The following is a 288,358-nucleotide window of genomic DNA, read 5'->3' on the forward strand; positions in this document are numbered from 1 at the left end:
AGCTTCAAAGTGTACGGAGAAGGGGCTATTTTTCCAGCACTCACTGCAGATGTGACAGCTGACTGCATGTACACACGCAAACGCCAAATGAACAGCCCGCGTAATCGTGACAATTATCCGTCGCAATATGTTCTGCTTCAAATAATCAACCCCAAAAGCTCTGGAAGGGGGTGGAGCGGGGGGGAGATTGTCGTTTGTTCTTGTTTAAAACATTGCAGCTTATGGACTCTACCTGCTTCCTGATAAATTTGACATTATTGAAAAAATACTGTAATAAATGTAGAAACGAAAATTATTCCCGCTGAAAAATTAGAGAAGTAACATTTCAGAGGTAGCTGGAATGAGGGGTATTTGCCATAATACTGGTACAATACTGCCATCTAGAGGAAGCTATGCAAAGTTTCAGCCTTGTTCTTTTTCGGATTGTTTTTTTTTCCCCAGGCATGTAAAAGAAACGAAATCAAGGGGTTTGCGTGTATATCTGATAATGACAGGAAAAGGAGACTCAGATTTTTAAATAATGTGATCCCTCTGATTCTTACATTGGGGAGGAAAAATGTTTATCTATCCTTCCTAAGCTCTTCCAGCTAATCGAAGAATTAAACTGGCACGAGACAGCCTAACAGGAGAAAATCAGGTTTAAAAAATTAAATTATGTACCAAAACCCTACGTACACGAGAGGTTCAAAGACAGGAAGGTTAAGTGACGGATATATGCCATCCTGAGCTAAGGAACGACATAGGGGTCTGGGGTTTCAAAGGGGAAAAGGGGAATTCACAGGGCAGTGAGAAGCATAGACGTTTGGTAAGTAGATAGTCGCACTACCATACAGAGGGGTCACTCAACTAAAACATCTCTGCTAATAACTCTAATTCTGGGAAAGACACCCAATTTAGCTTCTTCTAGGTAGTTAAGGGAGGGGCGAAGTTTCTCTTTGAGACTGGAGGGCCTCAATTGCCTTCAGCTCAGAACAGCCACATGCCAAAGTGGCACATTTTGGGGAGACTTACTCTGAACCCCTCTAGTCCTGCCTTTGACACTTTAAAGAAGTTCCACAACCCAGAAACTAAGCTGGCGGATTTCTCCTTATCTCGATGAACCGGTGTCAAGAATGGGTCAGTTCAGGTGAAGAGTCGTCTCGTTTCAGGAGGTGGCCTTGCAGCGAGGCTCCCAAAGTGAGGCCTGTGGTGCGCAAGCAATCAGGTAATTCATAAGAGGCATCTTTAAGGGAACAAAGGAAAAATAAAGGTTAATGGTTGGAGCGAATTATAAACCCAGTATCTAAGTCCTGGGTGCTGCCAATGAGAACATTTCTAGACGTCAGGAAGGAAGTGCCTGAAGACAGAGCGATGGCACCCGGTACTCGCAGTTTGAGCATCTCTGGTGATCTTTCTGTGCAGCCAGCCCAGCAACAGGCACAAAGATTGTGTGAAGGGAGGCTGTTGTGACGACTTCTCTGAAGTTTATATCAAGTTGCCCAGCTTCGGCTCGCAGGGCTTCAGGGAAAAGGGCAGCCTGAATTGTCAACGATTGCAAGTCAGAAAGATGGGAGAAAATTAGAAACATTAGTGGGGAGAGTCGTCCAGCCAGCTATTTGAGGAAAACAGAAGGATTCAGGATCCAGTCCAGTTTGTAGGTAAATACAACAAATTCTCAAGGAAAGTTGATCAGAACCAGAATCTAACATCCACAAACGTGTGTTACTGAAATGTAATTTTTCTCTCTAAAATCACTCTCATTTGCTTGTAAAATAAGTCCAGTTTCAACGAATGTGGCCTGATTATAGAAATGCAGCAAGGATAGGGATTGACCATACAGGTTCTTTCGAATCTGTTTTGTTAGCATTTTTCATAAGGCATTTGAGATTGAACTTTTAAAGGCCTCTCAAGGCCAGGAAAGCCAAGTCAAGGACTTGCCATCAGACTTCACCTGCTATACCCTATAGATTTGGGTGAATTCCTCTCTTCCTGAGGTCCCCCAAATATCCTGAGATTCCCATAGCTTCCTTGTTCATCTAGTTGGACTGCTGGGAACCCTAAAAAAAATGGGACCAGGCTGTTTTTCTAATGGGTTCTATTGGCTCCCTAGAGTCAACCTTAGTTCTTTAAAGCTGTCTGGTCTTTTCTGAGTCTGTGCACATCTCTCAAGTATGACCTTCCAGTCAAGGCCTTGGTCATATAAACAATGTTTCTAATTATGTCTTATTATAAGAAAAACAAATTCATATCGAACTATTGAACTTACTGAAATAACTATATTGCCATGAAAATGAGAATACTCATTGAGAGTTTCTGAATTCTGGACGGATCAGGTAGGAAGACAAAGAAAAATGTTTCATATTTGCTTACAAAGGTATATTTTGTCAATTGCTCTAAGTCACAGAGAGCTTAAGAGAAGTTTCCTTCAATCTGGAAAAGCAAACACCAGAGAACCAGCAATGTTTCAAATAAGAGTCATAAAAATTATAATCATCTTCCTCAGTTCATTTAGTTCCATGTTATCAATTCTTGTTCTGCTTAAATCCAGTTTTCTTACTAATTCTGGAAATTCTTACGCGGTTTACTTTTATGAACTTGAAGGTTATCAGAAAGCTGTATTTGTCAAAAGGCCTTCCGATGAATCTCTCCGAAGGTGAAGCACTTTTGCAGAGACAATTTTGTAAAAGCATCTGACTAAAACAATAACTGTAAATGACAAAATATTTTTTAACGTCCGTTAGACATCTGATGAGAAGTCATTGTAATGGAACTGACTAGGGAATTTGATTATTTCTGTGACACCCAGCATTTTAATAATTAGAATTAAAAGTGATAGAACATACCAGGACATATCAAAAGTTTAAGAATTTTATACAATTTCTAGAATACTTATAAAATATACCTCTACAGGTTAGAGTGGGAGAGAGAGCCAAAGCATAAGAGACTCTTAAAAACTGAGAACAAACTGAGGGTTGATGGGGGGTGGGAGGGAGGGGAGGGTAAGTGATGGGCATTGAAGAGGGCATCTTTTGGGATGAGCACTGGGTGTTGTATGGAAACTAATTTGACAATAAATTTCATATAATAAAAAAATAATAATAAAAAAATAAAATAAAATATACCTCTACAAATACAACATAAAGAAGGTTTAGTATTATTTTTTATTTGTCAATGTTTCCCATGTAATTTAACATATCAAATGAACCTAATTAGTTTAACAAATCCTTTAGAATGTTCCAGGGACTGGCCTGGAAAAATCTTAAAAGTTTTTCTCCAGGTCAAAAGTCTTTATTGAGATTTGATTTGGGGATGTTTGTCAAAATATTTTTTTAAAAAAAGATTTTAAAGCACTTGGTCGACAGGAATGTGGGTCATTGTGAAATAATACTTAGTTATCTATTTAACCAGTGACAATAAAAGATTTTTAAAGGCAAATACAAAAGCTTACATAGTCATTGGCAAAACTTAGCTCTTTTAATATTAAAAGGATTCTGTTTTCTTAATCAAAGACCTGATAAACACAGGAAATTATTTTAGCAGAGCATAGAATCTTTGTTTTGTAGGCAGATAACTTTAAAAAACAACAACAAAAAAAAAATTTTACAATTTTATGGAGCAGACCAATAGTTCAAGAAAATCTCGTCTTTTTCACAGATGAAATAAAATTAAGTTCTGGCTTTATATAAGTACATTATTGATATTAAAGCTTATTTTTAATACCCTTATAACAGACTCATTCACTCTTATCCAGTTTGGTCCCCCATCAAATTCCTTTCCCAAGATCCCTTTTTCACAAACCTTCTACAACTTTCTATGTCTACTCTAAATTTGTCCCTGGTTCTCTTTGACACCCTGAAAAAATCTTTAAGACAAAATTACTTGTATTTCCCTAAACAAAAATGCATCTCCATTCCTCACATGTTTTCTTACAAAAAAACACAGCCTACATTTCCTGCATACAGAGCTGTTTCCCTTATTATTTCTAGTAGCTTTGATTACATATATTAATTAGAATTCTTAACTTCTAAAAACCCTTAGTTTCTAGTGAAAACTAAGTGAGCAATTGTCAACGACTACACCAGCATTCTTTAGATTGGCGAATTTATTAATACATTTCATAATTTCTCAAAATGTGTGCTTTCTCATAGTACAAACTTTCAATAAACTCAAAACGTGTTTACCAGTAGACCCAAATTTATCTCCAGCCTCTAGGTTACAAGAAGATAAGAGTTGGCAAACTTAGCTTTGTTTAGCAATTAATATTTCAAGTATTTCATCATATTTGGAAATGACCTAGACATACAATGAATTTTCATCATTTAATCTAACTTAGCAAAATGCAAAGGAGATTTGGGGAATTATTTAGTAGGCGTACCATAAAACATAAATACTGCCAAACAGGTCACTTGTAAACTTTTATTTTACTTCCATCTATTTCATTCGTTTGTTTTTAATAATTATGCTTGGATTCACCGTAAAAATTTCATGTGATATTAAATAACCAGCCGTCGGGGCGCCTGGGTGTCTCAGTCAGTTGGGCGTCCAACTTTGGCTCAGGTCATGATCTCGAGGTCCATGAGTTCGAGCCCCACATCGGGCTCTGTGCTGACAGCTCAGGGCCTAGAGCCTGCTTCAGATTCTTTGTCTCCCTCTCTCTGATGCTCCCCCCGTTCGTGCTCTGTCTCTCTCTGTCTCAAAAATAAATAAATTAAAAAAAAAATTTTTTTTAAATAATTTAAAAAAATAAAATAAATAACCAGCCGTCATCTTTGGGTTTTCTTTCTTGCTGACAAATTCTTTAACAGAGATAACAGGGGCTTATTTGACTTTTAGGAAACCTAGGTAGAATAGAAGTATTACATTTAATGCTGATAACTCTAAAGGCATGCCTATTTTAATTAAACCAACAAACTTCAATTAGCTTTTATTTGTTAAAGATTAATCCTAGATTACATGAACCTGAAAAACATTTGGGTTAGTTTTGATATTTCTCAGAATTTTAGCATAGCCAATCCTTATAAGTACTTGCTTGCAAACCAACTAAATAGAAGTCTTTACAAATTAATTTTGGCAACACCATCTGGAGGTAGAAAAATATCACACATCTACAACACATATACACGTAGATACACATGAACAGATGCAGAGACCTTACGGTTACTAATATTTGTGGAGCTTTCGCTTTTGCCCAAATTCCAAATATTTCCTCTCTCCTTTTTTTTTTTTCTTCTGATAAGAAACCTCTCTCTACAGTCTGCATTTCGAATAATGGCTCTTAGGTCCAAAAGAAGAGGGGGATAGAAAATCTACATCACAATGTCACAAAGAAAGTACCCCAAATTCCACCAAGAAGGTTTCCCAGGGACAATATTTACAAGCCTTTTAAGATAAAAGGGGGAGGTTTGGGGATTGGTGAAAAGGACAGACTGACATTGAATTCTTTCAGAGCCATATTTCTAGTTCTGCAAAGATTTGTGAAATGAGGACAGTTGTTTTTAAACCCTCAAGGAATTGGGGATTTGTTTCTTTCCCTCTGGGTACATGGTTGTATTCTAACTTAAGGGAGAAAGGCTTTTAAAAATTCTATTATGCTTCCAATCTGGCAAACTTTTGATTACAGACCTACCCTAGAATGAATACACACACACACACACACACACACACACACATACACACACATATATATACATATGTATATGTATATATATACCCTAAAATATATATACACACACACATTTAACATATACATATACATACATATATGTATATGTATATGTTAAATATCTTCTCAGTCTTCAGCCAGAACAAACAGTAAATATTTCTGGCAGTATTAAATCACCCCCCTTGTAAGACGGGTCCTCAAAGAGTGTGCAGAGGATTCTATCTTCCCAAGATCCAGTCACTCCCAAAGATAGCCAAAAGAAAGAACTAATAGCCTGCATGTCCCAGGCGGGAAGTCCATAGCTATATTGGAAACAGAACAGATCAGTAACCAATGGGGCTGGATTTGGAAAGGAAAGGGCATCGTGAGATTTTTTTTTTTTCCCTTTTCTATCAGTCTCTGAACATCAGGCTGTCAGCTAATCCTTTGCAGGAGGGCCTTGGAGAAATCCTCCTCATTTTTTCCTCTCTGCAGGGAGGGGGGCATGATTTGTGAATGGTCACTGATCTAATTCTTCTCTAAAGTTGGTAGAATCTTCTGGAAAGGTCCGGCTGCCGTCCAGGAGACACGACTTCCTTTGGTGGGGATCCAGGATATGTCTACAAAAGATATTGCGTAGGAAGGCTTGAAACTGGCAGAGCCTGATTAGGGAGCCCAACAAAGTGAGCCCCACTGCGTGTCCCAGGCTTCTCTGCAAAATTTGCTTCCTGACTTTCAACATTTATGGGGGGGTAACTTTATACCCTAGGCCTAGAGATGGGGCTACAGTGTTCTCTCGTCAATCTTGTAGAAAAAACAGGAAATTAAAATAGAGAAATGGGGCTGGATTTTGAGAAGGGGAATTTACTTTGGATTTAATTTTTATTCTAATGTCTGTGTTTTCATCTTATGTGAGCCTCTAAGGCTAGTGATTACATTTCTTTATGTCCTCTTTTGAATTTGGTCTCTCCACAGGTGTCAATAAATCGTTAAGGATGAGAGCTCTCTAAATTATTTTCCTTGCAAATACAGGCCATTCAAAGGATCCATCAGGTGGGCATTGACCAGTAGGATCTCTGAAGAGCAACTCAAACCAGGAAGCCTCTTTATGACTTGACCCAAAGCGAAGGCGGCATCCTGTAAGACCGTGCAAACTACTACTAGTAGTGCGGTTTCCCGCGACAACGTGAGATGCCCCCAGTCATAAACTCGTCAATCTGTGACACCACATAAGTGTCACAGGAATGGGACTTTTCCAACACTAGGAAAGCAATGAAGATTAAGACAACAAAGGCCCCTTAGAGACTGAGGCTCCTTCTGACAAATTTCCCCACCAGCAGGCCAAAGAGAATGCTGCTTGGAACTCCAGTCTATTTGGCCACCAAGCTGTACTTCAGTAACTACCCCTCTTGGGTGGTGGAGAACACAGAGAATATTTTCACTGGTCACAAAACCAAGCTCTCAGATCATCGAATAAGATGAAAGGAAAGCCTCGTTTGTTTCTTCTGATATGCACATAACAGCTTTGGCTAAGCCTCGAGTCTCTTGGAACCAAACTAATACCTCTCACCCCGTGCCCACCGATTTTGCAGCTTTGGCTTCCAAGACGTTCCTTAGCAACAGCCTCTATCTCATGTTCACGTTAACCCATTGCAAATTTTGTCCGAACGGACGCTGGTCCTGATGAGGACCGTGAATGCACCAGGGTGTGAGGTCAGCTAGAATAGCAGTCTTATAGGGCCCATGTCTGTGTTCTGCCCTAGGTTTCCTCCCTTAAGACAAAGGACACAACAGACACAGAAAAACAGTAACGACTCCAGGAGCGAAAGGATCACCAGGGCTGCTAAGACCCAAGAAACCAGCTCCACAAGAACTTTCTCCTGCTAATCTAACCTTAGAAAAGAAAAAGAGGACTTCCACACTCTGCGGCTGCTGCTGTAATCTGCAGGTAGAGATCTGGGAGCCTCACATGGTAAGAATTCTCACTTTTGGCCAGCTCTTATCAGAGGCCCTGAGATCTTTCTGGAGCAGCAGCTTTGGGATGAGCAGTGCTCATCCAAGTGAGGTCTCCTGGCCGGTTTGCCAAAACTGTTGGAGAGGAGGAATTTTTATCCGCCTTTGAAATGTTCTTCTGGCTGACCTAAGCAGTAAATTGGCATGAGACAGATTCGCAGAAGAAACTCCAATTTAATTTTGTATGCATAGGAACCCCACATACATGAGGCGTTCAGAGGTAGAAAAGTAAAATGATGTATATATGCCATCCTAAGCTAAGGAAAGGGATAAGGGTCTGGGGCTTTACAGGGGAGGACAATTCACAGAACAATAAAAAGAGAAGATGCTTCAATAATTAGATATTTGCTCTGTCATACAGATGGGTCCCTCCGATAAAATGTATCTTTGCTTAATAACTCTAATTCTGGGAAAGACCCCAGTCTAGAGTCGTCAAGGTAGATAAAGGTGGGGTAAAACTTTCTTGTAGCTCACAGGGTCTCAATTGCCTTCAGTTCAAAATAGTCCACATGCCAAAGTGTCACATTTTGGGGAGACTTGCTCTGAACCCCTTCACTTACCTGCCTTAAATCAGAGCTCTCCAAACCTGTTTTTACTTTTCCAAACTCTAGGGTATTTGGGAGGTTGTAGAAGGATGTAGGAGGAGGAACAAACTCAGAAGGCCACCTGACTGAAGGAGCAGGCCCAGGCTTAGTAATGCCCAGAATTTCCTTTTTGTCCTTGTTGGTTTAAGAAAAGCTGAACATTTGCATTTGTTTGGGAGATCTCCAGATACCTCAATCTGGCACCGTTGAGGAAATTGAACTGTGCCATCTAAATAAAACATGTTTGAGGCCCCACTTTGGCTCAAAGGGAAGAGAAAATATCATGAGTGACTATTGACCAGATGAGAAAGGAGGAGAAAGCCCGGAGGGTTGTTATCAGCTTGGAAATTTACAAAGTGAAGGTGTTGTGCCATACCCGGAAGGGCCAGTCTAGTCAAGTAGGAAGACAAGATTCTAACATAATATTAGCTTTAGCTCTCCGAGCTCCGTAATTCATAGACTTCCGTGACGTAGAACTTAATGAAATATGCAAATTCTTCTGTATACAAACGCAATTTGCTATTTTCCCACCTACCCACACAGGTCAACGTGTCTATAATGCTGAATCATGAGTGTGTTAGGCCAGTCCTCTCTCCTAGCCCGGGTTACAGCTAAGAAATCTCCCCCAAGCATTGTGAACCAAGGAACAGAAGACATGATGGGAAAGGAAGGAAGGAGAAGAGAGCTTAGAAAAAATTGCCAAAGGGGGCGCCTGGGTGGCTCCGTCGGTTGGGCGTCTGACTTCGGCTCAGGTCACTATCTCGCGGTCCGTGAGTTTGAGCCCCGCGTTGGGCTCTGGGCTGACGGCTCAGAGCCTGGAGCCTGCTTCCGATTCTGTGTCTCCCTCTCTCTCTGCCCCTCCCCAGTTCATGCTCTGTCTCTCTCTGTCCCAAAAATAAATAAACGTTAAAAAAAAAAAATTTAAAAAAAGAAAAAATTGCCAAAGGCAAAATGGCCAAAAAAACCCTAGGGTATCTGTTCTGATATTGTTTTCAAATAATTGCAAAAAACAAGTTGAAAATGATAAGTAGTACGGCCATAAGGTCACACCACAGAAGAGAGTAAAACAAAACAGAAAACAAAACAAAAGAAAAAAAGAAAAGAAAACCAAAGTGATGCCAAGCTTTGCACGTGTCCCTATTGAGCAAGCAAATGTTTGCAGGTAGTGAGCGAGATACCAGGCCAGTGGGGATGTTGTAATTGCCTGGCCCTGTCAATTGACTTGTACCAAGATGATAAATGTGCTGGGCTTCCCCTTTTATTTAAATAATCATAGACTTCAACCGTCCCAGAACAAAGAGAACCACAACATAGGTGTCATAATTTACTTAGTTGATTTCACATACTTTCGATAAACAGAGAAGGAAAACATTTCAAATATGTGTACAAGAGATCAAGAGCATAAGTGGTCAGTGTAGGTGGGGGGGGGAAAGGGGGTGCACCCCTCTCCCACTCTTCTTTTACTGATCTCATTTTGCCTTCTTATCCACCAACCTATGAAAACAAGGTATGAAATTCTCCAGTTATAATTATGGCTTTGTCTAGTCCCTGCTTTAATTCTGTGAGTTTTTGTTTCATGTGTTTTAAAGGTCTGTTATCCTGTGCATCCATATATGTAGTTAGGGTTTCTGAGACGTCTTGGTGAATTAACTCACCATTATGAAAAGTCCCTATTTACATGCAATAAACACCTTTGTCTTGAAGTCTATTTTGTGTGAAACTGATTTAGGCACAGCAGCTTTCTTATGCTTACTATTTTATTGCATATCATTTCCCTTCTTTCATTCAAAATACATATATTTACATGCACTTAAATTGCATGGTCTATAATTTGCGTATCGTTGAGTCTTACATTTCTATCTAGTCTCTGCCTCTTAAATAAAGAGTTTGGTCAAAGGGCGCCCTGGTGGCTCAGTCAGTTGAGCATCTAACTCGACTTCAGCTCAGGTCATGATCTCAAGGCTCATGCGTTTGAATCCTTGTTGGGCTCTGCGCTGATAGCATGGAGCCTGCTTGGGATTCTCTCTCTTCCTCTCTTTCTGGCCCTTCCCTGCTCACGTGTACTCTCTCCCTCTCTCTATCAAAATAAATAAATAAACTTAAAAAAAAAAATCAAGTGTCCCTAAAAAAAAAAAAAAGAGTTCAGTCAATTCACTTTAAGTAATTAATATGATTGTGTTTAATTCCACTATCTTACTATTGGTCCTCTATTTTTCCCATCTTTCTTGTTTGTTTTCATTGTTCCTCTTGTTTATTTCATTTGTTTTCATCGTTTCATTGTTTCCACTGATATCATTACTCTTTAGGCTAAAAAAAAAACTCCTTTAGCCTTGCTTGCAGTGCTTGTCTGCTTGCCACAAGTTTTCTGGTTTTATTTATCAGAAAATCTCTTTATTTCATCTTAATTTTTTAAGGATATCCATGTTATATAGAGAATTCTTGAATAACAGGTATTTTTTTCCTCTTCTTCCAAAATGTTAAAACGTTCCTCCATTTTCTTCTGTCCTTCATTGTTTCTTGGGAGCATTGTCAGATGCATGACTGTTCCTCTGTAAATATTTGGTCTTTTTTCCCCTGGCTGTCTTTAAAATATTCCTTTTATCTTTGGTTTTCAGAAGGATGACTATGATGTGTCTAAGTATGGTTTTCTTTGTACTCGTTTAGAATTTGCTGAGCTCTTAGATGAGTAATTATTTTCCTACCACACTTGGGAAACTGCCAGATATTATTTCCTCAGACATTTTTCTACTCCACTCCCCCTCTTTCTTGGATTCTTAATAGACAGTTTAACAGTCTCCCAGAGGTCACTGAGGGTCTGTTCCTTGTTTTCATCTTTTTTATCTTTCTTCCTCAGATAGGACAATTCTATTGCCTTCTCTTCAAGCTCACTGTCCTTTTCTTTTGAAGTCTCCAATTTGCTGTTTAATTCATCCAGTAAACTTTCCACTTGCAATATCATAATACAGTTTTAGAATTTCCATATGGTTCCATTTCGCCACTGAGATCTCCCATCTGTTAATTTATTGTGTACATCCTTTCCTTTTAGTTTCTTAACATACATATAATGGTAGTTTTAAGGTCCTAGTCTACTAAGTACAATGTCTGGGTCATACCAAAGTCTATTTCTATTGACTGGTTACTGTTTCCTTGACCATAGGTAACACAATCCTAATTTCTCATGTGTCTAGCAATGTTTCGTTGTATGCTAAACATTGTGGGCCATCTGTGGAGTCTGGATTATGTTGTTTTCTTTAAAAAAGGTTTAGTTTTGTTTTGCAAAGCAGCTAATTACTGGCTAATTTCCTTACTCTTGGTTTTTTTTTTTTTGTTTGTTTGATTGTTTGTTTTGTTAGGGTGGTTCTATTTCATATTCATTCTTCATCCCAGGATGAGGCCTTTACTATATTATAGGGGGGTAGAAAATACTGTCTATAAAAGACCAGGTAATAAATATTTTAGCCTTATGAGCAATGTACGGTTTCTGTCTCCTTTTTCCTCTCTTTTCTTCCTCCTTTTCTTCTTCCCTCACCTCTTCCTCCTGCTGCTGTTGCTTTTGAACAACCTCTTAAAAATGTAAAAAAAAAAAAAAAAAAAAAAGCAATCATAGTTCATTGGCCACACAAAAAAAGGCCACAAGCTAGATTTGGCCATAGTTTCCCAACCTCTGGTCTAGGGCATGGTTCCTACTCCTAGAATATGGTCTCGACTGAATGCCCAGTGTTCACTGAACACATTCCATCCTGGACTGACCAAAACTCAATGTTTCACAGCATTTCACAACCACTGGCCCATCAGCAACCAGTCTTTTGTAAGCCTTATGAAGCCACTCTCTGTATGCACAGCCCAACTCATAGCTAAGAACCCATAAGAAGCCCCTATGCACCTGCACACCCCACTGCAGTCCAAAAAGTGCCCCAAGCAGACAGCTGGGTGACGTAAATGGTTCACTTGATATACTTCCCTTTTCTTAAGAAATGGTCTGACATTACTTGTTTTGTAATGCCTGAAAACTAACTTCCTCATATATATTGATCTGTTTTACATTGTTTATGGCAGGTCAGTTACCCCATCAGGGTAAGAATGGAAGTTGCAAGAAGTTCCAATTTAAACAGATTGAGTCTCCTTTTCTATGATTCTGAGACCTACGGGTGGAGACATCCAGGGGGGAGATTATGAGAATTGGCAAGATTTACAAAAATGCAATTTGTTAGTATAGAGACACTTGATATCAGATTTTTTTATATTAAATATAATTTGTTGTCAAATTTGTTTCCATACAGCACCCAGTGCTCATCCCAACAGGTGCCCTCCTCAATGCCCATCAGATATCAGAGTAATAGAAAAAACATTTCTCAGAAAAAACACACAATGGATAAGAGAAAAGGGCAATGGATTGAGTCCAGTGGAAAAAATAAAGGTGAGAGCTGCCTGAGAGCTAAATGGAAAGGAGAAGCTTAACCTTCCCAAAAAAGGCTTAACCTTTTTTTTCTTCGAGATTGTATGTTTTAGGAATATCCCAAAGAGTTGTCAATGTCCTTGCCCAAATCTCATAAAATAGTTATTCATAACATCACCCTTACAGATGATTTTGCTTTCCTCCATTCCAATATCGTTGACTCCTGTAAAAATAAATAAAAAGTAAAAGTGCCACCAGTACTCAATCCTGTCATCGACTTCTGGCCTTCCTGTCACGTCTACCTGGAGACTTTGCTATAAGCCACAGGCTAAAAGTAGGTGTTTAACAAAGACACACATCCTCAGAACCTCACTGAAAAGGACTAGTTACTCTTACCTATTGATAATTTAAGTAATGGATTCATAGGTACAGACTTCTAAGCTGACACCCCTTAGCTAACTACCAAATAGGTCAGGGGACTGAGTCCTGACTTCCAGGACTCTTTCAATCCAGAAGCAGCAACTTTGTAAAAGCAGACTGAAGACCCAACATCCTGTGCAAAAAGTATTAATCACATGAACTGGAAAAAAAATTGATAAGGTGATAATATAATTGTGGTTGTTTGGGGATATTATTTACCTACTTATTTATTGTATCTTGGTATTATTTTTAATGTTCTATTTTGTTACGGGTACATGATAAAGCCCTTTCTCTTTCTTCTTGCACTATCCCTAAACTTTATTTAAATTTTTTTTAATGTTTTATTTATTTTTGAGAGACACAGAGAGAGAGAGAAAGTATGGGCAAAGGACAGGCAGAGAGAGAGAGAGGGAGACACAGAATCCGAAGTGGGCTTCAGGCTCTGAGCTGTCAGCACAGAGCACGCCTAACTGATTGAACCACCCAGGCGCCCATCTCTAAACCAGGAGTTAGCAAACTGGTCCATGAGCCAAATCCAGCTCACCACAGGTCATACAGTCAACGGAAAGCCCATTGTTTACATATTGTCTATAGTTTCCTCCTGCTACAATGGCAGATCTGAGCACAAATCTTGCAACAGAGAGCCATGGCCCACAAACTGGAAACGTTTATTATCTGGTCCTGTGCAGAGTTTGCTGATCCGGGTTTTAGACTATGCTTTTGCAAACTGAAATAAAACATTATTTAAATTATGTTTTGTCCTCACGGACACCTCAAAATTCAGAGACAAATACTTTACTAAGTCCCTTTGCTTTTAAAAACACGAGAGTTTTCCAAGAGGTCAATAAGAGGTTCTTTTGGTTTGGTTTTTGGTTTTTGGTTTTTGGTTTTAAGCAGGATATGGTTAGGAAGTTAATTGGGTAAGCAAAGCTATAGTTGAAGTCTCATACGAAAATAAATCTCATTTAACGGGGTATGATAAGCCCCTCATTGGGCAACAAGTGTGCTTCGTATGTGGAATCAAAGCTCACAAAGCCCTCCCCAGAGACCATTCTGGCACCTTTTCTGTGGTTTTTGAGGTCCTGGAATTTTATATGGAAAAGAAAAATCAGTACCTAGCAGATTGCTGGGGGGAGGGGGGGGAGGTGGCTCAAGGAAAGAGAGAAATTCATAAATTCATTAACATTTACAGGTACTGCAAGAAAAACTGGTAGAAATACATTCCTTGGCTTTGGTTTTCTAGTCACAGAACACGAATGCAAATAAGAGCAATAAAGATTTCTCTGGAATAATAGAGCCCATTGAAAATATAATACTAGATTCCATGTGAGAATGGACTCAGACAGAGGTTAAATTTTTCTTTCTTTTTTTTTTTTTGGCCATAGTAGTTGTTCAATACCACACATTAGTAGATTTGTTGACCATACTCCAAGGAAACTTTTATATATATATATATATATATATATATATATATATATACACACACACATATATATATGTATATATACATGAGTAAAAAAATTTATATATATAAGTAAAAAATATATATATTTATATATAATATATAAGTAAAAATGTATATAGATATATAGATATATAATATATAGATATAAAATATATTTATATTTATAAAATATATTTATATAAAATATAAATATATATATAAAGTATATAAAAGTAAAATATATATATCTTATATAAGTAAAAAATATATACAAATATATAAATATAAATATATAAATAAATATAAATATAAGTGTGCATATATATATATACACACACATATATATATATATATATACACATATATAAATACTTCCCGCTGCACCAATGTTAATGAGTTAATGAATCAGAACAAAATAAAATTAGACCAGCTTTAGTGATCAAGGATAATCCTCAGAGATTATTTATGATCACAAGGGAAAGCTGTTAGAAATGGAGTCCAAACCCCAGAAGTGGGCAGAGAGATTTCTGACTGTCATTTCAGTGTTGTGTTGAACAACAAGTCTGTCCAGAGTTATTCTGATTCTCTAGGATGGTGCAACTTTATTTACTATCTAGGATATTTTTTGACTCTGTAAGGGTAAATGCTAACTCATAAAAACACAGAGATGGACATTATTTTTGTTCAATGTGAATGAAAATGAAATTTGTCCCTGTAGAGATGCAAATGAAAATATTATAACCCAAAAGTTATGATTTATTTTATGTATGATTTAGCAATTTCATCCTAGCACCCTTTTAATGACTTTACATACCTAGTCTTCCATTTTCTTTGACTAGCTTTACCATTTCACTGAGTCCTTCATTAATTTAATAAATGTTTTATAAATAAATATATATTTATAAATATTATATAAATATATAAAAATATATTATATAATATATTATATAAATAATATATTATTTATATTATATAATATATAATATATTATATAATATGTTATATATATTATATAAATAATATATTATATAAATATATAATATAAATAAAATAATTTAAAAATTAGGTATATAATCATTGACCTCCTTCCTAGATGCTTGGGCAAGATATATATAAAAGCTAGAGACAATTATGTTTTTTCTTCTCTTAAGATAATAAAGATTTGAGCCTGTTTCACAATTTTTAAAAATGCCATGGTAAGAGAAATATTAAAGATCTAGTAAAGACGAGGCAATGGGTCAAATCCCAAGAAAAACAGGAAAGCACAAAGTTCACAAACGGGAAGGCTGGATGACTCTTGACAAGAAAAATAACCAACTTTTCCTCTGATAGTGTAGAAAAGAGGAAAGGATAGTTGTACACATAGATAATTTTGTAGGTTCCAGGATAAGAAGTTGAAGATGTTCATACCAAATAAGCCATCTGTTCCTGGGCCCGAGGGCATGGTGGTGTTGTGGGTGATACGAAGGCGTCGTAAGGACTTGAGCGGCCACTGATAGAAGTTGGAAAGGGGGCCTGTTTGGAACAACCTGGGAGTCAGAGCTGAAAAGGGAGTTAGTTGGCTCTGCTAATCTCTATGTGGGATTTCTGCTGGGGAACCAGGGACGAGTGGGAGCAAGTTCCAGGCGATTGCAATGATATGTTGTGAAATTCTGGGAGGAGAACACAGGAAGAAAGCTAGAATGTTGTCGATGGACATAGAGAAAGGGGATGGTACCAGAGACTGGGCTCCATGACAAGGGTGGAAAGGTGACACGGAGCAAAGGAACCAGCACTGAAGAGGCACAGGGAGAGGTTGGGGATGGAGTGTACAAGTGGACCGTCCCTGATGATGACATTTCAGGGGGAGCAGCACTGCTGACACTCCAGTAGTTAAGGGTCTCATCTCAACCTCTCAAAAGACTTTGGGGTGGGGTGCAGGAACAGGCTGGCAAACGTAACTTCATTGAAGAGTATAAATATGATGGGGCACCTGGGTGGCTCAGTCGGTTAAGCATCTGACTCTTGGTTTCAGCTCAGGACGTGATCTCACAGTTTGTGAGTTCGAACCTGATATTGGGCTCTGGGATTCTCTTGCTCCTTTCTCTCTGCCCCTCCCCCGCTACTGTGCACATTCGCTCTTTCTCTCTCTCTCAATAAATAAACACATCTTAAAAAAAGGAATAGAGGGGCACCTGGGTGCCCATTAGAACCCATAAGACAAGTCGGTTGAGCATTTGACTTCAGCTCAGGTCATGATCTTGCAGTTTGTGGGTTCGAGCCCCACATCAGGCTCTGTGTTGACAGCTCGGAGCCTGGAGCCTGCTTCAGATTCTGTGTCTCCCTCTCTGTCTAACCCTCCCCCACCCATGCTCTGTCTCTCTCTCTCAAAAATTAAATAAACACTAAAAAAAAAATTTAAAAAAGAATATAAATGTGACAAGAGGCTCTCACACGCTGGTCAAGTGTAAGTTTTTTATTAGGACAGCACTTGACTTATCCCAGATATTCTACGTGCCTGTGGGTTGCAGATCACAAGGAAGGGGAAAGGGTAGGGATACCTGATAGTCACCCAGGCTGTGGTGGGCCCTCTACACATATCATCTCCTCTGATACAACATAATGAAGGAGGCATCAGCATCCGACTTCACAGATGAGCAAACAGACTCTGAGAGGATCAGTTATTTGCCTAATATCAGAGACAGGAAGTATCAGGGCTCCTGCTCAGAGCTCTCAAGATGCCAAAGTCCGTTTTCATAATTACAACAGCGTCTAGTCTCCCAAAGAATAAGGAACTAAGGAAACAGGATTCAGGTGGTGGAGAGAAGGGAGCAAAGGCGTGTAATTGCTCAAGATGTACATTCAGGCACCTCACTTCTTCCAAAGCGGGAGGAAAGCAGCCGGTACCCCTACCGAGTTGCCCTTTTTTTTTTTTTAACGTTTATTTATTTTTGAGACAGAGAGAGACAGAGCGTGAATGGGGGAGGGTCAGAGAGAGAGGGAGACACAGAATCGGAAGCAGGCTCCAGGCTCTGAGCTGTCAGCACAGAGCCTGACGCGGGGCTCGAACTCACGGACCGTGAGATCATGACCTGAGCCGAAGTCGGACGCTTAACCGACCAAGCCACCCAGGCGCCCCCTGAGTTGCCCTTTTAATGGCACCCACCAATGTCCATATGGAGAAATTAAGACCAAAATGTGAGAACCCATAAAACAAGCAAACATCAGAAGTACGGAAAGAACCCAGGGCCTTCGTATCTGTTGTTCCCGATGCCTCTGCCTCGGACGCTCCTGCCGGGGTCGTGGCACGACTCCATCCCTCACTTCGCATTGTCACTCGAGTGCCCGCTTCCTAACCCCGGACTTCCCTGAGCTCCCATCTGAAAATGGCAGCCCATCAGCTCCACCCCCGCTGCTTGGGCATTCCTCATGTCCTTCACCCCACGTACTACATAGGGCATCTGTTTATGGGGTCCCCCGCTGGAGTGCAGACCCCTCCAGGGCAGGGGTTTTGTCCCTTGTGCTTACTTTTGTCCCTTTTGTATTCGCCAGCATCTAGAATGGTTTCTGGCACATGGTAGAAACTCAAAACATTTTACGATTTATCTCAGGGTCAGGCAAGTGCCCGGTGACACTCTGTTGCATCCATGCACACTTCTGCCCTGGAGAGCAGAGTTCCCGGGTAGAGTTAGACCTAAGAATTCACCTTGTCCCTGCGGCAGAGGTTTCTAGTTACTTACTCAACATCCGCTGCACCCTCCTTTCTTCCCGGTAGAACCGCAGGTGTATTTGAGGGCAGCAACAGACATACATAGACACGTACATGCATACATGCTAAACCACTCTATTTCCCAGCTTCTCCAGCTGAGGATAGCCATGTGGGCACAGTTCCGGTCGAGGAGCTGAAAAGAGGCAGGTGCTGGGTGGGGCTTCCTGAAAAGCTCTTCACGAGGGACTAGTGTCAGCTGGCACCACCGTGATGCCTTTGACCTTCTTCCTGGCTGGCATGCGAGCGTGATGCCAGAAGTCGCACGGTGATCTTGGGCCACGAGGCAACTCAGGATGAGTACGTGAAGAGTGGAGGGGCTCAGTCTCTGAAGGCATCACAGGGCCACCGTCCTACCTCTGCACGTCCCGTCAGAGCAGGACACGAAACCCCTGATTCTTCGAGCCACTCATTGCTTAGTCGTGTCTTCTGTGTCTTGCAACTGAATGCAATCCTCTTAAAATTTCTGAGCTCATAACCGTGCTTCCTATTTTCTCTCCTTCGAATCTCGGCCTTGCAATCCACTTGTGGGAAAGTTAGACGTGAAAGGCACTCATCCAGCCAACGACACAGAAGATTGTGGCTTAGCAGTCCAGTCAGTCACGGCAGGGCAAATAATAGAGCGTAAGAGAGCTAAAGGCCAGGTGTGTTTCCTGCACAGGCCTAGAAAATGGTCACTTCTCTCAACTCTAATCAGGAAAAAAAACAGAAACAAAAACAAAAACAGAGAAAGTGGAAAGAGGGAATGGAATATATTTCCCAAATACAGAAATATAGCAACTGTTTCCTGATACAATCAGAATCATCCCAGAGAGATTGTTGAAAAAAATGTAGATTCTGAGTCTCTAGCCTAGGATTAAACAAAACTGAAACTCCCCAGGACTCCCAGGGTCCTTTAAATATCAAGTTTGAGAAGGCTCCTTAGTTCTACCGACTCATACCCCCCTGACTGAGAATCACTGCTTTGGTGGTTTCACGTTATATATTTCACTGTGTCCCCCCAAATTCGTATGTTGAAGGCCTAACTCCTAATGTCACTGTATTTGGAGACAGAGCCTACAGGGAGGTAATTAAGCATAAGCTAGATCATAAGGGTGGGGTCCTAATCTGATAGGACTGGCACGTTCTCTGCGTGTGTGGGGGTGTTCACATGTATGTGCACCATGTGAAGACACAGCAAGAAGGCAGCTGTGAGCAAATCCAAAAGGGGCCTCTTAACACAGCCCAACCTTTCTAGCACCTTGATCTTGGGCTTTTAGCCTCCAAGACTCAGAAAATAAGTCTCTGCTGTTTCGGCCCCCCGCCCCCCAGCCTATGATGTCTTGTTACAGCCACTGGAGCTAATACGAAGCCTCTAACTGCAGGTGCTGACCACCCTGCTAACTTCGCTTCCCACTGCTCCCCAGATTCTGTCAAGGGTTAGTCCTCTGAAGTGCCCTCTCACTCTTGGCCTTATACTTGTCTCCCGCCATTTGGAAGCCAAATTGCTAAATATTTACTGAGTATCTAATTCAGTGACAGGTGCTCAGAGGGAATTTAAGGCCATAGAAACCAATGTGTTTACCCTTCAAACTATCTGGAAGCAATAGAGATAAAATACATAAAAGAGAATGTTTTTTCCCACGCTTTAACCCTTTCAATTCCTTCCCACTGATTCAGAATCGAGTCTAAAATCTTAACTATGGCCTGTAAGGCCCTGCACAATCCTGCCCCTTCCTCTAACTCCCTGGCCACAATCCAGTCATACTGACCTCCTTTGCGCTTCTGGAACACACCCAATTCTTCCTTTTCTGGTGTCCTTCTACACATGCTGTTACCATTGCCTGGGCCACTTAGAAACCTGTTCTCCTCCTTGTCTGTTTCCTACGGAATCTGCAAGGTGAAGCGCAAATGTCTCTTTCTCAGCAGGGTCCTTCTTGACTTCCATCAAGCAATTCCATGGCTCTGGGGACTTTTTTCTTCATGGCACTAATAACACACATATTAATGCAAACAATTATCTATGGATTTGCTCAACAAGGTAAGAAAGGGCTATGTTTATCTTAGTTATTGCCATATGCCCAGCACTCGGCACATCATAGATGCTTACTCTGCCATTATTGAAAGAGATCTAACAGTATAAGAAATCGCATTAATTACCAGATAGGTAGCATAGCCATTAAATGCTGGGCTCAGGAGAGGGGCTGAGCTCCAAACAGAACAGGCTATCTGTACAAAGCACACACCTAAACAGAGCCTGGTAGGAAAAGAATCTGTTTCTCCTATTAGGCTTATTCAGACCTCACTCATCATTCAGGGCCCAGCTGTAAAAATATGTTTTGCGAAGAAAGCATACTAGTCATTCCATGCCATTTTGATCTCTTCCTTCCTTGGAATCTCCATATAAGACAACGGAAACACAGCATGCAATGCTGATTTATGTTGGGAAATAGTCTGGAACTGTTTTCTAATCATTAAACCTATGAATACCCTTAGCTATCTGAAAATTGAAGGCAGCAATAATGTCTGACATTTATCCATTCATCAGGCACGTTATGTATCTAGTTCCTAAAAGCCCAGTCCCTGGGAGTTCAAAACTAAATAAGGCAGAGTCCCTGCACTTGGACAGTACGGTTTACTGGGCAAACATGTTAACTGGTCGTTGCCACATGACGTGGAGGTGCTATGATAAACAAAATTCTGGACATCCACACAAGTGCTGGATCATCCATGCTGAGGACATGAATGGAGACGTCCTGGAGCTGAGTTAAAAGTCCTGAGTTAGTGGCCCAAGGAGAGGACATTCAGGCAAAAGCAGCGAGTGTGCAGTCAGGGAGGTGGGTGTCAAACAGCCTGGCTTTTCCAGGAAACTGCACGAAGTTCTGTGTAACTGGTTAGGTTCTGTCCATAATGGGAAGCCCTGGGGATGGTGGAAAAGCAGGGCCCAGCACATCAAGGTCTTTCGCTAGTCTCTGTTTATATTTTATCCTACAGGCAATGGAAAGGCACAAAAAGGTTTTAATCAGAGAAAATCCAACGTGTGGCTGAGCTCACCCACAAGAGGATAAAAGAGGGTGAGGCTGGTTCAGTTAGCTTGCGGAAGTTAATAAAATTAGGAATGAAGAAGGCAAGGTCTCAGGGCAGTAGACAGGGGCATTAGCAGAAAATTCAGGGATTAAATGAGTAAGAGTTGGTGATTTGACAATAAATGCACCCTTTCCCTCCCTACCTCCCCTCCTTTTCCAAGGTCCTATGCCCAGTCCTATTTCCAGGTTCATCTTCTGACCTTTAAAGGTCAAAGGTAACCTCTGGCTACACCAGGCTTCATTCTATCCTCTGCAATCCAATCCCCCTTTCTTTTATTTTCATTCTACTTTTTGGCTACAGATGTACATCTTGAGTGTTAATAGAGAGTTTTTTTCAAGGAGAATCAAACTTGAATAGCTGATTTTCAAAAACAAAGCAAAGCAAAACAAAAAAGCCACATTCTTACTCTAGAAACCTTTTCCAGTTCCTAAGTGGTGATGTCCTTCAACCTCCCTAGAATCTGGTACAACCGCATCTCAGGGACCAGAGGTCTTAAGAGTATTTCAGCAGTTAACATTCTCAGACATGGGCCATTAGCTCACGTGGCTTTTTGAGAACTACGATGCTTCAATTAAAGAAGCTGTACCCAAGAAATAAACACAAGATATTCTTAACGGAACTGCAACACTAGGGCAGCTGCTATGTAACAACGATTTGCAGCCAAAATGTGAAAGCTTTAGCACAGCAAAGGAAGCCATCAGTGAAACAGAAAGGCAACCTACTAAATGGGAGGAGATATTTGCGAATCATATATTCCACAGGGGTTGATATCCAAATATATATAGCAGTCACACAACATAACATCAAATAAACAACCCAATTTAAACAATGGGCTGAACACTTTTTCCAAAGAAGACACACAGATGGCCAACAGGTGTACAAAAAGATGCTCCATTAAATCATCAGAGAAATGAAAATTAGAACTGCAATGAGCTATCACCTCTCACCTGTCAGATTAACTAGTATCAAAAGGGCCAAAAACAAAACAAAACAAACAAGTCTTGGTGAGAATGTGGAGAAAAGGAAACCCTTATAATGCTGTTGGTGGGAATATAAATTGGTACATCTACTAAGGAAAACAGTATGAAAATCCCACCACCACCCCCTCCCCTGCCAAAATTAAAAATAGAACATTCAATCCAGCAATTCCACTTTTGGCTATTTATCCAAAGAAAACAAAACACTAACTCAGAAACTATATGCACCCCTATGGTCACTGCAGCATTATTTACAATAGCCAATACATGAAAGCAACCTAAGTCTCCATGGAAAGATGAGTAAAGATGTGGTACGTATATACAATGAAATAGTACTCAGCCATGAAAAAAGAATGAAATCTTGCCATTTGCAACAACATAGATGGACCTAGAGGGTATTATGCTAAGAGAAATAAGCCAGAGAAAGACAAATAACATACAATTTCACTTACATGTAGAATCTAAAAAGCAAAACAAAATAAACAGACTCACAGGCACAGGAAACAAACTGTCAGTCACCAGAGTAAAGAAGGTTAAGGGGTGGGCAAAATAGGTGAAGGGGACTAAGAGGTATAAACCTCATTATAAAGTAAGTCATGGGGATGTAACGTACAGCATAGAAAATATAGTCAATAATACTGTAATAACTTTGTATGAGGACAGATGGTAACCACATTCATGGGGGGGGGGGTTCATACATTACAAAAATGTATAAAAATATTGAATCACTATCATGTACCCCTGAAACAAATAGGATATTGCATGCCAATTACACTTCATTTAAAAAAAAAAAGAAACCTGGGGCATCTGGGTGGCTCAGGCGGTTAAGCATCCAATTCTTGATTTTACCTCAGGTCATTATCTCAAGGTTTGGGATCTCAGGTCCCACTGTCAATGCAGAGCCTGCTTGGAATTCTCTCTCCCCCTCTTTCTCTGCCCCTCCCCCATTCATGCTGTCTCGCTCACAAAATATTAAAAAAAAAAAACAAACACCCCTAAAATGTGGCAATCTGAAACAAGGGACGAAGAACCATTTTGACCCAGTTAAAGCCTCCTAGAGTCCTACTTTCGCAGGGAACTGGAATCTGCCGGGGCAAACCAGGGAGAGGGAAGGCAGCAGAATCACAAGTCCTGCTTGTTGCTCTAAGGCCTGGAGATCTGGAACGGCTGCACAACCGTGTCTCCCTGGGACACAACCGCAGCGCTGTTCCAGGAGGGGAAGGCAAACTGTCTGCCTCACCTTGAGTGCACTGGTGTCAATCACTTTTGGAGGCTGATGAGGACACCACAGCATAATCCAGTAAAAACTGGGACATCAGGACAATGGAGAATCTGGCAGATAAAATCCTGTAACGCATGCAAGGATCCCGGGTGCAGTCTCACTCCCTTCACAGGTAAGACATCAAGATCTGGACTGAGGCCTCCCTGCAATGTCCTATCTGGGCCTCTAGCAAACACGGTCATGGAGCACGAGGGCCACTGCAGAGCCCTGCAGGAAACCTCAGGAAAGCTCAAGTGTGGGACTGAGGCAAAATCCTCAAGGCTGGCCTGAAGCCAATGGATTCAAGATAAGATCAGGCCTACCTGGGTAAATCTAAAGGAGTCTGTCCTTCAACAAAGACTACCTTGTTTTAGGGCTGGGGTAGGCGGAAGGAAACCGTCTTATCAGTACTGTCGGGGGGATTGCTCAAATGCTGTGCTTCTCTCTGATAAACAACTTACCCCACGACGAGGACCTTCCCAGCTGTTACAAAGTGTCTGGCTGGAACTCAGTAACTGCAAGCTCATTTGCTAGAAGGAGACTAGTTAGTGGAAGTCCTAATACTAAGTTGCCCTTGGATCTGAACGTTTCAGCCACAGCAAATCTCTCCATGTCCTTGGAAATTAGCACCATTACATTGGTCCTTGATTTAATAAATACTTTTGAACTATATAGCCCCTCTCCCCATTAGCTCCCACCTTCCCAACATTTGGTTTACATTTCTGTGACTGCCCGTATTATAAGGATTTTTGTTCGGTCTGTCTCCCCTACTAGATACTGAGGAGCTCCTTTAGGGGAGGTGCTGGTCACATTAGTCTCTATACCTGCAGAGCTGATGTCTGTGATGCTCGGTGGACTATTCAATATTTGTTGTATGAATTAAGTGGATTCTATATTGTCTTTGTAATATTTTGGGAAAAACCACTCAAGACCTAAAAACAGGCAACAGATAAGACTAAAACTTTTATGTAGGTTTCCCTTTGCTTATTTCAAAAAATAAACATGGAAACTGCAAACATGATTTTTAAAAATCACTGTTTTAGTTCGTAAATGGAGAATACAAGAATAGCTACATTTGCAAGACCGTAGAAGACTTAGAAAAACACTAGGACCCCAGGAACTTAATGGGCAAAGGACATGAACAGACACTTCACTGAAATGAAAAATACATAACATGAAAAACTTTCCAACCATACTAGACATTATTTACCGATTAAATTAGCAAAGTTTTAACCAAATGGTAATTCAGAAGTGACAGTGTGAAGGGGCATTCATACACTCAAGTATTGGGGGGCTATACACATGGCCATCCAGATAAGAAACCTCAAACACAGTTATACCCAAGGTATATATGTAAGACGATGTGTGTGTAGATACATATATATATATATATACACATACATACATATAAATTATCTTTAAGCTTTTCTATACACTTCTAAAAATATATATTCTAAGGAATTAAGATGCTGATTAGAATTCATGTGGTATGTATGACTTAGAAGTTAACACTACCACTTACTAGGTATGTGACCTTCAGCAAACTATTAACTTTCTGGGCTCAGTTTCCTCATCAGCGGAATGATTTCTTAAAAACAAAACAAAACAAAACAAAACAAAACTACCTATTTTACAAGGTGGGTGTAAAGATTCTATGAGAATATATATTAGGGTTTAAAACTGTGCCTAGTACAGAGTGCTCAATAAATGTAAAATCCTAGTATTTCACGCATCAGAAATCAGAAATAACCTAAAGGTTAATAATAGAAGAATGATTACAAGTATTATGATAAATCCACACAATGGTATATGACAGTCATTAAAATGTTGTTCATGAAGTTTTAACGATGTTAGAGAAATGCTTAGATTAAGAGAAAAGCATGATGTAAAATTAAATACATATATTATGTTTTCAATTATGTAAAATACGTATCAATATGTAGAAAATGATCTGGCAGAAAACGTACCAAGGTCTGAAAAGCAATTATACTGGGCAGTAGTAGAATTTGACCCAATTGCTCGTTTTTTCTTCTTTCATACTTTTCTATCATGAATCGTTTTTTTTACAATAAGGAGGGGATTACTTTTAAAATCAGAAAAACACCATAGTTTTATAAGGTTAATAAGGTAACAAACTGGTAGTTTAAAAAGCATACAAATGCCCGACTCTACACACATAAATGGTATGATACAGAAATTATTGTGACTTTCTAAAACTCAATTATGCTCTGTTGAGTTTGTAAATACAGAGCACTGTACTAACGCCAAGTAATAGAAGCAACACACAGCAGTGAAAATCCCTTGGTTGAATTTGTTTCTAAATAAGCACATGGAAGTTAGCACAAACCATGCGTTCCTGAGAGTCGGCCCCTCCCACCCCAGCCCCCACGCACCAGCGTCGGTGGCTTTGACCCAGAATTCCCTGCTAACCTTCAACAGGTTGAGGGCCAGGCAGGAGCCCCTAGAGCCATCCTCTCCCACCCCATAACCTGTCCCAGCGGCTTTTACCTCTTCCACCTGTCAAACCACAAAGTCTCACCCTTTTTGCAATTTTCAGAGAGAAGAACTGCCTGGTTGTTAAGAAGGAGAAAGATAAAGGTATTCCCCTCACTCTGAAGAAACTTTCCAGAACGCTTTTCATTTCTTCCTGCACGCGTCTCCCCACCCCATAAACTTCAGTGCCACTGCTCAACTCCTGACCTGTCAGGTTATCTTACCTTCTGATTGGTCCACAACACTACGTCTGCTTCAGTCAATCCATTTTTGCCCTTGCAACACTGTCTCTTACATATATAAGTATCTGTATATATAAATATCATCCGAGACCTCAATAGTTTTTAATAACAGTACTAGAGAGAATAAACAACCACAACTTTCAGGAGACTTCAGATGACTGTTCATATTCTTGATAAAGTATTTCTTTGGAGCGTATCTCAAATAAACTTCCTATCAATCAGCATTTTCATCTAAGCGGGACTGGGTTGGACATTACATATTTTAGCCATAATGCTAAAAAGCCATCCTAATACGTATCCACTATTCATCCAAACGTCCATCCACACTGCATTAACCACATCATTTATGACTGAATTTTTAAAAGAAAAAGTATTTAGGCAAAAACTCCCCAGATGTGACCGTGCTTTTCTGCTCTATGTGACCATCTCCACAGTGAAAGCTACCCTTACAATAACCTAGTTGTTCAATGAACCCCAAGCTTTACAAATTGATACGACACAATCTAAATGCACCATAAATTTATATTTGTTAATCTTGATATTAGAACATTTAAACATTTCAAACTACATAAAAGTATGACAAACAATATAAAATGGAAAGAAACTTGTTGACAACTTCCAAATCACTATCTCTTATAGTGCAATTAAGCAACAAGACCGCTTACTGAGCTCTCCAGAAAATGTATAGTGTTTTCAGTGGAGTGTTATCAACAAAAATCAACACAGTCCCACAAAATAACGTCTCCAATTTATTATCTTTTCCACAGTACAAATTCTTCACAAACCGTAACTTCTTTGATGTTATTCAAAGTCTGTAAACAAGTGCTTGAATCCCCACGTCCCCAACCTCAGTTTAAGCTTGTGAATGTTTAAGTCCTTCAATCAAGTTTTAACTCTTCCACATGTGTAAGGAATCAAGAGCCTTCTCTCCCTAAATTATTTGTATTTTATCATACAGCCTGCAATGCAGTAAATCACAGTGAAAGCCCTGGGAAAAACAAAACAACATGATCTTTACAGCAGGACTTGAAACTTTATAATATTAAATGCATTTAAAGAAGCTTCCCATAATAAAAGCGTGGGTTTTCATTTCCAGAAATCAAGTCAATTAGAAACCCTAGGTTCTACTTAAAAACCCATTTTGATCTAAAAGTGAAAACAGTCCCCTATCCATAGTCATTTTATAAACTCTATACAGTTTCACTTGCAGAGATTTTTTTTTTTTTTTTTTCCAGTCTGGAAAACGGTAGTGCAATTAGTTTTACTTTAAGTTATTTAGTCCAGGATGTAAATAGCTCTGTGGAAAGATGAGAAGATGGTGTGGTAAACAAGAACTTTTTGCAAGCCCATGCTGGCTTACTAGTCCATTAAAGCTTGTAAGTCCATAGTGGCTTTCAACAAAATGTTGTATATACATCACTAATAACAAAGCAGAAATAAATAGGCAGAAATGACTGTAAACTGTCTCATCTCTTAATGATTTCTCAGTAATAACTGGCTTGATGAACTGATTATATAGTCATTTAAATAAGCAGACAGTAGACAGTTGCCCTTAGGACACTCCACTGCGGCATCCAGTCTGGAGAGCCCCAGTGGAGTTACATTCCTAAAATTAAAACAACACAAAGGGAGGGGGTGGAGGACGGGAGGTAACAGTTTAAAGATGCCCCTTGAACGAATTCCATCAAGTCAGCCGGTTCACTTAGACTTCTTCTTAAAAAGGCTTTTAATTTTTGATGGCTTTTTGCTTTTCTCTCCGTGATGACAAAGATCGTGTGGGATGCTGCTTATCCTGGCGACGTGAGGGGCTTCCTGAACTGCTTTGCTGTCGTTGCCGGCGGAGGAACAGGATGTGTGGCGAGGTTTCGGCACCGGGATGCCGCTAGAGAGCTGGTTCATGCTACAGGATTTCTCCAAGATGCCATTGTACACTTTGCTGGCAGGACTGAAGATCATACTCTTCGTTTCTGTCAGACCCACACAATCAGGAGAGCCCCGCGAGGTATCTGCAGTTACCGGGGACTCTCCTCTGGATGAATCCTCTAGAGAGAGCTCATCCCGCGATATCTTGCGAGGAGACAATGTCTGGTATATCTCCAGGCTTGAGGGAGGAGACTGTTTCCTTCCAATGGAAGAATTTAAGGAGTCACATTCTGAAGCCGTGTCTGGTACTTCCCTGGATGAGAGGGAGACAGAGGTAAAATCTTAAATCAATATTTTTTAAGACTACCAGCCGACACTGTAATTAATTCTAACTAAAACAACTTCCATTTTTTAATCTATCAACATGTAAATGGGAGAAATGCTAAAATTCTGCACGCATTTTGACAAAATCGGAAACTTACTACTTTAAATAATACAACTTATCAAAGCTCCATGTTTAATATTTACATGAACTATAAAAATGGAATCTTCCAATCTAAGAAACATAACTCAAGTTACACCTTCTTCAATTGTCAGACAAATAAAAATATGTAAATTTTACAGATTTAGTAATTTTATTTCAGCTACTTTTGTGTTTTGTTTCAGTACTATTTTTTCTTTCTAAATCACACAGTTGACATTATATATTTTAAAAGATGAACTTCAGTCACTGTCTCTCCCTTTATTTTTTTGTCATTAAATTGATGAAATATATCTTCCTGAGGTAGGAAGAAAGGAATATACTAAGCTAAAATGTAAGTTCTCCCAAGTTTAAAAATGGGGGAAGGAAGCTGAGGTACAATTGAGAGGGGGGGATGGGAGGTGAAAGTCAATGACATAACACTTTTTTTCTTAAGTTTATTTATTTATTTTGAGACAGAAACAGGGCTCGAGTGGGGAAGGGCAGAGAGAGAGGGAGGGGGAGGGAGAGGGAGAGGGAGGGAGAGGGAGAGGGAAAGAGAAAAAGAGAGAGAGAGAGAGAGAGAGAGAGAGAGAGAGAGAGAATGAATGCCAAGCAGGCTCTGAACTGTCAGCATAGAGCTCGACATGGAGCTCGATCCCACAGACTGTGAGATCAGGACCTGAGCTGAAATCGAAAGTCAAACACCTAACTGCCTGAGCCACCCAGGCTCCCCAATGCTATTTTTAAAAAGGCAGACATTCAATAAATTCTCATGGATTTATCCCTTTGTGATTTTTGCCCCTGCCCCTTCTCCACAGTAAAGAGAGAAAATGAAAAGACAAAAGTTCACAACCCCAAGGCCAACATATAGTAAATGCTATCAGCCATTACTTCAAAATATACCTCTAATCCAACACTTGTCACTCCCCCACTGGCACTGCCCCTCTTTCTGAACTACCCACCCCCCTGGACTCACCTCAAGGATTGTGATGGCGTCCTAACGGGTCTCCCTGCTTCCCTTCTTGTTCCTCCCTCCTAACTACTTCTCTACACAGATGCTGAAGTGGTTTTTAAAAACTCACAGCACATCATTTACTTGCTCAAAACTCACTAACGCTTCCTCCCATACTCAGGCTAAAATCCAAAGACCTTGTCAAAGTCCACAACGTCCACAAAGCCCAGCAGGATCAGGACCACGGCGACCCCTCCAGCGGAAGGCCACCATTCCCCGTCTCATTACATCATGGCCTCCTCCTTGTTCCTCCCAACGTGCCGATCTCGTGACTCCCCCAGGGCTCTTGCACCTGCTGTTTCCTCTGCCTCCGATTTTCCTTCCCTCCATCTCTACATGGCTTATTTCTCAATGTCTTTCAGGTCACTGCTCAACTGTTCTCTCTCCAGAGAGACTTCCCCTAACCACTCTATCCAGGAAGTATTCTCTTTCTTTTTACCTTTGTGTAGCATCCCAGAAAATTCCACCACCTAAAATGATATTTTGTATTAACTTTTGATATGTCTCTCCAGAAGAAAGAAAAGTTTATGAGGACAGGGAGTCTTTCTAACTTCTGTATCCTCTGCACTGGAGTAGTGGTAAGCTCACAGTGGGTATTTAATAAATATGTGATACACCCAATGAATGAGTGAATGAATGAACAAATGGACGAGAGAGAGATGAAAGAAAAGGAGAAAAGATCTCAGATAACAGAGATCATGTCTTACTTGTTCTGATATGCACCACACATGACACAAATATTGTTCATTCTCTGAAAGAAACGGTAAGAAATAAAAAGTAGAGTCACGGTAAAAAGTAAGTGGCAAAAGGAATAAGGTGGGACAAGGAAGAGAGCTGAAGCCACAAGAGAAAGGCAAGAACACAGATGATCATAATCCACCAGCTAGAGTGAGGCCAGGACCTTGTCTCACTTGTCTTGGCAGCTCAAGACAGTGCACGGCATACGGCAAGGAACTAAGTTCATATTTATAGAGTAAATGAAATGAATGATCTCTCACCTCAGATGACCTGTGATTACTCTCATTATTCACATAGTGATATTACTTCTGACATGTTTTTTATGTTAATACCGTGTTTTAAACCTTGATCTTAGATGGCTCAATGTAACTGGTCATTTCTATGTATTTTACACATGTATGTGAAGATTGTTTCTATTACACTACAAGCTCTCAGAAGGTACAAAATCCCCTGGGCAAATAAAGACTTAAATGATGCTTTCACACAATACAGTTACACGTGCTGCAGACTTTTTAAGTGCTTTTACAATATGATAATGGGGAGTGCTTACAGAGGGCACAAGGCAGCTCAGATAAAAAGAAAGGACTCAGAAATCAATCGCTGGTAGGGAATTTTCTGTTAGCTTCCTTTTGGAGTGGATACCCATTAATTATACAGCATATATCACTGTTCCCTGAAGCTGTTCAGCTTCCAGAACCAGAAGCTGATTTAGTTAGAATTTTATAAATTTACTTCTACTCTGCTTTGTGGTTTGGCTGCTTGGTGTATGAAATTCTAAGCTAGGTTAAAAATATTTCAAAAACTGGTCTCTAAAATCTAAATAATATGTGAAAAGAATACTGATCTAAGTTAGGAGACCTAGATTCCTGTCCTGGCCCTGCCATTAATCAGCCACACAACCTTGGGCAAATCACTTAATGTAACCGGGACTCAATTTCACTGTCAAAGGAAGATAATTTGATTAATCTCTAAAATTACTTCTAGTTCTAACATCCTAACTCCAAAATAAATAATGAAGTGCTGCTTCTTCTGCATAACCAGTCAGCTTTGGAGTGCAGGAATGGTATAATCTGTGAGCATTTTTTTTTTTAGAACATATATTCTTTGGAATGTTGAGCTTAATTATGTGTACCATTTATGCTATTTTTTTCTATTTCTTTCTCACAGTGAGGAATAGGTGAATTCGTGCAAGTTTAATGCCTATGTAACAAAACTCAAGGTAAGATGTAAATGAGCATCCATGTACATAATGCAGAGAACATAAAAGACCAGTAAACAGTAAATGTTGTTACTATTACTGTTTTGTAAGGGTTCTAGTGGTTCATCATGTAAGAGACTAAATAAAGAGGAGGAAAAGTTTTCTGAATCCAAATTCTCATATTTACTGTGCATTTCTGACATTGCTATTTGAAAGGAAGACTAAACATTTCCATAAACGTGAAAATTCTACTGGACACAGAGCTCTAGCTTTCCTATTAATTTCCATAAGCCACACAAATTGGTTCTGTCAGTAAAGCCATCTTGCAGGTGGCCACAGTTTTACTGTGAAGATTATACAAAAAACTAATCAGAAAGTGGTATCCACGCAAAGCCACGTCAAATTCTCCAGCTGTAATGAGGATACAAACCTTGGACTATCTGCTCAGTAATATGCTGTAATGATCTTGGCTACTCACAAAGTTGACTCTCACTAGAGATAAAACAATCATGTGTGAAAATTATCATTTGATGACGATGCCAACTAAAGAATCACATGACAGAGAAGAGCCGCAACAGGTCACCGAGAACAGCCAGCCATTGCCTCCGGTTTTCTTTCTCATCTGAGGACAGAAGACTTTGGGGCTACATGGCTGCTAAGTGTTACAAAATCAGAAGCCAGCGTCAGTTTTCCTGTCGCTTACTGCCACACTGCTCTGAAGACAGACGTGGTTTAGGAGGGAGCCTCCGATCAGTGGGGCTCGTGGAGCACGGTGGTCCTTTGGCTGGACCATAGCCAGCAGCTGGACGCTGCTATGCCCACTTTATGCCAAGAAATTCGTGTGAACGTAATGCCCTCCTTTAAGTTCTTAACATTTTCTTCCACCTTTGACGCCTGATAATTCCTGTTCACTAGCCAAGTACTAGCACACGACAGAAAAAACCATTAAGTGGCAACAAGTATTTTAAACAGTCATATTTAATGTTTGTGTTCAAGTATATTTAAGTTCATGCCTTTGTATTTTACATATAAAACTGCTCACAAGACAAGTTTGTGCTCTGAGACTTGAGTCAATTGTGTGCAGTGGTTGGTCTCTAAGCAGTTATATGTCAGAATATCTACCTCTGCCTGTGGTGGGCGGAATTCTGAGACGGTCCCCAAGTTTCTAGCTCTGGGGTACACACACGTCCCGCCAATCATTCTATCAAACGCGAACAGAGGTGCTGCCATGAAGGGGCTCTGCGGATGTCATTAAGGCCCCACACCAGCTGATTTTCAGACAGAGAAAGGACTATCCAAGTGATGAGTGAGCCTTTTAAAATCGCTTCCAGAGATCAGAGACAGGGGGCATCACAGATTCCAAGGGACCTGTCAGAAGGCCTAGTCTCTGAAGACGGAGGCCACGCACAGCAAGGGCCACTGTGCACCCGCCAGGAACTGGCAGCAGCATGGAAGCAGCCTGAGAGCAGGCGTGGAAACTGGGACCTCCGTGCTGCAACCATGGGAGGCAAACTCTGTCACAACCAAAGGAGTCAGAAGTGGCCCTCAAGCGTCAAGGAAGAACAAAGCTGGGCAACCACCTTGCATTTGGCCTTGCGAGTCCCTGAGCAGAAATCCCAGGCACAGCAAGCTCGGACTTTGTCAAACAGAACCCGGGGCTAATAAACGGATGCTGCCCGAAGCTGCTAAGTCTGTGGTCACTCACTGTGCAGCAACAGAAAACTAATCCAACGCATCACTCCGACCCACCCACGCCCACCTCCCCACCACCCAGCCCAACATCTACTGTAGTCGATTCACTGCAATACCATTGCTTTTCAGCAGAGAAGTATATGGCCTCCTCCTCCTCCTCATTGCGATAAAGGACAGGGCAACTTGACACCGAGAGGATATCGGGATCCGGGGAAGGCAAGGAGTGCTGTGGGTGCTGAGGGTGCTGGGGGTGCCGGGCGTGGACCTGGTGAGGGGCGTGCGGAGGAAGCTGTGCGCGTGGACACTGCGGCGAGGCCGGCACGATGCTGCGGCGGGAGCGGCACAGGCTGCTGCTTCTGGCTAACGACCCAGCGGGTTTGGCCATGGTCCCTGAAACGAAGCACAAACACACACATGCACATGAGACCAGGGCTGCCTCCAGGCACACTGTGGACGAACGCGCGCGCGCGCGGACGGACACACACACACACACACACACACACACACACACACACACAAGGGAGAAGGGCCCTTACTACCCACCACCCCGGAACGGGCCCTCGCTGGGTAAGGACCTGCATTGGTCATTACCCTCCCCCATCATCTCTACTGCTTCTTGGCAAAGTTCAGAAATAAAAAATTAAAGTGTGATAAAAATGAAAGCAGGTCTAGAAAATAAACAGAAGAGAACATAAACACATGAGGCTCTAACATGAAATTTGGCATTCCTAACCACAAAGTCTTGAAAATTTACCCAAGATAGTAAATCTTTAAGTTAATAAATCAATACAGCATATTAAGGAATCTGTACTTTGTTGCAAAACTTTGTTAGTTTCACCATTACAGGATGAAAACTATTAGAAAAAAAAACAGGCTGCATTTTTCAATGGGTATCTCTCGAGATCGTGTAACTTGTTTGAACTTCAAGAAGGTTTTTTTTTTCTCATGTTTCTAGTTTTGATTTAAATTCTAGTTAGTTAAGATACAGAGCAATATTGGTTCCAGGGGTAGAATTCAGTGATTCATCGCTTACATATGCTCATCACAAGTGCCCTCCTTAATACACATCACCCATCTAAGTCTATCCCCTGCCCACCTCTCCTCCAGCAAGCCTCAGTTTGTTCACTGTAATTAACAGTCTCTTATGGTTTGCCTCCCACTCTTTAAGAAGTTTTTATTCAAGGGTCATTTGAACACTGTATACATAGTCTCCCAACCAGTTAGGCAGGGGTCAGACAAAAACTTGTTTCCTGAACACTGATGACTGTGGAACTAACCAGAAGTCTTAGATCATCTTGTTTCTGCTGCCAGTCTCTGCCTAGTCCCGTGCAAGTAGAAAACTGCCCCTACACACTTAATATCTTCATAGAATGGGCACTCCATGTCCTTGCCTTAATTGAAACCTAACACCCCGAAGTCAGAACAGCCTTCGCAAGCTGAGGCTGCTCCCCGTTGTGTATACCTCACGTGCTGCAACACCAGAACATCAGGTTGGTGGCCTTCTCATTCCCCAGCACTCTTCTCTGGAAACCCTCACTCCTACGCCCTTTTATAAAAACATGTTCTTTCTGAAGCTAACACTAAGCCTCTTGAAACTGCCATCTCTACAACCCCATTCATCCCACCTCCCAGTCATTTCCTTACCTATCTATCTTCCGCTTGAGCAATCTCATTGGGAAGACCTCCCAACACCTTAACCACTCGTGGTTTCCCCTCTTCTCCAGACATTTACACCGCCACCCACTCTTAAACCCTGTCTTGCCCTAGTCATTCAGCGCTGCTCCATTTTTGGTATTGTATATCAAGACGGCAGACGGACAACTGAGATTCGGACCATGTGTCTACCTTTCTAGTTCAAACACTCTGCTCCTTCCACTTATCTGTCCCATTCTCTACTCCAAGCTCAAGCACCTTAACTCTTTTGTGTAGTCCTTCTGTTGCCTTTATTTGCATCTTCTACATCACAATAGCATTTAAAAAATGCGGACACAATAAACCTAAAAAAACAAAATGCTAAACAATAGCAGCGACAAAACACTCGTCTCCATCCTCAGACTGTTTTTCAACTGACATTATCTCTCTTCCTCTTATGAAGAATTTCCTCTGTTACTTTCTCCACTACTTCATTTTATTTCATTCGGAGTGTAAAGTGCTCACATACAATTTCGCCACAACTGTTCTCAACAATTCATAATCTATTCCCTTGTTGCTAAATTCAACAGATCGCTCAATCCTTCCCTGACATTTGACCAGCACCTGACATTGATTATTACTCTGTCCTTCCCTTGGCTTTTCTAAATGCATTCACACACTAGGCTCCTTTTACACAACAGAATAAAGAAAAATAATAATGCAAGTGATCACCTCAAATTACACAGGAAAGAATTTGGTGAAATTTAACATCCACTGATTTAAAAGGAAAACCTTTCTTAGTAAAACAGGAATAAAATTAATTTCCTTAAAAGCAATCTACCAAAACCAAAACCAAAACCAAAAAAAAATAAATCACATTTCACGGTGGAGAGCATTCCCTTTAAAGTCAGAAATGGCAATCGTTATTGCCTGCAATCACTGCTATTATTCAACATTTGACTGGAAGTCTCAGACTAGAAAATAAGCGGGGATTGGGGGGGGGTGGACATAAGGACTGAAAAGGAAAAAAACAACTTATTACTGCACACACAAAAAAATCCAAAAGACTCATATGAGAATTCACTATTTCTGTATATAAGATACTTAGCAAAGTCAACAGCAGTTCCCTAGACATCAGCAATAAGCAATTTCACATATAATTTTTTTAAGAAAGTTAACGTGTAACTACCAAAAAAAAAAAAAAAAATCCTATGGGGATATCCAGAAATTAATCTATTTTTTTTTTTTTCAGAAATTAATCTTTTTAGAAAAGATGTGCAAGAACAGTACAGAGAAAAATTTAAATTTTACTTAAAGACATAAAAGCAAATCTCAATAAATAAAATTTATGAGTAATAACTCTTCCCAAATGCATCAATAAATTCAAAGAAATTCCATTAAAAGCTCAATGAAACTTTTTATGGAATTTCATAAGCTAATCCTAAAATTCATACTGGCCAAGAATAACAATTCTGAATTTGAATAATAAAGGACGATTTAGATCTAGCAAACCCCAACACATACTATCAAACTATAAATAGCAACTAAAGCAGAATGAAAGCAATGGAACAAAACAGAGAGCCTGTAAGCACGTGTGCACCTGTGGAGAGAAGTGGAGTTACAGATGAGCAGGGAGAGAGCAGGAATGAGGCTGGGACACCTGTTTATCCACACATCAGGAGACAGATTTAGATTCCTATCTTGCAATATGAACAAAAATAACTTCCAGGTAGATTAAAAGACTAAGGGATTAAAGCAAATCTAAAAAACTTTTAGGAGAGGAAACATCTATCATCTTCTAAAAAAGACATTAAAAAACACAAATCAGGTTCACCAATTTGTCATTAGAAATGTTCTTTTAAAAACTCATATGATTGAAAAAGAAAACAACAGAGTTCACTAAAAAAGAAAAGCCAAAGCCTGAGAGAAGCTATCTACAACCATCAAATAACCAGACAGAGAGCAAAAAAAGAGAACTATAGGCCAATATCCCTGATGAATATGGATGCAAAAATTCTCAACAGGATACTAGCAAATCGAATTCAACAACATATAAAAAGAACTATTCACCAAGATCAAGTGGGATTCATTCCTGGGCTGCAGGGCTGGTTCAACATTCGCAAATCAATCAATGTGATACATCACATTAATAAAAGAAAAGAACCATATGATCTTGTCAATCGATGCAGAAAAACCATTTGACAAAATTCAGCATTCTTTCTTAATAAAAACCCTCGAGAAACTCGGGATAGAAGGAACATACTTAAACATCATAAAAGCCATTTATGAAAAGCCCACAGCTAATATCATCCTCAATGGGGAAAAACTGAGAGCTTTTCCCCTGAGATCAGGAACACGACAGGGATGTCCACTCTCACCGCTGTTGTTTAACGTAGTGTTGGAAGTTCTAGCATCAGCAATCAGACGACAAAAGGAAATCAAAGGCATCAAAATTGGCAAAGATGAAGTCAAGCTTTCGCTTTTTGCAGATGACATGATATTATACGTGGAAAACCCGACAGACTCCACCAAAAGTCTGCTAGAATTGATACATGAATTCAGCAAAGTCGCAGGATACAAAAGTAATGTACAGAAATCAGTTGAGTTCTTATACATTAATAATGAAGCAACAGAAAGACAAATAAACTGATCCCATTCACAACTGCACCAAGAATCATAAAATACCTAGGAATAAACCTAACCAAAGATGTAAAAGATCTGTATGCTGAAAAGTATAGAAAGCTTATGAAGGAAATTGAAGAAGACATAAAGAAATGGAAAAACATTCTGTGCTCAGGGATTGGAAGAATAAATATTGTTAAAATGTCAATCCTACCCAAAGCTGTCTACACATTCAAAGCGATCCCAATCAAAATTGCACCAGCATTCTTCTTGAAGCTAGAACAAGCAATCCTAAAATTCGTATGGAACCACAAAAGGCCCCGAATAGCCAAAGTAATTCTGAAGAAGACCAAAGCGGGAGGCGTCACAATCCCAGATTTTAGCCTCTACTACAAAGCTGTAATCATCAAGACAGCATGGTATTGGCAACAGACACATAGACCAATGGGATAGAATAGAAACCCCAGAACTAGACCCACAAACATATGGCCAACTAATCTTTGACAAAGCAGGAAAGAATATCCAATGGAAAAAAGAGTCTCTTTAACAAATGGTGCTGGGAGAAGTGGACAGCAACATGCAGAAGAATGAAACTAGACCACTTTCTTACACCATTCACAAAAATAAACTCAAAATGGATAAAGGACCTGAATGTGAGACAGGAAACCATCAAAACCCTAGAGGAGAAAGCAGGAAAAACCTCTCTGACCTCAGCTGCAACAATTTCTTACTTGACACATCTCCAAAGGCAAGGGAATTAAAAGCAAAAAATGAAGTACTGGGACCTCATGAAGATAAAAAGCTTCTGCACTGCAAAAGAAACAATCAACAAAACTAAAAGGCAACCAATGGAATGGGAAAAGATATTTGCAAATGACATATCGGACAAAGGGCTAGTATCCAAAATCTATAAGGAACTCACCAAACTCCACACCCGAAAAACAAATAATCCAGTGAAGAGATGGGCAGAAAACATGAATAGACACTTCTCTAAAGAAGACATCCGGATGGCCAACAGGCACATGAAAAGATGTTCAACGTCACTCCTCGTCAGGGAAATACAAATCAAAACCACACTCAGATACCACCTCACGCCAGTCAGAGTGGCTAAAATGAACAAATCAGGAGACTATAGATGCTGGAGAGGATGTGGAGAAACGGGAACCCTCTTGCACTGTTGGTGGGAATGCAAACTGGTGCAGCTGCTCTGGAAAACAGTGCGGAGGTTCCTCAAAAAATGAAAAATAGATCTACCCTATGACCCAGCAAGAGCACTGCTAGGAATTTACCCAAGGGATACAGGAGTGCTGATGCATAGGGGCACTTGTACCCCAATGTTTAGAGCAGCACTTTCAACAATAGCCAAATTATGGAAAGAGCCTAAATGTCCATCAACTGATGAATGGATAAAGAAATTGTGGTTTATATACACAATGGAATACTACGTGGCAATGAGAAAGAATGAAATATGGCCTTTTGTAGCAACGTGGATGGAACTGGAGAGTGTTATGCTAAGTGAAATAAGTCATACAGAGAAAGACAGATACCATATGTTTTCACTCTTATGTGGATCCTGAGAAGCTTAACAGAAGACCATGGGGGAGGGGAAGGAAAAAAAAAAGTTGGAGAGGGAGGGAGCCAAACCATAAGAGACTCTTAAAAACTGAGAATAAACTGAGGGATGATGGAGGGGGTGGGAAGGAGGGGAAAGTGGGTGACGGGCATTGAGGAGGGCACCTGTTGGGATGAGCACTGGGTGTTGTATGGAAACCAATGTAACAATAAATTTCATATTAAAAAAAAAGAGAAAATATTTAAAAAAAGAAAAAAAACACTCTTCCAGATCAATAAGGAATCTTGGGAGAGATTCCATAGTAGGAATAAGCAACTCAGATAGGAAGAAATCTGAATGACAAACACTAATAAATGAAACGGTACTCAACCTCAAAAGTCACCAAGGAAATAAAAATTGTAGTAACACTTTGGTATCATATAATACTCAGGCAAGTCACAAAAGAAATCAGATTATCCCAAGTACTGGTGAGGATAGAGGCAGAAAAGCTCTCATAAACGGTGGGTATACAAAGGAACAGAGCCATTTTGAGAGCGACCTCACAATGCCTAGTAACAGCTGCCCTCCCAATGACTGAACGCGATCCATTTTCCAGGTATCCACCCAGAGACTCTCAAACTCATGCATAAAGGAGATAAAGGTAAGGTAAGGATGCTCACGGCAGGACTGTCTGCAAAGGCAAAAAAGTGCAAAGAGCCTACCTATCTCAGGAGAAAAATGGATAGACTGTGGCTTATTATCATGAATAAACAGATACACTGTGGTTAAATCATTAAACAGTTATAGTGAATTTAATGTAGTATATTTATATTTAATGCAGTATACAGAAAATTTCTAAATATATACTTGTGAGCAAAAGGAGCTGCAAAACATTACCTACAGTTTGATGAACATTTATGTATGTGTATATATATGTATATATATATATACACATACATATATATACACACACACATATATATATATTTAATTTGAGAAAGAGAGCCTGAGACAGGGAGAAGGGCAGGCAGAGAAAGAATCTTAAGCAGGATCCACATTCAGTGGAGCCCTATGCGGGGCTTGATCCCACGACCCTGGTATCACGACCTGAGCTGAAATCAAGACTCAGCCACTCTACCAACTGAGCCACTAGGTGACCCCCGTGAGCAAAGTTTTAAACAATTTTGTCTGTTGTTTACAGATACATCTGCATATAATAAAAGTAGAATAGGCTCTTCTTACAACTTGAGAAGAGTAGGAAGGTGAGGCCATGTGCTTTAGCTGTATGTATAATAGTTCATTTTGGGCAAAGAGATGAATTAAGGCAAAATATTAAAATCTGTTTATCTTTGTAGCAAGTAAACATTTTATTTTCAGTATTTATAAGTACATCTGAAGGACTTAATAATTACGAACTTTTAAATAAACTGCAACCACATTCCCACAGTGAATATTTAGCAGATACTATAAAACAGGAGAAATCTATCATCTGTTCTCCTACCCACAAGGAGCTAAGCTTTGACAATATTTTCTCTCCTTTATTTAATGTTTATTTATGTATTTTGAGAGAGAGAGAGAGAGAGAGAGAGTATGAGCAGCGGAGGAACAGAGACAGAGAGGGAGAGAGAGAATCCCAAGTAGGTTCCGTGCTGTCAGCTCAGAGCCTGACACAGGGCTTGATCTCATAACCCACGAGACCATGACCTGAGCTGAAACCAAGGGTCGGGTGCTTAACCGACTGAGCCACCCAAGGCGCCTCTCTCTTTTTCATTTATGCAAAATTAAACACAGACGGTATTATTCTGTGTACAGTTCTACAATCTTACTTTGCTTCCAACACACCACAGGCATGTTTCCTTACCGTTATTTCACTTAGACAATTTACACATACCCATGGTACAAATGTAAAACTTTTCAGAGGGCATATAATAAAACGGCCTTCATCCTGCCCTAGACTTCATCCTACCATAGCATAAGAAATTGTGCTTTCCTAACTAAGCAGAGTGCAGTATCACTGTTGTGCCACTGGGTGGAAGTAGAGCTCTCAAAGTGCAATCTTTGGCAGGAGTTCTTGTTCACAGATAATAAATTTGATCACAGAATTTCTAAAACATCATACTAAATTTAAAATCAACTTTTATACTTTTTTCAATTTCAAATTTCTCTGTATTTTACAATCACTGAAAACTTAAGGTAATTAGCCACACAGAGCTATATTTTGCCCCATCAAAGATATCATATCATATCTTATCAAAGATAAGATATCAAAAGAACTTCAAAACAAAAAAGCCAAGAAAATAAATTAGTTAATTTAGGGAACATATCTTCATCCATACTTCTGATACTGAAGAATTACGGATTCTGAGGAGGAACTGTGACTTTAAAAAGCTACAATTTTTAAACAAAATCAAATACTTACGAATCAGTGTTGCATTTGGCAAGTTTAAGGACATATAGTTCAAATAAACACAAGTTGACAATATTCCAACAGCAGAGCTGGCCCAGATCTAGGTATAACTTTGCAACTGTAACCACCCTGCAGCATGGGGCCAGTGAAATGAGCGCATTCCAGCATTCACTGCATTTATAATCTGTCCTCTCTTCCCTCCTGTTTTAAGAGTCTGGTGGCTCCCCAGCTGACTCCTGTTATCTGTCTGCCATTAAGCCTGAGAATTAAAGCCACAGAAATGAACCCAAGCGCATAGTCATTCACTATTTATCTGCAAATTTAGGGCTTTATTTCATAAAAGTTTAAAAATTAGAACTCTCTGTAAATCGTAACATCAGGAAAACTGTAACAACTGGATAGAAAAAATTCAAACTGGAAAATGTTTACATACGATTTGTCTTGAGACTAAAATTTCTGTGTAAGTTTTCAACCAAATCAATAATTAAATTCTGTTTTCCATTTTTTGGAATCTTGTTCTACCTACACTGTTTCGAAAAGTCACAAAGATTGGGAGAATGAATCAGGCAGGCAATAACAAGGATGAAGAGTTTTTCAAATGATTTCTAATATAAGAATACACCCATTTTAAATTCAAGCTCTCCAGAACTTTGCAAAAAGTCCAAATATGTATTAATAAATTCTAAAAATAATTAACAAAATCTAAAATACTTAAATTTCACCTTCCTACCAAAATGCATTCTTTACAATGTAAAAATTTTCAAAGAATGCAGCATAACAAAGCAATATAATGAAAACTGTCCACGTTAAAACCACCTTTGGCTCAATCAGTTAAGCATCTGACGTCAGCTCAGGTCATGATATCACGGTTCCTGGGTTCGAGCCCCTCATCGGGCTCCTGCTTTGTATCCTCTGTCTCCTTCTCTCTCTGCCCCTCCCCTGCTCTCTTGTGCAGGTGTGCACGTTCCCTCTCTCTCCAAAATACACAAACATTAAAAAAAGAATTATAAAAAAAAATTTTTTTTTAAAAGCCTCCTTTGGAGGCGTTCCACTTCTTAGCAACAAAAAAATGTTTTCCTTAACATAAGCACAGTTTAAGTTTTATTTAAAAGTAAAGGGATTCAGTGCTTCAGGAGTTAAAATACAGCAAGATAATACTCTTCTCAATAAAAGGACAGAATTAGAAAAGCAAACCAACAACAAAAACATACCTACTGGGAAGGGCAACTCAATTTAAGATAAATCACAGACAGGCTCAAAGTCACACAGTTGGTTAGTCAGTGGCAGAGCTAGGACCAGAACTCAAGTTTCCAAGATCTTCCCCTAATTTTTACTACAGATTAAGCTGCGATTTGAAAGGATATTTACCCTCAAAGCTGAGTACTTCACCTGTACATTATTTAGCATGTATGATGTATTACTTTATACATATGTGTGTGTATAGATATACACAGACATGCATCTGATGTATTATTCTCACATAATAAAGACAAATTATTAATCACAAGCAGAAAAAAGAGAAAATGAAGAACGAACAAAATTTTTATCATAGATTTCAAAGTCAATGAGTCATAAAAGGCATGGTAGGAAGTTACTTTAAAAACTGCACCAACTCAGGGCGCCTGGGCGGCTCAACTGGTTAAGCGTCTGACTTTGGCTCAGGTCATGATCTCACAGTTCATGGGTTCGAGCCCCGCGTCGGGCTCTGTGCTGACAGCTGGGAGCCTGGAGCCTGCTTTGGAATCTGTGTCTCCCTCTCTCTCCGCCTCTCAAAAATGAACAAACATAAAAAAAATTTTTTAAACTGCACCAAACTCTCTTTTTTGAATTCAGCACTTACCAGGAAACTGTGACACTATTGGGGGCGTATCTTCATCTAAATCATCAACTCCCCCAGCAATTGGATAGGGTGGAATGGAGACTCTGGGCATCACCACCCAGCTGTGATCAGAATACAGGGAAGAGGTCAAGCTGGGGAGGCCCGAGTTATGGGCTATCTGAAAGCCACAGATCTTCTCAATCTGTTGCCAGCGAAAAAGTCGTTCTCGTAAACAAGTTGTCAACTCGGAGAGTGCTTTCCTGTAAAAGCCAAGGTGGAAATTACTTATGGTATCAACGAGTCTTCAATATGGCACTAAAAAAGGGCAACTACATGAACAGACCATGGCAATAAACTAATTTCAAGAAGGAATTATCCGTTCTCAGAATTAGTATAAATTATGTAATTGTACGTGATTAAGTGATAAATTGTTCAGAAATTACAAATTTCAGCATAATACAAATAAACAGGTAACTAAAATAACATTCTTACTTTGCTTCCAGAATTTTGTGGTCTACCTCATCTAGGGAGGAGCTGTGTGCAACATGCAGAGTCCCAAAGACTGTACTTCTCTTCTTTTTAATCTTCTCTGCCTAGAAACCCAAGGAGAGAGAAAATAAGGTAGGTCTGGAAAAAAAAAATAACACACATACAAGCTTATTTTGTTTTGAATATATTAATAATGATGAAACCAGTGGAGAATTATATAGCCAAAATAAGGCCCTAATTTCCAGAAAAGAAAACAGATGAAGGAGAAAGCATGCTTTCCTAAGCCAATCAACAGAATTCAAAACTTTGTTCTGGAAAATTTTTCACTTATTTTGATGGTTCAGAAAAGACCCGAATCTTCTATTAAAACTAACAAAATAACATTAATTATATCCTACCGCAATGAGGTGTTAGTGAGTGAACTGAGGTTTTTTTTTTTTTTTTTTGCTAGAAATCAGATTAAAACTTAATCTTATTTCACACAATTTAATTAAGAGTCAAATATTAATTTCTAGTAACTACTAACCTGAATCAGATATGAAGAAGCAACCTGGAGGAGAAAAGCTCTGTATAAAACATTTGTGATAACGATAACAGGGATGGTTTTTAAATGACACGAAGGTCATTCTGAAAAGTATATACTTCTCTACATACAGTAATTTTACTCTACGGCCTATGATTATAAGAGTCCATTAAGATAAGTAAGTTTCAATTCACAAAAAGAAGGTACAACAAATACAGATTTTATTCATATTTTTCTCTCTTAATTGGTTAATCTCTTTAGAAATGTATTAAGTTTTGAAATAGAGTACCTCATCCTTAGCAATAGCTAACTGCATTTCAGCATTTTGTCTTTTAATATTGTAGTACTGTACTTCTACTTCATGTGTTAACTGAAGCCATTTCTGAAGTGCATCTGGGACAGACCAGCTGCTCCTGAGTTCAAATTCTTTTTCAGCCTTTTTCAGTGCCATTCGAACCTGGGAGTGAGGGAGGAAGGAAGAGTGGGGGAGACAGAATGGATGCGAGAGGGAGAGAAGGGGGGGGGGGGAGATGGATGGAGACGGAGCAAGAAAGAGAGAGAAATGTCTTTTTTTAAAAAAGATATTTATATTGAGATACATTTTAAGAAATTAAGATTTTTTTTGGTATCAAAGTTAAGAGAGAAAGCAATTTGAATTATGCTCTTCATAAACATCTTTCTCAAATCACTGAGTTTAAAACAATGTATTTCTAACATTAAAACTAAAGCTGAACTGGGGCGCATGGGTGGCTCAGTCAGTTGAGCGTCTGACCTCAGCTCAGGTCATGATCTCACGGTCTGTGGGTTCGAGCCCTGGATCAGGCTCTGTGCTGACACCTCAGAGCCTGGAGCCTACTTCAGATTCTGTCTCTGTCTCTCTCTCTCTCAATCTCTCCCCCTCCCCTGCTCATGCTCTGCCTCTCTCTGTCTCTCAAAATAAATAAATGTTAAAAAAAAAAAATTTAAAACTAAAACTGAAGTTTTAAGTGCATCTTAACTCACTAAGCAAAGCTGGAAAGCCAAAGGGTAGAAGGGGTTTACATAGATCTTAAGCTGTATTATTTAGTTTTTATATTTTATAATAGCCAGACTCACCAGAGAGAAGAAAATGCCAGGCACGTACAAACCAAAACTGATGTTTTTCTCATAACGCGGGGCTTGTTTGTGGAGAACACAAAGAAGTATCCGAAACACAGTGAAAACACTTGTCCTGGTGCCCCTTCTAATGTTCCCAGAGGGCACTACTGTAAGCTATCTACATGGACCATTTTTGAAGGTTTTCACATCTTCTTCATGGTTACTTATTTCTCACTATTACAAGCACGTCTGTCCATTACAGTCTGTTTCACCTACTTCTACTCAATTCACTGCTTCTAACATACCAGAAAGTAGATAAATCAGAACTGGCAGACCATGTGTAAATTTTAAGAAAATAGGTTCTGAGTGAGCCTCTGCTTGATGTTTCCATGAGAAACTATACCTAGGCTTCAGGGTCAGGGTGTCAAAGTCTTCCTTTGACTGCCCTTTAGGAGAGCCAGACAATAAACAGTTAGAAAACTAAAATGCTTAGTGCATCAGTTGGTATTAGATGCTAAGGAAAAAACTCTTAAAGCCTATGAAAAGAACACAGAAAGAAAAGACAATTCATTCTAGAAATGATTCATCTGAAAACTAGCAAGAGTTCAAGCTAAAGGTATGTAAAGACACACAATAGAATATAAAGAGTTATGTACCTACTCAAGACCTTGAGACAAAGTCACAAATGAACTGGGGAGCATCCCACTTCTGGAGCACCGTAACTGCAAATTATCTTCCTCAAAGCCAAGTAAGGTCACTAGAAACTCCACTCCGAAACTCATGTGCAGAACAACGTCTGATCTGAACAAACCCAACTTACTTAAATAAACTTTACTGTGTGCCAGAATAAACTAATAAGAGTACTGTACACAAGTTTGTTCTGATAAAGAAAAGGAACAGCTGTCAGATACTATAGAAAGCAAAGTATAAAAAGAAGTATTTTTTCAAAACTCCAATATTAGAAAACAAAATCACAATGGGGCACCAAGCAGACAATCAGAAAGTGAGACATTACTCCCTGAAAGCAAAATCCTAAGCAACACGTGCCCGACACATTTCACCGTGCCATGAGCGTGGGACAGTACTGGCTTCCACTGGCTGGCTAAGCTGTGTGGCATCCCTTGTTCCTCCGGAAGACAGAGTCGGAGGCCAGGTCCCGGAACGTGGAGCTCCATATACCACCACCAAGTCTGGGTCAGCAGGCCCTCTTTCTCACGAGACTTACACTTGTCAATCTTCTAACGTTTCTACACGATTTTCACCGCCAAGGAACTAAACAGGGAACCTATTTTCAAATTTCACTCAAGTTTTTCTCTTTAATCATAAAGATTTATGTTATGTCCATACATTTATTTCCCCTAAAAGAACTCAATAAATGCATGTAACATATAATGATTATATTTCTAGCATTAACTGAGGCTGAAATGCTTCGATTGACTGTCAAATAATGTTTCAAAATTTTAAAAATCAGGACCTGCCAGTAACAGCAACTATTTTAACTATTTTCTCTGCTATTATTCATTAAGTTTATCATTTGACGTAAATTCCAGCCTTTAGTTCGAATTACATGGTTATGCATAGGGGCATGGACCCAGTAAAAATTGAGTAATTAAAAGCTTTTAACAAATGATGAATTATTAAATTGTTTACAAAAATGATAATTAGATACCTAATTTTTGTGTCTCAGGAATAGACCAGTACTAAGTAAAAACATGGTATCACAGAAAGAAACAAACACCCTATATATCTGAAAACATGATTCTAGACCCAACTCTATGATTATGACTTCTGTGACCTGCAAGTTCTTTACTTTCTAACCTGAGGTTTATTGTCTTGTGTAGAACAGGGTATGTATACTACAACTCATCCCGACTTTGCTTTTCTTGAAACTTCAAATACAAAGTAATTTATGTGAAAAGTATGTAAACCACACAAAACATGAAGTAGTACTATTATTCACCCAGAAGTTTTTGTTTTAGGGGAAATAGCACGATGCAATGCATGTGCCAGATATTCCTGACTTCTAATTTTGAGAAGCTGATTATCTCCCAGATGAGCTACAGTAATACTTCCAACTATGTGAAGCTGTGGATTACAGGACATTATACGTAAATTAGCTTCCCAGTTAAATTTACTTCTATAAACAAAACTTTTAACAGTATAGGAAAACAACCTTGGAATAAGACACACAAAATCTTGCCTTTGCCATGTAACAGCTGTGTGACTTCAGGCAAGTTTTTTAACCTCTCTCCACATCTCATCTGTAAATGAGGATAATATCTATTTATTGTGAGGATTAAAACTTCTGAGCAAATTCATTTGCAATGTGCACAGCACAAACTTCTGGCACACAGTAAGCACTCTTAAAATTGTGTTTCTTATTACTATAATCATGTTGGACAGAGTTCTTTTTAAATACCAGTGTAACTCCTTTAAACCACCCCTTACTGATTCAGGATCTCATTAGGACTATTACATCTGTACTGGGACATATCGTGGTGATCCTAAGGTCTACTGACGTATGCAATGCCTCTCTGCCAAAAAACTCAAATTAGAATGTTTGTGATTTGTGGGTCCTTTTCTATAGGATGCCTGCTCTGCAGTCACCTGTAAAATACTGCTATCAGTTTATGTTTCCATAGAAGAATTATCACTACTGCTTTTTGATTTGCTCTTTCTTACCTATAAAGCTCAGAAAAATAGCTAGCAAGCTTTTTAGTTTAGTACTAGGAATAAACCAAGAGTTAGAAGCCTTGGTGGGAAAAGGAAATAAGTTCTCACAGGAATAAAAGGCATAATATCCAACTTTTGAACACAGTAGAATTTTGGCTAAGCCGTTTTTTCTATTCTTTTCTTTTCTGTTAACTCCCTTGTCCTTTACTACATTCTGTACAGATAAGGTTTGCCAGGTAAATAGGACCTGACCATAAAATACACGTAGGAGTCGGCTTAAGAGAACAATCTCCTTACAGGGAAAAGATCCAACAAACAGATGTCTGGGGTATGAGGGAAACAATAGCTAACCATTAATAAAAGAGATGGCTGCATTTAGTCAGACAAATTCTACCAAAAATGACAATCCTGAAGGAAACAAATGCACACTGAACATTTATTTTCTCATGAGTTGAAAGTGAAACTCATTCATCACACAATTCTTATTCCTTATTTAGCACCTGGCCGAGAAGGCCACAGGGCACACGGCAGAGCAGGGGGCAGAACACCCAGGTCCTTGGCCCCGCTTTACAACCGAGGCACTCTCTGATCTTGGGCAAGCCTTCTGGCCGGCAGCGTCTTTATCAGTAAAGAAAGGGTCAAAGTCAGAAGGAGGAGAGGAGACCACAGAAGCAGAGGTTGGAGTGACATGTTTTGAAGATGAAGGAGGGGGCCAAGAGCCAAGAAATGCAGGCAGCCTCCAGAAGCTGGAAAAGGCAAGGAAACAGATCCTCCCCTAGAGCCTCCGGAGGAATGCAGCCCTGGGAGTCTATTTTAAACTCTGTCTTAGGAACTGTAAGATAGCAAATGTGTGTTGTTTTAAGCCACTAAGTTTGCGGTAATTTTTTATAGCAAGAACAGTGAGTAAACTAAAATATCTGTCTGTAATTAACTTCTGCCGGGACCCCCTCTCCGCTTCCCTGAAGGAGCGAGCTATGCCTGCAGGCTCACGTTCCATCTTGACTAGCAAGGTAGCGGCGGATACTGGAAAGATCTCTTTAGACAACTTCACAATTTTTAGCAAATTATGTTCTAAAACCATTTAACAGGATTCAAATGGATGTTAAACAGAGATTCTTTACCCTTGCAGAGAAGTTTAACATTAGATATACTTTACTAGGTTACAGTTAGATACTAAAACATATTACAGATGTTAGATTAAATAAACACCTTAAATTCACTGGCGATAATTAACTTGGCACAGGGTAAGATTTCATGAGTGAGTGAACATGATGGTAACTTTATCTCTGAATTATTACTTTGTTATTTGCTACATGGACTTTGATCAATGCTAACAATATGAACAGAGAATTCTTTTATTAACTAAGGAAGAATATACAATGCCACTAAAGGTAGAAGACCAAACAGGAAAAGCCCCCCCAGAGTGGCAACGCAAACGTCCTAACAAACCCTTTTTGTGAATACCTGTTCCAGTTCCTGCTCTGCATACTGCCTTCTACTCAGCTCACACTCGGCTCCTTCCCTGAGCTCTCTCAGCCGACAGGCCTCTTCCTTTGCGTAATTGATTTCATCCATCATTTTGCGCTCTAGATTTTGCTTTTCTACAGCAACGTTTCTGTTTTCTTCCTGTGCCTTTTCAAGCCTTACAGAATGATAAAAGTAAAAATTCCTCACCAAAGTTTCATCTTTTTTATGAAGAATAACTACATATCAAGCAACAAAATACATGTTTCAATCCAAAATCACACTATTTTCTATTAATCTTACATCTGAATAGCAAAACAGCAGGTGGCCCATGGTATAGTTGTTTGGTTATCTTGAGCTCAAAATACAGTGATAGCAGGGAATCACTCTTCAAGCAAAGAGACTTCTAAGAAATTCATAATTATCTAAATCATGTTAAAAATAAAATTTCACTAGGGGCGCCTGGGTGGCTCAGTCAGTTGGGCATCTGACTTTGGCTCAGGTCATGATCTCATGGCTCATGAGTTCTAGCCCTGTGTTGGGCTCTGTGCTGACAGCACAGAGCCTGGAGCCTGCTTCGGATTCTCTCTCTCTCTCTCTCTCTCTCTCTCTCTCTCATTCTCTGCCCCTCCCCACTCACTCTCTGTCTCTCTCTAATATAAATAAAAACATTAAAAAAATAAAACATTAAAAATAAAATTTCACTATACATATCACTCCACCTATATTTATTTCTACTGATCTGCCCATTTATTCACTAGAGCATACCTTTAATATAAATCTATAATTAGGACATTGTAAGTTTTATAAAAATATGAAGTGTACATACGTTACTGATATGTGTCACAAACTAAACATAGTGTGTAAGCACACACCCACATTACGTTTTCACAAATTGTATTTGCCAACATAAATAGTAAGACTTATAGCTTTTTAAACGTACCTCTCTTGTAAGTCCATGAGACTTTGCTCTGCGGTTTGTAAACTCTCCAAGTCTTTCATCATTTTTGCAACATGTTCTTTTGATGTCTTATTCTGTGTGTAAGCAAACCAGCACCCCCCAACACCAATTACTATAGAAACTGTGAGAATAAAATCCTTCATCCAGTTATGAGGCGGGCCTATGAAAAAAAATGCAGATGGTCAAATTAATCTTTGAGTGTAACAGAATCTTCATACAGAGGCATTTTGTAGTAGGTAGCTAAAACAAGCAAATGTTTTCTGATGAGCCTCCCATAAACAAGCTCCATTCTTTTAAAAACTATTTCTTCAAACAATCAAAGTGCTTATCGTAACACTGATATACTAGACCCTCCAGAGGGCACAGATAAGCCCACATGGATGCACCACACCCCTGTGGCACAGGAGGCAGCAACAAAAGTTCTGGGGACCCTGCAAAAGCAAGAGTATCTCCAATCATGTCCTCTGTGGGGTGAAAGTAGGCATAAAGAATACCACCACTATCATCCCAACTGCTTTCCTTCAGTCAGGTTAGGGACATGTCATGCTTTGACACACACACTGGAAGCCTAATCCTTCAACAAAAGAGCATCCCCCACCCCCCCCAAGCAAGCAGTCATGTAATGAAGATTAGTCAGTGATTCTCAACCAAGGGCGATATCTCCCACAGTGGACATTTGACAATTTTTGCTTGCCACAGCAGGGAGGGTGTAAAATGGGTGGGGGAGTTGCTACCAGTGTCTAGTGGGAAGAGGCCAGGGATGTTGCTAAACAGACAGAAACGCACAAGACACTTTCCTGCCCTGCTTCTGCCAGTAACAGAGAATTACCCAGGAATCATCCAGCCCAAATCATGAAGTGCCAAGGTTGAGTAACCATGAGTTAAATGATCATAACAAGTCATATTTTAGGTGCTATTTGCCAGAGATTTCTGGGTTACTAGCAGGAAAGAACAGGATCACCTTCTCCACCACTAGGCATGTCAGTAATTTCCAGCAGAAACTACAGTAAGGAGTAAGGAGCCAGGGCCTACTGTCCTCAGTGATACAAAACACAGAAGTCACTAGCAAATAACTCCCTAGTCTATCCCTGACTCTTAACACACACTAAGATTCAGAGGGCTCTCTGGAGTGATACACAATGATAAGGAAGACAATGTAATGCATGATTTGCTCCCAAGAGATAGAGTTTACAGCGGAAAAACTACCGAACTGCCCAGGCCTCCAGCACGTCTATGTTGTATGTGTGATGAAACACGGGGCTCCGTAGACATCAGGACTTCTCGTGCTCACTCAGGTTCGTGTGTGTTTACACCGTGTGAGGAATGCCAAGCCCTATGCCAGACACCCTATTTCCAGAGCTCACGCCCTCACCTACAGTGAAACAGATGCACTGCGGAAGACCAGAGTCTCAAAAGGATTTATTTTTACTTCCGCCTCAGACTGAGAAGTTCAGCTCATGTTCTAGTTTAAACATGAGCCCAGTTCAGGCCAAAATATTACTCACCAGAAATAACAATAAAGAGAATGGTCAAGTACCAAACTCTATAGTAAGTGCCACAAACTGAAAAAGATTTCAGCGAAAACTCCTTTACAATGTGTGTCTGTTCGTTTGACAGTGTTAGTTTGTTATAAATCTAATGCTGGTGTTCCCACTGCAGGGCTCATTCCCTCAAATAATAATTCTAAGACAAACACATTAAAAAGGTAACGCATCATTAACTTCTTCGCTGGTTTATTAAAACATTTGTTTCCAGCATTCTTTTGACCACTTTGGTTTCTTTTCAAATGACAATGAAATACTGTTTTGGCTTAGAGGGAGTGTGTTCCTGGCTTAATAAAATATAAATATTCCTGACCAAGCTGTATACAGAGGCAAGTTATATAGTTTCATTCCTATTTGCACCAATCATTCACATGAACAAATCAGACAGAATCTCATAGAAGACAATCCCCAACAGATTCTGCAGAAAACTTAGGGTGTCACCTCTGTGGAATGCCCGGCATTTCAGGAGTGTTCGATTTCCTAGGGTTTGTAATTTCCAACAACAGTGCATTTCCACCAACTCTCACAAAGCAGAGTTCCAGCTGTTTGACCAGCTGCTCTCAGCCTGAGCCAAAAAAGAACCACCAGTCCCATCATGGAATCTACCCAATGGCTCCAGTAACCCTTTTTTGGTAGTGTCACCCCCCAAACCGATCACAGAAACCTGCAAGTCTCCTAACTCCGAAAACTGAGGTAAAATAAATATTAGTTTCCTAATTTATCATTTCTGGAAGCCATTTTTCTTGTATTAATTGTTACTCCTTTTTGGCTTCTGAAAAATAGAATATAAAACCTCTAAAAATGTAGAATATTCAAATACTTTTCCCCAAAGCTTTTTAAAACTTGAAATTAAATAAACATATTAAACTTCCCTTCTGGAAAAAAAAAAAAGTATTCCTGTCAAAAGTAAAGAAATACAAGGTTTATTTTCCTTACAAATATGACATAATAATTTCTTAAATGTTCTTCTTCAATACAATCAAATAACATTCTCCATCTTGTGCTTTGCCAGGATGGTCTGTTATCATGGAAAATTTCAAGTGGATCTTCAGGAACCAGCTTGGCAATGTGACATTCCACATTTCAATGACAGAAAATCTCACCCTATAAATCTTTTAAGATAATATTACATTTCCTTTATACCTAATAGACGATTTTCTTAGTGTTTTATCTTTCTTACTTTTTCTTCTTTAAATAACAGGGGTGCCTGGGTGGCTCAGTCAGTTAAGTATCGGACTTTGGCTCAGGTCATGATCTCGAGGTTAGTGAGTACGAGCCCTGCGGTCAGCACAGAGAATGCTTCCGATCCTGTCTCCCTCTCCGCCCCTCCCCCACTCATTCTCATTCTCTCTCTCTCTCTCTCTCTCTCTCTCAAAAATAAATTAAAAAAAATAAAAATAAATGACAAATATGTGATCTGATTATTCTTTTGCATCATACTCTGTGAGAGAGAATACTAACGTGTTAGAGGTCCAAACAAAACCACATCCAGCGCCTTGAGCTGAAGTTTTTGTCTGTGACTCCGATCGCTGATTTTCAACTGGGAGCTCATAAATGAAGGTTCATGCACTGCTATCCTGTTCATTCAAAAAATATATACATATTAAATGAAAATATTTCTAGTATGTAAATTTAAATACTTGAGCAATACATGTAATACTTTACACATTAGTGACGACCTACTACTGTTAAGAGCTCATCCATGTGATTTAATACTTTACTAACAGGTGTCAAACTTCTCGGTGCAAACTTAGCTGTACAGACACCCTGCATTAATTATTTACTTGTTATGTTGACGTTTTTGTTTTCTAAGGTTAACTTTACGCTATAATTTACTTGAATGCAGAAATTTAACCAATGCAAAAGCATTTTATAACCATTAATTACCTCTGCATTTTATTATCATTTCACAGAGAACAAGAAAATTGCTAGGTAATTGACTTAACATCAATAGCAAACTATAAAATATACTTTTCAATTTAGATCGTATCACTTTTCTTTAAAAGTGTCTGAAAAACCTGTAGCTTTACATTCTAATATGTAAACTGTTTATAAATTAAACAGAGTCCACGGAAGTCATAAGTGAGAATAAGAAGTCATCATGGTTGGGGGGAGAAAACTGAGACATTTATGTAACAGGAAATACTGAACCATTTCATTAGCAATGAAAAAAAAACATGTAGGGGGCCAAAAGGCACAGGTGGAAGAAGGAAATAAAATCACTTTGTTTTGGACGTCAAGTCCAAGTTGCCCCATCATCAACTAACATTTCTTAACAACCAAGTATGACACCAGTGAAGATCTTATAACACAAAGTCTAATAATAATCATATAATAGTTAATAACAATGACGATAAAAACAAGCATGTACTATATGCCCGGTCCTGGGTCAAAGGCTAAATCAAAATTGAAGAACACCTCAAACAGATACAAAATTCCCATTTCACAGATGAGGAAACTAAGGTAGGGAGAGATTGAGTAACTTGCCCAATTAGTAGTAAGAGGCGGGGCAGGGATTCAAACCCAAATATGTATGATTCCAATGACTGTACTCTGAATCCACTGCATTTTCTTATGAAAGATACCGGAACGTGTGAGTGTGCAGAAGTTACAAAAACTCCTATAACTGCTACAGGCTTCCATAAATCTTTACAGTGTAAAGAACTCTTTCCCTTTGCAAGATGCCTTCCTTCATCTTCTCTGCAAGTACCTTTTGTGTATGGCTCCTGTTACACCTTTAACGTGACACTTCCCAAACTGCTGGAAGGCAGAGCTATGTCTTATCTCAGTATCCCCAAACCTAGCATTATGCTTGGCAAAAGTAGATGCTTGATAAATGTTTGTAGAATACATAAGTGAATGCATGGATGGATGCATGAATGAATTAACAGCAACAATACTGGTAGACTAAACTGAAGAGAAACAATGAGATGTAGTAAAAAGGATACCACATAACAGTTTTATACAAGGTTCAGTATGAGCCCGGGAGGTGGAAGTGGTTCTACCTGAGTGGGTGAGGATGTCAGGGGAGTTCACACAGGTCTGAAAGGAATGAGGAGGCATGCGTCAGGCGAAGAGAGCCTTAGTTTAAGCTCTGGTAATAAGAATTTCAGACTATAGAAAATCAGTAAAAGGCTTATGATAACCGTGATAACATAAAACTAACATAATTTGGGCTACCTATTGCAATGCGACAGTATTTTAATGTCACAGAAAGGAAACAATGAACTGCTGTAGGTACCTGTCCATCCGGAATGTGTAATACATTTTCTTACACATTCTTCTAAGTAGCTCTTGTACCTACAATTACCCTACAAAAAGTCCCGTAACTCATATTGCTATTTAAGTTAATTGATACTTAAGTCCCTTTAAGCGAGTCCTCTAATTGCCATTACCCCTATGAAAGGGGCTTGATGATGGGTATTCTGGTTTCCCTTTCTTCTCTGCTCACAGAAGCTCCCGTGAGCTCACCTGAAAGCTGAACTTCTGTATTGATAACCTGTCTTTTCTGGTAACATGTTCACTATTTAAAAAAAAAAAAAAATTGATCTTGATGAAGTGTGATGTTATTTCAACAATTCTCCAAGAAGCCGAGCTATGTCTGGCACCCCTTATTTAACCAAAGGAAAAAAAAGTGGCTATAACATTTATTGCCAACACACTGAGCAACCTATTTCATTTCATGCTGTTGTACAAAAAAACTTCCCAAAAGACAACATAAGAAAAATACTAGGAGTTCCTCATAACTAGGGTAACATACAACTCAAAACAAAAACAAAAACAAAAACAAAACACCCTAATCCCACTTTAATACTCTACTATCCTGTTTTAGCTTAGAAACTTATTTAAAAGCAAAAACCCTATCTTCATTTTGTCTTCTTTCCACCATCTAGTTGCACCTTGAACACACCAGATACTCAATACAGACTTGTTGAACTGACTCTTATTCCCATTATTTCCTCAATATAACCATATGCACAGCAAAACCAGTAAAATACTGATGTTGACGTTCACAAAATATATTTACGGGAGATACGAAAATTTTCAACTCAATCCAAAATCTGAAGTCCAAAGAAACAACAGCCACTTATTTCAATAGAGTATGTAAGCAAATTGATTAGAAATACAATATGCATATTTCATCACAAATAATAATGAGATAATAATAAGGGATTAGAGTCTTTTTTGATTCAAGAAACATTTGAGAGAGGAATGGAACATAAGCAAGTTCTGGTAGAATCGTTGCAAATTTTGACATTTGAGTCTTTAAAGATTTTTAAGTTAACTAATGGAGATTTAGAAAGTAAATGTAGAAAACGAATAATTCCAGGCATCTAAGGGATAAACTGGCATCCTAGACTTTGGTATCAGATCTATCTAGGTTCAAGTGCTGAATTGGGCAAAATATGGTATCAGATCTATCTAGGTTCAAGTGCTGAATTGGGCAAAATATTTGACTTTTCTCTGATTTGCTTTTTATCTGCAAAATGGGGATAACAATACATACTTAATTTTAACCATGAAGTTTAAATGACATAATACAGAGTACCTTTATGTTACATACATTTTAAAATGGTTGCTATTAGGGACTCATGGGTGACTCAGTCACTTAAGCATCCAACTCTTGATTTCGGCTCAGATCATGATCTCACGGTTCGTGAGTTCAAGCTCTGCATTGGGCTCCTTGCTGAGAGCACTGGAGCCTGCTTGGGATTCTCTCTCTCTCTCTCTCTCTCTCTCTCTCTCTCTCTCTCTCTCTCTGTCACCTCCTTAGAATCAGAGGCGTGTGCTCTCTCTCTCAAAATAAACTTAAAAAATGGCTATTATTTATATTTTATTAAGCTTTTTTTTTGAGCTTTAACTTGTGGCCACTAATATTAAGTGACTATTATTATTAAAGAATACAATTAAGAAAGATCTGTACATTAACCCACTCAAATAGGTTTTTCATAAAGGTGGATTCATATCAAATGAATATGTTTTTGTTATATTTACCACATGGTCAGAGGTTGGGCTTTTGATGTTATCTAACAAAGATGTAGTTGGCCTACCTTCTAATTCCAAAAATTACTTTCTTTGGGAATAAATTTTAAAAAGAGCTTGATTATTTAGACAAAGAAAAATGATTAAAACTTACAAATTCACACCTTAAAAAATTAAAGAATGGATATAATATTTCCTTTGAGCCCTTAGTCACAGAGATAACTTATAAATTTGGCACAGAAAAGTAACATCTAGTATATAATTCTCCTTGAGTGGAAAAAAAATGCATTTGGATAATAAAGACTCACCTGGGAAGCGTTGTTCCTTTGACATTATTGTCTCTAAAATTCTTCTCATATTGGGGTAGTTCAACAAATTCTATCAACCACTGAAGCGTGTCTTCAAGGGTCCAATTATGAACTGCAAGAGACAAAAGGGGAAGGCACATTTGAAACAGATAATTATCAGCTTTGAAACTTTACATAATTTACACATATATATTTACATACACATACATACACATGTATATAAAATTACTAAAACTTCAGAGGATGTTAGATTGAATTTTCAATTCAATCAACACAAAGTACTTAAATGATATCTGGCATTCTATGAGAAGCTGAAAACAGTGGAGACATACTTCCTATACTTAAGTTTATAATCTATAACAGAGAAAGCATGAAAGAAAAAGAATAAAATATTAGCGCGATTAATTCTAAAATAAGCATCTATGCAAAATTCATACAGGAGGAAATAATCCATCATTTCCCTGGTTGTAGAAAAACTTACAAGACATGTATCTATTCACTCATTCTTTCTTTCATTTAGTCATCCATCCACAGAATATTGTAAAGCTTGTGAATATCAGGTTCCATTCTAATGCAATGGAATATGGTAATAAGCAAATGCAGAAAATCCTTGCCCTCATGGGATGGGGGGGGGGGGGCAATTTACAAGAGAAGGAAGAAAAGTGAAGAAAATTTCAGACACTGATCAGCTATTAAGAAAGAAAGGAGAAAGATGTCAGGATCAGCCTCTGAGGAACTATTATCTGAACTGAGACCTAAAACTTTGCAAGGAGCCAACACTGTGATCATCCGGGAGAAAAATATCTCAAACAGATGGAAAAGCTAGCAGTATAAAGGCCTTACTAAAGGAATGAACTAGCTGTATTTGAGAAAAAGAAAGAGAAAGCAGAGGGGCCAGGTCATAGAAGACTTTAAAAAATTCTGGATATTTTTCTAATTTCAGTAAGAAGTGGGGGGGGGGTAAATAATGTTTTTAAATCTATATTTACTCTTCAATGTGGATAATGGATTGTAGATTGTGTAGGAGACAAGACTGAAAGCCCAAAGCAGTAAGGAGAACATTCCTTTATATAGCAGTCCATACAAGAGGCTATATCACTCTTGGACTATGGTGTCAGTAGAGGATATGGTGACAAGTGGTCAGATTTAGGATATATTGTGGGGAGAATGCTGTTAGATGTGTTCATGAAATAGATGGGGGCTGGTAACTACAGGAAAGTAAAAAACAAACAAACAAAAACAAAACAAAAAAAAAAGTAGAGAGGACAGTACCATCAACTGCAATAGTAAAGAATGGGAGGAAGAGACTGGGAAGACAAGCAAGGCAGGTGACAGAGATCAAAAGTTCTGTTTTTAGACATGTTATATTTGAAGGATATATTAGATATTTAAGTGCGGACACATAGTAGCAGTCAGATATACAAGTCTGGAGCTTAGGGAAGAGTGAGATTAGAAACAGAGATATAAAAATTGAGAGTCTTCAGCATTTGGATGGTCTTTAGACCGAATGAGATCACCCAGGACACTGAACACAGCTATTAATGGACTCCAGGAGACTGGCCCTAAATCATGAAGAAAATGATAGCTAACATCTTTTCTCCTGGACACTTATTTTGAATTAAGCCCTTTATGTTCACATTTTTTTCCTTTAAGCCTTATTTAAAAACACACAAAACTTACGAAACACTAACATAATTATTTTCATTTATGGAGATGAGAAACTAAAAGGTTAATGGGACCAAGATAGATAGTAGCAGGACTGGATTTGAACCCAGGCCAACTGACTGTAGGACCTGACTCTATGCTATTCTGAGAGCAATAATATTAAATAGCAGTAGAGATGTAAACAAGCAGTTAAAGACTGGAAGCAATTCAGACATTTCTGCTTGAAGAATATGAAGGACAATGATGAGACTATCCAAAGGGAAGGATGCAAGTGTCCTTAAAAAATTAAGAGCTCCAGATTGTCTGCATTTAGTTTGAGGTTTGGGGAACATAAAGTGCTTACAGACCACAGAAAGGTCAGAGGATAGTGAAGGACATGAGTGAGCACCTCGGTGGCTCAGTCGGTTAAGCTCGGGTCACGATCTCACAGCTCGTGGGTTTGAGCCCCACATCGGGCTCTGTGCTGACAGCTCAGAGCCTGGAGCCTGCTTCGAACTGTGTCTCCTCCTCTCTCTTTGCCCCTCCCCTGCTTGTGCTCACGCTCTCTCTCTCAAAAACAAATAAACATTTAAAAATTAAAAAAAAAATAAAAGCAGATCTGGGAATCCATCTGTGTATGCATAAATCTGAGAAATACCTTCCTGATAAACTACAGAAAATTAGGAATTCACTTCTGCAAGCAAAGCTAAATTTTCACAATCTGCCTTTTTCATTAAGTGTTCTTTAGAGAAAAAGCTTCAATAAGTCACAACAAGAAAGCAGGTAGCAAAAATTCATTTAAAACCTACATATGGTAATTGATTATTTTATACCGAGACAAAACTTGGACTATTTAAAAATTTTTCTCTCCTTCATGTGTTCCTGGCATAAGCTTGGACACATGCCTGAGGCTGTTGTATCCATTTAGCCAAATAACTTAGAACACCAGCTAAAGGTTCAGGCCCTCGGTGCTTTCCAATGAATTTAATAAATTCGAAATAGGCTTTTTTCTCTTAAGTTGCTTCCCATTCAACATGAACTGCACTGAGAATTACTTGTCTTGATTGCCAAGAAACCAACATGCAGCTGCACCTCGTACACCCACACAAAAATCTCAGCCAAGAAAACAGGAGAAGATCCTCTCTGTCATTTCCATGGCTGTTCAACTGATCAACAACAGAAGTCCCTGATCTCAACACTCCAGCATATCAAAATATTCTTTCAATTCCCAATGAGCCAGGCTAGAAAGGAAGAAAAATCTAGTGAAAAAAAAAATACATATTTAAAGTGCCCAAATCCTAATGTCACTCTACTCTGTAAACAGAATACTCTAGTGGTTCTAAACTCATTTCTTTTACAATGAATCTTTAAAACAACAAAATTCTAACAAAGAGCACACAGTTTACTTTGGGAGGAAGCTCACTTCTTCTTGTGCTTTTTGGTTTCTTTGGTGATGCCTAGGAAATACCTTCACTTTTCATGACCAGGACTTGTATTTTATATTAGCTTTCTCTGCTCCAAATATACTAGTTGCCTTTCAATTCTTAGGAGAGGTCATACGATGTCCTTCCTCAGGGCCTTTGCACCTGCTGTTTCCTCAATATAGAGACTCTTTTCTCCATCGCTGACTCATCTTTGTCTATTCACTTTACCAAGACTTCCAATCTCAGTTAAAACCTTAATTCCTCAAGGGAGCCTTCCCAAACACTGCTATTGGTCATAAATCACTCGGTACTTTTTAGGCACAGCATTAACTGTAATTATTTATTTGTATGATTATTATTTCAACATCTGTTTATTTCACTAAAGCACACTTTTTTTTGCTCATCATTCTATTCCTAGCATTTGGTACACAAAAGATGTTCAACAAATTATCTGTTGGGTCCTCTAGAATACATGAATTAGAACATGCTTAATTGACAGATACTATGAAAATCTATTTTCACATTTTAGTGAAGAGACCCAAATAAAAAGGAGATTGTCTGTAGTTACACACTTAAGAATTACCTGGTTCCTTGTCACCTGCCTCTCCATTGCCCTTTCACATATGCTGTTGCTACATAGCACTTCCACCAGAGGGCGGCCAGAGGAGGAGAGTGTATTTCGTCAAAAACTAAAATTTCCGTATCTGCAAAGCTCCAGCAAAGCCGATTTCTGTGCTATTACCTTATGTGGTTTCTGCTAGAAATCGTGTCACTGAGTGACTTTTGACATTTATTCCAAGGCAAGTAGAAAGACCTCCGGAACAGGAAGAGACCTGATTCTGGTCCCAGCTGTATCACTGATTTACCACAGCCAGGTTATTAAATGCAACTCAGTTTCTTCACATACAAAATGATAAAATCAGGCTAGACCATCTTTTAAAATTCACTCAAATTTGGGGCACCTGGGTGGCTCAGTCAGTTACGGGTCAGACTTTGACTTAGGCCACGATCTCATGGTTCATGGGTTCAAACCCCGCATTGGGTTCTGTGCTGACAGCCTGGAGCCTGGAGCCTGCTTCAGACTCCTCCCTACCCCTCCCCGGCTCATGCTCTCTCTCTTCTCTCAAAAATAAATGTTAAAAAAAATTTTTTTTAATTCATTCAAATTCTGATTCCATTATAACAAACAAAAGTTGGTGTTTAAAATATTACTAAACTGCTGGCCTAGAAAGTAGATGATAAAATACTGACAGGGGGTGGGGGATGGTGCGTCTGGGTGGCTCAGTTAAGCATCCAACTTCGGCTCAGGTCATGATCTTGTGGTCCCGGAGTTCGAGCCCCGTGTTGGGCTCTGTGCTGACAGCTCAGAGCCTAGAGCCTGCTTCAGATTCTGCGTCTCCCTCTCCCTCTCTGCCCCTCCCCTGTTCATGTTCTCTCTCTCCCAAAAATAAACACAAAAACATTTAAAAAATTAAAAAAAAAATACTGACAGGGGAAAAGTGCCTCTAAGAACTTTCAGGACAGCAACAAAAAGTGCTGCTAATGTTTATCATGTGCGTATTAAATACCAGGAGATTTGCAAACATTGTTTCAAATACTCATTGCAACAACCCTTTGAAGTAGGTACTTTGATCACCACACTGAACTTAAAAGTCTACGAAGGTGACGTTCTTAATTAGACCTAACAGATTAGTAAACGATCAAAGCAGCTTTCAGACCAAGTTTGCTTCTGGAGCTGTCCACCACTGGGCAGTAACACTGTCTTCTTAGAGTTAGGTAAGTGCTCCCCATAATCAAATTACACGCTGCAAGTACACAGTTTATGTTCCGGTCACATGTGCAGCCATATCTGCAGCTTTCTGAATGTACCACACTCCCCCATGCCACTCCTTCCACCTGGGATGGTCTTCCCTTCTTCCTTCTTTGCCCAGCATGTTCTTCCATAGCCTTTAATTCTCAGATCAGGAAGTCCCTCCTCCACGAAGTTTTCCCTACCCATCAATTCCCAGATCATAGTCGCTCTTCTTTGTGCTCCAGATCACATGTACATGAATCTGCCACAGGATCTGTCACATACTCTCACGCGACCACTCATGCCTGTCTTACCCCCACGTGATTAATTCCTAGAGGGCAGGAACCTGTTCTTTTACCTAATACAGTGGTTGTCAACACCCAAAAGCCACACTCCTTTGATACAGGATTGTACATTTTATTATACTTTCATATATATCCTCATTTAACTCCCCATGTTCACATTTGAGAGATAGCTGTTCTCTCTAGTCTATACAGAGGACTGTGGCCAAAAGAGGCCCAAGTAATTACATATGTGGTCACATCTGTCTATTAACTGGAAGAGTTAGAATCTGAACTCTCATCTGCAGAATCCAAGTTCACTGCCAATATAGGTGTCTCCTGATTCAGATTAGCTCACTGCTTAGGGGCGCCTCGGTGGCTCCGTCACTTACACATCTATCTGACTCCTGATCTTGGCTCAGGTTATGATCTCACGGTTCTTGAGCTCGAACTCCATGTGGGGTTCTGTGCTGACAGCGTGGAGCCTGCTTGGGATTCTCTTCTCCCTCTCTCTCTGCCCCTCCTTCCATCTCTCTCAAAATAAATAAACAAACATCAAAAACATTTTGAGAAAGAATAGCTCACTGTTTAAAACGGAAAACACAGGTTCTCTTTGGAACAAACCTTCTAGACACATAGTACTAACAGTAATACGAGAGTTAAACATCGTTTATGAGCAATCTGCCATAGGTAATCGCATTCACGGATTCGGGATTCTGCTAGAGACATCTAGCGCACACTGTGGCCTACTGAGGGCGTGGAAACAGTAACACGACAAACAGCGCAAAGGCACTTATTCCAGTTCTTCATCATGGGGTGACTCCTAAGACTTGAAAAAGCCTAAATGACAAGATTTCAAAGAGCCAGGGGATTCAGAGCCAGAGCAGGGCTCTGGCGCAAAGCAGGTGGTGGGGAACAGGAAAGAGTGGGGACAGGATGGTGAGTAGAACCAAATCTGCAGGAGATGAGTGGGTGTGGGGATGTAGGATGTGTGGGGGTACCCGTTTATGGATTTTCACAGGAACAGAGGCAAGATAAGGATTCTCCTTTTCATTATCCCTCCCCTTGCCCTCAACAGGGCTATTTTAATAGGGAACAAAGTTCCTGATTCTGTACCAAAACAGTTTCCCTCTCTTCTCCTTCCTCCTTGCAAGTGTCAGTCTCTCCGGCATGTAATTATTTTGGATCAGCAGTTGAAAAAGATGAAAAATAATGACTGGACCTGAGGGGAGAAAGTTTTTAGTCAGCAGGACGACTTGTAGTAATGGAGAGAATGAAGAGAGAGGAAGGGCTAGAAATAGCCAACAACAGAAAGAGAAGCTAGCGTTCCTGTGGCGACCACGCTGAAGCAGCCTTCTTACAGAAACACATGAGTCACGCACAGGTACATCCTCGTGTACAAACTGGTTCTAAGCAGAAGAGACAGTGCAACTGAAAGTGATCTCTCCCTCCCTGAATTTCTGTAGGACTTACTGTTTCTCCCAAATGGCACACCACACACGCTGCCTCATTTTCCAAGCATCTGCTTAATTATATCTTACGTCCCTACTATACTGTAAGCTTCCATTAAGGCAGGAACTACGCCGCCCAGGATAAAGTGGCCGTTTAAGTATTAGTTGTATGTATACCTGACCCCTAAGGGTGAGAACCAAACCTGTTTTGTTTTGTTTTGAATTGTGTCTACGGGCTATGCCACACCTACAGTCGTGTGAAAGACAAAAATACTGTTTTCACGATATCCTATTCCAAAGCAGCACTGGAGGAGGCTGGACGCCAAACGGGATCACAGACACCTAGGACATACTGGAGGTCGGAAGCTGTGTGTTGGGACAGAAGGTGAGATGAGAATCTGGTTGCTTCCAGCCCAGCCCTCACTGAAGCAAACACGACATACACAAACCAGTGTGAAAGACAAACTTCCGAAGATTAAAATTTACATATTCACTTGCTCTTTTCACCTGTAAAAGGCAATCTTATAAAACCAATGCACCCGGTGTACTTAGCCATAGACTTGTATTAAGTTACAGGCCTAAAAATACAAAACAACTTAGTGAGGTACCACCATGTAAGTTTTCGTCTGTTATATTCAATGTAAGTACATGCTGTCCTAAAAACCTTCAAAGATGATCTGTAAAATTACCTAAATACTGTGAGAAAAAACTGATCTCTAATTATAAGGCATTAGTGCACACACAGAACATGTTAAGAACAGCAGTAGCTGACATTTTGTGAGCACCTGGCAATTTCCAGTAACTTTGCTAAATGCTTTACATGAATCATTTCATGAAATTCTTTCAACAACTCTCTGAAATAGGTTTTACGAGTAATAGTAAAATCTTGGTCCACAGATCAGGAAGCTGAGGCTCAGACAGTGAGAGTAACTTGTCTACATGCATACAAGTGGTGGAGACAGGATCTGCGGACTTCGAAGCCCCAGCTTCTGACTATTACCCCCACCCCCTCCTCCTCTCCCTCCTCTGCATGATGAAAAAATTTCAAAATACAGCCAAAGTCACCATCAGCCATGTCAGAACTTGGGTATAATACGCACATTACATTTATTCTGTACTTCATGTCTTAATAGCTTTCCTACTACTTTTCAAAAAATGCCACATCCTAAATTTATGATAGGGAAAAAAAAAAAAAAAACTCTTGTAATGTTCTTAATGTTAAGAAAGCAACTGGCACAAAATTTTCTTCTGGCAAACTAATGTATTTTAGAAAAATCAACTTCTGATATCGTAATACAGTAATGTAGACTTAAATACAATACGTTCCATATACACTCACTACTTTCTATCAAAGCATGAAAACATCTTGATAAATACCAAAAGGTTTGGTAAAATGGTCAGGGAGGAGAAAGAATAAACACTGTTAACAAAGGTAGCTACATGTCAAGTTGGCCACATAAAAGGGTTATTCAGAGAAGTTCTCTATTGTGAAGCTTCTCTGACAAAGAAGCTAAAAACCACTTGCGGGTTAAAAGAAATCTGAATTATTGGCATGTTTATATGAAGTACCATATTCTAAAATACAGGTGCACACCAGTATTTGCCACTTATCTAAATTCAATTTCACTGAGAACTTCAAGTAACTAAAACCTGAGAAGTTCTCTTTACAGTGACAGACGTAACTTGTCACAGGAAAACACAGTTAACCTAAGGTACAATACAGCACGACTGTGATGAAAAGCAACTTCAGCTAAATGTAACAGAAACATTTGCATATTACTTTGTAGAATACAAAAGATGAAAAAGTTGAAAGCCTTCCCCATTTCATCTTCACTCGGTCCGTGTTTGCAGACTTTATGATGTGACTTCAGAGCGAGGCCGGTGATCAGCTGCCCCGCACGGTCCAGACAGGCTTATCTTGAGAATGGAGCCCGAATGTGAGCTCGTTCACACGCTGTCTGGCGGGGCCCGTCTCCGTAGCATGGACTAAATTCCTGCAACATGCTATATTTGGACACCGAAAAGCCACACCCTGAACTTGGGAAGTCCATCTGTTAGTAGCTGTACCAAAGAGGAATAAATCCACACACTTTCTCTCATGACCTCCTGACCTTTTACCAGGTAAGAACTACATGTAATTTTTAGGCACACTGCTTAAATGTTGGTCAATGTCTGAACATTCAGAACTAAAAATTACCAGGGTGTTGCTCTTCTCAGGAGTGGTACCACGGATGTTAAGAGAAGGCTCTACTACTTTTTCGATTGTGAACCGCAATCTTATTAGCATTTAAACAGAGTGTAGTATCAACCCTTAATTCCATGAAGATGGTGAAGAATAACAAAGACATATCTTAAAAATAAAAACCGGAGAAACAGTCTCAAAACCGTGTGCCTGTTCTGAAGATTAGCAAAATGTATGTGGGAATGACTCTTAGCCATGGCAAAAGTACTCTACAAATGTAAATTATTATCACAGTAAAATAAATAACAATGGATCAGAAAGTTTTTGTAATTAAGGAAATTCAAGGAATGCACTTTCTTGAGTCAACAAGCCAGTAGACTCAAGAGCCATAAAAAAAACCTTAAAGTTTAATAAACTCAAGCTTTCCGGAATACCTCATTGTTGTGTCATTAAAGATATCACCTCAGGGGTAGAGTGGCTGTATCTCTGCTTATCCATTCTTTCACGGTACACTCAGCCCTCAGCCACCCTCCTTCTTTCGTTCCTTTGTTCATTCACTCATTCATTCATTCACTGACTTACTCACTTTTTAAACACCAAACTGGGAATAAAAAGAGCATTTCACATTAAATGAAGGTAAGTTCTTTGAGGGCAGACAATATTTCTTACTCATTTTTACATTCCCAACATAGTGTACAACATCAAAAATATAGCAAGCACTAAATAAATGTGGGATGGCAGAAACGTCTTAGGAACTCCATTAATGCTTGTCGGGTGAGTGAATAGATGGCAAAGTGATTCTATCAACCAAGGCTGCCAGGAAAATGTCACCTTCATTCACTCTTCTTAGTGTCATTTCTAGATAAAGCAACAAACATCTTCAGGAGTATGACTAAGTTTCATAAAATGGAGTGGAGGCTGCTTTTCAAAGACTACGTTTAACAACAAAAATTCTACCTTTAAATGACAGTTTTACAAATGTTTGCTTTAATTTTCTATTATAATTATTAAAAATAATCCATTTTTCTTCCCTTAGAATCTGAAGGTTTCTTCAAGAGGTTTTCTGTACAGGCAACTTGGGATTCTTTTATTCAGCAAATATTTACTGAGTTCGCAAGTATAGTTACTATTGGGCACTGAGTAAAATAAATGTAAAACGTCAGAGTCAGGAAATTACTACCAAGACTATCAGAAAGCTCAAAGTAAGCAAATGTACTGATTTAAGAGGGAATTCAACACGGAGCACATGGGTGGCTCAGTCAGTTAAGTATCTGAATCTTGATTTCAGCTCAGGTCATGATTTCATGGTTCTTGAGTTCGAGCCCCATGTCGCTCAGGCTCTGTGCTGACAGTGAGGAGCCTGCTTGGGATTCTCTTTCTCCCTCTCTCTCTCTCTCTCTGAATAATTAAACATTAAAAAGAAAAAAAGAGCTCAACAAAAAATGAATACAAAAGCCAGCCCAGTGAATAAACTCTTTCTAAAGGAGATTAAACTAAAGGCCAGCTAAAAATTAAGCTATCAGAGCCTGTCATACAACCTCCAGGCAGGAAGACACTATGTTCAAAACTTTTAATCCTACTTTCTTCTGGAACAGAAAAATTCACCAATTTCAATGACAGAAGCAGTTTCAAGATAATTTACTCAGGCAGCTTCTGTTTGATCTGCAACTATAAATGCCTTTTTCTAGTACATTTGACACTAAGAAATTTAATATCTCACAGATAGTTACTAGCTATTTTCCAACTTGGGTTTCATTTACTATATACAGCAGTGGTTTAACTAGTTATTAATGACAAAATTACTTTTAAGAAAAGTTCTCTCGTTTTGTGAGTACTGACACAATGGTTAAAACATTAAAATACTAAATAACCTCCCCATTGCCATGTTACTTTCTCAATAGCTAGAGTTATGTGACAAAGGAAAAGTGTGAATAATGTGCTTCGGTAATAAAAAGTAATTCGTAAAGACAGGCTCATTGACATAGTGTCAACTGGAGAGGGCTCAGACTTCTCTCCAAAATTTTTTCTCTTTCTTAAATTCATTTCACAGTCTTTCAATTGCCCAGCAGTGGCCAGGTTCCATAAGAGGACGAGAAGACAGGCCAGTGGTGACCAGAGTCTCCATAATGGGACACTGGGATGAGGGCTCCGCGAGGGCAGAGGGGGCTATACACACAGGCTCCCGGGTAAGGCAGCAGCCCAAAGGGGTCAAGAGATTGGCAATTACCCGGGGACGGGCAAATAGGAAAATACATTGAAGACGGCAGAGCTAGGGTTTTCCTGCTGAGTAAAAGCAGCTACAAATAGGGAAAGGGATTCAGCAGAACTAACGCGGTAGTGTTGTACTGGTAGCGGTATGACGTGGTATCAGGTGACAATGATGCTCAAGACTTTTTAATATACAGACAGAAATAGAGAGGTGCGCGTTTCTTAACTGTTCACTGAGAAGGCTCGCCAACAGCAACACCTCAGTAGCAGTGATCACGTCTAGTGCGCAAATCACGGCTTCTAAATACTATCTAAACTATCAGCAACCATGACTCCTTGAAGGAATGGTTGTTTCCAGGCCTAGGGCTGACAAATAACAAAGTCTGAGCCTGAAACACCTCTTTTGTGCCAGAAAGTAAGGAAGAGCTCAAAAATGATGGAGATATACATATAAAAGAATACAGAAACCAGCCAGCTTGAAAGGCTTTCCACCAGCCAAATCTGGAACAATCTGAGGACCAAAATAATGAGAGCAACAAATTATAACCCACCGAATAAAGTACAAATCCAAGAGTCCACCCACACCGATGTAAATTTAAGGCAGGAAATCAATCTTCAGATCATAAGATTGGAGACTATTTCTCCAATTTCTAATTTCAAGATACATCTATTATCTCCCCCACCATCTTCACAAGATGTTGATAATACACTGTTTAAATCTCTCCCTTACAGTAAAATCCAGGAATAGAAGGAATAATGGAACTCAAAAAATTACAATTTGGCAACCATCAGAGTTAATTAATTCAGGCAAGAAATATCCAGCAATGCTAAAACTAGTGTGTACAAGTTGCAGGACCAGAGTTCTTCGTTCTGGTCTTGTAACTTTTCACTAAATTTGAAACTGTCTTAAAACATTAAAATTTTAAAAGAAATCTTTCCATTTTTTTTCAATTATGCAGGTAGAGTTCTAATAATTGCTGACTTCTCTATCACTTTGTAGCTTGTGTTCTTCTTAAATAAAGAGTAGTAATTTTTTCACTCTAACAATGATAATAGCAAACACTAGGCTCTCATTAGTTATCAAGCATTGTTCTAACCTCTAAATTGTCATTAACTCATTTAATCTTCAACACAATCCTCTAAGGTGGGTGCTATATTAGCTACATTTTACAGACGGGGAAAGTTAGGGACACAGAGATTAAGGTACTTGCCCAAGGTCACAAATCTAGTAAGTGCTGTGTAAAGAACTGAACATAGGCACTCAAGTTCCACATTACTTTGGGATAGTATCTCTTCAGGAAAGGACAGCTGTACCCTGAGGTTTCTCAAGAAATGAGTGTCTAAAATATGAGAAGCCTCAGCGATTATGAAGCCTCAGAACCCATAAAGTTTACTTATTGTTCATTACTCACTTAGTACCAGGTTGAAAAGATGTTAAGATACTAAATTCACCCTCTTAGAAAGCTTCTAGAATGGATTTAGGCTGTTTATCCAGCAAAAAACTAATAAACTACTACAAAAATGTTTATGATGCCTTTTGAAAACTACTTTAAATTTTCTTAGGTTACATTCAGAAATAATGTGAAATTTTAGTAGTCTTTTTTAGGAATACGGTAATTACACTGGCTTAAATTACTGAACATTTAAACTTTATTACTGCTTTACTTTTACCGGCTGGAGTTGAAATAACCTGCTTCATATATATATATATATATGTATGTATTTTTTTTTTTTTTTTGCATTTTCTAATTGTGTACTCAGTAATTCCCAGTTGTATTTCTTTGTTCTCTTGCAAATGACTTACCTCCCAGATCCGGAAACGCTTTCCTGTTCTAACTTTTTTTCTCCCTAGGCCCCAGCTGTGCCAAAGGGGAAGAAAGTAATTCTGTTTCTTTTGGTGATACTGTTGGCAGACAAACCAACAAGCTATTACTAAATAATCAAATTCAGAGTTCTTAAATTATAAATTACACTTTCTTATGCTTGTTATTCGGTGAAAATAAGACAGCTTACTCTAGTAAGCAATCATTACTATTTAAAAAAAATTTTTTTTAACGTTTATTTTTTTTTTTTGAGACAGAGAGAGACAGAGCATGAACGGGGGAGGGTCAGAGAGAGGGAGACACAGAATCTGAAACAGGCTCCAGGCTCTGAGCTGTCAGCACAGAGCCCGACGCGGGGCTCGAACTTACGGACCGTGAGATCATGACCTGAGCCGAAGTCGGACGCTTAACTGACTGAGCCACCCAGGTGCCCCAATCATTACTATTTTAATGGAAGTGTTGACAAACCAAAACTGGTAACCTCTAAATCCTGCCTAGACAACTGACTTGCAAACTGAACCAATTCTTATATTCTAGAAGACAAACACCATACCTATTTGTAGTTTATACCTGCTTTCAATCTACACAAATGCTACTAATAAAAATATTGCATCCGTTTGGTATTTCAGAGAGTTCTGCTCCTTGCTTCCTATTAATATACAGAAAAATGAAAGACGTTCATAATGACATGAAATTCATTTCTGAAAAAATACCAAATTTTCCATTAAAAAATACGGAAAATGGGGCGCCTGGGTGGCTCAGTCGGTTAAGCGTCCGACTTCGGCTCAGGTCATGATCTCACGGTCTGTGGGTTCAAGCCCCACGTCGGGCTCTGTGCTGACAGCTCGGAGCCTGGAGCCTGCTTCGGATTCTGGGTCTCCCTCTCTCTCTGCCCCTCCCCCACTCATGCTTGGTCTGTCAAAAATAAATAAACATTAAAAAAAAATTTTTTTTAATCTGGAAAATGAAGACAGCACTGTAAACTATAAAACTACCATTTCTTATAGCAGCCTAAGTGACATAAAAGTATTGCCTTTCCTAGAATTGATAACAAGATATTACCTATAACTATGTATAACTTAAGCCCTTTTTGTAATTTCATAAAGGCAAATGCTCCTAGACAACTAATTCTCTGATACCTTAGTAAACGCCATACTCATTGGCTCTCTGATATCACATTTGTTCTTCTTCCCTATTGCAAAGGCCTCATTTGGCAAAAATTCGGGAGTGACTCAGACAAGAAATCCAGGACATCAGGAAGACAAAGCACTACAAAAACCTTCCACATTCTTACTCTTTATAAGCCTAATAGCAGTTGGGAAGAGTCATTGGTATTCTTAGATATCACTTCAGTTGATGAATACTGTTTGACTTTTGGGGGTGTTTAGATCATGTACCAAGAATCATCTATTCCCTGAATTTATAGGTATCTGGAGTGCATCCCTTTCTCAAGATTTGCAAAGTAACTCAGAATGGACAGCGCCTAGTTTCTGTCAAATTCACTTTCCTGCTCCTCCAATGATGCTTTTCCAAACACCTGTATTTCCCCGTACACAACACAGACATGTCTAGTGATCCTAAGTGAACACAGTGACAAGGGTTTCACCTTGTCAAAGTAAGAAATCGTGTGCAGTAGGGAAAACCCGTAATAGCCAGTAAGATTTTGGAAAGCGGAAAGTGGAGTAAAATTTACCGACAGAATTCTCAGTGTTGAGAGTTACATTAGCTCATTTCATTAAAACATCAAAATGGGATTTAATAAACCATCTGTATTTGGGAAATGATGTAATTATAAGACACAGAGTAAGACCAAAAGAAGCCCATAAGAAAATCCATTTCTAAGCAGTGTGGAGGTTCCTCAGAAAATTAAAAATAGACCTACCCTATGACCCAGCAATAGCACCGCTAGGAATTTACCCAAGGGATACAGGAGTACTGATGCATAGGGGCACTTGTACCCCAATGTTTATAGCAGCACTCTCAACAATAGCCAAATTATGGAAAGAGCCTAAATGTCCATCAACTGATGAATGGATAAAGAAATTGTGGTTTACATACACAATGGAGTACTACGTGGCAATGAGAAAGAATGAAATATGGCCTCTTGTAGCAACATGGATGGAACTGGAGAGTGTGATGCTAAGTGAAATAAGCCATCCAGAGAAAGACAGCTACCATATGGTTTCACTCTTGTGTGGATCCTGAGAAACGTAACAGAAACCCATGGGGGAGGGGAAGAAAAAAAAAAAAAAAAAAAAAAGAGGTTAGAGTGGGAGAGAGCCAAAGCATAAGAGACTGTTAAAAACTGAGAACAAACTGAGGGTTGATGGGGGGTGGGAGGGAGGGCAGGGTGGGTGATGGGTATTGAGGAGGGCACCTTTTGGGATGAGCACTGGGTGTTGTATGGAAACCAATTTGACAATAAAATTCATATATTAAAAAAAAAGAAAAGAAAATCCATTTCTAGCCCCAATTTTAGACTTGGCTAAATATCAAGAATATATCAGATATTTCTGAAGGAGTAGCTATATATTTTTTTTTTATCAGGGGACCCATTCTGTCAGACCCCACCTATCTACACCTTTTAAGCTTTTCTCTTACCTTCTCTTCTCAAAGTCTAGTTTGAAAGCCAACAGTATTTACCAACTTCACTTCTTCTTTAACCCACTCCAATGACACTTTCACTTCCACCACTGCAGTCAACTGCTTTTTGTCAAGATCACTAACAACCTTAACCTCTGCTTTGCCAACCTCATCTCGGTCACCGTCTTATCTGAACTTCTGGAACATCTGACACGGACTGTGCCCTGTTTCTTAAAACGTTTCCTTCCTTGGGGCACCTGGGTGGCTCAGTAGCTTGAGTGTCCCCCTCTTGATTTCAGCTCAGGTCATGGTCTCGCGGTTTGTGAGATCGAGCCCCCTGCCTGGAATTCTCTCTCCCTCTCTCCCTCTGCCCTTCTCCCTTCCATCAAAATAAATAAATAAACATTAAAAAAAACAAAAACAAAAAAACGTCCTGCCTAAGCTTCTAGGATCTCATGTTCTCCCAGTTCCCCTCATATAGCACCTCACTGGCCACTGCTCGTCTTTTCTGGCTCCTCCCTCTGCTTCCTGACCTCCTAGCATTGTCTTTACATCATGATCTCAGTGTTTATCAACTTCTCCCCCCATTATTAGTCCCCTAATTGGGCTTGTTCAGATTTTTTCTCCTAATTGCCTCCATCTCCAAAAAATTTTAATACCACAGGTCCATAACATCTAGCCATCGTTAGTTCCTGTCCCCACCCCCGACCAACTTCTGAATCCAATCCAGCAGCAAGTCCTGTCCGTTATTCCTTCAAACTACATTATCAGTCAGACCTCTCTGCTACCCTCCTCCTACCAAGTCGCTGCAAGAGCCTCAAGGCCTCTCAGCCTTTCACTTCTACTCTTGTCCCCTTTCCTCAAAGTTGAACACCCACAGAGTTACTACAGTAATCTTTTCAAAAGAAAAATTGTATCACTACTTTGCTCAAAACTCCCAAATGAATCTAGACATAGAATATACTACATTACACTTACAACAGAACCCCAACTCTTTATTGGGCCCTACAAGGTCCTAGGAGATCTGGCCCCTGTCTGCCTCACAGATCTGATTTGTCTCGTACAACTTTCCCCATCCTTTATGATCTTCTAGCTATACTAGCCTTCTCATAATCCCCTAAATACTTTGAGGTCACACCAGCCTCAGGGTCTTAGCCTGGCTGATCCCTAAGCCTGGAATGTACTTCACCTAGACCTCCCCTTGGCTCACTCTCTCTTGACACTCACATCTAGAACCGAGGAATATCACTTCTCTGCAGAGTTCTTCCTTGACTGCATTACTTAAAAAGCCCTCTCACCCTACCTGGTCAATGACTATATGCTACCCTGCTTTACTTTTATCCTATCACTTATCTGTTCCAGTAGTCTTATGAGCATATACACACCTGCAAATTTGTTTACTATCTGTCTCCCTAAAGGAGTATTAACTTCAGGAGGGCAGAATATTTAATTTGCTCAATGCTTTATGCCCAAAACCCAGAATAATGCCTGTCTCACAGCAAGAACTAAATACACATTTGATGACACAATGAATGAATGGAATCAAGTGTCTGATTTTTATCACCTGCAATTAGTAAAATCATTGATGATAAAGTATCCTTACAACAAATATCCCAATATATTTGAGGTAATTTGAGTCTGTCTTTACCTTCTGTCACAAAATAAGACATACTAAAACACAAACTGCTCCATCTTTAAAATAAAGCTCTGTAGTAAAAAAGAAGACATAGTATACTGTAATTTCAAGCCACTCAACAAAGCATGTCGAACAATCAGTTATGCACAGAACTTAATCGATCAAGCATTTAGTTTTATGATAAATTCAGCCTCCAGTACTTAATATAGTGCAGGTTCCATTAGAAACTAGAGTGATTACTTTTTTGGACATTCTTAAAAACCACTCAAAGTATCGGGACACGGTCTTAAAACATATCCACTAACTTAAAACTAGGCCTCCCCTTTTTCCAATTATACACCCAAAAGCTTCCAATTGCACATCTAAAAGAGAATGCAGTCTAATGTCATGGTCAAATTCATGCAACCAAGCATGCTCATTAAAAACAGAGGAGACAAATTTAGACAACTACCAAAGCAGATCAATCTTCAACTATCTCACACTGCAATCTGGGGCATGCTTACCTTTGCTAAGGTCACAGGCTCTGGATCAGTGGGAATGCAGCTAGTACACAGAAACCTATCATTATTCATTGTAGCAGTAGAGCTGTAGCACTATCATTAAAAGTCTGTCATAAAATGTTTCGTACTGGTCAAAACATGGAAAACAATGACGTTAGAATTCTATATTCTTACAACATACAATTCAGAAACCAAACAAATGCGTAAGCAAATTCAAAAGGTAGGGTCTCTCTTGGGCCTTAATTACTCACCCTCCCAATTCCTCTTTTCCTAGTCCCCCCCATCCCCTTCCCAAAAGGTTAAGACATCGTTTTTGAATTGTCAGTCAAATTCTTCACAGGAAATAAATTCTACGAAGGATTTGAAAACATTTAGTGACGTGCCTGTAAGGAGTGCCAGCTAGCAATTCTGTCCACAAGCCTGTCTTAGCTTAAATTCATTTTTTATTAGCCAACAATATCTTTTCAATCCATAAACCAACACAATTATCCATGAAGAAAATAAATGCTGGCATTAAATGATGTAATAAGGTAGAATTCCAATTACAACTCTTATACGCAGTACTTTTTGAACAAAGTACTCCCTGAATTGAAATTTTTTAAAAAATGTTCAACTTTTAAAAATGTCAGTAGAGTGCTTCCCTGTTTCTTTAAGCACAGTCAACTCTACCAGTTCTTAAGAAAGCCCTTTACTTGATCATACTAGCCATTTGTAACTACCATTCAATTTCCCTCCATTTTCTTGCCTGTACCTTCAAAGGTTGTCCACTGTTTCTCTACTTCTCATCTACCCATTCTCTTAGACCATTTTTTTTAATTGAGGTTAGAATACATAAAAGTTACCATCTTCACCATTTTTAAGCACACAGTTCAATAGTACTAAGTATTCACATTGTTGTACAACCATCACCACCATCCGACTTCAGAACTCTTCCTCTTACAAAACTGAAACTCTGTGCCCACTGACCAGTAACTCCCCACTCCCCTCTCCCCAGCTCCTGGCAACCACCATTCTGCTTTCTTTCTCTATGATCTTGACTACTCTAGGCATCTCAGATAAATGGAATCATAACAGCATTTGTCCTTTTATGACAGGTTTATCTCACTCAGCATAATGTCCTCAAGGTTCATCCATGTTGTAACACATGCCAGAATTTCTTTCTTTTTAAGGCTGAATAATATTCCATCGTATGTATATGCCACATTTTCCTTATCCATTTACCCACTGATGCACATTCAGCTTGCTTCCACTTAAATCTGTTTTAACACTTATTTTGTGTGTATATGTGATTCAATTCCTCCTATCAATGTTTAAATTGATTCTTGAAGGTTAATGACTTTCTTCTTGCCCAGTCTCATGGGTTTGTCCCAATACATCCTTTTTCTCCATATCGGAACTACTAGCCACTTTTCATGTCTTCTCTCTCTATCCACCACTAAGGAAGTGAGGGAGAAGAAATTTATCAAGATTCAAATAACGTAAAGAGACATGAAAGACATGAGACATGTGTTCCTATTACAGAGATGTGAAAAAGAACATTCTTCATGAGGGCTTTCAGCAGATACTCTGCAATATGGAGACTATGCCCTCAACTATGCAACCATCCATTACGTCCTGAAAACGTTTCTCTCTAGACTTTCTGATTTACCTCCCATGTTTCTGATAGCTATTACTTGCTTCATTAGCTAATTCTCAGCTTTTGCCTTATCAGCAGTATTCCCAGGGAGCTACTCTTTCCTTCTCTTACTAAACTCTCAAGTCATCTGACTTTACCTATAATACCTTTATGTGAGTTATTAAAACTCTTTGTTGTTAATTTTGTCTGAGAACATAGCCCTTAAGCAGCCATAAACTCCTAGTGATAAACACCTGTTTTATACTTTCTTTTTACCTGATGATAAGGAAAAGAAATGATGATGGAAGTAAAAACTTAATTCAACGCGACTGACATTTACTGTTTCACTTTGTCAGACTGATCTAGACTCTTAATTTTTTTTTTAAGTCAGTAACTTAAGTAAGCAGTTGATTTTAAATACTCTAAATCAAAAGTATGTAAATGGTCCACCATTTTCAACAACCTGGAAGAATTCACACTGATAGAAAAAGAAACAGAAACACAAGAGTGGCCAAATGTTAGAAGAATGCTCATTTAGGATGTCTTATTGAAGAGCATCTTAACCAGATGAGAAAGTTAGAAAACAAGCTTTATATGTGCTCAGGACTCGATTTTGATAGAGTAACCATCCACAGAGTGAAAGTATTTAAGTATGATACATACACATACACTATGGGGTTAACCCTATTTTTTATCATTCATTCTCTCTGAGCCACATATTTATATATGTAATAAAACATATATACATATATATGATCCAGAATTACAAAAATGTTTAGAGTTTTCAGAAATAAATCATGTTCATATTCAAATAGAAATAGGTTATTGAATATCTCTGAAAATTTTATTTTCAATGCACTTGTAACCTGCATTATTTCTATTATAATTGCTTCCAAACCGCTAAGTAATAATCGATGGAATAGCAAAAAAGACCCAAGTAAACACAGACTTGTTTGGGGGGGGGGGGGGGGGAAAAAAACAAAGTTTTTTTGTACAACTGTCCGTCTTTGAAGAAGAGAATACTATTGTCAACAAACAAGTCCCTTATCTAAAAGAGCAGGAATAAAATTTTGTTCCACCTAAAGTAGAATTTAATGTAGTGAATCTCCTGTAATAATATACATTTTAACATACAGAACTATAACCAGAGTCCATCCTACCCACCCACTTCCCAAACCAAGGAATGGTAAAGCCAAATTTAACACAAATCTACATGGAATCAATTCCCAACTGCTGGGGAAAATGAAGAAAGAACATTAAGATGTTTAAGAAAGGCTACTGTTTTCTAAATAGTCCATCATAGTGAAAAGTGGACAGCCCTCATTTTTACCTTCTGCAGAAGGTTCTGTTACTGTACTCCAAACTTGAGGTATCCCTTGAGTCTGTGAACATAGCAGAGGAGAAATGTAGAATAACTCAGGTGCATAGAAAACCATAATAAGGCAAATTTACAAACAATTTTAGAATAGTACTTCCTTAAATTATAAGAACATTTTCATCATATGATGAATTACATACTGGAAAATTTGTTATCTGAGAAACAAGTGAGGCTCACAACATATCTATTTCATGAGTTCCCAAAGAATAGAAACTGTCAATTTTTAGAACCCAAAGTACAGAGAGATACGATAGGCAATTGTTCTCTGCATCCTATTCTGAGATGGTCTCTATTTCAGAATAAAATCAAAACAACTGTAAAAGACACAGCCATCTCAAAGTGAAGTATCTTCCACAGATTAAACAGACATAATTAATCCTAACAAATCAGTACACACAATGACCCTAAATCTCCAAAAGTCAAGTATTCTGAAGTAAAAAAGGAAAAGGGTCAACAACAAAAGAGAAATAAGAAGAAAATGAAAATTATAAACACCAAAACAGTTAGCCCCAATAAACAGATATGAAATAAAGGGAGACTGAAATGCTGACATACAATGATGAATAAATAAGATCAGAAACCTATTATGAGTGCTCAGACCTCATGTAATTTTACAATGAAAAGAAAGCTATTTAATGAATTTTAAAAGGGCATATATTATGCATAGTATAGAAATCAATTCTGATTAATATAGAACAGTGCTTTGCAAATTGATCGAGTAATGTTCATGCTACTCCTCTAACAAAAACGCATGTTAAGCACTTAAAATAAGCCGGTTGACAGTAATAAGTGAGCAATACATTTGTGTGACCTGTTCTCTACATACAACTTGGACTACAAAAGACTTTTGTTAGTTAGAACTAACGTTAGAAATAATGACATTTGTCATTCTGAAATTAGACTCCACCTCAAGAACAGGCCTTCTCTTGTATAAACTGCTTTCTGTAGACAATGAAAACCCAGAACCTCTACAGACGGCTAACAACAGCTTCTCCTGGAGCCAAAAGTATCATACAAAAGTTGAAAAGTGTTAAGAACCTGAGTTAATAAGACAGCACAAGCATATTAAGAGGCATATTAAGAGCGCTGTGTTTTTGAAATGTGCCATATTAACTACAAATATCTTGAAAGCAATTGATCCAGCAGAGTGCCTCCCGGTGAAGAGATAACAAGAGATGAAGGGTAATGTACCTTAATGCAACTAACTCCTCGAGCCTTACTTGCCCTCTGTGGACAGACCAACATGTTCTTATTCTATTATCCCACAATGCCTACTACATATCTCTGTGCTAGATCATATCACATCCTTTAACTGCTTATTAACAGATTTTTCTCCAATAATAGACTCTAGGCAGGTGGAAGACAGAAAAAATATTCTTCATCTGTGTATCTTCAGTAACTAGAACAATGTCTTGCTCATAATAAATATTTACTAAAATAGGTACACTGTATGAGTCAGTTAAATGATTCTCCTCAAGTCCAATGGGTCTAAAATCACAAGGAGGAAAAAAAAATAAAATGGGATTCATTCTGAACAAAGGGGGAAAGTTGATTCAAGTCTTCCTGTAAAACATTTGTCAGAATTCATGATTTTTTCATTCTTCCCACTAAAATCCACACTGTATTAAACTCAAAGCTAGTCTTCCTAAGTGAATTCATTTCCCTTAACTATTCTACATTATAAGTCTTTCTACAATGGGAAGCTGTTAAAATAGTTCCTCATACTTAGTGTGATGATTAATAAAATGCTAAAATACACTACCACCTGCCATAGGTACAGTAAATATTGCCAACGACCAATTTCTACAATAACATCTTTTTTGCTACTGAGACCAGACACAGAGCAAGCTTCTTTAATAAGTGCTATAGGCAACCACCACCAAATGGTAAGCACTGGTTCATGAGCGGAATCTTACCACTCCTGGAACAGCTCATCCAGTTTAAACATCAAGGCTCACCAGTCTGTTCTCCCTCTGACCCTATTTTCTACTATTCCCCAACCCAGACACCTCTTCCATCTGTATCAGTCTCCACGTCCCCACATCTATCTTGCAAAAACAGTGGTAACAAGGGATGGTCATTTAGCACTCGCTATGTGCCAGGCACTGTTCTAAGCACTAAGCACTGTTCTAAGCACTAAGCACTGTTCTAAGCACTAAGGTGGACAAATTCATCTCATCCTCAGCAATCTGACGTGGTACACAATTTTTATCTCCATTTAGCAGATGACAAAGATACAGAATGGTTAAGCATTACATGCAATAGCAAAAGACAAATATTAAAACAGGGGTTTATTCTTATCTCACATACACTAAAAATTATTATATTTATGATTTGTAAACTGTGCTTATTTGAGGGATTTAGAACTTAAGGCTGGAATTACACATATCTACTTACTCATTTTAATGTGCTAATCTGTATATTCCTCTTTATCATTTCTAAGGACATCTTAAGTCTCTCAAAATCCTGCTGAAGAGTCATCTCCCTAATGAAGACTTCCTCATAACAAATCCGTCCATTTGCTAAAACTCTCATAATAGTAACACTTACCTGCTACTTAATCACACCTTCTTCAATTGTTACTTAACATTTCATCTGTGCACATGGGACAGTACTGTAAGCCCCTTGAGGAGAAAGGTCTTATCTCATACTTGTGTTCTACCAAAGTGACTGCCATGCCGACTGTAAGTTTCCAAATAAATGTTGTGTTAACGGATGCCACAAAAATAATGATACCTCATCACGTGCAAGGTCTACGTCTACGGTTACCCTTCTGATAATGCTAAACATGCACAGATACTTCTTTTTCATCCCAATCTCATTGTAACCAATAGCATACACCTAAAAAAAACTCAAAGATTTTTATCAACATGTAGAGATCCACTCGTACTTCACACCCAGAAGAATATTCTTATGAATATTAAGGATCTACATATCAAGGAAATATCTATAATTCTCCTTACTTTTAGAACTTTAACATTCAATGTCAGGATTTTTTTTTTTTTCCTTTACTTATCCTTTAATGTGACATTCACATTTTTGCTTTCTTAAACAGAAAATACTCTTGGTCACTTCTCTTCAGGTGGAATTTATATACAACTGAAAACAACCATTACTTGTATGCCTACATCTCTCTTCTCTCAGGCAATTTCAGTTCTTTAAATTTCTAATCCAAAAAAAAAAAAAAATTAAACCTTCTGAAAAATTTCCAAATGGCTATTCAGTTTGTAAAGCCCCAAATTACACAGTGATCTTAGGTAAGATAAGACCCGTGCTGAACAGGATGGGAAGATTACCTCATGGTTGTCCCATGTCATAATAAATATTTAGCCCAATGAGTTACCATTTTTAAAAACAGTGTATTACTTAATCAGTTTTTTATCCATTATGGTGCCTCAAACTTAAACATAAACCAATAATTTCCTCTCTCCATTTTTCTTCACTAGGTATCTAGCCACTCTTTAAATGCATTCCTAATTCTAACAACGTATCCAGTTTATCAGAACCTATCTGAAATCTAATACTAGTTTCTAAAATGGCTTTCATGTGCACCGGACTACTGCCATGTGCAGACTGATCAAGCATTGTCCACACAAACACAAAAAGTATATTCAGGTGACACTGAAATTTCTCTCTGTGAGTCTCACCAGGAACGATTTCTGCATCACACAATTTTACTTTTCCCCAGTTAACAACGCCATAAAGGTCTTAGGTCCACTTCACCCTCCAGAGAATGCTCATAAAAAGAAGGGCTGGGGCTTAAGTCTGTAGAGCGTGAAAGCCCCCACGCTTCCTGTGGCATGCCACTTCCACGGCCAGCAAGTTCCAGGTACCTGAAGAAAGAGCCATGAGGGGCCACCATGAACGGTCCACCTCCTCACCCCCCTCCAGAACTCCTGGTCAATCCTCTGAACCTATCACAAGCACCACCTTCTGTATATAATCCTACCAGAGAGCTCGCTTCTCCTCCAGTGAGCTATCTCCATGTCCTACACTTTTTTCTATTATCGTACCCATCACCACGTACTGCAATTATTTGTCTGTCTTTCCTACTCAGCGATTACTCCTTCTTGCCCAGAGATATGTTTAATTCATCACTAATACCTGGGATCCAGGGCCTACTTAGTACACCACAGATACCACCTGTTCTGCCGCATGTGCTTCTGTGCCACGAATTAGCTTACATGCAACTGGTCAACAAGGATCATGTCAATAAAATGTAACAGTCACACCATTTCAAGTGTGACTTAATCAGCACTTTATACCGCAAAGTAACAGCAAATGGGTACAAAGTGTACAGAATGCCAAACAGCAGGCTACGGACATGCTGTCTGCTGCACTCCTTCCTCTCAGCCCAATTGGGCCACCGCCTGTCTCAGCAGGGCTTCTGGCTCAGGTCTCCTTTGTCTACACAATTTAGCAACCTCAGCCTTATCTAACACCTCCATCCCTGAAGTCATCTTGACCTACTTGTTTAAGGTAAAGGCACACACCCACTACCGTATTAACTGATCTGGAATTTGACACATCTTTTCAATTTGTGCTAGTATTTTTATTAGTACTGTTAGTGCTTTGGTTATAAAGCTGCATAAATCTTGAGCAGCCTGCTGCAACCCCGTTTTTCACATAAACTTTTGTAATTTTTAAGTTCCTAATTTTACAAAACAGAAGTTTTTCAAGAACGCGTATATTTTATTGCAACAGAAACGCGTATACCCAAAAGTACGGATGAACTGAAATACTAAATAGCCAATGCTCATCAGGTACAATTCATGCATCTGACCAATATTTACTGAATATCAAAGTAAACAGGGCACCGCTCTAGGCACTGGAGACACGTATGCCCATATGTTTGCCAGCATCCGCAGGCATGCACGCACACTAGTGTGTGTTTGTATTACGTTCTACCAAACAACCTTGAATTGCATACTGTTGCTGGAGGTACATTCTAATGTCTATAGCAGCAGTTTCCAAACCTTTTCAAAAGAATTACTTTTTGTTTCCTAACAAAAATCTTAGATAGAAATAAAACACACCAGATAAAAGCAGAATCCTGCACATTCCACATGTCCTGGCCTTAAGATGTCTTCATGATACCAGAGTCTTTTCAGGCTATAATTTAAAAACCAATGATCTTGGGGTGCCTGGGTGGCTCAGTCAGTTAAACATCCGACTTTTGATTTTGGCTCAGGTCATGGATCTCATGGTTCCTGAGTTCCAGCCCCGCGTCAGGCTCTGCACTGACAGTGGGGAGCCTGCTTGGGATTCTCTGTCTCTCTCTCTGCACGACCCCCCCCCCTTTCAGAATAAACATCCATCCATCCATCCATCCATCCATCCATCAATAAATAAATGCTGATCTAGCAACGATGCCCTGCCTTTACATGACTCCTTTAATAAATGTCTCACATGGATTGAGAAAATCAATTAGGTGATTATAAAGCTTCTAATGGAGGTTTATTTTATCTGAGATTCATTTCTCTATTTCCTCTCATGCAGCTGTAAGACTCCTCCTCCCATGTGCTACTTCCTTAGGAGGTGATGTGAGAGACTGGGGTTTGGAGAAAAATAATACAGTACATAAATTTAGGCTGTTTGGTGACTCAGATGTAAATCTCAGCACCATAATAGTAAAAATTTTAGGGGGTGGAAATTAAGGCGAAAGCCCAGGGAGAAAGAGATTTAAGAGGCTACTCAACTTGGAAAGGCCTCAAGCCAAAGCAAAACAAAACAAAACATTTTTATAGATCACAAAAGATCTCACCAAACTCCCTATGGTCAAAAACCAAAACATGGTTTGAGGACAGAGTCCCCAAGGATTTGGGATACATTAATAAAGAAAATAAACAAAGAACCCCTGCTCTCTGCAGTTTGCATTCTCAGAGGCAGGAGAGAGAAAGGACACCAACATAACGAGTCAATCAATTATATAATATTCCAGAAGATGATACTCGATATGGGGGAAGGAAATGTGAAGCTGACTACAAGATAAGCGTGCCAAGAACAAGGGTAGAAGGGGGTGAGGGGTGTGATCATCCATCTTAAACACAGTGCTGAGGGTGGGCCTCCCTGAGGGTCCGCGAGCGAGGACAGGCGCAGTCCTGCAGTGGAGGACCAGCGTGAGAGAGACAGACGGGCGGGACACAACAGGGAGGAGGAGAGAAGGCAGGGGAGGGCAGGTCAGGTAGAGGCTTATGGGTCTTTGTAGAGATTTTGGCCTTTACTCTGAGCTGCCACAGGACAAAGCAAACCTGACTTATATTTTAAGCAGATGACTCTGTTGAGCTGAGTACAGAACGCAGCACAGCACAAGCACACGCACGGGGACACAGGGCAGATGCTGCAACTACCCCAGCAAGGGACGGGGCTGAACCACGTGGGAGCACGCCAGGTGATAACAAGGTACCGCACCTTTTTTCCTTCATTCAAACGGAGTTAAGTGGGTTCCACTCAACTTATTCTTATCCAAAATCTAAAATATACTAGTCGCAACAGACTCTATAAGGGACCTCTAACTCCTTCAGTAATGCGTATGTACTGCAGAGACAGTTCACACAAGGGCAGACCTTGTTTTACCTCACTTCTATTTATTTGTTGCACATCACCGACATCACACAGATCTTGCCTTTTGCGAAGTGAAGGCCTGCGGCAGCCCTGCATCAAGTCTACCAGCACCACTTTGCCAACAGCATTTGCTCACTTCCTGTCTCTGTGTCACATTTTAGTAACTCTCGCACTCTTTCCAACTTTTTCATTATTGTATTTGTTATGGTGATCTGTGATTGGTGATCTTGATGTCATTCCTGTCACTGTTTTAGGGTGGCACGAACAGCACCCATATAAGATGGCAAACCTAACTGATAAATATGTGTGTTCTGACTGCTCCATCAACTGGCTGTTCCCCACCCCCTTCTCCTGGGGCCTTCCTATTCCCTGAGACACAATACTGAAATCAGGCCAATTAATAATATATGTATTATATTATATATGTTATAATATATATATAATATATTATATATATTTTTATATATAATATATATTATAATATATATAATATAATATAATATATATTATAATATATATAATATAATATAATATAACCTACAAGTGTTCAAGTGAAAGAAAGAATCACATCTCACTTTAAATCAAAAGCTAGAAGGGCGCCTGGGTGGCTCAGTCGGTTGAGCGTCCGACTTCAGCTCAGGTCATGATCTCAGGGTTCTTGAGTTCGAGCCCCGTGTTGGGCTCTGTGCTGACAGCTCAGAGCCTGCTTTGGATTCTATGTCTTCCCCTCTCTCTCTCTCTCTGCACCTCCCCTACTCATGTCTGTCTGTCTGTCTCTCTCAAAAATGAACACTAAAAAAAATTTTTTAACAAAAAAATTAATCTGTCTAGAAATGATTAAACCTAGAGAGGAAGGCATGTGAAAAGCTGAGACAGGCTGAAAGCTAGGTCTCTTGTGCCTGTTAGCCAAGTTGTCAACAGAAAGGAAAGTTCTTGAAGGAAATTGAAAGTGCTACTCCTGTGTACACGCAATAAGAAAGTGAAACAGTCTTATTGGTATGGAGAAAGTTTTAGTGTCTAGATATAGAATCAAATCAGCCACGATGTTCCCTTAAGCCAAAGCCTAATCCAGAGCAAGACCCTGGCCCTCTTCAATTCTGTGAAGCCTGAAAGAGGTGCGGAAGTTGCAGATTTCTAGTTAGAAGCTGGCAGAGATTGGTTCACGAGATTTCTCCACGGCGTGAAAGCGCAAGGTGAAGCAGCAAGGGCTACGGCAGAAGCTGAAGCAAGCTATCCAGGAGGTAAGTAACCAAGGTGGCCACACTACACAACAAATATTCAATGCACACAAAATAGCCTTAGACTATGAGATGCCATCCAGGACTTTCACAGCTAGAGAAGGGAAATCAGTGCCTGGCTTCACAGCTTCCAAGAAAAGGCTGACTCTTTCGTTAGGCGCTAATGACGCTGGTGACTTTAAGAGGAAGGCAATGTTCGTTTACTATTATGAAAATCCTAGGGCCCTGAAGAATTATGCTAAATTCACTCTGCCTGTGCGCCATAAATGGAACCACAAAGCCTGGATGACAGCACGTCCGTTTACAACACAGTTTACTGAATATTTTAAGCCCACTGTTGAGACCTGCTGCTCAGAAAATAAAGATTCCTTTCAAAATATTACCACTCACGGACAATGCGCCTGGTCACCCAAGAGTTCTGATGGAGATGTACAACAAGATTAATGTTGTTTTCATGCCTGCTAACACAACATCCATTCTACGGCCCATGAATCAAGGAATAATTTCCACTTTCAAGTCTTACCAGTTAACAAACACATTTCATTAGGCTATACTGCCATAATGATTCCTCTGATAGATCTGGGAAGTAAATTAAAAACCTTCTGGAAAGGATTCGTGACTCTAAATGCCATTAGGAACATTCGTGATTCATGGGAAGAGGGGCAACTATCAACATTAACTGGAGTTTGGAAGAAGTGGATTCCAACCTCCTGGAGGACTTTGAGGGGTTCAGGACTTCAGTGGAGGAAGTAACTACGGATGTGGCGGAAACAGCAAGAATAGAATTAGAAAGGGAGCCTGAAGACGGGACTGAATTGCTTCAATCTCATGATAAAACTTGAACAGATGAGGAGTTGCTTATGGATGGGCAAGGAAAGTGTTTTCCTGAGATGGAATCTACTCCCGGTGAAGATGCTGTGAGCACTGGTAAAACGACAACAAAGGATTTAGAATATGACATCAATCTAGTTGATAAAGCTGGGGCGGGGTTCGCAGTTAGGAAAAAAGTGCCACTGTGGATAAAATGCTATCAAACAGCACTGCCTGTTACTGAGAAAGTGCTCAGGAAAGGAAGAGTCGGTGGGCGTGGCACACTTCATTGCCGTCCTGTTTTAAGAACTTGCCACGGCCAACCCCGCTTCCAGCAAGCGCTCTGGCCGGTCAGCGGCCACCCTCAGTGAGGCAAGTCGTCCACCAGCAAAAAGATGAGACCTTGCTGAAAGCTCACATGGCGGTTGGCATGTTTTGGCAATAAAGCATTTTTTAATTAAGGGATGGACATCTTCTTTGACATAATGTTACCTATGGCACGCTTCACAGAATACAGTATAGTGTAAACGTAACTTTTATATGCGCTGGGAAACCAAAAAGCCACGTGACTTGCTTTACTGCAACATACGCTTTAGAGTGGTGGTCTGGAACCAAACCTGCGGTATCTCCAAGGCATATCTGTACACAGATTAAGTTTTACGGAGCTTCCCACCATGCTAGCACTTTCCCCTCATGAGACTGATATTCTTTCATTTCTAGTACTACCCAAGTTCCGACTACTTCAAATTGGTAGTAGGGAAGGGAAATGGAGAGACAGATTTTTAAAGCACGCTATAAACCTTCTTATATATTAATACAAATACCAAGCACTAATGGGGTAGCATTCTGTATTTTCCCATTTCCAAATGTTACCAGAGCCAGTCTAGTGAACTTTATTATGTCTTTATCCTCTTATGTGGCAGTCTGTCCCAACTTCCTCCTCCTTTCATTTCACCATTCAAAGGTGCAGAGAAAAATATACACAACACCAATGCTTGACTGATAAAAGAATAGAAACATAAAAACATTTGGAAAAAGACATTTTGGTTGACTCTGTTACTCAAAAATAAAATAATAATAATAATAATAATCTTTTTCTTTTCTAGTATTAGGGATCAAGGTGAGGTTTCAGGTCATACACTTTTCCTGCCCCAATTAGTTACTGTCCATGAGACAGCCTGAGGATCTAAGGGCAGAAAAATGATAAAATATAAATTATATAACTTATCATGCAACTATTAGAAGACTTCATAAAGAACTTATTTAAGGAAAAGCTTAAACATTCTGTGCCTTCTGAAGACTTCAGAAAACTGTATGTGATAATTAAAAACACAACTTTGGGATCCATATTTATTTGATAAATCTTTTATAATAATGTCACTTAACAGCTGAAGCAATACGCCACAACTTTAAGCTCTCAGACATGCATTACCTTACTTATTCTAGTACAAGGTATCAAATTATCTGGCAACAGGCTGACCCATAATGAATCCTAAGAAAGATAAAAATCATTTTTCAAAATCAAAAGTGGAAAATTTACTAAAATATAAGTATCCTCACAGAAAATGGTAGTTTGATTTTTTTCATAAAATCATATGCAATTAGTGAGTTGACAATGGCTATGTAGGGCAAAGGGCAGGTGAGGGATTCAGTTCACTAAAAAGTCTTACCTTCTGATGTTTTCCACTGTTTCCACAAATCCTCAACAGTTATATGCTTATCTTCTCTGTGCAGATGGCTGTGTTTATTAGTAGCATCTTTATATTTCATATCTTCTCTGATAAACTATAAAAGAAAAAACACTAAATTAAGTAAACTTAAATGCACTATTCTAGTCTCTAAACTGAGAAAAGTTCGAAATCCAGTAGGTGGCAATTTTCAGATAATAACTGGTATATTTTTGGTATTTTGTATTCACATTATTCTTATATGCTTATAAAATTTATTTAACAAAATGTCTTCTACTAATCATAACAGCAACAAAAATTTAGGGGCACCTGGGCAGATCAGTTGGTGAAACGTCTGACTTGATTTTCACTCATTTCATAATCTCACAGTTCACGGGTTCGAGCCCCATGTGAGGCTGTATGTTAAGAATGAGAAGCCTGCTTGGGATTGTCTCTTCTTCTCTCTCTCTCAAAATAAATAAATAAACCTTTAAAAGACAAAGTACTTATTTAATGCTCATTATTTACCAGCTACTATTCTACCTTACATACCATGTCTATGTATCTACACACACACACACACACACACACACACACACACAGTCTTTTAACTTTATTGACAGTTCTGTATTATGTATCTCCATTTTATAGATGAGAAAACTGAGACCCAAAGAAGTAAAATAGTTTGCCCAAGGTTGGAAAAATCACAAGCAGCAGAGCTTTCAACCCAAGAGGTTTCTAATGCTCAAAAACATGGCATACTGCCTCAACATTATACATTTTTACCAAATACTTAGTGACAGGGTGTTTCGAAACACAATGAGTACTCATCTCAACTACTGCTTCATATTTCTGTGTTCTCCTACCTTGGAAGCTATCATTTACAATTGAAAGGCATTTGACCATAGTGGTCAGAACTAAAGTATTTTATAAAACTAAAGCAGATCCTCCATTAATCTTACTTTAAAATATATATGGAAAGAGGCACCTGGGTGGCTCGCTTGAGCATCTCACCCTTGATTTTTGGCTCATTATCTCATGATTCATAGGATCAAGCCCTATGTCGGGCTCTGGGCTGACAGCGCGGAGCCTGCTTGGGATTCTCTCTCTCCCCCTCTCTCTGCCCCTCCCCCAAATAAACAAAAAATGTGAAAAGAATTTTGTTAAAGAAGAATAAATAAAATATAGAGAGTGCACTAAAATTTTCTTTGCTAAAAGCAACCTGCTCTATGTTACTTCATTACATAAAATCCTTCAGATGTTCCCCACTGTCTCCCAAATAAAAAGCAAACTACTTTTTTTTATGGCTTTTTTTTTTATGGCTTATATACCATTTCCCAATCCTATTCCTGACAATCTTTTAGGCCTGATCCCTTGATACTTTCCCCATATAAACTCATTACTTTAATTATATGAAACAAATAATTTTCTGTATTATTATGCTTTTTCTCATTACTGACTTTTCTTGTTTTGGTATTATTTTATTTGATATCTTTATCAATGTTTCCAATTTCAAAAATAAAAGATCATATAAAAGATTATTTCAGAAATCCATAATGCAGAAAGTGAAAATCCCCTAGAACTCCCAACCCCCAAGACCTATTTTTCTGACTTTTATATGCTGACAATGAACATCATCTTCAGACAAAGGTCAAATTTTACTTTTGTATTGTTTTCTACTGAAACTAAAAAAAATACTTTTTTTTAAATGTTTTTATTTATTTTTGGAAGAGAGAAAGAGACAGAGCATGAGCAGGGGAGGGGCAGAGAGAGAGGAAGACACAGAATCTGAAGCAGGCTCCAGGCTCTGAGCTGTCAGCACAGAGCCTGACGCTGGGCTCGAACCCACGAACCGTGAGATCATGACCTGAGCTGAAGTCAAATGCTCAACCGACTAAGCCACCCAGGCGCCTCTAAAAAAAAATAAATTTTTAATAGCTGTGTAATACTGAAAAATCATTTCACTTTTCTGAGCTTTAATAACCCCAGTTATAAAACGAAGAAAAAACATTTTAGGATCAACACTACTACCCAACATGTGGTCGTGGGACTGATGTCAGTCAGCAAACTGATTCTCATCTACAATATGTATAGAAATGGAGAGAAGCCATTTAGAAACCTTTATAGCAATTATACACCTTCAAAAATTCTGACCCAAGCATGTGATAAATGTATTTATCGTGTAGGCCCTATCTGTAATGAATAGGAAATGAAAACTCTGGTCCTTCACCATAGATAACTTGAAAGGCAGGTATCTAGGTCTATTACGTATGTATTTTTGCTGTTCTAAAGACAGTGCCTCACCCTTGTTTTCTAAATACCATTTTTACAAGTGATTTTTAAAGATTTTAAAATCTTTGCTACAACTCTTGCCTAGTTCTATTTCATATTTTCTCTTTTCCTGTTTCTGCCCCTTCCTCTTTGCTCTTCCAGATACCTTCAAAATCTAGTAGGTATACCTGGAAAAATCACTGCCACTGAGATGTTCAGAAACCGCCCCTAGCGTGGAAAAGGTTCAAGAGCTAGAGAGAAATTCTATATTGAAAAGCACGATGATGAAGAAAGCAGGGAGGAAGCCTGCCTTGGAAATAGTCCAGCCACTTGGAACAAATGGCAACTGTTTCATACTTGTGATACATGAAAAATAAAAAAAGAAAACCAATGTCCTAGGAAATTCTTTACACTACATGAACACAACATAAAAATAGAGTTCTGTGGGTTCAGGATCAATAGATTTTGGAAAATAGAGCTAATTTCCATACATGGACTAGATGAGACATTCTAGCTACTGAACAATTTTAGAAAGCCTAGGATGGTATAGACATCTGCCAAATTACGTGTTTAACAAAATAAAAGAATTGGGGTGCCTGGGTCGCTCAGCTGGTTGAGCATCCAACTCTTCATTTCAGTTCAGGTGACGATCTCACAGTTTGTGGGATTGAGCCCCACATTGGACTCTGTGCTGACAGGCGGAACCTGCTTGGAATTCTCTCTCCCTCTCTCTCTGCCCCTTGCCCCGCTTGCTCTCTCTCAAAATAAACAAACATTTAAAAATAAATAAATAAAAGAATTTAGGTATCAAAGAAGGACAATTAAAAAAAAAGCTCATGAAGATTATCTATATAGTTCACTTAATGTAAAAGAACTATCTGGCTCCTACAAAAGGTGGGTCAAAACTATATAAATGCACAGAATTATATTTTCCCTGGAGTATATGCTTCTGTTTTAAAACACGACCCCAAAATAATACAATTCATAACAAACCACATAGAAGTGTAGTCTGTATCTCCTATATCTTCAACATTTTTATCACAATGTGACTAGAAAGCAGAATCACTTTGTTGAAATTAAGTTGGAAATTTTTTAACTCAACCAAACATACTAGAACTCATCAGCTTCCATTAAATTCTCTTCCCAATATCCTATAGAGCATTCTGACCGTTCAGACTTTTCTTTAACTTCATAAAGAAGTGCAAATTGTAGAAATGAGACAGGCTAACAGAAGAAATTTTAAAAGCAGTCACCAATAATTGAAAATGCATGAGAAAACGAAAAACACTTCTTATTTGTTGAAATCTGTGAATTAAGAAATCAGAAAATAGATTCAAATTCTATGAGGTAAATCTTCAAACAATGTACTGCAAATTACATTAGAGTTCCTGGCTAAACATATCCAATTATGCACCTAGTTAAACCTACTATCGGGAAGCCTGAATTGACAATACAAATACAGAAGTACTCAAATAAATGACTACTGAATATTCTTTTCAAAAACATTCACCCAGATGAATCTTTTAAATATATTCTTCTAATACCATTATGGAATTTACATATCCAGTTTCAGGAAGTTAACTTTTAGATGATAAGTTGATTTCAGTTCCCTGTATCTCTAATATACACATTACTTTGTATTTTGTATGTATATTTTACATTTGTGATGCTATGCATTTTTTGTTTTTATTAGATTTGCATTTATATTTGTGCTGTTATTTTTATAGTAGTGCTTAATGAAGTCTGACACATAATAGTGCACTCATATCTGGGGCCCTTTTCAGCCTATACCTCTTCCCCTACCAACATCAGTGTAGCTCATCCTTCACGCAACCTATCACCCACTGCCACAGCCATGTGACTAAGGGATGGACACTTGACCCAGAAGAAAACAATCCAGAGCATGACCAGGATGAAAGGATTCTATTTCACAAGAAACTGCAACTCCGACCATAAAAGGCTAGGTCACTTGGTGATGGTTCTGGATCTTTAAGGTGATAAGGAAACTGGTGTCGAAGGTATCACTCTATGAACAGTCAAGACGAACCACATACAGAAGAAGTCAAAACGCCAAGAGAGAAAGAAACGAAAGAGAGCACAGCAAGAAAGAAATGGCACCAGGAACTGGCTCGATTCCTGATGACTTCCAGTTCAGCTCCTGAGGAGGCTTGGGCTACACAATTCTTGTCCTGATTTCCATGACATAACAATGACACATAAGTGTTTCCCCTTTGATTTTTAAATATATGATTTTAAGATCTCAATATTCATGGAGAGGTGATCTATCATCACAGTTAAGCACTCAGACTCTGAGTGTAACAGACTATATTCAAAACCTGACTCCACTACTTACATTCTTTTTAGCCTCGTATTTCTCTTCTGTATAGTGAGGAAAATAAAATTACCTAACACAAATGGTTATGAAGAAAATTCATTTAAAAATGCATACCTAGCACACAGGAGCGTCAGAAAATAAAAGTAATTTGAGTCGTTTTTATATATCAATGTTATTATTGCTGTTGAAGTTTAAAGCCTGAATAAATTACTTTCACCTTGAATAGTCTGGTAGGTTTAATATACATTTTGGAAAATAATAGACATTTAAGAAGCTAGGATTTCCTAATATTCTTAAGACAACCATTTCAGACCTCTGAAACAAAATACATACATAACACAGAGATGAAGAGGAAAACCACAGCCTTTTCACTGACAATGTAAGCAGAGATCTTCCCAAGGAAATCTGTCATCAACAGCGTCCAAGGTCTGACACGTGAGTCAGTTAAAGTAAATGGGTTCCAGGGCACCTGGGTGACCTAGCTGATTAAATATCCAAGTCTTGATTTTGGCTTAGGTCACGATCTCGCAGTTCATGAGTTTGAGTCCCTATCCCGCTCTGTCTGCACTGACAGTATGGCTCTTCCTCCCCCCCCCGGCAAATATATAACCTTAAAAAGAATACTAAAATAGCTTAGTATAATGTCTAATGGGAAAGAATGCATACCAGAAAGGATCACTGTTATTCTCATCCGTAAAGACGAAAAAGCTAAGGCTAAGGGAGGGTTGGCAATTCATTCCATTTCATACAGTTATTTAGGAAACCTAATACCAACATAAATTTTAAAGAATTCCAAAGTTTAAGTCCTTCACCACTATTCACACCACCATCCTAACGTGGATGTTCTGAAAAATGCACTGATTCCCAAACTCTTAGAAATGATACCATGTTAATAAAACATGAATTGTCCATATTTCTTCATCCCAAAAGTGAACACAGTGGTTGAGAGTGCAGACTCAATCTTCAGACCGATACATACTAGTGTAGTTGTATCTCAAATTTACTATTTGCCGTATGACTTTAGTAAGTTACTTCCCTCTCTGTGCTTCAGTTTTCTCGTCAGCAAAATGGTGACAAGAGTCATGTATCAACAGGTTGTGAGGTTTAAGTGGCTTATTTCATATGAAGTGTAAAGAATAGTGCTTGGTATACAGTAAACACTCAACAACTCAGCTATTTCATGTAAATCATTTTTTAAGATAATGAGTTAAATCTTTGCCTTGGTTTGCATCATTTCTTGAAATGCTAGAAGATGACTCTGAGGCACTATAAAACGCCACTGATAATCACTGGTCTAAGAATTAAATCTACGGAGCAGCAATATCAAACCCTGCTTGATACTTACCACACAGAATGCTGTAACAATGCAGGGACACGGGCTAGTGCTAAGATAGTTCTGTGTTAATAACTCTGATCTTCTCATCTAAGACAAATGATGACATCTACACAGAACCTAAGAGAACACAGGCAACTGGGACATGTTTTCATGGAATTACAAATGAAAAAAGGTAAATCACTTAATATCTGAGAAAAAATTCTTCAGATCCTACATTCAATTTTTTTTCAAACATTAAAAATCTATACTAATGAAAATTTCAAGCTGATTTGGACGGTTTCCACATCTTACCTTTACACTTTGCCCAGCTGCTACAGTACCATTTCAGCCCTTAATCCCACTCCCTAAATTTCCAACATCAAAAACCCATCAGTCAATCTTCAGTTTACCCACAATAAATGCACCAATGACCTCCTTAGGATTCTGTTCTCAGAACAGCTCAGAGTTCAACTGGCCTCACAATGACTTTGAACACCATTTAAACTAAACCACAGCCTTTTATGCGCTAGCTGGAGAACTTACCCAGTATTTATGACACTAATTCAACTGAATGATCGGATGAGAGATGACAGACGACAGAGTCAAACAACTAATTTACAAAGACTTGTAAGACACAATGTATTTATGAGCTGAAGTTTGTTACACAGGAACCAATACATCACCTATATAATGACTACTCTTCGAGATTAGTATTGATTATAATCCAAAAATCTCTAACAAAACTACCTATGATTCCATCAGTCTATTCAATAGTAAACAAATAAATAAGGTCCTATACTGCCATGAACATCAAGACAACAAAGTACAGTGATTCCTGGAGACTCTAAATAAAGTATGCCCTGTGACTGCCCTAAATTAATTCCTAAAGAGAACTTCCAGAATTTTCAGGATAATGCACAGAAAGGGGGAATCAGGCAGAGACCAGCAGCCTCCTGAGGTGAAGAGGTGGAGGTGGGAGCTTGGGGAGAACTAGGGAGAGGAGGGGTTACAGGACTCGGTACAGAGAAGAGTGGACTGTACAGAGAGGGAGCGTGGATTATCTAAAAAAGAGAGAGAGAGAGAGAGAGAGAGAGAGAGAAAAAGGCTGCCTGGAGTCTTTACTGACTACTGATCAGCCCGTGAGTACAAGAAAGCCATAGCAAGCTAAGGAAAGAAGACACACAAAAAATTTAGAGGAAACAATCCCTGAAGATTACATATAGCAGATTACATATAGTGCTTGTTCCAATAAGACAGAGTGAAAAATCTCATAATTTGTGGGAAAGGTTTTGTCTCAGTACTGTGGAACACGAACCCCAGACTAAATTCTACATGGACTCTGCCCTCAAAACAGCTTATAAATACAAGGCAAGGGGATTAAAGTGCTCCCACGTGACCTAACCCTGTCCTAGAATAAAGCTTAAGAACACTTCTACGGACACAAGATACTCAGTACCTAACAAGGTAAAATCTACAATGTCTGGCATCCAATGAAAAACTACCTCGTATGCTAAGATACAGAAAAATAGAACCCAAAACTAGGAGAAAATTCAATCAAAGCCAATTCAAAAATGGCAAAGATGAGAGAATTAGTAAACAAAGATATTAAAGTAGTTATTACAGCTATATTCTATATATTCAAGAAGCTAAAGTAAATTCTGAGTGTGTTACTGCAGACATGTAAGGTCAAAGCATTTCTTTTAAAGACCCAAATCAAAATTCTAAACATTAAAACTACAATTACCGAGATGAAAAATACACTGAATGAGATTAATAATAAACATGACAGACTAAAATATCAGCAAACCTAAATACAATAAGCATGAGAAACTATCCAAATCAGAGAGCGAGCTGTGGGGCAATTTCATACAGCCTAACGTAAGTGTAATTGGAGTCCATAAGGAGCCAAGAGGGAGTGACAAAAAAAGTATACTTCAAGAAATAATGGCCGAAATTTTTCCAAATTTTATTAAAACTATAAACCCACAGATCCCAGAAGATCAATATACTTCAAGACAAGAAACATAAAGAAAACTACACCAATACACATCATAATCTAATAGCTTAAAGTCAGGGATAAAGAGAGTAATCTAAAAGCAACTTGGGAGGGGGGAGAGGGGATGAAAACACAATAGGAACAGAGGAACAGAGATAAGGAGGACAGAATTGTCAGAGAACATAATCCAGAGACCACTTAGGAAGCACATTTAAAGTGTGAAAGAAAAAACTGCTAACCTAGGATTCTTACCCAGCAAAAACAGCTTCCAAAGATGAAGGCAAAATAAAAACCTTTTCGGACAAACAGTAAGGGTTTATCACAGGAAGTCCCGTACTGCTGGAACTGTTCTTAAAAGCCGTATAAGCAGAAGGAAAATAAGACCAGACGGAAATCGGAGCATAGTTAGAACAATTTTGGAGGAGTAACAGAGGCAAAAGCTTAAGTGACTTCAAGAATGAGATGAGAAAACTAGTACAGAAATCCTTTTGAGGGAACTTGTTGGAAAAAAAGAAGAAAGGAATTGGGCAATCACCAAAGGGAGAACAAAGAGTTGGAAGTTTTCATACTGCTGCGTTTATGAGGTGCAAGACAATGGCAGGTTTGAGTCAGATGGGAAAGATCAGTAGGAAACGGTACATTGCTAAAGCACTGTCCTCAAGTTGTCCACAGGAGACAGGAGATGAGATGAAGTGCTTGGATGGAAAAATTCGCTTTTGCAAGGAGCACGAACAGTGAATGAATCGACAGTAACAGGAGAGAACATACAGTTTACAGCCACACAGGAAGGTGGATGAGCCTCCCAGTAGCCTTACATGGCCTCTGCCAAGGAGAAAGGAAAGAATCCTCCTACCCCAATCCTTAGATCTCTGGTTAGTTATCACATAGTTGGGAAAAGTATAGGAAATAAACTAGCAGGGGGAAAGAAAAGGAAAATTATGACCAATCACACTTAATAGATTTTACAGCAACACAAAGATTTCTCTTCGCTATCTTCTACACAAGAAAGTAACAGTTTCAAAATTTGAGAATCAAAATGGCACAAGTGTATCAAAACTGGATACACGGGTATATACATTTGTCAAAATTCATGAAACTGTAAAGCTAAAATTTCTGCACTGAATTGAATGTAAGATATAGCTCAAATATTTAAACCATCAAGAATTTCAAGAAATTCATTATCTTTCATAGGCACAATTTTATTCATTAAAAAGATATTACTTACTTTAAATGTATTGCTCATCTCTCATGATTGTTAACCCAACCTTTAAGAGATGACATTAATTTGCCATATATTATACTTTTTCATGTCTTTTTATCATTGTTTGGTTTTTCAGGGTTGAAGAGTTTAAAATACTTCCATCAGTGAGACTCAGGGTTGTAACTATAACCTGTTTCTTTGTGTTTTTTGGTTGTTTTATTTTGTCATAATTGAGATTTTATTGGCTGTTCTGAGGATCAGTACACAGACACTTCAATGTGTATACAGCTCTTCACATACGTACCAAAAACCTAAAAAATCATGCACTTATGATTCTTTTCTAAGCAGCTATTCCGGTGACTTTCCAGCTTAAAATCTGGAGGCAAATTTTCCTTCAACAGATAGTAAGTACCAATATCTTCATATATTATACAATGTTACACAGCTACGGCCCACTAATTCACTGTATCATATATACCACACACTGAAATTTTCATCCGTCAGGGCACACTAACAAAGTTACTAGGAAAACTGGAGTACAATAACCAAAGCTGTTACAGAGTGTACAGAATTAGGACAGGGAGAGCCAAGATTTCAAGGAGTGGTTTTCTTGAAGAAACAATTCTACCAAAAGCAACACAGGAACAGAAATCATTTAAAATGTTCAAGATATATTAAATGCATGACTGACATCAAGTTACCATTTAATATGCTTTGTGTTATAAGATATAAAACTACCCCTTGGAATACTACAGCCTGGAATATCAGGCTGACACCCAAGATGATCAAAGCCTCCCACACTCAATATCCCACCATTTTCGGGCTGTACCAAAAAATAAACAACCAGGAAATGATTTTGCTTCTTTTAAAAAGCAATTACACATTAAAAAAAAAAAATGGGATAAGGTGGGACTCTCTCCTTAAAACTGTTTGTAGAACTATTAAAAACTTGCATTTACAAAATAGTTCCTCTGGACTGTATAAGAAGGGAGGTAGGGACCACTGATAAAGACATGGTACGCAATATTAATTAGACTGAGCTTTTTCTCTCCTGCTGCATCAGAGGCGACTCTCCTAATTGCTAGTTTCTCTGTCTTCTGCGGGGAAGTCTCCTCTCATTTCTTAGCCACTTCAGCCTGTTTTCGTTTTGCTCCCCTTTCCCTTTCAGTTGCACTTCTTTATCTGAAGATTTAGCCTTTCCTGCTGTCATTTTTGACTTGGTTTCCACTTCTGCAGAAGCAGGTTTAGATGAAAACCTTGCCGATGCCCCTTTTGGGCTCCTCCTCCACTGCTCCCTCAGTGGACCTGATCTTCCTCCTGGGCATCATGGTGGCAGGGCAGGCATGGGCTGGGTGCACGCAGCCCCCAGTGTGCCAAATGCCTTTCACAAAGCTGGATTGCCTGGCACCTGCCACTCCTCCGGCCCCCCTACCTGCTTGGACCTCTGTGACCCATTTCTCCGAATGTGATGATCCTACGGTGGTATTCCTATTTCTCTGAATATGACAATCCCAGCTAGGAGGTTTGTTTGACCTCCTAGTTATAGCCACAGAAAGAATTTAATTTCCTACTATCACCACATACATATACTATGTAACTAACGAGAGACAGGTAAAACACAGAGTTGTCTGCCAGAAGGAAATGAAATGAAAATAAGGGTCACACTAAACTATAAAGCAACAAATGCCATATGGGAAAACCAAATGCAAGAAATTTCTCTGGCTTAGAAGAATAATAATTTTTTTTTTTAACATTTATTCATTTTTGAGAGACAGAGAGAGACAGAGCATGAGCAGGGAAGGGGCAGAGAGAGGGAGACACAGAATCCGAGGCAGGTTCCAGGCTCTGAGCTGTCAGCACAGAGCCAAACGCGGGCTCACACTCACAAACTGCAAGATCATGACATGAGCCAAAGTCAGTCGCTCAACCAACTGAGCCACCCAGGCATCCCTGGCTTAGAAGAGTAATAGAGGAACACACACACACACACACACACACACACACACACACACACACACACACACAGAGTAAAATAGCGAGGACTATTGGAAAGACATTCTATATGGATGGATGAATAACTACATGGATGACATTCTGTTTCTGCTAAATCTTAAAATTAATCTTATGAGCTGCATATAATTTAACATACAGAAAGAGACGGAGAAATCATGAGTGAAATGCCCGGAGAGGCATATAAAAATATGGGATGTGTACGAAGAGCAGTCTGTCTGCAGTTAACTGTGGCTGGAGGAGAGAGTGCATCACCAAGAAGATGCAGAGTAAATGACAACGGCTAGAAGGACAGATTATGAGCACACCATAAAAGGTCTTAAATGCCAAATGAAGAAGTCTGGGCTGTATGTGGTAGACTCTAGTAGTGACTCTCAAAGTGTGGTTCCTGGGCCAGCAATGTCAGCATCTGGGAACATGTCAGCAAGTCAAATTGTTGGGTCTCATCCCAGACCTACGGAATCAGAAATTCTAGAGTTAAAACCTGGGTTTCAACACGTCCTCCAGGCGATTCGCTGCTGCACACTACAGCTTGATACAACCAGCCTATGAAGACCCACTAGAAGTTGTTGAGTCTGGGGAAGGGGAAGAGGAAAACAAAATATGTTCCAAAGTGTTTTAATCAAGTAGTAATCGTCGAAATGGATTTTAAAGGAGGGAAAGACTGGCAATGGCAAGACAAGTCAGAAATCAAAGACTAAAACAACTCAGAGAGGGAAACAAAAATGCAGACAAAGATGAGACTGGAGCATCAAGCCTGAGTTGTAGGTAAAACAGGGATACCAGCAACAAAAATAACATAGAAGAGAGAAGAAAAGGGGCGCCTGGGTGGCTCAGTCGGTTGAGCGTCAGACTTCGGCTCAGGTCGTGGTCTCACAGCTCGTGAGTTCGAGCCCCACGTCGGGCTCTGTGCTGACAGCTCAGAGCCTGGAGCCTGCTTCAGATTCTGCGTCTCCCTCTCTCTCTGCCCCTCCCTCACTCACGCTGCCTCTGTCTCAAAAATAAATAAAAACATTAAAAACAATTTTTTAATAAAAAAAAAGAGAAGAAAACAGTATTTTCTAAACTTTTAAAAAATGTTTAGAAGTTTATTTATTTATTTTTAGAGAGAGAGAGCGCGCAGGAGGGGCAGAGAGAGGGGGAGAGAGAAAGAATCCCAAGCAGGCTCTGCATTGGCAGCACAGAGCCCAACACGGGGCTAGAAGCCACAAACCAAGAGATCACGACCTGAGATGAAACCAAGAGTCGGATGCTCAAGTCACTGAGCCACCCAGGCACCCCAACGATATTTTTTTCTAAATATTTATTTCTTTTTGAGAGTGCAAGAGAGCATGGGGGAGGGGCAGGGAGAGGGAGACAGAGAATCCCAAGTAGGGTCTGCTCCATCAGTACCATCTGCTCGCTCCTTCCTGCCTGCCTTCCTTCCTTCCTTCCTTCCTTCCTTCCTTCCCTCCCTCTCTCCTTCACCCAAGTTCAGGACAAGGCCTCTCTCAGCTCCCTACCCTTGTCTCTCACTGGCAATGCCCCTAATAAATTTCTAGCATGTTTAATCTGCTACTGGTGTTTGCTTCTTGGAGGACACAGACTAACATGAGTGCAAAAGAAAAATATCATCACCCTAAGGAAGTAAGGTCTAGCAGCAAAAAGGGGAAATTAAAAAAGTGATGATTAATTTAGAAAAACTGACCTAGTGGATTAGATCACCAATAAAAACTGCCTGGATGTTGATTCTAGAGTGTCACAGAGGCCAATGCAGAGCTCGAACTCACAAACTGTGAGCCAAAATCAAGAGTTGGATGCTTAACCGACTAAGCCACCCAGGCAACCCCAGAAAACAGTATTTTGAGGAAGGTGGTGATTGGTTCAGCGTGAACTTTTCTAGAAAGGAAAACAAAGAAAGACAGCAATGTATTTCTTTTTTTTTTTTTTTTTTTTAGCATTTTTAGCATTCTCTCTTTTAGCATTTAGGATGCTGTGTTAGAGATCTTAGCAGGCAAAACGTGAGAATGGAATTCACTAGAGAAGTCAGAACTAAGCTTATACAAAAATGATAATTAAAGCCACGAGCCTGAATAAAACTTCCTAGAAAGGGAAAGAAAGAACAGAAGAGGCCCAAAGACAGGAATGTTATGGAAGAGACTTCTGTTTTCCAATCCCAGTGTAAAGAGCTTGGAAGTCACCAGTCCACCCTAACAACCAGCAAAAAGTTGACCAGACTGAAGAGTAAACTCTTCCTGGATCTGTAAGAGAGGGGCGGGCCCAGGACGAACTGCTGCCCCCAGGACTGGAGAGACTGGCAAGCAAATACAGGGAACCTCAGCTGACTTTAGCCGAAGCAGAGGCCAAGGACCCGAAACTGCTGGGGGATTGGGGAGGGGGTGGGGACCCAAACTAACTGAGGAAGGGCTGCAGGATCAATGCAGGCCAGTCTGAGAGGTAAAACCTCCAGGGATATCCAGTCATGGGGTGGAGGGGGAGGGGAGGAGTGCCTACTGCATCATGAGATTTGCCTCCAGGAGCTCAATCAGATTACCACAGGGAACAGTGAAGAGAAATCTCCTCCTGCTTCTGGCAGGTAGAGGGGGAAAAAACCACTTCCAAATACAGACGGTTCCCAACCTACAATGGTTCAACTTAGGATTCTTCGACTTAATGATGGTGCGAAAGAGATACACATTCAGTAGAAACCGTACTTTGATTTTCGAACTCGCACCTTTTGCGGGCTAGTGACATGTGTTACGATACTGTCACACTGCTGGGCAGGGCCAGTGGCATGGCATCGCCCAGCCGGCCGCGCAATCACAAGGGTAAACAACCAATTCACTCACAACCACTCTGTATCCCTACAACCTTCCTTTTTCTCACTTTCAGTGCAGTATTCAATAAATTACATGAGATATTCAGCATTTTATTATATTCAGGCTTCGTGTTAGATTATTCTGCCCAATTGTAGGCTAATGTCAGTGTTCTGAACACAATTAAAGTAGGTTAGGTGTATTAAATGTATGTTCGACTTACAACATTTCAACTTACGATGGGTATATTGGAATATAATCCTTGTAAACTGAGAAAAAGATGTGTGCTCCAGAGCACTCTGTTCCTCTTAACAAGGCCTACCCTCAGGGGCAACTAGTTAACCAGAGCCTAACCTGCAAGGGTATTATCAGAGCCTAACTGACAAGGCTCAGCTCAACTCTACTGAGCTCTAGCCTTCCAGTGGGAGAAGAGATATACCCAACTCCAGCTCGCTCCAGCTATCCTGTCTCACCTAAGGGAAAACAAAAAAAACAAAAATGAGAAAGACTTGTGAAGGTTACAGTCCAGAACCATAGGTTCAATGAAAGACAGAGACCTAATCATGGGTCTACAGAACACTTCCCCTCCCCCCGACACCACACCACCCAATTACCGCAGGTCTATTTACAGCAGTTTCTTTTGTCCCATACATCATGTCTAGCTCTCAAGAAAACATGGCAAGACATACCAGAAGGCAAAAAACAATCTGAAGAGACAGAAAAGCATCAGAACCAGACATAGTAGGGAATTATCAGACCAGGAATTTAAAATCACCATGATTAATACACTAAGGATTCTAGTGGATAAAGTAGGTAGTATGTAAGAACAGATAAGCAATATAAGCAGAGATGCAAATCCTAAGAAAGAACCAGAAAGAAATGCTACAGATCAAAAATACTATAACACAAGTGAAGAATTCTTTTGATGGGCAGACTGGGCAGAGCTGAGAAAACCTCTCTGCGGTAGAGGACAGATGTATTGAAAGAAACTTCAAAACCCAGAAAGTAAAGAGAGGACTGAAGGAAAACAAAACAGGACTATGAGGCAACTACAGAAGGTATAACATAGGTGTAATGGGAATACCAGGAGAAAGAGAGAGAAACAGAAGAAACACCAGAAACAATAAAGACTGAGGATTTCAGGGCAGTGAAGATACTGTGTATAACATTTTAGTGATGGATACATATCCTTATATATTCATCCAAACCCAGAGAATATACAACACCAAGAACAAGCCCTAATGAAAACCACGGACTTGGGGTGATTACAACATGTCAGTGTAGGTTCATTCTGGGTAAAAAACATACCAATGTGGTGGGTGATAATGAAAGAGAACGCACCCCATTGTGGGGGTGGGGGTATACGGGAAATTACGGTATCTCCCTCTCAAGTTTGTAGTAAACCCCAATTGCTCTAAAAAAAAAAAAAAAAAATTAAATCTTAAAAAAAAAATTATGGAATACATACACTTTAGGGTGCAAGAAAAGTAAGAACAATGAAGAGATCAGAGAAGTAGCCAGAAGTAGGAAAAGGAAAAAAAAACAGCAAGCAAGTTCTTTTCAATGCTATCCCCCACACCACCATACTCCAGTCAGACTGAGTATTCTCTATTACATAAATTAGTATCCTTTGTTCTTCCTTTAATACATTTTCCCTACTCTGACCCTTCCTCTTGGAGTGTCTCACCTATCGTTTACACCTGTGAAAACCTTGCCCACTTCCAAAGGCCCATCTCAAGGACTCCTACTCCAGGTTTTTCTAGATGCTCTTCAAACAAATGTACACTCTCTCTTCTGAGACACAAGAGCACTTCCACGATTCACGTGTATCCCTAGTACATAATATGCCCTGACATACGTTGTCTTTATATCCCTAGTAGAGGGTAAGCTCGTGGAAGTCTATGCTGGCTTGTTTCATTCTGCCCCATATTCATACAGTGCTATATATATAAATAGAAACTTTAAAGCCTTAGGTGTGTTTTGTTTTTAAATGAATGCTCAACAACACCCTTAGGAGCCTAGGCATATTTCCCAAGCCCTTGAAGGAACTAAGTAAAAAGAAAAATGAAAACAAAAAAACCCCAGCTATTTAGTTCGAAAAATAGTTTTTAAAGACCATAAAAATTCCTGTACTTCTCTAAGACTTGAAAGAAATTTTAGGAACTTAGGAGATATAAAAATAAAGGTCAATTGGCAAGTGTTAGCAATTCAAGTGAAAGGCTCTCAAATATTTTTTATCGATTATTTTAAACATTTTCAGGATTAAGACAAAACATTGCTTCAGTTTTAAAAAGGTTCTCTTTACCAACTGAGTTTCATAGCCTTATAGTTTCAGCCTCCAGGCCCAATAGCCCTATAAAAAGGCTGGGGGATGGGAGGGTAATAAAAAGCAGCTCATCAACACCTGGTGTTACCAGTACTAGATCAATGCCATGAGCCGTGTCAAGCCAGGCAGACCCAGCAAAGCCAGGATAGGAAGCCTAAAGGGAATACAGGGGGAAAGTAGTCTTTAAGGTGAGGTGAGGCAGGTTCTCCAGCCTTGCTTAAAATAACACTTAAGACGTAAGTCAGTATGATTCAGAACAAATACGGGGAAGAAGCAGGTATGAGGCTCTAGTGAAAGAGCTGACATCAACGTCTAGAGTTCTGCAACTAACATTGAGGTCATTAATAGAAACACAGTTCAAGAACGTATCCAGGGAGACTCCTTCTGAGTCCAAGGCTCAAAACTGAACACAAGTTCAAAACGCAACAACCTGGAATTGTGTCTCAACATGTTCCAGAATGAACGGAAGTTGGGACGGTTGGGCTCTATCCCCGCTCCTACGCTATGTGACCTAAGTAACAATCTAAGCCTCCGTCTCCTCATCTATAAAACAGGGATATGACCTGTCTTGCCTATCCCAAAACAGCATTGCTAAAGAGCATGTGAGACACCATAAACGCTTTCTGAACCATGATGGTATAATCAACATACGGCAGGGCTATCTGAGGAAAAGAACAGTTTACCTTACATCCAGCTCCCTGATACAGCACAGCACCTTACCTTAAGGTCACACGAAATGCTGCCTAGAGCAAAACAGTCTTCTGAAGACCATGTGGTTAGTGACTGCAGCACTTACTTGTGGGAGAAATTCTGGCAGGCCAAACACTGGATAGGTGCACAGGAAAATTTAGACTATTATGGAATATTCTTCAGATATGAAAATTTGGGACAACCAGAAACTTACTACAAAAAAAATCCTAGCAATCAATGAAAGGGTCAATGAGTACTAGTTCACCTTAATACAGAAAATATTGTTAAACTGTATTATTTCCAGGGAATAAAAAGACAAAAAAAAAAAATCACTTAACTCTAGGAAAAATGGAATAATGCTGAAGTCTCTGTCATGTTACTAGAAAACAAAGTGCTCCATACATAAAGACAGCCTGATAAACTAAACTGAAATCCAAGCTTTACTAATAGCACAAACCTTGGCACAATACTTGGATCAATTTAATAACAACTTAGTGAAGTGCGTAAGACGTGGGTAAAGGTAATTACAACAGAAAGCAGACTGCAGTAAGACAGAGTGAGTTCATTACGCGGCCCCATTTGCCTAGGACAGTCCCCATTCACCTGTTGTCCTGGTGTAATTATTAATAGCAAACTCATTTACTCTCAAAAGTATTCCAGTTTGGATGATGAATTATATGGTCACCCTATCCATAACAACAAAGTAAGACAGATGGAGTTAATGTTACAGTAAAAGCACAAATTTATTTAACTCATTTGTGAAACAGGAATAAATAGGTTTTGTACACCTCAACTGAAAGATGTTTCAGAAGACGAGACAATACGTGAAGTTTGCTACACACTCAAAAAATATACATTCCATAAATGCAGTGCCACGCCGTGATCCTGAAAATGGAAGGGAATGAAAAGGGAAGTAGGGGAGGAGAGGGGCAGGACTGGACATTGCGCTCAGTACAGACACAGGTCCTCATTCACATTCCTGCCGCTCTGCCCTCATCCGGTCTACAACGGTATGTAACACAAAACTCCTGTCAATGGAAATTAAAAATGAATGGAACAAGAATGGGAAAGGATTCTTTTTCATGAAAACATAATTGCCAGACATTCTGACTAAAGAAAGAGGAAATAATTTGGAGGAAGGGACTAAAAGATTTACTAGTTGAAGCAGGGGTTGTGGTAACTTCCTAGAAAGAGGCAAAGGTGCTGAGTTGAAAATGATTTCGTAAGTTTTTGGCTCTTTATAGACAGATCTCATACTATAGACCATTCACTCCCAGTTTATAAACTGGTTGCATTTAAATATACGTATCTGCCATTTGAAACCTATCTTTCCACAGAAACTATTATGATATTTAAGTACCTACCTACTGGCAGCACAAAAGCCCACTTAATCCATATGTACTGAACTCCTCAAATGACACGCAGCTAAGGATGTATCAAGAAGAGGGAACCCATTAGGGGCACCTGGGGGGGGGGGGGCTCAGTCAGTTGAGCATCCAATTCTGGCTCAGGTCATGATCTCATGGCTCTTGAGTTCGAGCCCCACATGGGGCTCCATGCTGACAGCAGAGAGTCTGCTTGGGATTCTCTATCCTCCTCTCTCTCTGCCGCTCCCCCTCTCTCGCACATGTTGCTCTCTCACTCCCAAAAGCAAATAAGACATTTACAAAAAAAACTTTAAAAAAAAAGAAGAGGGAACCCATTGTAATACATCAAAGTCAGAGGGGGCAGAGGCAAGGGCAAGACAGTCTGGATGGCAAGACAGGGTAGGGTTAAGACAAAGTCCTCTGGTTATTATGGTGGTTGCTTTGAGGGACAAGGAGACACAAGAATAGAAACACTCTGAGAGAATTAGATCTTATCAAATATAAACAGAAAGATAATAGCAGTTGGTAAATTAACTGGAAAAGCAAGAGACAGAGAAAGAAGCCCAGTAAAGAGGTACTGCAATTGTCAAGACAAAACATAAAGAGCCCAGATACTCAACTAGATAAAGCAGGGCAGAAAACTTAGAACTTAAGAAATATCCCAAGCACAACTATGAAATAATAAACATATGCTCTTAGTATCTCTCTCAATAATTTATACAATGGTTCTTAACCATTCTAAGTTATAAAACCATCTTACTTGAGCAAAAGTAAAGAATTCTGTCCCCAGCAAAACACAGGCACACTCTGCTTTACAGTAATAATTATTGTGTTATACATGTTTATGACTTCCTGTAGAACATGTTAAGAAAAACTTAAGGTAGGACTTGGGCAAAGTGAAAGCACAAAGTATAGGGGCAGGAAACAATATCTTTTGCAAGACCATCACAGTAGCCAAATATAAATACTGTGCCTCAGATTATAAAAACTGTTACAAAAGTATAGTGCAAAAAACAGCTATTACATTTATTAAAGGACAACATGGGCATCAGAATCAACAGAGGACTTGTTACAACAGATTTCTGAGCCCCACTCCCACATTTCTGATTCAGTAGGTCTGGGATGGGACCTGAGTATTTGCATTTCCAAAAGTTGCCACTTTGTCCAGGAAGCATACTTTGAATCCCTAGAGCAATCTTTTAAACTTGTACCAACTCCTTTTCATCCACTTCTCTTCCTTAAGCCCAAAGATTTGGTTGCAGTGATCCACTTTGTCTTATGGATTTATCGCCTTTGCTTCCTCATTCCATAGGTATCATGCAAAGAAGAGTGCCCCAACCATTTGTCTACCTTGCTTCCAAACACACAGCCTCTATATTATTCTGAATTGCCCAAACTGCAGTTAGGAAAAAAAAAAAAAAAAAAAAAAAAAAAAAATTTAGGAGCGCGTGGGTGGCTCAGTTGGTTAAGTGTCCTACTCTTGATTTCAGCTCAGGTTATGATCTCACGGTTCGGGAGTTCGAGCCCCACATCAGGCTGTCTGCAGTCAGCAGAGAGCCTGCTTTGGATCCTCTGTCCCCCTTCTCTCTGCCCTACCCTGCTCATGTTCTCTCTCTCAAAAATAAACAAACATTAAAAAAAAAAAAAAAAAAAAAAAAAAAGAACATCAGGAACTGATATGCTACACAGTTAAGAGACCTATATACAGGGCCACCTGGGTGGCTCAGTTAAGCATCTGGCTCTTGGTTTTGGCTCAGGTCATGATCTCACAGTTTGTGAGGTCAAGCCCTGTGTCAGGCTCTGAGCTGACAGCTCGGTACCTGCTTGGGATTCTCTTTCTCTTTGTTTCTGTCTGTCCATGGCTTGTGCTCCCGCTCTCTCGCTCTCTCTCTCTCTCTCTTTCTGTCTCAAAATAAATAAATGAACTTTTTAAAAAGGAAAAAGAAACCTGTGTATAGTGAACAATGAAAATTAGAGAAGAATAAATATTAACACTAGTAGGAATTTGTTTTGAAAACTCCTCACAATTACCTGTTCTCATAAAAACGGAATGAAGTATATGTGACTGAAAACAGATCTTGCTTTATAATTCATTCATGCAGCAGTCTCCAGTTTCAATTCCCCAGACCCCATAGGGATATACAATCTAATCCACTCATGAGGGAGAAAATATTAGAACTTCCATTTATATTTGATTTTATCTCATTTTTAATTTGCGTGTTTGTGAACACTATAAAAAGGCGTAAAAGGATTACAGCATGTGTACATATATCAAATACATCTAATACAACTGTGTGTGTGTGTGTGTGTGTGTGTGTGTGTGTGTGTGTGTAGGTATCAGTACATCTACTAAATCTATATACTACTTACATATAGCTACTGATTTGTAAATTGTACCAGGGAGGGCATGATGATGGTGATGTGCTGTACTCATCAACATAAGAAAGCAACACACACTAGAAACCAAGAACATGAATTCAGTCTGGCATCAAACCTGGGCTGTAGCACTTACAAGCTGGTGGCCATGGGCACACCGTTTCACCTCCCTAAGCCTGTTTCCTCACCTGCAAATAAGATAAAGAGGATCCTCTTTGTTCACAGGGTTGCTGCGAGAAGCCCATGCCATAATCCATGCAAAGTGCTCAGAGTGCGAAACAAACAGCAAATGCTCAATAAATGTTTCCTATTCTTTTAGTACACAAAGCCATAAACATAAGTTCGAGAATTCGTGTAGTAACAAAACTAAATGAATCCATCACTTCCCAATTTTGGCCATTTAACCCTCTTTTTTTCTACTGAATACCTATTAACACCCTCTGCCACCCTAAACTGGATGCTTATTGCTATTATTTTCCAGAAAGATTTAAAGTCTGTTTTTATGAGGACACGTTAGTTAACTGAACTATGAAACTATAAAACTTTCAAATACGTAGGAAAACCCCTCAATGATTACAACTTAACGGACAGCAAGAGCTCTGTAGCACCCACTGTCCTCACCTCACCTCTACCCTGCTTGTCTTTTCAGGTCAATGCCAAGTGATCCTTCGGTCACATAAGTGGTACTGGTACATGATTACACATGCAACCCACTGCTTAACAGATACTTTTAGGGGTGCCTGGCTGGCTCAGTCAGCTAAGTGCCCGATTCTTGATTTCAGTTCAGGTCATGATCTCATGGTTGTGAGATCAAGCCCCGCATCAGGGCCTGCTTAAGATTCTCATTCTCTCTCTCTCTCTCTCTTGCCTCTCAGCCCTTCCCCCACTCACACTTTCTCTCTCACTCTTCCCAGCAAAAAAAAAAAAAAAATTTCAAAGATAATTTTAATCAGACATAGCAATGCTTTAAAATTCTAGACATATACGAAGATCAACATGAAGTCTTATTATGGGTCCCCTGCAATATGGAGCCTGTTGAAGGAAGTTCTATGAGTTTATTGTTTTTCTACTTTATAATTCCATGGCTCGAGAATTCCCCATCAAATGTCTCTAGTTAGCAGAGCACAGAAACAAACTGGTAAGCAGCCTCTAAAATGGCCCCTCATGAGCCCAACATCCTCACCTTCATACCTTGTCTGACAGCCTCCCCTTGCGTACCAGCTGGACCTAACGACTCCCTTCTAACAAAAAGAATATAGCAAAAAAGTAAAAAGGGATTCCAATTCCAAGCTTAGCTTACAAAAAGACGAACTTCCATGTTGTTGCCTTCTGCGCGCGCGCACACTTGCTCGCTCTCTCTCTCTCTCCATCTCTCCCTCTCTCTTTCCCAAAGTGCCCTCCCACTGTCTCTGAGGGAAACCCATTGCCATGCTATGAGCAGCCCCATGGAGAGAGCCATGTGTCAGGAAACTGTTATCTCCAACCAACAACCCAGAGCCCCGTGTACCAGGCCTTGAGACCGAAATCCCAGCTGGTGTCTGAACAGCGGCCTGGTGAAAGCCCTGCAAGCCAGAAGACCCAGCTAAGCCACACCTGGATTTGGGACCCACAGAAACTGAGATGGTCAACTTTCGCCGCGGTAAGCCACCAAGTTTGGGGGGAATTTGCTCCATAGCAAAAGATAATACCTAAGTTACAACTTTAACTTAAAATTTTCAGTAAAAACTACATGCATTTATTCCTTTGGAAGCAGTACTCCACATAATTCCAAAACTCACTGATCCTATTTTAAAAGTATTTTCTAGGGGTGCCTGGGTGGCTCAATTGGTTAAGGGTCTGACTTCGACTCAGGTCATGATCTCATCGTCTGTGAGTTCAAGCCCCACATTGGACTCTGTGCTGACAGCCCAGAGCCTGGAGCCTGGTGCAGATTCTGGTTCTCCCTCTCTCTGTCCCTCCCCTGCTCACGCTCTGTCTCCCTCTCTCTCTCAAAAATAACTAAATGTTAAAAAATAATAACAATAATAAATAAAAGGTATTTTCTACTAGGTTTTTCTAACCCTACTTTTGCCTGCTTTCATCGTGATTCTCCTTATTTCAGACACATATCTGTGCTGTTAGCTAAGTTTTCTAAGCAGTGTATATACAAATGATGACAAAGGTGCATTTCAGGCAGAACAGCTAAATGTAAGAAAAACCAAAATACCAGGTACAGTTTTTTTATATAAATTGGTTTTAAACTTGATTATATACATCAAACAGCTGATAAGAACAAAAACTCTAAAACTACGTATTCTAAATGACCTCACTAAAAGGGAAGCATGGATAAAAAGGAAGAAAAATTAGGTGAGGGGAAAGGATTTTTAAATTTTTTTTAAAAAGAGGAAAAGTAAAAACAGACAACAAAGTGCAGACACCCTAGAAACTATAATAAGGTTTTCAGTCACAAAGCAGGCAATAACAACATGAATTCTCACTGCCTCCTACACTGTGCTCAGGGCAATGAAACCATCCATTTCTCTTATTCAAAGTATTTGTTAAGAAAGTACCTACACTTTCCAACATATCTTCAATACTGGCAGAACAGACAACCCTGAAGGTAATCAAAAACTCAATCCAAACAGGTCACACACAGATTGGGCATGCACTGACAGCTAATCTTTTTGATCTGAGGCCGGAGCAAAAGCTTTACATCCTGTTCCTAATCTAAAACACTCATGTCCTCTAATTTCAGTTTGAGAATAGTACTGGAAAACTGCCAGATACCTACTCTCTTACTTGTCCAAGTACTGAATACTGCATACACTTTAAGTAAATGTTACCTTCTTAATGAGGCCTGCCATGACCACCCTATTTAAAATCACAGCTATCTATCATCTACCTGTCCTCAGCCCTCTTTTCTCAGCTTATTTTGTTTTTTGTTTAGTCTGCCTTTTCGCCCCAACAGAATATTCACTGAAGGGCTTGAAGATTTATGTGGGATTCTGTTTTGTCCCGGATACACTCTAAGCTCTATTTGAGTATCTGGCATAACCAGACCCTCAAATATTAGCTCAATATTAAATGCATGAATAAATTAGAAAAGTAAATGCTTTCTCATATAACCGAAAACAAAAAAAAAAAACAAAAAGCAGAGGCACTAACTACAGAGAAAAAAAATTAAGTTTTCAACTCGCATTTTCAAATGCTAAATATTTTTCTAAATTAAAAAAAATAACATTTCAAACAAAAAAAAAATCACAAGAAATTAGGTATTTTAATTTTCTTAATTAAGATTTCCCATTGGGCACCTTGAGTGGCTCAGTCAGTTAATGTCTGATTCTTGGTTTTGGCTTAGGTCAAGATCTCACACTTGTGAGTTCGAGACCCACACTGGGCTCCATGGTAACAGTGTGGAGCCTGCTTAGGGTTCCCTCTCTCCCTCTCTCTCTGCTCCCCTCACCCCCATTCACTCTCTCTGTCTCTCTCTCAAAAATAAATGAAGAAACTTAAAGAAAAAAAGATTTTCTATTAAACTCATTAAGTTTTTGAATGATGACTGCTCGAAACCCATAACGGTATTACCATTTACTTCTTTAAAAAACAGACACTTACGAGAAATACAAATCAGGATGTAGCTATTCTGAACAGAAGGCACCAAACAGTCCAGGGGCCACAGAATTAACAACTCATTCCTTAAAGTCTACAACATGCCAGTCTCTAGATCAGAGCTGTGCAATACAAATTAATTTGATCTAAGTAAGTGGTGTTAACTTTTCCAGAAGTCACATTAAAAAAGTAAAAAGAAACACATGAAATTAGTTTTATATCTTACGTAATCCACTATGTCCGTAATATTATCATTCCCAACAGGTAATCGGTATTTTAAAGTTCAAATATTTTACATTATTTTTCTCATATTCAAAATCTGAAGTGCATTTTACACTTTTAACACAGGTCAATTTTAGGTGCTCGACAGCCCAATGCAGCTAGTAGCTACACACTGGGCAGTGGATTCCTAGATTCTGTATGGTACTGATGAAACATAAAGGCATACTTTATTTGCTTTTAAATATTAATATTAGAAGAAATGCAGAGCCAAGGATAGCATCTTCTGTTTCTAAACATCAAAGCACCTGTCATACCCACAGAATTCTTAAGTTCTTTTAACATAAATTTTAAATTTTAACAAAAGGTTTTTCGTTCTAACTTTTATTACAAAATGTTTGGAACTCCACTGAAACTGGAATGACTCAAGACGAGTCTCCCTGAGGTACAAGTTATATAGCCACACATGCTTACTTTGTTTCGCATGGCGATAATAACACTTCACACATTTGAGCATTTAATATCTGATGATGAGGTTAAAAAGATTAAAATAACTTGTAATTCGAGGAACTATTATGCAATCAGATACATTTAAATAGGCTGTCAAATACCTGCATAAGCTTACTTAATACCTCTCTGTCTATATATTATACACAACTTTAACAGATCTCCCTCTGATGGCACTTTTAATGACTTTAAAAAATGTGCATTTTTGCTATTCTTTTCAGACTTAAATGTTTCTGTAATTGTGATGTAGTAAGAAATATATTTGGCCTTTGTCCTTGGTTCCTGGCACAGGAATTTCCTGAGCACTAGGAGAGTATTTTGCCCCTTTTGATCACACCTGAGTTCATGCTAAAAGATGACTTAGAATGGGGCCTCTAGATCATCTCAGGACGGGGCAGGTCAGCACAAAGACCAGGTGATTAGAGGGCTGGAACTTTCAGTCCCACCCACCTGACCACTGAGGAAACTGAGCTCTGTAGAAACAGAGAACTCTTTTCCATGCCTTTCTCTTAGCTTCTGATGTCGTCAGCAATTCTTGTCATTCCCTGACTTGCAGCGCTGTAACTCCCACCTCTGCCTCCATTGTCACAGGGTCATCTTCTCCCCATTGCAAGTGTCTCCCCATTGCATGGTGCTTCTCCTCTCTTACACGGATACCAGTCATACTGGATTAGGGGCCCACACAAGTCCAGTATATCCTTAGCCTAACTAAGTACATCTGAAATGACTCTACTTACAAATAAGGTCACATTCTGAGGAGTCAGAAGTTAGGAATTCAAAATATGTCCTTTTTTGGGGAGTGCGGGGGACACATTTCAACCCATAATTTGGGCCTTTACAACAAAAAGTCTGACAACCCTGACTTAGAATAATTAGAACTGAGGAGAAGTAGGTACAGAGAGGTGCCACTGAACAGTGAGGGATTTCAAAGAGGAGAGCTGAGATTTTGTTTCAGACAAACTAACTTGAAAGCAGAAGTAAGAACACTCAAAAGATGTCAGACAGAAAGCAATATATGCCGGTCAGGAAGGTGGCCTGGCTTAGAGACGGGGGGGGTCCAGTAGAGCCTAAAAAAGGATGTGCATCTGCAGGACAAATGTTTTATACGGCAGATCAAGAATTAATCTGAAGAGAATGTTACTATTAGATAACAATGTGATTAGAGAATGTCACTGTTACGTAACATTAGACGATAATGTAATTTAGTATCCTATGAACCAAAAAAGAAGCAACTCAACCATGACAAACATAACAAAGGAAGAGGCCTGAAAATGACCAGGGGATTTGGCTAGAATAAGACTACAGCCAAGTGAAGAAAACAACTTCCATGGAGAAAGTAAGAGGGACACTGGAGGTACGCTGGGGGGAAGATGAGAATGCTGAAGAAATGAAACATGATTTACACACACAGCAGGTACAGCAGACCATTACACTGGTGACCCCCAATAAACCACAACTCCCGGCATTCATGCCCTTGTATAATCCTCTCCTACACAGACTATGAGCTTAGCCAAATAACTTGCTTTAAGCCAATTTGATATTAACAGGCACTGGCAAGCAGGGGCATGATAAGCACTTTCACATGGGAACTTGGCTGTCTCCGATCACTGCCCCCTGGAAGCCGGCTGCCATGCTGTAAGGAAGCCTGAGCTAGATTCTGAACGATGAGAGACCACATGGAGACAGACTGTGAAGGCTAAGAGGTCATCATTCCAGCCCCGGCAGAGTCCCCAACTGAACGCAACCACCAGTGACCTCAACCCATGCCTAAGGGAACAGCAAAAATACCCAGCTGAGCACAATCAACCCAGAGAATCAGGAAAAATGATAAACCGTTGTCACCTGAAGCCACTAAGTTTCGTGGTGGTTTGTAAAGCAGCCACAGTTAACGGATACCGTCAAAACAGATTTATGCTTGAGAAATGCAAGAACGTGAGGATTCTTATTAAACTGGGAAGACTTCTATATGCTTGGGGAGAAAAGAACAAAGGAAAACCATATAAATTAAAATGCAAAGAGAAAAACTGAAGATGTTAAAGATGGAGCCGAGTCACCCGAGGAACAATGGGAAAATTTCAGAGAACACCAAGGAAAGTTTTCCACCTACTTCGTCACTTTCATCTACTTCAATTCCACCATCTTTGTCATCATCCATTTGTTTATGGATTGTCTGAAGAGCTTCCAGGCTGAATCGATCATCTTCTGTGAAACACGGCGGACTCAGTGACAGGCAGGGATCTGCAACAGAACGAAGGGCAGTTATGGCTTGCCATGCCAAAACACAGACCACAGGCATACAAGTGACAAGAAGAAAAACATTAAATATCAGACTAAGTCAAACCAACAGATTTTAAAAAGTCCAGCAAAGTCATCGAAAGTATAATACAGGAACACAACAGACTACAAATAAGTAACTGAATTTAATGGCTACTAGGCAACTACAACCAGGAGTAACTCCAGTCCTGACTTCAGGTTGTCTAACTGCTTCCACATCTTTAACCATTTTCTTCTTATCCAACCTACTATATTTACTAATTATTTCCCCCCAAAAACAGAGCTCCTTTCTTAAAAAAAAAAGAACCAAAAAACACAGAATACAAGGTGCTATTTTCGAATAATCCACTTCAATTAAAATGTGAATCCTAGGAAAATATCAGAGAATACAAGAAAAGGATATATATAGGATAGGCACACGATACTTAGAAACTTTTTTTTTCACTTTTCTATTTAAGAATCAAAGGGTTCATGGCTCAGGTCATGATCTCGCAGTTTGTGGGTTCCAGCCCCAGTCCGGGCTCTGTGCTGACAGCTCAGAGCCTGGAGCCTGCTTCAGAGTCAGTGTCTCCCTTCTCTCAGCCCCTCCCCCAAGCATGCTCTGTCTCTCAAAAATAAATAAGACATTAAAATTTTTTTTTCAAATAAGTAAACATTAAAAACAATTTTTTTAAATAAAGTAGTTACTAGCATAATAGAAGGGTTAGCCACAGTTTGGTTTTCTCAACAACAGCTAAAAATCTAGTTTATCATTCTGGCCCTGTTACAAATTAACAGTCTGATTTTGGACAAATCACTTGTCCTTGTGTCTTAGTTACCACACCTCTAAAATAAAGTTGTCTCCGTGCTTACTAAATCTACCGTAGCTATAACGGCCTAAGAAATGATCTAATTCTGTACTTAGGAAAAAACACTGCACAAAGCCAGTACTGGAAATCAATTAATAAATGTTTTGGTAAAAGAATAATGCAAATCTATATTACCTACATGTTCCAGTTATAACTCATTTTGGTGAGTTAACATTTTTAATAGTTTTAATTCAAAAGCTAATTTTAATTTAGTCTTGGAAGAGAAAGAAACAGAAAAGGAAACTGTAAAAAGGGAAAATGCAATGATAAACGTTGTGACATATGTGTGTATACATATTTAAAACTCTGATCAAGATTTGCTAAAATCTAAGAACTTACAGGAACAAAGGTCAGTTATGACCCCTAAGTCATGAAACAAACAGAGCCCTAATATGCCTACAAATTCAAACTCATTTGTACTTATTTTGACTGGCTATGAAGCAAACTCCCAGATACCATAACATAGAGAATAAAGAAGATCTGAATACAATGTGTTATTGCATCCATAATAAACATACGAAGTTACTGCAAATAGCATACAAGGGTTGGCATCACTTACTGACTAAACAGGCTTTGTTGTCAACCCTGTCAAACTCTAAAAGGAGTGAATAATGAGGGCTCTGAAAACCATATAAAGCTTTAAAAGAAAATTAGGAGAAACATATGATCTGAAAAAATTTCATATAAAAATAAAATTGATTTTTTTTTTTTTTACTTATTTAATAAACCTTATCTTTCAAGGTCTGTTGCAGGATGTGACTTCTCCAGGAAGTCTTTCATAAATATCTATACTATCTTCCAGCAATTACTTCCTTCTCTGAACACCATTCCAACCATTCAACAAATATCTCTTAAGCATCTACCATATGTCGGGCACTGGAAATACCATAGTGAAAAGAGAGATAAAAATTCCTCACGAGGGGGGCCTGGGTGGTGGGGGACCTGCTTAAGATTCTCTCACTCCCCCTCCCTCTGCCCCTCCCCAGTGCACACTCACACTCTCTCGCTTTCTCTGTTAAAAAAAAAAAAAAAAAAAAAAAATTCCTCATGAAACTACAGCATAGTGGAGGAGATGAGCATAACAAGATAAAGAAGTAAAAGGTAGAGCATGCTAGCAGCTAGCAGTGGGTAAGTCCTGAGGAGAAAAATAAAGAGCAGATATGAAATGCCAAGGGACTTGAAATCTGATTATATTTTATTCTCATATCATTCAACCTAAGTCCTCGTTAATGTTGTACTTTATTAATCTCTAACTGCTTACACGAATCCTTTTGTCTATACAGTTGAGCTTATGACCAAGGCAGGAAAACGTCTTCTGTTTCTCACATTCATAATACCCAGGGCTTAGTTTAGCAATTTTGTGTCTCTGATAAATTGTTACTTCATACGCTAACTAAATCACAAACTTCTAGGCTTTTATGCTGTGCAAACCAGTGACAGGCATGAGGAAACAGTCTAGTGATAAAGGAGGCATGCGGACCACAACAATATTTTAAGTTAGGGACCACTGAAAACACTACGTGTAGAGTGCTATGAGAGCCATGGAGGAAGAGCACCAGTGCAGACCGGGAGAGAAAAGTCAGATGTTTTCTAGAGGTAACCTTGGGGGTTTTATATGACCTATAACTGATGACCTTGGGAAGGAGACAAAAGCATGCGTGGAAAAAGAAACATCATACGTTCAGTGTCATGAGAAAAATGTTGAACGTTCAGAGAAATGCCACTGGTTAATATGTCTGGAGTACAGAGAATATATGGAAAGAAGAAAAGAGATCAGTAAGAAATTAGAAGGAAGGGGCCAGATCTCTAAGACTAAGGGTGGTTTTCCCCACACTATGGAATTTGGATTTTCATCCTGAAAATTATGAGAAGCCCATACAGGATTTTCAAGGAGAAGCCGAACACAATCAGATACATTATAGAAAGATCGTTCTGGTGATAGTGGAAAACAGACTGGAGGCAAGACTGGGAGGCACAGCGGTCAGGAAGTGCGACTGTAATCCTAGCAGCACGCAGCACCTCAGGCCTCCAAAGAATGGAGGAGGTAAACGACGAAGACTGCTCTAGGATTTGGCGTTTTGCCAAGTTAGAACTGCAGAAGGAAAGGAAAGACAGCAGTTGAGGATAAGGCAAGGGTGATCCATTTCCCCACATAAAACTGTATTTCCTTTTGGTACGGTGACTTAAGGACTAGAAATCTGACTTAGAACAGTTGTGAATTCTGAGCCCCATTACCTGTTCTAAAGTCCTTTCCATTTCTTTCTCAACTGTATCCCTTCTAGGTCAATTCAGCACAAGTGATCATTTTAACCCAAATTGGCTGACCTAAATTTCTTTTTCAAACATACAAACTGTTACAAAAGATCTGTGCATATAATAAATCAGGGAGAATGGTTTCAAAGACAACTGCTGAAATGCCAAAATGGCTCTCCTTTGCCTCACTGACCTCACCTTAGCTACCCAAATGCACCAGCACATTCCCGTATTCCACAGCCAGAAATGTGTTTCTCAGATACCTAAACAGAATTCAGTTGTTCACTGAGACATGATATGGAGTGCCTGTAAGGTGCCAGCCTAGTGCTTGGTGCCGGACACCCGTGTGACAACTAGGACAGATTTCCTCTGCTCCGTGCCCCCACTTGTATTAAATGCAATATGGTGTCATAAACCTTTCTAGCACTATACAGTGAGCAGTCCTTTCTTTTCTCTGGATCAAGGACAGCAATTTCTGCCGAAGAAAAAGAAATCAGCCGAAAGAAAATAAAACTTAACCGAAGTCAGCAACCAACCAACACCACTGTTAAAATTTCAACTTGTTTTCCTCTACTCAAAGCCAAACAAATCCTCAGTATGATTTCTGCAGAAACAAAGTCTAATGAAGTAAAATGATTTCACCTAAGAAACATCTACTACATTCCAGAAACCAATACTGCTTTATATACATAATCTCTACAACCCTGTGGGGGACACATATTATCTCCATTTTCAGATGAGGAAATGGCACTCATGAGTATCTTGCTCAAGATCACATCCCTAGAAGTGGCAGAGCTAGGATTCAGATAAAGTCTTCAAGACTCCAATCCATGTTCCAGCATCAGTATAATGAATGTAAATGGGTCACAGTGTCACCAACATCAGAGAATAAAGTATTGCTATCACAAATATTACCAGGGCCCAAGGAGCTAAGAACACCAAGAAGCATAAATGTGTCCCACAGAAGGGACACTACTGCACGATGTTGATAATCTAGAATACATACCTATGCTTCCTACATTACCTTTCCTTTTAATAATGTCTTCAAGCCACACTCCCCTTGAACAAACCTTGATAGTAAGTTTATTATTACCACAGTGACTGATACGTTTGTTGAACGATTTACTTATACATAAGTATTACAAGGCAAATAAATGAATTTCTGAATACTATTTCTCTAGAAAATGTATAGATGTCAGACACTAGGTTAGAAGCCCGGTATACAAAACGTAGAGCAAGTGAATAAAGTTCAATATGGCAAGTACAATGGCAGACATGTAGTAAATATATAATGGTGGCAAAACTACAGGAGTAGTTCCGTCTACATGAATAGCAAGAAAAAACTCAAGGAGAAGTGATATTTACATTTATTCTTAAAAGACGAGCAAATGTTCTCTAGGAAGACACGTATAGGCAAGAACATAATGTGCTAATAGCTATTATACTAACAACATAATGACAACAATAACTACTAATTACAGAATGTCTATCATATACAACTATATGTAAATTGCCTATTATACATTTCACTTTGCCTAGAAAGTAAGTACTACTGTTCTCATTTTTTTTTGAGAGAGAGAGAGAGAGAGAGAGAGAGAGAGAGAACAAACAAGCAGGGGAGGGGCAGAGCGAGACAGACAGACAGAATCTCAAGCAGGCTCCCTGCAGTCAGCACAGAGCCCCATGCAGGGCTCAATCCCACAAACCATGAGATACTGACCTGAGCAGAGATCAAGAATCAGAGGCTTAACTGCTTAACTGACTGAGAAACCCAGGCACCCCTATTGTTCCCATTTAATTGGAAAACTATGAGAAAAGACTGACAATATCAGTGAGGGACAGATTATGAAGGGATTATTCTAAAGTGAAAAGAAAATAATATTAATACATTACTCACTGAAAGCTCCCACTTAGTTCCTTGGCCTGCAGGGTTTTCTTCCAAATCCACGCAGGCTCAGGTAACTGCCTTCATTCCAACTCAACTGTTTCTCCTCAAAGGCCATCTAATTTCCCTCTCCAAAACAGCCTTGGCCTTTAGGCTCTCTGCTTGCCCTATTATTCTTCATAGCACTTTACTGCAGGGCACTACAGTATCTATTTATGTATTTGCTTACTGCCCAACTCCCCCACTGTAATGTCAACATGAGATTACAGGCTTTCGTTGTGATCACTGCTCTTTCCGGAGTGCCTAGAACAGTGCCTGCTCACAGCAAGTGCTCAAAAAATATCTGTGTCCTGAATCACTAGCCTAATTGGTTTTTCAATATAAATGTTTGGAAGAGAACAACTTTTCTAGAAATTACACGGCAGATAAGAATACTATGATGTAGAAAATGACGACAAAACTCCTTACCTCTTTATAACAATGTTAAATCTACCTAAGTTAGTAGAAATTTATTAACCTTACTCTTCCAGTTAAAACCATTCAATGGTTCCCTAGAACCTAAAGTATAAAGTTTATTTGTTCATTGTCAAATATTACTGTTTAAATATTTATTTAACAAAATACAGAACAAATTGTGCAAAAAAAATTGAGGGGAACTTTAAAATATTAAAGATGGTCTTCTCTAAGGCTTTTATACTCTTGGCAGTTAAGATAAAACTACATGGGGTAAAAGACTAAGCCAGTTTTACTTTCTATATATTATTACTAATATATATATATAAAATATGTAGATTATTACTATATATTACTACACCTAATAAATACTGATGTCTGACTTTTACATGCAAGCAATCACATTTTTAGTGGCATTAGGAAAGAAAAATTAGATCTTATTTATTTAATGTTCATTCATTTTTGAGAGAGAGACAGAGTGCAAGCAGGGGAGGGGCAGAGAGAGGGAGACACAGAATCTGAAACAGGCTCCAGGCTCTGAGCTGTCAGCACAGAGCCCAACGTGGGGCTTGAACTCACGAACCGTGAGATCATGACCTGAGCTGATGTCGGATGCTTAACCGACTGAGCCACCCAGGAGGCTCAGAGAAAGTGGATTTTAATACGTGGGGTCAGAAAAAAGAAAAGAAAAAAAAAAAAAACTCAAACAGAAAATAAGATGGGCTCTGGAACTCACAAGGAGTAGTCTGGCTAACAGACTGGTTCTCAACCGAGAGTGCCACTCAGTGCCCTGCCCTCCCTCCTCCCGCTCACCTCTCTCCACTCTGCTGCTACAGTCATCCAGTGGAGGGGTGGTGGCTAAGGATGTTAAACAACGAGAATGCACAGGCCAGTCCCACACACCACAGAACAGCAGAGTCCCCAGCTATGCCAACAGTCTCGCCAGAGAGGAAGAAAACACTGGCAACAGCAGGATATGAATCTGGAACAATAACCTGGAGCTATCAGTCAGCGAAGGACAATGAATCTCTCTGAAAGAGGCATCTAAAGAAGTCACTGATGATTTTTAAGTAGGACTGTGACACAAGAACTGTAACAGAGAAATTACAATTTATATTTTGTGTAACACTTTCAAGTTCAAAATATGCTTTCCCATACAGTTTTATTTCAATCTAGAGAAGAAACTATCGCTTTAGTTTACGTGCTTTTACCAACTCGTGTCTGTTCTAATAGTCCAGGCAGGAAGTAACAAAATACAAGCCACAATCATGGCAGTGAAGACAGAAAGAAAAGGTTATACTGAAGTGACAACTGAATGTACTCAAGAAAGAAGACAAATATGATTGACATTTCAGGCCTAAAAGTCTAGGTTAAAAAAAAAAAAAGGCTGAGCCAGACCAAACAACATAGAGTCACAAAATGTGTTAAATGGGTTTCCATTCACCCTTCAATATTGAAGAGGAATAAATATTCACTCCACATTCTATATTCCACCATCCCATTCAACTGATATATACAGGGAATACAGTTCAGAAACCTAAGAAAACAAGAGCTTAAGAAATAACTGAAGCTGGGACACCTGGGTGGCTCAGTCGGTTAAGCGGCTGACTTCAGTCATGATCTTGCTGTTCCCAAGGTCACACCCCGTGTCCGGCTCTGTGCTGACAGATCAGAGCCTAGAGCCTGTTTCAGATTCTGTGTCTCCCTCTCTCTCTCTGCCCCTCTCCCACTCATGCTCTGTCTCACTCTCTCAAAAATAAACAAACATTTTAAAAATCAAAAATAATAATAATAATAATAACTGAAGCTGGGACACCTGGGTGACTCAGTCGGTTGAGTATGCAACTCTTGATTTCAGCTCAGGTCATGATCTCAGGGTTCATGAGTTCAAGCTCCAAGTCAGGTCAGAGCCTGCTTCTTTTCCTCTCTTCCTCTCTCTGCCTCTTTTCCTCTCTCCCTCTCTCTGCCCCTTCCCCGCTTGTGGATGCTTGCACGCACGAGCTCTCTCGCTCTCTCTCTCTCCTCTCAAAAAAATAAATAAATAAAACAAGAAAAAATTTTTTAAAAAGAAAGAACTAAAACTGAGAAAGTAAATCCAGTATTTAGAGCTAGTTTCTCTCCCATAATACCCTTAACGTCAGCAAATTTCACACAGAAAAACCAAGAAGGGGAGCCGGCCGGCTCTTAATCACTAACCAATGACTGTAGCCCTTTAACAATGTGCAACATCATATACCGCCAAGACTTGGCTTACCATACAGGCAACTATTTACGAGTCTCATGATTAGGCTTTTCTTAATTAACGCCACTGAGAGAAATTCTTTAAATAAATACTGACTGTATTTAGCACCTCCATTAATAGTTCAAGCATTTACCAAATCAAATATTACAATCCAAATATTTTGAGAATAAATGTTCTCTAAAGTCTTCAGAGATAATTCTTTGGTGTCATTTTTCAATAAACCAAAGATATGATTCAAACTCAAAAGTAAGTAATGTCTTCTCTGATATCCTGTTTAGGGCACAGTCGTCTTATGCCCCTTATATGCCCAGTGTCTAACATACTGTATGCTTACCTAGCATACAGTAAGATTAATGGATGTTTCTCAAAAAATCTAATAAAATAATAATAAAGGCCACTGTATACTTTTTTAGGGAGAAATGAGTTTCAACCCATTATCTATTATATTTTCTGGCAGATAGTAGATATTTAAAATATGTTCATATTTATTAAGAACATATTACATGCCAGAACAACAAATGAGAAAGAAAAAGTTGCAACTGGTATACACAGTGCTATACCAAGATGCTCTAAAACTGCAGGTGGAAGGCTCTAGAATCTCTAATATTTACTCAGACAATTAAAGTTCATCAGTTAAAGGAAACAAACCCTACCAATAGAGGGCTGAGAAACCACTGCAGAGGTACCTAATTATGCCCTACGTGTCACACTGAACAGAAAATAAAGGGCCTTTCTTTACTTTAAATCCCTCCTGACTGACGACTGCCTCTTGGAGTTCTGAATCTCTTTAATCACTGACTTTGTATAGAAAGTACCTATTAATTAGTCCCTACTCTTATAAAAAGAAAGAAGTTTCCCCTGGTTGTTAGCTAAAAATTTCCCTTAAAAAAACTGTCCAGTTCAACTAAACCTTCCAAATGTTTTAAGTAGACCATCTGATAAAAACTCAGTTACTGAGATCCCTTCCTGCTTTCCAGGAACATTTTTCAATTTACCATCTTCTGATTATTTGACTTCCACTTATTCCCCCACCCATAAAATGCATCTTGTCCTTGCCACCTCAAACACTTCCTGCTAATCTTCTCAAAACAGCCTCTCTAAAGATAGGAGACAGAAGATAATGCCTCTGCCTTGAAACTATCTTAATATGAAACTCATTTACCACCACATCCCTCATCCAAAAAAAATCTACATTTATATTCATGGTAACCAATACATTCCTTCAATGTATTTAAATAAATGAGAAAGAGTATTTACGCAGCTGTATTTATCTCTGTATTCACTGACAGTTGTATATTTCCATTGTGTTTTATATTTAAGTTCCTAGAAAGCAGTAATATATGTTTATAACATTGCTGCATCTGTCATATGTGGGAAAATAATGTTGACTAGGTGCAAAAAAAAATAAAAGTACACAGGTACACTGATCTATTTACCCCTGGTTTCCCAGGATACTATAAACACTAACATTTCAATTAGCAACGTTACGTGTACAGAATAGGGCAAAAACTATGCTTATATTTATTTGGAGTTGTTTTGGAGGGAAGAATGTGGTAACTCAAAGTGACAACCAGAACACTGTGAATGCACTTAATGACACTGAATCATGTACTTAAAATGGTTTAAATGGTAAATTTTACATTATGTATGTTTTACCACAATAAAGAAGAAAACAAGCTGCAACCAAACACAAGCTATAGAGAACACAGGTCATTAATGCCATCCTACCTGTATCAACACTCGGGAAATAAGAAGAGCACTGTTGTTACTGCCTGGTACTGACCTGAGAGCACGACACCATCTCACTTCTCCCACAGTGCAAGACCTTAATAACAATCTCGAAAAATAAAATTAGCATCCCAATTTTACAGAAAGGAAGGTTGAGGAGTCTGTAAAAGGAAAAGAAGAACTTTTAATTCATTCTCATCCTGCCACTTACTGTATAACCTCAGGAAAGTTATTTAACTTCTCTGCCTTAACTTCCTCATCTGTAGAATGGGAATAAGAGACAGCAACTTGGCAAAGCTGATGTTAGAATTAAATGAGACGTCTGCAGATAAAGCACCTAACACAGAGGGTGGCACATATTTGGAACTCAGTAGATACCTACTACTATGATCCAGAAAGATGAAGGAATTAGCTAATAAATGGCACAGGAGGAACTCAACACTAAGTCTCCTGCAACCTAAGTCTAGTCTTCCTATGATATTACTATTACCTTAACAGATACCAAAAACAGCATTTTTCTAAATTAGGCTTAACTCTAAATATCTTTTGGTTGACTCCAAAACCAAATATACCCTAAAACACAAGGAGAGAAAATAAAGAGGGAATAGAGCATTTGGGGGGTAACTTACACGCCAGGTGCTTTACCTGGTTATCTAATTCAACTTCTCTCAACAGCCCTGCTATACTGGGATGAATCTCGCTTCTTCTTTTCATGATGAATAAACCAAATTCTCATTTGCATGATGAATAAACCAAATTCTCATTTGCAAAGCAATATGCCCAAGATCAAAGAATTGGTTAACTATTTTGTTGAAATTCAAAAGAACTTTATTTTTCCTCATCTCCCACAATCCGTTAAAAAAAAAAAAATGACTTCCTATTTTTAAAAATACCCAAAAAGAATATTCTGAAAGCAAATTACAAAACAGGAATTCTAAAAGCAGATTCATTAAGAGCATTACTTACTACAAGTATATAATCTCCAAAGATTATTATATTGAAAATGGAAAACACTCATTTAAGTATAAGTTTTTGCTATGTACTTATAGGATTAATTTGTTCAAACAATTATTTTAGAAAGCTCTTACTGTTTCTAAGTGAAAACAAATGCACATTTCCAACTGGGAAGCAGAATCCAATGCCCTACCAATTTAGTTTCAGCAACAAAAATGGGTAAATCCCCATTCATGTACTGTTCCACAGTAATGGAAGAAAGATTTACAAAGTTATACCTCATTCAATGAAAGAGTGAGAGGCATATGTGCACTTCTCATGGTAGTCGTAGGAGAGAAATGAGGCCACAGCCAGAGGCTTGACGTTCGGGATGTTTGTAAATCAAACATTTCTAAGTTGGGAACTGCCTATATACATACGGCATAGAAAGAAACAACCAGGAACCATTTATCTTATGGAGAAACAGACACTGGTTTTGTTTTGTTTGGGAAGGAGAAGTTTCATAAAACCATCCACACATTAAAGGTTTGCAAATTCAGATTCCAACACACAGGGCTCCTAAGTAATAATGTATACTTACACAACTATACATTATAAATCCTTATTGGTAATTAAAACATCACAGCAGAAAATATTAGAAAGGTGTCTCTGAATTAAAATATATATATATCTTCCCAGAATTTTTTAAGCCTCTTTTTTCCCTGAGGTTTTCTTAATTTTTATTTGCTACTAAATATTGAGCATATACCAGATTCTGCTGTAATTTCTTTTAGCACATTAGTTCTAATTTTTACATTAATAATGAAACATAGGGGCGCCTGGGTGGCTCAGTTGGTTGAGCAACTGACTTCGGCTCAGGTCATGATCTCACAGTTTGTGAGTTCGAGCCCCACGTCAGGCTCTGTGCTGACAGCTCAGAGCCTGGAGCCTGCTTCAGATTCTGGGTCTCCCCCTCTCTCTGCCCCTCCCCTGCTCATGCTCTGTGTCTCTCTGTCTCTCAATAATAAACGTTAAAAAAAAATTTTTTTAAATAATGAAACATAATTATTACTATCTATATTTTTACAGTAAGCAAACGGAGATTGAGACAGGTCACCAAAAGACAGTCTGCATTTTAAATTTATATTCATCTGGTTCAGCTGATTCACTGTTTTTCTGCATCACATATCCATTTAGAGTTGGGGGTAATATTCATGAGAACCCTTGGTTCTATATGGATGAACTACGGCGATTAAGTGTGTCAGTGCAAAGAATCCCTAAAACAGTTGAGTACATGATAACATTTTAAGTATGAACTAGCAAAGAAAGCAAAACTGGTATCTAAAAAGCCCTGGAGAGATATATTGACATCTGTATCATCTAATCTACACCTATATCTAACTCAGGAATAATTCAGTCAAAAAGGCCAACATCAAGGGATGTCAATTTTATCAGAAAAAAATGTTTTTATTTGTGTTTGTCAAGGTCTGTTTCCTTTGTTCCTTCATGTCAGATGTCCATACTCCATACCTTTCATTTCACTCACTGCTTATGTATACCTTAAGAATTTCACTGATCATTTTCTAATGCTAAGATATTCATGGACAAAACAGCCTCTTAAAGACATCCAAAGCTCAAAAAAAAAAAAAAAAAAAAAAAAAAAGACATCCAAAAGCAGCAGTGAGAAACTAGAGATATAAGCATTTGTTAGGAGCCTATAAAGGGCCTCCTGCAAAAAGCAGAATCAGGCAAAAGCATCTGTTTATTAGTTTATGAGAGAACCGACGCCTCATTCTAAAGATCATCAATTAATTTCAGTCTCCAATAGAGTCTTTTCTATCTATCCTTTTCACATGATTTTTTGTACCATATAATTCCAGCATCTGTTTTTGCTTTGAAATATGTTAAGTAGAAGGGAGTGAGTTCAGAGTTACAGAGATGTTACTGAAGATCCCTCATATGTGGGCAACACTGTTCATAACCAGTATGGCACACATAAACAGTTCCCAGGGAACCTCTTTTCTCTGTGTTTACTTTGGCTCTTCAGTAGTAATGATGTGCTGTCACCAACAAATCAACTTTTAGGTGTTCTCTCTAAACACAGATTTTATTGAAGATAATACTGAAAGTAATTAAATTATTTAATCAATATATCAAAATATATGCACACAAATATTGACCTTCCTATTCAGAGAATTATCCCTTAGTAAAGTATATACACTTTCTCCAACAACTCTGCCACTGTCCAAAACTCAGGCCGCACATGACTCAACTAAAAGAATTACCCCCAAAAATGTTTTCTGCATATTCTTAAAAATAGTATAATCTCTGAGGTACCTGGGTGGCTCAGTTGGTTAAGCATCAGACTTCGGCTCAGGCCATGATCTTGTGGTCTGTGGGTTTGCGACCCGTGTCGGGCTCTGTGCTGACAGTTCAGAGCCTGGAGCCTGCTTCAGATTCTGTGTCTCTTTCTCTCCCTTTGCCCCTCCCTAGCTCGTTCACACATTCTCTCTCTCTCTCTCTCAAAAATAATAAGTAAATGTTTAAAAAATAGTATAATTTCTTCCACTTAGGGTAGATTTACATTTTGGAAACTGCTCAGGCTATCAACTTGAAAAATATCATTTCTGCTCCAAACAAGATATCTGGTGCCAGTAAAGATTTTCTCATGCAGTCCACAAACTGTAAAATGAATTTCAATTCATTAACCCTGAAACTTATTTTTATATTTTTTAGAATATTAATACCTTAAGTTATTTTAAATAAGTGACCTAAAAATTAACAGCATGATAATGTAAGTTCCCAGAAGAAGAGTATTAAAGATGTAAAACTGGCCTAAATAAATATAGTCAACGTAGCCAGATACTTAGCAATTCAATACAAAGATAATATAAATTTTCATCTAAGACATAGTAATTCCTTTTATTTCATAAATTTTCCAAACTTTCATTTCTCAATTTGAACTAAAACCAATATAAATAGTTGATTTAATTATGTGTCTTGTTCATATTCCCATCACCTAGAACACCACGTGGAACATAGCAAGCACTCAAAGGCTTACCTGAATGAATCAATATGGAAATTGAATGAGTGGTCATGGATTAAGCTGATTTACATTTATATTTGCCTAGCTTAATTACACTAGAAAATTTTCTTTTTATACACAACAGTCAAATCAACAAAATACAGCCAAACCATTGAATGTGATAAAGTACCAAGCACTTCAGCTGACAACAATTCAGATCTTGAAACCGCTCAGGACTCAAAAACTCTAAGGTCATTCCTTGATTACAACCCTCACACACATAACATCCAACCACAGAAAATCTGTTGGTTCTACCTTTAAAACATTATCCAGACTCTGCCCCATTCAAAGTCACCATCATCTCTTGCAGAGACTACTGTCCTTCACCCTTTAATGTCTTTTCTCTCCTTCTTTCATAGCTGAATCTATGATCACTTACTATAATCACTCTCCTGAAAACACACTCAAGTTCATGACTCATCTCTCCTTTCATGACACTTGGTTAACAAAGCAATAGCCCTGGTAAAAACCTAGTTCTCCACTTACTCTGTATCTACACCCGTACATCTAAACATGGCTGATCATGATGCCTTAAATCTATAACCACAGACCTCCACTGCACCCTTAACTCAGTTCACACTTCTATCCTATTTCACACCTTCTTGATCCTCACCCGTGATGTCTCTACTCCCTATTCTCATTCACAAAAGAAAATACTTCACCAAAAGAAAAAAAAATTACATGAAGCATTCAGAAGAGAACTTCCATGAACTCGCATCATACAATGAACTACCTCCCAATGTCTACAACTCAAACTGAGTCTCCATCCAGCCTGTAGTCACCGATGAATTACCCAAGTTTCTATATAATACCAATCCCTACATTCATGAACAAAATTTCGTCCCATTTGGCCCTTCAAGAGCACTACACTACTTCAGAAATTCACACACTTAACATTTTGCTTTCAATGAATCACTGCCATCAGAATATAAACAAACATTGGTTTTCTTCCTCCTTTAAAAAAAAATAAAAGGGGGGGGGGGACATTCTCAACTTCACTGCATTACTACCCCATTTCTTTGCTTCCCTTTGTAGAAAATCTCCTTGAAAACATTACTAACTTACTATCTCCAATTTCTCTCTTCCCTTTCTGTCTTAAGATACACTCCAATCAGGCTTCAGCTCTCACGATTCCACCAAAACTACCCTGGTCAAAATCACAAGTAATTTCTACCTTACTAAATCCAATGGTTAATTCACATGTCCCTGTTACTTGGCCTATCCGTAATCATCTGCACATTCTCTCCTTTATTCAGTTTCCAGGACAACCTAATATTCTTGTTCTCTTCCTCACTTGCTGCTGGTTCTCAGTTTCCTCTTCCATGGGGTATGAGGAAACTGTGGAGGATGGTGGTCATGCTCATACCTTGACTGTGGTGATGGTTTTATGCATGCATACATATGTTAACAATTACCAAATTGTACACTTTAAATAGGAACCATTTATTATATGCCAATTATACCTTTAAAAAATGTTTAAAAAATAAAACTGTCAGCCTTTACATACCATTCATAGTCTCCATGACAGCTCAGAGATCATGAAAATAAGATAATTATTTGTCTTTTTTTAATGTTTATTTACTTAGAGAGGGAGGGAGAGAGAGAGAAAGAGCACACACACGCACGTGCACACAAGCGGGGGAGGGGCAGAGAGAGGGAGACACAGAATCAGAAGCAGGCTCCAAGCCTTGAGCTGTTAGCACAAAGCCCCAGTGCGGGTCGCGAACTCACAGACTACGAGATCATGACCTGAGCCAAAGTCAGACACTTAGACACTTAACCGACTGAGCCACCCAGGCGCCCCAATAATTAGTTGTTTTTAAACCCTAGAACGAAATATCCTGGCCACTGAGAACAATTAGCTCCTTTCTCATCCTACTATTCTCTTTCAATAACTTGAATCTATCATTTTTGATCAATTATTTTCCTAACAAAAGAGAGAATCCAATGGGCAGTGAAGAGTTTGAATTTGTATAGTCATCTATTATCATTACAGGATCAGAAACAACTTGCTGCCTTGTTTTCTCTCCAAACAAAACATTCCAAAATGCCTTTCATTATTCTTAACACTCTCTACAAGCCTCAGTGAAATTTGGCCTTCAAAATTATGAACATAGTTGACAGAGATCTGTGCCAATTTCTTATTTACTATCAGTTAGATGTCCTATCTTCTATCTTTTCAAATTTTATATCCCTCCCTCAATTAACATCTACCTATATCTTTTTAATAAATACTAAAAGTAATTAAGTAAATAAATAAAATGGTACTTGAAGCATATGAAGAAATAAATTCAGTATTTTATTAAATTTTAATAAATACTAAAGGTAAGTAAAAATGTAAGGTAAAGTAAAAATGAAAGGTAAAAAAAGGTAAGTAAAAAAATAAGTAAAATGGTACTTGAAGTATATTAAGAAATAAATCCACTAAAATATTTTACAAAAATCAAACACCTATGTTTTGGGGGGAGGGGCATATGTGTGTAAAAGTATTAAGCTAGCAAGACTTCATGGAAATTAAATGTTCAAGGAGCCACTATAGTTATATCACAACTCCAAGCATTTAGCAGAACTTATTAGAGCTAAGAGATTCATGGAGACATGGGTGGGATAGTGTCAGATTTGTGTTGTGTACAGAATATGCTTGCATGTAGCTGCAAAATGTAGATTTAATGACAGCAGACTGGAGGCAGGGAAGCAAGTAATTTTATCTCAAGCAATGAGGTCTAAACTAAGGCTATACTAATGAGGTGATATGGAAAGAGGCAGACTGCAAAAATATTACAAAGTAAATTTTACTAATACCTAGAACTCTCCACTCTTTCCACCATGGTATATAGCCCCCATTAAGTAAAGATGTCATCAACACAAAAAGGTCTTATTCATTATCAAACATGAAGGTAACTACAATTTTCTTTTGTATTTTGTAATTTTAGAGAAGATACATCTATACACACAAAGTCAATTTCTGAATGATTAAATACTAAAAACTAAACTCATAGCATTACAAGCTCTTTTATTTATCTGGCCCCATTAACAACAGGAAGACTGTTCTTACAGATAATCCAAGAAAACTCCACCTACCACAGGACAGATTAGACACTGCAACGGCTCTCTTCCACCTCAGGATATAGGAAGAAAAACATGAGGCAGGGTGGCATCAAATAGGTAGAAATTGGCCAATGAGGACATGTTGTCAAAAAGACTGACAATCGTTGCATTCTTTCTGCCTACAGAACTCAATCAGACATTTCTAAGAAATGATTTTGAATGATCTAGAATGCAATGAAAGAAGTCATTCATAAAATGGTGATCATTTTAAGTAATACCAGCTTTGCTTCCTGAAATGATGTCACTGGGTAGGTCCTATACTGAAAAATCTTACTTATATTACCATAATCCAGGCATAAATTTAGATCCCATCTAAAGAAACCATTTTGTCACTAAAAGATGTGATCTCTATCCTAAATGCAGCTGTACTCGTAAGGAGAGCAAAGTTCTTTACGATCACCACTGGGTCAGTCTTCTAAATACAGACTTTTTGCTCTGTTTTTGACAGGGAAAAGAAATGAGTGAGAGCCACATCTGTAAATATGAAGCTAATCACATCACCCCTCCTGCTGAAATCCTTCAGGACCTCAAGGTCCTCCACAGGATAAAGCCCAGTCTTCACAGCATGAAATCAAGGCATAATCTGATCCCTGAAGAATCCACTTCACCAGGATTCATCCTCTCTGTAAAGCCTTCCGGATCTTCCTAACAGATAATCCCAATTCTCCACTCTTAACAGCATTTTATGCATAACTATTTTAATAGCAAGTAACTCTACCTATCAACCAGCGTTATCCCTAAATAATCACACGACCACCAACTCTCTAGTCAGACCTGAGCTCACATCTCAGTTCCACTATTTATTAACTACGTAATCTTTAGCAAACCTCTCAACACTTTTGGTTCTTGGCTTCCAGGGCTGCAAAACTAGCATAAAACATCACCCTCATGAATTCCTATGATGAGCAATGAAAAAATATAAATAATAATTCACAGTTCTAGAAAACCTATACAACTGTAGTGAAGCTAGCATCCGCTAAACCTAAAAAGAAACTAACATATAAAGGAACTAAACCTCCTGTGTGTCAGGTTTAAGTTCTACCTTTGTGATGAGGATATATGTAATGAGTTTTACTTAAAGAAAATGTCTTGTTTTTCAGGGGAAAAAAGTCACAAGCCTATAACAACTGAACATTAAATTTGACCTTCAAAGACAGATACCATATGTTTTCACTCTTATGTGGATCCTGAGAAACTTAACAGAAACCATGGGGGAGGGGAAGGAAAAAAAAAAAAAAGGAGGTTAGAGTGGGAGAGAGCCAAAGCATAAGAGACTCTTAAAAACTCAGAACTGAGGGTTGATGGGGGGTGGGAGGGAGGGGAGGGTGGGTGATGGGTATTGAGGAGGGCACCTTTTGGGATGAGCACTGGGTGTTGTATGGAAACCAATTTGACAATAAACTTCATATATTGAAAAAATAAAAAATAACAATAAATAAATAAATAAAAATTTGACCTTCAACTTTAAGACAACAAAATTATAATTTGATATAAATGCATAATGAATCTCACAGAAATTACTATTTGAACTAAAAGAACACAGCCTCAGTTCCCAGAAACTTTTTATTCATAGTAACTATTGACAAATCTAGAATCTGATGGTATTAGCTCAAAAAAAAAAAAAAAAAAGTGATCAAAATGACTTAAGTAAAATTTTTAAGAACTCATTTAAAACAGGAGACACATACTTTCTATAATGATGTCTGGGATTTTAAAAGTGCCTCAGTAAACCTGGGCTCCTCCCTTTAATACGTCCCTAGTGTCGCCCCATTTCACCAAAACAGACTCTCTGGGATAGGAAGGGTAAGAAGGGAAGGAAAGGAAGAGGAAATTCTTAAATGAGAGCAGACAGCAGAAATGGAGGTAAGGGGCACCAAGTGAATGCTGCACCTTATGGAGGAAAAGGGGAAGGGGGAGCAGGGCTGGAGGGAAGGAGGGCCCTGCGGCCGGCATCTCTAACAGGCTGCCACGGGGAGAAGGAGGGAGGAAAGAAGTCCCCTCCTGCAAATACTATGTAACGTATTGAATCTTCAAAGCTCAAATAATAAGAAACCTTCTCATTATTAGTATCAACTTAAGGATTTAAAGGAAATAATTTTTTTGAGCCTGTATTTGGAGAGACTAAGGAATCAAGTAGACAAGTTAAATTTTAAGGAGGCACCCTTTGCAAAACACAATTAGTTTGAAAGTTTTCATGTTAAATATAAGGCACGGTCTTACTAAAATTACACTGAAGCAATGGTTTTTAAAGTAAAAATTCAACGGAATTCCAAGTACAGAGTTATGTGGCAACCACACAGGGCCTCACTTCTTACTGTATTAGATGAATTTTAATCCCTGAAAAGTATAACAAGGCTCTCTTTGTCTAAATTCTGGGGGGGGAATAACAATCACTACTTTGACAGCACTTTTAATTACGGGTAACTTAAGAAACTAAAGTCTTAAAATTCCTTTTTCTCCCTAATGTCACATGCACTTTTCTACCCAACCTCTTAGGAATAATACACTCAATTATGTACCTAGAGAAGTCAAAGTTTCTCTCAAGTACCTAGTATTTAATTTGCAGGAAGGCAAAAGAGAAAAAGCTCATCGATTTGAGAAACAGGAAGCCTGGGCTGTGCATTCAGCTCTCCACATAAACTTGCAGCTTCTACTTCCAATAAAATGGAGAGACTTAAACAAATCTCAAAGGTTCCTCCAACTCTCTTTCTTTGAACACTTCACCTATATTCACTATCTTTAAAACCTTTCACTTATACAGTTTACAGTTTATAAGGCACTTCTCAGTATATCCTCTGAAAACTACGTGAAGTGGCTATTCTTTTTATCAATGAGGGATGTGAGGCCCAGAAAGTAATAGACAAACTCAAGACTGTAACTGGCAGAGCCAGCAGAACTTAGATATCTGGCTGAAAGTTCTCTAAAGAGTCCTTAAAGATTCGTTATTCAGAAATCTTACAAACTTCAGAAGCTTAAAACACAAATCTAAACTGTATTAAAGAAATATAGTAGATAACCTACTTTTTAAAATGTAGTAATATTCAAAATAAGTATAATTTACAAATAGCAAGTATACAGGCTATACCTCAAAAACTGGAGACATAACCACTTAAAACAGTCAGTAAAAAATATTAATAAACAACTGAATTTTTCACTTGTAACTACTAGCTTCTTACCACAGGAAGATTCTACTTTCCCCTCGTATTCTTCAAAGAACTAAAAATTAAACCACCTGGGAATCTTCTCCACAAAGAAAGTTCCAAGCCCCAATGGTTATATGAATAGGTTCTAGAAACAATTAAGAAAAATGAATTCCATTCTTAAAACAGACTCTTACAGAGAACAGAAAGAAGAAACTTCTCCTAAACTTGTTTTATGAGAAGAGCTTAACGTTAGTACCAAAACCAAGAAAACAGTACTGGAAAATGAAAATTATAAAGCCAGCCTCACTTGTGAACATAAATGTAAAAATCAGAAAATATTAGCAAATTAAATTCCATAACCTACAAAAAGGATAATAATACATCCATTCCAGGAATGGAAACCCATTTAACATTAGAAAATCAATTAATGTAATTCGCATTAACAGATTAAAAGTAGAAAACTCAAATGATCATGGGAAGAGATGCAGAAAAGCATTCCATAAAATTGGACATTAATGCATGATAAATGTGTAGGGATATATGGAAATATCTTTAATCTGATAAATAACCTATAACAAACTACAATCTTAATAGAGAGATATTGAAGCATTGCCTCTAAGGTAAAGAACAAGAGAAGGGTTGCATTATCCCACTTCTACTAAAACAGTACTGGAGTGCTATACTACTACAGTAAGGAAAGAAAAAGAAATGAAAGTTATAAAGACTTGAAAAGCAGAATAAAAAAACTGCCATCTGCAGACGATAAAATCTGAAAATAAATTTAAATAAACGAATTTAGCAAGGTTGCTGGATCAAAAAACTCAATGTACAAAAATCAATTATATGTCTAAACACCTACAAACAAAAAGTGAAATTTTAAACAATATGTCATTGAAAAGCACCAAATACCTTTTAAAAAATCCACAAATTCAAACTGATACCCAAAGAAAATGATGAAGAAAAAAAAAAAAAACATTTCACTGGTGTCTTCCATAGACTGCTTGGGCACCAAGTCACTACTCTAAGAACTGATAAATAAAGTGGGGGGGGGGGGGGGTGATGCTGAACTGAGCATTTTTCCTGCTTTTCCTGTATGAATACATTTCATGAAAACCAAAAAGTTAATAAATTTTCTTGAAAATCCAGCAAAGAAATAAAGAAAAGTCCAGCAAATAAATGCAAAAACAACTAAATTGGGAAATCACTATTCTACAACCCCAAATAAAGTATTGGATCTAGGCAACAAACATCAATGGAAGCCATAACCATTAGGCAAAAGATGAATGGAAAATTGTTAAATGTAAGGACAGGACTGACAATACCTGAACCAACTGATCTCACTTTGTAGCATGAAAAGTAGAACAATCAAACATTATGGTCCTTACACAATGCAACAGGGAATACACAGTATCCCTGTGAAGATTCGTTTCTAAAAATCAGAATCCTAATCTAACTAAACTACTAAATCTTCCTATGAGTTTAGGGGATTAGAACAAGTTAAATGATAAAAAGAGAAAGGAATCAGTCAAATCCAAATTACTCTAGCAGATGACCCAATTCCTCCAACAAATCAACTGCCTGAGGAACAAAAAGGGAGTACTATCAAAAAAGAGTATGTAACTAACGATCTTGTTTGAATTCTAATTCCAACATACCATTTTTAAAAATACATCTTTGAAACAAAAAAAAATGTAAATAAGCATTAAGTATTGGATATTAGATATCTATTATCCATTGCTAATATATGTACTAGTTACTAATATACATTAAGTACATACTAACACTATTGGTTATTAGTATTAAATAGTAAAGAATTATTGCTTTTTTAATCTTTTTTTAAATTTATTTATTTTGGGGAGAACACAGCGGGGGAAGGGCAGACCAAAGTGGGCTCTGAGCTCACAGGCTGTCAACACATAGCCCAATGTGGGGCTTGAACTAATGAACCTTGAGATCATGACCTAAGGCAAAGTCAGACCCTCAACCAACTGAGCCACCCAGGTGCCTCAAATTAAGTATGGTGATATCCTGGTGGTTATATTTTTGAAAAATCTTTGCAAGAGAAATGCATAGTGAAGTATTTACAAGTGAAAGATCATGAAATCTAGGCGTGTGATTTGCTATGAAATTCTCAAAAGAAACAAAAGGGCTAAATGGGGGAACAGCTGAAGCTCCAGAACTGGGGTTCATTTTACTACTACCTCAACTTTTATATTTATTTGCAAACATCCACATAAAAACCAATCAAAGTTCTGGGGCGCCTGGGTGGCTCAGCTGGTTAAGCTTTCAACTTCCGTTAAGTTTTTGACTTCAGCTCAGTTCATGATCTCGTGGTTAGTGAGTTCAAGCCCCAGGTTGAGCTCTGTGCTGACAGCTTGGAGCCTGGAGCTGTTTCTGATTCTGTGACTCCCTCTCTGCCCCTACCCTGCTCACGCTGTGTCTCTCTCTCTCAAACATAAATAGACGTTAAAAAAATGTTTTTTAATCAAAACTCAATTAGAAAATGGGTAAAGACATTAGAAGATAGATGACAGATAAATACATAAAAAGATGCTCAATATTGCCAGTCGTTAGAATAATGCCAATTAAAATCACAGTGAGATACCACCGTGTGGTATCTATCAGCACCGTGTGCTCTATCAGAATGAGCAAAATAAAAAATTCCAATACAGCCAAACACTGGCAAGGATGCAGAGAAACTATATCTCTCATACTTTGCTGGAGAGACCGTAAAGTGGTACAACCACTCTGGAAATCAGGTGGCAGTTTCTCAAAAAATTAAACATAACGCGGGGTGCTTGGGTAGCTCAGTCAGTTAAATGTCTGACTTCTGCTCAGGTCATGATCTCACAACTGGTGAGTTTGACCCTACGTCGGGCTCTGTGCTGACAGCTCGGAGCCTGGAGCTTGGAGCCTGGAGCCTGTTTCAGATTCTGGGGTGTGTGTGTGTGTGTGTGTGTGTGTCTCTCTCTCTCTCTCTCTCTCTCTCTCTCTCTGCCCCTCCCCCACTGGAACTCACGCCCTCTCTCCCTCTCTCTCTCCCACTCTCTCAAAAATAAAAACAAATATTAAAAAAAATTTTTTTAATAAAAATAAGACAACTGAATTTTTTTTAAAAGAAGAGGAGATCAAAACACAAAGTACCTAGAAATAAACATAACTATATGCAAGATCTCTAGGGCAAAAAAATTATAAAACTTTATGTGAGCCACTAAAATAGACTTAAACGAATTGAGATATTACCAGATTATTAGATGTGAAGATTCAGTGTTATAAAGATGTCAACTGTCTCCAAATCAATTTGAAAGACTCTGCAATTCCAATCAAATTCCTAATGGGTTTTTTCACCTAAAGCTGGACCAGTTGATTGAGAAATCTGTCCGAATATGCAAAGGGAAAAGAATAGCCAGTTTTGAAGAAGAATACAGTAAGAAAACCCGCCAAACCAAATATTAAGACTTGTAAGACATCTATAACTTAAAAACTTTGTGACTATTGTCAAAGCAACAGACAAACCAGTGAAAGAAATAAAGTACTCAGAAATAGATCCGAACATATAGAGACATATGACATAATTAGCAATGCAAATTGGTGGGGAAAATTCTATCTTGTTAAATAAAATAAATGGTTCTGGAATTGGCTGAGTATCTACATATGAGAAAAAGAAAGGAAATCGAACCCAATTCTCACAAAACAGCCAAAAATCAGTTCCTACTGAATTAAAAACTGAAGTTTGAAATACAAACTATATAGCTTTGAAAAAATAATGTAAGATAATATCCTAAGAGCAAGGAAAAATTTCTTAACTAAGACATCAAAAGCATTTAACTATAAAGGAAAATCCTGGTTAATTTGATAATACTAACATTAAGAACTTCTATTCATTAACACAACATAAAGTAAATGCAAAGACAAGCCACAAACTGAAGAGAGATACTGTAATTATAATCAAAGGACAGAAATAAGGAATTCCAAAAATATTTTGTAACCAAAGAACAGAAATATACAGAACTCTATAACACTCTAAGACAAAAAGGACCAACCCAATACAAAAGTGGACAAAAGACTTAAAAAGACAATCTCCAGAAGAAGAAATCCAAATGGCCAGTAATATAAAATGAGGCTCAATTTCAATTGTAATGAGCAAATTAACCTCACAAGAAGATACCATTACCTATCTACCACAGAATTTGTTTTTAAGTGTATAATAGCAATGTTGGTGATGCTGGGAAAATAAACTAATACATCTCCTTTGGCAAATAGGCATTACTAAGCACAGTCGATACCATCTGACCCAGCAACCTTCTTGGTTACATACCCTTGAGAAACTCACACAGATGTGCAATGCTGGGACATTCACAGAAGCATTGTTCATAAAAGGCCAAAACTAGAAACAAACAAAACGTCCATTAGAAAAACTGATTAGACTGTGGAGTATTTAAAACTAGAACACTACAGGGGTGCCCGGGTGGCTCAGTTGGTTAAGCGTCTGACTTCGGCTCAGGTCATGATCTCACAGTTTGTGAGTTTGAGCCCTGCGTAGGGCTCTGTGCTGACAGCTCAGAGCCTAGAGCCTGCTTCAGATTCTGTGTCCCCCTCTCTCTCTGCCCCATCCCCACTCATGCTCTGTCTCTGTCTTAAAAATAAATACAACGTTAAAGAAAAATTTTTAATTGAATATTGTAGAATTCCACTAGAAGGAACTGTAATTACATACAACGAAATGAACAAAACTCCCACTTTTGTCAAGTGAAAGCAAGAGACAAAAAATACAATGATTCTATTAACATATAGATCAAGACAAAAATAAATAATAGCGTTTAAATATACATACACAAATAAAAGCAAAAAGAAAGGAAATCATTACCACAGAAGATTTAATGTTACCTCTGGCAGGAGGAAAGGTCATGATTAAGAGGGAATACAGGAGAGGGAGTTTCTACAAGTGTTGGTGGGATTCTATTTCTTGACCTGATGGTGGATCAAGGAGACTTTTCCACCTGCCCTACAAATAATATTTGACTTGCTGGTCCCCATAATCTCATGAGGTAATTTCTTAAAAGATATCTGTGTGTGTGTGTGTGTGTGTGTGTGTGTGTGTGTGTGTGTGTACACATACGTAATTGTTCTGTTTCTCTTAAGAACCTTAACACTGATTTGGAAACCAAGAATAGTTTTAGAGGATCAGAATTTTAAGGATGAATTTTCTGAATTGGCTCTGGGGTTTCTGCAGCGGATTCTCTACTCTGATTAGATTTAAAGGCACTAATGACTCTATTTCCAATAACAAAGTAAAGAAAACACCAGCAGCGCACGGCATGATGCAGCAAGAGATGTATGAACTATAACCCTTGGATAACTCTTGAACAAATACTTATAAAAAGCAAGGTTCTGGGTGAACATGCAAATGACACCTTAGAACATTTATCAAACTAAGGATTATAATGGCATTAGTGGTGACTCCTAACTTTGGATAAAGTAGGAAATAAAAAGATAAGCTCAAGGCTTCATATGCCCAGTTCAAATGCCACATAAATGACATTTCTTTCTGTCTGCCCTGACAGAGATCTTTATCTACCAAAACCTGAAAGCTGAGATGTCTGAAAATCAAACCCAGAGTGTCTTCCTGTGAGTGGCTGAATTACAACAAAAATTGAATTTCTAACTTCATACAATATTGTCTGTTAAAGTAAGGGTACTCATTAGGAAGAAACAGGATCCTGAAAATTGGAATGGAAACATGTAGCCAGATCTCAATGAAGCGGGGGACACTGAACCTCTAAATTCTGCAGGATCTTCTTTGCTAATAGAATCAGACCTTCTACACTTAACTGAGATGAACTCTGTTTTGCATGAAGAATCTGTAATGGCCTCACCTTACCAGACAGCAGATTCTCATCAGGACCTCCATTCACCCTTTCTTCTAGACCTATAACTAGATTCAAGAGCCAGCTGGTCCCAAAAGATGAGGTATACAATGTTATCCCCAGGAGATACACTAGAATTCACAATTTTCCCACTTTATATAGAAAGGAAACCTGGGGGATATGAATAGGATTTGGTATCAAGGATGTGGGATAACATGGAAAAAATAAAATTGAATGTGGCTGGGGTGCCTGAGTGGCTCAGTCGCTTAAGCATCCAACTTTGACTCAGGTCATGATCTCAGGGTTTGTGGGTTTGAGCCCATATTGGGCTCTGTGCTGACAGTGTGGAGCCTGGAGCCTGCTTCGGACTCCGTGTCTTCCCCTCTCTCTCTCTGTCCCTCCCCCGCTGTCTCTCTCTCAAAAATAAACACTAAAAATTTTTTTTAAGTTGAATGTGGCCAAATTTATTAATATGAGAACACTAAACAGAGATTCTAGATTCAATCTTATAGCTCACGGGGTTGTAGTAGCTCTAGTGATTTGACTGGTTGGTGGGCTGAAACATGGACCAAAAGGTGGCCTACATCAAATGAAGTCAAAATGCCAAAACTGCCTTGGCATAATGTAGAAGAAGACATCCAAAGGCTTGGAGAGATTGGAATGTTGAAATGGTTTTCTCATGGAAAACGTGTTCACCCACCCCAGGAGGATCCAGAGAACATACCTTGCACCTTAACTATGACAAATAAATGTATGTGGTGAGCCTCAGCATGACTGCTCCTCTCTGCAGGTCAGAGGTTACAGTGGGAACTGCTACCCTTGAACTAGGGTCCTTACATGCAATGGGGACAACTGGATCCTGGGGAGTCAGGGGCTAGGTGGCAATATTTAATTGCCAAATACAAGACAGACATGGTTACCACAATGGACAGCAGAGTGAAAACGATAAACAGATTAGTCTACCTCAGAGTCCTAAGACATTCACTAGTTGATCATGGGGCCTCTAGAAGAGAAAACAGATGGGCCATCTACTAACTTCTTACTTGATCTATATAGGCAAAAGAATTCTAGGTCCAGTGAACCTGAATTACCAAAACAAAATCATGACCCCTCAAAAATTCCTACACTTGAGCCAGTTTCCAGACTCAAAACCCCTTGAAATAAAGGGGAAGATAGTCCTCTTGAGGAGGGACCCTGTGAAACAGCAAAACTTCATACAGTTCATCTTTCCTCCCAGCCTTCCCCCAAATGGATGTACAGACTTTTACCAGGATGACTGCATTGAGAAAAGGAAATAATTAGACTTTTTCAGGGACTTTGGACCCTGGTCCTGAACTGACACTAATTTCAAGAGACAAAATGTCACTGCAGTCCATGTGTCAGAGCAGGGGATTATGAAAGTCAGGTAATCAATGGAGTTGTAGCTCAGATGCATATCACAATGGGTCCAGCGGGTCCCCTGCATCCATCCTTTGGTTATTTTCCCAATTCCAAAATCCATAACTGAAACAGACATACTCAGCAACTGGCAAGATCCCCACACTGTTTTCCAGACCTGTGGAGTGAGGACGAGTAAGACAAGAAAGGACACATGGCAGCCACCAGAACTGCCTCTACCTGGAAAAAGAGTAAGCCAACAGCAATACTGCTTTCGGGGAGGGAACGCAGATTAGTGCCACCATCAAGGACCTAAGGAAAGCAGAGGTGGAGATTCCCACCACATCAACATTCAACTCACTATGCGGCCTGTGCTGAAAACAGATAGATAGATCTTAGACAACGACAGTGGATTATCACAAACGTAACGGTGATGGCTCCAATTGAGGCCGCTCTACCAGATGCGGTTTTACCACTTGAATAAATTAACACAGATATATGCAGATATAGATCTTACAAGCGCTTTTTTCTCAATATTAACAAAATCTATCAGAAGCAGTCCGTTTTCAGCTGGCAAGTCCAGCAGTTGTCCCACTTCAGAGGTACATCAACTCTCCAGAGCTCTATGATCTCAGTCAAAATTTAATTTTCAGGGACCTTGACAGCCTCCCCCTTATACAAGATATCACACTGGCCCATTGCTAATTGGATCTAACGAGCAAGAAGCAGCAACTACTCCAGACTTACTCCTAAAAGATTTGCATGTCAGAGGGTGGTAAATAAACTGGAAAAATATTCAGGGGTCTTCCACTGAATTGAAATTTCTAGGAGTCCAGAGTGTGGGGCATGTCAAGACACCCCTTCTAAGGTAAAGGATAAGGTGTTGCATCTGGCCCCTCCCACACGCAAATAAGAGGGAGCACCCCGTGGGCCTCTTTAGATTTTACAGGCAACATATTCCCCTCCCCATTTGGGTGTGCTATTCCAGCCCATCTACCAAGTGTATCAATCAGGATTTTTTAAAAATACAGAATCAATGGGACTATATATGTGTGTGTACACACACACACACACACACACACACACACACACACACGTATATGTATTATATATACACAGAGAGAGAGAGAGATAACACATACATGGGGGAGGAAGGGGGAGGGAGAAAAGTACATAGTAAAAGAGTAATTATAAGGAGCTGGCTCACACAGCTGCACAGGCTGGCACGTCACATCTGAAATTTGTAGTACAGGCCACCAGGCAGGCAACTCAGATAGACGTTAATATCAAAGTCTTGATTCCAAAATCTGTAGCACAGAACAGCACACTAGAAACTCAGGCAAGATTTATATGATATAATCTTGAGGCAGAACTCCTTCTTTTCTGGGAAATCTCAGTTTTTGCTAGTAAGGCCTTCAACTGATTGGACTGAGGCCCACCCACATTATGCACAATAATCTCCTTTACAGAGTTATATCCACAAATTACCCTCACACCAACATCTACACTAGCGTTTGACCAAACAACTGGGCACCATACCCTAGCCAAATAAAACTTATCCATCACATCAAATGATCCAAAAAGCTATAGTTCTGAGTACGGCCCAGAAGAAAAAAAGGCTCTCCACCACGTCAGGCCGCCCTGCCAGCTGCTCTGCCACTTGGGCACATGACCCAGCAGATCCAATGGTACTTGAAGTGTCAGAACAGAGGGAGATGCTGTCTGGAGCCTTTGGCAAGCCCATATAGGTTAATCACAGTACAGACCCTTAGAGTTTTCGACAAAGTCAGCCATCCTCAGGGGTTAATACTCTTTCTGAGGAACAGATTTTGGCTTGCTACTGGGCTACTAATGCTTAACGATGGGCAACTAGTTACCACGTGAAATGAGCTGCCTGTCAAGACCTCAACCGTGTGACCCACTAAGTCATAAAGTTGGATATTCACGCCAGTACTCCATCATCAAATGAAAATTGTACGTACGAGATGGAGATGGCACAGGCCCTGGAGGCACAAGTCAGTCATAGGAAGAAGTGTCCAAGTGCCCACAGCCCCTGTTTCTGCTACATTATCTTTGCAGTCAGCCCACACCTATCACCACGTGAGAAGTTCCCCACCACCAGGGGAATGAAGAAGAGAAAAGTGGGGCTGCGTTTACAGAGGATTCTGTACAATATAAGGCACCACCCAAAAGGGACGGCTGCAGTATGACATCCCTCCCCAGGACATCCCTCAAGGATAGTGATAAAGGAAATCCTCCCAGAGGACAGAACTTCAAGCAATAAACCTGGCTGTTCATTTTGCATGGAAGGAGAAATGGCCAGAGGTGCCATCGCATTAAGATGTAGCCACTGGTTGGGGCGCCTGGGTGGCTCAGTTGGTTGAGCGTCCGACTTCGGCTCAGGTCATGATCTCGCGGTCCGTGGGTTCGAGCCCCACGTCGGGCTCTGTGCTGACAGCTCAGAGCCTGGAGCCTGTTTCAGATTCTGTGTCTCCTTCTTTCTCTGCCCCTCCCCAACTTGTGCTCTCTCAAAAAATAAATAAATGTAAGAGGTTAGAGGGGGAGAGAGCCAAAGCATAAGAGACTCTTAAAAACTGAGAACAAACTGAGGGTTGATGGGGGGTGGGAGGGAGGGGAGGGTGGGTGATGGGTATTAAGGAGGGCACCTTTTGGGATGAGCACTGGGTGTTGTATGGAAACTAATCTGACAATAAATTTCATATATTGAAAAAATAAAAAAAATAATAAATAAATAAATAAATGTAAAAAAAAAAGTTGTAGCCACTGGTCAGGAACTTGAAGGACATAACTGAGTAACTGGTGACAAGATAGTCTGAAGAGGTCTGTAGATACACAAAAAATGGATAAAATATATGAAAATATCTGAATGGACAAAAAATATGAAAATATCTGTGTCCCATGTCAATGTTCACCAAAGGGTCAACTCAGCAGAGGAAAATTTTAATAATCATGTGGACAGGATGACACATTTTGTATATACCAGCCAGTCCCTTTCCCCAGCCACTCCTATCATTGCCCAATGGGCTCCTACACAAAGTGATCATGGGAAGGAGGAAGGCTATGCATGGACAGCAACATGGACTTCTACCCATGATGGCTGACCTGACTACAGCCACTGCTGAGGCCCATATGCCAGCAGCAGAGATCATCGCTGAGTCCCCAACATGGCACCACTACTCAGGGTGATCAGCCAGCCAGCTATACGGTGGCAAGTTGATTACATTGGAATGCTTCCATTACAGAAGGAGAAAAGTTCTGTTCTTAACAGAAAAACATTCTGGATACAGATTAGTATCTAGAATCCTTCACTGTATCCAATATTTCTGCGAAACCTACCATCTGTTGACTTACAGAATGCTCATCCACCATCCATCATGATACTCTACACAGCATTACCTCTAATCAAGGAACTCACTTCACAGCACATGAAGTGCAACAATGGACCCATACTCATGACTCGTCTTACTATGTTCCCCATCTTCCCGGAGCAGCTGACTGATAGAACAGTGGAATGGCCTTTTGAAGACTCAGTTACCATGCTAGTTAAGGTGGCAATACCTCGCAGGGCTAGGGCAGTGTTCTCCAGGAGGCTGTATATACTCTAAATCAGCATCCAATAAACAGTGTTGTTTCTCCCATAGCCTGGGATTCACAGACCCTGAAATCAAAGAATGGAAATGAGAGTGACACCATTCACTATTACCCCTAGTAACCCAAGAGCAAAACATTAGCTTCCTGTCCCCATGACCTTATGCCATGCTGGCCTAGAGATCTTGCTTCCAAAGGGAGGAATAATACACAACGATTCCATCTAACTGCAAGTTAAATCTGTTACTCAGCCACTCTGGGCTCTTCCTCCCTCCACACCAATGGGCAACAAAGGCGGCTACTTTACTGACTCATGTGATTGAACCTGATTACCAAGAGAAGATTAGATTGCCATTACACAATGGCAGTAAGAAACAAAAGTCTGAAATACAGGAGACCTCTTAAGGTGACTCTTAGTACTACCAGCCTTGTGATTAAAGTCAATAGTAAGGAGGGCACTTACTGTGATGAGCGTTGGGTGTTATGTTGAGTTTAGTGATGAATCACTAAATTCCACACCTGAAACCAATTTCACCATATGTGTTAACTAGAATTTAAATAAAAAATTGAAACAAAATAAAATAAAATAAATTCAATAGAAAACTACAACAACCCAAATCGGGCAAGGTAGGACTAACAACCCAGCCCTTCCAAAATGAAGTTTTGGGTCACCCCACTATGCAAAGAACCAACCAGCTAAGACGCTTGCTGAGGGTAAAGAGAATATGGAATAGGTAGTGGAAGAAGTTAGTCACAGATACCAGCTACAACCACGTGAGCAGTCAGAGAAATGAAAACTTTAATTGTTATGAGTATTTTTGCCTTATTTTGTTATGAATCGATTTATAGATTTATTAAGCAAATACCTTTGTTTTCTTCCCTCTCCTATTCCCTTATCATGTAAGATATATTGATAACAGTTAACTTTACATGACAGTATTAAGTTACAGGAGATCAAGAAGACTGAACAAGGACTTTGTATTCTCTCCTGAGGAAAGGCGTAGCATGTGTTCCATTGTACACAGAATAGCTTTTATCATGTGAGGGGATCCTGTCTTTATTTGGAGATTAAATATGATTTTTAGGGGACATGTCTAAGTGCCAGGTTAAAAACAGGATGGACTGTGATGGTTAGCCTTATGTGTCAACTTGGCTAGTATATAATAATCAATCATTCAAACACTACCCTAGATATTGCTGTGAAAGTATTTTGCAGAGGTAGTTAACCTCACAATCAGGTGAAAGGAGATTATTTCCCATAATGTGAATGGGCCTCATCCAATCATGCGGAAGGCCTTAAAAGCAAAACTAGGTTTCCCCGAGAAAGAAAAAAATCTGCGTCAAGACTGAAGCAGCAACTCCTGTTCTATAGATTTTAGACTTACCAGTTCCTATAATCACCTAAGCCATTTCCTTGAAATTAATAGCTTTCAATTCTATACATGTTATCTTTAATATTTAAATTGTAAATTATTAATTAAAACATAATTTATTTATAGATTTTTTTCCTTCTTCTATTCTATTTCTCTAGAGAACCCTGACTGATACAGGGTCCTTCAAAATATTTTTTAAAAAGACAGCCATTCTTTGCTTCAAAAAATAGATGTAGAACACGTAGAAGGTACTGAATAACTTCAGCTCACTGTGACACAGACCTTTTCACAAACCAGAGCTATCTCCTAATGGAAAAGGCTGTTCAGAAACCAGTGAGCTCCCAGTCACTGAAAGCATATGAGGAGCTAATGAATGGGGAGGAAGGGAGAGTGGGGGCAAGAATGCACCATAGGGGTTCCTGTAACAGAAAATTTGAGCATTATTTTTGTCCATCTCTTCTAATTGAAAGTCTATTGTTGTATATTACAGCATGCTCAGATTTTACATTAGCAAGATAAAACAAACAAAAACAAAACTTCAACCCAAATAGAAACTACTTTTACTGACTTTCCTAGTCTCATTATTAAAACCAGTTAACAGCTTCTGCTCATCTCACAAGTAGTTCCTAAGGGGCTTCATCATTTGGTGTATTACACTTAGCACAAGTCCCGATAAGGCTGCATTTATATTTCTGTAGTTCTTTCCAAAGGGACCAGAACAAAGAAAGCGAAAGAAAAAAGAAAGCAAAGGGAGTACCAACTAAAAGAAAATTCAATGAAATACTTCATATATTTTGTCTCTGTTAATTCTTAAATGTTTAACCTAATCACTTGTAGGGGAAAGGAAACAATAACTATTTGAGGGATTAGTACCACTACAGCCAGACTCTGCACTAGGCACTTCACCAGAAAGACGGGCATTGTGTTTTCCACTTTATACAAAACTAACAGAAGCCTAGAATACCCTGCCAATCTACTAATCAGCAGAACCAAGATTATAACTCATATTGGTCTGATTGCAAAGCTGAAATTCTTACCAGACTGTAATAACTGAGATATGTATATGTATGAATTGTTTAACGTATACATAATGAATATAGTTTGCAACAGATAAGTGAATAGCGTAACAAGAAACTAACACACAATGACTAAAGCAAAAAAAAATAAAATAAACATTTACTAAGTATTACTTATCTGCTGGACACAGATAATAATTCATTCTCTCTGACTGCAAAATGAAATAAGCTCTAATTATGTAATAAAGCAAAATACCTTGAAGTGACAATGATATAAGCTTAAGAGAATTATGTAACAGATTATACAAAATCAGGAAAAAAGGTAAAAAAAAAAAATACCTAACAAAATACTAAAGGAAAATTAATTAAAAGTATGGACAAAAAACCACATCAGGTGTAAAATCAGAAACAAACAAAAGTTAAGAAAAATGAAATATCAACCAAAAGTAAGGGAAAAAACCTAAATTAAACTTTATGCTTTAAAGGGATTGGGGACATGGAGAGAAGCAAATAAGGTTTAACTATTTGGCTTGATGTTTATGCTATCCCATAATATCCAGCACTTGAAAACTACAATAAATCTGTTCCAATGTTTTAACTCCTTAAATTACATAATTCAGGATTAGCTCTTATGTTTCTGCATCCCAGTGAGGGTTTATATTACAGTAAACCTGACTTTCAGGACAACAGAACACAAAGCCCTTCACTGTCTTTGGTATCTGCATACAGAATCACCTGTGCCACCTCCCTCCATCTCCACGGAGAACACGAGAGCTCTGCTATTCTCTCCCACGGACAAAAACCTCCTAACGGGTGTCCCCTCCCCGAGACCAGGCCTTCCACACTCTAATCCCAACGAAATAACTAACATCACCTTTTAAAACACAAGTCAGACCATGCCACAACCTTCTCAAAACCCTGCAGGAGTTCTGCATCTCACTCCAAGAAATGCCAGTGTCCTTCCATCAGTCTGTTAAGACCCTGGACATTCTGGCCTTGGCTACCTCTCTGACTTCATCTCCTACTCCCCTCTCTATTGCTTACTCCATACCAGCCCAGTGGTCTCCTTACATTTCTCCAAAATCCAAGCACGTTCCCCCCGCCCCCATCAGGATGCTGTACATGATACCCAGGGCCAGGATCTCTCCACCTAAGGGGAACCACATCGTTCTGTCCACTCCTTTCCCTCTTCTCAAATGTCACTTGTGCTTTCTCTGAAGCACTGTATACAAAATAGCATATATGCATCCACACTCTGCCCTGACATTCTCTAACTGCCCTCACCTATATAATTTTCTTCCACAGCACTAATGACCTCCTGACATATCATATTTACTTGTCTACTTATTTACCATCTTACTTAATTTCACGTAAGCTCGTCGTTTTGCATTGCTTTCTTCACTGCCCGAGTGCCTAGAACAGTGTCTAGGAGTGCTCAGTAAATACATGTTGAACTACTAATACATTAGCCTTAAGTTAACATTTCAAACAATCTTCTCAATTACATGAATATGCTATTATACAGTAAAATCTTTAAGCAGGAAAACTGACACACCTTCCTAGTTCTTCCATTCTTCACCCTGATTTAGTTTTGCAATAAATATAAAAGGAAAGTGAATGTTCTACCTATCACATTTTTCTTCTTTTCCACTTAAACACAAATTATGAGTTTCCAGAGCCCCAACTTCCTTTATTTGTCAAATAAGAGGAACTGGCCTGTGGTAATCAGCTTCTAAAAATCTAGTATTTACAAATCAGATTTGAAACAAAGTTTAATATACAATTTTTAATAAGCCATCATGGGATTTCTCAGTACTTAGGATAAATCAACATTGTATATGTATACATAAATTGCATGCATCTAACTATAACCTGAGGGGCTATATTTAGCTTCACTCTCATAATGCAAACAACACTGGACCTTACATTTTAAGTTTCTCTGCTCCCAGACTCTTTAGTCTGATAAGCTCAGTAAACAATTTATCTGAAAGCTCCTTCTGACTCGACCTAAGCAAAACATAGATAAGCCTGAAAAAATTAACTAAATCCTGAGAAGAGCACATCACAAATACCACATACTAAAACTCTACATGCTATACTCAAAGGAGGATCCTTCACACTACCAAGAATTAGAACAACTCAAGCTTTGATACGATCTTCCAGCCTTTGAAGACACCATTCTTTTTTAATTACAGATGTCCAATGAATAAACTGTGATACAATCATCTACGCTGATGAATCCACATTTACATTACATTCAAAACATGAAAGCTGTTCTCTGGTGTTTAATCAGAACACTGTTTAACCTCGGGCAGAGACAAGACAGTGATGAGGGGCATGAGGAACTTCACCAGGGGTGAAGGCAATATTATGTTTCTCGATGTGGGTGCTAGTGATATGGAAGGATCCACTTGGTGAAAAACAGATGAGCTGAATTCTGATTTTGTGCCATTTTCTGTACTGTTATACTTAAGTAAAAAGCTTATAATGAGATAAACATTACAGCAACTCAAGGCCATGAAAGATAAGCTCTATACAAATATGAACAGCTCTATACAAATCAATAACCCTGAAGAATACCTATGTGCACTAACAGTTAACACTGTGCTGGTTAAACTGCACTCAGTAGGGAAGTTAACAAATTTTTTTTTTTTAATGTTTATTTTTGAGAGAGAGAGAGAGAGAGAGAGAGAGAGCGAGAGCGAGCAGGGGAGGGACAGAGAGAGAGGGAGACACAGAATCCAAAGCAGCTCCAGGCTCTTAGCTGTCAGCACAGAGCCCAAAGTGGGACTTGAACTCATAATAAGATCATGACCTGAGCCAAAGTCGGACGCTTAACCCACTGAGCCACCCAGGTGCCATAGGAAGTTAACAAATTTTAAAAACAACTTGCATCCAGTAAGTTTGAAATAAAACAAGTTTATAGTTCAAAGGACTTAAGCTGCAATTATTCAAGAGTCAAAAGAACACTGGTTAACGATCTCAGTCTTCTGGTATGGGGCGCCTGGGTGGCTCAGTCTGTTAAGCATCCGACTTCGGCTCAGGTCATGATCTCATGGTTCATGGGTTCAAGCCCCGTGCTGACAGCAGGGAGCCTGGAGCCTGCTTCGGATTCTGTGTCTCCCTCTCTCTTTACCGCTCCCTCACTCATGGTCTCTCTCTCTCTCTCAAAAATAACAAACATTAAAAACTTTAAAAAGAAAAAAAAGGATCTGAGTCTGCTGGTGGAACCTTGTGTCTAGCACTTGCCAGTTTGGCAAAATTGTACTTAAGTTCTCTGGACCTCTGTTACCTCACCTGTAAAACGAAGATCTACCTCAGAAGCTTGTTGTGAGGACCAAATGAGTCATTTCGTGTAAAGCATTTATCACAGCACCTGACACACAGTAAGAACTCAATAAATGTTGGCTCTTCATTCACGTGGGATATTTAATCTCCCAATGATGCTAAATAAACAGTGTTTCTACCACAGCCGACTGACAGATGGGCACCGAAATGCAACAAAGAACCCCTTCTTAAAATAACTTGTACAGTACTTTTCTACAAAATAGGATCATGAACTATTAGCTTTCTTCAAATTTTAATTTCCCCAAGCAGTTGCTCAAAGTAGTAATAAGTCATACTCCAGTCCCATTCTGGTTCTTTTTTCAATTCTTTATGCCAAGTTTCTTTAAGGAGTAGATAAATAACCATTTACAGCACTGCATCATCATAGAAAGAAACTACAGAAATTTAAAATACCAACAGCTAACTCTTTGTAAGAGCTACTATGTGGCAGACGTTGCACTCAACATTTTCCTATGCTGTTCTCATTTACTGTATGTGACAACCCCATTAAGTAGGTACACTGTTCTGCCTGACTGAAATGGCCTAAGTCCATGTTACTTCTGAGCCCATTTGATTTCATTTATCTCCTCCCCTTATTCTCTCACAACTGTTTATATATACTTATCACAATGTTTTGTAATTATACCTGCTGTTCCGCATTAGACTATGAATTCCTCAACTCCCCATTCCCTGAGCTGGCACAGAGTTTGGCACACAGAAGGGGCTCAGGAACGTTCACTAGGAACAAATTCATTACAAAGATGAGAAGAACTCGAAAGCCCAAGCGCATGTGACTGAATTCAAGAGCAAGTACTTCCTCTTCCAGAGGAACATAAAGAACTCAGGCACGTATTTCCATTATTTTAGTTCTACTTGAGATAACTTTCTTGTTTGCTGAGATTCACCTATTTGCCCGGTGTTAATCCAGGTGACAATCCGATAATCCTGTTGTTAGCAATAACTTTTCAAAGAAGATAGGCAGCTAACAATCCATTTGATGGACATCTCACAGGAAATTAAGTGACCAATGTCCCGTCAAAAGACACAATCTTGCAGTTGTGCCTGCCCCACTCTGTGCTGCCACGCTCCAAGATCTTACTTGCTTTTTCCTTCCATTACAAAAGGAGCACTATCCGATACGGCAATAAGCCTCCTTCAAAGAAATCCGTAAATGTAGCATGAAGTTTTCATTTCAAATTAATTTTCAAAGAGTCTTTTCACACTTTATGTTAATTAAACCCTTTTACTACGGCTTGGTCACAAAGAATGAATCTGTTAAACTGCTTTGCCCACCACACTGTCACTTGCTATATATATGCTCAGCACCTCAGACAATGTCCCAGCATCTATTATTACAACTCGTACCTGTGCTTCACAGTATGGTATTCCCAGACATCACAACAATCCTTTATTTCCCTAGGGGAAAGAAACACAATTTCCTAATTTACTGAACACAAAATAATATGTCCTATAGCACAGGTATATATGTATGTGCTATGCGTGTATATAATTTAATCTTTACTAGCACCTTGAAAGACAGAGATTATTATCTCCTTTTTCCCCAAAGGAAGAAACTGAGGCACAGAGACTCTGAGTTAGTAACGGTACACACTCAAAAGGCAGGTCTACGTGCCCATGCTAAGTTTTTCCTCCATCCATGCTCTCTTCCCCTTCCCAACCTCCCTCTTTTTCACTCTGCAGTTGCCTCCGTCACCAGTCTCCATGTGGAAGGGGCACATGGGTAGTGCCTGGATTTACACACTGTAGTTCCAGCCGTGAGACAAATGACACAAACTTCAGACCAACTATGCAATCAAGCATCTATCACAGACCTTGCCATTTAGAGAAAAAGGTCAATATTCCAGAAAAAACTTGCAACAGAAAATAAAGGCAACCAACATTTTTAATATTCATGGTAACTTACTCTTCAGAAACCTGAGTTGTTAAATTATAAATTCAAGAAACTAGGTTTCTGAATTAAACCATAATGAGGGGAAGAAGAAAAAAAAAAAAAAAAAAACACCACCAACAGTGGAAACTTTACAACACTAAGAAAATCAAAGCACTATTTGCCTATCGGAGAGCTCATTTAATGGTATCACATTTTTACAAGAGTCACCATAATGGAATGTCAGAAAAGAATCAGTCTTCATCCTCTTATTAGTTTGAGAAAAGAGATCTGTTGTCAGGACCATTCCAACCTTTGATCAGAGGGACAGTGTGTTTAACAATACACAAAGGCGAAAACATTCAAACTCCAATAATTAAAGAAATGAAACATGATATTTCACCCAAATAGCAAAGATTCTTTTTCAATTAAAATACCAATGGGCACTCAAAAACATAATCTTTTCAGAATACAATTATTTTTACCGTCAGCAATATATTTTTAATCTTAAAATTTTCATACCTTTTACTCTAATAGTATGCTCATGGGATTACAGCCTTAAAATCCAGAAGGAAGAAAAGGTTTATGTGCATAAATGTTTATAAAAATATTTTTAACAGAACTGAAAACAGCTATTCAACAATGGGAATCTATCCAACAGTAAGGACAAGTAAATAGTTTACATCTTCTATTTCATTTACTAGTTAAGAAAAAACTCAGAATATGTAATTTAAAAAAACAAGATGCAAAATTGCATCAAAGAAGACTGCAACTATATAAAATAATATTTGCCATATATAAAAAAGAATACCAAAGTGTTCCCGAGGAATAAAATTTGTTTTATTCTCTTTGCTAAATGTGTCTGTATTTTCCAAGTTTATAATAAGAAAAACTACATGAAAGAGGAATGAAAATGGAGATGACACAACACTCACTTTAAGTATCATAAGATCTAAAACCAGGGGGAGGAAGGGGATCATTTCTGAAATGTTTAAATTAGCAGATTATGTTTAAAAAATACATGAAACATTTCCATTGCCTGAATTATTTGGCTTTTTATTCTCAAGGAGGAAAAAAACATCATAACGTAGAAAAAGGTTTATGCACAAAGGGTGTGAATCAAGACATTCACTATCCAAAAAGTTTTATGGATTACCTATGACACACTAGACACTATCTAGGTAACATATGAACAAGACAGACACGGGTCTAATCCTGTAGGAGCTTAGTCTTCTACGTGTAAGTACAGGTAGCAAGTTACTAAATAGATCAAAATATAATTTCTAGTTATAAGTATGTGTAAGTATATAAAAGCACATAAATATATAAATGTGTTTTATGCGTTTGTTGAGCAGAGGCAGGAAGGAAACTGCTCCCATAGGCAATCACCAAAGTAAGTCTTTCTGAGAAAGATACAAAACCAAAAACTAAAGGCAGCCAGGCAAGAAGCTGCTGAGGAATAGAGGAACAGCCAAAACACAGGAAACCTCAAGTGCCACAATTCAGAAACAAGGAAAGAGTTTGGCATATTCTAGCAGCAGAAAAGAAGTCAGAGTAGGAGAAAATGGTAAAAGGAGATAAATCTGGAGAGGTAGGCAGGAGCCAGACCATGCAGGGATTTGCAGGCCAGGAGAAATGTCTATTTTATTGTAATAAAAAGGGAAGCTACTGAAGGGAGAAGGATATGATCTTATGTGTAATTTTACAGGCTTCTTGGAGAACAGACTGTAGAAGGTCAAGAGCAGTAACAAGAAGTTAGGAAGCCACTGCAGGCATCCCAATGAGAGGTAATGGTGGCCTGGACTAGAGTGATGGCAATGGAAATAGAGAAAAGTGGAGAAAACTCAAAATATGTGTGGGTGGTTATAGCATTTACTAACAGATGGTCAGGATGTGGGAGATAAGGACCCAGAACGATCAAGTATAGCTCCTAGGAGTCTGAATGAATCATTATTTATGAAACTAAAACTTCAAGTGTGTTTCCAATAATAAGGAATAGTTAAGTATGTTATGAAGCATACATCAGATGGAACGTTAACTAGTGTTTGTTAAAGGTCTGCATCTCTTACTATCTATGGGGTAATGGATATGACACTTAAGTATTCAGGCCTCCAGTTTCCTAAAATAATTACTCAATAATCCCTCCAATAATTACTATAAATAATTCCTACTGCTCTCTAAAGTTGCAGAGAGGATTACATGCGAACCTATGAAAAACACTTAACACAATGACTGTGCTCCATAGATTAAAGCTGCCAGAAGTCATAGTAATGACTCCAACACCAAAATAGAAAAAGGAGTCAACAAATGTCTTATGGAGAAGTGGCCAGATGAAAGAAACGATGAAGCAGGAATTTCAACCCAGGTTATCTGACTCAATCTCTACAACACCATGCACTCTTCACCACAGGTGAGCAACAAGGATTAAAAAATTAAGAACCGCTAAGAAGAACTATGGAATCCTATAATCCTCATTAGAGACTTTTTGGTAAAAACTACACAACAACCTAAGGTCTAAAGAGTTTAGTATTACACACAGTTATGTAGATTAATGAGAATAACTGGCAATTCCTGAATCACAAAAATAATCGAAAAGTTTATTGACTTTTCAGTAAGTACCTTAGGAAGTAAGGCTGACAGCTCAACCTGAACACAATGCAAAGGGAGCTCGAGACCAGGAACTTAGACCATGGAAGTCTAGGAGCAAATAATTATCAACAGAAGTCAAGAGCTAGACAGGGAATACAAGTAACAGGATAAGAGAACAGAATCCATAGCCTGGAAGAAAAGCACTGGCAAAGAGGCACATACCAAAAACCATGATTAGTCAGTTTGAGGGACAAGCACAGACCAACAGAAGCAAAGACAGACAGGGTTAGGAAACTCTCACATCCCCAGGGCCCAGGCAAATATCCACTGCTCCTGGGAAGAGGTAGAAGTAAAAGCCCACCGCTTCAGGAGACGGACAAGAAACCCTCCTGGCCCAGGAATCCCTGGATCCCACACCAAAACAAAGTACGTTACCCTTGGGCAAAGAACAAGAAACTCTCTAGCCTAAGCCCTCCCCCAGATACAAGGCAGAGTTTGGCTGCCACTGTGAGAAGAGGAAGAAGGCTGAGGAAGCCCAATCCCAAGGCCTAAGACTTAAACTAGATCAGGAAAACCAAACACTCCTTCACTCCCACCACAAATCTAGGACACAGAGGGAGCCCCTCCACTGCCCCCCATCAGTACAGGCATGCTGCTGACAGCAGCCAATGCAGTAAGAACACTACTCAGGCCACACAAAACACAAAGTAACAGGAAATTTCTGGTCTGTGGTACACTCGAAAATGACCAGTAACAACAGAGACATACCCAGCTGAACTACTAGCAAAACTATCTCAACTACCACATTAATAGTCTGACAGAAGAAGCACACCCATTTCTGGACATCGGCAATTTTATCTCAGTCTCAACTGTGCTATCAATCAAAAATTATGAGCCATTAAAAAAATTATGAACCACGTTTTTAAAAGGAAGAAAAAAAGAAAAAACTTCATTGTCAAGAGATAAAGCAAACAGAACCAAACACAGAGATAACCCAGATGCTAGAATTATCAAACAGGATGACTAAAATAATTGTGATTAATGTTAAAAGATCTAGAGGAAAGAATTAATATGTTAAAGTATCTGGACAATATGTATAAACAGCTGGGGAATCTGAACAGATATGAAAACTATGAAAGACAGTCAAACGATAATAAAATAAAAAAACACAATTTCAAATGTGTAAAATTCCTTTCACATAATTATCAGTGCACTTAAAACAGGTCAACAGAAATTATCCAAACTGAAATAAAAAAGGGTAAAAATGGGTTTGAAAAAAAAAAAAAAAAAAAGGATGCACCCAACAATTGTGGGACAGTATCAAATGATCTAACATATCCTTAATTGGAGTGCCAAAGGGAGAAGAAAGAAAAGTAGGACAAAAAAAAATTATCTGAAAAGAGAACAGTTGAGATATTCCAAAATTAATGAAAAACAATAAACCACAGATCCAAGGAGCTCAGAAAACTCTTAAAATTGTGAAGCTATCATTATCTTAAATTGAGCAAGTTAAAACAAAGGGTTGAGACAAAAGATATAGCTTGAAATAATAAAATACTGCAAGTATTTAGCAGATAGTGTTAAATACTCTCTACTATCTATAAAAATACAATAACATACTATTTCCATCTCCACATAAAAAGTTAACTAGAGGAACAGGTGAAAGAGAAGAAAAGGGTGGTAAGAGATGAAAAAGACATGAATTATAACCAAATAAACACATATTAGAGTTTCCTTCCAACAGCAACCAAACAAATATAGATGTTTAGACTATATTACTTTGACAAAAAAAAAGAGAAAAAACCAAACCTATTAATTTTCAGCAAATACATTAAATAAAGGCATTTAGTTATGTATTGTAAAAACAATTACTTTGCATGAATTTAGTAAATCCCCGGGGATGATCATTCTACATTGTGAAAATTCTTTTACAAATTTAATTATGGTTTACCATGTCCACTATTGTGAGAATTTGTGTCACAGATGACTGGAAACAAGAGGCATCTAGAAACTGATCAGAATAAAGCAGAGAAGAGACAGGGTTGAGACTTTTAAAATGCAATCCTAAATTAAAGGAAACTTAAGTAAAGTTTACCTGGCCTTTAGAGTATCCTTCTGCTGTCTCAAAGCTGGGAAAGTGCTAAGATCCAAAGACCCACTTAAGCCGTGGGAACGGAGGCAAGTCAGAATGTTCAAAATCCTCATGTCTCCTGATAACAAGTTTCCTAAAGGAAGAACTCAATTTTTACCAATACTCTATGAATTACTAAAGATGCCTGAGCCATAGTAGTAGGAATATAAAAAGAACTGTGAAATAAACGTACCCAAAGTTTTTCCCGTTTTATTCATCTAAGTCAATCAGCACGTCTGGAACCACCATGGACCCTCAGATATAAATTAACAATTCCAACTAACAGAAAAAGGATATCTAACTTTCTGATGGACTAAATACTGAGTAGCATATGAATATGCTCCTTAGTAATGCATACTGTCTACTACAACCTAAATTGGGTTTTCAGGGACACCTGAGTGGCTCAGTCGGTTGAGCGTCTGACTCTTGATTTCAGCTCAGGTCCTTGATCCCAGGGTCGTGGGATGGAGCCCCACATCAGGCACCACACTGAGCGTGGAGCCTGCTTAAGATTCCCTCTCTCTTCCTCTGTCCCTCTCCCCCACTCACGCACGCGCTCTCTCTCTCTCTAAAAAAAAATAAAAGGAAATAAGATGGGTTTTCAAGCATCTTGCAAACTACAAAAGGAAATTCTGAACACTTCATTATATTGAAAAGATAAATAAAAATTAACTTTTCTGAAGTACTAATTCAGAATATGCAAATATTTCTTTCCTACGGCATTTCCTCTTAGCAAATATAAATGTTAATAAAGACTTTCATAGGGTTATTGATCTCTCACTTTGAAGACTATTTTTCCTGTAAGTTAGTTCTTCAACTTCAAATTCTTCTAGGGTAAGACTTTTCAGGTACATCTTCATCATGATTAAAAACTATCTATAAACATACCATGTCTTGCTTTGGAATTTGTATTTAACTAAAAACAGCTGCTGTATATCTAGAAATCTTTAAAAACTGACCAAAGACAAACAAAAAAAAAAAAAAAAAAAAAAGATTTATCTTATTATCTTTTAATTCCTAAGCACAGTCTTTTCATTATAAATCACAGGCCCTAGAATATAATTTTTTTCACTCTTTTACTAATCTATAATAGAAAAGAAAAAGTCCCAATTATTGACAGTTCCATACCAAGATTTATGACGAATATATCATGACTACCAGCCAGCTACCTGAAAAAAATTTTTTAAGACTTCAAAATGTAAAACTAATTTTTAGTACACTATAAAAGCTAAATGACAATTTTATAAATAAGTTTAGACAACTTATAAAATTTCATATGTGTTTGACTAAATTCAGAGGACCAACATATTTACACATTTCTATAACATTTTAAAATAGATCCCATAAAGAAATAGTATATAGCCTATGGCAAAAACAACATAGCACTAGGAGTTAATAGAGTTGGGTTCCAGTTCTAGGTCTATTATACTGCACTGAGGTTGATTTTAAAAGACAAATATTTATATATGCTTTGTAGAAGACTTAAAGAGATTTATCATGACTTATATAACATATTATAAATAAGTAAAAAGAATAATAGGTAAAAAACAACGTGGCTCTCAGTTTCAATTACAAGAGTGTGGAAACCAGTGAATACTGGGATCAGCAGCAATCACAAAATGAGGACATTGCCAATTTGTTCAAATATCACATACTGTATACACCAAAACTATTATTGCATGACAAATGACTAGAACACTAAGAGTGAAATCATAAGAGCAGAGACTTGTTTAGTTTTCTATTTCTCCAGCACCTAAAAAGTATCTAGCAGTAGGCATTCAAAGATTTGTTGAATAAATATACTCCCAAACTAAGTAGCACAATGTAATCTCACTGACCATGCCTAAAACGGACTCTACTACTCTTAATTTCACGTTAACCAGCACTTTTTAAGCGTTTTTTAATGTCTATGAGATTACAAACTGAATAAAATTCCAGACTTTTTAATAGTCACATCATTTTAATTTCCCTAAACTCTTTCAAAAAGATGTAAAATATAAACTAAAGAGGACTTCATGACTCAAGCCAACTGAGTAATATATTAATCATAACTACTTAGTTTATGTAAGTGAAAAACTGAAAGTTGATCCTATAACATTTTTCCACTAAAAGTTATTAGCAGTCACAAATACAGATATGCTACACTTTTTTTCCAAGAATATTAAACACATAAAATTTTTCAAATAGCAACAAAAAACATCTTAGATAAGGACAGATGTCGGTGATTAGATCATACCATGCTCCAGACTACCCATATTATCGTAAAGTGCTGAACACACTAGACACAAAGTTCTATCTGTAAACCATTAATCACTGTACAGATGTAAGGCATCATCAACTACAACAGATTACAACCAAAAACAAACCTTCAAGTTGAAAAGTATTTAGAAGGCTATGGGACAACCTCCATGAGAAAGAAGATATTGTTACAGAGAACCTCAAATGGGTAAAAAAGAAAGAACCACTGTAATACAACATAAGTAGACAGATATTGCCAGTTAGAATTGCAATACAAAGGGTATAAACAATCTGTTAAGAAAATTCCAAGGTGGAAGAAGTCATGCCTCACTGAAGATAACTTTGGAAAGACTTTATGACAAAAGAAATATGGAGAGCAGGAACCATGTCAATCTTTTCCCACCACTGTATCCACCACTCATACAACAGTGCACTGAACATAGAACACTCTCAATACAGATTTACTGACTGAACAAATATCTGGAATGGACCTTGAGAGATGGGAGATGACACTCTACTTTGAGAGAAACATGCAAGCAAGGGACTAAGGGAGACAATGAGGTGTATTCAAAGAACAAGGGGTAGTCTAATTTTGCTGGAGTATATTTATGACATACAAAAGATAATCAAGGAGTTTGTGCCCACTCTGAACTTGAATAGAAAAATGGGGGAAAGATCAAATGCAACTCCAAGAAATTGTGTTTGATTGATTAGAAAAACAGTGGCACCATTAAAAGAAATACAAAGTTAAAAAAAAAAAAAAAAAAAAAAGAGGGGAGAGGGAATCAGGTAAAGAAAATATTTACTGAGCATTTTACTCCTCGTTAAGCATTTCAAATCCACTATTTTAATCTTCACAACAATCCTGTGAGGTACTTATATTCCCGGTTTACAAATGAGGCAAAAGAGATCACGATAGTTCCCCAAAACTCACAAAGCAAATTAGTTAATCTGTCATTCCCTCCCTTCTCCTTTCCTAAGAGAACCTCCATTTTGTTCAAATATATAGGGTACTAATGTGCTCAGGAAAGTGGGCCACTCCCCCAGTCCTAGGAGAATGAAACACGATTGTTCTAAAAAGGGAAATCCTTGTCTACTAACCCAGACTTGACATAGGAGACACGAGAAGAAACATTTTGAGGGCTTCTGGGAAAGACTTTCCTACTTGCATTAGCATTGTGGAGGTCACTAGGGACCCAGAAGTCACCAATCTAAGAGCTGTCACTGATTCTTCCCTTTGTCTCACTGCTGTTTCCCAATCCATCAGCAAGCCAAATCAATTCTAACTCCACAATACCTTGTTAACCCCTCCTCTTCTCCTACCATCCTAGTCCAAGCCATTAGTAATTCTCAACTAGACTACTAATAACTACTTTCCTATGCAATCTCCTTTTGGTGACTCTTGCTCCCAACAATTCATCCCCCAAACAGCAGCCAAATAAATCCTTTAAATGTAAATTACGGAGCAACTGAAACACTTGTGCTCTGATGGTGGGGCTGTAAAATGGGATAACCACCATGGAAAACAGTATGAGGTTCCTCAAAAGACAAAAAATAGAATTACCATATGACCCAGCAATCCCATATTGAATCCCATGTTGAATATATATATACAAAAGACTTGAAAGCACAGTCTCAAAGAGCTATTTGCACACCCATGTTCACAGCAACACTACTCACAACAGCCAAAAGGTAGGAGCAACCCCAGTGTCCAGTGACACACAAACGGATATAAAAAATGTGGCACATACACGCAATGGAGTATCATTTAGCCTTGAAGAAGGAAGGAAATCTTGCCATATGCTACAACATGGATGAACACTGAGGACATTAAAGCTAAGTCAAAGCTAGTCACGATAAAATAAAGACTACATGATTCTACTTACACTGAGGTATCTAAAGGAGTCAAATTCATAGAAACCGAAAGCAGAATGAAGGTCCCAGAGACTGTGAGGAACTACTGTTTGATGGTGTGAAAAGACAGACTCCACTTTAAAGCTGCAGCTTCCACTTTCCTTTCTAATTAATGAACTCAAACTCAGCCAGAAGGGGCAAGTGTTTCCAGCAGTTGCTAGTAAAATACAACAGAACAACTGACATTCGGACCATAAAACTGCTGGTATGAACTTCATGAAGACAGAACGGTTAACTAATGCATACCAAGAATAGTTTCATTTGATAGCACCAATAAAGTAGTCGATTAGAGAATAATCAAAAGCAGTTCAACCGGTTAGCACCAATGAACATTTTCGTCCGTTCTTCTATATCTAAGTGATGTAATTACCTTCTTCTTTCTCATAAAAACCCCTTGCTTTCCCCCACATGAGCAGGACACTTCTCCAGCTGCTACGTGAATCTGCGCTCCCTAAATTACCAATTCTATGGCCCCAAATAAAAGTTCTTTGTTTCTTCTTCAGTTTGCCTCCTTTTCCTGATTGAAATTTAACGGAGTTTCAGTTTTGCAAGATTAAAAACTTCTGGAGATCTGTTTCACAACACTGTGGATATACTTAACACTACTGAATTTGCACACTTTAAAATGGCTAAGGGGCACCTGGGTGGCTCTGTCCATTAAGCGTCCAATTCTCCATTTCAGCTCAGGTCATCGTCTCACCTGGATCGAGCCCCGCATATGTCTCTGTGCTGACATCGAGGGGCCTACCTGGGATTCTCTCTCTCCCTCTGCCCTTCCCCAGCTTACACACACATGCTCTCAAAACAAATAAATACAACTTTTTAAAAAATGGTTAAAATGGTAAATTTTGTGTTACATGTCTTTTCCATAATAATTCCAGGGCAAAAAAACCACTAACAAACCTCCCCTCAAAAAAGGAATTATAAACTACTCTCCTTAAAGTGCTTCAACTGCTTCCTATCACCCACTGAATAAACCCCAAACATGGTCTATGAGGCTCTGTATCATCTGGCCCTTCCCACTGGGACAGCCAGATCAAACACTCCTCTCCCTCTTCCTCAAGATGCTCAGTCAAAATGATACTTTTGCTTCTTCAAATAATTCAAATTCTTTCTTGCCTCCTGGTCTTTGTCCATGCTACTACCATTTCGTGGAATGCTATTACCCGACTCTTCACAGATTTGGCTCCTGACCCTTCAGATGTCCCCTTAAATGTCACCTTCTCAGAAGCCCTTCCTAACCAGCCTACCTAAATTAGTAGGTGTCCCCACACCATCCACATTATTTTCTATCTTGGGCCTCTTTTGTTCCTTGATAGCATTTCTCACAAGTTAAAAACATTTTTTTTTTCCCTATACTCCCAAATGAAATGCAAGCTTCATGGGGACCTTAAAGATTTTATCTGATATTTCAACTGCAGAATACTTTAAATCTTTTAATCTTACAAAAAGGTAAAAAAAAAATCATTTAAGCCAATGACACAATTTTTTAAAAATCCCACAGTACTCCTCAATCTCAATCTCCATACTTAGTTACATACATACATACATTCAAAGCTCAGATCATTAATGGTTATTTAGATCATAGATGTGACTCAAACTATGTCTTCAAATTTTTTAATGCAACATAAAACATCTTAACAATACTCAATATATCACAGCACATTTCTACAACTATCCTACATCTTTATCTATAGGTTAAAAGAAAAAAAAGCCAACAACTGAATACTCAGATCTGCCAGACTCCGTTCTAAGCACTTTACACAGATTAACTCATGTAATCGCCAAATCATTTTAGAGATAAGGACATTTAGGCACTGTAATATTGTAATTTATAAGAAATGTATGTATTTGGTCACGGAGATGACCAAAATAAAAATTCATACATGTTTGGTCTTTGTCCACAGTTTCCAAACTTGGCTCACAGTTCCCAAAACCCATGGAACTTCCTGATGGATAAGAGCAAAGGGAGCATCTTTTATATTTGGGTTCTTGTTTCCTGTTCTGAAAAAGCTTCAGAGCTATAAAGGTGAAAGGAGTGACTTATTATTCATAACAAACCCTTCCCACTACAACTGGGCTTAGGTTACTGAAGGCGAATTTTGCAAAGCACCTAAAGGATGGGGGCTAGCTGCCAGAGGAACCATATACTGCTCGAATGTAGATCTGGAACTTTCAGTCCCACCCTGATTTCTAAGGAGGAGGGAGGGGTTGGTTGAATCAATCACCAATGGCCACTGAGTTCATCAATCATACCTATATAATGAAAACCCAATGTCTCCATAAAAACCCAAAAGGGGGTTCAGGCAGCTTCCACTCTGGGGAAACAGAACGCTTCCATGTGCCATTATCCAGAGCCCCAAACTCCAGGAGGACAAAAGCTCCTCTGTTTGAGATTTTGTCCTAGGCATCTCATCTGGCTGCTGATCTGTACCTTTTAACATTCTTTGTAATAAATTAGTAATCTAGTAAGTAAATGGGTTTCCTGAGTTCTGTGAGCCACTCTAGCAAACTAAATGAACCCAAATACGGGGTCATGGGAACCTCTGATTTACAGGTCAATCAGAAACATAGGTAACAACCTGGGCTTGTGACTGGCTTCTGAAGTGGAGAGTAGTCTTGTGGGACTGAGACTTCTAACCTGTGGAATCTGATTCTATCTGCACGTAGATAGTGTCAGAATTGCAACGAATTCTCAGACACATGCTGGTGTCTGAGAACTGCTTGTTGGTATGGGCGAGTCTCCCCACACACATTGGAATTGGGTCCAGGAACCCTTTTTAGGCATGAATAGATTAAATCACCTACCGCGAATTACAAAACCACTGTCAGACTGGGACCACCCAAGAAATCCTGCTCTAGTCTAGAGGCCATGCTCCTAATCTCACTGTACAAAACTGGGAGCAGACTTGTGACCCAGGTAAAAGTTCAAGATATGAAATGTTATGCTTCTTAAAAATGACACTCCATCCTTACAGCATATTCATTAAAACAAACCACAAATAGGAATTACCCACTTAATGAGGATACCAATTTTTTCTAATTTCTAGAAATTATATATCGTAAATTAGTATTTTTTAAGATTTCAGAATACTAAATGCAAAATTTTAAGAAATAAAAAGCTGGCTATTTACCAAAAATGAATGAAAAATAAACTCATAATGTTCTTTAGACAATAAAGCCCAAGAATTTAAAATTAATCAGAATGTTTAATTCTGCTGTATCATCAGCCTCATTTCCTAATTCCCCTCCAATCGTACACTGTGCTTTATCATACAGATCTTTGGCACTGGAGGATTTTTAAGATATAAACTATTTGAGACCACTCCTAAATCTCCATTATATGTAGTAATCTATGGGGGTGATAATAACCTCACCAGGATTCTAAAGGATTAAATAAGATAAAATACAAAAATGCCGGGCATAAACATGAATCCCACATGGAAATATGGATGGTGGTACACTACAGGCAGGAGGACCGTTGCATTTTAGGTATTTGGTAATTCACAATCTCCATGTAACATTCTCAAATGGCAATGTCTATAATAAATGTCATTCCCTACTCAGCTTCCTCCTCTCACACTGCTATACTTTTCCCTATGTGACAAATTCTCACGCATTCCCAGTGAGTTATCTACTGTGGAAAAAAAAAATCTTCATTAATAGCCCACCTCTCCACATCAAAATGAGTAACTCCATCTCTGTAATTCTATTAAATATAGCCCTTATGCCCTTATACTCTTGTTACAATGTATTATCACCCTTTAAAAGGGGTATCTCCTCCTAGAACACATGGCAAGGTCAACAACATATTAATCTTTTCTTTTTTTTTAACGTCTATTTAATTTTGAGAGAGAGACAGAGTGTGAGCAGGGGAGGGGCAGAGAGAGAAGAGAGGGAGACACAGAATCTGAAGCAGGCTCCAGGCTCTGAGCTGTCAGCACACAGCCCGATGTGGGGCTCGAACTCACGAGCCATGAAATCATGACCTGAGCCCAAGTTAGATGCTTAAATGACTGAGGCATCCAGACGCCCCAACAACTTATTAATCTTAAAATTCAAAACACCAACCTTGGTGACTGGAACATTACAGTCACTGAAGTATCTTGTTTGTTTGTTTGCTTGTTAGTGAAGCATAAAATACCAAAGAGCAAACAAAAAAGAACTATATTTATTTACATCACACCTTGTTCCAAAGAAGGAAGAAGGCTTATTTTCAATCCTGCAAATGTGTAACAAAAAACTTCTAAGAAATATTCTAATGATATTTTTAGTAAATGCAGTAATGCTACTAGATAAGCTACCATAGCAGTTTCCTTTTAAAAAACAAATACAATATTAATACTTTTTTTTTTTAGATTATGCAATCTACTCTTGGGCAATTTTCAAGTTTACATTGTTCTTGCAATGATAAAAATGGTCCTGATCTCATGGTTGGTGGGATCAGGCATCTTTATATCCCCAGTTCCTTGCATCATATCTGGCATAAAACAGTCACTTAATTATGTTAAAAGCTTTATGTACACACACACACACACAGATTCACCATAGTCTGACTTTCTGATTTTATACTTCTTTTAAGGATCTATTTCAATAGACCTAGAACCAAAGACTGGATGCACATCACAGGAGATGTTTTAAAAAGCAAATTCATAAAATAGCAGAGTACCTATACCCATAGATGAACAAAGATTTAAAGCAGATTTTTTTTTTAATTTGGTATACAGAAATACAGAAGAAAGAAATATCAAAGATTAACAGTTTGAATGTGTGTGACAAAGCAGAAAGAATTGCTGAAGATGAAAGTAGGGAACCAGGAAAAATTACATACTTATCATACATGGAAAAGTCAGAGGATTATTGTTGGAAAATAGGAATAAAGGAGGATTAAGACTATTTACTCAGCATCAGATTTTCTTTTTAATGTTTATTTATTTTGAGAGGGAGAAAGAGTGCAAGCAGGAAGGGGCAGAGAGAGAGGGAGAGAATCCCAAGCAGGCTCCATGCTGTCAGCACAGAGCCAGATGTGGGGCTTGATCCCACCAACCATGAGATCAGGACCTGAGCCAAAATCAAGAGTCAAATGTTCAACTGACTGAGCCACCCAGATGCCCCTCAACACCAGATATTTTTACAAAGGGACGAAAATACCTGCACAATAACATGGGTCTGTGAAATGTCCTGTATGGTAAATAGCAGATAAAAATTTCCAGTAAGGGTTTAAAAAACCTTTTTAACTTACTGAGAATCATTTAACAAACAACTACAAATCATTTTCATTACCCAAGGGGTTTGTGATAAGGTTGTTTGGTATTTCTTTTAATGTTTATTTACTTGTTCTGAGAGAAAGAAAAAGTATGAATGGGGGAGGGGCAGAAGGAGAGAGGGAGAGAGAGGGAGGGAGAGAGAGGGAGAGAGAGGGGGAGAGAGGGGGAGAGAGGGGGAGAGAGGGGGAGAGAGGGGGAGAGAGGGGGAGAGAGGGGGAGAGAGGGGGAGGGGGGGGAGGGGGGAGGGAGGGAGGGGGGAGGGGGGGGGGGGGAGGGGGGAGGGGGGGAGGGAGGGAGGGAGGGGGAGAGGGAGGGAGGGAGGGGGAGAGAGGGAGAGAGAGGGAGAGAGAGGGAGAGAGAGGGAGAGAGAGGGAGAGAGAGGGAGAGAGAGGGAGGGAGAGGGAGGGAGGGAGGGAGGGAAAGAGAGAGAGAGAGAGAGAGAGAGTGAGAGAGAGAGAGAGAGAGAGTGAGAGAGAGAGAGAGAGAGAGAGAGAGAGAGAGAGAATCCCAAGCAGGCTCAGTGCTGTCAGCACAGATCTCAGGAACTGTGAGTTCATGACCTGAGCCAAAATCAAGAGTCAGACTCTTAACTGACTAAGCCACCCAGGTACCCTGGGTTGTTCAGTATTTTTAAATCACACAAATCAGACTCACTCCAATTATTTTTACAATTAAAAACCCAGTATTTAATTCAATAAAGTCATTTTTGAAGTGTTTCAGTTCCACATAATGGCAAGTTCAGGAAGAACAAAGAAAGGGGTAGAGAAAGTGAGAACCACCAGAGGGAAAATAAGTTAAACAGAGGCCAAGAGCCATAAGCAAATTCATTTTGCAAGAAACAATGGGACAGATACAGGTGCTTGGGTGCTGAGATGAATGTTAGTCCAGCTGACTACTCTGTGGTTCTGGGGTGAGGGGAATTACCACCAGGTAAAGAAAACACTAAATGGTTACTATTTAACACTCTACAACTAATCTTAGCCTCTATCCCAAGTTGTTTCACTTTAAACTATATGACTAAGGAAGCCTAGCAGAAAGGAAATTACTCTCAGGACTGCAGCCACCATGGTTGTACAGTATCACCTAAAGAGCCAAATGAAATAAAGCCAAGTCAAATCAATCATTGGCTTGGGGTTTCCTATCCCCAATTTAGAACTTTCCTAGTAATGAAGTTCTCTGAGAAGGAAATGTTCAGCTAGATGAGAGGAACACAAGATTGAGGACAGAGACAGGAGAGAACCACCCTTAAAATTAGCAACAGTAAAACCAGTGAAGGAAAACAGTTACTGAAGGTAGGGTTAGAAAGTGTCAAGAAGGACGGAGTTATCTAATATCTACTAACATAAGTTATCTAATATCTACTAACATAAAGACCTAGAAGGATAAGGAAATGAATAACTTAGATTTGGCATTTGAAATCATCACCTAAGGATCAAGCTTAAAATTCAGATGCAAAATTCAAAAGTTAATTTTGAAACAATATGCCAGTACTCCAAGATACTGCTATTTACAGATGGTTGGGGTGGGGAAGTTCAATTTTGATGCAATATAGTATTAAGTCAATCTGAAAACAGTTATCCTTTATTAAAGAACAAACGTGCACTTTAAAATATGGAGTACTAAAAAGCCATATATAAACAACTTTGTAAATCATCATGAGTCCAATCACATATAAAAATAATTTTTATTTTAACTAGGCACATTTGAAATAAAGGCACTATACAACACTGTTTCACCTCTTGCATATTTTCAAGGACTTGCAGCAATTTAAGTCATTCTACAAACACTAGGGTGTTTAAAAGTCAAAGGCAATTTTTTAGGGCGCCTGGATAGCTCAGTCAGTTAAGCGTCTGACTCTTGATTTTCGGCTCAGGTCATGATCTCACAGTCGTGAGATCGAGCCCTGAATCAGACTTCACAGTGAGTGTGGACCCAGCTTGAGATTCTCTCTCTCCTTGCTCTCTGTCCCTCCTCCCCCAAAATAAATAAACATTAAAAAAGAAAAAAAGTAAAAGGTAATTTTTTTGTTTCTTAGACTTCTTCTAGATTCCTTCCTAACAATAAAGCAAATTTTTACAAAATTTTCTCTAAACACCTCATAACCATAACTTCATGATTTAAGCTCTCAAAACCTTTACTTCAATGCAGCTTCCTAACTGACCTCTTCATTCGGCTCTATTATCTCCTCACTTCCGTCTGGCGGACTCCACTTTCTCAAACAGAGATCATGTCAGTCTCATGTTGAAAAACCACTGCTTCCTAACCCGACCAGAAAACAGATTTACTCCTCTTAAGCTTACGAACAAAACACGCAAAGATCAAAATACCTTTTTAAACCTTTGGTTTTACCTTAATATTTAAATCTGCATTCTCCATAACATGTGCATGTTGGGTACTGTTAAATGTTAGTCACTAATGATTAAACACTGAAAGTTTGTTTTCCGTTTAAACAATCTAGTAAAACCAGTAATGCTAAGCAAATGTATAATTTCAGGGGCGCCTGGGTGACTCGGTCAGTTAAGCCTCCAACTTCGGCTCAGGTCATGATCTCATGTTTCATGAGGTCGAGCCCCACATAGGGCTCTGTGCTGACAGCTCGGATCCTGGAGTCTGCTTCAGATTCTGCGTCTCCCTCTCTCTCTGCCCCTCCCCTGCTTGTGCTCTTTCTCTCTCTCTCAAAAATAAAATAAAATTACATTTTAAAAAAACTTTTAATAAAAAAAGAAAACATATAATTTCCCATACTCCTGAACTGGTTGAGTACCACAGTTTTAAACGTGCTGGCATTTCAATACAAAGGGTATAAACTAAGGAATATTAAAGCCCTTGATAATTTGGCCCAAATCTTCTTTGTCTTTGCATTTCCCACTACTGTACATACACCCTATGCTGAACTCCAAATAAAACTATTAATTTAATCCTAGGGTGCCTGGGTGGCTCAGTCGGTTAAGTGTCTGACTTCGGCTCAGGTCATGATCTCACAGTCCGTGAGTTCAAGCCCCGCGTCGGGTTCTGTGCTCACAGCTCAGAGCCTGGAGCCTGTTTCAGATTCTGTGTCTCCCTCTCTCTCTGACTCTCCCCCGTTCGTGCTCTGTCTCTCTCTGTCTCAATAAATAAACGTTTAAAAAAAAAAAAAAAAACTATTAATTTAATCCTTATTCTTACATATGCCTTCTTCCAGAAAGCTCTTTCACTCATCACCACAAGAAGTCGCTATCAAGGTCCCACTCAAACTCTACCCTCCTACTTTCCCTGACATTTTACAGTCTGTTATGGTACTAATCACAGTCTCTCATTATTATATTTAGTTGTGTGTATAAGAATGCATATAACATACCAGTTAAGAATCAAAGCTTTGAAAGCAACGAAACTCAGGTCAATCTCTGACTCTGCTATTTATTAAATATAACTTTGGGCAAGTTACTTAAGATCATCCTCCAAAGGTTTCCTCATCTTTTATATGAAGATTGTAGCAGGTTATCTCCAACAGGATTAACCTCAGAATCAAAAATAGTGATGTATATAAATCACTGAGCCCAATACTGACAACTAGTAACAGTTTAGTAAACATATCTATTATTCCCAATAGGCACAACTCATTGTCCTACTCTTGTTTGTATTCTTTCCCATTCCTATTATGCGGTATTCTGCATGTGCTTAATAAGTGCTTGGCTGGGGCGCCTGGGTGGCTCAGTCGGTTAAGCGTCCGACTTCGGCTCAGGTCATGATCTCACGGTTCGTGGGTTCGAGCCCCGCGTCGGGCTCTGTGCTGACAGCTCAGAGCCTGGAGCCTGTTTCAGATTCTGTGTCTCCTTCTCTCTGTGACCCTCCCCCGTTCACGCTCTGTCTCTCTCGGTCTCAAAAATAAATAAACGTTAAAAAAAAAAATTAAAAAAAAAAATAAGTGCTTGGCTGATAAAATCTGATAGATCTTAATAACATAAGGTCCAAATTCCAGTGAATATCAAAAATGGCTTACTAATCATACCATTAACTGTTTAACATTAGCTTAACCAGTTTATACTTTAGCTACCATATACATAGATACAGATCTCCAACCACCATTTTAAAGTATTCTACACTGCATTGCCAATATCCAAAATGCTTGACAATAGTTACTCAGAAGTCTAAATTAATCTAAAAACTTCAGCATGTATCCAACCACCAAGAAAACCCTTAGCAAATTAAAGAATTCCTATGTGGATACTCCTATTGCTAAAGCTACGCCAAATCCCAAACCCATTTTTCCAATTGGTCCTCTAAGTTACCCCGAGGCAGGGGATTCCCTCAAGAGCCCAATCAGGTCTGCCGTGGTATTCTCAAGAAAAGTACAAGGGATGCAATATTTCCAGACCAGTAAGATTACTAATTCTTAAATGTTCAGAATAGACTATATCAAAAAACAAATGAGTAGATTCTTTAATCCTATAGTTAGCTAGAGAACAAAACAAAAACAAAAAGAAAAGAAAGGAAAAGAAGAAAGGAAAACCCCTACAGCAAGGCCAAAGACTGATAAAGAAAAGGACTAGTAATGAGAACTACCTGGGAAGGCAAAAGAGAATGCAAATATAGCAGAAGACCCAGTCATCCAAAGACGGCTTCATAAGCTAAATATAAGCTAAATTCGGAAAGAGCAATTTCACAAAAAGAGGAACAATATTTTCTAGTACTATGTAAACTACACTGTAAGTTTAACCACTGTCACAATATAAACATTAGCACTATAAATTCATTGTAAAGAATACTCCTCAAAGCAACATGTACATAACTATACTCAAGCCAATACCAATAAAAAAAAAAAAGAAAGAAAAAAAGAAAAAGGTGACATTTGCTACGTAAATGTTAGGCATTCAAGGTGAGATACTTAAAAGTGAACCTTAAGATTTTACAATGATAATCATATTTATGTAAAGTATTTTCATCTAAATTAACGAAAGCCCCACTACATAGATGTGTTTAACACTGAGTAAAGTGGCGCTTTCTAAATCGTATTCCTTCAAATTAAGAATACTTTAAGTTTTCACTGAAATTTTAATACTTCCAAGAAACATTTTAAAATGTGTTTTACATTCCTAATAACATACCAAGCTAGTGACAAGTATTATAGTTAAGTAAACCTTTATACAGGCACTAAAGAAAGTGGCATTAACTCATCTTTAGAAAACGACAGAACCAAATATTTCCGAAACTAAAATTTGTTTTAAAAAATTCTGAAACTGGGGCGCCTGAGTGGCTCAGTCGGGTAAGCGTCCGACTTCAGCTCAGGTCATGATCTTGCGGTTTGTGAGTTCCAGCCCCGCAACAGGCTCTGTGCTGACAGCTCAGAGCCTGGAGCCTGCTTTGGATTCTGTGTCTCGCTCTCTCTCTACCCCTCCCCTGCTCACACTATGTCTCTCTGTGTCTCAAAAAATAAACAAAACATTAAAAAAATTTTTTTTTAATTCTGAAACAAGTAACTACATATAAGAAAATATGTTTTAAATGTGTCAATTACAGTTGACCCTTAAGCTCTGTCGGTTTAAACTTTGTGGATCCACTTATATACAGATTTTTTTTATAAATACAGTACAGCATTGTAAATGTATTTTCTCTTATGATTTTATTAATTACACTTTCTTTTCTCTAACTTACTTTAAGAATCAGTACATAATACAAAACATGAAATATGTGTTAATTGTTTACATTAGGCTTCCAGTCAACAGTAGGCTTTAGTAACTAAGTTTTGGAGGAGTCAAAAATTATACTAGGATTTTTAACTGTAGACATCAGCACTCCTAACCCTGCTGCTCAAGGGTCAACTGAATTCTGTATATTTTGCCAGAATAAAAAACTGTGTTCCATATACATATATGTGTGTGTGTGTAAATATATACATATATGTAAATATATGTACATACGTGTGTGCATGTATGTATACACACACACACACATATACATGACACATTTGAGTGTATTTCTTGCCTTTCATAAACTATTTGTCAGAGACCATATCCAGATGAGATCAATTATTCTCTCTACTGGGATCAAGTCACTGATTCTAAATGTGTTACGCAAAAAAGAAAAAAAATGTTTTGAATTATTAAAGCACTGCCTTAGATGGTAATCAACAAACTCTTAGTCACCAAGCCCTAACCTGCTTTAAATTTCAATCACTTACAAAGCAAGGGCCCTATATCCCCATATATAACCTTTATTTCACAATAGTATAAATATTGGTTTCACCTCATCCAAACCAAATTTTTGCAAAATCCTGAAAATGTTATATAGAAAAGAAAAATAGAAACGGATATTCATTATGATGGTAAGTCTGTTTATTTTGATGATTTCTCAGTCTCTGTAAGAACACTTGCTTGCCCAAAACGAAATATGCAATAGATGACTTAAAGGTAATTTATTCTTAGGATATACTAAACCTCAAAAATAAAACTGAGAGGGAAACATCAGTGGAAAAGAATGCTTTCTACGTTTTATTAGTAAGAGGCAAACTCTTACAACGTCCCTAAAGAACCAAACTGTAGCGGAAAAGAGAAGATGTGATTTGGACTGTCATTTTCAGAGCTATTAAGAAAACTCACAGTTAAATGACAATTTTAATACAGAGCCAGAGAACAATTCTTCTCTCAGAATTCTTTCAAGAATTGTCCACTTTCAAAATTCACATGTAGCTACGTTTTATTACTAATGCTCTCTACCCCTTTTCTGTCCATTAACACTACCCAGAATGTAGTTAACAGTAATTTTTAAGTACAGGCTATGATTCTACTTCCTAAAGTGTACATCAGCAACAATCTATTATGTTCTGGGTCTAGCACAACATTTACAAGTGGAAACCATAAATGAAAGTGTTATTCATATAATCAGAAGAACAGGAAGGAGCCCTATAGAGAGCATATACGTAGTTCAGAGAAATTTTCAATGTGCTCCAACTTTATTACAGACTTCCAATTTACCACTTCCCAGATACCAGTGCTACTGACTGTATTTAAATAAACTAATGACCACAATTTAACTTGCACATTGTGTAGTCTGATTATTTTAAACTTTAAATGGAAATGTTTAACTTGTTAAAAATCAATACTCCAACAAAGGAAAAGAACATTAAAAATAAACTCCATAATTAATACTATTTTTGTAAACTTATTTTAAAGCACCACAGCACAAACTCATTTTGTGTGATACGCCAGACTTTTTATCCAATAAGAATCACCTTTCCTTTTTCACAATGCCATAAACAACTCAGAGAAATTTAAATCTTCAAAAAGGATTATAAACAGCTAAATAAAATAAAATTCCATCTGCAGTAATTTCCTTGATATAATCTACATTATACTTTATGTATGATATAATTATACATTATACTGTTACTGGTTAAAAAATACTAAATTTTCTGAATTATATGCCCTTCTACCAATTACATATTGATAAAAACATTAGCCAATTATTTATTAAACAAACCCTTCTGCTCAAGAAACCAAGCATCACACTGCTACACCTTCTAGAAGCCCCAATATTTCTGCTCCCTCCCTTACTGCATGAGGCATTAAACCTTCAGAGTCAGTTTTATCTCCCTACTTTCTTTAACCTTCACGATTATAGTTTTATCTGGCTACTTTCCTAATAATCACTGTTCTTCATTTTTATCTGCCACATCTGTATCTCGAGAATGAAGACTATTCAAGCCTCAGATTATTCCAAATATCCTCCCAAACCATATCACGGTCCTAATACTGAGCATTCTGTAATCATTTTCTCCAAATTACCCAGTGATAGGTTTGAGGTTTCCAGTTTCCTTTAGAGGAGCTTGCTAGGTCTCAGGGTAAAGCAAGTTAAATATTCTGCTCATTATGTTCCATACAACTACAAAGCACTTAACAGAGCTTACCAACACCCTCCTCTCTAAAATAGCAAACACGCTGTCATAGAACGCAGAGAATAGCTGCTTTGCTCCAAAGAATATAGCTCTTGAGCACTTCTCAGAGCAGCTGTTAGTAACTTTCAGACGCCTGCTGGACTATCACTTTGGTTAAATTAATGATGGGTCATCTTGTTCCACTTTACTTTTTCCTTTTCAGTCTTGCATTCAATGCAGAAAAGCTACGGATTACTTTTAAAAATAAAGTACAATAAATAAATAAACAAACAAACAAACATTACTTCAGCTCCACTACTTTTCCAAAAGAAATCATTTCAAGATCCCTACATCATTACCTAAACCATGCAGACCGCTTATACATGCCACTGGAAAGCTTTAAAAGGATCCTATTTTCTACCTATCCTTACCCAACACGTTCGCAAGTTTTCAGTAATTTCGAGAACGTTCTGTATTACAAAGGTGCTGATGCACTCAATCAGAACTGTTTTGCTCAAATACAAGCCCCGAATACCCTGCACTTGATAAATTTTAAGTATGTTTCTGGTTACTTGAAGCGCTTTCTGGTGGCACCCTTTGTCACCCAGTGATGCTCCCACCAGCAAATATTTCTCATCCTTTAAAACGTTCCTCCCACCCTTCAAAAAACACACATGAGACTTAGAGGTTTCCGCATACTAATACGGAACCACTCATACCACTAGGTATTATGGCTCTCAAAGAATCCTCTTTAGCAGCCTCCCCGGGGACACTATGCTCAGCGGGGCTTTGAACCTGTGAGACTCGCTGCCAGCTGCCTTTGCAAAAGCAGCACCGTAGGCCGACTCAATACCGCATTGCTGCTGCCGACTTTTTCTAGCAGCTTAAAAAAAAAAATTGAGCCCAGTACCCTGCAGACCCTGCTGGCTCTTCTGCAGCACGAAGAGAAACCGCCGCATTGCTCAGCGTGGAACACCGGGGAACCCGACTGTAGGGCGGGGAAGCGAGTGCCGTCGAGAGGCTCTGTCGAGGGCGGGGTGCCGGCGGCGGCGGGGGGTGGGGGAAGGCGTCCGGACTGTAGGGGACCGCGACGAAGCAGCGGCCAAGGCGCGGGCGTCTGGGCGCCACGCTCTGCATCGCCCCGTGGCCGTCGAATAGCGGGGTCCCGGCAGGGGCCCCTCCCGGGGATGGGGGTCCCTCAGCAGCCGGACTCGCCCCGCCCGCCGCCCCCCACCCCCCCCCCCCAGGCCCTCACCTGTCATGAGCGCCGGACTGTCGCCCGCCGCCGCAGCGGGAGAGGAGGCGGCTGCGGCGGCAGAGCCCGAGGCCCGCCGCCCGCCGAGGTGCCTGGACACCAGCTCGCATCCATCCGCCGCGCCGGCCACCAGCAGCCCAAGCACCAGTAGCGCAGCCCAATGCCACCGCCGCAGCCTGCCCGAGGCCGGGCCGGGCGTCGCGGCAGGATGAGGGCGCGGAGGAGGAGCAGGGGGAAAGCGCAGCGGCGCTACGGCCGCCGGCCACTCGTCCGCTCTGCCAGGCGCTGCAGCCGCCGCCGGCGACTCCTCGGGCCGCCCCCGCCGCCTCGGACGCGAGCTCCTGCCGGGCGCCAGCCTGGTCCCCTCGGCACCGGCGGCCTCCGGAGCTCGGGTCCCGGCTGCGTTCATTGGTTCCGGTTATTTAAAAAAAAAAAAAAAAAAAAGGTGAGGGGCAGAAAGGTACGGCGTCTTCAGGCCGCGCGCGACACCCGCGCTCCTGCGGCGGCGAGACCGGGATCCGCTGCTCTGGCGCCTCTCAACACCAGCCCCAGCGCCCGCGCCACCGCCGCCGCGGCGCATCCCCCCGCCCTCTCCGGCCCGCGCCCGTCGTAGTACCACGCTCGGCCCCGACGCCTCCTCCCTCACACACTCGCACGCAGCATACCAATCCCCCGCCTCCTTCAGCCCCTCCACGGCGCAGGCGCGACGCTGCTGTACTGCGCCTGCGCGGCGCCACAGCCCCGCCTCCAGGGGCGTTCCTGGGAGGACCGGAGTGCGGCGGGGAGGCAGTTAACGCTTTCGCTGAGCAGCTTGGTTTGAGGGTAGGAAGACGGGCATGCCCCTCCCCCACTCACGGCCCCGCCCAGACAGGAGTGGGGCGGGGGGGGACCAAAGAGGCGGGACAAAGGAGTACTGACTTCCCAAATTGTTTGGGCGAGTTATAGGCATGTAGACGGCAACAAAAATAGTTGCATGGGTCGAAAAAACCTTGTAATCAGAAACAGCGGCGTCTCTAGAATTTCAGTATAGGTGGGGCTTACAAGAAGCTAGCAATGTGGAAGTGGAGGTTAGCATAGCGTAGTGTTTTATTTACCTAAAGCGCTTGCTACAAGCCCATGTGCCAGGCAGCGCTCGAAAGGCTTTGCAAATTTACACATTGTAACTCTAAAGTTATATAGTGGTATCGTTATCATCCCCATTGTACAAATGAGGCAACCCCAGCCCAGAGATGTTAAGTAACTTATCCCCAGGTCCCACAGCTGATAAATGGGAGACAGGGCCAGATTTAGCACCCCCGAATGGAAATACTGAAATGGATTTGCCGTTGTCCCTGACTTTCCTATGTTCAAACATTTCCTGAATCACCACCTCGCTACTCCCACCTCACTAACAAGGATTCTTTGCTGTTAGTTTAATAAGTTTACAGAACGGTTGTTCACACTTGGCTTTACCTACCTGAAACGAAGCAGAGCGCGCCTACACACACACACACACACACACACACACACACACACACACACACACAGGCATTCTCTTTCCCAAGAGCAAAAAGTTGTTTAAAATTTTCAGGTACGGTTCTTAAGCATAAATGTCCTGTTTCGTATTGGGTTTTCATTGTTGGGTTAGGGCTTCGATTTTGGTTTTTATTGGTTGGTTTGTTTTCTTAAGGCAAAAAGATCCTCAAATTACACAATCTCCCAAAGAATTTCTTAGGCAATGTAGCCAATATAACCATGATTATCATTCACTGTGGAAGGGCAGATGCACACTTCAGAAAAGAATCAAGAATTTCTTTGAAGCTAATCAATCTATCAACAATTATTTCTTGACAGACTTTTCTTGGGAACATAGAGTTTTAGGTGGCAATTCTTCATAGGGCAACAGGGAGATTATATTTCCCCCGCTGAAAGGCACAGCAATCAAGTCACACATTTGCTGAGTGTCTACCAAAAGGAGAGAATTCTGCTGGAAGACTAGAAAAATAGAAATAACAGTCTTGTTTTCTGCTCTCCAGAAGGCAACATTTCATTCATTCAATATTTACTGAATGCCTAGTATGTGCCAGGCAGGGTACTGAGTAGTTGGGATTCAGGAGGAATAAGAGACAGAAAAAAGTCTATTAAGTCAGTACTCAGGGATATAAGAAACAACACAGTCCCTGCCTGGGAAATCTTATGATCTTGCTTAGGAGATAAAATTTACACCCATTAAATAATTAGAGACTAATACAAGGTAGCACTTAATCAGTTGCTAAATTGGGTAGAGCAAGCTGTATTATAGCAATAATTGCAGTATAAAACCACAAACAAATTAACAAATCACCCACGCCAACCTTCTTTAAACAAAGATATGTGGGGGTTTCTTTCTTTCTTTCTCTGTCTTTCAAGTAGGCTCCACACCCTAGGACCTGGGGCTTGCTTGAACTCACCATCCAGAGATCAAGAGTTACATGCTCCAAAGACTGAACCTGCCAGGCACCCCTCCTTCCTTTCAAAGATAGAGGTTGCCACTGAAAGGGCACTGGATTTGAGGTTATGATTAACTGTTTATGCCTCTCACCACTGGAGCCAAAAAGGAGATAGGGAGATACCTGCCAACGCTGAAAAGACCTGTCTCAGGCCAGGGTTCAGCAATAAATCATCTCATATCATCTTTGTCAAGGGTTCTGAAGTTTCTATTAGAGTGACCAGAATGCATCCTCTTGTGAAACAGAGGTATAGCGTCACTGTGCATCTAGCAAAAACCTAAGTGCAGAAAAGAGAAAATCCATTGCTTTGGAAGAGAAGCCAATCTGTAGAATTACATACAGATGCTTCTATTTGCAAGCCGAGCAGAAACACCAGGTTCCCGTTAAAACAATCACTTCCCTTTTATCTCAGACTTCTGTCTCACCTCCAACCCTTTACCTTCCTTTTCCTTGCCTCCCACAAACTTTCTTCTCTTTCCTCTTGCCAAAGCACATTCAAAATCTACTTGGAAACAGACCTTTCTCCTTTCCGCCTGCCTGACTCCTGCAGCCCGGTTTTTAACGTCCAAACTTTTTGACTTTCCATTCATTTACAGAGTATCTTTACTGTCTAATTTTCACCCATTCGTGACTTCAAGCATGTGATGGGGAGCACTGAGCTTTTTATCAAACCTCGTGGAAACGGCAACTCCACCACTTTTCAGCTGTGTAACCCGTAGAAAAATTACTCTGGCCTCGGTTTTCGGAGGGGAAAATTAGGGACCATGTCATAATGCCAGCCCCCCAGGACTGCTGGTGGCGGGAGAAGAGTGAAATAACAGGTCTGCCTTTGCGCGCTGCCTGGCACACAGGTACGTTTTCATCCCTCAGGGAGAACTGGCACCAGGCTCTGGGCGTGTGTTCTGAGCGTGTTCCTAATTTAGGATAAGCTCATCGCTCTTTGCCTGCGTGGTGGTTTGAGTTCATCTTCCGACAAAAAAAAAAAAAAAGCCTTAACTCCGTGGGGCGCGCCCAGCACAGACGCAAGATCCGTCCAGCCGGCCCCTCCCATCCCAGAAGCAAACCAGCCCTTCCCAAGAGTCGGGCTCCGTCCCCATCTCCTTCTTCTCCCCCTTCTCCCCGGCAGCCAGGACGGCCCACGACTCCCCACCCGCTCCAACCCGGAGAACCGGATCTCGTCCCGGGAGCGAAGCCAGAAGCGCGCCTGCGCCGCCAAGCAGCCTCGCGCATGCCCGCTGTCTCCCACCGCCTTTTCCCCAGGTGCGCGAGCTCTCAGGCTCCCGCGGTTCCGGGACGCCAGCGCGCCGAAGCTAGCTTGGCTTCCGGCTCCCACTCCGTGGGCGGTGCGTCCAGGCGGCTGGCTGCCAGGCGATGACGTCACCGCGCGGGCGGGCGCGGCAGGCTGTGGGTGGGCGTGGAGCGGGAGCTGGGGTGGAGGTAGGGGCGTGGGGAATTCCGGTGCGCGGTAACTGAGAGGGGCTTCTTCCTGCGCCCTGCCCGCCCACGGAGCTTCTCCAGCACGCCTTTCCCCAACAGAGCGACTTGCGAGTTAGATTTCTTGGCTTGACTCCGCGACCCTGGAATATTGGCGGCTGACGGAGCATCGTCCGAGACCCCGCTTCTTTTGCAAATTACAATTAAGCCCCTCGGACAAATGCAAAGAACTTCCTTTGGTGGAAGCCCTGTTGCGCACCAACCAACTTTCTGTTTTCCCACTAACTCCCCACCCAAGCTTGCAAGGGAATTCAGGTCCTGAGACCTTTAGAAACATCTCTAAGGTGGTAACTACGTATATGGTGGCCCCAGGATCCAAAGAGTGAAGCCTCTGCATATAAATATGGTTTTCTAATTGTTGAATGAATTAAAGCCACATACTAAGAAGAAAAGTGACATCGTGGAATAACTCATTTGCCAGATTCTCTCTCCCTAAAGCCAATAAGGCATGGAAGAGTCCTCAACCAACTAAGTGAAGTTGGTAAACTTCCTCACTGCATCTTTCTTGGCACGTGGAGGAAGAAAGTCTTTTAAAAGGTATCTTGCATCCGGAGGCCAAAACCAAAAACTCTTTTAAGAATTTCGGCATATTAACATAGTTTTTAAAAAGCCACCCAGGGGCGCCTGGGTGGCTCAGTCGGTTGGGCGTCCGACTTCGGCTCAGGTCACGATCTCGCAGTCCGTGAGTTCGAGCCCCGCGTCAGGCTCTGGGCTGATGGCTCAGAGCCTGGAGCCTGCTTCCGATTCTGTGTCTCCCCCTCTCTCTGCCCCTCCCCCGTTCATGCTCTGTCTCTCTCTGTCTCAAAAATAAATAAAAACATTAAAAAAAAAAATTTTTTTTTAAATAAAAAGCCACCCAACAGAGCAAAAGCAAGTCAGTTTTGCCAAAGTTTATCAGTGGGCTTATGGAGTCATTTCTATTATTAAAAAGGGTGTTTGCTCTGTTACTGCTTAATCTGGTCCATGAATACTATCGATCACATAATATCTGTTACGACCTAAAAAAGAGGAATCAAACTGTGAAGAAGACAAAAGTAGAGATGTTCATAACCGAAAATGATGAGAAAATGAGCACCATGTCATTTGCACACAGAGGAGTCCTTGGACGGTAATGATAATTCTGAAGATGAAAGGCAAATTATGCAACAGGTAAAACATGATATGCCTACACTCTTGACAGCAAGAGACTAGAAAAGTGATTGATGGGATGGAAAAACTTTTGAGTATGCTTCTAAGTTCAGATGCCTACTAACCTAATCTTAAATCACACTAAGACCAACTGTTTGTTCTAGAACGAAAGCTTAGGACAGAAAAGTATGTGTTTTGGGCACAGTGTGGTTCCATGGGTCCAAAGCACCAATCAAATATTTATAACATCTGTGAGTTATGAGGTACAAAGTTGCTTAGGGGTTCTTAAAAACACTTGAAGAGATTATCTAAGAGGGCATTACCTCCCCTCATTTTCAAAGTATACAAATGTGTCTATTTTTGGAAAAGATGCCATAGAACATGCATGAGCAAGAAGGAGAAAAATAGACTTCTTTTTAAAGTTGTAAAGGGTTACCCACCTCACTCTTCTTTTGTGGAAAATCCAACCAGATACTGCAAGGTTAAGCAAGGTGTTAAGTTTGAGTGTATACCAACATGGCCATAAAAGTCCAGCCATTTGGAATTTAAACCCTTCATGAGCTCCTATATCTCAGTTCCCGTAAGCCCGGTCCTTGCTGGAGGTTTATTTGAGGAATGGTGTCTTTAAGATACAGATTCTAGCGTTCACACAGCAATTGTGTGACTTTGGCCAAGTTTCTAAACATCTTAGCCTTAGTTTCCCATTCTGTAAAAAGGCAACAATGATCGTACCTACACAGGATTGTTGTGACGTAAAAATGGTTGTAAAGGGACTTGGTGCACAGGTGGCTATTATTATCTAAATTCTTGAGGGTGTTAAGGACAGAACTTGTTTTCAGTTAAATTGCACAAAAGAGGGGCGCCTGGGTGGCTCAGTCAGTTAAGCGTCCGACTTCAGCTCAGGTCATGATCTCACAACTCGCGAGTTCGAGCCCCGTATCGGGCTCTGTGCTGACAGCTCAGAGCCTGGAGCCTGCTTCGGATTCTGTGTCTCCCTCTCTCTCTCTGACCCTCCCCCACTTGTGCTCGGTCTCTCTCCCTCTCAAAACTAAATCAAACATTAAAAAAAAAAATTAAAAAATAAAATAAATAAATTGCACAAAAGAGGAAAGTGGAGAGAACACATGAAAAATACATAAAAGCACATACAACAAAACTAGGCACGTAAAAAGCTTTACAGCGTCATGTGCCTGGAGGGACAGTCAATGATATTCTAACCCAGGTTTCCAAGAACACAGGACCCGAGGTAAAGGCCTATATGACAGGAATTCCTTGGAGAATATAACCCCAGCGAAGCAAGAGCGAGGGGAAAGGGGAAATGAAGTAGGGAAAGAGATAGCAAAAAATCAAGAAGATGAACTATTGAGCTGGCCACAGAGGTACAAGAAAGAGTGCTGGCTGTTTGGTCTCACCTGATGTCTCCATGGAGGACTTGGGAGACCACAGTGTTTTGGAACAGAGGAAGGAAGAACACCGGAGTTCCTCGTTCCCGTCAATCAAAGGTTATTGCAGGAGATATGAACCACCCCTGCCCCCACCCCGCCTCCCCCGTACTTTTGAATCCTGCCTCCCCTAAAAAAAGCTGGGGATTCAAGGCATGAAGCAAGACGTTATTAAGTTATATCCCAAAGCAGCATAAAGGACCTAGAGCAAACAGCCTCACAACATCAAGGCCACTACCACCAAGGCTGCCTCAGAGTTCAGTAAGTCTCCCTTCAGTGAAGATTGAAGTCTCCCTTCTGTAACCTGGAAGGAGGCTGTTGCAGTGCAGTAATGTTCTAGATGGTAATCAAAGCATTACACAGAAAACGATGGCAAAGCAAATCCAGGGAGCTACATAAACTGGCTCCGATATAATGATAATGGCTGAAACATGGGAGGACCAAGGCATAAAAAGCACGGTGAACTAAGAGAAGCCCTTCGTGCTTTCAAATACTGAATGTATTTTAGGGGTCAGGTAATAGGATCAAAGATAAATAAGAGAATCCCTATTATGTCGAAGACCTGAGAAGCTCACAGTCAGGTATGTGTATGAAAGGAAAGATAGACATTTCATTCATTCATTCATTCATTCATTCATTCATGCTTTGTTATTTCATAATTTCTGCCACCATCAAATGCTGGTTCCACAACCTCTGGTGTGGCTAAATTGTTAAGAAAACAGTTTGTTCAAGAAGCTCTTGCCTCAAAAAATTAAAATCAAGTGAGTTTATGAATAATTTCATACTTCACATAATATAGCTTCCAGGAACTGGTAAACGTTTTAAAATTTACACAAAGGTGTTCCAAAATGTGTTTGCAATGGGGAAGTGGAACATCACGGGAGAGATTGGGAACAAGCTTCCTGACATGGAAAGCAGAAAGCCTAGAAATGTGGAGGTTCAAATTATGGAGGAGCACATTCTCAGAGCATTATTACCAATCCAGAAGGTAAAAGATAATAAGATTTTAAAGTAGTCTCTCTAACTGGGACAAATTAGTGCTATATAGCCAAAATTGATCGGGCCCTTTTACTATGACCCAATAAAAGGAGAAAAGGAAACCCATCCCTTGGAATTACATTCTAATTGAGGAATCTGATCGGTGATATGTGAGATAAGTAAAATATGTCACGTGTTAAACATTGATAAGCGCTAAAGGGGTTAAGAAAGCAAGGAGGGTGGAGGTGACTTTTCAGTAAGGACTTGAATGAAGTGAAATAATTATACAGTTATCTGGGGTGAGAGGACCCCTGGAAGCAGAAGGGTTTGGGGGAAACGGTGTGTGTGGCTTGTTTCAGAAATAGCAAGAAGGTAGTCTACTAAGGCCAGAGTAGACCGAGGGAGAGAATAGTAGAACCTGTAAGAGACGTGATAGGGGCCATAACATGCAGGATGTTACAGATCATGGTAAGAACTTTAGCCTTTCCCTCTGAATGAGTTCAGAAACCAGTGGAAGTTTTTGAGTAGCGTCAATGCAATCAGGCATACTTTTTTTTCTTTTCATTTAAAATTCAATTAGTTAACATACAGTGTACTGTTGGTTTCAGGTGTACAATATAGTTAATCAGCACTTCCCCAGTGCTCATCACAAGTGCCCTCCTTAATCCACATCACCTATTTCACCCATCCCATCCCCTCCCCCACCTCCACAGGCATCCTTTCTTTATTGCTTCACTCTAGTTATTTCATGGCAGGAACAGGAACAAGAGTTAGGAGCCTCCTGCAATAACCCAGACAAGAGATGATGGAAGTTTGGGTCAGAATAGGAGCAGAAGTGATGGTTAAAGTGGTGGAATTCTTGGTAAATCTTAAAAGGAAGAATCAACAGGCTTCCCAGACCAACGAAATCCGACGTGTCAGAGAGCAACACGAAAGATAATGCGGAAATGTTTGGCAGAAGCGTCTGGAAGCATAGAATGGCCTCCCGTGGGGGACATTGTGAGGAGAGTGGGTTGGGGGCAGGTGGTGGTGGTGGTGATGGAGGTTTAGAAGCTTATTTTGGATTAGGTTCAACTGGAGGTGCTATTAGGCATCCGGAAAAAATGTCAGTGGACAGTTTGATAAACAATCCTGGAGTCCAGAGGAAAAGCCCAAGCTGAAGATTTCAATTCAGGAGCCATCAGCATATAGACTGAATTTAACACCATGAGATTATTCACGTGTTCTCTAAATGTGCCCTTTCTGTATTGTTTTTCATGCACTAAGCAGGTGCAGATAGAAAGAGTAGTACTTATCACAGCAAGGAACACATTTATCGGCTTCACTACCCATAGAGGTAGTACAGAATAAAATAAATATTTAAAGAACTGCAAAGAAGGAATTTAGTTAAACCAATGATCAAATGATCCCAAGTGACTCTATTAAAGGAAAGTCAGCAGGTCAGGTTTACACACTTTGCACCCCTCAGCCAAAGCTTGAGATGTCAAAGAGTATACTTCAAAATAAAAGGAAAACTCTTGGCAACCAGTCAATCCTGGTATTGGTCTACATTTTTTTTTTTTTTTTTTTTTTTTTTGCCATTGAAAAACCAAACTATGTGTCTGTATTCATTTGCCAGGGCTGCCGCAACAAAGTACCACAGACCTTATGGGACAAAAATTTGGCTTATGGGACAAAAATTTGTCGTACAAATTCTGAAAGCCGAAAGTCCAGGGTCAGGGTGTCAGCAGGGCTGGTTCCTTCTGAGGACTGTGAAAACAGGCTCTGTTCCCCGTCTGTTTCCTTGGCGTATAGATGGACATCTCCCTGTGTCTCTTCGCATTGTCTTCCCTCTATGGATATGTCAATTTCCCCATTTTTTAAGGACACCAGTCAAATTAAACCAAAGCCCACCTTAACAACCTCGCTTGAACTTGATTACCCCTGCAAAGGCTCTATCTCCAAATAAAGTCACATTCTGGAGTACTGGGGGTTAAGACTTCCCATATGAATGGGGGAGGGCACAATTCAACCCATAACAAGGCCTATCTATGTAAAATAATAAACCTAAATTACAAGACTCTCTTGAAGCTTAAATAAGTACAGTATTTAAGACAGTCCTGGCACCCGGTAGACAATCAAATGTAGAGTGGCAGAAAATATGGTTTAAAAAGCAATAGTGATCTAAGTGCAATCCCTGAAAGAACCTTCCATTAACATGAAAGCATGCATGAGTTGGCTATAAAAATAATGAAAATGGGGGCGCCTGGGTGGCTTGGTCGGTTGAGCGTCCGACTTCAGCTCAGGTCATGATCTCACGGTCTGTGAGTTCGAGCCCCGCGTCAAGCTCTGTGCTGACAGCTCAGAGCCTGGAGCCTGTTTCAGATTCTGTGTCTCCCTCTCTCTCTGCCCCTCCCCTGTTCATGCTCTGTCTCTCTCTGTCTCAAAAATAAATAAACGTTAAAAAAAATTAAAAAAAAAAATGAAAATGTCCCTTAGCTTCAGAGCCAACCAAAAGTTGCAAATATAAGTGTGTTGGGTGATCCTAAAACCTGGGAAATGATTTAGGTTTTAGAGTTGACATGATATAGCTTCAGAGGTGCACCCAAGAAAAAGAGAATCTTTTTTTTTTTTTTTAAGTTTATTTATTTTTGACAGAGACAGAGTGCGAGCATGAGCTGGGAAGGGGCAGAGAGAGAGGGAAACACAGAATCCGAAGTAGGTTCCAGGTTCCAAGCTGTCAGGACAGAGCCTGACACGGGGCTCGAACTCACAAATTGTGAGATCATGACCTGGGCCGAAGTGGGACGCTTCACCTACTGAGCCACCCGGGCGCCCCCAACAAAAAGAGAATCTTAATTTTTCCAGGTGCTTATTATTTTTTTTATTTCTCCAAATTTTTATTTAAATTCCAGGTAACTAACATTCCATGTACTAATTAAAGCTCTCTTGTTTGCAAAGGACATTAATTCAGTTGCTCAGGTTTACACCCTTTGTCTTACTAATTACACAATTACTCATTGATTACAAATCAATCAATTATAATTCCTAATTGATTACTAGTGCCAGTCACTGTGCTACTTGTTGGACATCAGAAGGTTAAAAAAAAAAAAAAAAAGAAAGAAAGCAATTGGCAGGATGCTCAGTCAATTGTGGAGCTCAGTCAGTTAAACCTCAGGCTCTTGAATTCTGCTCAGGTCATGATCTCATAATCCATGAGATTGAGCCCTGGGTGGGGCTGCCTGCTGACAGCCTGGAGCCTACTTGGGATTCTCTCTCTCTATCTCTCCCTGCCTTTTCCCTGCTTGCACCCGCACATGTACACACACACACACACACACACACACACGTGCACACGTGTGCACGTGCATGTGCTCTCTCTAGCTCTCTCTCTCAAAATAAATAAACTTTTTAAAAAAAGAGAGGGATTGATTGCTCCCAAGCAGCTTTCCATCTAATGATGGACACATATGTATAAATATTTACAGACAAAATGAGATGATACAGGTAAAACTAGAATGCTCCATAACCACAGCCTTCCTGGGGCACCAGGGAAGACTTCTTAGAGGAGACGACAATTGAGATGGCTTTGAAGGACAAGAAGCTGTTACCAAATCAAAGACTAACTAGACAAAGGGGAAGAGAAAGACATTCTAATCGCAGTAATATCATCTGAACTTTTATTAAATGGAGAAAGCAAAAACTTTCTTAAAAAACAGTAAATATGCACTCTTTGGAGAACAATCATATTTTGCTCAACAATATCATGTAAATAATTGAATAATAGAGCTTGGCATTGTGAGGTCTCAAACTCATGATATATGTGTGTGTGTGTGTGTGTGTGTGTGTGCATTTTATATCAAACCACTTCAAAAGCTCTTAGTACACCCTATTACAATTTGAAAGATCTAAACCTAGAGATTTATTTCTACCTAATGAGCAATGTGGTCAGACAGATGGAAGAAAGCCATAGTGATGTACACCCACAGGAGCAAAAATGGGTGGGAGGGGATCTTTAGAAAAGCTAGTGGCTTATTATCGTCAAGAAAGAGAAGGAAGTAACAATGGCAACAAGACGTCTGAGAACTTGACAAGTGGTATTCATTCTTTGGCCACCAGGAAGCTCAAAGTGATACTTGCTATTCTACTAAAATGGTGGTTCTGTACATAGAACTGAAGAACTAAAGAGGAGGGGCAATTGAATTTAAGATAGGGTTAGTTTGAAATGTTTTAGTATATGCAGGTGCAAAAATGCAGTAACAATTTCAATATATGACAGAGCTCCCAGAGCACGGGGTGTAGACCTCTTCTCTACCTACACTGACACTTTGGTAATTTCATCCGCTTTCATGGCTTTAAATGCCATCATCTTTTGTTGACTCCCAAATCCATTTCTCCGGCTCAGAGCTATCATGTAAACTCCAGACTCATATTGACATCTCCACTTGAATATCTAATTAACATCCCAAATTCACATGTTCAAAAACCATGCTCCTGATATTCTCTCCCAAACCTGCTTCTCTCTACGTTCCCATCTCAGTCAGTGACTGAGAGACCCTTCCTCTCATCCCTACGTCTAGTCACCCAGCAAATCCTATTGACCCTAACTTTGAAATAGAAAAATAATCTGACCATTTTTTATCACCTCTGCAGCTACTGCTCTGGTCCAAGCAACCCTGAGTTGCTTGGGTTATTGCACTTGCCTCTTAACCGGCTTCCCTGCTTTGCCCTTGCCCTCCAAATTCTATCGCGACACATCTGCCAGAGGTCATGTTATTTCTCTTCTTAATACCCTCAAATAGCCCATTTTTCTTGGAGGAAAAGCCATTAAATGGTGACTGGGTCCTGTGTTATCTGGCTCCAATTACACCTCTGACCTTGCATCTTGTTGCTCTCTCCTCCTTTAATTTGGGGGAGCCGTGGGGTCTCCTCATTCCTGAAACAAACCAGATACAGCATTGCCTCAAGGCTTTTGCATTTGCTTTTCCTTCTGAAATGTTCTTTCAACGGATAACCACATGTTTGCTCTCTCGTCTGTCTCCTTTAGCTCTTTGCATAAATGTCTCCTCCTCAGTGGGGCTTTCCCTGACCACTTGGTAAAAAAACTGCAACCCCCACATCCACCCACAGACACGTTTGAACTTCCTTGCCTGCTTTAGTTTTCTCCATAGCTCTTATCTTACCTAAAAAAAATACTGTACATTGTATAGACTTACCATATTGCCATTCTCACCCACAAGTATGAGCCCAGACAAGTGCCTGGGAGAGTAGATGTTCAATTACTATTTGGTGGATATTGAAAGAATCCATGACTGAGCACATAGACCTGGAACCCAGGTAGAAGCGTCTGCCAAAGGTTTTAGAAATGGCAGGGCATCATTTGCAAACGGATCCAAGAGGCAGATTACTCAGAAAGAATGTGTAACCTAAAAAGAAGAAAGGGTTGAAATTGATCTTAGAAATGGATAGAGAAAGAGGAGGTGCAGTGAAGGAAGCTGAAAAGAAATAACAAAAATGTACAAGGAAAACCAGGAGAGAGTGAGCAGCCAAAAAGTAGACGAACTTTGAAAAGAAGTGGTTAGCAGCAGTCAAATGTAGCAGAAAGGTGAACAAAGGCTAGCAATAAAAAGAGTCCGTAGAAATCGCTTAGCTATTTAGAAGGAAATAAATTGCTGTTCATCTTACACCATATGTCCAACTCCAGACAAAGTGTTGAATGCAAAACATCAGTGAAGAAATATGCTCTTAGTAGAAAACACTTTTCTAAGCTTAAAATAAGTTGTATCATTTACAAACATACTAACGGATAAATTTGACTCCATTAAAGTGAAAAATATTCTTTAGATCCAAAAAGAAGCCTAGCCAAAATGAAAATGCTAAAATAAACTGGGATAAATATGTGTAGTAAATCTGATGATTGGAAAATTATCTTCTATTAAAAAAAAAACCTCTGACTATAAGAAAAATCTTAAGATTTTAATATATAGAAGGGTGAACATATAAATAGACATTTCACAAAAGTAGAAATATAAACAGTTGAAAATGGCCTACATGACTAATGAATGAAGAAATACCAGTTAAAAGGATGCTAGAATTTTTTTCTACTATTAACTAACACAGTTTAAAAATATAATTATGGCAAGTAAACTGTGAAAAAGAATTACTTAAATTCTGTCAATAGACCTAACCAGGTATAATCCATTTTAGAAATCTGTTTATATGTATTTTACCACAATTAAAAAAATCTCAAAAAATATATAGAACAGGAACCTTAATATGACCCAATAATTCCTTTCAGGAATTACTCTTATGGAAACAAACCCCAAATTAAGCAACATGTTTATTAGAATATTATTTATCGTTGCAAAATAACTGTCCGGAAACAAAATAACAGTTAAAGAAATAATGGCAGACTTTACTACACTGACAGCTCCTAGACACCGGGAACCAGCCCATTCTTTTTTTTTTTTTTTTTTTTTTTAACGTTTATTTATTTTTGAGAGACAGAGTGTGAGCGGGGGAGGGGCAGAGAGAGAGAGGGAGACACAGAATCCGAAGCAAAGCTCCAGGATCCTAGCTGTAAGCACGAAGCCTGACGTGGGGCTCGAACCCATGAACAGTGAGATCATGACCTGAGCCAAAGTCCGTTGCCCAACCGACTGAGCCACCCAGGCGCCCCAGAACCAGCCTATTCTTGCTCTCCACTTCATCTCCATCATCTTCCTGTGCTTCGCACGTAGAAAATCCCCCAGAAACATTTGTTGAATTAATATGGTGAAATGTTACGTATAAGAATATTTGTAGAGGGATTAATGACATAGGAAATGGCTTGATATAATAAGTATAAAAAGCAGGATAAAACTTGTGTATACAGTTTGATTTCAACTATGTAAAACACGGATGCTTTTTATGTGAGATCATGAATTCCCTTATTGTCTAAGTCAGTCTGAATTGTGGCTTTTTATTACACCTGAAAGCATCCCAACTCATCCTCGCACCCACGCAAAAACTTTACTCATAAAGAGTTCCCTCCCCATGCTTTCCCAGAGCTTATTAAAGACGAAAGCAGAAAGTAGGAAAAGTAATGATACCATTAATAAAAGTTACCTGACAGCAAGGAAGAAAACAGGAAAATTATTTAAACAAAACACCAAAAAAGCTATTGCAGTACCATAAAAACACAGCCAGCTGGAACATTTAGTGGAGGTTTACAGGCTTCCTAACTTTTTAAGCTATTCTTACAATAATGGATACTTGTAATAATGATCCTGAGTCACCAATAATGATGCCCCATTTGTGCAATGTATTCTGTTTGGGAAGATGGTGAATTATATAACACAGCGTAGAAGGATTTTCATTAAAATGTTTAAAACATTTAGAAGTTCTAGAACTTATGAAATTCTTCTGGAAAACTGAAATTCTTCTGGAAAACTCACTTAAGCTAGAACTCCTAATTCTGCCAATGATGTTGAAGAGAGATCGTTTCTTTGACGATCTCAAATTATTGTATCTATGTTGGAAATTGGGTTTTCCTAAAATCTGGAGCAGCTAATGGTCACTCGGGACGAAATGGAGAGCTTGTTAAAAATGTGCTTCCTCAGCCCTTCCTCCAAAGGTCCTAATTTAGTGGGTCTGGAGTGGGGCTCACATAGTGGCATTTGTAACAGACACCCAAGATGATTTGATCTAGACATTCTGAAACAGCAGAATCGAGCTATAAAGATTTAATTTAGGAATTGCTACAGAGCTCTCTACTTTACCACGCCCCCAGCTCAGACCAGGTCAATGCCTATTACTCTGCCCAGAAAGTGGTAGATAGCCTCATTTCCGAAATTAAAAGAAAGTACTGACTTACCAAAAATACTCCGCTGCATTTTCAGGGGAGTTGTGGATCATACCTGCACTGACTTTAGTTGATTTTTTATGACTCCATTTTTAATAAAGAACTCCTGCTCTGCCATTACTCACATTTAAAATTTGGGTTCACAATAGACCGTGCCCCAGATTTCATATTTCATATTGATAAAAATGCAATATATGTTATTAATGGTCTCTGGTGTCAGTACAACATTTTTTTCATAGTATTTTCACCAGAGTGCTTTGACACCTCATCTCCTTTCTCTGACTCCTCAAGCTATTTAGTCCCAACATCTGATACGTGGATGGAGGACGGGTTATTTGTAAGACACAGAAAAACATGTAATGAACATAGAGCAGTCTCGATCCAATGTATGGTATGACTAAAAAGTTTGGGGACACATGAATACTGGGACGTGACATTGATACTGTTTAAATAAGCATGAAGCTTTAAAAAGTGTCGTGATACCACTTACATGATGAAGAGAAAATAGTCAAACTCTCCGAAGCAGAGAGTAGAGTGAGTAGTAGGGTGCTTGCCAGGGGCTGGGAGGAGGGGGAAACAAGGAGGTGTTAGCAAAGGCACGGAGGTTTCAGTTATACAGGATAAGTCCTAGAGATCTCCTGTACAGTGTAGTGCCTGTGGGTAACAACACTGTATTGCATACTTAAAGATTTGCTAAGAAAGCAGACCTTATGTTAAGTGTTCTTATCACAAAGTAAGAAGAAGCAGGAGAAGGAGGAGGAGGAAGAGGAGGAGGAGGGAATATAAGAGGTAAAAGTTTTGGTGATGATGGATAAGTTTACATCAGACATGATAGTGATCCTTTCATGGGTATCTCCAAGCCCATCAAGATATATACATTATGGACAGCTTTTTGTATGTCAAAACATTTTTTAAAATATAAAGGGTCATGTTAACAACTTTCCAAAAAATAATTGTTTAAATACAGGAATTATCTTATAACGCATTGATTTCCATTAAATCATGTTTTTGTCAGAAGCAAAGAATTTTTTTTTTTTTTTGGCTGCTTCCTTCTCTTCTTCTTCTTTATAACAAGTCTGTGATTGAACTGAACATCCAAGATGTTCAACCCAGATATGGGGGGGTCTACCTTCATTTTATGCACCCCCCCGGCCCCTGAGCTCAAGTATCCCTAGCAAATAGATTTACCCTCCGTGAGAATCCGCTTTTTCTTTTTTTTTAAGGCTATTTTTTAAATGTGTATTTCTTTTTGAAAGAGAGAGAGACAGAGCACAAGGAGAGGAGGGGCAGAGAGAGAGGGAGACAGAGAATCCCAAGCAGACTCAGCTCTGTCAGTCCACAGCCCGATGTAGGACTCAAACTCACAAACCATAAGATCAAATCAAGACTCAGATGCTTAAGCGACTGTGCCACCCAGGCGCCCCAAGAATCTGCTTTTTCTGGTACCTGTAAATTCTGTCTTATTTTTCCTGTACCATTTATCACTTACTGAAAGTCTGCAACAAACTATGCTAGACATAAAAAGTATACAGATAAATAAATATACCCTATCTTTGATTTGCTCACGGCCTAGTAAGGGAGACAGACATATAAGTGAATAATTACAATAAATATTGTAAAAACAGGCTGTTGGATCACCGAAAAAAGAGTGACTAATTCTGCCTGCTCGGTTACAAAAAGGCTTTTTGGAGGAGATAATATATGATCTGGGTTTTGAACAGGTTTTGAACAGGTAGTTCAGGCACCACATACCCTACCCAAGCACGGAGATACCGGAGGGCTTGGAACGTTCAGTACAACTGATGGAACTTGGTGGCCAACTGGATATGGGAAATTGAAGAAAGGGAGAGACGTGAAATTGTTTCCAAATGTCATAGAGGTTTTTATTTGCTATTTAACGTTGTTCTAAATAAATAAAAGTTTAAACTTATTGGCATGAATTTTACCATTAATCTTTGTATTGTGCAATGTCAGTTCCAAATGCAAATATCAGAACATTTAACTTGGAATCACTAAAATTATGCAACGGATTTCTTGGCTTGACCCTGGACGGTGACTCAAGCTGGTCATAAGAAATGAACACAAGCCAGACTCAGGGAAGTTAGAAGGAGGAAGAAAAGATTCCCCCAGGCACGGTGTGGGCCCAAAGGATTTGGGGATACTTGCAGGGTGAATTCAGAGCCTTGCAGGTGCCAGGGGTCCCACCCTGGGACTGGCAAAGTCCTCATGCAGGTGGACCTAACCGCTGCCATGTTTCCTCTCCCACCAGCAATCCCCCCCCCCTCCCCGCACCCCCACCACCAATGTGCCACACCTCAGCAGGGAGCCAGGAAGTCAAATCGGGCATTTCCCCTTTATACAGGCCAGCTGTCCCAACCCACAGCAGATGGGCCTCCCCAAGTGTGTTGCAACCTCCGTGCCAGGATGTGCTAGGTGTTTGGATCAACGGTGGCTAGAGGCTGGCCCTGGCCAACTAGCCCACTGATGGAGCTGTACTGCTGTCAACCTGGGGGTGGAGTGAGTGAGGCGACAGCCACGGCTGCTGGGCTTTGCCCCAGATGCCACTGGTTGTGACCTCCACTCTCCTCGGGCCTGCGCTCAGATTCCTGCCAGAGTGAAGGGCAGCAGTTTGGACAGGGGTAGGGGAGGCATGGCGGGGGCCGGGGGTGGGGGACAGGCAGGACCCAGGGGTGCAAAGGTCGAAGAGAAGGAGCCCAGAACCCTTCCCAGGGAGGTGGGGAGAGTGCACAGAATTGGGATGCCAAGCCTCCAGAATGTGCTCCATTGTCCCATTAGGCTTCACTCATAAAACACACATTCAAAGATATTTTAAGAACTTGAAGACAGCAGCTGCACGGCATTAAACCCCAAGCACGGAGGCCTTCTGAGCGTGGGCTCCCATGTCACCACATCGGATGCAAAACCATGGCGCCAGCCCTAGGCTCCCAACGTCACCCAGGAGGCGGAGGGAGAAGAGAGCCGAGGGGGAAGACTAGGGACAGAGAAGGACTGGTATCATATGTTTTCACTCATATGTGGATCTTGGGAAACGTAACAGAAGACCAGGGGGGAGGGGAAGGGGGAAAAATAGTTACAAACAGAGAGGGAGGGAGGCAAACGGCAAGAGACTCTTAAATACAGAGAACAAACTGAGAGTGGATGGGAGGGGTGGGGAGAGGGGAAAACGGGTGATGGGCACGGAGGAGGGCACCTGTTGGGATGAGCACTGGGTGTTGTATGGAAGTCAATTTGAACAATAAATTATATTCATAATAAAAAAAAGAAGGACGTAGACTAGGGAGCCTCAACAGGAGAGAGGTGGGTGGGGAAAAAAGCGAAAGTAAGGCAGAGATGAACAGGCAGAAGAGACAGGGGTAGCCCAGAAGCCGGCAGAACTCGGGAATCCTCTGCAGCACAGGCTTCCCCTAGCAGGTCTGGAGAGATGTTTGCTTGTCCCGCAAGCATTGAAAAAAAATCTGAGCCAGGGGCGCCTGGGTGGCTCCGTCGGTTAAGCGTCCGACTTCGGCTCAGGTCATGATCTCACGGTCCATGAGTTCGAGCCCCGCGTCGGGCTCTGTGCTGACAGCTCAGAGCCTGGAGCCCATTTCAGATTCTGTGTCTCCCTCTCTCTCTGCCCCTCCCCCGCTCATGCTCTGTCTCTGTCTCTCTCAAAAATAAATAAACGTTAAAAAAAATGATAAAAAATCTGAGCCAATATCTAAAAATTGGAAACGGTCTCACAAAAACTGAGCTTTAAAAAAAAAAAAAAAAAAATCAAGGGATTTAACATGTTTCCATGGCCAAAATCGAGCCAGAGCTGAGCAGCAGCTGGTCTCCTAGAAGGGGCACATGCCCACCATGTGACCGCTTTCCAGGGCTCACAAGGCATCCGTAAGCGCCGCTTCACTGAACCCGGTTTTGCCCCTTACTGTAGGCACGTGAGTTCAGAAACTCGGGTCTGCGCCGCTGGGTCCAATGCTGCCAAAAGGTCAAGTAAGAGGGGCCTAAAAATAGGTCATCGGATCCGGCAAGTGGGAAAACCTTGGTAGCATCTGACTCGGAACAGCCTGAATGGAGAGATGGAATGGAAGCCAGATGGCAGTGGGCTGGGCCGTGAACGGGAGGTGATGAAGCTGAGACAGCAGGGGGAGGCGCTCGTTGTTCTCAGATGTGTCTTGTCCTAAACGAGGGTGACGGGAACGTGGTTCGAACCCACCTAGCCACCCCTCCGGACGTCTCCCGCATCCTCCTTCCCACACACCTTATAACCAAAGAAAGATGGAAAGCAACATGACTCGAAGGAGGATCTCCGTTTAAAATTTTACATTTTAGAAAAAAATCATCCAATCAGTTCAAGACCAGCAGTGGAAATTAACTGGGATTTCACCGTTGCAGATGATCATGTCAAACTCAAAGATGCCAGTCATGACTATGTATTGCTGTCGGCATTGGTCGTTAGGAGAAATAAAATCAGGTTGTTTCAGACTGATTCCGAGTGTTGTTTTGTTTTTTTTTTTTTAAGCTACCTTAAAATACTTTATCTTAGGGCAACGGAATTTTTTACAGCAGGTTTCGGGGAAGACCTATTATGTTTGTGTCGCAGAACAACACAGAATTCCGCGTGGAGGCACTACTTCCAAAATCTAGAAAACCATTTGACAGCCCTATATTTTTTTTCAATAACAAGTAAACTGTTCAAATCCGAAGCTGTTGTGTAGAATAAGCAACATTCCTCTTTTCAATTGTTGAATAAACGAATCTGAAAATAAATGATGACATCTGTTTCCACCCACCGCACCGTTGTTTGGATGTTTTGCAGTCGTGTTTGTTCATACGGAATGTAATTTAGAAGGCTGGTATTTTGTCAGGCACAGAGTTAGCTCTAGATTTAGCAGGGCTCTGCATGTTATGAAAGGTTCAACTGGGCGAAGTATACCCCATCCGCGAAGGGGAACGTACCAGGATTTTGAAAGCTGGATGCCTCTTGCTTGGGGCCACCAGAGATGCTCTGTTCTGATTTGTTAGCGGATTTCTGCGGGGCGATTTAGGTCAAGGTTGGGAACTCTTGCAAAGTAATCAGATTGTAACCTGGGCTTCCGCTCGTCTGTCAAAGCACAGGAAGCCTGCTCACTCCCGCTGCGGCCTACCTCGCTGACGATGCAGAGCGTGGTCTGCGGAGTTTACCAGGGTCTTGTGAGACAGGTGGCTTTCAACACTTAATGGTGTGCATTGATGTGATTTTGTGACTTTGAGTGAATGCCAAGTACATGAGACAAGCTACATTTATTAAAAAGGGCGGTGGAGGGTGGGGAGTGGTATAATTCTTTCCTGATGGTTTCTAGTGAAGTTATGGAAAGCAGTTAGCCTTCATTTAATAAACTGCTAGACATCTTTAAGAAAAAACCCTGAGCCTAACTGTAAACCCCCTTAACCTACAACGCTGAGCATCACACTTTGACGCTAATGATTAACTTCAGCCTGCACAATAGGCTGCAATCGCAAGTCAGCGAGCTAGCTCTGTACACACAATCCCAGCAGTTGGCCCATCCTAGACTTGGATGAAGACGGGATGGGGAGTTCATGGGTGTGTCGCTGAGGGTGTGAGAAGGGAAGGGCTTTGTGTTAGGCAGAGGAAATGGATGCCAACTGGGCCAAGAGAATGGAAAGACAGGCCATTCTCACTTTCTTACGCTCTCATTATTCAACTACTTTTTAGCCATTAGAATTCTAGATTCTGTCCATTGCATCGTTGAAATTGATGCCTGCAAACTCCATGGAACTTTCTTCAGTATTTATTCTTCTTAACACCTCGCAGGAGGTGACTGTTGTGGCAAGTTCCATTTTTCATGAAGTCTCCCTTGACCTCCAAGGCCCAGAACTGTCTTGGTCCTCCTGCTCCCTACTTTCCTGCTATTTCTCTACTTCCTCCCACCTTCAACCCTCCATCCTTCCACCCACCTGCCCACACGCATCCTTGTGGGCCTGGATTCCTTTACTCTCTGATCTCACCCAGCATTATGTTTTTGGTTCTCTCTTCTATGCAGATGACTACCAAATCATGTTATATAAACCCAGCTTCTTTGCCAAGTTGTAGGCCAATGCCAATGAGCAATTGTATAGTGGAAAGAGCTAGAAAATTGGAATTGAAATCAAATGAGATGACAGATGAAAATTCATAGGGCTATGTAGATGCCGATTCTCGTCTGCCTTCCACAGCTTCCAGGTCACTTGAATTCTATCTTCCTGACCTTGCCTAATGCCCCCACCTTTCTCTCAGTGAATGAGGTGGAAAATTGTGGTGCCATCTTTGATTTTCGCTGTCTCATTCATCTCACCCAATCCAGCCCCAGAGCCTCTAAATATTATATTCTTGCCAGGGTGAAGAAGGTCCCTCCCTTCTTCCCAATTTATCACACGCACCACTAAACAGAACAATTTTCTCCTGACCAGCTCCAGTCATAGCACCTGACTCCTCAGTGAATCTTGTCTATTGATCAAAGCCAGGGCAGACTCTGCAACCCAGTATTTGAGTTCCTCCACAATATATGCCTGCTATGCCTCCCTGGCTTTTCCTCTTGCCACTCTCCTATTCAATCACCGTGCCCCAGCCAAATTGACGATTTCTCCAAACACTCCTGCAGACTATCCCACCTCTGGACCTATGCTCATGGTCGCTCTCCCCTCCAAAATCCCTGTCATTATCCCTTATCCTGATTTCAAAGCCATATTGGACTGGGTTTGGACAGGAGAATAGAAACCACTCTAGGTGTTTCAAACACAGGGAATTCAATTCAGTCCAGGGAACTGGTTTCAGAGAGGCTGGAGGGGTGGGAAGAGCAAAAGGGAGGAGGAAGAGGGCTGAAGGAGCAAAAAAGGGAGCCACAGTTGAGCACCCTTGGTCTAAAACCCCTAGATCCACACCTGCTACTCATGCTGCTTGTCACTTCTGGATGTGCCAGAGAGTTCTCCCTGGCCCAGGCTGCAGCAGCTCAATGGGGTGTTGCCTCTGCGGGGGCTGCCACAGTCTGGGACGCCAAACCCTGCTGCTACTCCAGCAACTACCTCACTCCCGCAGCCAAAGCAGGGCTCTCCTGCTGCCTTTGGATTTCCCTCTGAGTCCAGATGGCAAGAGAGTCTGGGAAAGGTAATTTTCAGATACCCCACCCTGTCTCCACAAAGCATAGTACGGAAGGACAGGTGGACTATGACGCTACAGGGGAGCTCCTGGACAAGGGCCCAGCTCAAATGCCGAGTGTTTCCCAAAGCACTTCTGGACTTTTCACCCCTTCCCTGCCCCTCCACCGCCCCCAACTAAAAGAAACTTCTCCCTCTTCTGAATTTTGTTTGAATTTTTTTTTTTTACATTTTTTTATTTTTGAGAGAGAGGGGGTGGGCAAAGAAAGAGGGAGACAGAGGAGCACAGAGCCCGACGTGGGTATTGAACTCACAAACCGCGAGATCATGACCTGAGCCAAAATCAAGAGTCAGAGGCTCAACTGACTGAGCCACCCAGGCACCCCTGAATTTTGTCTGAATTTCACTGGTCTCTTTGGCTCAGCCTAAAGTATATTCCTTGAGGAACTACGCTGCCAGATGCCGAAGAGACAACAGCAAGTAAGACAGACGTGGCTTCTGCTCCCCTGGAGCTTTACGGAGTTTAAAGTCTAGTTGGAAAGACACGATTAAACATGCAGTTACGATGTGGTTTGATAAGCACCAAGGCAAGGGGGTCTGAGTGTTGGAGCCCACCAGCATGGTGTCGGAACCAAACTGGGAGGGCCAGGAAATGCTCCCAATAGAAACCCACATCCAAAGGCCTGCTGGGGAGAGAGTACACTTCATGTGGAAGAACCAGAGTGTATACGGAGTGGCCAGCACACGGATTTTGAAGTAGAGAACAGGGAGGAGAAGGATGGGGAGAGACAGGGCCGGAGGAGCCGATGGGGGTCAGATCTTGCAAGGCCTGGAAAGCCGCACTGAAGAGTTTGGGCTTTATCCTGAAGGCAGGGGAAACCAGTGAAGGTTTACAGCAAGGATCAGACGGGATCAGGTATTCGTCTAGGAACTTTGTGTGGAAAGAACATACTAGAGGACACTCCATTACCCTTGGCTCTTGTTATAGCACCAGCTACTTTTACCAGCTGCCCATCTGCCCTTTAAAAAAATTTTTTTTCTAATGTTTATTTCTGAGAGAGAGAGCAAGCATGAGCGGGGGAGGGGCAGGGAGAGAGGGACAGAGAATCGGAAGCGGGCCCTGGGCTGTCAGCAGAGAGCCTGATGCGGGGCTTGAACTCAGGAACCGTGAGATCGTGACCTGAGCCGGGATCAAGAGTCAGAAGCTCAACTGACTAAGCCACCCGGGCCTTCCCCTCCTCTCCCCCTCCCCCACCCCACTCTCCCCATCTGTCTTACGGTGCTTGAGACATATTCGTTCTCTGGAAATCTCCTCTTTTCTTGAGATTAAAAATCTCATTTTTTTTCCTGCTGCCCACTGTATGATTTCATTTATCTGCCATTGCGAAAAAAGGCAGAACTCTAGGGACAGAAAGCAGCTGGGAGTGGCCACAGAGGTTGACTACAAAGGAGCACCAGGGAATTTTCTGTGTGGTGGAAATAGTGTTCCACCAAACACTGTATGTGTCAAAATGCAGGGAAGTAGGCACTGAAAAGGGAGTTTTTTCTGCTTGTAAATTATGCCTCCAAAGCCTGACTTTAAAAGAAAAAAGAATATCTTTCCTTCCTACTGAATCTTACACAAGCATCGCAGCCCTGATTTCTCTCTTGCACCACCTCCTACCTTGGCATTTGTGAAGTCTGAGTACTGGTGTCAATTTCAATCTGTTTTCCGGCAAGTAAAATCTCTCCATGCAGGTCTCCGTGTGTCTGCAGCCACGACTCAGCTCCTGGAGGACGATGGTCAGAGCTTACTTACATTTTGAGTGTTTTTCCTGCAGGGAATTCAGCACTCACTAATGTCGAGGGAGCATATTTCGAGCCAGAGAAGCGATCTCAGTTTTGCTAGATGCTTCCATCGCCTTGGGATTGACTTGTCCCCGGCTTCTCTGGTGCCCATCCCAACCCCTTTCCCTTCCTCTTAGTTCATTTGTTCAAGCCTCCTTCCCTGCCTGCTGCTGTACAGACACGAAAGGTTCTAACCAGGCAGCATTCAAAACGAAATATTAAACAGGAAGATAAAATGACTAATTGTTTCAAATGGGGAAAATAAAAAGAGGACCAGCCTTTCCACCATGTTGCCTGGGAAATGAAAGCAGTTGCAGACTTTTGAAGCATCACAAGGATCTCTTTTCTCCCCATTTGGACAAGCAGCAGCCTGAAGCCTGGCAGGCACTGCCTGCTTGTGTTTGCAATGCCAGAAGCCTGTGATTCTAAAAGATATCAGGTTTCTAGAAAAAAATAGAAAGGCTACCTTTGGACGATCAGGGAGGGATTTCCCACCCGGAGTGAGGCCCTAAGGTAAAAGCATTATTTTACTGTAGTCATTTGCCAAACATCTGATTTCCTTGAGTTGCACGGGCTGACAAATCACGTTTTAAAGAACCCAGTTTTATTTTTGTCTCATCCCCGGGAAAAATCTGACATGTGGAATTCTTAATTTTAACTGTTAGGTGTTTAACATCACCCGTGGCTTGCCCAGCATGTAGAGATACTTGTTGAAATTACTTTCGATTCCAGGTTAACAACCCGCAGGATAACAAGATCAGGCATTTTGTTTTTGCTAAGTAGCTTGAAGCTGGTATAGATTATACACCTGGCAGATATGTGAGCCTTATTATTTTCATTCCACGGCATCTTTAAACTTTAAAATGGGGATCGGCAACCTGCTGCCATGGGCCAAATCTGGCCCACCACCTGTTTTTGTAAATAAAGTTTTATTGAAACAGCACACTCCCATTTGTTTACATGTTGTGAATGGCCACTTTCCACCCAACAGCAGAGTTGTGTAGCTTGGCAGAGATCACGTGGCCTGAAAAGCCAAAAATATTTACTATCTGACCCTTTATAGAAGTCTGAGCACTGCTGTTCTAAGAGACAACACTTTCCAGAGTCAGTTTCAGAATCCTCACCAGACGTGTGTTCAGACCTTACTTTTGAAGTTAAGCATAGAGAGGTGGCATCCGTGTTATGATAATCTCTCTCACTAATACAGATACTTTATTTTGAATGAAAACTAGGAGAAAAGTCAATTAAATTATTGTTTGCCTTTTTTCCCTAGAAAGCAGCTTATGCAAGGTTTCAGTTGGCCTCCTTTGCGATATGTAACATTCATGCCCAGGCGTCGATGTGTTTTCATGCACCTTTAATGCCCCATAACTTAAAACATCTTATCAGAAAAAACAACAATCACCCTTAAACTTTTGGTGGGTTATTGACATTTTTGGGTAGCAGCAAACACGTAAAGATCGTCTCTTCACAGCTGAAAATGGGCAAATGCACATGCACTCAAACTCTATGTATAATTTCAAGAGTTCACGTAGTCGGAAGCCTCCCTGCACAGTCTGGGTTAATTAGTTCTTTATGGAAGGATGAGTCTCTAAGGCAGAACTCCAGGCACTGGCCACTTTGTGGAGGGGGGTGTGCAGAGTATCAAGGAGATCCCAGGAGCCGTGAAAAATCACACTTCACAGTCAGGCACTTTGTTTTTCAAAACTGAGGTCCTAAAGGGTTTTTAGGCTGCAGGGGCAGATTTATGGCATTGTCCTATGCGGCTTTAGATACAAACGAAAACTTGTGTCTGCCTCTGAATTGCAGAAGCTGTCAGCTGGTGGTTAGGGGATCTCCAGTAACAGACTACTGCAGAGGTCAGAGGTGGTAACTGTGCCAGGAACACACAAATACTGCACAGCCCTGAGAGTTCCATGAGGGCCCCACACTTAATTGCAAGGACCGATCTCCTATCGCTCACTTTTGTCCACACTTTGGTGTATAGTGAAAGTCCGTTTTGCAGAAACATCTTCTCTGCAGAGGCAGATGTCACATACACTCACATAACTAAAGTAACTGAAAGATTGGCCAGCCAAGTTAAAGATGGGAGCAGAGAACTCTCTGGTGAAGTCTCCCCGGCATGCTGACACACAGTGCTTGGAAGTGCTGGCCAAACACGGGTGTGTATCATTTGCATATAAGGATTGTTTATTCATCGATGGAACAGAGCGGGTGATTTGCAAGTACTCGTCAAGTTCAGTAAACAGTTATGTAATCTTCCCCCCAAGTTCAAATGTGAGATTGAGCACTCCTCTGGTAGGGTCGATTTTTTACAGAAATCTCTTTTGTGGGCCATGGCCAAGGTAGGTTGGGAAACCATAAGTGGATGAAATGGCCCAAACCACTGAAGTCCTATTCCTCGAGTCAGGCTACTTAGTGGATGGTTCCTGTACTGTTGATGGATATGGAAGGGGTGCAGAAGAGATCTCCCAAAGGTAAGCTATATGTAGGCATGCTGAGGGCCTGTCCCACCGGAAAGCTCTGGGCTGGCCCTGTGTCAGGTTACACCGCTTGCTAGAATAATTCCCGGGAGTGGAAACCCCCCACCTCCTGGGTAGTCAGTCACGGTCTTTGTCCACAGGCATCACCAACTGCTGCCTAGACCCAACGCAGCAACAGGTTTTGGTGCTGATGAATTAAAAATAAACAAACAAGAAATCTTACCTGCCTCTAATAAAACTTTACCCTGAACATTCGGTGAGTCATTGCTTGGCCTAGATAATTTCTCTGCTAAATAGTAATTGTCGCTACCGGTAAGTGATCAGTTTATCCCTTTTGCTGCGTGAGGGAGGGGAAAAATTGGAGAATTTCCTGTTTGAATGTAGCACCCCCTCCCCACCATGTTCCTCCCTCTATGGAGACTGGAAGTGTGTTACAGGAAAGGAACCTGGCTACAAGTTAAGAAAGTGGATGTTGATTTTAGCTCCCTGGTTGCCGAGTGGTGGCCTCAGGCAAATCTTTTAACCCCTCTGGGCTTGTTTCTTCAGCCATAAAAAGGTCGCTTGGAAGGAGATGATTTCTAAAGAAACTTCTAGCTCTAAATGTGATTTTTTCCGAAGCTTCAGAATACCTTGGGACATTCAAAAGACCTTTAACACACCCACAGCAGGAACTGAGTCCCAGGAGGGACATGGCCTGTATATTACTTAAACAACTAAATTGCAATAAGGCTTTTCCCATTAAGGCACTTGGTGCCAGCAAGCACTTTATAATAACCTTCCCAGGAGCTCATTTAAAGCTCCATTAAAAAGCAAACATATTTTTCAAAGTGAGCTCCTTCTAATTACCTGTTATTTGAGCTTCGTGTTTCCTTCTAATCTTGAGTTCTGGGCATCCGTGGATGCCCAGGCAAAGTTCGTAGCTCTCCAGAAAGGTAATTGGTTTGATAAAAGTTGTAGATACGATGACTGAGGGGTACAAACTAAATGGATTTGTCCTATTCTCCCTGTCCTGTTCTTTCTTCCCACTCTCCTGCATCACGACCTCTATCATTTAAAACAGTAACGTAAAAGCTAACATTTACTCAGTGCCTCTAATTGCCAAACACTGTGCTAAGGGCTAACTCTGAACACAGCACTTAGAATATCCTAAGTCCTTTCCATTTGTTAATTAAGCACTCTCTCCCTATGATCCTATAAGGTGGGTACTTTTATGATCTTTATTTACCAATGAGGAAACTGAAATACCAATGAAACAAATAAGTAACTTGTCCAAGGTCACACAGCTTATAAGTGGCAAAAGCAGGATTGAAGGGTGGTGAGGTTCCAGGGTTCACACTCTTAACTACTTGACCATAGTGCTTTATGCTTGGGCATCATGAATTCGAGAAGCAATTTTTTTAATGTTTGTTTTTATTCATTTTGAGAGAGAGAGCACACACACACATGCACAAGCAGGAAAGGGACAGAGAGAGAGAGAGAGAGAGAGAGAGAGAGAGAGAGAATCCCAAGCAGTTCCATACTGTCAGCGCAGAACCCTACATGGGGCTCGAACTTACAAACTGTGAGATTATGGCCTGAGCTGGAATCAAGAGTTGGAGGATTAACTGACTCAGCCACCCAAGGCTCCCCAAGAAGCAATGGTTTGTAACAGGACTTTTTAAAATGTCGACCCATCAAGTATTTTACCATCTAAGCAAAGGCTAGTCTAGAGATGACTTGGAATGACAGAAGGATCTCCATTTGATTCCAATGATTTCAGCCCCAAAGCAACAGCTACAAAATTATGTGGAACAGCCACAGATGTTTCAGTGCTTTCCTTTCATCCCTGCTCCCATAGTGAATTTCTGGAGAAAGTGCCAGAAGAGTCTACTTTAGACCAAGCCAGAGTTCACAAATCAGGCTGCCTCCATTTAAGACAGTTGAGGCTACAGCCCAGGAGGCTAAAATTAATGTCCCTGGTTGATGTACGTTAAGTCAGTCTGAGGGCAGATCACAATGGTCACCCCTTGCGTGCACACACACAGCTTGTGGATTCTCTTTGCCCATTTTAGGGAAGAGGAAACCGAGGCTCGGAGTACTTGCTAATTCTCTTGGGCACCATGCACCTAGTGAGAACCAGGGCTGAGGAACTCTGACTTGCAGCCCAGGACAGTTTCCATCCTACCCTTTAATCCCACAGACATCAAAGTATCTGCCAAACCAGATCTTGGAGAAACGATTTCAAAATGTTTTCTTAGAGGAATCTGCAGAAACGTGTTAAGCAGTCTCTGTCCATCTCAAAGCCCAGTAGAATCGTCCCATCCTCAAAACTATGTGCTTGGATTCAGATGTGCATAGGTGGGAGCCAACCTCATGGTTTTGACCCAAATGGCGGATCTGGTGACTAAGACGAGACATCATTTGAATAGTCATACATTTGAGTATTTTAATCAAGCGAAAGTGCAAATGGAAGGTTTTCAGTCTTTCTGTTTGTCATTTATGGCGACGGACTGTGGTAAGGAGAGAAAGCTTCTGAGCAGGAGTCTGCCTTGGGTCACCAGACAGGATGGCAAGGTCAAGCTGTCCTGGTTAAAGTTAAAAATTCGTTACCTTTCCCCATGATACGATTGAATAAGCACATTAACAGTTTATAAAAGAGGTTGTGAAACCTTCTAGGGAAAAAGCCATTAAGTAACCAGTTTAGGGGAGAGACTTCCTTGCCCCACATCTCAGTAGGGGGCTGAACTGCTTGACTTGACGGGGAAGGCTCATTCCTGTTTCATATCTATTATTATTTCTCCGGAAGGGCTTATCTTTTATTGCCAATAACACTTCGCTCCGAGCTTTCTCTGCTCTGTCCTCTCAATTTACGTCACCACCCACACCCAGAGCCATTATAAATATCTACTGAACACCGGGCACTAATCTTTAGTAAGCAGAAACAGCAATGTCTTTTCTGCCTACCAACGGACTCATAAATCTTGAAACGTCATTATGCCAAGGTTTACTGGGTGTTGTTGTTATGGCTGAATATCTAGCTGAACCTTACCTGACAAAATTCATGTAGGCATCAACTATAACCATAACTTCCAAAGTGAGTGTTTTGTGAGGTGTATTGAAGGGCAATGAGAAGCGTTTATGATGGTAACAGCCCTACTATCTTAATAGAGATGGTCTTTGTATTTAGAATTAAAAACATGGTCGGTAGAATGCCACTCATTTTTTTTTTTCTAAATATGTTTCAACTACTGTAAGCAGACAGTACTGTAAGATTGTTTTAAATTGCTTTAAATCTTTAATTTTAAATTGTGTTAAATCTTTAAAAAGATTTAAATTGTTTTAAATATCCTGCTTTTTATTGTAATTGTCATCCTTAACTGTGTATTAGCTTGCTGGACAAAATCGCTCTACGGTTTAAGTGATAGGCAGAATGTGACGTTCTACCAAGAGAGGGAATGGAAATGAACTTTTCTAACAAAAAGATGGTCTTCAAATGAGAGGTCTTTTTAAAAATGCAAATAATCTGGGGGTGTCGGGTTGGCTCAGTCGGTTGAGCAGCCAACTCTTGGTTTCGGTTCAAGTCATGATCTCACAGTTTCATGAGTTTAGTGCGAGCCCCGCGTCGGGCTCTGCAGTGAGAGCACAGACCCTGCTTGGGATCCTCCCTCTCTCTCCCTCTCTCTCTACCCTTCTCCTGCTAATGTTGTCTCTGTCTCTCTCAAAATAAAGAAACTTAAAAAAAATTTTTTAAGGGGCACCTGGGTGGCTCAGCTGGTTAAGTACCCGTCTTTGGCTCAGGTCATGATCTCATGGTTCGTGGGTTCGAGCCCCACATCGGGCTCTGTGCTGACAGCTTGGAGCCTGGAGCCTGCTTTGGATTCTGTGTCTCCCTCTCTCTGCCCTCCCCTGCTCGTGCTCAAAAATAAATAAACATTACAAAGAAAATTAAAAAAAAAATTTTAAACGCAAATAATTCTGTCTTCTGTATTTTCCCAGAGGCAATGCAGGTGGCTGTGAGTCCTAGTTCCACAGTAACAAGGAGACTTTGGCTAAGTTATTTAATCCCTATGTATCTTAGTTTCTTCATATATATGGTGGCCATATCAAAAGAAGTTAATTCAGAGAGTTGGTGAAGATCACACAGGTTATTTACCTCATTTGTAACTCAGTAAACATTCAACATGGTGTAGCTCTCATAGTCTGTTACTAATAGTTAATGTTTATTGAGGGCCTAACTTGTATGAGGTCCCATCACAAGTGCTTGACTCCTCTTAATGATACTGTAAAAACCCTATGTAAATTTAAAAAAATAAAAAATTTTAAAAAAGCTGATCTTGTTCTAAAAAGAAAAAAAAACTTATGTAATTGGTACTATTATCTCCATTTTACAGATGAGGGAAACGCACAGAAATTTTCAGCGCAATATCCAATATCACACCATGGCTAAGTGATAGGACTGGGTTTTGGCCCCAGAAAGCTTGGTCCCAAACCCATTTTAAATTAACTAGTATAATACACAATAGTACCTCTCGAGTCAATGTAATTAACTCATGGCAGGTCAGTGATAGAGAAAATTGTTAGAAAAAATTCAAAGCAATGGACAATGGATGTTTCCAATCAAAATACATCCACTGGGGTCTGGAGTTTTTTGCACATGTAGAAAATGTCAGTGGAAAAATTAACTAAAATGATTGATAATGAGGCATTACCTTATCTCTCCAGGTACTCCTGAAAGAAAAGAGAGAAAAAGAATTCCAAACCTTGGGATGTAAAGAGGCAAGTCAAGAATATATAGAAAATGTCAATACATATTTGCAAATGATATATGCAATAAGGGGTTAATATCAAAAATATATAAATTACTTCTACAACTCAACACCACAAAAACCCAATCTAGTTAAAAAATAGGAAGAAGAGGGGTGCCTGGGTGGCTCAGTCGGTTGAGAGTCCGGCTTTGGCTCAGGTCATGATCTCGCGGTCCGTGAGTTCGAGCCCGGCATTGGGCTCTGTGCTGACGGCTCACAGCCTGGAGCCTGTTTCGGATTCCGTGTCCCCCTCTCTCTCTGCCCCTCCCCCACTCATGCTCTGTCTCTCTCTGTCTCAGAAATAAATAAACATTTAAAAAAATTGAAAATATAGGAAGAAGAACTGAGTAGACATTCCTCTAAAGAAGACAGACAGGTGGCCAACAGACACATGAAACGATGTTCAATGTCACTAATCAGCAGGAAAATGGAAATGAAAACCACAAGGAGCTATCACCTCACATCTGTTAGAATGGCTAAAATAAAAAAGATGAGAAACAAGAAGGGTTGGCAAGGACATGGAGAAAAAAGATCCCTCGTCCACTATCGGTGGGGATGTAAACCGGTGCAGCCACTGAAAACAGTAGGGAGGTTCCTCAAAAAATGAAAAATAGAACTCTCCGGTGATCCAATAATTCCACTATTGGGTATTTACCCAGGGAAAATGAAAACACTAACTTGAAAAGATATATGCACCCCTATGTCTATTGCAGCATTATACGATAGGCACTCAAAGTGTCGAACAATAGACAAATGGATGAGGAAAAGGTGGTATATATAACGGAGTATTACACAGCCACGAAAAAGATGAGATCATGCCATTTGAAACCGCATGGATGGACCGAGAGGGTATTATACTAACTGAAATAAGACTGAGAAAGACCTACATCATATAATTCCACTCTTAAAAGGAATCTTGAAAGAAAATAAATAAACCAAAAGCAGAATCAGAACTATAAGTACAGAGAACAAACTGATGGTTGCCAGAGCGGAGGAGAGTGGGGGTTGGGCAAAATAGGTGACGGGGAGAAGGAGACACAAGACTCCAGTTACAGAGTGAGTAAGTCATGGGATAAAAAGCAGAGTAGAAGGAATACAGTCAATGATACTGCAAGGAGACAGATGGTAACCAAACTTGTGGGTGAACACAGCATAATGCAGAGACTTGGCAAATTACTAAGTTGTACCCCTGAAACTAACACAACATCGTGTGTCAAATATACTTTAATAAAAAAAAAATAAGATAAGATTTCCTTTTTAAAAAAGAAAACAGGGGCGCCTGGGTGGCTCGGTCGGTTAAGCGTCCGACTTCGGCTCAGGTCATGATCTCGCGGTCCACGCGGGGTTCGAGCCCCGTGTGGGGCTCTGTGCTGACAGCTCAGAGCCTGGAGCCTGTTTCAGATTCTGTGTCTCCCTCTCTCTCTGACCCTCCCCCGTTCATGCTCTGTCTCTCTCTGTCTCAAAAATAAATAAACGTTAAAAAAAATTAAAAAAAAAAAGAAAATATACAAATAGCCAACCAACATGTGAAAAAAATGTCCATCTTGGTCGTAATAGAGGTAACAGTAGTCGCCAGTGTGTGCCATCGTGTGGCGGGCAGAGCGGCAAGAGGAACAGATTCAAGCAGGCTTCTGCAGAGCAATATGACAAACTATATCAAAAGTCTTAGCCCCAGACACCATCCTGCGCCCACACGTGTGTGCCCCTAATGTCAGCTGGTCCCCCCCCCCCCAGACCCCTTGGGCGCCAACCCGAGTCCCCATTTCCGCTCCAACAAGATGAAAGAAACTCTCACGAACCGGGAGAAACTCGCCAACCTGCGAGCACAAGGGTGCATTGGTGGGAAAGGAACTGCTGGCCCAAAGGAGAAGGTGGTTTGCAGGCGATAAAAAACAAACAAACAAAACCTCAGTTCACCTTAAAGAAGTTAGGGCTGAACAAGATCTCCGGTATTGAAGAAGTGAGTGTGTTCCCAAACCGAGGAACAGCCATCTACCTTCGCAACCCTACAGTCCAGGTCTCCCCGGCAGCGAGCACTTTCACCATCACAGGCTATGGGGAGACCGAGCAGGTGACAGAAACGCTACCCAGGATCTTAAACCATCGCGGTGCAGTGGGTCTGACTAGTTTGAGAAGTGGGTCTGACCGAGCTCTGCCCATGCAACCTGTGGCTGGAAAAGCAGCACTGGCTACCGAAGAGGGTGAAGATGAAGTTCCAGATGTTGTGGAGAATTTTGATGCCGCTGAAGAAACCACGGGGAGCTGCTATTTTATATTAGGATTGCTTTTTAAAACGTTGTTTATGGATCTCATACGATCTAGATCGCTAGCATGTTTAAGCCCAAGCCCCTTGGGCCTGGGCTTTGCAGTTTTTGCTTAGACACAATTCATTCTTTGCAGCTAATTAAGCTACAGAAGTCAGGGAATAAAGTGTGAAACAAGGTTAAAAAAAAAAAAAAAAAGAAGACTTAAGCAAGCACGTCCCCTACCCAGCAATTCTACCCTTAGGAGTTTATGTCATACAAAGAAATGAATAAGTGTATTCATTTAAACATTATTTATAATAAAAATTTGGAATCAACCTATGACAGTAAACAGTTAATCAAAAAAAAAAAATAAGAAGAAAGAAAAAAATTTACTTCATCTGTGAAAAAGAAGGAATTTAATAAATTCCCGATCTCCATTATCTGGAAATTATGTTACAGAAGTCCATAAGCATGCATATGAAAAGACTCAAAGAACATACTATAGGTTAGCAGTCATAATTTCAAAGGTGTAGCGCTAAAAGCAAATTTCGCTTTAGTTTCTTTGTGTTTTCCAGACTTTCTGCATTAAGTACCTCACATTAAGGAAAAATAAGAGCTTTGCAATAAATAGAAATAAATACTTGTATCAGTGCGAAAAAAAAAATTCAGGTCCATATTATACAAGATTCTAAACTACAAGTGACAGAAAACCCAGATCAAACTGTCTTGACAAGAAGGAAGTTATTGCTTTACATGCCTCAGGTATGGCTGGATCCAGGCCTCAGGCAAAGTTGTTTAGGACTTGGTCTGTCTCTCACCATCTCTTTATCCTTTGTCTTTCTTTTTTCCCTATTGTTTTATTTTCAGGAATGTTCTTTCCATGCACAAAGTTCATGGTGCAAATATGCCCATCGAGATGTTTACATCCGCAAATTCTCCAACTGCCATTTTTATAAGAGTTAAAATGAAAGTCCTGGATCTGATTTTCCTTGGCCATCTTGGGATAGTTTACTGATCCCCGATCCAATCAAACAGTCACATGAATGGAATGCCCTGACTGGTCATGCCTGGGTTACATGTCTACTGTGGGAGCCAGGAGGTGGGGTCGGCTAGGGTGGCAGGGAGTGAGAGTGGGGCAAGGGTGGTTTCCTAAGACACAATGAGGTTCCATGTAGAAAAGGAAGAGTGGAGGATGCTGGTGAGTTAAAAACCATCGTAACAGACACATGAAAACGCATTCACGGGGAGATTTCAGTTTCTTTAGATGCTGGCTAGGCACGGCCAGGAAGAGCATTAGCGGCTTTGAATCACTTGGGTCTCGTGTTTGCACTTGACAGAGAATTCAAGCGGACGCGGCGTAAGCAACGGTGAGAATTTATTGACTTACACAACTGAAAAGTCCAGAGGTAGGGCTGGCTTCAAGGAAGTCTAAGCCACCCAAGGATCTGGCTCTTCTAGTCTCCCTAGTTTTAAACCGGTGACAGTATTATCTCCAGATTCCACGCAAAGGCTCCTGGCAGCTCCAGGCTCTGTCCCCAGGCTAGCGGATTGCTCTGGCAGCTCCACACCTCGTATCCTCACGCCTCAGCAGGTGTGAGCCAGGGACAGAGAATCTGTAGTATTTCCCGCACAAGTCCTGTGAGCGTCACTTCTCTCACTGGCCCAAACTGGAAGAGTTCGAGAAGGTTTGGTGTTAATTCTTTCAATGGTTTGCAGAATTCACCAGTGAAGCCGCCTGGTCCTGGATTCTTCTTTGTCGGGAGGTTTTTGGTTACCGATTCCATCTCCTTATGAGGAATAGGTCTGCTCGGAATTTCCGTTTCTTTATGATTTCAGTCTTGGTCGGTTGTATGCTTTCAGGTATTTGTCCATCTCTTCCGGATGGTCCAGTTTGTTGCCACACAATCATTCAGAGCAGCCTCTTCTGAGTCTCTGCATTTCTGTGGTGTTAGTTGTAATCTCTCCTCTTTCATTTTTGATTTTATTTGAGTCCTCTTTTTTTTTTTTTTTGGTATGTCTAGCTAAAGGTTTCTCTGTTTTATCTTTTTCAAAAGCAGCTCTTAGTTTCACTGATTTTTTTCCCCCTTGCGTCTTTTTAGACTCTATTTCATTTATAATTTCCATTCTGATCTTCATGATTTCCTTCCTTCTGCTAACTTTGGGCCTCGTTGGTTCTTCTGGTTCCTTGAGGTGTAATGTTAGGTTGTTTATTTGAGCTCTTTTTTCTTGACGTAGGCGTTTATCGCTATGAATCGTTGGCCCAAATTGGATCACAAGCTCATTCCTGACCAATCCATGTGGCCTGAGGAATGGGATACATCATTGGCTTGAGCCCGTTATAGTCCATTCCTGGAGCTGGGGGCTGGATCAATCCCATCCTGACCTCCAATGAGGATGGAAGAGGAGTGTATCCCCGAGGAAATTCAAAGCAGGAAGGGAAGTATCCATGCTGAAGAGGAAACTGGCAAATGTCTGTTCCAAGCCTTTAGTAGCCTGACTTGTTTTCAACTCTATCCAGCTGTTCATTTTTTAACTTAATTTTAATTTTTTAAACATTTATTTTATTTATTTTCGAGAGAGCACAGAGCCTGACTCGGGGCTTCAACTCATGAGCCGCGAGATCATGACCTGAGCCAAAATCAAGACTCGGACGCTTAACGACTGAGCCACCCAGGTGCCCCCCAGTTGTTTATTCTCGGATGGGAAATATTTCCTGAAACTATATCCTGCCTGTGGCTTAGTGCAGAATATTTCTAACTTGCACGGCTAAACGAAGAAGCATACGTTTGTCACAGATCTTCAAGCACATCTCCATTTCAAGCCTTTCAGAAGTGCCTGCTGCCATTAGAAGGGGCGGAGACAATCACAGCATCCTGTAAACTGCCCTTCACAGGGCACAGTTAACAGCCCCAGGCAACTTTCTTCTCCTGGGTTGAAATAACCTAAACACTGTTTTTATTTTTAATATGTATTTTCATGAAACGTTGCTTAGGGAAACATATGGGGCTTTGAAATGTCAGCACACTGGGTGGAAGGCAGGAAGTGTAAAGAGTCTTGTGCTCCTGGCTCTTTTATTTACAGAGTGGGTTCAAAGTCGTGCAGGGTTAGCAAGAAAAACAAACAGAGGGATCCATGCTTGCTTGAGATGACATCTGTCCGCCAGGACGATCACTAGCTTTTGGTTGTGAAAGGTTTGCGGTAGATAGCACAGGCTGGGAATGAGATGTTTTCTTTTCATTTCCAGCAGGGAGTTTGCACGAATCCTTTCAAAGTCAGCCTCTTCTGCGATAAATAAATGTGCCTCTGCCAGAGAAAGCAATAAGAAAACCTCAGCGACTGACAGCTTAAGAGAGGGGGGAAAAAAACTCACCAAGGCTAATGTCATTGCAAATGAGGGACAGCTTTGAAGACTACATGATTAAAAATGCTCTGCACAGACATCAGCAGGGCTTGGCATCTGATGTGACTAACTGATCTGTTTTCCCACGTGGCGGCTGCTGCAGAAAAATCCCCCATCTTGTCTCACATGAGTCAACTGAATTCTGCAAAAGTGTCATAAAATGTCAGTGAAAACACTTCTGCCGCCAGGGTCCGGGAGATGATGGAAGGTGGGGAGAGGAGGGTGACAAAGGGAAGGGGCGTGCCTGGCCCCCAGAGATCTGCCACACGTGAAGAATGGGTCCTAGGCTAACTGGTGCCCAACAGCACACTGGGAGACCACAACCGTGGCGAGACCCGCAGTGGCTTCCTGGCTCCCAGCCACGCCCACAGATGATTGACTGCTCATCAAGGATCTACGGGCCCCCCCAGCCACGCCCACAAGTCATCGACCACTCATCAAGGACATACAGTCTCAGGCAGTAAAGGGAGATCTCCTTTTTCTGATCCCTGATTCTTGCCACGACCGTTTTATCTGTTGGATTTTCTAGGTCCAAAACTTAGGTCCTATTGAGGTTGCAGGGGCCCATGTACATGGTTGAGTCCCCCAAAGAAACGAGGTCAGCTCTAATGTTCACCAGGAACATTACAAAATCTGAATTGACCCGCACTCACATAAATGCCTACAAGGCACAAAGCTTTCACTAACTACTGCATTGACTATTCATAAAAACGCCATTGCGTTTGAGAACTATTTGAAAGTTACATTTGGATTCACTTCAGAACAACTCCCAAGGGTGTGCCGATGAGCCCCTCAAATTCGGAGCCAGTTGTAAATTCACTGAGTGACTCATTACCAAACGATTTCCAAACCAAAATTATAATAGTCCTTTAAAACTTTTTCAGCCAAGATGATGTTTAAAATGCACGATAGGTGCATTTAACTGTATTTGCTAAGACGTAACGTCGGACTTTTAAGAGAAACAGCAGCTTGGACGCAAAGGCCCTTCAAACAGTCTGGAACCTACTGTGTGTTTATTCACACGCATGCGTAAGTCTAAAGGTGGTGCTCTCTTCCATGAATCACGTTAGAACCCACGCATCCCCGCACCAAATGCAGCACAGGCTCAGGGCATGCAGAAACTTGAGTAGAGAGATTCCCATTCATTTGGTAACCAGTCAACAGGTATTTATGTGCCTACTATATTCCGGGAAATGTTCTGGGGACCGACAATTCAGCCGTGAAAACAAATCTCTGCACTGATGGAGGCTTCAGTCTAATGGGGCCAAGGACTATCGCCAAATAAGTTAAACGTATAGCATGTCAGGTGGTGGTAAGTGGCAAAGAGAAGAGTAAAGCAGAGAGAGCGTATGAAATCTGGTTTCAGACACAGCTGCAAGAGAAAACCTCATGGAGAAGGGGTTATTTGAGCAGAGAACTGACACTGGTGAGAAAGAAAGGCAGCCATCTGAGGGAAAAGCATTCCAGGCAGAGGGAAGGGCAAGTACCGATGCCCAGAGGCATGAAACGTTTGGGTAGTCTGAGAAAGAGTAAGGGGCCAGCTCAGTCATAGAGGAGTAATTGAGGCTGAGACTAGTATCGGACAATGTCAGAGAGACGTCTGCGAACCCGGCTGGGTAGCACCTTAGGAGCCATCCTAAGGGGTTTGGACTTCATCCTGAGTGAGATGGGAAACCGTCGGAAGCACCGGTGCAGCACAGTGTGTCTGATTTAGATATTGGCAAATGACCTTGATGGCGGTGTTGAGCACAGACTGAAAGTGACTAGAACAGAAGCAGGGCCATCATAGCTTTTGCTATTGCTATGGCTTGTCTAGGGCTATTACAGCCAGCTGGGGGAGAGACACTGGCAGCTTGGACCCCCTGTGAGTGTGGCACGGAAATGACGAGGAATGACTAGATGCTGGCTCCATTTAGACTTTTAGTTCTTACTTAATTTTTCCCCGTGTGATCGCTTCCCTCCTCTCTCCACCACTCTCCACTCTGTTCAGGGAACACACAAGCAACACAGAGCAGGGACGGGCCCCGGAAGAATTCTCTAGGACCCCAGAAGAATCGGCACTCCTTGCAGCTATCCCCAAAAGCAGAGATTTCGTCCAACCACCTTGCTCTCCACGCACCTTCTCTGGTACCCAGAACCTTCCTGGGCCTCTATCCTGGGAAAGGAAACAGACACCCAAGGTCAGAGCAAAGTGCTCACAAACACTAAGGAAAAAAATCCCAGCTGTTCTTTTGTTTTAGGAACCAGTTAGTCCCCGGGGGATTTGCTTTGTCCTTGCTTCCAGCAGCTGCCCTGGGAGATCACAACCTGCCTTTGTTAAGTGTAGTCTCCGTGGCATCCATTTTTTGGAGGATGCCACAGCCATTGTTTCCAGAAGCTCAGATAATTTTTCTATATATGGGCTAACCCCTGGGCTTTACCTTGAGTCTGACATCAGGAAGCACTTAAACAAGATGGCCTTACAGTGTTCTGCTTCCCCTGGGGCTCGGGTGTCGACAGCCAGTGAAGTTCTGGTCTTGAGTCCATGGGCTGTCAGGCAGGTGTGGGGCTGTGAGAGACGACTGGTATCAGGGCAGGGGCCAAACATAAATTTTAAAAGTATAAAAGTGGCACGTGCTTGCTTTAAAATATTCATAAAATGCCACTTTTTAAAAAATAAAAAGGAGGTGTGCCTGGGTGGCTCAGTCGGTTAAGTGTCAGACTCTTGATCTCAGCTGATATCACAGTCTCACAGTCTGTGAGTTCGAGCCCCGCGGTGGGCTCTGCACTGAGAGCACCGAGCCTGCTTGGGATTCTCTTTCTCCTCTCTCTGCCCCTCCCCTGCTTTCTCTCTCTCCCTCCCTCTTTCGCAAAATAAATAAATAAACTTAAAAAAAAATTAAAGTAGCTATTTGTAAAACAATTAGTACAAAATGAAAAGTAAGGGGGCACGTGGGTGGCTCAGTCAGTTAAGCGACCGACTTCAGTTCAGGTCGTAATCTCACCGTTTGTGGGTTCGAGCCCCGCGTCGGGCTCTATGCAGACAGCTTAGAGCCTGGAGCCTGCTTTGGATTCTGTGTCTCCCTCTCTCTCTCTCTCTGCCTCTCTTCTGCTCACGGTCTGTCTCTCTTTCTCTCTCAAAAGTAAACGTTAAAAAATTTTTTTTTTTAAAGTGAAAAGTAAAAATTCCTACTCTCTGGGTGAAACCATTGGAAATAGCTTGATTTATAGCTGATTCTAGGAGGTCATTGGAAGCGCAGATTCATGGGTCCCCTCTCAAACTGCTTCTTTAGTAGGAGCAGAGCCCTGTATGAATATGCATTTTAACAAGTTCACCTGGTGATTCTATGGACTCTCAAGTTTGTGAGGCCTGCTGTCTTTGACCTTCCTATTACCACGAAACGCGTGTGTACGCATACAGTTTTACACACGCACAGATTCAACAGCCACAGGGATTCATGCGACGCAAGCTGAATGGAGAGGTCTAATTTGCCTCATTAATACATCACTGACAACTTTCCCTGTCGATATTTGTGGCACGATCTCATATTTGCAAACAGCCACTTCCTGTTCCGCAGTAGGGATGGGCACACCCAGCCACTCAGATCAGTGTGGCTTCTGCCCTGGTCCCCTGCCCTTGCTGCGGGACACAACACACTGGAATCTGCTTTGGGGGATGTTTCTTCAAACCGTTTTGGGCTTTTCTTCCTTTCACCTTTTTATTTTGCTATAATTTCAGACACAGAAAAATGGCAAGAATCGCGCAAAGATTCGTCCCTCATATCCCCCAGATGTTAACCCGGACCACGTTTGTTTTGCGCCCACATACATTTTTTACCTGACCTTTCTGAGGGTCAGTTGCAGCCAGTGTGACCAACCCCTCCCATTTTGCCTGGGACTTTCCTGATATTAACATGAAAAGTCCTGCATCCTTTGGGCCCAGGAAAAATGAGACAACTGGTCACCCTAGTTGCAGCCGTGATGCCCACTTACCTGTAAATACTTCAGCCTGTACGGATTAAAAACAGGGACACAAGCACCGTGCAGTTAGCAAAATCTGGAAATGAGCGTTGATACCAACGCCTCCGCGGTTTACAGACTACAAATTTTTCAGATTTTGCCCATCATCCCAATAATGTCTATCGTAAAAAGAAAAATCCCAGATCAAGCATTGCATTCACTGTCTATTCCTGCAGCTGAACCACTTCTTCAGTCTTTGTCTTTTGTGACATTAATAATTTGGGAAGCGTATAGACCCAACATTATGTAGCATGTCCCTTAACATGGATTTGTTTGAGGTTTTCACACGATTGGATTCAGGTTATTTACTTTGGGCTAGAATCCCGCGGAAGTGAGGCATACGGTGTTGCTTAATCCCACAACCAGGTATATTAACTTCGATCACTTGATGGAGGGGGTTTCTGCCCTCCCCTGTAAAGTTACTATTTTCCCCTTGGCAATTAGTAAGTATACTGTAGAGAGGTATTTGGAGACTATATAAGTATCTTGTTTCTCATCAGACTCTCCCATTTGTTTTAATATTCATTGATGAGGGGCGCCTGGGTGGCTCAGTCGGTTAAGCGTCCGACTTCAGCTCAGGTCACGATCTCGTGGTCTGCGAGTTTGAGCCCCGCGTCGGGCTCTGGGCTGATGGCTCAGAGCCTGGAGCCTGCTTCCGATTCTGTGTTTCCCTCTCTCTCTGCCCCTCCCCCGTTCATGCTGTGTCTCTCTCTGTCTCAAAAATAAATAAACGTTAAAAAAAAAATTTAATATCCATTGATGATTCTCGCCTGAGTCAATTATTTGTATGATGGGTTGCCCAGTGACCGAATCTTATTTTTGAAAATTTTAACAGGGGAGAATCTTCATTAGAAGAAGAGTCTGGTTTATGGAGGATACAAGTTAGAGATGATTACAGCACAGTGTAGCAGGGGATGGCAAGCTAGAAGCCCCTGCGTAAAATCTAGCCCAACACCAATCTTGTAAACAAAGTTTTATTGGAACACAGCCATGCCCATCTGTTTCCCTATTGTCTATGACCACTGTTACACTACAATGGCAGAACTGAGAGGCTGTAACAGAGACCATATGCCTTGAAAAGCCTAACATATTTACTACTTGGTCCTTATAGAAAAGGTTTGCTGACCCATGGTAAAAGAAGGAGACCTCTTCTGAACTGAACTTCAGTTCTGTTTAACTCACACACAGGGAGCATTCATCTGCTCTGTAGGCCCTGGGTGGTGGGTAATAGCAAGTACTGCGTGTTCCCGCCCTAGAACCTAGTAATGCATACGGTTCCCCATTTGGGTTACCATACATACAATGGGGGCGTCAAGCCATGTCTTACTTAAAAGAGATTAACTCTGTTTTTCTTTTAAAGTATAACTATAAATTATCAAGAAGGAAAATTACACCAAGTCATAAAAAATAAATACAATTACCATGATTAGCCTGACCAAAATCTTTGCACAGGTAAGTATTGCCAAATCCTGTAAGAATGTCGTCTTTACTTCTAGCAAATCGTTGGTACAACAGAACTCCAGGGATCAAAGGAATTCGAACAATCTCAAGGTGTGCAACATGAAGACAGAATCTATTTTGGCACAGGATTTGGTAAAGATAAATAATGAGGGCTATTGGGAGGTTGAAAGTATCAATTTGTCATTTACATGTGAAATCATGTTTTATTTCCAGAATGTATCTTGTTTACTAAAGCTACAGGCAGCATTAGGCTAAATTGAATGTGTTGCTCAGAAGGCTCTGTTTTGTGATAGGAAGAGGAAGTTCTGGAAAATCAATTAAGAACTCAAAGTAACTTAATCTTGTTGATTGTTCCCTTTTATGGGGAACACCCATGTAGTGCTGGAAAGACCAGCTCCAGGGAAAGATCAGATTTTTAGGCCAAGCTTATATGATTAAAGTAAAGTAGAAAGTTACATATCTTTCTGATGAATTTTGACCATACATACACACACACAAAAATCGATCTAGATTTTTCTAAAGCCAAAGCAACAATTTCTTATTGGTAGAAACCATCCATAGGAGATTCTTGCTTGAGATGATGTTGGGATAAAGAGGAGAAGAGAATTTTGGAGGCGCCTGGCTGGCTCAGTTGGTAGAGTATTCAACTCTTGACCTCGGGGGGTGTGAGTTCGAGCCCCATGTTGGGTGTGAGATTACTTAAAAATAAAATCTTTGAAAAAAAGAAAGAATTTTCATGAGTGATAGAGTTCTTGCTAGAGATTATTACTTTATGCTGTAGGGAAGCATGTGACTTTAAAGCAGATAAAGCAGCCGCTAAACTGGATACAATGTTGAGGACTTGGAAGGACATAAAAATGAAACCCCAAATAATTACAAAATGGTGGAAGATAGAAAAGGAAAAGTAGATCGATTAGTGTAAGATTAAGCACACGAACTTCTGCCAAGACACTCGCTGAAGTGAATGATAGGAATTAAGCTCAGGTAGCAAAGAACAGCTGAGTCCTGAAGTGGACATTTAGGAAGGAGAGAGGGGGAAGACCATGGGCTTTCCTTTTTCAAGCCACATGTGGCCACCTCCGGTCTCAGAAGAGAGCATAGGGATACTTTGTTCTAAACAAATTCTTAGGGATTGAATGTTTGTTCCCCACCTCTCCCCCAGTTCATATATTGAAACCCTAACCCCCAATGGGATGGTAGTAGGAGGTGGAGCCTTGGGAGATACTTGGGTCAAGATGGTGGGGCCCTCATGATGGGATTAAACCTTTATAAAAGGAGGAAGAGATATAGGATCCCTCTCTCTGCCATGTGAGGATTCAACAGGAAGATGAGGATCACCTGCCAATCAAGAAGCCAGCTCTCACCAAGACACAGAATCTGCCAACCTTGCTCTGAACTTCCCAGCCTCCAGAACAGTGAGAAATAAATGCTTACGCTACCCAGTCTTTGGTATTTTTGTTATAGCAGCCTGAACTGATTAAGACACAAACACTCTTTTCTCCAGAAGAGTTGGGCGGTGGTGGTGGTGGGGGGGGGGGTTGGTGGTGCATAATATTCAGAACAACTCTAGGTTCCTAAGAGTTCTTGAATTCTTTGGACTTCTTTAGAGTTTCCTAGACTTTTCCACGTACATCAATTGGTTTTATTATCACAGCACACCCCGACATAGGCATGATCAGCCCCTTTTTACAGATGGGAAACCCAAGGACCAGAAAAGTGACGTGAGTGCCCCAAACTAGCCAACCCGTAAACTAGGGCCTCTTGACTTCAGGTCAGTGCATTTTACAGGTCGCTACAAGGACTCTCGTTTGTCGGTGCATTGGTCCTTGTGCGGCAGGAAACAAGTGTTCGCTCCAGCTGGTTGCAATGCAGAAACTCTAATAAAGGGGCTGCTTACAAGGTGTGGGCAGGGTGCAGAGAACAAGCGTGCAGTGGGTGCATCCCAAGGTCTGCATCAGTGGGGAGTAGTTCTCCTAAGAGCTGAAGGAGGAGACGCTATCATCTTCCCCAGCTCACAGAGTGTTGCAGCTGTGGACGTGAACTGGGCTGCCGGGCAGGAAGTGCCAGCGACGGGCACTGAGGCCAGAAGTAGTGGAAAGAAACTCTCCAACCTCCCTCTCTTGGCCTTCGGTTCTTTCGCCGGTCCCTGCCCTTGGCCATCAAGGGAGTCAGCGAGAATGAGGTCATCCACTTGTGGCCTCCCTGGGCAGAGGGCAGGACGGCGGAGTATGGATCCAGGAGGGGACAGGAAGGAGGCAGGCAATGAAAAGGGAATAGCCAGCGTCCCAACCTCACAAAGCTGGAATACCCTAAAAAGCGCCTACACTAAAATAAAGTTGAACATAATTTCTATAGGCTTAGGCCCGTAACCCCTCACCTGAGGCTCTTTGGGCCAGATGCATTCTGGAACTCAAAAGATTTTGTATTCTAGAGAAATAATAGCACCCATAAACTATATATTATACAATGCCCGCCCCCCCCAGGCAGAATCCAGGGCAGCACCCTGTAGTAAAACACATTCATATGCCTGCAGCAAAAGGTATGATCATTTGCTCGTAGTGAGACAAATGAATATAAGTGACTTCTCATTAGTTCAGGTCAATTTTTGCTATTAAATGAATTTTGGAATTGTGGATAAGGGACTATTGCCAGTGGTTCAATTTTCAGAAAACATCCTAGGATTTGGTGGCCTTTTATTGTCAATATTACAAATGCGTGTTGTCCTTACATAGTCTTTCTTTCACTACTTACTCATATATATATATATATATATATACACATATATATATACTTAGTCATATATATATATATGTGTATATATATATATATATCTGGATTCTAGAAAAATGAAAATTTACCTTATACAGACTTTTAAAAAATATGAATTTAAAAATAAAAGAACATGGCGATCCACTTTACAAGAGCCTGTGTCCTGGAAGTGATTCACAGGATTTGACTTTGAATAGCAAGGGCCCTGCTTGTTACAATTCGGCTTTGTTGACAACAACTGCAGTGACAAGCTACTTTTCCTGAGTGGCGTTGAGTCCCGCATCAAGGACGGGCCCCTGAAAGCGAAGACAACATCTCCCACTCTCTATCCCCGTGGACCCTTGGCACGGTCTGGAACGGCCAGGTCAGCAGCAGGAGGAATGGTTTCATGGAATTCGGTGGGGATCTCTAGTGGTAATTTTGTTGGCAGGCATTCCTGGTCTCTGAAGCTCTGAAAGACACCGTTCTCAGAACGACTTAACAGGAAGCCTCACCCATTAACAGAGGAAGCTGAGGAAGGAAGAAAAGATGGTGGGGGGGGGGGGTAGGGTCAGTATATCAAACAATAAGCAAAGTCATGTGCCTTGGGACTGTGTCTGTGTAGTCAGAGGAAACACCACCATCTGTGCCTTCCTTGCTGCCCCCCCCCCCCCCCCCCGCCCAACACCCTTCTAGGTATCCGGAACTCTGCTGGCCCAGATCATTCCTCATTTCCCAGGCTGACTCAGAAATGTCCTGCCTTAGGATATTACGCTCTGGAACGCCTCCTGCTTCTGCTTCCCATCCTCTCCAAGTCCGTTGCCCAGCCATCACCGCCCTTCATCACCTTCAAAGCCAAAGTGCACCTCTTTTACAGGAAGTAATCTGGCAGCCGGAAAAGTGGTCTCGACTTTCCTCACGATTCTCACCCTGTGTTAGCGCGTGTGTGAGAGGCAGTGTCTTATTCCGTGTCCAAAATTAAAAGCTTTGTCCATTTGCTACCTTTTTTTTTTTCATTAATTCGTCAAGCATTTGTTCCAAACCTCCTCCGTGTACCTACGGTGCTAGGCTTCAGAATTTGAAGATGAGTAAGATCGCGTTCCTGCATCATGGAGCTTCCAGGCCAGTGGGAGAAAGTAGGCAATATCAGAACAGAGTAATCTGGGAGCACGTAAGAGGGACATGTCACCCAGCTGGGGTGTTTGCTTGTGGGGGGTGGTCAAGGAAGGCTGACACCTTGAAGGCAAGTGGGAAGTAGACCAATGAATGGTGGGGAAGGATGTTCCTGGCACAGAGATAGCATGGCACAGGGCCAGAGGATTGAAACATATTCCAAGAACTGGTCCCTGGAGGTCAAGCGGGACGGTGTAATGAGGACAGTTACTGGGGAAAGTGAAGCTGGACAGTGAGCAGAAGCCTGCTGGTGAAAGGTCTTGTCAACCCTGCCATGGAATCTGGGTTAGTCCCTGGTGGCTTGGAGGTGGCCTATACCGATCAGGCACCCATCCTTCCAGGTATGATCATCTGGTACCTCTGGCTGAGTTCCCACAGAAGCAGGTTCTGAGACACAGATTCAAGGGCAAGAAGGCTAATTGGGAGGTGACTCAAAGAACTGTTAGGGGAATGGGGAAGCGGGTTGGAGAAAGGGCAGGCGGCCACTACAGGGAGTGTTGACAAGCAGGTTGTTGCCGTGAGCAGCTCCCCTCAGACGTCTGGAAAGCTGTAGAATGAGCTGCAGAGTCATTCCACTTGAGGGGCGAAATGCTACCCACTGGGTCCCCTTGGTCTTTGCTCAAAGGGCTGCTCTTGGGTGCTTCAGTGCCCCAACACTGCGTCCTCCCTGTGTGAGGGTCATGGGAGCCTTCAGTCAGAGAGAACTCGCAGGTTCAATGGCTTGAAGAGGAAGCCATTGGTGTATAAAGGAACAGCAAGTGACAAGGGATGAAGGGGGACACAAGCATCTACTACAACTGGTTATTCAGATAGAATAATCTGGACGAACACGGCGGGTCTTGGAGTCAAGGCAGGAAAGAGCCCACACAAGGGGGAGAGAAGAGAGTTGTTAGGTGAAGGCACAGTTGACAGAGGTGTGGGCAGTCATGAATGGCAGCCATGAGGGAAGGCACGTGTCAGGAGTCCCAGTACACCAAGGCCCGAAGGGGGGACCCCAGCCTCCTCTCCCCGCAGGCAGGACAGCCCTGAGGCTTGTTCTACAACGCTGGTTTCCGGAGGTCTGAGCAGAAGGCTCACAACGTGCCACGGATGCTCCCTGTGTTGGCCGCCTTCCTCTTCCTGGCCCTCTTCCCCACTCCCCTAAACAGGTCTTCTTAAGCCAGTCAACCTTCTTGGTGGAAGATGGTGAGAGCTGGAATGGAGGAAGACAGGTTACCCAACAGGAGTGTGATCTGAGGCAGAAAATTGCAGTCCTGACCAGGGACGGCTTGCTGGACGAGAAGCTGAGGGCAGAAGCACCGTGTCGAAGGATCAGATGCTCCGGCCAGAGGACGGATGCTCCGGTGACATGATGTGCCCAAGAGAAGCATCTCCCAGGGCACAGAGTGGGGCGAGTGAATCAAGGACAGCCAGTCCACCTCTCACAGCCTTTGACCTGCACTATTCAGACTGGTATCTGCGCTGCCCCAAACCCTCATTTCATGGCAAACACTGCTTTATCCAGCCATGCCTTACACTTGTGAGCTTGTCACAACACAGCGTCTAAATCACTTTTCATTGACTGCATACCTCTTCTCCTTCAAAATCACTGGGTCCGCTGGGCAGAGCAGGTATTAATACCAATTCCCTATTGAGCCGGGAGGCCAAAGCTTATCTTTAGCCTCAAGGTTCAGCGTTCATTCCAGGACACTATGTCCCCCCCAGGAGACGAGGTCATTGGCGCTCGGCAAGGACCACATTCTGAATGTTTACCATACATCTTTATCATTGGTTAGTTGGTGCTCCAGGGTCAGTAACCAGACTTCTCAATTTCTGCAGGTCCCTGTCACCATCAAATTTCTTGGCTTGATAATGATCTGACTTAAATGAGGTGTGACCTAGGGGGTGCTACAGATGGAATGCTTGTGCTCCCCCCCCCCCACCAAATTCATGTGCTGACATCCCAACCTCCAGTGTGACGGTGTTAGGAGGTGACCAGGGCACGACGGTGGAGCCCTCAACCATGGGATTCGTGCCCTTATAGGGGACTGAAGAGACCAAAGTTTTCCCTTCTACCACGTGAGGACAGGGTCTTCGTCTTGGACTCTTCTCCCTCCAGAACTGTGAGAAAACCATTTCTGTTGTTATTAAGCCACCTGGTCTATGGTAGTCTGTTATGGAGGCCCAGACGGGCTAAGACAGGTGGGTACGTTATGTCTCTTTAACTGTGAAATTTCATGGAAAATCTACTTGGGCAGAAGGAGGCTGACAGAACTAAACTTGCGGAATGCCTACTGTGTGCCAGACAACTTGTAATTGCCGTCACTTTGCAGATGGAGAAACCAGGGTCCAGAGAGGCTGAGTGACTTGCCCGAGGTCACACAGCGAGTAGGGCATCGCCAGGAATGGAGCCTATGTCCCACTGACTCCAAATTCCATATTCTTCTGTGCTTCAGTAAAGGTTTGTAGTGGATGATTGCTAAGAAAATCCATACTAGCTGTTTTTAGAAACACAACAAACAAGGTAAGCAGGCTTAGAGGAATCGTTTTTTGGGGTCCTCAGTGACCCATGGTCTGCCTCCTGCAAAGACACGTCCTTCAGCTGCGCCGTGAGCAGTGGCTGGGAGCCTGGGCTCTGGAGCCAGACTGCCATCATCACAGTCTGGCTTATTGTTTATGCCTTATTCGCCGTGTAACCTTGGACGACTTATCCAACCTCCTAATGCCTCAGTTTCCCCATCAGCAAAGTGGGGTTCATAATAACCCTTAGCCCTGGAGGTGTAATGAACATTCAGTGACGCTCGCGGTGCCCGGTGCACAGAGGAAGTAAGATCAGTTGCGATTACTTATGTCTTCAACCCACGACCTGTCCTAGAGAACGTCGGGGTGGACCTGAAAAGGCCAGGATTCCAGGACCCAGACAGAGGCCCACAGAGCCTGGGTGCTTTTGCGTCCTGGGCAAACTGTGATCCCTGCGGAGGGGAGGGAATGAACTCTCTGAGCCAAGTGGCTCATGGAAGGGTGGGCGGTTCTCATCAGAAACGTATTTTGGTCTGTGGTTTCTCGGAGCCATTTTTATCTTTACCAAATGACCCCCTTGGGAAAATGAGGCAGCTTGATATATATATATAAATAGCCAGGATGTGAGAGAGGAAGTGAGAGGTTTCCCAAGAGAGGGCAGAGCAGTGGTTGTGGGAGCTGGGTGTCAGCCCGCAACTACACGCTGTGGGCACCGGCCAGTATTGTCCCACCGGTGGTGGGGTCTGAACAACTTCCTCCCTCCTGGACAGAGGCCATTGTCTTTGTGACAGTGGTGGCTCAGTTTACGTAGAGCTGCCCTTGGCTGAGGCAGGGCAGTTACCGGTCTCTCCACTTCTAGATGGAGAGGGGCAAGGACTCTGGATCCCAGCACCCCTAGGAACCTCCTGCAGTGTCTTAGGGAGAAGAGGGGAAGCTTTTGCCTTCTCATGGGAGTCAGAGTTTGGGGGAAGGAGGTGTCGGAATTATTCACTCACTCACTCACTCACGCACCAGTCACTGGGTGTTGGGTCATTTTTTCCAGGGCCGCCACACCAAAGTATGAACTGGGTGGCTTGAACCACAGACGTTTATTCTCTCCCAGTTCTGGAAGTCCAAAGTCAAGGTGTCGGTGGGGCCACGCTCTCTCTGGAGGCTCCAGGGGACAATCCTTTGTTGCGTCTCCCGGCTTGTGGCGTTTGCTGGCAATCTTTTGCGTTTTGGGGGTCATAGGTACATCAGGGTGATCTTTGCCTCTCATCGCATAGCCCTCTCTTCTCTCTGTGTCAGTGTCTGTATCTTCACATGGCCTTTTATGAGGACACCAGTCATTGGATTTAGGGCCCATCCTAATCCAGTATGATCTCACCTTAGCTATTTGCAGCTGCAAAGACTCTATTTCCAAATAAGGCCCCATTCCGAGACTCTGTATAGGCATGGATTTGGGGGGCAGGGGACACTGTTCAACCCAGTTTTGGTGTCTTCTTTATGCCAGAAACCCTGCCAGTTGGCCTGGATATAAAATGAGTAAGTTCTCCCACAATTTCACTGTCTACAGAAGAGGTGGACACATAAGTAAATTAGTATAATCCCGTGACCTAAATATGAGCTAATACTATATATTTATTGAGCACTTACTAAAGACCCGGCACCATTTTAAACTATGTACATTTTCTATTGATGAACGGATGGCTAAAGAATGTGTGTGTGTGTGTGTGTTTGTGTGTGTATATAATGAAACATTATTCAGACATCAAAAAAGAAGGAAATCCTGCCCTTTGTAACAACATGGATGAACCTGGAGAGCATGATGCTAAGTGAAATAAGTCAGAGAAGGACAAACACTGTACAATCTTACTTACACGTGGAATCTTAATAAATGAATTCATAAATACAGAGGACAAATGTACGGTTTTCCGAGGCAGGCGTGGGGGGGCGGGTTATGGAAATAGGTGAAGGGGGTCAAAAGGTGTACATTTTCAGTTATAAGATAGGTAAGTTCTGGGGATGTAACGTATAACATTACGACTACAGTTAAGAATACCGTATTGTAGGGGCGTCTGGGTGGCTCGACCATTTGAGGGTCTGACTCTTGATTTCGGCTCACGTCATGGGATCAAGCCCCGCGTCAGGCTCCTCGCTGAGTGTGGGGCCTGCTTGGGATTGTCTCTCTCTCTCCCTCTGCCCCTCTCCCTCTCTTGCATGCATTTTCTCTCTCTCTCTCTCTCAAATAATTTTTAGAAGACAAAGAATACTGTGTTGCATATTTGCAAGTTCCTAAGAGTACTTAAAAGAGAACTTAAAAGTTCCCATCATAAGAAAAAATTTGTAGCTATATGAGGGGATGGGTGTTAAACTTATTGTGGTAATCATTTTACAATATATACATATATCAAATAGTTACGCTGTCCACCTTAAACTAATACACGGCTATACGTCAATTGTATCTCAATAAAACTGGAGAAAATTTTTAATTTTAAAAGTTAAAAAAAAAAAGGACATGTAAATTCATACAATCCTCCTAGCAACCCTAAGAGGTAAGTACGATTCTTATCTCCATGTTAGAGGTGAGGAAACGGAGCTCCAGAAAAGCTGAGTAACCCGTCATGGGTCACACAGCTGCTTCCTTTGGCTCTGGAAGCCGGGGCATTCGTGTCTGAGGGGCTGGCGTGGAGGCGGGGGCTTGTCTGAGGAGAAAGCAGGAGCTCTGGGAGCTCTCGGAGGAGAAAGCCGGCTGGAGGGCAGATGGGGCGAGCCAGTGTGCCAGCCGGAGGGAAGAGGGAAGATCCGGTGCCAAGGCCGTGAGTCAGGCACAAGCTTAGCATGTGTGAGAGGGAGGAAGGAGGTGGCTGGGCTGAAGCACAGTGCAAGGCAGCGAGGAGCAGGTGAGGTTAGACGCGGAGGCCCTCGGAGCAGAGGGGCCCTGGCGCCCGACTCCATCTTTATAAAGGGCTCCTTGGCTGTGTTCATGGAGAACGGTCAATAGCAGAGCAGGAGGGGAAGCTGGCCCAGGTAAGGGCAGAGGTTGGGAGAAAGGGCTGGGTTTGGGGTGCAGTTGACAGGACTGCGTTTGCATGTGAAGGGGAGGGGGGGATTTCTCTGGAAGAATTAGGGTGCCATAGGGAGATGGGGTGGATGAGGCCAGGCAGAGGTAGTAGCCTGAGTTCAACCTGTGTGTTAGGCATTTGCTGGTCTTTGAAGCCAAGAGGCTGAATCCGAACGGTTCCTCAGGGGTGAGAATAACGGCCACTTCTGTGTGGCTCTGCTCCTGGGACCCTGCTTCCTGAACATGGTTGCCCAGTAGAGAACTCTGGAGGGCATGCTAGAAATACAGACCCCTGGGCCTATCTCAGACCCACAGAGTCTTGATATAAGAGGGCCACAGCAGTCTTAGTAGGCCTACTGTGGTCAAGTGGTAAAAGCTCGCTTTTATTAAGCACTTCCTGGGGGCCTGGGTGGCTCAGTCGGTTAAGCCTCCGACTTCAACTCAAGTCAAGATCTCATGGCTTGTGAGTTCCAGCCCCGGGCCGGGTTCTGTGCTGACAGCTAAGAACCTGGAGCCTCTTTGGATTCTGTGTCTCCCTCTCTGTGTGACCCCCCCCCCGCCCCCCCCCCTACCTGTGGTCTTTCTCTCTCTCTCTCTCAAAAATAAACATTAAAAAAAATACCTTCATTAGAAAAAAAACAAAACAAAACACCTCCTATGTGCCAACACTTTACAAGAATGAAAGTTCTCATTTTTTTAAATCTCGTAAGAATTTTGTGAGATACCTTCTCCCCTCCATCTGTCACAGATGGAAACAAGAATGCTTAGAGTGCCTGAGCAAGGTGCCCAGGGTCGCAGACACGTGCATTCAAACGTCTGTGGCCTTCAGTAGATTTCACGAATCTCCTGAGTCTCCAGGCCTCTTTCTTTCTTTCAGCCAGGGGATTTCTCTGGTGCCTATGGCTTAGTTCGGAAAAGCAACGGTCAGCCTCTTGTCCTGAGTCTAGGTTAGAAATGTTACAGCCGTCTGTGGATCTCCTCTTCAAGTAAATATTTAAATCGGATCTAAATTTTTCCTCTTCAACCTTTCTAAATAAAAATAAATCTTGCCCTCTGGACTGTGTCCCCCGCTTCCCGTTTATTTAAGAGCTTCATTTATCGCGCTGAGTGCCCGGGAAGTGGGGGGCAGGAAAACAGCGGATGGCTGTGCTCAAGGAAGGAGTGGAAGGTTCTGCAAGCCCAGGCTGACCCCCCCTCCCCTGCAGCTGCTCGGGCAGAGCCCGGCCTCGGTCACGCCTCGTCCTTGGGGCGAAGCCAGAGCCCCTTATAGCGAAGCACAGTTGCTACCCTGCTCCTTTGCAACACGTGAGTTTAGCTGAGTTCCGCGGACTTGCCCCAGGGGACCGGCTCTGGAGGGAGTCACGTCCCAGGGGGAGGATGGGGGGTTGGGGGGAACACTCATGATACACTGTCCGGGATCACAGGTTGTAAACTTTTTAACAACGAAAAAAAACCAAAAAACGCTGCTTGCTTTTATTTTTTAGGGTTTAGATTCCCCAGGTCCTGAGGGCCAAGTCCACAGAATGAGAAATTAACATTGACCACTGAATTCCAGAAAATTCCACGTTTCCCACCTCAACCGCTCCGCCTCTTCTCTTTGTCTATAATTTAGCTGCAGTTTCCCAAAGACACGCAGCCAGGACAGATTCTTGGGCAGAAGGCCCTGCAAAATCAAAAATGAAAAAGAGCCGTTCCGCTCCCCCCTCCCCGCCCCCCACCTCCTGCCTGGCCGTCCTCCCCCCGGGCTCTGCCAGAACGTCCTGCCAAGAGCCACCCAGGAACAGATTTCCCCGCTCATCTGCTACATCTGGTCGCCCACTCCTGCTCCCGGCTCAGCCCTCCGAAGCCACGGCTGGCCGCAGACGCCGCAGACCCTGGAGCTAGACCGTGGTAGCTGAAGCCTAGGGCTGCGGCCGCTCTCACTTCTGCTCGTTCCGGAAACCCAGGGAGGCCCCACCCTCGCCCCGCCCAGCCAGGTGACCCTGGGCAGCTCTAGTCGCAGGCCACTTCCTAAACCACCCTCCCCCCCACCCCCAGCCCAGTCCTCGAAGCTTCAGCCTTTACCATCTATACATTTGCTCCTCGATTCCACGCCCATGACTTCTATTTAGCTGGGAATATACTTTATCTGGGATTCAAGCCACGGGAAAGTCAGGAGGCTCAGAAACTGCCTTGCTGGGGGGCCCTGGCTGAGGACATTATGCTCTCTGAGCCCGCATTTTTCCGTCTTGAAAACAGAGCGATATCTCCTAGGCAATAGCTGTTTGTCAGGTGCGCTGAAACCTGCTGGTGAAAGGTAAATCTTCATTTTAACCGATGAATCTTAATTTATTTTCTTCTTTGGTCCCCCTTTCCCTTTGTAGTTGTTCTGTCGCATCCTCAGCGCAGCCTTGGTGCCCCCAGGCAACCTGCATAGACTACCTAGTATTGATCTGTTATGGATTGGATGTTTGTGTTTCTCCAAATTTGTGTATTGAAGTCCTGCCTCTCAATGTGATGGGATGAGGAGGGCCTTTGGGAGATAGGGTGGAGCCCCCATGGTGGGATTAGTGGCTTTATAAGAGGAGGAAGAGACCTTAGAGCTTCCTCTCTTGGCCAGCAGGACAGAGGTGGGCCATCAGGGAGCCAGAAAAAGCGTCTTTACCAGAGATGAAATCTAGCCACACCTTGAACTTGGACTTCAGCTTCCCGAACTGTGGGAAATAAATGTCTGCTGATAAAGCCATCCTGTCTGTGATATTTTGTTATAGCAGCTGGAGGAGACTAAGACATTAGCCTTTCACTATTTTTCCTCCGTGGTCATATAATCACCTATAAACATCTATGTACGTCTATATAAATACATATATATTTATCACCGTTTTATTATTTTTGTATTTTTCTGTGTCTTCCTTTTTTCCTCCAGCACCTAATGGAATCTCTCTTAATTCACTCAGTTTAGCTCCCATTTATCCTTTTTATTTATTTTTATTTTTATTTTTAATTAAATTTTTTTTAAGTTTATTAATGTATTCATTTATTTTTGTGACAGAGAGAGTGAGTGTGGGAGGGGCAGAGAGAGAGGGAGAGAGAGAGAATCCCAAGCAGACTTTGCCACCCTGAATTTATGCTTTCTTTTTTTTTAATGTTTATTTATTTTTGACAGAGAGAGAGAGAGAGACAGAGCATGAGCAGGGGAGGGGCAGAGAGAGAGGGAGACACAGAATCTGAAACAGGCTTCAGGCTCTGAGCTGTCAGCACAGAGCCCGATGCAGGGCTCAAACTCACGAACCCTGAGATCATGACCTGAGCCGAAGTCAGACGCTCAACCGACTGAGCCACCCAGACGCCCCTTGAATTTATGCTTTTTAATGGTCACATATAACTCAGTGGGATAGCAGTAGTATAATTGATGTAACCATTCCCATATAGATGATATTCAGTTTGTTTCCAGTTTCTGGCTGGTTTGTTTATTTAATCACTGGTTACAGTGGAGTCTATTTCTGTGAATATATGTCCTTAGGTCTTAAAGAGGTAGATTCCTGGGAGTACAATTCCTGAGTCAAACACATACGTATTTTTAATCATAAAAGATGTTGCCATATTGCTTTCCAAAAGGATTGCATTAATATGTATTTCCAACCAGAAAGGTACTGTATAGTCCCTATATCCCCTTTAGCAACAGGGATTTTTGGTCTCTCATTTTTCCATCCGATCAGTGTAAATTGATATCCTGTTGTGGCTTTACTCCCTATCTCTCGGATTACACATGAGTTTGAGCTTCTTTTCATATATATATTGGGCGCCTGGGATTGCTTTTCTGTGAGTTGCCTGTTCATATCCTTTGCTCAGTTTTCTGTTGTGGTGTTTATCCCCGACTTCCTTGTTTTATAAGAGTTCTTTGTGTATTATTATTATTATAGCTGTTCACACTTTGAACTTTGACTTGCTCCCCGGGCTAACGTTTATCTATTGACTTAGTTTATGGTGTCTTTTCCAAACCAAAGCTTCCGATTTTTATCTCATCAAATGTGTACATACGTGCTTTATAGCTTCTGAATTTCCAATATTGATTAAAAAGCTCTCACCCACCCTACATTTTACGTGTGGTGTTCTAGTATTATTGTTTTACTTTTTACAAACAAAACAACGAATAAAGGAAAAAAAAAGAGACAGAAACAAACCAAGAAACAGACTCTTAACTACAGAGAACAAACTGATAGATCTTCAATCTACCTAGAACTTATGTTGCGTATGGGGTGAGAGAAGGGCTCATTTTATTTTCTTCTGGCTGGATCGTCATTTATTCTTCCATCCTTATTTAATGCCTAATCCTTCCCCCACTGGATTGAAAAATCACTTTTTAAAGACAGCTTTATTGATTTACAACCACATGGAGGGAGCTAGAGAGCATAATGCTAAGCAAAATAAGTCAGTCAGAGAAAGACGTACTATACAATTTCATTCATATGTGTAATTTAAGAAACAAAACAAATGAATAAAGGGAAAAACAGAGAGAGAAACAAACCAAGAAACAGACTCTTAACTACAGAAAACAAACTGATGGTTACCAGAGGGGAGGTGGGGGGGGGATGAGTGAAATAGGTGACGGGGATTAAGGAGGGCACTTGTGATGAGCACTGGGTGGTGTGTGCAATTGTTTAATCACTGTATTGTACACCCGAAACTATTATTAACCATACTAGAATGAAAATTTTAAATTTCAAAACAAGGAGCTTTATTGAAGTATAATTTACATGCTATGAAATTCATCCATCATTAAGTGATTTTGGTAAGTTGATAGAGTTTTGCAACCATCACCACAATCCAGTTTTAGAACATTCCCATCACCCCAAAAAGTTTTCTTGTATCTGTTTACCCTCTAGCCTAAGCAACCACAGATCTATTTTCTATGTCTATTGATTTGCCTTTTCTAGACAAGAAGAATCCCTTTTGTCCTACTTGAAACTATAAATATATGGTTAGGACTCTCTGCTTTGTTCCATTGAGTCATTCGTTTATCCTTCAACCAATTAGAAATATAAGCAAAGAATATGAAGAGTTTTTGAAAAGGAATTACAAATGGCTCTTAAAAGATGCTCAATCTCACTCTTAATAAGACGGAAAAAACAAGGACAAATGAAAATTATGTGAGATACCATTTTTCACCTCTTAAGTTGGCAATAAGCCAAAAGTTTGGTAACATAACTTGTTGGTGATGCTATGGGCAAGCAGATTCTTATTCATTTCTGGTAAAAGCATAACCCCTTGGTGCAACCCCTACGTCAGGCAATTTGGCAGTATTTCAAATGTATATTCCTGGCGATGGTACTTTTGGGAAATTATTCTACAGATATATTTAGGAGAAAAGGCGTGCACACACACAGACGCACACACTCACATTGTAACATTGCTGGCAGTAACAAAACATTACAAACAACCTCAACGTTCAATAATAGGGAACTAGTTAAATAAATTATTTTATATCTATACAATAGAACATGAAGCATCTGTGTAATAAACAACACAAAGCTCTTTTGTACTACAAATACCTCGGAGATTTAGTAAGTGAAAAACATGATTCAGAGTGTATAATATGATACCCTTTATGTAGAAAATATGGAAAGAACAAGATTCTGTATATCTATCTATCTATCACCTGTCAAAATTCTGGAAGGATATACAAATGGTGGGGGGTGAGATAAATTTGGGCAGATCTGAGACAAGGACAGGAGGAAAGTTTTCACTGTATAATTTCCCCCCTTAATTTTAATTTATATTAAATTTCTACCTATTCAATATTTTCCCTTAGTTCTTCTCAGGCGTTTATCCTTGTGCATACATTTTAAGACAATTTTATCCAATTCTCACCTTCCTAATGCTGCTGGCCTTTCAACTGTAATTGCATTACATTTACATCTTAATTTTGGGAGAATGGACTTTTACATTATGTCGTCTTCTCAACCAAGACTGGGAAGCTTTTTTTCTATTTGTTAGATTTATGTTTAGATATTTTGATCAGATGTTATAGTTTCATTTAAGTGTCCTTATTAAATCAATTTCTAGACAAGTCTTTAGTTTATTTTGAATGAAACATATTTACTACTTTTTCACCCAGATATTTATTGCCAGAAGACAGAACATTCAGTTCTTTTATTAATTCTAGTAATATTTTATAAGATTATCTTGGGTTTTCTAAGTACATAACCATATCATAAACCATCAGACTCTTTCGACATTTATATCAGTTATTTCATATTCGTGTCTCAATGCATTGGTTAGAATCCCAAGATAATGTTAAATAATAGTATCGATTACAGCTTTCTGTTCAAGTTCCAGATTTTAGTGAAAATGATTTTAGCACTTGCCATTTGGGTTAATATTAGGTTAAACCACATGCAAGTGTTGTTTTATAGGTTTAAAAGAGTTGGACATTGGTGATCTCACGTGATTTGATACGTTTGCAGTTGGTTCCCACACGTCTTTGTCTGAACTTTTTATTAGAAAGGGCCATTAGGGGTGCCTGGGTGGCTCAGTTGGGGTTGTCTGACTTTGGCTCAGGTCATGATCTCCTGGCTCATGGGTTGGAGCCCCTCGTAGGGGTGTGTGTGGACAGCTCCAAACCTGCTTCGAATTCTCTGTCTCCCTCTCTGCTCCTCCCTCACTTGTGCTCTTGCAAGTGGACACCATCTCTCTCTCAAAAATAGGAAACCAAAAAAAAAAAAAAAAAAATGGCCGTTAAATTTTTATAAATGTGTTTTGGGCACTAGTTGGCAGGGTCCTTTGATTTTTCTCTTTTAATATTCTTGGTAGACCGTCACACTGGTGACACCAACAAACTACATTTTCCAGTATTCTCACTTCTGTATAGCTTTTTGTGTGACTTCAACCAATCATCATGATGGTTGACCAGAGCTTGATAAGCAGCCAGATGATGCAACCAGAGCTTGATAAACCCCTATACAATGGAATTGGTCCTTTTAGAACAACCCTTCCCCCTGGCAGCCAGACACCGTAAGTGTAACGAAGCTTGGGCTAAATTACTAAACGATGAGAAGCCATCTTGGATGTTCAAGCCTAGCTGAACTCCCAGTTGAAGACAATCGTGAGTCATTCAGTTACACTGTATGAAGCAGAACTTCCCAGCTGAACCCAGCCACACCACAGAATCACAAGAAATAATACATTGTTATGTATTTAGGACACTAGGTTTTGGGGTCATTTGTTAAGCATTAATAGAAAATTGGAAAAATGTTGTAGTAGTGAATTATGTTGACAGATTTTCTTATAGTAGACTAACCGTGAACTGTTAGAATAAACACCACTTGATTGTGAAAATATTACTTTCATTCATTGCTGGCTTCTATCGGCTAATTTAAAAACTTTTCATGTTTAACTGATTGGTTGATTGTCTTTTTTGAATTCTGAATTACAGAACTTTCTACATTTTTCTATGGCCTAGAATTACTGAAGTAACATTTAATTATCCCTTTACATTTTTTTGTTGTTGTTTTTAAGGGCACCTGGGTGGCTCAGTTGCTTAAGACAACTTGATCTCAGGTCAGCATCTTATGGTTCCTGCTTGGGATTCTCTCTCTCCCTCACTCTCTGCCCCCCTCCCACTTGTTCTCTCTCTCTCTCTCTCTTTCAAAATAAATAAACTTAATTTTTTTTATTCTTCTTGAGATATAATTTGACAAATAACAGTATATAAATTTAAGGTGTATAACATGTTGATTTGATACATTACTACTAAAACATTAGCTAACATTAATTACCCATTTTTAAATTTTGAAAATATTTTTAGTTCTTTTATGATTAATGTTGATATTTTGTATTTTATTTAAAAATCATACATTTCTCAGGTTTTCAATTGTGCATCCATTTATGGCTTTTGATATCTTCTGTATATGTGGTTGTATCTTCTTTTTTATTTATAAATTTGTATGTTTTTATTCTTTCTTTTATCCTTAACAAAGCTCATATGATCTATTAATCTTTTTATTTTTTATTTTTATTTTTTTCAATATATGAAATTTATTGTGAAATTGGTTTCCATACAACACCCAGTGCTCACCCCAAAATGTGCCCTCCTCAATACCCATCACCCACCCTCCCCTCCCTCCCACCCCCCATCAACCCTCAGTTCTCAGTTTTTAAAAGTCTCTTATGCTTTGGCTCTCTCCCACTCTAACCTCCTTTTTTTTTTTTTTTCCTTCCCCTCCCCCATGGTTTCTGTTAAGTTTCTCAGGATCCACATAAGAGCGAAAACATACGGTATCTGTCTTTCTCTGTATGGCTTATTTCACTTAGCATCACACTCTCCAGTTCCATCCATGTTGCTACAAGAGGCCATATTTCATTCTTTCTCATTGCCACGTAGTACTCCATTGTGTATATAAACCACAACTTCTTTATCCATTCATCAGTTGATGGACATTTAGGCTCTTTCCATAATTTGGCTATTGTTGAGAGTGCTGCTATAAACACTGGGGTACAAGTGCCCCTATGCATCGGCACTCCTGTATCTTGGTAAATTCCTAGCAGTGCTATTGCTGGGTCATAGGTAGGTCTATTTTTCATTTTCTGAGGAACCTCCACACTGTTTTCCAGAGCGGCTGCACCAATTTGCATTCCCACCAACAGTGCAACAGGGTTCCCGTTTCTCCACATCCTCTCCAGCATCTATAGTCTTCAGTCTATTAATCTTTTTAAATGATTCAGTTTTTTATGTATTCTTTCACAATTTTCTTGATTTCTATTTTAATGTTAGATTTCTGTCTTTATTAATTTCATTTTCCTGGTTTCATTTGGCTTATTTTCTTACTTTTTAAAAACTTAATTTCTAGTAAGTTCCAAGAATTGACAAGATAAGCCCCCAAAATGTGAAAAGGTAAGCAACAATAATTCTTGAGTAAAATGGGAAAATTTCCTTCAACAATAAATTGAAATTAGTAGTGTAGAATGGACATTAATATTTCCTTTTGCTCATGTAATATGCATCCCCCTTCTTCAGGCAACAGGACATCAATTTCCCTTTGGGAACAACCTCTCCCTTATCCCCGGGCTAGAAGGGAGGATCTCAGTTCTAAGGTCACGGTGGAGCCACAGGACACAGGCCTAGCTAATCAGAGTTCCGCGTCTACCTGGCCACAGTGATTGGTCCAGGAATGGGCACATGACTCAAGATGGGCCAATCAAGTCTCTTCCCAGGGTTTGTTGGAACTACCGGGAAAGAGACTCTCTCTGTCCTGAGATTTCACGTGCTAGGGAGGCAAGGGAGTCTGCAGCGGCTGGAGGTGGTCTTTGTCACCACTAGAGTCTGTCTGAGAAAGAAGTCAAGGTAGAGGATCAGAGACAGAGACGGATTCTTAATGACCTTAGCTGAACGCTTGATTGCTATGTCTGCAGTTGATTCATCCCCTTTGAACCTTCTAGTTATGTGAGCAAGTAAATTCCACATTTGCTTAGTTAACTTTGAGTTGGACTTCTGTTACACACCAAAGGAGGAATCCTGATAGACACCGGAGGGAGGGTGGGATGCTCAAATCACATGGCTGGCTTCACTGGCAAACAGCTCTCATTCTTTGGTTACTTAGGGGCTTTCCAAAAGCCACCTTTATTGTCTTCATCACTTAAGAAATTCAAGGGTTTCAGGAGCTCTGTGCCAGAAATGGGGACAAAGCCCGAATACGTGTGTCTGTTCTTGTAAATCACAATATCACAGAGAGGATAGAGACTTGTAAACAAAAAACAGGGTGCCTGGGTGGCTCGGTCACTTGAGCATCACACTTTTGATATTGGCTCTGGTTATGATTTCACAGTTGGGAGACTGAGTCCTGCTATAGATTCTGCACTGAGCATGGCGTCTGCTTGGGATTCTGTCTCTCTGCCCCTCTTCTGCTCATACGCTCTGTCTCTCTCCTTCAAAATAAATAAACTTAAAAAAAAAAACCATATATTCTCCAGAGTAAAAGGAAAAATTTCTGTGCATCTTTAAGGTTTCAAATTGTATGTTTATGGCAGGCTACTTCAGCCAATGAACTCTCGAGTTTCCGGTGACATACAATTACGATAGAATTTCTCACAACTTAAGGAAAACCATCCCGACCCCATATTCTCCTCTAGATATGGCCTCTCTATTTTGCTTCCTTTATAGCAAAACTCATTCAAAGTGTGTCGACATTTACTGTTTCTACTTCTCTTCCTCCTAGTCTCTTCTGATGGGATGGCTTTATCAGGATTCTGCTCCCATTTTGCTCTTTGCTCAAGGACCCAGTAGCTTCCATGTGGCTAAATCCAATGAACTGCCTTAGCTTATTTGACTGTTGCAGAAATCTGATGTCGTTTATCAGTCTCTTCTGGGATCACGCACCCTTCACTTGGCTTCTAGGACCCATGTTCTGCTGGTCTCACCTCTCCCAGTGGCCACTCTTCAGTCTCTGTTGGTCCTTCTCATTTACCAGACCAGTTCGTTTTGGGGGGCCCCCAGTCTCAGCCCTTTGATGTCATCACTATCCACGTGTTCTGAGTGGTGATCTCAGCCAGTCTCACAGATTTAAATACCATCTATATGGTGACAGCTTCCAAATTTATGTCTCCAGCCTGGACCTTTCCCCTGAATTCCAACCACATACTTGTCATTCTCACTTGGTTGTCTAATGTGCATCTGGCTTCACACACCCAAAAAGGGAACTCCTAATCTTCCCACAATAAACCAGCTTCTCTCCCATCTCATTAAATGACAACGCCATCTTTTATCTTTTTAGGCTTCACACTCTGGATTCTTCTTTTACTCTTTCATTCTTATACTCCACATCCAATCAATCAGAACACCGTCCTGGATCTATGTTCAAACTATATTTAGAGCTTCCACGGGTACCACCCTGGTCTAAATTTCCATCATCCATCATCTCTTGCTCAAATTACTATCTTGGGCTCCTTACTGGTCTTCTGGCTCTATCTTTGTCGGGCCCTTTGCTATCCAACAGCCAGAACGATCATTTCAATACGTGTCTTTTCTTGGAATCCTCCAATGGCTTCCCAGCTCACTCAGGGTAAAAGCCAAACTCTCATCTGATTGTTTTCTAGCCTTCACTCGATCTGGACTCTCCTACTCACCTCGTGCCAGCCACACTGCACTCCATGCTGCCCCTCAAACACACCACGTCTGCTCTTGGTCCAAAGTTCTTCCTTCTGGAATGCTCTTTCTCAGCTCTGTACATACTTTCCTCCCTACCTTTTAGGTCTTGGCTTAAATATCCCTTTTCAGTGAGTCTTCCCCTGATCACCTTATATAAAATGACATCCTCCTATCACCTCTCTTGATATGTACTATTATTCCTCCACAGTTATTTTTTTTCCTTATGTTTATCACCACTTAATGCATCACGATTTAACTTATTTATTCTCTATCTTCCTACATTCTAGAGTAAGCTCCATGAGGGCAGAGACGTTGTGCTTGTTTTGTTAACTGTTGTATCCCTTGGTTGATAGCAGGTGCTCAAAAATGTTATTTGAGTGAATTCAATCAATGATTAAAGAATACATCACACCAGTTTGTTCCCTACCATTATAGCCCTTCTGTAAAATGTTTGAGATTCTCTGCGAGAAACAACCAAGGGCCACGCAGGGTTTGGAACAGGAAAGAGATGGTGACAAAGGCAGATTTTGAGGCAATTATCCTGTGGAAAGTGTGCTAGATGGATTTGGGAGTGAGCAGGGAGGCGTGAGGAGGAAACTGGGAGCAGGTTGGCTAGTAGGAGGTCATCGTAATAGTAAAACACACACACACGCACACACACACACACGCACACACACACAACACAAAAAACAAAAAACAAAAACTGATGATGACCTTGGGGGTTAAGTCTTTGTGACTGGGACAGAAAGACAACACTGCAGGAGAAATACTAATGTCTACTGATGTAGGCTCAGTTATGACCTTCCTTCATCCCTTCCTTCCTTCTTTCCTTCTATTCCTCATACAAGCAAATTATTTTAATAATTATGTGACTGGAAAAGAGACGATAGTATTTTTGCATAAATAACTTGGTTAAAGAAAAAAAAATCTCTATTTCACCCAGATTATGTCTCCTTGAGAAAAGTGGTTGCCGTTTCTTTTTCTTCAAGAAACATAGAAATGTTGTAATAAATGCCTCAATTTATTTTTCTACAGTGCCATTTTTACCCCCCAAATGCAAACTCTACAGCTGTAAAGTAAATGTATGCATATATATAAAGTTTATTATTTTTATTTATTTTGAGAGAGAGATGGGCAACAAGTGGAGGAGGAACAGAGAGAGAGGGAGACACAGAGTCCGAAGCAGGCACCAGGCGCTCAGTGCAGAGCCCGATGTGGGGCTCAGACTCACGAAGTATGAGACCATGACCTGAGCCAAAGTCAAGATTTGGACGCTTAACTGACTGAGCCACTCAGGCACCCCGTAAAATATATTTTTAATATTATCTTGGTAATAATCTAAGAAATAAGACTGCGACCTAAGTGAAAGAAATCAGACGGAGAAAGACAAAAACTATATGAGCTCACTTATATGTGGAATCTAAAACAAACCAACGAACCACAAGACAACCAACCAAACAAAAAAAACCAAACTCCTGGAAAAAGAGATCAGATTTGTGGTTACCGGAAGTAGGGGTGGGGGGATTGGATAAAGGTGGTCAAGAGGCGTCAACTTGCGGTTTTAAGATCGGTACTAAGGGTGTCACGTGCAGCGTGGTGACTACAGTTAACTCTGTTGCATAGTATGTTTGAAAGGTGTTAAGAGAGTAGGTCCCAAGAGTCCTCGTCCCAAAGAAAAAAAGATATTTTTCTTCCCTTTTCTGTGTGTGCATCTATTTGAAATGATGAGAGTTAACTAAACTTCTTGTGCTGATGATTTCACAATATATGCAAGTCAAACGATTCTGCTGTGCACCTTAACGTCCCGAATCTCAAAAGAAACAGGGAGAAAAGACTCTGGCCCACTACCTTTACAACCCTTTTAGATAATTATGTCTCAAAAAAAAAAAAGATAATTCTCTCTCTTTCTCTGTCTCATTACCTATCTATCGTCCAAATATCATGATAATAGCAATTATGTATATAGCTCATGTATATACGTTCCGGGCACTGTGTTGGGCACTTTGCATAAGTGAATTCGTTTAATTCTTGCAACGACTTTATGAAGTAAACTAACTGCTGTAGAAACCCAACCCAGAGTCTCAGGATCTCAACGCAATGAAAGCTTTTTTTCACTCAAATAACAGTTCAGTGCAGGTATCTGGCCTTCCACATGGTGATCCAGGGACCCAGGCTCCTTCCACTCGGTGGCTCCGTCATCCCACGGGGCTTTAAGTTCCTGTTAGACACCCTCAGCCAGCCAGTGGGGAAGCCAGAAGATCACCGGGGAAGTTTTGCTGGGCCAGGCCTGGATCAGTGCACACCCCTTCCCCTCACATCCCATTTACTGAGGAATTCAATCACACAGCAGGCCCAAGGGCAAGGGAGGCTGGGCTGGGAAGAAGAGCGTGGCTGCGTGTGAATAGTTGGCACACGCCAGCCTGCCAAAGGTGGGCCCTGATGTGCTATTCCCCACCCGCGAAAAGTTCTGGAATGTTAAGAAACTCGCCTAAAGTTGTGTCGGTAATAAGTGATGGAACCGGGATTCAAACCCCAGTTGCTGGCCCCCAGAGCGAGGGCTCTTTATCGCTTCGACCGCGGTGAGGTTCCACAGAGGTGAGGTCCAAGTGGCCACCGCTCTTCCAAATAAATGGGGACAAACAACAGCAACAAAAGCAGCAGTCACTCTCAGACCCCAGAGTGCTCCCGCTTCTCCCCCCTCATCCTCAAGCTGCTTGTTTCTCCCGAGCGGACAGCTAAGGGGGCCAGAAACTCCCCAACAATCCCCCCTCTCTCCGGGTGCTGGGTCCTCGGTGAGGCAGCCTCCGCAATTGCACGTGCCTGTCACCGAGACTGTGTTGTCCTGGTCACTGCCTGCCTGATGGGGGAGGGGCCGACTGGAAGGAGGAAAGGGGCCCGTGGCCCAAGGGCTTTCCGAGTGGTCTCTCTTGACGCATCTCATTTCTGTCTCGGGGGCCATGTGCAGAATAACACCGACTGTCACCTCACTTCAGGCCCCCTCGTGGGGTCAGGGCAGCGGGAGGGCGCTGAGCCCGCCTCTACCCTCTTCTCTGCTGCCCACCGGTGGAGTGACTTCTCGAGAGTCAGTCGTGCTCTCTGGACCAAATGGATTCAAGACGCGCAGGAGGTCTTAGAACGAAAAGTAGCCGGCGAAAACCGTGGGTCGTCTCCTCACAAAACGCACATACCCGCCCAATTCTGCAGACTTTACAGGCTCCCTGAAGGGTGTCCCCGCACGACACCCTTGAGGTCAACCCTGTCCGTTGAGGTCAGCCGGACTCTAGGCTCTCTTTCGCTCGACTCCCGCTTCCAGAAAGCAGGGGACAAAGAACCTCTCCCCTTGCCTTTGCTGCCTCCTGTGGAAGGAAACCTTCCAGGCACCTCGTAGGTTCCCGTGTCAGCCTCCATGTGGTCTGCGTGGTGGCGGAGAGCACAGCCTGTCCCCACAACAACCCCAGGCGTCTGGCTGCTGGAACCGAGCCCCCGGATCTGCTGGCAGACGGCCTTCTGCACAGAGCCTTGAGAGAGCATGAGTCACGGCCGACCGCTCCTTCGGATTCCCAGGTAGCGTGGATCTGACAGGGGAGGTTCAGGGGCCTCGTTTCGCGTGGTGCCAGCAGACTTTTAATCTTTAAAAGTCATTCGCTTCTTAACGGTCAAGAGAGGGTTTGTGTTCGCAGTCGCCTTTCGGCGGCTGCCCTGGGGATGGAGGGGACAGCTGGCTGCCCCTGTCCTGCAGCTGTCTTGGGCACAGGAAGTCCAGAGACTACTTGTCATAGGTAAGGAGAACTATAAATACTACAAAAAAAAAATGAGAGCCTCCAAGTTCAAAGGAAGTCCGGATGTGATCAAGGTCGGGCTGAGGAAGAGGAAGAAAGGGGGCCCAGGGGGAGCCCTTCTGCTTCCTTCTGAACCTTCAGTCTTCCTAACTGACCCCCAGGGGAAAGCCGGAGCTTCTTGGCATTTCAAGGCCTCTCAACTCAGGCGCCAAGTCGACTTTCTAAGCCCATGAGCCCGTGGCTCTGGTTAGCCTCTCGGAGCACCGCTGCTTTGCCTCCAGATTTTCTAGGTACTCTTCTCATTCTCCAGTTCTTCCGACAGGTTGCCCTTCTCCTACTTTCTGTTCTTCCCCGTCTTTCCTGAGGCCTGCTTCTCATTCCATGTCCACTGGAAGACTTTTCTAGACCATTACCAAGGCGAATAAGCATGGTTGTTCTCCATTGAGTGCCAACCATACACGGGTTGCTTCGCAAGCCTTACCACCTGCGAATGAATCCCTCAGGAAGCTTCCGAGGCAAGTATCGTCGTCTCTGTTTTATAGGCGAGGGAGCTGGGTCTGAAGGGGCTCGTTAAGCCTCCTGAGGCCATTCAGCTGGTAAACCACAGGACAGCAGCTCTTCTCCAACTAGCTTCAAAACCTCCATGTTATGCCGCTGTACCCAGGCCCACGTTCATCTACCCACCCACCTCTCCATCCACTCACTCAACTGATGCTTTTGTTCCTCCCTCAAATACCTACATGTAGCAAGGCAGCTCTCTCCCTCTTCCAAACTCCTGGGGCTCTCAGTATCTGAACCCCAACTATAGCACCACACTGTCTACACTTCTCTCCTAGTGTAGACATTATCTTTTTTTTTTTAATGTATTTATTGTTTAATTTATATCCAAGTTAGTTGGCATATAGTACAACAATGATCTCAGTAGTCGATCCCTTAGTGCCCCTTGCCGGTTTAGCCCGTCCCCCCTCCCACAACCCCTCCAGCAACCCTCGGTTCTCTATATTTAAGAGTCTCTTATGTTGTGTCCCCCTCCCTGTTTTTATATTCTCTTTGCTTCCCTTCCCTTGTGTTCATCTGTTCAGTATCTTAAATTCCTCATATGAGCAAAGCCACATAATATTTGTTTTTCTCTAATTTCACTTAGCATAAGACCCTCCAGTTCCATCCACGTAGTTACAAATGGCAAGATTTCCTTCTTTTTGATTGCCGAGTAGTACTCCATTGTATATATATACCACATCTTTTTTATCCAGTCATCCATCGATGGACATTTGGGCTCTTTCCATACTTTGGCTATTGTCAATAGTGCTGCTATAAACATTGGGGATGTTATCTTCTTAACTAGATTGAAAGTGCTGAGGACAGGGATCCAGTGTCCCTCGTAAAGCCTGCCATAGCACTTTGGGCAGATTGGATACTTACTGACAACTGGCCAATGATGGAACATTTACTCTGCTTTTATAGGCAGCTGAGAATAGCCATGTTCCCAGATGACCAGGAACCAGGATGCCATGTCTTCAGGTGACCTGAGCCAGGGGAAGCCATTCACATAAGGTCAACAAAGGGCCTCTTGCCGGTGTCCTGAGCCAGAGTCTCCAGTAACCCAAAAGAACCCTGGTTTTATACTCTTCCCAAAAAACATTCTGCAGCAAGCACGGAACTTCAGCCTTGAGACAGGAAATGTAGTGTTCTGTTTCCTAGGCGACCGTAATTCTTTATCTTTCCATCCTGCCTGCCCCTTTATATTACAATGGGATCTCTGATAACTGGAATACAAATCCGAAATACTCCTCAGTAGCCTCCAAGAGGACATTTTTCAAAGCTGCTAGAGATCCTGGTCCTCTGCAGCACAAGGAAAACGAAATGATGAAAGTAGGAGTTGTCTGAACCTAACTCTGTTCCTGTTTACCCAGACCCATAGACGAGCGGCCATTGTAAGTCACCCAGTGCCAGAAGCACTGGGTGTCTGAGTGTTGACGGAATGCCGTGGTCCCCAGCCACACCCCTGACTCGGGGCTGGCTTGAGTTCTCCTCCCCCTGGTCCTGCTCTGACTTCAGGCATTATTCACACCATGCTGTATTAGGATCATCTGTTTACTTGAGTACCTTCTCCACTAGACTGTGAACTTCTTGACAGCAATCACCATGGCATCATCGTCATTATCATTGTCACCATCCTCATGGTGGTGATAGTCAACATTTTCAGCGCTGACTGTGTGATATGCATTGTGTTGACCGCACACGCATTTTGGAATCCCGCCAAAACAATCCTGTGAGGTAGGCGCTCTTGGCGTTCTCCGGGGCCATTTTGATTTTCTTAAGTCCCAGCATGCACAGTTCAGCAAAGCCTATCTTACTGTGAAAGCTCTTAAAGACAGAGAAAGAGAGGGAGAGAGAGAGAGAGAGAGAGAGAGAGAGAGAGAGAGATTTGGGAGAAATATTTTCCCCCTTAGCTCAAAAGAACTTGTCATCCTCGAGATACAAACTTTTTGAACTGGATTGTAAAGATGGCCAATACAATGCCAAAATAATAGATTGAGGGGGCAGGGAGATAAAAGGCAGAGCCGGTGTGGAACTGACTCTAACAGGCTGTGTGGCCTTGGGCAAGTCCCCTCACCGCCCAGAGCCTCAGTTTTCAAACATGCGAAGCGGGGGTCATAAAATGTCTCGTGTTCTTGGGAAAACTAGGGAGAATGTAAGCAGTGCCTAGCATGGTACCTGACACAAAGTCGGTGTTTACCAAATTGTGGCCATTATCTTTATTTTCATGATCAGTACTCACTCTTTAATATTAGAGGGTGATACAGCCCGAGGTTTAGCCTGAATGTGTATCAAGGTAGCTCTTAACTCTCCACAAATAATTTGCCAGTGATCCCCAAGGCAGAGGACTACTTCTCCCTGCACAAATTCAGAGTGCTCAGTAGTGGGACATGAACGTGCCACGCAAGCGATCTAAGGATCCTCAAGCATGTTATTTTGATCTGGAGTTAAGTTCCTTAACGTCTTCAGAAGATTCACGGGAGCTTTGTTAGACTGAGGTCACCGCAAACACTCCTGTTCCGGGTCAAGAGTGAACATGACCACACAGAGCTCTTGCTTGGCAACAACTAGAGGCCTTAGAAGCTGGTGGGGGGAGGCAGAGGCAGACAGAGAGCCCATGGGGATGTCCCTCGGGTGCATCGGAAGGCCAACTTCGGGAATGCCCATAACAAGGGTTTCTGTTGTGTTTTATTTAGGTTGTAGTCGGGTGGTTTGCCCAGTCATCCACTGGCCCAGGCACTTGCCAGAACTGCCTGCAGAGGCAAGGTGATGAGGAAGCCAGCTCCAGCCTGCCATCCAGGCTGGGCTCCCGCCAAGTGCTTTGGGCAGTCACTAGATGACTTGGGGCCCGGGAGATAAGAGGCTTAGACGCCAGTCTTAAATCTCCCTGGCTTTTCTTTCCATCCTGGATTTACGGAGCACAGAAATGCTCGCAAAGCCACAGCCTCCGAGATTCTTTACTGGGAGAAGCCCTGGGATCCTTGCTCTGCTGCTGTCAGTAACCACAGCCTCTGTCACAGCCGGGGCAACCGAGAAGGAAGAGGGTCGGTGCCCCTCCCCCCGCCCGCCCCCCTCCCCCCCAACACTTGGCGTGAACAAGTTCATGTAGGTTGTTTCCTATACCTGGTGAAGATAATGAGGGAGCTCTTACTGAGGGTGGAAAACGGGAGAGGCAGTTTGAAGCCAAAAGCATGGAGTGGCTAAACATCTCAAGGTTAACACACAGGGCTCCCAGGGGGAAGAAGGGTGTGCTCAGCTCTGGCCTGGCTCCCAGGTGACTGGAGCAGGAGCTCGGGGTGGGGAAGCTTCCTGGAGAGCGCAGTCCCAGAAGGCATGCTCCAGGAGCATTTCCGCCATGGCCTGGGCCATGCCTCTTAGGGGATGTAGGAGGAACAGCCGATTCTCTAAATTAAAAACTGTGGGAGAGCATTCTGTCTCGTCGTGTTCACTCTGCCTCCGCCTTTCCGTCTTGTGCCGCCCTCATCTAGCTACTATTTTTTTTTAATTTTTTTTAATATTTATTTATTTATGAGACACGGAGCGTGAGCGGGGGAGGGGCAGAGAGAGAGCGAGACACGGAATCCGAAGCAGGCTCCAGGCTCCGAGCTGTCAGCGCAGAGCCCGACGCGGGGCTCGAACTCACGGGCTGCGAGATCATGACCTGGGCGGAAGTCCGACACTTCACCGACTGAGCCACTCAGGCCCCCCTCATCTAGCTACTATTTTGACATTGCATTGCCAATCTTTCCACTTCACTTCAGAAATCATACCCACTGTATTTCTCGGAGACGACAAGCTCGTTTTCATTAGAGGGAAAAAGCAGGATTGGCTAATGTTTCTACCAAATAGTTTTTCTTTCTTTCTCTCTTTCTTTCTTTCTTTCTTTCTTTCTTTCTTTCTTTCTTTCTTTCATGTGCTTTTTTATCCTGGAATAAGATATTCCAGTTTGTTCTGATCTTCCTGATCTATTCAAAATGTTCTCACTCCTCATGCCCTTAATTAAATCTTCAAGTTGGAAACTACGTAGTGAGATTCGTTATTCAAAATACCAAGAGAAAACATAAGTAGGCCTCATCTTTTGCTGTAACAATGCCAGTTTTCCATAATCTGACCTTCACTTGACATCAGCAGACCAGAACCTTTCTTCAAAGCAGCGTATATATTTTTATAACCGAGATGCGCACGATGACGACAGAGGATTATCTTCGGTCATTAAAGATGCTGGAACATTCTTTATTACAGATGGAAAAAATAGCCCCGCGGTTAGTTATGATTCCTGTTTGCAAAGCTGACTTGAGCTGTCTTTTGTTGTTATAAGGTGTGGACTCCAACTGTAGGATTATAAGTACCTATGTTCTTTAGAACCAATATTTAAAAGCAGATTAGGTATGTGACTCACACATTCTGCAGTCATATTTTGCAGAATAGCGAGAACTATGTGCGATCATAAAAAATGCAAATATACTCACAAACAAGAAAACCCTCTGGATACTTTTCCCCGAGCAAGCCGTATTTATTTTCGAGGGAAACCTAGGGATGCATTGCTTTCAGGACATATGCTATGTTTTATTCTCCCATGATCTTTTCGTTTGTTTGTTTTATAAGAAAAGAACCAATGGTGCTTTTAATCCATAAATCATTCTGGAATATGAATGAATAAGTGACCAGTTACAGGGAGAACTGGCGTTGCCACAAGATGCCAGGGTCAAAAGAAATTTAGCTGGACAATAAAACTTTTGGTCACCCTTCAACATAGAACATACATTAAATTTAAGACAAAGATGCAAAACTGTGCAAGTAATAAAGACTCTTAACTCCAGTTTGGATGTTTGGCTGGTGACAGCTTTCAAGCTCATCCGTCCCCTCTCCCTTTCTGCCCCAGACCTGGGCAAGCTGACGAGAAAGCGCAGGGTCGCCATTCCATTGGCATCAGAGGGCGGGCAAACCGTGCAAGGCCTGGGCTATGCAGGAGCCCTCACCCCAGCCTCCCCCTTCCGACCACAATAAAAACCAACGCCAGTTGCCTTTCCCTGCTCCCTTGAGCCATTCTTGGACTTCCCTAGAAGCCTGCCCTGCACCCCTCTTCCCCAGAAATCTGATAACGTAACAAACCTTTTCATATCCTCTCGGTATGTGTCTGTGGCATCACCTGTTTTGACATCTGAACCAAACTTTGGTTCACCTCTGCAGGGTGATCACAACAAAATGGTACGATCCCGTTAAAAAGTTCTTAGGTACATTCACGTATTAATAATCCCCCCCCTCAGCAGAAAAAAACAACCCACGGAGAAATATACTGAAACATGAACCGTGGCTGTCTCTGAGTGGTAGGATATGGGTATTCTCTTTCTTCTTCATATTTCTCTGTATTTTCTAAAATTCCTGCTACAAAGATATGCTTTTTTATATGTATGCAAAAAGCCGTGTAGCATGCAACAGAGTCGAAAATGTTCTGCTTTAAGAGAAGAGAAGGAAAATGCTCAAATCATTTTGATCCATTTTAACTTTGCCTAATCCTGAATTACATACACAAAGAAACAGAATCAAGGCTCACATGATCTGTTCTCTCTTTTAAAAAGAAGAACAAGGAAGCATAAGTGCACGAAGTTAAGTTTCACTTTTTAGGAAAGTTTTAATCTAATCTTTGAAACTATTTGGATGAGAGTCAGCATAGGGAAACATATTTCTGCTAAAAAAAAAGAAAAAAAAGTCTTTATCCTCAGGACTCAAAGGCTGAACTGAACTCTTTTAAACCTAGAACCACTTAAAAATGTTAATTAAAAATGTATTAACATAGCATCTTGCACATGCGTGGCCATTCCTTGTCTTGCAGATTTCCATTCTAGGGACAGTGAGTCATGTTCTGTAAATTTCCTATTCAATCGATTGCTGGTGGGGGGAAGAGGCAGACACTCGTGACCTCCTGGGAAGAGTCATTACTTCCCCCATCCTAGAGCTGAGGGAAGATGTACAAGGTCACAGGACTAGAAAGTGGCAGAGCTAGTCCTCAGAGCCAGGCAGGCTGATTTGAAATCCCCATCCCCTCTTCCCTCCGGATGATCCTGATTTAAAAGGGGCTGAACAAACAATGAAGTTTTTCAGCAGAGCAGGTGTCCTCAAACTCGAGCCTGCCCCGGAATCGCCTAGAGGACTTGCTCAGGCACGTGCTGGATCCCACCACCAGGGATTCAGGCTCGGGAGATCTAGGACAGTGCCTGAGAACGTGCATTTCTGACAAGTTCCCGGGCCATGCTGATGCTCTTCCCCCGGCAACCACACTGAGAACCAGAGCGGGGAGAGCAGAATCGTAACTCTGGGGCTTTACAGGGCAGGTGGCTCCAGGCCTGAATCTTAGAGCCCTGAAGGAGTTCCTCTCATTCGTCGGATGCTTACGGCTGCCACAGGCTCTTAGTGGTCCCACAGACACTGGCAGTCCCAGAGCCAGCCAACCTCCACACCTGGCTCATTTCTCTGCGTGTCATGGAATTTCCTCCAGAGAGGCTTCCTCCTCTGCTCCCTCTTAGTTAATTAGCTACCTCCCTAGGTGAGGTTTCGCTAGACCAGTTACTTATAAAACAGGGAATTTCTTCTTTTGTTGCAGCCCTCAAAACAGCTCCCTTGAAATAGTATTCCGGGGGTGTTATTAGGGTTGGGGAAGTGAAGACGGGAGCTTACATCTACTTAGACTACTTATGGGAGACCAGAGGCCAATCCCAAGAGGCTGGGCCCAACCCACAGATTGTGCCGTGCGTGCATGGCCACTTACTACTAGCTGGGACAAGGGTTTTGGAGAGGCTGTTGAACCTTCCCCGGGGAAGGAAGCGTTCCCTTGGCTACCTTTTGGGGAAACAATAAGGATTAATTACACGATCAGCAGAGAGGAGAAATCTGCTCAGCCTTGAGCTGCATTAATTCTTTTAGGTCCCAGAGTGGCTTTCTCTGAATCCTTAGAAACTGGCAAGAAATTAAATAGAGTCTTAAGGATCTGGAAGAGAAAACAGTGTTATTCCAGAGGGTAAACACGTTGTGTCCTGATGACTCATTTTATCTGGCATGTGGGAAAATGCCTTGTAAGTAGTGCTCAGGAAAATATCAGTGAACAAAGCCCCCGGTAAAAAACACAGGATGGATGATCCCAACGTAGAAATTGAAATTTTAAGACGCTCCGACTTGGCTGCCTTGGCAATGGGCACCGCAAGGCCTCGGCTTTTCCCTCCCCACCCCTCCTTTTTTCCTCTGTCAAACCTAGAGACAAGGGAGTCGGTTTGCTCTGTGGGAGAGGCGAGCTTCTGGCCCACTGGAATTCTGGGTGAGTGTCCTGCCCCCTCAGGAACGGGGCCAGCGGAGGCTGTCGGGGGGGATTCCTCAGCCTCGGTGTGTCCAGAGGGAAGACCTTACTCAGCCTTTGCTTCGCAAGCAACCGTCCCCACTCTGCCGCGGGCCAGGGGATTTGAGTCAGAGCTCCGGGCCTCAGCAAACCCAACCCCGGGCTGCCTCAAACAACCTGCTGATGACAGTGGCTAGCGTCTTGCCAAGGGAGAGAAATATGCAAATTAAAAGCTGGAGGAAGAACAGGGCAAGTCGCGCCAAGCTGCGGTCGTCAGCCCAAATCTTGCACATCACGGATGGAGTCAGGCCGAAAACCAAATCACGTTCTGTCCTGCCGCGTCTTTTAGGCACTCAGGCCTGTGGCCCTTGTTCTCCTGGCTTCTGTTTCCCAGTGTTCTGGCCCGAGCTTTTGCAGTTTGGACGGAGTCCAAAGCCCACGTAAGCATGGGGGGCAGGGGGGGGGAGAGTGAGCACTGTCTCAGGGAGCCCCGGGGAGCCCAGAGCCAGGAACCCAGGGCAAAGTGCGGAAAAGAGACTAGGGAAGGAGAAAGCAGGCAGCCAGGGGAGAGGCGGGCAGCCAGGGAGAGGTGCGCGCCTGCAAGAGCTCTTGGCCTGGGACTGCAGTGCTGCCCCAGGAACCAGCTAGGAGGCGGCTCAGCCGGGCACCAGGTGTGAAGTAAGCTGGAAGGCCCTAGAAGAGTATGCGGCACCCCTCCCCTGCCCTAGAGTTCCTTGTCTTATGGCCCACAGAGATCAGCAGGCGGGCCTGTGCCCTCCAGGAGCTTGCTGGATTCCGTGCTATTTGTACCCGTTGGTCTTGTTGAAGGAAACGGCAGGCGGTTTCATTTGGCACCAGAAACTCCTCGGAACCAGCAGCAGCCGTCATCTGGGAACTTGCTGGAAATGCAAAATCCCAGACCCCACCCTCCATCCGCTGCATGAGCATCTGTAATTTAAGATGCTCCCAGGTGATTCCTAGGAACATGAAAGAAGAGAACTGCCTTGACCACTGGCTCCCAAACCTGGCTGTACTTTGGCAGAACTTTAAAACTACGTTGACGAGCGCCTGGGTGGCTCAGTCGGTTAAGCGTCTGACTTCGGCTCAGGTCATGATCTCATGGTCCGTGAGTTCAAGCCCCGCTTTGGACTCTGTGCTGACAGCTCAGAGCCTGGAGCCTGTTTCAGATTCTGTGTCTCCCTCTCTCTCTGACCTTCCCCTTTCATGCTCTGTCTCTCTCTGTCTCAAAATAAATAAATGTTAAAAAAAAAATTTCTTTTTAAAAATATATTGATACCTGGACTCCACCCCCAGAGATTCTGATTTAATTGGTAGGGTTGTGGCCTGGGTGTCAGGATTTTGATTTCGATTTTATTTTGTTTAAAAAAATTTTTTTTTAACGTTTATTTATTATTGAGAGACAGAGAGACACAGAGCATGAGCAGGGGAGGGGTAGAGAGAGGAGGAGAACAGAACCCAAAGCAGGCTCCAGGCTCTGAGCTGTCAGCACAGAGCCCGACGCGGGGCTCAGACTCACAAACTGTGAGATCATGACCTGAGCTGAAGTCGGTCACCCAACCAAATGAGCCACCCAGGCACCCCTGATTTTATTTTATTTTTTAATGTTTATTTTTTTTGAGAGCGAGCGAGAGGGGGAGGGGGCAGAGAGAGACGGAGAGAAAAGCCCAAGCAGGCTCTGGGCTGGCAGTGGAGAGCCTGACATGGGGCTCAAACTAACTCACCAACCATGAGATCATGACCTGAGCCAAGATCAAAAGTTGGACTCTTAACTGACCGAGCCACCCAGGTGCCTCTGGGTATCAGGATTTTTAAATGATTCCAGGGTGATTCCAACATGCAGTAAAGTTTGAGAAACACTGCCTAAAGTACCTTGAGATTTTTCTCCTAGACCACTGTTTCTCAACTGTTAATGCAAACAGAAATTACCAGGGCATCTTACAAAAATTTGGATTCTCATTCAGTTGTCCTGAAGAAAAGGAGATTCCGCAGTTGTAATGAGCGCCAATGCTCCTTAGATGCTAATGCTGCTGGTCCGAGGTTTGAGAAGCAAGGTTTTAAGACATATGAGAGTGACCATTGGAAAGAAAGGCAGTGAAATAAAAACAGGGAAAATCCAGCTTTGTGACACCTGGCCTGGTTAGCTAGTGTGGGAGAAAGACCTCAGGATCCAGAGGTAAGCAGACTGGAGTTCTACCTTCCCCGTACCAGCTGTGGAAACTTGAACAACTTATGTAATTTTTCTGATCATCAGTTTCATTAATTGAAAAAAGGGGATAAGAAGGCCTATCTAATAGAGTTATATAAAGATATACAGGGTGTCCTGTAGAAAAACAAAACAAAACAAAACAAAACAAAACAAGGAAACACAACAAACACTAAAAATTATATCAAGAAAATTTTCTGGAAAAAAAAATTCAAATTATATGTTGAAAGAGCACACCACGAACCTCAGAAGATCAACAGGAAAGAACCAACATCAAGACATATTTTAATTACTTGGCTTTAAAGAAAGTGAAACAAAGCCTTAGAAAATAGAGGCAAAAATGGCAGGTGACATATAAGGAAAAGAGAATTAGATTATCATCTCATTTTGGGCAGAAGAAAAGAGAATAACATATTTAAGATATTCAAGGAAAGAAAATGGGAGCCAAGGATTTTATATCCAGCTAAACTTACTTTCAGGTAAAAAAGGATGCATACAAACTGTAATCAGCATGAAGACTTGGGGATTATTGTCCCTCTCTCTCATGAGCCCTTCTTGAGGAATCTACTAGAAAAAAAGCTTCAGACAACTAAAATGATTAGCAAGACACTGGCTTAAGTATTGATGGTGAGCACTCAATAGAGTTACTTGTAGAACCAAGAGTTCTACAAATAAGGGTTAAATGGAAGAGGGGTGTGGTATATTCTGACTATATGCTCTGGAACATAGATATGGTGCAACTATAAGTAATAGTACAAGAAGGAGGTGAACATATGACAAAGACATTTAAGAACCTTTTTGTGTTAGGGTGATAGTTTCGTTGTTTTGAAACTATGGTACGTGAATCGTTGGATAAGATAAATGATTATAGATATTTTGTTCTGTCATTTCTTGTGTACTTGAGAATCATGTTTACCATTGTTGACAAAATGAGATATGGAAGAGCTGTATTTCGATTGGAAATTACCCCCTATTTTTGGTTGAATGTTATTTTTTTAAATTTTTTTAATGGAGCTAAGATAATTGATTTGAAATCTTTCCACTTTTCTAATATAAGACTTTAGAGTGCAATTTTCCCACTAAACACTGTTTTAGCTGCATTCCAAAAATTTCCACAGATTGTGTTTTCATTTAGTTCAAATACTATCTAATTTCCCTTTTTGATTTATTCTTCGATTCATGGGTTACTTAGCAGTGTGTTAGTTTTCAAATAGTTCAAGTTTTCTCTAGATATCTTTGCTATTGATTTCTACTACAATTCCACTGTTACCAGAGAACATACTTTATATGGCTAGAATCCTTTTATATCTGTTGAGACTCATTAAATGGCCCAAGATATGTTCGCTGTTCCATAAGAGTTCTGCATGCACTTGAAATGAATGTGTATTTTGCTGTTGTTGGATGAAGTGTTCTATAAATATGACTAAATGAACTTGGCTAATAATGTTGTTCATTTATTTCCTTACTGATTTTTCTGCCCACTTTGCCTATAAATAATTGATTGAGGGATGTTGACATCTCTGACTACAATTTCAGATTTGTCTATTTTTCTTAGCATTATCAATTTTACTTCATATATTTAGAAACTCAGCTGTGTGTATAGATGTTTGGGACTGCCGTGTATTCTTGAGGACTTCACCTTTTATCATGATAATGTTCTCTGTTTTGAAATCTGACTTGTCTGATATTAATATAGCCATTCCAGCTTACTTTTGATTAGTGATAGCCTGCTAAGTCTTTTTTCATCCTTTTACTTTTAATCTAATTATGTTTTCATATTAAAATGGGTTTATTATAAGGAACACGTAGTTAGGTATTGGTTTTTTTGCTTGTTTGTTTTTATCCAGTAAAACAATCTGCATTTTGTTTCCTTTTCTCTATCTGTATTTTGCTTCCTTTTCACTCTTTTTCTGCCTTCTTTCAAACTGCATGTTTTTATAATTCCAGTTTATCTCCTTCAGCTTATCAATTGTAGCTTGGTTGTTTTGTTCAAGTGGTTGCTTTAGGAGTTTTACATACATCTTTAATTTATGATACTATGCCTTCACGTGATAGAGTACCACTCATGTATAGAACCTAACACTGGGTACTTACATTTCTACCCTGCTTGCTGATGTGCTACTGTGGTCACATAGTTTACTTATACATAAACCTCATGATTTATTATTATTTTTGCTTTATATGTTTATTTATTGATTCAGTTAACTATTCTCTACACCCAACATGGGGCTTCAATGAGCCCGAGATTAAAAGTTGGGTGCACTTTCCACTGTGAGCTAGCCAGGTGCCCCTACATGGTTTATTTTTAAAACGAATTTAAATAATAAGAACAAAGTTTTTGTTTTTTAATATTTACTCACATAATTATCATTTCCAGTGCTCTTCATTCCTTGGTGGTAGACCCAGATTTTCTTCCACTTGATTTCCTTTACCACTTGAGGCATGTCTCCTGGTAATGAATACTTCCAGCTCTTCGATGTATGAAAAAAGAGTCTTTATTTCCCATTCAGTTTTGAGAGATATCTTCACTGGGTAGAGAATTCTAGACTGACACGATTGTTTGCAGTGCTTTATAGATGTTGGTCCGCGGTCCTTCGTTTTGCATGTTTCCAACAGTAATATGCTGCCATTCTTAACCCTGCTGTTCTGCACAGAATGGGAATTCTTGGGCTGCTTTGAAGATTTTCTCTTTATCACTGGTTTTAACCGAATTTATGATACGTCTTACACTTTCTCCAACAAGAGTAAAAGACACATTCATTTCAAATGCACACAGAACTCTTATGGAACACGGAACATATCTTGGGCCGTCCAACAAGTCTCCACAGATTTGAAAGGATGCCAACCAAATCACAGAGGGAAATTAGATAGTATTTAAACTAAATGAAAACACAACATATGGAAATTTTTTGGAACGCAGCTCAAACAGTTTTTAGTGGGAAATTTATACTATATGCTCTATTTGGTATTGATTAGCATTTTATAGATGAAGAAATTAAGGCTTATAAAGGTTAGGTAATTTCACCAAGGTCACCCAGCTAGCAAATGTTGGAACTGGGTTTCAAGTCTACGTCTAATAGGGTATAAACAAAAATAGAGGATATTGTGAAAATATTTGTTTTCAGCAGTGGTGACTGTTCCCTCTGTCTCTAGCACAGGCGTTACTAAGATGCATGGTTCTCTATAAAGCACAGGTATAGGAACTCTCCCTGTCTCTTCCAACCAATTCCCTCACATGGAATGGGTGTCTGGTGATTCCTCAGAGTAAAGAGATTCTGAGGGTGATACTGGGAGGTGTTTTCACACAGTGGTTGAATGTAGTGGTAAGAGAAGTGTGCGAGGTCATTCCTATTCACCAGATGAGGCCACTGAGCTTATCCTGTGGCTGAAGTCCTGGGGTGGCCTTCTGCCCAGGGGAGTTCCGTCCCTCATACACTGGCCCCTTACATTTCTGTACTTCATCACCAGCTTGGTAAGATCAGGCCTCTGACAGAGTTGGGGTTCTATCAGCCTGCCTATGGATCCACATCTTTCTTTCTGCATATGTATTCAAGCCTTTTTCTTTTCTTGAGGCTCTCACACATGAAATGCTTCATCATTCAGCCAGTTTTCGTCTACACTAGGGGAGGATGCCCAACAACACAAAAAATCGTATGCCCTTTTTTGAAGGTAAGGCTTACAGTCCTTTGAAAGATGACAGAGGGACAAAGAAAAACCTGCTTATTTCTCCCTATAGAGTCATACCATTGACATTCTTTATTTTCTTTTATTTTTTTTAATGTTTATTTATTTTTGAGACAGAGAGAGACAGTGTGAGGAGGGAGGGGCAGAGAGGGAGAGAGAGAGAATCTGAAGCAGGCTCCAGGCTCTGGAGCTGTCAGCACAGAGCCCGACGCAGGGCTTGAACCCACGAACTGCGAGATCTTGACCTGAGCCAGAGTCGGAGGGCTTGACTGAGCCACCCAGGTGGCCCTTACTATTGACATTCGTAATCCTCATTCATTCATTCATTCATTCCCTCCCACCCCACCCCTCTCTCTCTCTCTCTCTCTTTGGGTCAGTTCATCACTGTACATGCTATGGGTGCAAATTAAGTTGCGTACCGGAGATAACCTGTGGCTTTCTATTTCACGAAGACTTTCGTGAAGAATTTGGAGAACCAAATTCACTAGATGTGGAAAAAAAAAATAGCTAAGTCACCAAACTAGTGCAGTGCTATGTCAGAGGCAACCACGACTGCAGCTGACTATAATTAGCTGCCAACCTCAGGCTGCCTGAGGGAGCAGCTGCCCCATCGGGAAGAAACGGTGTGGACCGAAGCAATAGAACGGAAGGCCGCTCAGTCACCTCTGGGAGGATCAGCCGTCCACCCAGCCTTGTTTACGGCACTCTGCCTCAGAATTCCAAGCCTCTCAGTCATCAGTTATCTAAACTTCCTTCCTCTAATCGGCCTAATCCCCACCCCACTCTTTATTCCCCTCCCTAGTGAAGCACTCCCCTTTGTCTCTGGAATTCCCAATTCCCAGGGTGAAATCAATAAACTCTTGTATTTTTCAACCTCTTTCCTGAAGGTTCTCTGCCCCTCTTCACGTAACTAGAAGCAGGCTGTATCCCGGGGACACGGTTCCCTGCAGCGCTCTCAAATGGGTTCTTTCTTTTCTCTGACACCCAAAGTGATTCAGCACCAGCCTTACTCCTCAGTGCCAATTTGAGTTGTACTCCCCCTTCCCTCTTGCGAACCCCTTCTGCTCCTTTGAGGCTCACGCCATCTGCTCGCACCATTCTTCCTCCTCCAAGTTGTAGTTACTAACTAGTACTTTCTGAGTCTTTCCTTCTGATTCTCGGTAAAACTAACTCGCAAGTCTGTTTCCTTCTTCTTCCCTATTTCTGTCATCCTTCTTGGTGACTTCAATATTTAGACTGATGAGTCATCCAACGCCATGGACTCTTGGTTTCCTGACTTCCTTATACTGTCAACGATGTTTTCCTACTCTGCCTTAGCTATCCACCATGCCTTAGATCTTGGCATCAACAAAATTGGCACCAAGTTCAAAATTTCGAACGCAAATATCTCCTTCCGGTTACAAGCATGATCCTTCCAAGTTACTTGCTGAGGTACCTTCCCTTCAAAAATGCTTTTACTCAGGGCGCCTGGATGGCTCAGTCGGTTAAGCGTCCAACTCTGGCTCAGGTCATGGTCTCATGGTTCGTGAGTTTGAGCCCCACGTTGGGTTCTCTGCTGTCAGTGCAGAGCCTGCTTTGGAAACTCTGTCCCACCCATCCCCTGCCCCTTCTGCACTCTCTCTCTAAAAAAACAAATATTTTTTTTAAAAATGCTTTTACTTGTTTTTTGTTTTTACTTTCACTCTCCTCCTACCCCTCTGTTTCCATACCTATCGCCATCCCGTACTTATCCTTCATTTCTTTTCTTTTCTAGCTTAGATTCCATGACCCATCATTGTCATTTCTTCCTTGTGACCCTTAACTTCCTGGCCCAGTTGAATAAGGCTTGGAGGTCCAATAAACAGCACCTGTCTTCCTGCCCGAGTTCTGAGAGCTTGGGAGATAAAATTAAAACCTAGGCAGATGAAAGCTGATGAAGATATATCATCTTTCTTACTGATAAAGTTAACCCCCCGGAGTGTGACTTAGTTTTGCAGCAAGGACAGGCTTTTCAAAACTTATGCACTCAGCGATGCACTGAACAACTGTAGCCACCCCGTCTAACCACCACCCTCCCCTTCCATACCATGGGATCCAGATTTCTAAAGCCAGGGTGTGGAGAAGCAGTGCAGAACATATGCTTGCTTTGGGTTGCTGGATCCCAAGAGAAATATGAGAGAAAGGAGTGGGCTTTGTATCCCCACTCACTGATCCCAACCTCATCAATAATATAATTTACTCCTCTCCATGGGAAGAGGGAGTGAGGAGCATTACACCAATGAACTCCCTCCACGTGGAAAGAAATGTTAGGACTTGGCAATACATTTTCCCCAACACCTCTCTTCCTCTGTTATGCTTGTCTTGTAATAGCCCAACTTCGTGGGGTCTTTTCCCTATCAGTAGCAGAGCAGAAGGTAGCCTTCAAAATATTTTTACACATTTTTATCTTATTTGATCATTATAAAAACCACATGAGAGGCACCGGACATGTAGAATCCTCTATTTTATAGGTAAGAGAATTAAAGCAATGTGAACTCGCTATCATATGTTACAGTTGATATGGTAAATCCAATTTATCTGAGAGGAGGTGGATTAATTTCCTGTTGTTGCTGCAATAAATGACTACACATTTAGTGGCTTAAAACAACACAAAATTACGATCTTATGGTCCTGGAGGTCAGAAGCCTTAAGATCAAGGTGTCAACAGGGCTGGGTTTTTCCTAAACGCTGTAGGGGAGAACCCATCACCTTGCCTTCTCCAGCTACTACAACAACCTGTATCCCTTCCTCCATTGTCAAAGCCAGTAGCACATCCCTCCCTGACTCAGACACGTCTGCCTGCCTCCCTCTTTCCCTTCGAAGGACCCTGGTCACTACATTGGTCCCACCTGACAACCCAAGATAATCTCCCCATCTCAAAATCTGACTTAATCACATAAGCAAAGTGCCTTTTGCCATGTAAGGTCACATATGAGTTCAGGGACTGGGACATGGCGGACCATTACTCTTCCCACCAAAGGAAGGACGGCACCATTGCCTGCAAAAAGAGGTGTTCGTGTTCCATTTACATAAGAAGGACTTTCTCTTACCACATCTGTTACTGAGAAAGCAAGCATACAAATACATAGCAACATTGAATGTTCAGCAGGATACCGTGTTCTGAGTAAGGATTTAATGTAGGTTGAATACACACACCGCATTATCTAAGAACAAAGTTTTAAGGATTAAGAACAACTGAAGAAGTAATACGAAAACAATTGCCTAATTAATGGAAAAAAGGCATTGATAACACCTGAGGCCAGCTGCTTACATTAAAAGGAATAATTTGAAGAAAGCATTTGGATGATCAGTGACATACAACGGACCAAATTTCTCTTCGCTGTGTACTGATAGGTCTCCCACCTCCTTCTGCATCTGTTTCATTTCCTCCCACTGTTTTATTGCTAAATTGACCAAACTATTACACTGATACATAGTTAAAATATTTATTGCGCTTATTTGAGAAAGAGGTACATTTAATTTAAAATCTATATTCTATTGCAAGTTCTAGTCAGTGAATAAAAAAAGCATATAGATTTGAAAAAAATGCAAAATTGTCTTTATTTATAGATGACATATTGTATATGTAGAAAATCTTAGGGAAGCTACAAAAAGGGATACTAGAAGTGGTAAGTTTAGCAAGGTCTCAGGATACAAGGTCAATATTAAAAAAATCAATTCTGTCTCTATATTAACAAACCATTGGAAATTGAAATTAAAAATACCATTTACAAAAGCATAAAATGTGAATTAATTAGGGATATTTTGACAAATATGTATAAGGACTCTACATGGAGAACTACCAAATATTACTGAATGGAATTAAAGAAGACGTAACTAGATGGAGAGGTATCTCAAGTTCATGGATTGTAATGCTCCATATTGGTGAGTTATCAATTGTCTCCAACTGATCTAGAGATTCAATGCTATCTCAATACAAATCTCATCACCTTTAAAAAAATTGGTACAAATGGGAAAGCTGGTTCTAAAAGTTATTTAGAAATGCAAAGAACTTAGAACAGCCAAAAATAATTTTGATATAGGAAACGAAATTAGAGGACTGATACTACCTAATTTCAAGATTTACTCTAAAGCCGCAGAATCAACACAGTGTGGCATTGGAGGATAGATATAAATCCATGGAACAGAATAGAAAGGGTCCAGAAATAAGCTAACAGATATATGATCAATTGATTTTATACAGAGGGGCTGACATAGTAGGGATAGCTTTGTTTTTGTTTTTGTTTTTGTTTTTTTAGCAAATAGGGCTGGGACAATTGCACATCCATATGCAAAAACATGACCTTCAATCCTTAACTTTTGTACTATACACAAACTTAAAAAAAAAAAAAAGATCATAGCCTTAAATTAAGAGCTAAAACTGAAGCTTCTAGAAGAAAACATAGGGGAAAAAAATCCTTGTATCCTTTAGTTATGGAAACATTTCTTGGATAGGACACAAAAAATATGATCCATAAAAAGAAAAAAGATAAACTGATTCAACAAAGTTAAAAGTTTTGCTCCTTGAAAGATAGTTAAGAAAATTAAGAGACAAGCCACGGGATGGGAGAAAATTTTAAAACCATAAGTGTATCCAGAATAAGAAATTCTTACAACTGAAGATAATTAATTAAAAATGGGCACAATATTTGAACACTTTCCAAACGAATATGTATAAATGGCAAATAAGCATGAAAAGATGCTCAACATCATCAGTAATTGGGGAAATGCAAATGAAAACCACCTATTAGGATGATTAACATGATAGTAACAAGTGCTGGTGAGGGTTTGGAGCATGGGGAACTCTTACACACTGCTGGTGGGCATGCAAAATGGTAGAACTACCTCAGAAAAGAGTTTAGAGGTTTCGTAGAAAGTTAAATTTATGCTTACGTATGACTCGGCCATTCTACTCCTAGGTATTTACTCAAAAAAAAAAAAAAAAAAAGGAAGCTATGGGTCCACAGAAAGCCTTGCACACAAATGCTCAAAATAGCTGTGTCCATAATATACCAAAACATGAGAACACCGTGGATGCCCATTAACAATGACGGATAAACAAACTGTATGAAATAGTCACACAATGAAATACTGCTCAGTGATAAAAAGGAAAGGACAACTAATCATACGGCAACATGGATGACCGTCAAACATTGTGCTGAGCACAAGAAGCTAGACACAAGAGTACATATGTACCATTCTGTTTAAATGAAACTCTAGAAAAGGCCAATCTAAACTTCAGGGACAGAGCAGACGAGTGGCTGCCTGGAGTGAAGGTGTATGTGGGAGATCAGATGGGAAGGGGATTAAAGAGAAACGTTTCAGGTGGTGGAAATGTTCTACACCACAAATGATCGAGGTGCAGATGGTGATGTGGTGATGTGTGTCAAACCTTATGGAACTATATCATTCAAATGCATACATTTTACCGCACGTAAGTTATACCTTAATAAAGTGAATTTAAATGAAAAAAGTTGAGTGAGCTGAAGTGTTTGTAAGTTGTGTGTGAAGTGTTTTTTTTTCTCTCAAGATAGCCTTCCCCGTTGGAAGGGAAGATATCCTCTCTTGTAGGGACAAGGCCACAAATCAACTTAGTGGGTAAAATGCTGCGTAACACCGAACAAGTCATTGAACTGCCCGTGTTTCCTTATCGGTAAAATGAGTGAATTAGATGATTTCAGCTGTTTGTTTAATAAATATTTATTACAGCCCACTACAGGGCAAGCACAATGCCAGGTTCTAGCTGAAAAAGAATTCATTTCGGCCATTAAGGAGTCACTAGGAGTCTAGTACAAGAGAAAGAAAGCTAATATATGATTATGACCCAGCTTATGTAAACTTGGGGTATGGGGAGAATTGATAAGGGAGCAGTCTTCCCTGATGATGCAACACCCGAGTTGGGTTCTGAGGAGGTAAAGAAGGAAGAGAAGGCATTCTCAGCAGAGGGTGCTATGTGGACGAAGGGCCAAAGTTGAGAGACACACTGTGTGTTTAAGGTGCTTCGGGTGGCTCAGTAGGTCTGAAACCCAGAATTTATCCTTATAAGGTCATGTGGTGTCTTGATTGAAAAAAGGTTAAAAAAAAAAGATTCCTCCAGTTTAAGCAGTATGTAGACAGGAATCCCGTACCAAGTAATGATACCCATGTTGTAGTGGGTCACCTAAAAGGTTAAGGTAACTACTCCTTCAGTTAGGATCCTTTCTGTTGCAAAGAGAATCTTTTGGCTCACGTAACGTGCCAGTCCGGGAGCAGACTGGTAGAATGTGACTGGGGGATCAACCAGGTCAAGAGGGCAGCTTTTCACTCTTTCCATTTCTAGGCAGCAGCTCCAGACCCTATATCCTCTCTTTTTAATTTTTTTTTTAATGTTTATTTATTTTTGAAGGAGAGAGAGACAGATTGTGAGCAGCGGAGGGCAGGAGAGGGAGACACGGAATCCGAAGCAAGCTCCAGGCTCCGAGCTGTCAGCACAGAGCCTGATGCGGGGCTCGAACTCACGAGCTGTGAGATCATGACCCGAGCCGAAGTCAGGCGCTCAACTGACTGAGCCACCCAGGTGCCCCGTATCCTCTCTTTTTTATACCCCGCTTTCCTGAAAGATTAAACCAAAGTCTTGCAATCAAGTTTCATTGGTCCTCATTGGTCTTAGATTTTTGCACTAATCCTGAAGCAATCCCTGTGGCCAAGAGGGATGATATGTGGTGACCGGCTTGGCCAGGACCCAGAGGTCCTGGGATGGAGTCAGCCTCATTTGAAGCATGTGGGGTGGGGGCGGCAGGTGGGGGGAAGAGGAGGGGAAGGAATTCCCAAATAAAAATTAGAGCCTTTGTGGAAGAAGGGAGACTAGCAGATACTTAGAAGGAATTAAGTTTCAAGAAAAACAGATCTCAACAATTCTTGGAACAAGTCAGGGGATACACACACAAATGGAAAATTTGCCTTTTGTCCTTCATACTTAGGCCGCCTGGTCACTGAAAACTGCCTTCAGGATAAAATAATGTGAGAATCAACATACATACAAAAAACTGTCACTCAATATTCTAAGCACCTGTATTTGTGGATAAACAGTTTTATGAGCACAAAGACAAGGGCATAATTAATTCCAGTTTATAGACTCCAGGGTACTCCACAATAGGCCTTGAAATGGGCCTTGAAGTCTGGAGGTCCTTCTGCCAGAGACAAGGTGCATGGCAATAGCTGGCTGAGGCTCAACAAGTAATCTGGTGAAACTTTAGGATAGGATAATGGATCCAAGTGGGGGCCTAGAGTGGAAAGACCAAGCTGTGGCGAATTTTCCCTGCTATGCTACGGAGCCTGGACTTTATCCTTTAAGCAATAGGGTGTTAATTTTTATGCGTGAAGTGACAAACCGAACCTGTATTTAGAGAGCTGTAGGCATAGATTAGACACTTCCTGAGAAAAGAAGGAAGGAGATAAGCATAGGGGGAATAAAGCTAAGTTTTCAAGTGGAATACTGAGGGGGTTCAACCCTAGTGGTCTTTATTTTCTGTACAAAATAGGAAGAGTGAGTACATGCTGAGTGTAAGGGGTGCTATGCAGTTAAGACCAGCTGGAAATTGCAGTTAGCTGGAACGTCTTATTACCAAAAAGTTCTATCAGAAAGTCTGTTCGATAAACTCTTCCATAATATAAAGTCATACATATGACATTAGTAGGTGAATTGAAATCCAGGAGAGCCAAATACAATGTCTACTAGGCTATTTCACCATCAGCGTGAATGCCACAGATGGAAAGATGACACAGTTAGCCCTGGTCGCTTAGGTCCTTGTGACCCTAGCGGAGCATACGTGGAGGGTGTCAGGGGTTGGCAGGCGGCGGGGTGGGGAGGACACAGGAGGAAGAAAGCCAAGAGGAGCCGTGTGCAGAGCGCAGCGAGAGGCAGAGTGGGAAAGACAGCCTGACTGCCCTTGATGCAATTTTTTAACAAGCAGCTAAGAGCAGCCTGGCCGAGGGTTTGTGACAGCAGCGACACGTGCAGAAGCTTTGGGGTTCAGCTTCAGAACCACTGGCCGGAGCCGCCTGCTTCAAATGGAAGGATCGGCTATGCCACGCTCCATGTTTCATCTTGGGTGGTCCCAGTCTCCAGTGATCAACTAAAGTCAGACAGAGGCTAATGAAGTCAAGCATTCCTCATATATTATCTTCTGCCACTTGGCCTTAAAATGTCATAGTTAGAATTAATTACCAACAACAGCTTGTACTTGCTTGGTGCTTTGCAGTTTAAAAAAAAAAAATCACTTTCAAATATATTTTCTCATTTGGTCTTACTCGACCTGGTAAGGTAAACACAAACAAATAATTTCCTGCTGCCGGCCCTCCCCCCTCCCCGCCCCCCCCGTTACAGATAAGAGAGATTAAATTATCTAGGGATTTACAGCCAGGACAAAAACTCTCAGTCTAGTTTTTCTATGAGACCACTACACTGCTGCTTTTAAAAAGGCCTATGAATATTCTCTTAAAGAAACCGACAATGAGCATATCTATACACATCTGACCTTAATCATTTAAAATGCTCTCTCCCTAACAGGGAAGAAAGAGAGATAGTAGTCAAAGGGTGTGCTTATATCTTCGTGATGAATGTGCATTTGCACACAGCGCATGGCAAAGCATAGGATTATAACTGAATCACTTGCCAAAGCACTGAAATGGGCTTCCTTAAGAATCGATCCTGAATAAGAAATTAGGATTTTCTTTTCAGTAAGTACCTGATGAATAAAGCATATATAAAGATTTTCAAATTAAGAACTAGTTATATCAAACCCCGGCATACCTGTAGGCTGAGCTAAACCTCATTCACCTCCTAACTAATACATACTCTTTAAATAAAAGACTCAGGAAATACATTTGGACAAAATACAATGCTAAGCGTTCAGTGAGAATATCAATCTATTGATTCAAAGTTCTGTTGGAATGATCAGCATCTTCAATTTGGACACTTTTTTTTTCACATTCTATTATTCTGAATGACAGATGTGGTAGGTCTTTTGCAAGTCATATAAAATAATTATAATAAAGACTCACTTATAATAAAGACCAAAATAAGACCGATGCCTTGCATAACGTCTTCAGTTCTAAAATGAACGTATAGTACCTACTTCTAGTTCCTCAGAGGCTCTGCCCTAGAAGCAAATCTTGTTAAACAAAGATTCAGCAAGATTGGATGCGGTTTTGATTTTTCATTCCCTTCATCGAATCCGTGATGCCCTCTTTGCGCACGTCCAGAGTGGGAGAACCTGGCAACAGGCCTCAGCAGGGTCAAGTCTTCAAGGCAAGAGATGGAAGGTTGAGAAGTTTGAAGGGATCACTCCGTAATTTTCTTTTTTCGGAAAGTGAGGAATAAATATTGTCAGATGGAGACAACTGTTATTTGACCTTCCCCAGTAGAGACCTTTAAGGGAGAAATAAAGTGGAAAGGGATCTAGAAGATCACTGGTGAGACAAAAGGTGTTAAAGACACCAAAGCACACTTGAATTCCATTACCTTTTTCCAATCTTCCCACATTCTACTCCACCCCTGGCTCTGAGTGAAGAACAATTCATAAGACAAAATGATACATTATCTAGAGATAAATTTACAAACTGACGGAAGAAAATTGTCCCAGAGGCTACATTACCTCTTCAAGTTTATTGCAGTATCTTTAGCTCTTATTGCATATATCGTTACATGCCTTTTACAAGTCAGGATTATATATATAGTATGCTCAGTTTAGCAGAAGTTATGTCTATTGCTTCTCTCTTGAAAATCAGCAGCATGCAGTGGAACATTTGGTGTGCAGAGCTTTGTTTCAAAACGTGAAAAACGACTTAGGTTTAACTGAAGAGGGAACATGATCTTTATTGGCTTATATGCGAAGTTTAATTTTGGTTTTATGCAGAGTTTGCATAGTTCATGATTATTTTCTAATGAATAAAACTAGATGTGTTGTCAGTGACCTTGAAGGAGATCAGGTGACAGTAGCAAACAGAAAAATTTGAAGAAGAGGCATAACTTTTAAGGTAGAAAGGTCAGCAAGAACTGCCTGGAACAAAAAAACAAAACAAAAAGAATTGTTAATGTCAGTATTCTAACTGGCAAAAGGAAGCCTATGAAATACAGCACAACAGAAACACCACTGCCATGCAATTCTGGCTTTGACACACTTTCTGAGTTCTTCACATTCGTCCTAAAAACCTGTCCTGAAGCTACGACCTCCCTTCGCTTTTCTCAATATCTTAATGTTAGAACATGTGCAAAACGCTAAAACGTGCAGTAGAAAATAACCTGGACTTTTGCCTTGAGCCTTCTTCAAATATACAAGGTAGCATGAGTTTATAAGAGGTCTAATATTTCAACTTGCTTCTATAAATAAACGTACATTATGAATCTTGGTCCCGTTATACTAGTATAAGGAGTATCTGGCTTTAGGAAATCGTTTTTGAGACGGAACTAATGTTTATTCAGTTGCAAGACGCATAAACATCCTTTTCCCTTTAAGCAAAGAATGTCGGCAGCTATTTTAAGGGTATCATTTAAATTTCTATGAGAAAAAACAAATAGAGTAATATGGTAAGCCGCTATTTAATTGAACTGTGTGTCAGGTATAAATTATACCATTGAAAAGAAACATTAAAACATTAACTCATTATTTTAAATGACAAAAAAAAAAAAGCGCCTACATATCTTTACTGTATCATCCAAACGCATGCTCTTTAACTCTCTTGACTAGATTTTCTTTGTTCTAGCAGAATATGTGGACGTGTGCAATAAGAAAATGCAACTTGGGCTCCAATAGTTTCTACTAAAACTACTGGGTGTCTGGTTTCCCGTAACAGTTGTAATGGTTTCCTATATAATCTTGTGTGTGACTCCTTCACAAGAAGATTGTTCTCAACTAATTAAGGAATCTTGAATACTTAATATTCCTTAGCTCGAAACTTATAGGCTTTACCCAAGTGAAGAAATGAGGCTATGAGTCATGTGTGTCCTATGCATCTGAGACTGAAGTGCCCAAGCCTGGCACTCTCTCAGGAACTATTTCCATCCCGTCCCAGTGAAACTTATCCTTACTTCAGCTGCAGCCAGTGATGTCACCTCCATCAGGTTCACTGCTCGGAAAGCAAACACAGCAGCTGCCAGGACTGGAAAAGAATGCACACTATTTCAACTGCTGACCTACTCATCAGCCCGACAAATTTACTGCTATGCCCGCAACCCCCTAGGAGAGCCCAGAACTGGTGCTTTACGTGACTTGCACGCACGCATTGCACTTTAGGTCCTGCGACGAAGGGAAATGATCTCCTCCGGAGAACAGAGTGCCCGGAGGATAGATAAACTGAATCCCATAGTTTGGGGAAAAAGGAAAATTCAGTGGTCTTAAAAGAGCCGTTTTTAGAAATGATTGCTTTCATGCCTGTAACTTAAATTACAAGTTTTTAAATGGCACGGAGATCTAATGATTCCTTACAATTAAAGGTTTATTTGATGCAGGTGTTTTTTACTAACGCAACAGGGTTCTGAAAAGTTATATGGAGACTGTATTTTCAAGTTTATCAGATCACGTTTCATATGTCTCAAGAGGTCCTGATAGAAATGTGGCAATAAAGCGTTTTCTTAAAAAAATATTTTTATAATATTTTGTTATACTTTTATACTCGGCATTGACTTTCTTAGAGTGTCGTAAGTGGATAGGTATGCGGGGAGAGCTGCTGTGGACTGATCCCGAAATTTACATTAACGTTGGCTATAGGAAAAAGAAGTTGAAACTTTGAAAAAAAAAATTATAGGACACCTTGAAGGTCAATAATGTACATGGAGTGGAAAGCAACGTTTGCATACGTTGCATATGCCTATGAAAAGAAAGTAATGCTAACGTGTAATCTTTCTTCTTACATAATCTGCCACAAAGCCCCACATGTGGGAGTGCATCATCATGGCCAGTGAAAGGACCCATGTGAGAGGTGGGTGCCCTGACAAGGTGATGGCAAGCCTAAGGATGGCTCTTGACTTCTCCCCCCTTTTTTCTCTTCCATCAGCAGTGGTGGTAGTTTATTCTCTACCCCACAAGTCCTTGAAACTTAGGAAATAAATGGTAAGGAACCTTCAAAATTATTTGAAAGACTGGCTCCTGAGTTTCTGGCAGAGCTACTCCAAATAGATAGTTTTTTAAAACACATTTTTACCGTGGGAATCACAACAATGCTACTGACAGTTCTCATACCAACTCTGAGTTAAGAACCATTGCCAGCCCTACTGTATTAAGGTGGAAACTGGGGCCCAGTGAGTTTGGATGGCATGTTCAAAGCCACACAGGTAGAAAACAGTGGAGTGAGAACTTAACTCTGGCTCTGGAGCCTACGCGTCTAACCACTCTTAGCACTTAGACTGAAGGTGAGTAGTAATGAGTCTTCCCCGACATGAAAATCTGGGTGCTTTCCTATGAGTCCTCTCTGCTGCCCTTCAGAATGGTTTTCCAGAGATGGCCTGAAGGATGATGCTATGATGATCCTGGGCTCTGACAGGGGAGTAGACGTCAACATCCAGACCTCTTAATTTTCCCAGAGAGAGGCACAGAGCAACAAGACCAGACTGGGAAACACAGGCATTTTTTAGGGTACAATAGATTTTGGACAGTCTGGCAAAAAAAAGCATTGCGACTAGTTAGGCAGGAAAATTCTCGGGGTGGGTGGGGGGTGGGGGGAAGATGGTGGTGGTAAAACAAAACTTTAAAAAGCCAAATCAGATGGGATTATCTAATTTGTAACAAGGGATGCAAGAGATCAGGGACAAAGACTTTTACCTTTTAACTGAAAAGGAGAAAACTTAAGAACTTTAGAGTCACCGAGTGTCTATGTTTATAAGAGTATCAAAGAAAATAATTTCTTTCGACCAGCAACTTCTCTATAGTTTTCCTAATACCTAGAATCATTTTGACAATGGAGACATTTGAGAAGCTAAGGAGTATGATGGCTACTTCCTTTTTTGTGTATAATTCAACAGAGTTGGTAAAAGCTTGACAGGATGGCCAAACTTTCTGCTGTAGCAGGAAAGAGTTTTACATGGCGGGAAATTGTTTTTCCAAAGGTAGATAAGAGGGGGGAAAAAAGATCAGGCCACTAATTGACCTCAGCATCCAAATGCTTATGTGCTCATAACCTTTATTTATCTTGGTGTCACATCACAGAAGTTCCTTTGCGTCTGCCTCATGTTTGATTTGCCCAGCCTTTCCGCAGAACACTTCTGTTTGCCAAGGAGAAAAGCTCTCCACTTTGGGATATTTTCAACTGCAATCATGCTTCACATGAGGTAGAGAGACTCTAACATTTCCTTTTGGCCGTTTAAGCTATGCTCGTTAATTCTAAGCAACTCTATCACAAACATTCAGGCACCTTTGCTTTAAACTGTTCCTCAAAAGACCCTCATTAATTCATAATTAATTTTTAGTAATACTTACTAAATTAGTAATATTTACTAAAACTTTCTAAAGGCTATATAATAACTAACTTGGGCAAAAAAGGTGGTCCCAAAATATTCATCCCCCCAAATGTCTGAAATAATAACAATGAGTTTGGGTACCCCTACATGAAATTATCCATCCTCTGGCTCTTGATCTGAATTCATGGGAGGGGAGTCTAGTTCCATTTCTACATGTTCTGTAATTCTTCCCTGCTGATTTTTTAAAAACCGTTCAGGGAAAGTAGGAAACCGGTGCAGAGTGCATTTCTACCTGTTCATCAGTAATGTTTTTATTAATGTTCTGAGCTCCAGCAGGGTGCCTAGCTTCGAGGAAATGCGTTAGTCAACATTCATTTATTTCTCTTTCACATAAGTTTGCTGAGGGGTGATAAGTCCCAGAATGAGAACATTTAAATTGTTAGAGGGCTTAAAGGTCTTTCAATTCCACACTTCTTTCACAGTAGAAAACCTCTTAACCTTCAGGTGACCATTAAAAAGCCCATTCTAGTTTTGAAAAATCCTAATTATTAGAAAGTACTTTCTTATACTGAGCCCCCTTTCTTTAACATGCTCTAATATTTTGAAATGATAAACAACAACAACAGCAACTAAACACAACACTCTTCAAAATTTATGACACACCCAGAGGAGATTTATTTGCTGGAAAGTCTACAATCCTGTTGCCTGAGAAACAGTAGCAGAAAACAAGGCTTCTTAGCCTGGGAAGTAGAAGGCTCTGGGGAAAGGCGAGGGTAGAAAAAACATGACGATAACCCTGGCTTAACAGGAGTACATTTTAGCAAGTCATGTCATCCAGAAGTGAGATGGGCTAACTCGTCAGACAAGGACGACCCAACACTGAAGTGTTTAAGCAGAGGGTGAGGACCGCCTGTCAGAAACATCTAAAAGAATCATACCTGATGCCCTCTAGGATTCCTCTCCCTGTAGAGTCTATGCATCACTGCCATTCAGCCAAGACAGCTGAGGGCAGACCCTTCTTTCCTCACGCCAATCTGTACGGGCTCAAAATCCAATTGACACAGAAGGATACTGGGAGTTGTTAGCAGCACCATTAAGTGGTATCTCTGATTACACCAAGGGTGATGTTTTGCTTCGTGACACTTTATTATTACTCTAATTTTGCTTTTTGAATTAATGTACTATTATTCTTGACCTCTCAGCATTCAAGAATATGTTAATATGGTACCTAAAGAATCTTCTATAAGCAAAGGGACTTCTTCAGTGAAGCATTGTTTCCACAATTACCCAGAGCGGGATCTTGATAATGCTATCAATATAAGGTAAGGAAACGAAGACTCACACAGGTTAGATAATTTATTCAATATACACAACTGGAGAATGTTGGACCCAGCACTCTGCCAGCTTTTCTGCACTCCATCCATTGTTGTGAAAACCTTGTGCTATTTATTTGAATTTCCTAATAATCCCAATGATTAAAATAACTGAGATTATTTTGTATAAGATAAGCAAAATAATATAATTAACAAGAAATCTGTGCCCTATGTATTATCATACAGTTGTCTTGTATCTCTATTATAAGACCTGCTTAACTATAATAAGAGATCAATCTGTGGCTTCCTGAAAAAACAGATGAAATCTTTTTTGGCTGAAGAGAATACCTAAAAGGGGAAACTCAACCACCGGGAGTCAGAGGGTGTTAGCGAAAAGGAAAAGGTTTTGCATTCAAGTCCAGAACTCAAACTCAAGTCCAGAAGAGCTGAGATTTCAGCTTCGCAGGGAGGCTCCATGTCAGCTTAGATTTTAGGCCGTGGTTGAGAAGGGGCTCGGAACACATGTGAAGGTAGAGAAGCCAAGAGTAGGACTGAAGTATCCCTACGCTCTGCTGTGCTGACCTCACAGCAGCTGACAGTAAGCCCTGGCTAAACTAAAAGCAGGGGAGGAGAAATGGACTTTCCTCGGAGCAAAGAAGAAAGACTCGGGATACACTAGTGTTGGGCAGTTACACGGAAGTATCTAGATCTCAGAACTTCAGTACTTGTCTTCTAAGGCAGGTAAATCTATTAAATGTTTAGGAATTAGAAATGACAGGCACCTATAGACTCAAACTGCAATTACAGATGGTGAATGTCAGAAAGTAAAGGGGCTTTATTATAGAAACAGCATGTGTTTTACAAACAAGCACTTATTACCAGCAAGAATTTCCAGAGAGTTGTATCCTAGGATTCTATCCCACAAAAGCAGGAGTTGATCTGTAGCTAAATATCCAGAGAAAGCTCGAACCATCCATTTAAAGGATATGCGTAGCCTGTAGGCAAAGAAAAAAGAAAATAAATTTTACCAGTGAATGTTTTTTTCTTACAAACAGACAATGTCAGAAGAGCCAACCAATTCCACGGTTAAGTTAACTTCTTTGTGAGTCTTAGAAATCACCTCAGCATGTAAATCTCAAGTGCTCTCTTAAAAGCTGCAAAAGTGCAATGGTGAGAAGCCATGAGTCTTCAAATCAGTGGTCTCAACGTATCAAGAGGGAATATGTATATCTGCTATGTTACAGTTCAGCCTTTAGAAAACTCACTTCTATGTGCTATTTTTCAGGGTCTTTACTAATTAGTTATCAATGAGGTGATCTTACTAGTCAACAGTCCTTAACAGTTTGAATCATTCGAATCACGATTATTTGAATTTTTATTCAAAATACCAGAAAAATGCTTGGCAGCTGCATACTTTTCCAATTCAATAAGTTATAGTCCTACGTTTCAGTCAAAAGGCTACATAGGATGAATAAAATAAAACAAGAAGTAGGAGTCTTTGAAGGCAAATAGTTGTGAAGTTATAAGGGACCTTAGAAATAGATTTCTGATTTCAAACCCTTCATTTTAAAGGGGAACAACCGGAGAATTCAATTGACTTTGACAAAAAAAAAATCCTAAGAGATACGAGATCCCACTATTTATAAGTAGGTTATGTTACAATAATAATTTATCTCTGAAATCAGGAAATGAACTCGTTAGCTTTGGTGCTTTAAGAGACAAACTATTCCCTCACATTTCTGTGTTATCTATTCTTACCATCACTTAACTGCTCCTGAGAAGTGTTAGCCAAACTCTTTGCTGGAGCTGTTACAATATTATATAGATAAATATCTGTGCTACTTTCTTAAAGCAAGAGAAAGGAATCTAAAGATTGCCTTTCTTGATGTATTAATTCTCTTAAGACCAAAAAGACCCCCAAGTTTTCAGAAATTCCTCAATACTAGATAACTATTATTCTAATATACCAAGGTACACAAAGGGAGTAGCATTGACAAATTAAACTTTTTGGTTGGCTTTAGGAATATCTGCTTATGAATGCCACAGTAATTTTTGGCCACAAGATATTTTAAATTAAAAAAAGATCATTTGTCTTTTAAGTCTAAATGATTAAGATCAACTAGTTTCATTTTATTGGATTTGTCAGTGTCTTAATAGAACAACAGCACCACACATTGTGCCCCCCTCTATGTACAGCACAGAATTAGTTTATTATAAATAAAGTTCATTGAGGTATAATTTATGGATAGTAAAATTTACCCTTATTAATGCACAGTTCTATGAGTTTTCCTAAGAACCAAATGGAAACTTCAAAACTGAAAAATAACAAAAAACAGAAAACAACCCTCACTGGATAGACCCAACAGTAAAATGGTAATGGACAGAGAAAAGAGCCAGTGATTTTGAATACAGATCAATAGAAAATGCCTAATCGGAACCATAGAGTAAAAATGATTGAAAATGAAGTGAATAGTTTCAGGGACCTTTGGGATAAGACCAAAAGTTTTAACATTTGTGTCACTGGAATTCTAGAAGAGGAGGAGAATAAATATGTTACAGAAAAAAGTACTGGACGAAATAATGATTGAAAATGTCCTAAATTTGGCAAAAGATACAAGCTTAAAGATTCAAGAAGCTTAGCAAACCCCAAGCACAGAAATCCATGTCCAGATACATCAGAATCAAGCTGCTGAGAAAAGATCTTGATAGTGGCTAATGAAAAAAACATTTTTCCCGAAATGTCTGGCAGAATTTACCAGTAAAGCCATCCATGCTGGAGTTTATTTGAAGGTAGAAGGTAATTAATTAAAAATGCATATTGTAGGGTATTGTAGGGGCTCCTGGGTGACTCAGTCCATTAAGCACCTGACTTTGGCTCAGGTCATGATCTCGGGGTCTGTGAGTTTGAGCCTCGCATCAGGCTTTCAGTGCAGAGCCCACTTCAGATCCTCTGTCCCCTTCTCTCTCTGTCCCACTCCTGCTCGTACTCTTTCTCTTTCTCTCTCTCTCTCAAAAATAAATAAACATTAAAACAAATTTTTTTAAGTGTATATTGTAAACCCCAGAGCACTCTTATGGACTGAATGGTTGTGTCCTCCCACCCGCCATGTATATGTTGAAACTCTACCTCACAATGTGATGGTATTAGGAAAAAGGGGGAGCCCTAGGGTGGTAATTGGAAAAAATGAAGCCCTCATGGTTGGGATTAGTGCCTTCATAAGAGTCGTGAGAGAGCCTGTTTCTCTTCTCTGCTCTCCACCACGTGGAGAATAAGTCCAATAAGAAGTCCATAGTCTGCAGCCTAGAAGAGGGTCCTCACTGGAACTCACTGAAGAAGAGGGTCCTCACTGAACCGTGCTATCACCTTGATCTTGGACTTTTAGTTTTCAGAACTGTGGGAAATAAGTTTCTGTTATTTATGAGCCACACAGTCTATGGTAATTTGTTACAGCAGACTGAACTAAGACAGATATCTATGAAAAAAGATGTTTTAAAAAAGGTATAAATAATAATCCACAGTAGTGATAAAATGGAATAAAAAATACTCAATTAAGAGGGTTCGCATTTCTCCACATTCTCTCCAGCATCTATAGTCTCCTGATTTGTTCATTTTGGCCACTCTGACTGGCGTGAGAACCCTCTTGTACTGTTGGTGGGAAAGCAAACTGGTGCAGCCACTCTGGAAAACAGTGTGGAGGTTCCTCAAAAAATTAAAAATAGACCTACCCTATGACCCAGCAGTAGCACTGCTAGGAATTTACCCAAGGGATACAGGAGTACTGATGCATAGGGGCACTTGTACCCCAATGTTTATAGCAGCACTCTCAACAATAGCCAAATTATGGAAAGAGCCTAAATGTCCATCAACTGATGAATGGATAAAGAAGTTGTGGTTTCTATACACGATGGAGTACTACGTGGCAATGAGAAAGAATGAAATATGGCCTCTTGTAGCAACATGGATGGAACTGGAGAGTGTGATGCTAAGTGAAATAAGCCATACAGAGAAAGACAGATACCATATGTTTTCATTCTTATGTGGATCCCGAGAAACTTAACAGAAACCCATGGGGGAGGGGAAGGAAAAAAAAAAAAAAAGAGGTTAGAGTGGGAGAGAGACAAAGCATAAGAGACTGTTAAAAACTCAGAACAAACTGAGGGTTGATGAGGGGTGGGAGGCAGGGGAGGGTAGGTGATGGGCATTGAGGAGGGCATCTTTTGGGATGAGCACTGGGCATTGTATGGAAACCAATTTGACAATAAATTTCATATATTAAAAAAAAAAAAAGAGAAATATAATGAAAGCCACACATATAAGTTAAGATTTTCTAACAACCACATTATTCAAAGAAGTAAAAAGAAATGGGTAGGGGCGCCTGGGTGGCTCAGTAAGTTAAGCGGCCGACTTCGGCTCAGGTCACGATCTCGCGGTCTATGAGTTCGAGCCCCGCGTCGGGCTCTGTGCTGACTGCTCAGAGCCTGGAGCCCGTTTCAGATTCTGTGTCTCCCTCTCTCTCTGCCCCTCCCCTGTTCATGCTCTGTCTCTCTCTGTCTCAAAAATAAATAAACGTTAATAAATAAATAAATAAATAAATAAAATAAATGGGTAAATTAAATCTCAACAATATATTTTATTTAATTTAGTATGTCTCAAATATTATCATTTCAAAATGTAATAGATATTAAAAATTATTAATGCATTATTTAAAAAATACTCAATTAAAAAGTATGCAGGAAAAAAGGAAAAAAGAACGAAAAAAGACAAATTGAAAATGTCTGCCAAGATAGCAGATGGTATCAATTGATATTATAATCTAATAATATCAATTATTAAATGTAAGTGGAACAAACATACCAATTAAAAAGACAAACTGACACACTGGAAAACCCAGTTACACTTTTGACAAGAAAGCCATTTAAAAAATAAAGACATAGATAATCAATATGTTAAAAGTAAAAGGACAGAAAGAATACACCACACAAATTGCAATTGAAAGAAAGCCGCGACGGCTCTATCAAATGTAGTAGACGTATTGCCAGGAATAAAGACATCAATAATGATATAGGGATCAGTTCTCCTAAAAACAGAGCCTCTAATACATGAAGTAAAATATGTGTACCAATGAAGGAAGAAATAGACATATTCACAATTATAATTGGAGACCAACATTTCTTTCTCAAAAATTAATAGAAAAAGTAGACAGAAAATTAGTAAGTTTATAGAAGGCTTGAACATTACCAAACACTTGACTTTGTTGACATTCATAGAATATTTTGCTGAGCAACAGCAGAACGTGAATGCTTTTCAAATGTATTTGTAATATTCACCAAGACAGATCAAATTCTGGGCCACGTTACAAACTTCGATACATTTTAAAAAACTGAAATCTTATGAAGCATGTTGTCTAACTGCAACAGAATTAAAATAGAAATCAATAACAGAAATATTTAGAATATTTAGAAATTAAACAACTGTTTAGAAATTAAACAACATGCTTCTAATAAAACCCATGGTCAAAAAAAAGTGACAAGAGAAATTAAGAAACATTTTGAACTGAATGAAAATGAAAACACAACATATCAAAATTTGTTGTGTGGAGGGAATGCAGTGCTTTGAAGGCAATTTATAACAATATTGCTTATATCAGAAAAGAAGAAAAGTCTCAAACTAATGATCTTCAACCTTAAACAAGAAGACAAGTGCAAAATAAGCCTAAAGTAAACATAAGGAAGGAAATAATAAATATAAGAGCATAAATCAATTAAATTTAAGACAGAAAAACAAGAGAGAAAATTAAAGAAACCAAAACATGTTTCTTTCAAAGAATAAAATTAATAAACCTCTAGCCAAACAATCAAGAAAAAAGAGAAGATACAAATATCAATGTCGAGAATGAGAGAGGTGTTGTCACTGTGATTCTATACATATTAAAAGGCTAATTAAGAATAATTAGGGAATATTATAAATAACTTTATGTCCATAAATACGATAACTTAGATAAAATGAACAAAATACCAAAGCTTACTCAAGAAGATATCAGTAACTTGAATAGTCCTATATCTATTAAAAAATTAAATTCTAATTTAAAAACCTTCAATTCATAAAAGCCTTTTAAGAATGTATTTCTAGCTTGATAATTAATTTTTAATACTTTCTTCTGCATAAGAATTTTAATGTTTATCATGAGTCATTGAAATAAATTTGTTCCTTTTAATGATTGAAGTATATAAATAGGCTAGAAAAAAGTTAGGATTTTAGTTTCTAGCAGTAAACTAAACATCTTAATCATGGTAAAACCTCATTATATTCAAATGTTCATTCCACAAGAGTAAAAACAAAGGTCAATTTACTACAAATTTAAGAAAAAAAGAGACCTGTGTGCAATATAAAATCTTTCCGGCACATTCTTGTTTTATAATCTTAAACATTAACAGAATCCTGTTTTTTACTGGCTACGAAGGAAAGGGTACAAGCTCAGTATTATCAGTGGATGATATGAAATGTTGTTTTATAAATGGCATTTCTAAGATCTAAGATGTCTGAAATTCAATGGTGCTTTACAGAAAGAATATATATAAAATCCTTCACTATTGAAACAACTTCATGAGGTAGGAATTCTCTTGATTCTAAAGATGAGGAAATTGAATTATCTTGATTTAAAGAAAGAAAATGAAACTTAGATGAATTCAATAACTTCATTAGGATTATACAGTTTAGTAGACAGAATTTAAACCCTGGTCTGTCTCCTAAACATACCCACTCATCCATCCATCCATCCATCCATCCATCCATCCATCCATCCATCCATCTACCTGATGTGGATTCAAGTGTGGGGAAGACAAATACTAAACTGTTGTATTTCCCATTAACTACTTTTGCCATCTCAGAGTTAATGCACCTTTCAAATATGTCCTCCCAATAGTGGAAACTGGTTGCACGAAGGGGAAGACAGTAACAAAATATTAATCAATCATTTAGAAACTTCTGTTGCCTTAGACATTGTTATTTCAAAAAGAGAAGAGAACCAATAATATGGAAGTCCAGAGACACCCTATATATTCACTGATAACTAATACTGAGGTAAATGAACAAATCTTCAAATTTTGGAATGAAAAAAATCACAGTCATTGCTAGGTAATTTATCTGTTTCCTTTAACAAGACAGCAAACTTTAATTTATATAGCTTTCATAAGTTGTTCTCTGATAAATTTAGCCTAAACTGACTTAATTTTATTATTATCACATTTCTTGGGTAGTATTTGTATCCACAAATTTTTGCCTCAGTTTTGGCCAACACCTCTCATTCTAAATGGAAATAAGTTCATTTTGGTGCTTCTTGGACCAGGCATAAAAATCCCAGCAAATAAAAATTTATCAGGATTTTGGGAATTCTTCCAAAAACTTTTGGCACAATGTACAGCTACACTTTACTACCTGATAATTATTGTTTCATTGGAGAAACTGTTAGTTTAATTTCTCTGAGGAATTACTGTATCTTTAAAAGCGCTTTACAATGATATAAGAGAACCTTCTGATGTCAAACAATCTATTCTTCAATTAGGAAAGAAAGGTACTCACGGTTGAGCCCCAATTTCTCGTAGATGATAAAAGAGCTGGGGGAGGTAAGTTTGAAGAAGAGTTTCAAACAGCAGACAGAGGGACACAATACCCTGGATATAATAACAAAACACAAAAGAAAAATATATTTTAGTATTTAAAAATGAACTCTGCCAATAAATTATTCAAATGGAAATGAGGAAAAGATTAACATAAATATTTGTATATTGTCTAAGAGTCAAAAACAGGAAATGTACTAATGATCTCTAATACTGTGTTTAAAGATAAATTTTTCCCTATTTATGGATACTTACTATTACAGATATGCCAAGGAGCCTCCTTTTTAACACAATACGTTCCCTATATAATCTGGTGTATAATGCTCAGAGTCCAAGGAAAAACATCATTTTATAGAAAACATGCTACTTTGTAAGCCCGGTATTATCACTTAGGTCCAGCAAACTAGTTTTTTCTGGATCCATTCCAGTTTCCAGGTATTTCTCTGGTACTATAGTCACACCCTTTACTTTATGCCTCCGTGTGTCCTTTCCCTTCTAGCTGCCTCACCCATCAAGGAAAGTATTTCCTGCTGTTTTCACTTTCTTTGAAATCCATCCCCAGGGGAAAAGGGACTCCTGACTGCTTGAAATTTGCATCAGGAAGTTATCGAACAAGAATGGTTACTTAGTATAAAGACATATACACATTATGCCTGAACTATACATCTGTGTATGTATCTGAAATCTACCCTTTATAAGGGCATTATTTGTAGAGGACAAGAAGTAACCATTTAAGCAGATGGCTTTTCAAGTGTGTTTATTACTTGACAACTCTGAATAAAGTCTTTCTTGTAGCTCAGCATTCCGCAGGGTTGATCTTTGTAAGGAAGTTTTGATCCTCTTTGTGAGTTTCTAGAGAAAAAAGGCTGTCGTGGTTCCAAATAGTTGAGTCTGGCTGCAAGCCAGAAAAGGAGATGACTGCCACTGAATAAAGAAAGGGCAGAGGCAGGGCTGGCCCAACCAATTCGCTGAAAAAGGACACCTCAGGGTCAGCACGGAGACAGAGAAAGAATATCCAGGGTTTGCTGGGCGTCAAGCTTCAGTGCTCTGCACAGGGACACACACTGTGGGTGTGTAACGGGCAGCCACTTAAAAAAAAAAATTTTTTTTTTTAAACTCTGAAGCATAAAATCGTACAGAATATGAGAGTAAGAAACCTGAGGCTAAAAATGAGGTTATTAGAAAATAGAATTGTTAGCATATTTCGGATTAGACTAAAAATTAATGTGAGATAAGCACTAACTCAAGTTGTCTCGGACAGAAGAAACCCAAGATAATTGGTGGTGCCTCCTTTGTTCATGTGAGACATCCTGGATTTCTGTTATCTGCTGGCTCTCACGAGCAATGTATGGGAGCAAAGGTGGAGACACAGGAAAGCGGAACAGGAATACACAGGGTTAAACTGGGGGGGATAAAGAACAGCAATTCAGTTTAACAGCAGGGACAGAGTCTTCTCTTTAGGGAAATCTGGTAGCCCTGATACGTTCTAATTTACTGTTTCTTCTGGAGAGTCAGTCAGATTACCCACAAGTAAACCAGAGCAGGCCCAAAGGTGAAAAAAAAATATAAAATAAATACTGCTTTTACTCAAGCTCATGGGTGGAAAAAAAGATAGGATAAAGGACTGGCCAAATAAAACAGATAAAAATGTTCAACTCCCAATATGCTCCTCTTTGACTTTGAGGTCAACGGAGCTATCTACTGAATAAACACAAAGAAAATATCAGTATGGTAACTGATAACTAGTCAAATGTGAAATTGAAAAATAAGTGACAGATAAATGTTTGATTTTCATTAACAAAGAAGAGATGATGATGATGATAATCACAGCAACAACAACAGTAAAAACAGCACTCATTTATTTACAGGACACTTGCCATGAGCCGAGGACTACCCAAGTGCTCTTCTCCCGAGCACTACAGAAATATATCAAGCTCATCTCCTGGATGGGGACACCAGCGTGCAAAGAAGGCATACTTGTCCAAGTGAATAATACAGACATTTTTATATGTTTTTTTTTCTGTTAACATATAAAAGATAATTTAAGTGCAATTGATAAAGGCTTTTTTCCTCCTTCATCATCACCAAAAGTATTTAAATATCAATTTTTTTCTTTTCATTTATTCTACAGAAATATGTTGCTTGAAACCACAAATTACAATGTGTTGCTTCACAATGTAACCGAGTAGGAGACTTTTCCTTAAGGAAAGAAAACAGATTAGAGTCTAATTTGATCCAATGTTTATGAACTTACAGAAGGGTGAGAAGAGATGGAATGTAGTCTGAAGAAAAAACGCACATACATCTCACGGAATATCTGATACAGTTTGGAAGGTTCATGGTACAGAAAACAAAGTGGTGCAACTGAAAGAATAAAGAAAGTAATCAATAGCATGGTAGAACTATTACAATTTTAGAAAATAAGTCAACAAAACATGAAAGAATAAATCTAGATTATGGTAGTAGTCATTCAACAACAAGTCTACAATCATATGTAGGTTTATCGTGTTGAAAAGGAAACATATACACATGTAAAAAGTTCAGTCATTAAAAGCTATAAAGAAAGGAGTAGTTAAAAACTACTGTAATCCCAACTGAATACAAGAATGGCACGATGGAATTACACTTCTAGGGATATGAAAAATTCAAAGTAACTTGAAAAAACTACGGAAAGCCAAGTCTCTCTTCTTTTTAATTGAAATAGTAAAGAGTGACAATCAGGCAATTCATTTTTCACTGGTTCCACAAAGGATCCAGGCCGCTTTGCAAAGTTTTTTATTTTGGAAGTCAGGTAGGCAAAATAGAAGATAATTCGTGACTAGTGTGTAGAATCATGGTCTTCAACTAGTTCAGTTTGAAAATAAAGATTTTGCTGAACAGTTTAGACTATTGGTCCATATCTCAGCATCGTGTAAAGACAGTTTTCACAGATTCACAATAAACCAACCCTCGGGCAGAGGATTCATTTCTCTAATGAATGTTGAATTACGTCTTCCTTTGCACCCAGCTCTTGGCACTTAAACATGGGTGGGTCAACTCAATCAGAGACCCCACAACTGAATGTCAGGAAGTCATAATCTCAGATGCTGATAAGACAGGATTATTCTGGACTGATATGGTTGTGCTTTTCATCGTTTCAAACCTCAAGAATTTCAGGCAGCATAAACACACTTATAATGCAGACACATAAAACTGTATCACCTAAATATTAATTTTAACACAAGATGACTTACTTTTTGGGTAATTTCAGCTATGATGTAAAATGGACAGGTTAGAAATTCTCAGGCTCCATAATCTGTCAGTAATGCCCTGAGAGCAGGAGGCATTAAGTCATCAGGGAAACCAATGAGGCAACTCACCTCTTTTTCACAAAGTGAAAGGAAAAATGGTAAAAAAATTTTAAATTCTTACAAATACAAACATTCAATGATCTGGGCTAAATGGCAGTGCACAGTATTACAGACGAGTGAATCAGCGAAAACTAGTGTTGCAAGGGAGAGATTGCGCTTTTTTCTGAAGGGTCAAAGAGAGACAAATCAATTTTAGGGGAGTCTAAAAAAACCCCTACTTTATATACAGAAAGAAAAAAATTATGTTATATACATACAGATGTTTAAAAGCTGACAGCCGTGACTTTCCATTTAAAAACTAACTTTAAAAATTTATTTTACCACCAAAATAAATTGCTATTTATTAAGGTAGTCTCTATATTTAAAAAGGTATTCTATATATTTAAAAAGACTTACTCATATTCTAATTATAACAACCTAAGATAAAGCAATGTGGCACAAATACATGGTATTATTATAAGTTCAAAGTGAAGGTTTGAAATCTATTTACCTTTTTATGCATATTTTTTCCTTTAACTTTTAAAGATACTGATATGTAAAAACCTATAATCTGAATTTTAAGATTTTATGGGTTCAGCAACCTTAACGGTCATTTCCAGTGAAGGAATAAAAGAATTTTTCAATGAGCACTTTTTTACAAACATGTATAATACAAAAACCTTTGCAATCAGTTATTATTAAAGATACCACTACTGTTTGTGTTGAATTCCTCATGAAATTCTCTATGAAATGGAAAAGCTTTAGTCCATTATGTACAATATACAAAAAAAATCTACGTGAGTTTATTTTCTATCGAAAGCACATCTCCCTATATGGTTCCTTCGTAAAAATGACTTTGCACATTGTCTTTTTATCCAATTAAATATTGTGCCATAGGAATTTACTTATGAAGTCATGATATGCTATACCTACAATAACTTGATTCATCTGCATAAATGGGAGAGAGGAAGGCCAGTGTAAATCCATTTTTAAACGAGATAAGTATTGTAATTTTGAAGCACTACAGTAACTAACACCGAGGTGGCAAAGTACTAACTACAGTTCCTCGGGGATGGTATGTGATTATTCTCATATTCTAAATGGGTGGTTGCTGCCAGGTGTTTGTGGGTGCTTACCACACATTTCTAAAAGAGTGTAAGTAAACTCTGTACCAAACATTTTGCATCATCTACTTCCTTAGTGAACATTCTCCCCTCTGGTGTATAAACCTTAGCCAATACTTAAGAGACCAGAAGTGTGAACAACCAGACTCAGAGTCAATGATGTATTTTATTCCCTAAGAATTGCTAGAAGATTTAAACTTTCTTGACACCATTAATGTCCTCCAAATCATTCAAGTTCACTTTTTAAAAGCTGTTTACTTGAAAAATTCTTGCAGCTGGAATTGAAATAGATAAAAAGACAGCACTTTTATTATTAGATGTAAACATTTAGTAACTTTTTGGGGGCTTTTCTATTTTAAATTCCTCATGTGTTTATAAAAGAGAAGTATGCTGAAACATCGTAACATTATGTATTACATTATGGAACATTGGCTCAAGAGAATAAAGCAGAGTGCCCCATAATGGAAGCTTGTGATCAACACCACGAAGGGTAGCCTAGTACAAAGTTCCTGGGTCCTCTGAATCCTTTTCATTGCATGCTGGTCTTAGAAGTTTTATATTATGTCATTCACCGTTCTTGTCTGATGTTGAACACTGAGGGGCTTTTACCAAGAAAAGGGTTAATGTGTTGCTGATTCTCCTTACAAAAGGAAAACGTTAAAGTATTTCTGTTTAGCGTACAGGTGGGGGTGGGGGGGTGGGTAGCGACTTTGGTGATGACGCTCTTCAACAGGTTTCTATGTAATGTGTGAAAATTTAAAAATTAAGTGGTTTTAAGGTGTAGAGCACTCCTCCTCTTGCTAATCTTCATTAAGCTTCATTAAGCTTCTGTGTTCCTCATTTGATGCCGTGGGAGGCCAGAAAGGCATTCGGGGCTGTTAAGCCTGCACACGTGTTTTTCACATGTACCTTGGGACTAGTCTAGAGAAATCATAAACCCAGACTTAGTGTTGGCCCTCCCTTCACATCCTTTCTCGCCTATTATTTGTTTAAAATTTGTTTGGGAATTTCAGCAACCTCATTTTACACCTGTCAGAACTAAAAACCCACGCGTTCCCATTGGATTAGAGAATGGTAAACACAAAATCACTTCCACATTGTCTTCTAACTTTAATTGGCCCAGCAGTCATCACCTGAGAACGTATGATGACCCTTTATTTTAAAAAAGTTTAATTGGCGGTATAAACAAATACTAAACTCAATATTTAAAAATGTGTACAGTTACTTGGTAAGCGTGTGGGTGATGTGGTATAAACTGTGATCTTCATCTTTAATTTTCTGAAGTGTAATAAAAACGGTGGCTATTTTAAAGCCCAACTTACCATACATTGAAAATCCGTGAAAAGGGATTACACCTAAAAAAGAGAAAAAAAAAAAAAGTGTTTCTTTTCAATTAATATACCCACTGAGTTATTAGGTAAGCTTCAGAGGATTAAAAACGAAAATAGAAAGGTTTGCTATTTTTGCTTCAACTCTGTTCAGGACTGTCAGAAAGACTTAGTGATGGTAGCCAATAAAAAAAAAAATATGCTTTTTAATACCTGGAGAAAAACAAACTAGAAGTTTTTGATATATATGCAGTTAACTTTCTATTGATAATGCTAAAAAATTAAAACTTTGAATATGTTACAAAAACAGAACAGGGCAGATGGCAAAACTAAGTTTAAGAACAAATTAGGATGGTCTCAGCAAGTCAGCAGATTATGTCCTTCCTGAAACAACTTCATCCTATATATTAGAATCCAATCTGTTAAAAAGATAAGTGACCAGCTTACATAAACCAGCTGGGTCACCTCAGGAGAGTCACTGAACTTCCTGAGTTTTAGTTAACTGCCTGTCATGCAGAGGAACTAACACTGTCTCTGAAATATCATCTAGCTCTGAAATTCTACGTTGAACCATCATGTCTAGAGTAAATGCAGAGAAATTTGTGAGATCCAAAGAAAACCGGACATGCAAGGATCTTCCAGTGGCAAGATTCTTTACCAACTTTAAGGTCTTCTGCTTTCTAGAAACTGAGAAAATTCAAAACCAGATTAGAGTTATAAGAGAAGTCAACGTTCCTAATGACATGATAGCCACCAGCTTGAGCTGCACGGAGCACTTAGATGAGGGACCACCTTCCTTCTTTAAGTCTCTCTCTCTGTTTATATCTCTGGTTGAGTCTCTTTTTCTTCTTAGGAACAACCATCTTTTTCTACCTTCTCTCTCTGCTGTTTAATTTTATTTCTTTCCTGATTATAGGCTTTTAGAAAATAAAAAAAACAAGTCTGTCTTTTCTAACTTTTCTACGATAAAATTGTTGACATATGAAAAAAAAAATCCGAGAGACAAATGAGTTAATAGACAGTAGGCATATTTTGATGTTCTACAGAAATGTAAGTATATATTGTATCTTTCTAAATACTGCCTCTCAAAGCAGGTTGCTATCATATAAAACCTTTATATTCTTTAAAAATTTTTTTAATGTTTATTTATTCTTGAGAGAGAGACAGACAGAGACAGAGTGTGAGTGGGGGAGGGTCAGCGAGAGAGGGAGACATAGAATCTGAAGCAGGCTCCAGGCTCCGAGCTGTCAGCACAGAGCCTGGTGCAGGCTCGAACTCACAAACTGTGAGATCATGACCTGAGCCGAAGTCGGATGCTTAATTAACCAACTGAGCCACCCAGGTGCCCCCAAAACCCTTATATTCTTCCTGCAAAACCCCTTTTTCTTTCCTCTGCTAAGCTATTGCAACAACATTTGAACAAGCAGGTGAGGGTAGTCAGGAGTGAAGGTGTTACTATTATGATTTTCATCTTCTACAAATATTTATTAAGGATCCAAGGATAGGACTACCCTAGTCAGGACAAGCCACTTTTAATTAGGAAGCTTACAGTGAATGACTTTGTGAACCATCAAGCAGCAAAAAGGGATGCAATATTAGGGTGACTTGGGCTTAGTTACACTTTCCCCACATCTCCCTCAAGTTCTGAAATTTATAGCTGCTCTAGAAGCAGCTAGGTCATAAGCTATTTGAGGCAAGGGACACAATTCCTACTGTGTAATATCTTCAGCGCCCGCAGTATCTTCTACAAATGATACAAATGGATGGAAATTGGAGCATTTTATAGATACGATCAAAGCTTATAAATAAAATATTAAAGCGCGGCAGAGAAGAAACTAATGGTTGCTAGGGGGAGAAAGTTGGGGGGTGGGCAAAATGGGTGAAGGGGAATGGGAGATACAAGCTTCCAGTTATGGAATGAATAAGTCACAGGGATAAAAGAGGGAATATAGTCATTGGCATTGCAATAGTGCTCTACGGACAGAAGGTAGCTATACTTGTGGTGAGCACAGAATAGTATAGGCTTGTCCAATCACCATGCTGGTTAGCTGAAAGTAATGTAACATTGTGGGTCAACAATACTCCAATAAAAAATATTTTTCTAAGTTTATTTATTTATTTTGGAGAACAAGTGAGTGTGTTTGCGTGGCAGGGGAGGGACAGAGGGAGAGGGAGAGAGAGAATCCCAAGCGGGCTTCATGCCCAGCACAGAGCCCCATGCCGGGCTCGATCTTACAACCTTGAGATCGTGACCTGAGCTGATATCAAGCCACCCAGGCGCCCCTAAAAATTTTTTTCAAGTAAAAAAAAACATTGAAGTGTAATTTTAATTTATGAATAAGTAATTAACACATAGAATAGGAAGCTCTTAATAACTCAGTATTGAAATTACGAACGTCCAACGAACTCATACAGATGTGGTTGGAATTCTGTGTGACTCGAGGCAAGTTACCAACACTCTCTTGAGTCTCTGTTTTCATTTTTGAAAGTGGAGATAAACAAGACAACTTCACTGAGTTGTACTAAAGCACCGGTGAGTTAATGTCCTCAATGGGCACCAGTGCAGAGTTGAGGACACAGCAGACGGTCGGCAATCAGAGCTATTTTACGCTCTCACGAGGGGCAGTAACACAGTTAGGTATCGGCTTAAACCTAAGAACTTCTTTT

General features: G+C 40.4%; 2 protein-coding genes and 1 pseudogene across 7 annotated transcripts in view; 1 reads left to right on the plus strand and 2 right to left on the minus strand.

Annotated features, from left to right (window-relative positions):
• Window positions 1-25,912: 25,912 nt before the first annotated feature.
• Window positions 25,913-177,412, minus strand: STIM2 (stromal interaction molecule 2). Of its 4 annotated transcripts, XM_042984813.1 has the most exons (14): window positions 139,344-139,511; window positions 138,269-138,401; window positions 115,181-115,311; window positions 88,081-88,195; window positions 57,282-57,393; window positions 53,452-53,567; window positions 50,429-50,606; window positions 49,486-49,663; window positions 44,561-44,728; window positions 44,275-44,298; window positions 43,752-43,852; window positions 43,281-43,519; window positions 33,344-33,617; window positions 25,914-28,437 (listed from the first exon to the last, which is right to left on the minus strand). In XM_042984813.1, the coding sequence occupies exons 3-14, from the start codon at window positions 115,226-115,228 to the stop codon at window positions 27,960-27,962; spliced, it is 2,031 nt and encodes a 676-aa protein (XP_042840747.1). In that variant the 5' UTR covers window positions 115,229-115,311; window positions 138,269-138,401; window positions 139,344-139,511; the 3' UTR covers window positions 25,914-27,959. The 4 variants fall into 4 exon arrangements, with proteins under 4 accessions (XP_042840745.1, XP_042840746.1, XP_042840747.1 ...); XM_042984811.1 differs by lacking the exons at window positions 138,269-138,401; window positions 139,344-139,511 and adding an exon at window positions 176,726-177,329 and having other exon boundaries at window positions 25,913-28,437; XM_042984814.1 differs by lacking the exons at window positions 138,269-138,401; window positions 139,344-139,511 and adding an exon at window positions 177,391-177,412.
• A 32,651-nt stretch (window positions 177,413-210,063) lies between these two features.
• On the plus strand, window positions 210,064-210,665 carry LOC102958764 (annotated as a pseudogene).
• A 56,719-nt stretch (window positions 210,666-267,384) lies between these two features.
• Window positions 267,385-288,358, minus strand: part of TBC1D19 (TBC1 domain family member 19) — a 145,818-nt gene continuing 124,844 nt past the window's right edge. For all 3 annotated transcript variants that reach the window (XM_007091122.3, XM_042984816.1, XM_042984817.1), the window contains 6 exons: window positions 285,686-285,718; window positions 282,165-282,274; window positions 279,873-279,964; window positions 273,173-273,288; window positions 268,617-268,687; window positions 267,385-267,588 (listed from right to left, as the gene is read on the minus strand). In XM_007091122.3, the coding sequence (XP_007091184.1) occupies window positions 267,514-267,588; window positions 268,617-268,687; window positions 273,173-273,288; window positions 279,873-279,964; window positions 282,165-282,274; window positions 285,686-285,718 (497 nt within the window). In that variant the 3' untranslated portion in view covers window positions 267,385-267,513. The remainder of the gene's footprint in view (window positions 267,589-268,616; window positions 268,688-273,172; window positions 273,289-279,872; window positions 279,965-282,164; window positions 282,275-285,685; window positions 285,719-288,358) is intronic.

The sequence above is a fragment of the Panthera tigris genome, chromosome B1, assembly GCF_018350195.1.
Source record: "Panthera tigris isolate Pti1 chromosome B1, P.tigris_Pti1_mat1.1, whole genome shotgun sequence".
Lineage (NCBI taxonomy): Eukaryota > Metazoa > Chordata > Mammalia > Carnivora > Felidae > Panthera > Panthera tigris.

Excerpts from the sequence above, each read along its gene's own strand:
- STIM2 (XM_042984811.1), bottom strand. The coding sequence starts at position 177,134 with ATGAACGCAGCCGGGACCCGAGCTCCGGAGGCCGCCGGTGCCGAGGGG. Across the intron at positions 57,394-88,080 it reads ACAGTGGAAAACATCAGAAG|TTCATAATTGGACCCTTGAA; the intron begins GTAAGACTTTTT and ends TGTCTCTTGCAG. Across the intron at positions 44,729-49,485 it reads CAGAGCAGGAACTGGAACAG|GTTCGAATGGCACTGAAAAA; the intron begins GTATTCACAAAA and ends CCTCACTCCCAG.